General features: G+C 43.8%; 1 protein-coding gene across 7 annotated transcripts; it reads right to left on the bottom strand.

Annotated features, from left to right (window-relative positions):
• Positions 1 to 31,768: 31,768 nt before the first annotated feature.
• On the bottom strand, positions 31,769 to 215,658 carry LOC122799719 (heterogeneous nuclear ribonucleoprotein A/B-like). 7 transcript variants are annotated; one of them, XR_006364497.1, is made up of 10 exons: positions 215,520 to 215,658; positions 215,137 to 215,331; positions 211,429 to 211,597; positions 211,191 to 211,349; positions 209,804 to 209,935; positions 209,537 to 209,642; positions 209,264 to 209,410; positions 209,093 to 209,172; positions 32,293 to 32,381; positions 31,769 to 32,138 (listed from the first exon to the last, which is right to left on the bottom strand). XR_006364497.1 is itself a non-coding variant. In XM_044068969.1 (9 exons), the coding sequence occupies exons 2-8, from the start codon at positions 215,307 to 215,309 to the stop codon at positions 209,102 to 209,104; spliced, it is 969 nt and encodes a 322-aa protein (XP_043924904.1). In that variant the 5' UTR covers positions 215,310 to 215,331; positions 215,520 to 215,658; the 3' UTR covers positions 203,733 to 205,258; positions 209,093 to 209,101. The 7 variants fall into 7 exon arrangements, 5 of the variants coding, with proteins under 5 accessions (XP_043924904.1, XP_043924906.1, XP_043924905.1 ...); XR_006364496.1 differs by having other exon boundaries at positions 209,249 to 209,410; XM_044068969.1 differs by lacking the exons at positions 31,769 to 32,138; positions 32,293 to 32,381 and adding an exon at positions 203,733 to 205,258 and having other exon boundaries at positions 209,249 to 209,407.
• Positions 215,659 to 288,358: the final 72,700 nt, after the last annotated feature.

Consider the following 288,358-nt stretch of genomic DNA (forward strand, 5'->3'; position numbering starts at 1 on the left):
TGGGTGCTGCCAAAAGATAAGTGCTTGGTGTAGGCTTTATTTAGGTCTGTGCTTTACTTCCTAGAGATTTGGAGGTGGATGCGCCCCATTTGACCTGTACTGTCTTGAGCCTGGTACCTGAGGGCATCTGGATTTGCCCCTTTGAGCTCTGTCCGACACAGGAAAGGACCAGTTTTTTGTAGGCCAGCATCTACTGAATCTAGGTGGCTGTACTTGCAAGAAATCTTTCACAGTTTGCATAGACTTAGCTTTGTCTTCCATTTTCTTTAAAACCTCTTCTGCCTCAATACCAAACAGAGAATCATGCTGCAAAGGTGCATCTAGCAATTTAGCTTTAACATGATCAGGCAAATTTTGTTCCTTTGACCAGGCATGCCTCCTAATCACAGATCCAGTAACTGCAGCCCTACAGGAGGCCTCTAAAGAATCAAAACCACATTGCAAAGTATGCTTTCCAACTTGTTCAGCTGCATGCAATAATTCCTGCAATTCCTTATTTTCTGCACGTTCTGAAATCAACATTTTCTGTTTCAGCAATTCCATAACATGCTGTTGGTACTTAAGCATATAAAATTGACAGTTTAAGGCCCTGATTGCCAAGGTTGCAGATGTATAAACCTTTTTTCCCCATCTGTCCAGTGCCCTTGAATCTCTGTCGGAGGGGGTAGGGTTTTTTGCTGTTGAGGCCTTAACCCCCTTTGGACCCTGTGAAATAGTTTCAGGATCAGCAGCAGGGTTTCTAAATAAATATTTATGAGAGTCAGGGACCTTGTAATACCGGTCAGGCTTACTGGGTGCCAGAGGTAAGGAGTCAGGGGTCAGGCTTGACTCTGAAAACACATCATCCACAATATCTAAAATAGGAGGAATGGCTAAAGGCTTGTGCTGAGGAAGAAGAAGGAAATCCCTGAGCCTTTTTTTATTCTGAGAAGTCTTTACTCTCCTAGTGGAAATGCTTCCTCAAAGTATGCAAGGTTTCTCCAAATGAATAATCCTCAGGAGGAGATGCTGATAGAATAGACTCCTCAGCATCAGCATCCTCATAGGGAGGTAAAGATAATTCCTGATCAAAAGATGAATCAGAAGTACTAGAAATCTGATCTGAAGACTCAGTCAGTGTCTTGCCTAAGCCTCTTACCTGGAGGGGGATGGGTACCCCTGATCAAGGTAATAAGGTCTTCAGCCATTTTGACCATCTGTTTTTAGGCACAAGAGGCCTGTGCACGTGGCTCAGGCATCGTTTTTTTTAGTTTTAGGTGTCTTTGCCTTTGGTTTTGCAGCTTTCGTCGGTTTGATGTAAAAAATGTTGAGGTCTGAAAACACCCTCAGAAGCCGGTCCCTGCTCAGCGGCTCTGGACCCACCCGAGGGAGATACATCTGTCCGTCCAATACCTTGAGTATCTTGCGGCATGCCGGCCCCCACATGGGTGTCGGTAGAGGCCTGCGACTCAAAGGTAGCAGGTATCAGGGGCTGCGAAAGCACCTCACTGAACACTGGCGAACCAGTGACTGGCTTAAGAGAAGCATCCTGCCTTTCTCTGTCCTTTTCTTTGCGTTATGTACTCCGGTAGTCGGATTGCTATCAGACAACATTTCTGGGTAGTTAAATCTGTTTCCAAAATACTTAAGATGCAAAAAATATACCGACACTTAATAGTGTGTTGGTTAAATCTAGCACAAAACCGACTGCCAGGCACCTTGTGATCAGGGCCTAGGCAAGGAATACAGTATACATGGAAACCCTTATGAGGTATTTGCTTCCCACAAGTAATACAATTAACTTTTTCTGACATCGGTAAAAAGTAAGAAAGAAGTTTCCCCAATGGGGTACTTAGCTTTAGTGAAGACTTCGGTTCTGAAAATCAAACTCAAATATTTCAGTAGTCGGCCGACCAGCACTTGCGAAATGCTTCGGGCACCATGTGGCAAGAAAGACTAAAGAAAATGCCGTTGGCTGCATGTTTTATACCCCTGATGACATGGAAGAGAAGACTGCAACCGATGCAGGACCCAAGACTTTGGAATTCAGGCCGACTGAGGGCAACCTGCCAAAACATTACCCAAATGTAATGACTGCAACAGTGAACCACAAACAACATCAGGGGAGATGGGTGGGATTGAATACTGCAACATGGAAGAGAACATTTAAGGTTATGGTAAATTCCTACACATTCTCATATTGCACTATTCGTAACAGTTGGGAAAGTACCACAGCTTTAAGTATGAACCTGGGTGGAGGAACGGTTTCTGTGGTCAACTAGGCCCTGGAGGATTGTCCTGGAAAGCCTGCTCTTGTTCGAGAGGCCATGTCCAGCTTGTAGTGCTTGGTGAAGGTGTGTATCGATGTCCAAGTGGCTACTTCGAGAATGGAGTCCATGCCTTTGAAAAAGGCAGTAGTGGAAGCAGCTGCCCTGGTAAAGTGAGGTTTAATATGACCTTGCAAGCATTTCCCATGATGGGAACAGCACAAGGAAATGGATTTGGAGATCCATGAGAAAATGGTCTGTTTTGAGACAGGCTTCCATAGGGCTCTGGGATGGAAGGAAATGCATAACTGGTCAGATTGCCTAACGGACTTAGTTTTGTCTAAGTAATACCCGAGTTGTCTGTGTACATCCAGGGAATGTAGGGTCCTTTCTGAACTGTTTTATGGATGACAGTAGAAAACTGGTAGGTTAATGGTTTGATTTAATGAAAATTCATAAACTACCTTGGCCATGAAGAAAGGGTTGGATAGCCACTCTGTCCTTATGGAAAATAAGCTTAGGAGAGGTGGCCATAAGGGCTTATATCTCTGAGACCCTGCTGGCGGAGGTAATGACTACTAGAACTGTTTTCAGGGTACACAGCTTCAGGGAAACTGAGTGAGCTGGTTCAAACAGAGATAAGGTTAGATTTTCTAAAATGTAATTTAGGTCCCAAGGAAGGTGAATGGGTTTCCGGGGGGGGGGGGGGGTTGATGTTAAGGACCCCTTTCAGAAAAAGCTCAACTTCCAGTCTGGATGCCAGAGGGGGTGAAATGGGCATACAGACAGAAATTGCAGACAAGTGGACATTGAAAAATAGGCTAGTCCTGAGTGATGTACCTCACACAAATAGGAAAGGACTGTTGGTATTGGAATAGTAAGAGGGTCCTGGTGATTCCTTTGACACCACTTCGAGAATCTGTGCCACTTTGCTATATAGTTTCTCCTAATACTAGGTTTTCTGGCTTCCTGCAGAACAATGAAAGTACCTCCTCCGAATACAGGCGTCTGTAAGGGATTAGAATCCTATCACCCATAAGGTCAATTTCAGGTTGTTCACCTGTGGGTGGAGTTGGGATCCCTTGTCCTGTGTGAATAGGTCTAATCGGTGGGGTAACCAGTGGTAATTGCCCTTGGCTAGTAAGTGCAAGAGGGGGAACCAATGCTGTCTTGGCCAAAAGGGGGTCACTAGTAGGATCGTGGGTCTGTCCTCCTGAATTTTCAGGAGGACATTCTGAATTAGTGTGAAAGGAGGGAAGGCATAAAGTTACATTCCCTCCCATGAAAAGGAGAATGCGTCCACTTTCCACGCTTGTGGGTGTGGATCCCTTGTGCAGAAGCTAGGCATCTGCTTGTTCTGTGGGGAGGCAAAGAGGTCCGCTTGTGGAATACCTCACCTGTGTATCAGGTCCAGGAAAACCTCTCTGTTGAGGTGATATACACTGCTATCAGGTGGACCTGGAAAGAAGCGGCTATAGTGAGTAGGACCTGGTCCCCCCTTGCCTGTTGATGTACCACAAGACAGTCATATTGTCTATGATTACTTTCAGGGTTTCTGGCAGGATAGTGGGTTTGAATGTTAAAAGGGCTAATAGCAGTGCCCTCATTTACTTGATGTGGTCCTTCTGCCTTTGAGTGGACCATTTGCCTTGAACTGCTGTTGGTTTGTTAATAGCACTGCACCCCAGCAGACATCTGAAACATCTGTGGAGACCTGTTGTGGGGCTGGAACTTGAAGGTGGGTTCCTAGGTTGAGTTGCAGTGCTGAGAGCCACCACTGGATTTGCTTTTTTTTAAGCAAAGGAACGGTGGAAGAGGTGAGTCCATGGGTTGGGAGTGTTGGCTCCATAGGTTTTTAGAACCCACAGGATTTTGCACATGTGGAGTCTTGCCAGAGGGAACATGGGTATTGGGGATACCATGTGACCTAGCATTCTCAGGTATTTTTGAGCTGTCAAGGAGGATTGGGTAAGGATCTGACTGAAGTGTATGCAGAGGTCCTGGAGCCTTTGGTCTGGGATGAAGGCTTTCATGTAGTCTGTTCTGATTCTGTATCCCAAGAAAACCAAGTCCTGTGAGGGGGTTAGGCGAGATTTTTCTACATTTAGGGTGAACTCCAATTGAATTAGGATGGAAGACACCTGTTGTAAGTGAGCTTACTTGGTAGTCTTGATGAAGGATGAGCAGATTGTCTAGGTATGGGTATACCTGAATATCCTGTGTCCTGCAGTAAACAATGAAGGGGCCAGGCAATTTGTAAACACTCGAGGGGCACTGGACAGACCAAAGGGCAAGACAGAGAAGCGATAATGACAGGAGCCTATTGCAAATCTAAGGAACTTCCTGTAACTCGGACAGACAGGGATGTGGAGATAAGCATTCTTCAGGGCTAGGGCTACCTAATGCCTGTGAGGGAATTAGAGGTAACAGAAGGGGTAAGGTGATCATTTTGAAGCTGGGAACATGGAGGAAGTAGGACCGTCTTTTCTTGGTACAAGAAACATCCTGGAGTAAAAACCTGTTTCTTTGTGGGGTGAGCACCAGTTCTATGGTGCCTTGGGTTAGGAGTTGGCGAATAATGGGTGGAAATAGGTGGATTTGGTTTCTTCGTGGCTGAGCGATACCTTGGAAAGGTGGGAGCGTCCACTAGGTCATGAAATATCCCCTCTGGATGACAGAGAGGACCCATTATTCTGCTGTTAGTCTCCACCAGGAGGGTAGGGATAGGGTGAGGTGAAGGGATAAGGGTGTTTCTGGATGCAAAGGGGGAGAGTCACACTGGAGGTGGTCTGAACTGGTCAGATTGACCCCGAAAGGATGTAGTGGAGGAGCTGGTGGGAAATCTGGGAGAACTTTTCCTGAGCTGTCTACGTCCCTTTGACTGAGGAGCTGAATGAAAAGATTGCCTTCTAACAAAGGAAAGCTTCTGTGGAATAGGGGATAAAGGATGTTTGAGGTTCTGTAATTCTTTTCCCTTTTCCTGAAGGGATTTAAAAAGCTCAGCAGAAGCCTGTCCAAAAAGGGCCTTATTGTCCAAAGGTGCATCCAGTAATTTTGTATGAACATCCATAGGGAGAGGCTGAAGCCTTACCAGGAATGCTTCCACAGCATCGTAACTGCACTTAATGGAGTGTCTGGTTGCATGGGATGTTGTGGAGAGAAGGGAATTCACTTGGGCTTTAATAGGGGAATCCTGTACTTCTGACAGAAGGGTAGAGGCTTTGGAAATGATATCTAAAACATACCTAGCCATGTGTGTTTGGTAGTTTAAGGCCCAAATGGCCACAGTTGTCTGCAGAAACAGCTGGATCTACAAGTGGGTTTCAAAACAGAAATGAGCATAACGGAGGCCCTTATAGAAACGGTCTGGTCATTTAGCTGCTGGGGGTTGTGAATAGGAGACTTGAGAAGCACCCAGAAAGGCATCCTGGAAGGCAGGTAGCAAGGGTGGGGATGGTTGCTCCACTTGCAAAAGGTCAAAATACCTTTACTTGGAGTCAGAGACTTGTGAAGCCTGCCACTTAAAATGTTCCCTCATGAGGGAAATAGTGCCCCAAAGGTAAATTCTTCTCCTGGGGATTCAGGAGAAATAAAGAGTCCTCCTCCTTTGGCATAATGAAATTCTTAGGGGATTCTACTTGTGTTTCATAAGAAAAGGAATCCTCAGAGGAGATGAGGAGTATCTTCCTTAGATACATGTAAGGGTGGTCGAGGTGAGAAAGTAGGGGGGAAGCTGTTGCATCTGTAGGGCCTGAAAAGCTTTAAGACTTTGAGAGAACACTTCCCCAAATAGGCACCAGCTGAGGTTCGGATTGCTTAGTTTTTTTTCTTTCCAAAGGGGTTGACGGTGGAGAACGCATAGCAGTGGATGTCTGTTTAGTAGGAATTGGAGGAGCAAGGGCTTCCGTCTGTGCGAGTCGTGGTTCCCCTCCACCATCAGACTCTTGATGGCTGAACTGCCTCAGTGGACGTACATGCGGTTTCCAGCATCAGCTTCCATTAAGGCTCCCGGGCCTACTTTGGTAACAGCTGTCTAAGTGGATTCCCGGCTTTCAAGCACCTCCAGAACAGTAGTTTTGTACCTACCATAAATGTAGATGTTCGAAGATCCACATTACTGCAGTCCTTACTTATGGGTAGTCCGCTGTCCTCGGTCGGCCCGAATACCAAAGTATTAGGCTGACGGTCATGGGCGCACAGACCTGACATCAGAGCGTCAGGGTATAAAAGCGCATGGCCGACGTCATATCCTCAGTCTTTTCTTGCCCCAGATGTCAGAAGGCCCTAAAAGAAAGGCCCCAGCCAAAAAACAGAGTACCTTCCCAAAAGATATGCCCAACTACAGCCATCACCCCAACCATATAACCATGCAAGCTACAGAGGGGAAGGAGGGAGGGAAAATTGGACTGCAGCAATGTGGCTCTTCGAACATCTACATTTATGGTAGGTACAAAACTGTACTATGTTCTTCATCTCACATTGCTGCAGTCCTTGCTTATGGGTAGAATCCCAAAGCAACGGGAAAGGGAGGTTGGAAAAATCATAAAGCATTAGGGGCTGCTAAAATGCCCTGTAATATTGCAGTGGCAAATCCAGCCCTAGACTTAGAATAAAGAGGAAGGTGGTAATGTTTAGAGAAAGTATGTACTGAACTCCAAGTGGCTGCTTCCAAAATATCCTTTGTAGCTACCCCCCTTAGAAAGGCAGTAGAAGTTGCAGTAGCTCTAGTGGAATGAGGTCTGATTCCAGGCGGAATCTCTTTACCATGATGGGAATAACAAAAAGAAATACAAAACCCAATCCATTTAGAAATAGTTTGTTTTGAAACAGGTCTACCCTGTGAACCCAAAGCAAAAGAAACAAACTGCTGAGACTGTCTGAACTCCTTGGTTCTGCTCAAATAATAACGCAACTGCCTGTGAATATCCAAAGTATGCAAAATCTTCTCCCCTTTATTTTGAGGATTTGCATAAAAAGTAGGCAAATGAATAGTTTGGTTTAAGGCCACACTAGAAACCACTTTAGGCATAAAGGAAGGATTAGTACGCAAAGATACCCTATCCTTATGAAAAATCAAGAAAGGCTCCACTGCCATAAGGGCCTGTAATTCAGAAACCCTTCTTGCAGAAGTAATGGCCAACAAAAAAGCAGTTTTCCATGACAAATACTTTAACTCAGCAGTAGCTGCAGGCTCAAAAGGTTGTAGAGTAAGCTTTTCCAACACAAAATTGAGATCCCAAGCAGGAGTAGGAGCTCTACGTGGGGGTCTTATGTTCTTTGCCCCCTCTGAGAAACTGCTTAAACAAAGGATGAGAGAATAAAGGAGGGTCACAGTCATAATTAGCCGAAACGGCTGCAGCATGAACCTTTATGGAGGAGAAGGACAAACCATTGTCTAATAACTCAGTAAGATATTGTAAGGAAGCACTCAAATTAGGCTTGGAAACATCAAAGTCCTTCCCTTTGCTCCAAATAAAAAATCTCCATTTATCTGCATAAACTTTCCTTGTGCTAGGCCTCCTGGCCTCCAAAATAACATTCAAAACTTGTTGTGGAAGCTGAGAACCTCCAGAATCTAAAACAGAATATGCCATGCTGTTAGATGCAGAGACTGAATTTTGACATTGAGAAAGTGATTGCCCTCCTGAGACAAAAGGTGTGGAATCAAAGGCAGAGGCCATGGAGGCTCCCGGACCAAACTCCTCAGTAGTGGGTACCAGTGTTGTCGAGGCCAATCTGGTGCTATCAGGATCATGGATGGCTTGTCTTGTCTGGCCTTCAAGAGAACCTTGGGCGGTAGAGGTGGAAAGGCATATACATGAAGATTGTTCCAACTGAATGACAGAGCGTCCACCTTCCAAGCTGTGGGATGAAACCTTTTTGTGCAAAACTTTGGCAACTGGTAATTTAGTGGAGAAGCGAACAGATCTATGTCTGGAGTTCCCCATGACACTGTCAGCTTTTGAAATACCTGAGGATCCAATTTCCACTCGTGAGGATCCACTATTTGTCTGCTCAATACATCTGCTAAGGAGTTCTGTGCTCCTGGTAGAAATCTTGCCTGAAGATTGAGGTTGTAACTGAGAGCTGTCTCCCACAAAATCGCTTGTCTGCAAAGAGGGTACGGATGAGTTCCCCCTTGCTTGTTGATGTACCACATGACAGTTGTGTGGTCTGTTAGAATCAACACCTGCCCTGGGTGAAGGAAATCCTTGAAAGCCATCAATGCAAATTGTACTGCTAACATCTCCTTCAAGTTGATATGCAAATGTTGAAGTCTGGCAGGCCACGTGTCTTGCACCCATTTTCCATTGAGGTGTGCTCCCCAAGCCTTGTCAGAGGCATCCGTCGTTAGAATCTGACTCGCCTCTGGTCGGGTCACAGAGAGTCCCTTGTTTAGGTGACATTCCTGAGCCCACCACAAAAAATCCTTCTGAATGCAAGGTATTATCTGAATGACAGTGTCTAGATCCTGGCAGTGTTGTGTCCATAGATTTTTGAGATACCATTGAAGCTTCCTCATATGCAATTTGGCATTGGGAAGCACCAGAATACAAGATGCCATGAACCCCAAGGCTTGAAGGACTGTCCTTGCAGTCAGCCTGGACTGTAGAGACATTTGACGGAAATAAAGTGAAAGACTTTTCTGTTTGTCCGGGGTCAAAAAGGCCATCTGGGAAGCTGTATTCAGTCTCACACCCAGAAAGCACATGTCCTGAGAGGGTACTACACTGGACTTTGTTTCGTTCACAGAATACCCTAGGCATCTTAACACTACCATCACATACTGTAGATGCTGAAGAAGCTCGTCCTTGTCTTGTGCAATAATCAGGCAATCGTCCAAATAAGGATAAATTTGTATTCCTTCCATCCTGAAAAAGGCTATCACTGGAGCCAGAACCTTTGTGAACACTCTGGGCGCAGTAGATAAGCCAAAGGGCAATGCAGAGAACTAATAATGTAAATTTCCAGCTCGAAAACGCAGGTACTTCCTGCAACTGGGCCTGATAGGAACATGAAGATAAGCCTCTTTTAAATCCAGAGTTACCATCCAGTGATCTTTTCCCAGCAGAGGCAAAAGCTGTTGTAATGTCAACATTTTGAACTTTGGAATGTCCAAATAAGTGTTGAGGAGAGATAAATCCAAAATCGGTCTCCACGTGTTCCCTTTCTTTGGTACTAGAAACAGGCGGGAATAAAACCCTAGACCCACTTCTGAAGGAGGTACTGGCTGTATGGCTCCCATCTGAAGAAGTAATGAAATCTGTTTGTGAGCCTCCATCCTTTGCCGGGTAGGAATGTCTGGCATACCCTTGAAAGGAGGCAATGTATGGAAATAAAACTTGTAACCTTTGTTTATAATGTCCAACACCCATTTGTCTTGGGTGATTAAAAACAATTTTGCTTGAAGAGAGCTAGCTTTCCTCCCAAAGGAGCTGCCAGGCAAGAAGAATCTGGCAGCTGAAAATGCAGGTCATTGGGCCTGTTTACGAAAGGACTGGCCCCTACCCTCACCAGCAGATTGAGCAGGCGAACTCCATGTTCTAGGCCTAAAGGTACTCTGAGCTCTGCCCCTACCACGCCTAGATCTACCCCTAGACTGGGAATCAGAAGAAGGTTACGTCCACCCCTTAGCAGGCCAATTTCTACTAAACTTAGGAGGCTGAACCTGCAAAAAATCTTTAACAGTCTGCATAGACTTAGCCTTGTCCTCCATTTTCTTCAAAACAGACTCCACAGGAGGACCAAACAAAACTTCGGACTGTAAAGGGGCATCCAGAATTCTAGACTTAACATGCTCAGATAAATTCTGATCCTTAAGCCAGGCATGCCTACGAAGAACTGAACCAGTGGCAGCCACTCTGGAAGAAGCCTGCAAAGCATCAAAGCCACACTGCAAAGAATGTTTCCCCACCTGTTCAGAAACATGCACCAAATCTTGCAATTCTTTACACTCTATGCCCTCTGCCAAAGCATCCACCTTAGATTTTAGCTGAGAAAGGAGGAAATTCTGATATATCAACATATGAAACTGGCAATTTAAAGCCCTCATTGCTAAAGTAGAAGAGGTGTACACCTTCTTACCCCATCTGTCCAAAGCTCTAGCTTCCTTATCTAGAGGAACCGGATTCTTTACAACAGAAGCCCCAACACCCTTAGGCCCCTGACTAATAGTTTCTGGGTCCGCCCTAGGACTCTTATATAGGTATTTATGAGCCTCAGGTACCCTATAATACCTGTCCGGTTTAACTGGTGCAGGAGGCATAGAATCTGGATTAAATGAAGCCTCTGAAAAAACATCCTGAACAACATCCAAAACAGGAGGAATAGCCAAGGGTCTGTGCTGTGGTAAAAACAAGAACTCTCTAAGCCTCTTTCTGGAATCTGAGTAATCCTGTCCTTCCCACTTAAAATGTTCCCTCATAGAGTGTAAGGTTTCTGAAAATGAAAAATCCTCTGGAGGGAAGCAGAAGGAGTAGAATCCTCTGCATCGGAATCCGAATAAGGAGGAAAATCTTGAATATCTTCAGCAGAAGACTCAGAATCATCTGAGGCCTGCTCCAAAATTTCCAACTCTGGCTCTAACCTGGGCCTCTTATCAGGAGGGGGCATGGAACCTCTAATTAAAGTAATCAAATCTTCTGCCATTTTAAGCATATGCTTCTTAGGTACAGACCCTGAAGAACCAGAACTAACTCCAGAAGAAGGCAAAACAGTCCTGCCCTTAGAAGGAGCCCTAGAAACAGTAGCAGAAGGCCTAACCCCCTTAGGCAAAGGGAGAATAGTAACCTGAGAGGCCCCTTCAGCCTGACCTGACTCCTGTGAGGCCACATCCTGTAAAATCAAGGTTTCCCCCTGAGACTCAACAGAAACTTCAGCCGGATCCACCTGTTCCACTGCAGTCTCTAAAGGACCGGCGTCCGAAATGGACGAATCATCCTGTCTAGGCTTTACAGATTTGTCTTTACGCTTCGTGGAAGCGGGCGTCGGAGGATCCGACGGCATATTATAATTACACCGCTTGCCAAAGACTAACCTAGCGCAATCTAGCCTTCTCTTAATAGTGCGCTTATTAAACCTAGCACAAAACCGACACCCAACTACGTCGTGCTCCGGTCCCAAGCAAGGGATACAAAGCGAGTGGTAATCCCTATGTGGTATCTGCTTCCCACAAGAAATACAATTATTCACTTTTTCTGACATCCGGTAAATAACTGAGGCAAGAAAAAACAAAAATGCTCCCCAACGGGGTACTTAGCCCAACTTGGTATGTCTGAAACTCCGAAAACGAAAAATTTCAGAAAGCCGAACGGCACTTGCAACGCTGCTTCTGCATCGGACCATGCGGCAAAAAAGACTGAGGATATGACGTCGGCCATGCGCTTTTATACCCTGACGCTCTGATGTCAGGTCTGTGCGCCCATGACTGACGTCAGCCTAATACTTTGGTATTCGGGCCGACCGAGGACAGCGGACGGGTAGTAAGTAAGGACTGCAGCAATGTGAGATGAAGAACATCTGCTCAGACGCCTGAGGCACAGCTTGGGATCCTGGCCTGAACTGGCCAGTTCATCAGATGGGCCTATTCCTCCTTCCATATCAAGCGAAGTAGCCTTTGATTATCTAACTAAACTTCAGTGCCACTAAGTGGCTTTGGAGAGTTTTGGGGACGAATGAGTTACAAATAGGGCAGGACGTATGGTTGTTGGCCTCGCCTAATCTCGTGCACGTCCTTGCAAGGAATTTGTCTCCCACAAGCACACTTCCCCTTTCTAGCTGACATGCAAGTTTGGACTGTAATCAAAGTAAGGAAAAACCCAATAGGGCATTTATCTGCATCGGAAAAAAACTTCGTCTGAAGAACACAATCTGCTAGTAGAACTGGGGAACGGAAGTCCAATGCTCACTGCAGCAGAAAAATTCTGATGAGGGTACATGCAGATGCCACTTTTATACTTAACGTCAATTTATGGCCCTGGTAAGGGCCGTCACACGTACCTTCCTGCTACAAAGAATTTAGTATACTGGCCAGACGGTGGCATTGCAGTAAGCAACTCCCTACTGTTATGAATACTGCAACACGAAAATAGGACATCTCACCGTTACAGTATTAACTCGAACAGCTTACACAGAGGCAGTGGGTGGAATGTGGAAAGCACAGTGATCAAAATGTTTTGCAGAAGGATCACAGTGAAGCCTAATCTTTAAGGAACTGAATACTGTAGTATTTAGAAAAAGAAATGCATCACAAAACCAACTAGACAGAATGTGCAGCAATCCTTCTCTGGAAGGCTGTGTTAGGCTACACTGACTCGGAAAGAATGGTATTTCATTTGAACCAGGACTATCTCGCCAATGGGAACAAAAAAAAAAACACATACACATTTGGACAATTTGCTTACTGACCATCTTACCCTCCCTGTCCTTGGCAAATTAAATAAACAGCTGGTCAAACCTCCTGCTGTCCTTTGTTCTATGTATGTATAACCATAACTGGCTGGTGGCAAAGAGGGATAAAGTCCTGACTATAAACCAGGCCACAAGAGTTTGACTAGTAGTTTGGGTGCTCAACATTACTGGCAGAGAAGATGGATGGATATAGCCACTTACAGGGGCATTACAGTGGGGTGGCAGAGGAGGTGCAGGCATTAGGCTCACCAAGCTATTCACAGGTGGTAACCTTCAAAGTAAAGTTACAGAAACATGCAACCACAAGGAGTGTACTATGGGCAACTGTTGTGACATGGCTCACTTTGTCAGCAACTTTTGTGACATGGCTCACTTTGTCTCCAAATTTAAATAGGTAGGTATACACCTTTCAAAAAAGTGCACTCTACCTGAATCCCCCCCCCCCCCAACAGCTCTTGCTCCAACTTCAGGTGAAGTCCCAGGAGTAGAGAAAAGTACAGTTGTGTACGCTTACCATAAATGTAGATGTTTGAGTGTATTCACTATTGCAGTCATTACATTTCGGTAATCTTTTGGCAGGTTGCCCTCAGTCTGCCTGATTAACAAAGTCTTGGGTCCTGCATCGGTTGCTGTCCCTTCTTCCATGACGTCAAGCGTATAAAACATGCAGCCAACGCCATTACATCAGGGGAGCAAAATATATAAATAATGTAAAACAAAAATATATAGACCTCCAAACAAAAGCAAATACACCAAAAAGGCTTTTAAGTGTAGTAAAAGAAAAGAGAGGCATAGTAAGAGAAAAAAAGTACAGTTGTGTACCTACCATAAATGTAGATGTTAGAGTGTATTCACTGTTGCAGTCATCATTCTTGGGTTATCCTGCTGGCAAGCTACCAGCAGTCGAACTGAATTCCAAAGTCTTGGTCCAGTGTCGGTTGCTGTCACCTCTTCCCTGACATCAGTGCACCAGGGGTATAAAAGAGGCAGCCGATGCCATTTTCTTCAGTTTTTCTTGCCCCAGATGTCAGATGCCCCCAAAAGGGTAGGCTAAATAAATTATGCCAATAAACATGCATGCACTAAAGTAAACATTTCCTTCATTTACAAGCAAATACACCACATAGGTTGTATAGAATAGAGAAGTACAGGTAAGACCCAGCAAATGAAAGAGGGATGGTGGGAGGGTAACCTGGACTGCAACAGTGAATACACTTGAACATCTACATTTATGGTAGGTACACAACTCATTACTCTTGGGTTGAATCCCAAAGCTGAGGATGGGTGGCTGAGGCTAAATAGGATTAGGAGAGGCTATGAGGCCCTTCAGAACTGCAGCGGCAAAGCCTGCTCTGGATTTAGAGTACAGAGATAAGTGGTAGTGCTTTGTAAAAGTGTGCATTGAACTCCAAGTTGCAGCCTCTAAGATGTCATTGGTCGGCACTCCTCTGAGGAAGGCTGCTGCTCTGGTTGAATGTGGTCTAATGCCCTTAGGCACTGATTTGCCATGCTGTGAGTAGCAGAAACAAATGCAGTGGCCTATCCATTTTGAAATAGTCTGTTTTGAGATAGCCTTTTGATCTTGCAGCATATGCCACTAAAAGTTGCTCAGTCTTTCTGAACGCTTTAGTTCTGTCCACGTAGAAGCGTACCTGTCTGTGTATGTCCAAAGAATGCTGAAGTCTCTCACCCTTGTTCTGTGGGTTTGGATAAAAGGTAGGCAAGTGAATGGTTTGGGTAAGGGCCACACTGGACACCACCTTAAGCATAAATGTATGGGTTCCTCCTCAGAGAAACCCTGTCTGGATGGAAAATGATAAAAGGTTCTACAGCCATGAGTGACTGTAACCCCGAGACTCGTCTTACAGAGGCTATTGCTAGGAGTAGAGCTGTTTCCCAGGATAAGAATTTTACATCAGCTGTTGAGGCTGGCTCAAAAGGACGCAGTGTGCGTTTTTCCAAGACATAATTGAGGTCCCATGCAGGTACTGGTGCTCTTCTTGGGGGTCTTATGTTTTTAGCCCCTCTGAGGTACTGCCTTAATAAAGGATGAGAAAAGATAGGTGGTTCCATATTGTAATGGGTTAAAATGGCAGAGGCATGAATCTTAACTGATGAAAAGGATAGGCCTTTGTCCAGCATCTCAGTTAGGTATTGTAAAATCTGATGGGTATTGTAAAATCTGATGAATATTTGGTACAGACGTGTCAATTCCTTGTTTCTGGTTTGAAGCAGAGAATCTCTTCCATTTTTCTGCATAAGATTTTCTGATACTGGGCCTCCTGGCCTCCAAAATAACATCCATTACAGCTCTGGAGAGAGGAGTGTTCTGAATGGCTACATTATCCGCCATGCTGCCAGATTTAGGGTCCTGAGTTGGCTGTGCAGGATCTGTTTTGTTGAGTCAGTGAGAAGTTTGAGGCAATGTCCAGGCCGGACCTTGAGACAAGTTCTTTAGGATTGGGTACCAATGCTGGCGTGGCCAGTCTGGGGCAATCAGTATCATTTTTGGCTTCTCTTGTCTGACCTTTAGGAATACCTTGGGGAGGAGAGGCAGTGGAGGAAAGGCATATTACTGTTAGGTTTTTCCAGCTGAAGGATGGGGTATTCACTTTCCATGCTTGCTGGGAAGCAAATAGATCTATGTCTGGGCATCCCCACTTCCTTGTTATCATGCTGAAGACTTGTGGATCCAGTTTCCACTCGTGGGGATCCATGAGGTTTCTGCTTAGTTCGTCTGCCAGAGTATTTATTTTTCCTGGCAGGAACTGTGCTTTCAGGTGAACTTGACAAGTCAATGCTGTGTCCCACAAAGTCATGGCTTGTCTGCAGAGGGGGTAGGAATGTGTGCCTCCCTGCTTTATGTACCACATGACTGTAGTACTGTCCGTCTTTATCGGTAGTTGTCCTGGATGAAGTAGATCCTTCAAAGCTGTCAGGGCATTCTGAACAGCTAGCATCTCTTTTTGATTGAAATGGAGATGCATCATTGATTGTGTGGCAGGTCTGGCATACCTTTTGCCCATGGCAGGGCGTGAAAGTGGAACCTGTAGCCCTGAGACACTATGTTCAAGACCCATTTGTCCTGAGTGATCATGTGCCAATTTTGTGAAATAAGTGCTAGTTTCCCCCCCAAGGGGGCTGACAAAGATAAGTGCTTGGTTCTGGCAGAGGAAAGTCATTGAGACGGTTTCCTGTATGTGATTTATCTTCTCCGCTTTTGGAGATAGAAGCACCCCATTGTTAAGGCCTGTATGAGCCTTGGGGCTGGGATCTGCCCCTGGGGCACCTGTATCTGCCTCTTTGTGGCCTGTCTGGGAAAGGACCAATTCTTAGTAGGCCAGTTCCTGCTAAATCTGGGTGGCTGCACCTGTAAGAAATCCTTAATGCATTTGTTTTTCTTTGCCCTCCATTTTCTTCAACACCTCTTCTGCTTTAACACCAAAGTATCATGCTGTAATGGAGCATCTAATAATTTTGCTTTAACATGATCATGCAGATTCTGTTCCTTTAACCAAGCATGTCGCCTAATGACAGAACCCATAACAGCGGCCCTGTAAGAGGCCTCCAGAGAATCAAAACCACATTGCAAAGTATGCTTTCCCACTTGTTCAGTTGCATGCAATAAATCCTGCATTTCTTTGTTTTCTGCACATTCAGAATGTTAACATTTTCTGTTTAAGCAGTGACAATAAGTATTGCTGATAATTTAATATGAAATTGACAATTTAAAGCCCTCACAGCCAAGGTAGCAGAAGTGTAAACCTTTTTCCCCCATCTATCCAGTGCCCTTGAATCCCTATCAGAGGGGATAGGGTTTTTTGCAGTGGAAGCCTTGACCCCTTTGGGACCCTGATAAATAGTTTGTGGGTCAGCAGCAGGGTTTTTATAAAGAAATTTATGTGAATCTGGAACCATATAGTATCTGGCTTAACAAGTGCAGGAGGTAGAGTCAGGGGACAGGCTGGACTCTGAAATACATCTACAATGTCTAAAACAGGAAGGATAGCAAGAGGCTTCTGATGAGGTAGTAAAAGAAAATTAGATTCTGAGTAGTCTTGGCTCACCCAGTGGAAGTGCTCCCTCATGGTATGCAGTGTTTCCCCAAAAGAAAAATCCTCAGGAGGGGAGGCTGAAGGGATAGATTCTTCAGCATCAGAATCCTCATAGGGAGGGAGAGAATATTCTTGGTCAGAAGAGGAACCAGAGGAAATGGAAACCTGATCTGAAGATTCATATTCTGTCTCTTGCCTAGGCCTCTTCTCAGTAGGGGGATGGGAACCCCTGATCAAAGTAATTAGGTCTTCAGCCATTTTGGGCATCTGATTTTTAGGCATGGAGGCCTGTCCATGGGCTTGCTGCACTTGTTTCTTTGTCTTTAGTGGTGCTTTAGTCGGTTTTATATGTAACTGTGTAGGCCTGAAAACACCCTCAGAAGCCAATGCCTGCTCAGCAGCTCCGGACCCATCTGAGGGAATTATTTTCCAAGTGTCCAACACCTTGAGTTTCCAGAAGCCTAGTCTGCTCCACGTGGGAGTTGGAAGCGGCTCTGAGGTAGCGGGTGTCAGGGGCTGCGAAAGCGCCTCAGTGAGAACTGGCAACTGGCTTAGAAGAAGCCTCGTCAGTTTTGGACCTCGGATGCCTGTCCTTTCCCTTGCATTTCTTTGCGGTAGTCGGATGGCTATCCAACGACATTGTGTAATTAAATCTACTGCCAAAGTAATGAAATGCAAAATCGTACCGACGCTTTACAGTGCGTTGGTTAAATCTAGCACAAAATCTGCAATTAGCTACGTCGTGATCAGGGCCTAGGCAAGGAATACAATAAGAATGGAAGTCCTTATGAGGTATTTGATTCCCACAAAAAATACAATTAACTTTTTCTGACATCGGTCTGAAGCAAGAAAAAAGTTTCCCCAACGGGGTACTTAGCTTTAAATGAAGACTACGGATCTGAAATTCAAACACTAAAATCTCAGGAGTTGGCCGACCGGCAGCAAACTGCTTCTGCTTCGGGCACTGTGCGGCAAGAAAGACTTAAGAAAATGGCGGCTGCATTTTTTTATACCCCTCGCGCACTGACGTCAGGGAAGAGGCGACAGCAACCAACGCCAGACCAAGACTTTGGAATTCAGGCCAACTGTGGGTAGCCTGCCAGCAGGATAACCCAAGAGTAATAAATGCAACAGTGAAACATGAACATCGGGGCTGGAGGGAGGGTAAAATAGTTTTGTACCTACCATAAATGTAGATGTTCGAGTGTTCACCCTGCTGCAGTCATCACACTAGGGTTATCCTGTTGTCAGGTGGTCCTGCAGTCGGCCGGATTTCCAAAGTCTTGGTCCGACGTCAGTTGCTGTCGCCTCATCCCTGACGTCAGTGCGCCAGGGGTACATATATTGCAACCAACACCATTTTCTTCAGTTTTTCTTGCCCCAGATGTCAGGTGCCCCCAAATAGGTGATCCAAATTAGTACCAAAGGGTGTGAACACTGTACAAACACAAAATCCCTTCAGCTATAAGCAAATACATCAGAAAGGCATAGCAAAGATTTAGCCAGTAGATCAGAGGGGTTGGAGGGAGGGTAACCTGGACTTCAGCAGGGTGAACACTAACATCTACATTTATGGTAGGTACAAAACTATGTTCATCGTGTTACCCTGCTGCAGTCATCACACTAGGGTTGAGTCCCAAAGCTAAGGTAGGGTGGAGGCATCATAGAGGGTTAGTGGAGGCAATGAGGCCCTGCAGAACTGCAGTGGCGAAGCCTGCCCTGGATTTAGAATAAAGAGGTAAGTGATAGTGTTTGGTGAAGGTGTGTACAGAACTCCAAGTTGCAGCTTCTAAAATTTCCTTGGTAGGAACCCCCCTGAGAAAGGCAGTAGAGGTAGCTGTTGCCCTGGTAGAGTGGGATCTAATGGTAGGAGGAACTGGTTTCCCATGAAGGGTATTAGCGGAAACGTATGCAATGGCCTATCCATTTAGAAATGGTTTGCTTGGATATGGCCCTCCATTGAGAAGCTGTAGCATAGGAAACGGAGCTGGTCAGTTTTTCTGAAAGCCTTAGTTTTATCCAAGTAGTAACAAAGTTGCCTGTGAATGTCAAAGGAATGCAGGAGTCTCTCACCTTTGTTCTGTGGATTGGGGAAGAAAGTGGGTAGGTGGATGGTTTGATTTAAAGCTACACTGGAAACCACCTTAGGCATGAAGGAAGGATTAGTTCGTAGAGAAACTGTCTTGATGGAAAATTAGGAAAGGTTGCACTGCCATAAGTGCCTGTAATTCTGAGACTCTCCTAGCAGAAGTTATTGCCAGGAGTAGGGCAGTCTTCCAGGATAAGAACTGAAGGTCTGCAGAAAAAGCTGGTTCAAAGGGAGGTAGCGTTAGTTTTTCCAGAACAAAGTTGAGGTCCCATGTTGGTGTAGGGGCTCTTCTCGGTGGTCTAATGTTTTTTGTCCAATAAAGGTGGATTAGTGTCGTAGTCAGCTGAAATAGCTGAAGCATGGATTTTAATACAGAAGGAAAGTCCTTTATGCAACATCTCAGCTAAATACTGCAGAATGTGAGGCATATGAGGCTGAGTTGTGTCTTGGCCTTTAGCTTGGTTCCAAGCACAAAACCTTTTCCATTTGTCCGAGTAAGCCTTCCTGGTGCTTGGCCTCCTGGCCTCTAGAATAACATCCAGTACTACTTGTGAAAGGGGCTGGTGGGATGCTTAACTGATTTGCCATGCAGCCAGGTTTAAGGTTTTGATCTGGCTGTGTAGAATCTGCTTGTCTTGCTGCGTGAGTAAATGAGGAATTTGAGGCAATATCCATGGTGGGCTGTGAGCCATATTCTTCAATAGCGGGTACCAATGCTGGCGTGGCCAGTCTGGGGCTATGATAATCAGTCGAGGTTTCTCCTTTTTGACCTTCAAAAGAACCTTTGTGAAAAGAGGTAATGGAGGAAAGGCATATGCTGTCAGGTTTTTCCAACTGAAGGAGAGAGCGTCCACTTTCCAAGCTTGATGGTGGAATGTCCTTGTACAAAATTTTGGTAGTTTTGAGGACTGGCAAACCGGTCTATATTTGGTAGACCCCATCTTTGAGTTATCATTGTAAATATTTGTGGGTCTAGCAGATCTTTGATGTTTCTGCTTAGGTCGTCTGCCAATGATTTCTGTCCTGGCAGGAATTGAGCCTGTAACTGGACTTGGTAGGCCAGAGCTGTGTTCCATAAGATTATTGCTTGCCTGCAAAAAGGGTAGGAATGTGTGCCCCCTTGTTTATGTACCACATTACTGTGGTGTTGTCCATCTTTATTGCAAGTTGTCCTGGCTGTAGTAGATTCTTGAAGACTGTCAGAGCTTTCTGTACGGCTAGCATCTCTTTTTGGTTTATGTGCAGTTTTCTTTGTTCTGCAGTCCATAAGCCTTGAATGCATTGCCCTGTCATGTGTGCCCCCCAGGCATAGTCTGAAGCATCTGTTGTGATAGTTTGCCTGGATGGGGGCAAGATAAAAGGCTGACCCTTGTTGAGGTGACATGCCTGTGCCCACCATAGAAATTCCTGTTGAAGGCAGGGAATGAGAGACATCACTGTGTCCAAGCTGTGGCTGTGTTGAGACCATACGCTTTTTAGGTACCACTGTAATTTCCTCATATGCAGTTTTGCAAATTGCATTATCAGAATGCAAGATGACAAGTGGCCCAAAGCCTGCAGAAGTTTTCTTGCAGTTAATTGGGTCTTTGTTGCCATTGTCTTGGAAATATTGAGTCAGTTGTAATTGCTTGTCTGGTGTAAGATAAGCCTTCTGGGCCGTTGTGTCCAAGCTGGCACCAAGGAATGTAATTTTTTGTGAGGGTACTAGTTTTGACTTCTTTTCGTTTACTGTGTACCCCAGACAATTTAGATGTTTCACAAAAGTCAGATGTTGTAAGAGAATATCTTTTCTTTCTGCTTGGATGAGGCGTATGGATATATTTTAATTCCTCTGTCTGCAGTATGCAATTACTAGTGCCAGGCATTTTGTGAATACTCTGGGCACTGTAGAGGCAAAGGGCAGTGCAGAGAATTGATAATGGGTTAAATCTGCAATGAAATGGAGGTATCTTCTGCAACTTTGTCTGATAGAAATATGCAGGTATGCCTCCTTGAGGTCCAACATTACCAGCCATGCTTCCTTGCCCAACATGGGAAGTAGCTGCTGTAGTGTTAGCATCTTGAATTTGGGAACTTGTGTTTAGAATTGAAAGGTCCAGAATTGATCTCCAAGCATTTTCTTTCCTAGGAACTAGGAAGAGTCTTGAGTAAAATCCTTGGCATTGCTCTTGAGTTGGTACCCTTTGAATGGCTCTCATGGCCACGAGAGCTGTAATTTGTTTTTGAGCCTCTGCCCTTTGACTTTGTGGCAGGCTTGGCATTCCTCTTTTTATTGGCAAGGTGTGAAAGTGGAACCTGTAGTCCCCCCCCCCCCAGGGGGGCTGACAAAAAAGCTTTGTTTGGCCAGCTGAGGTGCAAGTCATTGAGTTTGCCTTCTGGTGGATTGAGACCTGTCTTCTCCTCCCTTCTGGGTTGGAGTGCCCCATTGGCGAGGTTTATACTGAGCTTGTGGTTTTCCTCTGCCCCTTGGGTGCCTGTATTTACCCCTCTGAGGTCTGTCAGTGGCTGGAAAGGACCAATTTTTTGCTGGCCAGTTTCTGCTGAAGCGAGGGGGTTGTACCTGTAGGAAATCTTTGACTGCCTACATTGATTTTGCCTTATCTTCCATTTTCTTTAAAACTTCTGCTTTAACACCAAAAAGAACATCCTGCTGTAAGGGAGCATCTAGTAATTTTGCTTTAACATGATCAGGCAGACTTTGTTCCTTTAACCAGGCATGCCTACGTATAACTGATCCAGTGACAGCTGCTCTGCAGAAGGCCTCTAAAGAATCAAACCCATATTGTAAGGTATGTTTGTCCAACTGCTCGGTGGCATGCAACAAATCCTGTACTTCTTTCATTTCAGATTGTGGAGGTAAGGTGGTTATCTTTTGTTTTAACTGAGAGATCAGCAATTGCTGATACTTAAGCATATGAAATTGACAGTTTAGTGCTCTCATAGCTAAAGTGGCTGAGGTGTAAACCTTTTTCCCCATCTGTCTAGTGCTCTTGAATCCCTTCCAGAAGGTACTGGATTTTTAGCCATGGAAGCCTTCGCCCCCTTGGGACCCTGGGAGATAGTTTCTGGGTCAGCTACTGGGCTTTTGTAAAGGAATTTGTGGGAATCAGGTACTCTGTAATATCTGTCAGGCGTGGCTGGGGCAGGAGGTAGAAAGTCAGGGTTGAAACTGGATTCTAAGTAAACATCACCCACAATGTCCAAAACAGGAGGGATGGCTAGGTCTGTGTTGGGGGAGTAAAAGAAACTCTCTCAGCCTTTTCTTGGAATCAGAGTAATCCTGACCTTCCCAGTGAAAATGTTCCCTCATAGTGTGTAAAATTTCCCCAAAAGAGTAATCTTCTGGAGGGGAAGCTGACTCAGCATCAGAATCTTCATAAGGAGAGAAGGAATAGTCTTGGTCCCCAGAGGAATCCGAAGAAATAGACAGTTGTTCAGAGGAAGCAGAATCTTCCTCTTGTCTAGTCCTTTTGTCAGGAGGAGGCTGTGAACCCCTGATAAGAGAAATCAAATCTTCTGCCATTTTGAGCATCTGTTCCTTAGACATAGGGCCTTGAACAGGAGACTGAAGTGAAGCCTTTTTCGATTTAGGAGTCTTCGACTTGGAAAACGTTTTGACTGCAAGAGCCGGTCTGAAAACGCCTTCAGAAACCGATGAGTACCGACGTCCTTGGAAGGTAAATCGTCGGTAGGGCCTGAAGTAAAAGGCTGCGTCGGCCTAGTCTGACAAAATATCTGTAGCGGTCTCGGGTTCCAGAACTGCGGTAGTCAGAGGCTGCGTCGGAGCTCACTGATAACCGGAGACCGGATCAACCGAGGCCTCAGAATCGGGCTTAGGCCTGGGCTGTTGGTCCTTGTCCCTGCGCTTTTTGTGCACGCCGGTAGTCAGTAACTCCGACGGCATGTTATAGTTAAATTTTCTACCAAAAAAAGTGTTGTGCGAAATCAAATCGTCTTTTAATAGTACGTTTATTAAATCTAGCACAAAAACAACAAGAAGTGATGTCGTGATCAAGGCCTAGGCAAGGTATGCAATAAGAATGAAAATCCTTACGAGGTATTTGCTTCCCACAAGAAATACAATTGTTAACTTTTTCTGACATCGGTCTGAGGCAAGAAAAGTTTCCCCAATGGGGTACTTAGCTTTATAGAAGACTTCGGTCTGAAATTCGAAAATCTCAGGAGTCGGCCGACCGGCACTTGCGAACTGCTTCTGCTTCGGGCACCGCGCGGCAAGAAAGACTGAAGAAAATGGCGTCTGTTGCAATATATGTACCCCTGGCGCACTGACGTCAGGGATGAGGAGACAGCAACCGACGTCGGACCAAGACTTTGGAAATCCGGCCGACTACGGGATCGCCTGACGACATGGGTTGGTCCTGCGTGACACCCTGTCCGCGTGAAAGATGATAAAAGGCTCCACTGCCATAAGGGCCTGTAATTCAGAAATGCTTCTAGCCGAAGTGATTGCTAAAAGGAAGGCTGTTTTCCAGGAAAGAAATTTTAAGTCTGCAGTAGCAGCTGGCTCGAAAGCAGCTGAAATGGCAGGCATGGATGTTTATGGAAGAAAAAGACAGAGGCCCTTGTGAAGCATCTCAGTTAAGTACTGCAAAATCTGAGGTAAATTGGGCACTGCTGTTCTCATCCCTTGAGAGTGATTCCAGGCAGAGTCTTTCCCATTTGTCAGCATAAGATTTTCTAGTACTAGGTCTTCTCGCTTCCAACATGACATCCATTACAGGTTTACTGAGGAATGCTAAGGGGGAATTTAAGTGATTAGCCAAGCTGCAAGATTCACTGTTTGAAACTGAGGGTGCAGAATTTGGTTGTTCTGCTGAGCCAGTAAGGAAGGTGTCTGAAGCAGGTGCCATGGAAACATTTGTGACAGACTGTGTAGCAGTGGGTACCAGTGTTGGCAAGGCCAGTCTTCAGCAATCAGAATAATTTTTGGTTTGTCCTGTTTGACTTTTAATAGAACTTTGGAGAGCAGAGGCAGAGAGGGAAAGGCATAGACTGATGAGATTTCTGCTTAGGTCGTCTGCCAAAATATTCATCTTTCCTGGCAGGAATTGAACCTGTAGTTGTACTTGATAACTCAAGGCCGTGTTCCACAATGCCATGGCTAGTCTGCAGAGGGGGGTAGGAATGTGTACCCCCCTGCTTGTTTATGTACCACATAACTGCGGTGTTGTCGGTCTTTACCATAAGTTGTCCTGGATGAAGATAGTCCTTGAAGGCTGTCAGTGCATTCTGTACAGCTAGCATTTCTTTTTGGTTGATATGAAGGTGCATTTGATATGGGCTCCATTTGCCATGAATGCACTTCCCTGCCAGTTGAACCCCCAGCATAGTCTGACATGTCTGTAGTTAGGGTTTGGGTGGCAGGGGGTGGTGTGAATGGCAGTCCCTTGATAGGAACTCTAGTTGCAGGCAAGGTATGAAAGGAATCATTGTTTCCAGGCTGTGACAATGTTGACTCCATAAACTTTTAAGTATCACTGAAGTTTCCTCATATGTAGTCTTGCATATGGAATTAGAAGATTGCAGGAGGCCATGAACCCCCAAGGCTTGCAGATAGCAGGGTTTTTGTGGCCACCTGTTTGAAGTAACTCACCAAATGAATTTGCTTGTCTGGCATAAGGAAAGCCATCTGGGCAGTTGTATTCAAGCTTGCACCCAGGAATGTAATTTTTTGAGAGGGTACCAGTTGTGATTTCTTTTTGTTTATAGTGTACCCTAGACAAGTTAGAACCCTTTTTACAAACACCAGATGTTTTAGAAGAATGGCCTTGTTTTCTGCCTGAATTAGACAATCGTCCAGGTATGGATATATTTGAATATTTCTTTGCCTGCAAAATGCAATTACTGGAGCCAGGCACTGTAAATACCCTGGGTGCAGTAGATAAGCCAAAGGGCAGTGCAGTGAACTGATAATGCAAGTAACCTGCTTTGAAGTGGAGGTATCTTATGCAAGATTCCCTGATCGGGATATGCAGGTAAGCCTCTTTCAAATCTAGAGTTGCCAACCAGGCATCTTTGCCTAGCACAGGAAGTAACTGGTGAAGAGTCAGCATCTTGAATTTTGGAATGTCCAGAAAGGTGTTTAGACAGGTCCAGAATTGGGACGCCATGACTTGTCTTTTCTGGGTACCAGGAAAAGTCTGGAATAGAAACCTTGCCCCTTTTCCTCTTCTGGTACTAGTTGAATTGCTCCCATGTTTAGGAGGAAAAGAACTTGTTTCTGAGCCTCTGCCCACTGATTTGGGGCAGGTCTGGCCATCCGTTTGGAGTTGGCAAATGAAATCTCTATCCCTGGGACACTATTTAAAACCCATTTGTCCTGGGTTATAAGTTGCCAGTTTTTTGCATGAAGAGCCAGTTTTCCTCCCAAAGGGGCGGCTAAGAGGCAAGTGCTTGGTAATTTTAAAAGAAAGTCATTCAGACTGTTTAACATAGGGAGGTGTCTTTGTTTCCTGATTTGGAAGCGGGAGGCACCCCATTACTTAGTTCTGAAAGTCCCTTGGGACTGAAACCTGGTGCTTTTGGAATGTCTGGGTTTGGCTTGAGTGGCTCTGGAAAAAACCTGAAAGGACCAATTCTTAGTAGGCCAGTGCCTACTAAATCTTGGAGGTTGTACTTATCAAAACCACACTGCAAAGTATGTTTTCCAACTTGTTCAGCTGAATGCAATAAATCCTGTAAATCCTTATTTTCCACACAGTCAGAAATCATCATTTTCTGTTTAAGCAGTCCCATAACATGCTGTTGATATTTTAGCATATGGAATTGACAGTTTAAAGCCCTGATTGCCAATGTTGCAAAAGTATAAACCTTTTTACCCAATCTATCCAGCGCCCTAGAGTCTCTATCAGAAAGGGTTGGATTTTTAGCAACAGAAGCCTTAATGCCCTTGGGCCCCTGAAAAATTGTTTCAGGGTCCGAAACAGGATTTTTGAAAAGGAATTTGTGGGAGTCAGGAACCCTGTAGTATCTGTCTGGCTTACAAGGGGCCAGAGGCAGGGAATCAGAGGCCATACTGGATTCTGAAAACACATCAACCATGTCTAAAGGAGGTATAGCCAAAGACCTCTGCTGAGGAAGAAGGAAATCCCTAAGCCTCTTTTTGGATTAAAAAAAATCCTGACTTTCCCAGTGGAAATGCTCCCTTAAGGTAATGTAAAGTTTCCCCAAAAGAAAAATCCTCAAAGGGAGAAGGAATGGAATCCTCTGCATCAGAGTCCTCACAAGTAGGTATGGACAAATCCTGTTCATTAGAAGAGTCAGTAGAAACAAGAGTCCTGTTCAGAAGATTCATAGTCAAGTTCAGCCCTAGGCCTCTTAGAAGGGAGGTGGAGTTTACTACCCTTGATTAGAGTAATTAAATCTTCAGCCATTGTGATAATTTGTTTTTTAGGCATAGGGGCCTGAACATGTGGCCCGGGCGTCATTTTATTTAGACATAGATCGAGATTTTGGCCTTAAAATTGAAGGGGGTGTTAGTTTAATATACAAATCTGTAGGCCTCAATACACCCTCAGAAGCCGGTGCCTGCACAGAGGCTCCAGACTCATCCAAGGTAGAGCCATCAGCGGGTTCCATAGGTGAAGCATCTCATGGCATGCTGGACTCCGAATGGGTCTCAGTAGAGGCCTGCGAATCAGAAGTAGCGGGTATCAGGGGCTGCGAAAGCACCTCACTGAGTATCGGCGAACTGGCTTAGTTAGGAGAAGCGTCGTCGGCAGTTTTGGACCTCAATGGCCTGTCTCTGTTGTCTTCTTTGCGGTTTTTTGGTATTCCGGTAGTCGGACGGCTAACCAACGTCATTTCTGGATAATTACATCAAGAACCGAAATATTTAGAAGCAAATATGTACCAACGACAGATAACGCGCAGATTAAATAAAGCACAAAACCGACAGCAAGGTACATCATGGTCAGGGCCTAGGCAAGGAATACAGTACAAATGGAAATCCTTATGAGGTATTCGCTTCCCACAAGTAATACAATTATTAACTTTTACTGACATTGGTAAGGAGCAAGAAAAAGTTTCCCCAACGGCGTACTTAGCTTTTTAGTTGAAGACTTTGGTTCTGAAACTCAAAAATGAAAATTTCAGAAGTCGGCCGACCAGCACTTGCGAACTGCTTCTGCTTCAGGCACCGCGCAGCAATACAGACTGATGTAATGGCATCAGCTGCATGTTTTATACCCCTGACGTCATGGAAGAAGGGACAGCAACCAATGCAGGACCCAAGACTTTGTTAATCAGGCCGACTGAGGGCAACCTGCCAGCAGATTACCCAAACGTAATGACTGCAACAGTGAAACACGAAGAACATCAAATAGACTGCTGTCTCACGGGGGGGGGGGGGGGGTAAAAAAAAAACTCTGGGGGGGGGGGGTTCAACAACCTGTGAACACATCCAGTATATGAAGGCTTGCGGTTCTGAAGTGAGTCTACAGCAGAAGTCAAAGTCAAGCAACAATGCAGTCTTCCAAGACAAAAAATGAATAGAGGAGTAAGGATTTCCAGTACAAAAATGATGTCCATCGTGAAGGAATCTTATTTTTTGGTAGTCTTAAATTTAGGGACTCCCTCTCCTTACAGAATAGTTTAACTAGCAACTGGGAAACAAAAGGTATACAGAGACAGATATGCAGAAATACCCAAGATATATTACAGAGCATACGATAGGCCTGTTTTATACATAGACCTAACAGGAAAGTTTGAAGTGTATTGGTCATACTAACTACCTTACCTTCTGACCACTGTCATAGTAGTGAAAGTACTACATTTATTTGGGCCACGGTTTTATAAAAAGTTTACAAAGCATTTTATATATATATATTAAAAAAAAAAGTCTCAAACAAACAAGGTGAGAGAACTATAAAAGTGCACTGTGGCATTTAACCCATTAGTTAACACGATGCACACATATATATGACCAATACATTTTAGAGACAGACCATTGCTGCATTTAGGTCCTGTTCCCTGTTAGAGAAAAGAAAGAACATTTTCCCATTTGCTAAATATAATTTCTTTGTATTGAACTTTATGTCCCTCATCAAATTCTTAAGCACACCCACTGAATACATGGGTAACAGGGATGACTGCTAAATCATCAATACTCTCGGGGTCAATGTCTTCAAGTTGGGGTGATTTACACATCCCTTGCTATGTGTCAAAAGGTCCACATGCTAAGACAATAGGACTACTACTTCCCTTGCCAAGCTCAGCAGGACAGACAACTAATATGGCCAGGCAAAAATGGTGCTAGTTTTTGCATTTTTGGCCTGCCTACCCTTATCTTCAAAACAACAACAAAAAAAGCATCAAGGGTGTTGGAGGGAACTGTATAGAAATTGACAGCTGCCGCCCAGGTCTCAGTTATTGGTACCCTATTACAGTATTTACATAACTATATTTTCAAGAACAAAAAAAGGAGTCTACTTTCTGGTACACAGGGCTGCTGCGTGGGTCTCTCAGAGAAGGGTTCTCTGGACCCAAAGTTGCCAGGAGCCCCCCTGCCTCTGGCACGACGACCTCCCCGTCCTCCTCTGCCACGGAAGGACTGGTTATCCGGAGCAGGTTGGGACTGCTGCGACTTCCGGAACCACATCTTCTTCTGTCCCTTTTGGTTCTTAGAGAAGGACCTCTGGGGAGCTGAGAAGCGGACTCCGACGGCAGACAGCGTCTTCCCGTCCTTTTCGCTCTGGACAAATGACTCGGGAACAGTCTTGACAAACAAGGCAGAACCATGGAAAGGGGCATTCGAAGGTCGCCTTGAAGGGCTCTGCAAAATCACAATGGCGGAGCCAGGCCTGTCGCCTCATGACTAGGCCTGCTCGCTGGCTCTAGCGGCTCCCTCAGTAGCATGAGACAGTAGCCGCATAGATGTATTGGAAACTGATCTGAGAGTGGCCATTCGGGTGGAGTAAACCTGTTTATCCTCACTCGAGATGGACTCGGGGAGATGCAGCGTATTCTTTAATCAGATCCCGCTGCATCCTAATGACATGTGCCATGTAGTTCAGCTCTCAAGGAGAAGGTCGCTGAACTAAAACTCGCTTCCCAATGCGATCCATCGAACGGGACTCCTTGCCTGGAGGATGCACGGAGGGACTCTCCTGGGCCAATTCCCTCTTCGTGGCTGCAGCCATCATCATGGCATCTACTGGGGACCCTTACTCCAGTGGGTGCGGTCTGATGGAGGAGAAAAATGCGGTCCGGGCGCTTAGGGATAGGCTCAATGGTGTCCGGATCCTTCCACGCCCTGATGGAGATAAGATCCACCAGGGGTCAGCAGGAGGGACACCCAAGAGGTAGAAGGCCTCGAATGCCTCCAAGAACACAGACTTGTCCGAAGAAGCCTTGGGGGCAGACCACCCCCCCTGATCCTTAACATCTCCATGATGTCTCCAAATGAGACGTCCTCAGGGGTGACCTAGGGAGCCTTCCCTTCATCCAAGTCCGTGTCTTCAGTGACGGACTCAGGGGAGTCCATGTGCCTCCTCTTGCACTTACGCTGAGGTACTTCATCGGGGCTGTCCGAGGAGTACTCTTCAGCAGTTGGATGTTCCAAGGGAACCACTTGGGACATCGAGGCGGGCTGTCCCTGGGACCGCTGGTGGGGGCCTGGCCCAACTGCAATGGAGTGCGGGATGGAGCGGTGGCAGGGACCGGGGTCCGGATGTCCTCGACAGTGCCCTTTCCATAACGTTGAAAGCCGAGGGGAGCCAGCTTCTCTAAGCCCGAGCCGACCCCACTGGATCCGACGACGGATCGAGTCGGAGCGAAACCGTTGGATCCGAGAGACCAGTGTGCTCCGACCTGGACGGAGCAAGACACACCAGCTCTCGGATCCGAGGCTCGCCCTCGGCTCCGAGGTCGGGTCCGGCACCAAGCACTCAAGGGATGGGACGGATCCGAGGTGCGCCACCCATCGGATCCGACCCACCCCGGATCCAAATCTGCACGGCGCATAGCTCGAACCCGTGGTATGGGTCGGAGAAGGAGCTAAGCGAAAAAGGGTCAAGCCCTCCCGGATTGGGGGCTAGGAGCACTCCCATTTGCATTTGGGCCTGGATGAATTTCCTCATCATCCGTCCATATCAGCTTCTCATAGAAAAGGTTGATCTAGAGGAGGCCACCAAGCGGACCTAGAGAGCCTCGGTGACCTCCTGGAAGGGCTAGCCTCCTCCTCCTCGGGTCCAGGAGAGAACCGAGGGGAGTGGAGCCGAGGAGGAGGAAAGCTAGAAGGCACAGGGAGGCCCGCTTAGACGGAGGAGCCGAACTGGAAGTTTCGCCTCCTCTTGTGGTGCTTCTCCCTGTGCCTCCTTCTGTCTTTCCTTAGAGGAATCCTTCCCCTCCGCAACTTTGAGGGAGGTTGAGTCCCAGCCGGAGGGGAGAACTCACAGCAACAGGTTGCTGAGTGGAAGGGCAGAGGCCGGCGGTATCTGGGGTAAAAGACCCGCCAGCACCAACTTCACCTCCGTTCTCAAAGCCGGGGTTGAACCCTGCACAAATGGTACAACCAGATGACAGGTGTTCAACCCCAAGATGACCAAGACCGAGTGTGGCCATCTGCTGGGGATAGCTTATGGCCACACTCGGTACAATTTGAAAACACAGCCTTATGGGCTTCAGACATAGTAACCCTAAGGCCTAACACACAACACACACAAACACTACGCAAAACCCGATAAAATTAAACAAAAAGAGAGAGGAAAGCCTAAACACACTCAACACTAACTGAAACAAGAAAGAAATTAAAGATTTTGAAAACTTTTTTAGTCAAAAACTATCTCTTATCTTTCACCAATGCCAGGAGCTCTGGAATTCCGTAGCTACTTGAAAAGCGGCAAACGAAATCTGAGGTCAGTCAGGGTTTGGCAAGGGATTATGGGTAAGAGGGAGGAGCTAGGAGCTCGGAGCCTAAGCTTTTGAATTGCCGGATCAGATCCGATACCCACAGGTTGCAGACGAATGAAGTCTGCCTACTTCAGATCTATATTTTCAAGAACAAAAAAAGGAGTCTACTTTCTGGTACACCTTACCTGTGAACTATGTCCAGAAACACACCTGTTTGACAGCCATTCATCGAGACCAACTTAATTTCTGCTCAGCTGGTCTGCAAGAACACTCTTCCAGGGAGGGAATATACAGTAGCTACCCCCCCCCCCCCCGGGGTCAGGCCGGTCTCTTGAAACACCTCTATGCTTGCATTTCTACTCTATATAAAACATACGCCAGTGCACCGTGTGTGTCAATACACATTACAGTAGTACTATCAGACATTTTGCAGATACAAAAATCAAGAAACCTACAGTGATGCCCCCCAGCTTCTAGCACAATGTTTTTTAAGCCATTTTCAGACTGTGGCTTTATGCCTCAACTTTAACCATTCAACTCATAAAACAACAAACCTGCTTATATCCAGGTAATTTTTTTCTATTCTGTTTAGCCAGCCTTTCATGACATAAGGCTGGCTGACACATTGCATTGTAGTCAGAAAATGTATCAATTTTTGCTTTGTTGGAAACCTTGCTCCTATGTAAAAAGACTTCAGGGTTCATAGACAATGGCATGTCTTCCAAAAATCCTGCATGGCAAGTTATGCAAAGTTTACTACGCCAGACAGACATTCAACCCAACATAATGAACTCATTCCAAGAGCATTTTCCTCCACTAAAATACAAAATCTTACGGAACAGAACGGGAACAAATCATTATGAAAGGTCCTGGGGAGAGAATGGGGAAGGGGAAGCAAATCTTATTAGTTGTGCAGAAAACAAAACCACGCCATAGCATGACAACGACATACATACAACAGCAAAATCGTCAGTATGAAAGAACCCGTTTGCATAGTACAAAAACAAAATTACCACCATACAATGTCATCTTAGACAATGAAATGTGTTTCTTAACTTCTAGATGGCCCTGTCCATTGAGCCATCTTGAGAAATATCTACATGGTTTAACTAGCTTTATTAGTTTTTTTAAGCCATAACCATCAAGAATGCTTATCTGTTTTACAGTGTCATCGCCAGAAAGTTTGTTATCCAGATCATTTTCTCTAAGCTGCTCACTCTTTCAAGACAGAAGGCTGGTGAACAAGTACAGCAAACATCAGTCTCAGCCTACTTGAGTTTGCACTGATTCAAACCCTAGCCTTTTGAACGAAGATTTGACTTTCTATGCACAAATATCTTCAAAATTCTGCATGGCAAGTTACTGCTACTACACAGTGCAGACACCTAATTCTTCAGCGAATTCAATGGTGTTTTTCTCCATTCGGATGAAAGACCTACCCACAGGAATGATTCTTTCAAGAGTACCCTGGAGAAGGAAAAAAAAACAAGCAAACACTAGTTATGTTTGTGGAAACCAACACTCCTCTACCTTATAAGAAATACAGATAGCACAAGCATGGCATGGACAGTCATAGTAATACAGGTAGAAAACAGCAGCACTAAGAAGCAGCCGATGTTACCTGTTGTCCCAATACCCAAGAATTCTCCCTTCACAGAAACGGGCTCTGAAGTGGAGGACTTCTTCTGCAGTTTCCAGGATTACTGCTACCTGAAGAGAAAAGACCAAAACATCAACTGCTATTGAAAATGTATACACCATACACAATCTTCACAACTAAGAGTGAAGAAATGTAAATGTCAGGTAAGATTGCCCGTGGTATAACTCCACCTGTTAACTGCACAGGGAAGACACCAATCTTCAAATGCTTTTACACTAAGAGCAGGCAGAAACCTTGTAAATCCACAAAGTAAACTACCTGCCACTCATCACGATCATGGACAGTGTAACTGTGCAAGAACTTACCATAATAACAGACGCAGTAGTTCTGACTAATTGGACTTCAACTGCAGAAGGCTCAGATGCCAGGCTCGACTTCAGGCCTCAGCACAGTTTCTCCTCCAGGTGTTGCACTGCCCACCATTTTAGGACACCAGAATGTATCCTGTATAAAACAGACTCCAACTGATGCCATATTAGAGCATTCTTCCTTGGGAAGCAAGGCCCAAGAAAGGGTATGAGGGGGACAAAACTGAACAGATCCTCATGTGCTATACCAAGGAGGAAAATGGAGGAATAAAGCTTTGCTTTAATCCTACTCAGTCCTCAGCAGATCCAAGGTCCTGTGAGTAGTATGAAAATGGCTACAGTACCTATTCCCAGCCCAGGATGCCGCCACAATGAGGTATGGGATGGTGAGAGGAAAGTACATTTGTTTAACTTACCACAGTTGTTGATGTTCGAGTAGATCAATGTTGCAGAACTGTCTTGGAAGTTTCTGCTATGCAGAAGCCCCCAAGCCGTTAGCTGCCCTTGCAGTCTGATGACAGGATGTCAGTGGCATAAAGTAAAGTTGGCTGGCACCATCCTCAGGTCTTTCTTATTTAAGTAAAATTCTAATGTCTCTCAAGCAAAGTATGACCAGCCCCAACAGACCCTACTGATATAGCAAGTGACAATTTGTTAGAACAGGGATGTGTGAAGCAGAAGGGGTATGGTAATAGGCTGGGTACAGATTCTTACACCAGGTGCAGCAGAGAAGAGGATCAGGAGGGAGGTAAAGTGTGCTACAATGATCTCCGTTTACAATTATGGCAGGTTATCTACATGACTATTAACCCAGCCACTGGGGATGCACAAGCCAGTGCATTTCTTTGTGCCGGTCCCAAGCCCGGATAAATGGGGAGGGTTGCGACAGGAAGGGCATCCGGCGTAAACCCTCTGCCAAAAATTACTGATGCGGAGAACTTTTCATAATTACATACCAGATCGGTCGAGGCCCGGGTTAACAACGACCTCCACCAGTACTGTTAGCCAACAGGGTACTGGCGGAAATTGGGCTACTGTTGGCCAAAGAAGAAGAAGAGGGGGAAGGCATGCCCAAAGGCAGGAAGAGAGGAGGAAGGTTAGGAATGTAGTACTGAGGGTAGGAACTTTGAATGTTGGCAGTATGACTGGTATAGGGAGAGAGCTAGTTAGGTTGATATATTGTGATTGTGCAAGAGACCAGATGGAAGGGAAATAAGGCCAAGTGTATAGGAGGCGGGTTCAAATTGTTCCATCATGGTGTGGATGGCAGAAGAAATGGGGTAGGTGTTTTCCTAATGGAACAGTATGCCAAGAGTGTTTTGAGGGAGGAGCATAGGGTGACGTACAAGAGTGGAGGAAGATGCACACAGATGGACTATATCCCATGTAGGGGCCAGTCTGAAGGAGATTGGAGACTGTAAAGTGGTGAATGGGGAAAGTGTAGTTAAGCAGCATAGAATGGTGGTCTGCAGAATGATGTTGGTGATCAAGAAGCAGAGGAGGAGTGTGAAAGCAGTGCCAAGGATTAAATGGTGGAAGTTAAAAAAGGGTGATTGTGAGGTGAGGCTCAGGGAAGAGTTAAGACAGGCACTGGGAGGCAATGAAGAGTTACCGAATAGCTGGGTAACTACAGCAGAGCTAGTAAGGGAGACTGCTAGGAAGGTGCTTGGTGTGACATCTGGACAGAGGGAGGACAAGGAGACATGGTGGTGGAATGAGGAAGTACAGGAGAGTATACAGAGGAAAAGGCTGGCAAAGAAGTGGGATTGTCAAAGAGATGAAGAAAGTAGACACGAGTATAAGGAGATGAGGCGCATGGCAGAGAGAGAGGTGGCGAAGGCTAAGGATAAGGCATATACAGAGAGTTGTATGAGAGATTGGACACTAGAGGGAGAAAAGGACATGTACCGATTGGCTAGACAGAGGGACAGAGCTGGGAAAGGCGTGCAGCAGGTAAGGGTGATAAAGGACAGTGAGGGAAACATACTCACAAGTGAGGAGAGTGTGTTGAGTAGATGGAAAGTGTACTTTGAAGGGCTGATGAAGAGAATGAGACAGAGAGAAGGTTGGATGATGTGGGGATAGTGAATCAGGAAGTGAAGCAGATTAGCAAGGAGGAAGTAATGACAGCTATGAAGAGGATGAAGAATGGAAAGGCTGTTGGCCCAGATGACATACCAGTGGAAGCATGGAGGTGCTTAGGAGAAATGGCAGTGGAATTTTTAACCAGATTGTTTAATGAAATTTTGGAAAGTCAGAGGATGCCTGAGGAGTGGAGAAAAAGTGTTTTGGTACCGATCTTTAAGAATAAGGGTGATGTGCAGAGCTGCAGAAAAGTACAGTTTTGTACCTACCATAAATGTAGATGTCCGATAGGCATGCATCTGCAGTCCTTACAAATGGGTTGTCCTGTCGTCAGGCAGCCCTTCGGTCGGCCGGATTCCAAAGTCTGGGTCTGGCCTCGGCTGATGTCGCACTTCACCCGACGTCATAGCTGCAGTTATTCGGGTATAAAGGTATCAGCCGACGCCATCTTCCTCAGTGTTTCTTACTCCAGATGCCAGGTGCCCTCTAGGAAGGCAAATTTGGATAATTGCAAAAGTTTCCAAGTAAGAGAGAGCAAAATAAAAATAAACATGTATATACATATATACAAACAAATACACCATAATAGATTACCCCAGCTAGCTAAAAGAGGGGTAAATACCCTAGGAGTACCTTAGAGGGGAAGGAGGGAGGGTAATCCTGACTGCAGATGCATGCCTATCGGACATCTACATTTATGGTAGGTACAAAACTGTACTATGTCCTTCAAGGATGCATCTGCAGTCCTTACAAATGGGTAGAATACCATAGCCAAACTGGGGGAGGAAGAGTAAGAAGATTATGGTGTAGTTAAGATCCCTTGCAAAACAGCAGTGACAAAACCTGCTCGGGATCTGGAGTATAAGGGTAAATTATAATGCTTGGCAAATGTATGCACGGAGCTCCAAGTAGCAGCCTCTAAAATGTCTTTGGTAGCCACTCCTCGTAAAAAGGCTGTGGTAGTGGCTGTAGCCCTTGTAGAGTGAGGTCTGATGTCTTCTGGAGTTTTCTTTCCATGGTAAGAGTAACAAAATCTAATGCAATTTCCTATCCACTTAGAGATTGTCTGTTTCGAAATTACTTTTCCTTCCATTCCTGTTGCATATGCTACCAGTAGCTGGTCAGTTTTTCTATTATTCTTGGTCCTGTCCAGGTAGTAGCGTAATTGTCTATGTACATCCAAGGTATGCAACAGTCTTTCTCCCCTGTTCTGTGGGTTGGGGAAGAATGTAGGCAGGTGGATAGCTTGGTTCAAAGATACCCTGGAGACCACCTTTGGCATAAAAGTAGGATTAGTTCTCATGGACACTCTATCTTGATGGAAAATCAGGAAGGGCTGTACTGCCATTAATGCCTGTAGTTCAGAAACCCTTCGTGCTGAAGTGATTGCAAGCAGGAAAGCAGTTTTCCATGATAAGTACTGTAATTTTGCTGTTGCTGCTGGCTCGAAAGGAGGTAGTGCCAACTTTTCTAGCACAAAGTTCAAGTCCCATGCTGGCAATGGTGGCTTTCTTGGTGGTTTTACATTTTTAATTCCTCTCAGAAACTGCCTGAGCAGAGGATGAGAGAAGACTGGAGGATCCAAGTTGTATTCTGCTGAAATAGCTGATGCATGAATCTTAATGGAAGAATAGGACAGGCCATTGTGGAAGAGCTCTGCCAAGTATTCCAGGATGTTAGCTATGTTTACCAGTGACACATTTTCTCCTTTTGCAGTACTCCAAATGAGATATCTTTTCCATTTTGCTGAATAATTTTTTCTTGTTGAGGGTCTGAGAGCCTCCAAGATAATGTCTTTAACCCTTTGAGATAATTCTGGGTTATTTGATCTTAAGCAATGTTCCAGGCAGCCAGCTGCAGTGTTTTCAGGTTTGGATGCAGGTATTTGAAGTTGTTCTGTGTCAGCAGCAAGGGAACTAGGGGCAGAGGCCATATTTGTTCCCGAGACATACTCCTCAGTAATGGGTACCAATGTTGCCTTGGCCAGTCTGGAGCTATCAGGATGATCCTTGGACGGTCTTCTTTGATCTTCAGTAGCACCTTGTGCATCAAAGGAAGAGGTGGGAATGCATATGCTGTTAGGTTTTTCCAAATGAAAGATAGGGAGTCCACTTTCCAAGCAAGTGGGTGGTACGTCCTCGTGCAGAATTTTTTCAGTTGGTGATTGTGTGGGGATGCAAATAAGTCTATTTCTGGTAGTCCCCATTTTCCTGTAATGGTTTTGAAGATGTCCGGATGCAGCATCCATTCGTGGGCATCCGTGGTAGTTCTGCTTAGGATGTCTGCTAGAATATTTTCTTTTCCTGGCACAAAAATTGCTTGTAACTGAATGTTGAAGCTCAGGGCCACGTTCCATAGGTCCATTGCCATCCGGCATAGAGGGTATGAATGTGTGCCTCCCTGTTTGTTGATGTACCACATGACTGTGGTGTTGTCCGTCCTTATCAACAGTTGACCCTGTTGAAGGAATGGTCTGAATGTCTGGATTGCCATTTTTACTGCCAGCATTTCATTTGATTTATGTGTAGGTGCAGCTGGTCTTGAGTCCATAAGCATTGTATGCACTTGTCCAGCATGTGCGCCCCCCAACCGAGGTCTGAGGCATCCGTTGTGATGGTCTGGCTTGGTTGAGTGCTGTGGAAGGGCAGCCCTTTGTTTGATTGACAGGCCTGAGCCCACCATTGGAATTCTTGCTTCAGGCATGGAAGTATTGGAATTTGGGTTTCTAGGCTGTGCTTGTGTTGAGACCATAAATTCCTCAGGTACCACTGTAGTTTTCTCATGTGTAGTCTGGCATGTGGAATCAATATTATGCAGGATGCCATGTAACCCAGGGCTTGCAGGACTTTTCTTGCTGTTAGCTGGTTCTGCTTTGTTAATGCCATGAAGTAGAGAGGGAGTTGCTCCTGTTTTTCTACGGTTAGGAATGCCATCTGCTTTGATGTGTCCAGCTCTGCACCCAAAAAGGTTATCCTTTGGGATGGTATCAGCCTTGACTTTTTTATACTGACTGTGTATCCCAGGGCTTGCAGTAGATGAATGACCTTTTCCATGTCTTTTGTTAATTTGTTTTTGTTGTCCGCTTGTAACAGGCAGTCGTCCAGGTAAGGGTAAATTTGAATTCCCTGAAACCTGCAATGAGCAATTACTGATGCCAGGCATTTCGTGAATACTCTGGGCGCAGTAGATAAGCCAAAGGGCAATGCTGAGAATTGATAATGCTCTGATCCTGCAAGAAATCTGAGGTATCTTCTGCAATTTGGTCGTATGGGGACGTGCAGGTATGCCTCCTTGAGATCTAGAGTTACCAGCCAAGACTCCTTGCCCAGCATGGGAAGAAGTTGCTGTAGGGTCAGCATTTTGAATTGTGGTACAATGATGTATGTGTTTAAAGCGGACAGGTCGAGAATAGGTCTCCATTGGTTTTCTTTTCTTGGTACCAGGAAGAGTCTGGAGTAAAATCCTTGTCCTTGTTCCATAGATGGTACCCTTTCTACAGCTCTCATCCTTAGTAAGTGAGTCATTTGTTCTAGAGCTTCTGTCTTTTGATTTGGAGGTAGGTTTGGCATTCCTCTCTTCCTTGGTAGAGTATGGAAGTGAAACCTGTAACCTTGGTCTATTGTCTGTAAAATCCATTTGTCTCCTGTGATGTAATGCCAGTTTACTGAAAATAAGGCTAGCTTCCCGCCTAAGGGTGCTTCTAGTTGTTCCCTGGTAGGCGGTGCCAGAGCCAAGTCACTGTGATTGTCCTGTGGAAGTGGTGGTGGCTGGATCTGTGGCTGTACCTCGCTGGTTGTTAGCCTGCCACTGACGTCCCCTGTAGGCACCTCTGGATTGACCCCTACCTCTTGAGCGCCTATTCCTGCCTCTCTGAGCTCTGTAGGTGTCTGGAAAGGACCCATTCTTGGAAGGCCAGTTCCTGCTAAACCTTGGAGGCTGGACCTGCAAGAAATCCTTGACTGTCTGGACAGATTTCGCTTTCTTCCACCTTCTTGAGCACCTGTTGTGCAGGGGAGCCAAACAAATTGAGCTTATCCATGGGAGCATCTAGGAGCTTTGATTTGACATGGTCTGGTAAGGACTGCTCTTTTAACTATGCATGTCTTCTGATCACTGTACCAGTCATGGCTGATCTAAAGGAAGCCTCCAGTGCATCATAGCCGCATTTTAAAGAATGATTACTGACCTGCTGAATGTTATGCACCATTTCCTGAACAGATTTTTTGTCTAATGGTTCATCCGAGGACAGATTTTTAGTTAACTGGTCTAACATAAATTCCTGATACTGAATCATGTGGAATTGACAGTTCAAGGCTCTAGCTGAAAGAGTAGCAGAAGTGTAAACTTTTACCCCATCTCTAAGGCCCTAGATTCCCTTTCAGAGGGGGTTTTTGGCAGAGGTAGCTGCTACAGCCTTGGGTCCCTGGGAGATAGTTTCGGGATCTGCAAGAGGAGCCTTATACAAATGATAATGTGTGTCCGGAACCCTGTAGTACCTATCGGGCTTAGCAGGGGCCGGAGGAAGAGAATCAGGAGCAGTACAAGCATCATTAAATGCATCATCCACAACAGTAAGTACTGGAGGAATGGCTAAAGGCCTATGCTGTGGTAAATGCAGAAAGGTTCTAAGCCTTTTCCTAGAGTCTGTAAAATCCTGGCCCTGCCATTGAAATTGTTCCCTCATAGCATGCAAGGTTTCCCCAAAGGAAAATTCCTCAGGCGGAGAGGCAGAAGGAATGGACTCTTCTGCATCAGAGTCCTCATAAGGAGAAAAAGGGCCGTCTGGAGGGTTGGAATTATCTGATTCATCAGAGGAGTCATCTGAAGAAACTGGCTCAGGGGGCTCTGCTCTAGGCCTCTTCTCTGGAGGTGGGTGAGAGGCCCTGTCTGGGTGAGGTTGGGATCCCCGGATCAAAGAAATGAGATCCTCTGCAAGACTAAGCATTTGTGAACTAGAGCTAGGCCTGTGAGAGGGGGTCCTAGCAGGCATAGTTTTGGTAGATTTTGCTGCTTTAGCCCTGGCAAAGGCCTTAATCGACATGGATGCAGGTGGCCTAGCAGCTCCACGTGCAGGGGTACAAATATCCAAAGGGATAGTATCAGATAAATCCTGTGAACCTGCAAGAGCGGGTGGGATCTCAGAAGCAGATTCCACCATGCTGGATGAGGCCTCGGTAGGAGGTACGCTTTCGGCCGAAGGAAGAACCGTGGACTCTGTTTCAGCCAAAACCGAGACACTCGCGGTTGGCTTAACCGCGGTTTCGGCCGAAACCGCGGACCGCGAGTGTCGGTCCTTTTCCTTGCGCTTTTTAGATATTTGCGTAGTCGGAGTATCTGACGGCATAATGTAAGCAAAATCGGAGCCGAAAAACTCCTCAGCAAATTCCGACCGACGTCTAAGCGTCCGCCGGTTGAAAGAAGCACAGGCTAGACAAGCTGCTACGTCGTGGTCTGGGCCTAGACAAGGTAAGCAGTAAGAGTGGAAATCTTTATGAGGTATTTGTTTCCCACAAGTTAAACAGTTATTCACTTTTTCTGACATCGGCTGAGGCAAGAAAGGGTCCCCAACGGGGTACTTAGCTTTTTAGAAGTCTTCGGTAGTAGTAATCTCTGGTTCTGACCGACCGGCACTTGCGAACAGCTTCTGCTTCGGGCGCCACGCGGCAAGAAAGACTGAGGAAGATGGCGTCGGCTGATACCTTTATACCCGAATAACTGCAGCTATGACGTCGGGTGAAGTGCGACATCAGCCGAGGCCAGACCCAGACTTTGGAATCTGGCCGACCGAAGGGCTGCCTGACGACAGGACAACCCATTTGTAAGGACTGCAGATGCATCCTTGAAGGACATCTACAGAGGGATAAAACTGATCAGTCACAGCTTGAAGTTATGGGAAAGAGTAGAGGAAGCTAGGTTAAGAAGGGAGGTGATGATTAGTGATCAGCAGTATGGTTTCATGCCAGAAAAGAGCACTACAGATGAAATATTTGCTCTGAGAGTGTTGTTTGAGAAATGCAGAGAAGGTCAGAAGGAGTTGCATTGTGTCTTTGTGGACTTAGGAGAAAGCATATGACAGGGTGCCTAGAGAGGAGTTGTGGTATTGTATGAGGAAGTCGGAAGTGGCAGAGAAGTATGTAAGAGTGGTACATGATATGTACAAGGGTAGTGTGATATTGGTGAGGACTGCGGTGGGAGTGACAGATACGTTTAAGGTGGAGGTGGGTTTACATCAAGGATCAGCTTTGAGCCCTTTCTTATTTGCAGTGGTGATGGACAGGTTGACAGATGAGATTAGACAGGAGGCCCCGTGGACTATGATGTTTGCAGATGACATTGTGATATGGAGTGAGAGTAGGGACCAGGTTGAGGAGACGGTGGAGATATGCTTTAGAGAGGAGAGGAATGAAGTTTAGCGGGGCTAAAACAGAATATGTGTGTGTAAATGAGAGGGAGGGTAGAGGAATGGTGAGGATGCAGAGAGTAGACTTGGTAAAGGTGGATGAGTTTAAGTACTTGGGATCAACAGTTCAGAGTAATGGTGAGTGTGGAAGAGAGGTGAAGAAGAGTGTCAGGAGTGACTTGTGACAGACGGGTACCAATAAGGAAAAGGAAGGTCTACAAGAGGGTAGTGAGACCAGCTATGTTATATGGGTTGGAGACTGTAGCATTGTCGAAAAGGCAGGAGTCAGAGCTGGATGTGGCAGAGTTAAAGATGTTAAGATTTGCACTGGGTGTGACTAGGATGGACAGGATTAGGAATCGGTATATTAAAGGGTCAGCTCAGGTTGGACAGTTTGGAGACAAAGCAAGAGAGGCGAGATTGCGTTGGTTTGGACATGTGCTGAAGAGGTATGCTGTGTATATTGGGAAAAGGATGCTAAGGATGGAGCTGCCAGGTAAGAGGAAAAGAGGAAGGCCTAAGATGAGGTTTATGGATGTGGTGAGAGAGGACATGCAGGAGGCTGGTGTGAAAGAGCATGATGCAAAGGACAGGAAGAAATGGAAACAGATGATCCTCTGTGACGACCCCTAACGGGAACAGCCGAAAGAAGATGATGATGATGATGATCTACATTACTATATTATGTTCATCGTAGTTAAATGTTACAGAACCAAAACTTGGGAGGACTCCCAAAGCTTTCTCATTAGGGAGGTTGGAGAGCATTCACTACTGGGGACACCAGGTTAAGCTGTATGACAAAAGACAAACCCGTCTCTAGATAAGGCTCAGAGGTGGTAATGTCTTAATGTGGGCACAGAAAAATCTAATAGCTGCTTCTAGTACGGTCTGTGTTGGGTTTTCCTTTTAGAAATGCTGTGGTAGTTACCTTTTCCCTTGTAGAACAAGCCCTGACTATGCCAGGAATTTGCTTACCATGAGAAGAGTAACAAAAAGAAATACAGCTGGCTATTTGAAGACAGCCTATTTTTCCCACTGTTTCTTTGTTTACCTTCTGCAAATACCACCAAAAGCTGGTCAGACCTGTTTGGAAATTTTGTTCTGTGAATCATTATCTTTACACATGTGCGTTGGGAAATACAGGAAGATGAACAGCTTGACGAAAGGAGACTTCTGATCCCAACTAGGACAAAAAGGAAGGGTTATGTCCCTGTGAAAAATGAGTGATGATTCTGCACATTAGGCATGCAGCTCAGATATATGTCTGACCAAGGTGAGTGCCAGCAAGCAGGGCAGTTTTCCAAGTAATACTTTAGTTTACATTTGTTTACCGGGAAGGTCCTACTGGGTTTTAGCCCATTTTCAGCAGACACCCATGGAGAAAAACTCCAAGACCATCTTAGCAAGCAAGTTACATTACAGTTTAGTTAGCATAACAGATTTCTCAGTAAATACTGTAATACACAGACTACAAGAACAATTAGGAAATGAACTATTTACATCCAATCGGAGAAATAACATTGTACATAATGAACTAACAGTAACTAGTATATAGATCTAAATGAGTTAGACAGGTAGTGTAGAACAGAGAAATTGGTGATGAAGAGGAGGAAAGGTGGAGCAAGGGAAGAAATGAGAGGAGGAGAGGTATTAGAAAAATTAGGTCAAGGGGAAAGTGGTTCTAGTAAGTATGTGACTACATATGATGTGGGGAAGAGAGGGAGAAGGGGTGGAGGATGGAAAAAGTAATTAATAGTTGGTGTATTTAATTATATTGTACACAGATAAAAAGTAATTGGTTGAAGGATATTGGCACAGAACTGAGAGGGATAGAAATGAGAACACAGAAGACTTAACCAGGCCCTGAGCAAGGGCAGAGCCAGTGATTTGTTAGGTGGTTCTTTAAGAGTTTTTTTTTTTTTTTTTAAGTGTGACTAGATGTACAGATAACAAACTTGTTCTCGGTTTTGGACATGCAACTGGAATATAGGGAGTCACCAGCATTATTGTTAGACCTGGAGATCTGTAGTAGGGATTTGTTTGAGTACTGGAGAACATGAGAATTGTTGTAAGGTTGGACCAGCTGATGGAGAGCGGGAGATTTTTCTGGATGATGTAACAGTCTGTGGACAATGATGAGCTGAGAGTAAATTAGACCGGCGGATAATTCTAGCCAGTTTTAAAAAGGAAGATAGGAGTGTGTGTGCCGGCACTGGTCTACTCAGGCATCTGCTGTTGTGGTGAGTGGGACGCAGCTGTGCTGCATTCTTCTGGTCAGCTGTGCGGTGCTGATCCTTGGGAGGATGCCGGGGGCTGCCCTGTGGGTGGAGGTGAGTGCTGTGTATTTAGGAAGTACTATGAAATTAATAAGCCACGGTGGTGCAGCAGTAGCGCTGTTGCCTCACAGCAAGAGGTTCTCCAGTTCGATTCTCGGCAGGAGCGCCTTCTGTGTGGAGTCTGCATGTCCTCCCCTTGGTCGAGTGGCATTCGAAAGACATGCGTAGAATGGGCATGCCTTCGTTGAAGGTTGGGCGTCGAGCTGGCACCTCGGCACCCGTAAAAAATCTACTGCCAATCATTAGCGGACCGGAGTTCCGCTGTGTCGACCCCTAACCGGGAAAAGCCGAAAGAAGTGGTGGATCCTATGGGGGAGGTGGATGCGAATTTTGCTATTTTACTGTAGAATGTTTCAAGTTTTGCTAGCTCACTTTTAAGCTGGTGAAAACTGGGGAAGCACACAGAAGGGTAGAGAGTGTGTAATTTGATATGGGTTCTTGCATTACTTCTAAGCTGATGGTATTTGACTAGGTTGTCTTGGGTTTTGTTATAATGCCATTGTGTCCATGCTTTATCTGTTGATGTATTTCTCCAATAGAGCTCAAGAAATTTGCACTTTAATGTCCAATGGGCGGAGCCTAAGCCTTTTCACAGAATCAAATTATGTCCTCAAATTTTAAACAAATGTTTAAATCTATGGAACTATAGAGGTTCTAAATAGCAAACTCTTCAGAATAAGCTATTTTTACAGTGGCAATATTCTTCAGGTTCCAAGTCTGAAACATAATTTTATAAGTCACAGCTACTATTACATTTGCAATATTTTGTAAACAACTTATAATAGCTCAGCAACCACTCAAATTACACACATTGTCAGCAGCAGTTTATTCAGCTAGCCGAGACCTTTTGTATGAGACTAGAGTTCTGTCTGTTGAGATATTTAGAAAAATGTGAAAATTGTATCTATACAAATTAACAATATCTATTTACCTGCACTAGACAGAGGTCAAATATTAATGCAGTTGAGTTTGCCACTGATTTATTTTTTTGAAACCTTGTACATAGCATGGTTTTGGAATTATTAATGCAAATATGAACAAGCAATATTGGATGCCTAGAGGTGTCAGTAGGAGTTAACTTTAGATGCACTTGGAGGTGTCACTCACAGGTAATGAGCTAAGTAGGTGTCTTGTGTTTTTAGTCAGCCACGGAGCATAGTTGGATTTCACTCTTAAGGGGGCTAGTTTATTGACAATGTCTAGGAAAGTAGAATTAAAGTAGTCCATGACTCTTGCCTAAGGGTAATGTTTTGAGTGGGATCCAGTTGCAGTTACATACCATGGTGAGAAAGGACAGAGTGTTAAAAAAGTTTTTTTGTTGACAATTTGCCAGTAGATTGTGTGTGGGGGGTGAAGGTGTTGTCTAAGAAGATATGCGGAGAGGTGGTCACTAAGGCTATCAGGGAGACAACCTGACTGGATGGTGGGGTTATCTTTTATTAAGATCCAATCAAGAATTGACTGCTTTTTGGTGGGTTTATCAATTCTGGTAACTGATTGTATGACCTGGGTAAAGCCATTCAGGTTAATGAAACTAGTGGGATTATCAGAGTTGCATGTAAACTAGTCAGTACTGAGGTTGCTCGTTACTATAGTTTCCTGTGGAAAATTTAGGGACAAGCAGTGGAGAATATCTTTAATTAAAGTCAAGTTATTTCTGTGAGGAATGTATATATTTGTTAAGGAGTTTTTTAAGGGTTTAGTTCATGGTTTTATGGATATCTTAGATATTTGGCTCTATATATTCTAGTTTTTAATTTTTTGAAGATTATAGCTACTCCACCTCCAAGTCTATTTTTTCTACCAAGCCTGTGGCTATTATATCCAGGTGGTTCATAGGTAGGTACTAGGCTATCGGCCCAAGGGTCTAAGTAAGCCTATCCAACAAGGTTCCCTGGCTTACGCCACCCAAGAAAGTTAATTTCCTGTGCCTCTGTCGAGCAGAGCCACAGAAGTGATCCCCAGGATGTATTTCCTATTTCCCATCCACTTATCAAGATTTTTCTTGAGTGCTAATGAGAAAATTTGCTCGACACAGATGGGTAGCTTGTTCCAGAGAATAGGAAATCTCTGGGACAGGAATCTATCCCTCCAGCATGTCCTGTTTATTGTGGTGACAAGGTTTAGGTCCCTAGAGCATGTAGCTCGGAGGGATTGGGATTTCATTAGGTGTAGCCTGTCCAACAGCTCTGGGTTTAACATAGCTTTATATGTTAGGCAGGGATCTCCTCAGAGTAGGCGATACGCTACAGAGTAAAGCTAGTTTTTTTTTTGAGATGGTCAGTATAGGGCATCTGTTTGAGGCTAGTAATGCTCTTTGTGAGGTACTTCTGTGGCCTTTCCAGCTGCTGCAGATGTCTTGCGAGTTACATTCCAAAAAGGGCATTGTACTCTGTAATGGGTCTAAAGAGTGCCGAGCAGAGGGGAACAATTACCTCTTTTTTCCTGGATGAGAACCCTTTTGTGATGAGGTATGCCAAACAGAAGGATTTTCTGACTACTGTGGCAATGTGATTATCAAAGGAGACTACTGTCCACCTGGGTCCCAAGGTCTCTTATCACACATTCCATTCAGCGTTAAGTAGACTGCAGTTTATGTGGTAGTTCATGGGTACAGACTTCCACAGGAGATGACAATGCACTTTTTGGGACTTGAGCTTGAGGCCATGCCTCTAACACCAGGCATCTGAGAGAAGGGGATGGCTATTTACTATGCTTACCTGATGGCAGGCATAGTCAAAATGCAAGAGATGTGCTCACAAGAAGTTGGAGAGGTGGGTCCGCCTCCTTAAATGGGAGAGGGCAGGACTAGTAAGGGAGACCATAGGTAATGTGAGGGAACATGGCTCTCTGTCAGTATTCCCACAGAGCTGGGAACTCTAAGGGGAGCTACTGTGACTTGGGAATCAGACCCACCTTACCAGACTCGAAGGTACTCTAAACAATGTATTTAGAAATGGTGACAAGGGTTCTAATTTTGGCAAAACAGTTAGTTACTCCCAGTGCTGCAGCTCCATAATAATATTCAGAAAATGATTCCGCAAGTGCTCCCAGAGTAGCCCACCGTGCACACATCTCCTTGATAGAATTTACAACAAACACATTCCTGTAGCCATATAAACCTAGTATGGTGCTGGCATCTTTAGTATACATTGTGGTTTACTCAGGAAATGTGAGTGATCCGATTTGGTGTTCTCAACAGGCATATTTAATAAAGTTAGTTTCAAGGGCATCGTGCTCCAAAGCTGAGCAATTAACAACAGTTAGGTCAGCGCAGTGCTACTCCCAATCTCAAACAAACCCTTCCGATAACGCAACTGCACTGTATGAAGGGCAGTGCCACACTTTTACTAAAGATTAAACAAGCTGTATGGGAAAGAAAGAATGTGAAGTACTGATGCTAAGTGGATGGCAGTCAACAACATCTTCATGGGGCTGGGGTGTGGTGTTAACTGTTACCATCTCTCTTGATTCAATGCCAGACTCTTGCCTTCAACACTCATGCCCGAGTGCCACAGATCTTCTCTCATACCACGCCATCACATCCATTTTTCAATAATATGACTGTACTCCATATAGTACTTCATTGCTGTTTATTTCTGGCTTGAGCCAGGTTTCTGTCAGACTTACAATGTCAGGGGAGTACTGTAGAAGGCTAGCATGGAATTTGTGTGTCTTATTTACTATACTTCTTGCATTCATGTTAAGGATCACTAAGATGGTTTTTGTAGGGGATGTGTTGTAGTGCTCTGACAGGTTGAGGAATTGGAGAGTTAGTGGTTTGTTGCTGGTTTGTATTCGGGCCAGGCTGGATGTTGGCACTGTTACAGTAGAGAATAGTAGAGAGGTGTGGCTAGCAGTAGCAAGTTAATTGCAAATGGTGAGGAGTGAGGTGAGTTAAGAAAATTGAGAAAGGGTAAGTATAGGTGGGACTGAGGCCACTGGTTCATGGTAGTGTTGTGTTAAATTTTTTTTAGGATATCAAAAATATGCCAGTTTTCTTGCCTGGGTGGCCTAAGATTGTAAGACTCCTTTTACGAACTGAATCATGTCAGGGGGAGCAAGCATATAAAACAGAAACCTGCACTTTATACTATACACTAAAGTAAGACAGCCCTTTGTACAAGAGGGAGCAATATTCTAGTACATATTCTAATCTTGCTTTGTGGGTAGAATACCTTTTTTCTTGCACAAGACAAAACAACTTTACCATTTTGCTACATATGACTTTTTGTTCCTCAGTTTTAGCATTTAGTATTGATAGCGGCATGTTCTCCGAAATGGACTGTCCGGATGGAATTTATAACTAATCAATTAAGCTGTCATTTTGAAGGTTCTCAGGTTGGGACTGATGACAGACCCCTTGTTTTGAAGCAAGAGGTCCATGGTTTGAGGTAATGTTCAGACTCTCCTTTTGCTCAGGGTATGGAGAAGGGAGAACCAATGTTGCCTGGACCAATAAGGGCAGACTAATATCTTCCTTGGTTTGTCCGCTCTCACCTTCTGTAACATGCTAGGGATAAAGGGTATTGGGAGGGAAAGCATAAAGAAAGGTAAGCCCAGTCGATAGACAAATTTGTTCTCCACATCCCTTTCTGGAGATTCCTTGAACTAAATTTAATGACCTGCCTGTTTTTTTGTGCATCAGGACCAGACAGCCTTCCCTTTTTAGCATCCATTCACTGGGGTCTAGGAGGGATCTGCACAGACTATCTGCAGCAGGTTGTCTTGACCTGGGATATAAAGCACCTTTCATCTCAGTTCCATTGCCAATCTGCATAAGTGGCAGGCACGAGTCCACCCATTAGATACTACACCACTGAAGTACTGTTAGTATCTTTATTGCTCCTGGTACTAATACAGCTTGGAATGCTCTTCAAACCCAGTATAACTGCCATCATTTCTTTTAACTGAAGTGCAGAGCTGCCAGATACCTGTCCCATGTCCCTTGAGGAATGTTCATATGTTAAGGGGGAAACTAGGCCCCACAACGGAAAACTGAAAGCATTCGTTGTGTCTGATGCTTCTTATTTGAAGTGGTCTTTCATGCGTCTCTAAAAATGAATGTCCTCAGTAGGAGGAGCAGAGGAAAACAGTGTATTCACCACAGATAATGGGGAAGACCTAAACAAAGATTAATCCAGCTCTTTCCACTTGTGATCAAAATAAGTGCATTCTCTTCCATTTACTGGAGGGAATCCCAAACACAAATGAATCTACACTTGGCTGCAGGCTTTGCAAGGCTTGCTGGAACTCATAAGCCAAGGTAAAGTTAGGAAGGAGAGGGGAAAGGACCCATTTGGTATCTGGGTCTCAACTTTTTAGTTCCTTTCCAGTAGATACCCTGCTTTGTAAATGCTGGCCTTCAGTCAGAATTTCCTTATAGTCAGTGATGTCTTCTTTAAAAACAGTAAGTGACTTGTTCACACTTTCAGAAAAATTAAGCATGCTTTAGCAACAGAAAACTAGGACTAAGGGATACCATTATCCTGGTGTAAAACTAAGACAGGTTCCTTGTACAACAACTTTTACAGCTCATAAAATCTCCTAGCAGAAGTAATAGCTACCAGAAACAGTACCTTCAAGGATAGAAAGTTTAAGGTACTAGAAGTAGCTGATTCAAAGGGCACTGAAGTTGTTTTTTCTAGTATAAAGTTGCTATCCCAAAAAGGGGCTATTTCCTTTCTAGGTGGTCCAATGTGGAGGAACCCGTTTCACGAACTGCTTAACAAAAGGCCTAGAATATAAGGAAAGATAAACACAGACTGAAATAGCAACAGCTCACACTATACAAACATGTACGAGGTTAGCTCACCTTTGAAAAGGACCGACAGGCACTTCAGAACCGTAAGCCACAATTTTAGCTTAGCACCACAGGGAGAATCTTTTCCATTAAGCATGGTACAACTTTCTAGTATCTGGTTTCCTAGTTTCCCTCATAATTTTAAGCATAAACACTGAATATATGTGCGTTCAAGGGATCAACAGCTGTCAACCTTTGAGTAGTCAGTTTGCAGTGTAAGAGGAACACTTAGTTGTGTTGCTACTTTTCCTGCTGCTATACTGCACAGCTGAGGGAAATGTACAGTTGTGTACACTTACCACATATGTAGATGTTCGAGTGTATTCACTGTTGCAGTCATCACATTTGGGTTATCCCTGAGAGGGTAGCCCTTGGCCAGCCCGAATACCACAGACTTAGCATTTTTGCATCGACTGCTGTCATTTGAGGACTGACGTCAGGTTCTCAGTAGTATGAAGTAAGACAGCCGACGCCATTACATCAGTTTTTCTTGCCCTAACCTGTCAGGAGCCCCAAGTAGGAGGCCAGGTTCTGGTGGAAGAACCCCACCAGTGGAAAATAAATACCAATATGTCCCTTGTAAGGAAAGGAGAACAACAAGGAAGAATGGTAATAAAAGGAGAAAGAGAAGAAAGGGGGATGGAAACTAGGACTGTAACAGTGAATACACTCGAACATCTACAGTTATGGTAAGTGTACACAACTGTACTATGTTCTTCGTGTTTCACTGCTGCAGTCATCACATTTGGGTTGATTCCGAAAGCTGAGGAAAAGGGTGGAGGCAGTCAAGGAAAAGTACAGTTTTGTACCTACCATAAATGTAGATGTCCGAGAGGCATGCATCTGCAGTCCTTACAAATGGGTTGTCCTGTCGTCAGGCAGCCCTTCGGTCGGCCGGATTCCAAAGTCTGGGTCTGGCCTCGGCTGATGTCGCACTTCACCCGACGTCATAGCTGCAGTTCTTCGGGTATAAAGGTATCAGCCGACGCCATTTTCCTCAGTGTTTCTTGCCCCAGATGCCAGGTGCCCTCTAGGAAGGCTAAATTTGGATAAATGCAAATGGTTCCAAATAGTAGAGAGCAAACAAAAAATAAGCATGTATGTACATATATACAAACAAATACACCATAATAGATTCCCCCAGCTAGCTACAAGATGGGCAAATACCCTAGGAGTACCACAGAGGGTAAGGAGGGTGGGTAATCCTGACTGCAGATGCATGCCTCTCGGACATCTACATTTATGGTAGGTACAAAACTGTACTATGTCCTTCAAGGATGCATCTGCAGTCCTTACAAATGGGTAGAATACCATAGCCAAACTGGGGGAGGAGGAGTAATAAGATTATGGTGTAGTTAAGATCCCTTGCAAAACAGCAGTGGCAAAACCTGCTCGGGATCTGGAGTATAAGGGTAGATTATAATGCTTGGCAAATGTATGCACGGAGCTCCAAGTAGCAGCCTCTAAAATGGCTTTGGTAGCCACTCCTCGTAAAAAAGCTGTGGTAGTGGCTGCAGCTCTTGTAGAGTGAGGTCTGATGTTTTCTGGAGTTTTCTTCCCATGGTGAGAGTAACAAAATCTAATGCAATTTCCTATCCACTTAGAGATTGTCTGTTTTGAAATTGCTTTTCCTTCCACTCCTGTTGCATATGCTACCAGTAGCTGGTCAGTTTTTCTATTGCTCTTGGTCCTGTCCAGGTAGTAACGCAATTGTCTATGTACATCCAAGGTATGCAACAGTCTTTCTCCCTTGTTCTGTGGGTTGGGAAAGAATGTAGGCAGGTGGATAGCTTGGTTTAAAGATACCCTGGAGACCACCTTTGGCATAAAAGTAGGATTAGTTCTCATGGACACTCTATCTTGATGGAAGATAAGGAAGGGTTGTACTGCCATTAATGCCTGTAGTTCAGAAACCCTTCTTGCTGAAGTGACTGCAAGCAGGAAAGCAGTTTTCCATGATAAGTACTGTAATTCTGCTGTTGCTGCTGGCTCGAAAGGAGGGAGTGTCAACTTTTCTAACATAAAGTTCAAGTCCCATGCGGGCAATGGTGGCTTCCTAGGTGGCTTTACATTTTTAATTCCTCTCAGAAACTGCCTGAGCAGAGGATGTGAGAAGACTGGAGGGTCCATGTTGTATTCTGCTGAAATAGCTGATGCATGAATCTTAATGGAAGAATAGGACAGGCCATTGTGGAAGAGCTCTGCCAAGTATTCCAGGATGTTAGCTATGTTTACCAGTGACACATTTTCTCCTTTTGCTGCACTCCACATGAGGTATCTTTTCCATTTTGCTGAATAATTTTTTCTTGTTGAGGGTCTGCGAGCCTCCAAGATAATGTCTTTAACCCTTTGAGATAAATCTGGGTTATTTTGTCTTATGCAATGTTCCAGGCAGCCAGCTGCAGTGTTTTTAGGTTTGGATGCAGGGTTTTGAAGTTGTTCTGTGTTAACAGTAAGGGAACTAGGGCTAGAGGCCATATTTGTTCCCGAGACATACTCCTCAGTAATGGGTACCAATGCTGCCTCGCCGAGTCTGGAGCTATCAGGATGATCCTTGGACGGTCTTCTTTGATCTTCAATAGCACCTTGTGCATCAAAGGAAGAGGTGGGAATGCATATGCTGTCAGGTTTTGCCAACTGAAGGATAGGGAGTCCACCTTCCAAGCAAGTGGGTGGTATGCCCTCGTGCAGATTTTTTTCAATTGGTGGTTGTGTGGGGATGCAAATAAGTCTATTTCTGGTAGTCCCCATTTCCCTGTAATGGTTTTGAAGATGTCTGGATGCAGCATCCATTCATGGGCATCCGTGGTAGTTCTGCTTAGGATGTCTGCCAGTATATTTTCTTTTCCTGGTACAAATATTGCTTGTAACTGAATGTTGAAGCTCAGGGCCACATTCCAGAGGTCCATTGCCATCCGGCATAGCGGGTATGAATGCGTGCCTCCTTGTTTGTTGATGTACCACATAACTGTGGTGTTGTCCGTCCTTATCAGCAATTGACCCTGTCGAAGAAATGGTCTGAATGTCTGAATTGCCAGTTTTACTGCCAGCATCTCCTTTTGATTTATGTGCAGGTGCAGCTGGTCTTGAGTCCATAAACCTTGTATGCAGTTGTCCAACATGTGTGCCCCCCAACCGAGGTCTGAGGCGTCCGTTGTGATGGTTTGGCTTGGTTGAGGTCTGTGGAAGGGCAGTCCTTTGTTCGATTGACAGGCCTGAGCCCACCATTGGAATTCTTGCTTCAGGCATGGGATTATTGGAATTCAGGTTTCTAGGCTGTGCTTGTGCTGAGACCATAAATTCCTTCGGTACCACTGTAACTTTCTCAAATGTAGTCTGGCATGTGGAATCAATATTATGCAGGATGCCATGTAACCCAGGGCTTGCAGGACTTTTCTTGCTGTTAGCTGGTTCTGCTTTGTTAATGCCATGAAGTAGAGAGGGAGGTGCTTCTGTTTTTCTGCTGTTAGGAATGCCATTTGGTTTGATGTGTCCAGCTCTGCACCCAAGAAGGTTATCCTTTGGGATGGTATCAGCCTTGACTTTTTTATATTGACTGTGTATCCCAGGGCTTGCAGCAGATAAATGACCTTTTTCAAATCTTTTGTTAATTTGTTTTTGTTGTCCGCTTGTAACAGGCAGTCGTCCAGGTAAGGGTAAATTTGAATTCCCTGAAGCCTGCAATGAGCCATTACTGATGCCAGGCATTTCGTGAATACTCTGGGCAGTAGATAAGCCAAAGGGCAATGCTGAGAATTGATAATGCTCTGATCCTGCAAGAAATCTGAGGTATCTTCTGCAATTTGGTCGTATGGGGACGTGCAGGTATGCCTCCTTGAGATCTAGAGTTACCAGCCAAGACTCCTTGCCCAGCATGGGAAGAAGCTGCTGTAGGGTCAGCATTTTGAATTTTGGAACAATGAGGTATGTGTTTAGAGCGGACAGGTCTAGAATAGGTCTCCATTGGTTTTCTTTTCTTGGTACCAGGAAGAGTCTGGAGTAAAATTCTTGCCCCTGTTCCATAGACGGTACCCTTTCTATAGCTCTCATGCTTAGTAAGTGATTTATTTACTGTAGAGCTTCCGTTTTCTGATTTGGAGGTAGGTTTGGCATTCCTCTCTTCCTTGGTAGAGTATGGAAGTGAAACCTGTAACCTTGGTCTATTGTCTGTAAAATCCATTTGTCTCCTGTGATGTAGTGCCAGTTTACTGAAAATAAGGCTAGCTTTCCGCCTAAGGATGCTTCTAGTTGTTCCCTGGTAGACTGTGCCAGAGCCAAGTCACTGTGATTGTCCTGTGGAAGTGGTGGTGGCTGGATCTGTGGCAGTGCCTCGCTGGTTGTCAGTCTGCCATTGACGTCCCCTGTAGGCACCTCTGGATTGACCCCTGCCTCTTGAGCGCCTATTCCTGCCTCTCTGGGCTCTGGAGATGTCTGGAAAGGACCAATTCTTGGACGGCCAGTTCCTACTAAACCTTGGAGGCTGGACCTGCAAGAAATCCTTGACTGTCTGGACAGATTTTGCTTTCTCTTCCACCTTCTTCAACACCTGCTGTGCCGGGGAGCCAAACAAATTGAGCTTATCCATAGGAGCATCTAGGAGCTTTGATTTAACATGGTCTGGTAAGGACTGCTCTTTTAACCATGCATGTCTTCTGATCACTGTACCAGTCATAGCTGATCTAAAAGAAGCCTCCAGTGCACCATAGCCGCATTTTAAGGAATGATTACTGACCTGCTGAATGTTATGCACCATTTCCTGAACAGATTTTTTGTCTAATGGTTCATCCGAGGACAGTTTTTTAGTTAACTGATCTAACATAAATTCCTGATACTGAATCATGTGGAATTGACAGTTTAAGGCCCTAGCTGAAAGAGTAGCAGAAGTGTAAACTTTTTTACCCCATCTCTCTAAGGCCCTAGATTCCCTTTCAGAGGGGAGGGGGTTTTTGGCAGAGGTAGCTGCCACAGCCTTGGGTCCCTGGGAGATAGTTTCAGGATCTGCAAAAGGAACCTTATACAAATGATAATGTGTGTCCGGAACCCTGTAGTACCTATCGGGCTTAGCAGGGGCCGGAGGAAGAGAATCAGGAGCAGTACAAGCATCATTAAATGCATCATCCACAACAGTAAGTACTGGAGGAATGGCTAAAGGCCTATGCTGTGGCAAATGCAAAAAGGTTCTAAGCCTTTTCCTAGAGTCTGAAAAATCCTGGCCCTGCCTTTGAAATTGTTCCCTCGAACAGTCACAGCCCTTAAGGCTAAACAACACACCTGATACACTTGTAATAGGTGACTATTGTCAGGCACACTGACGTCCCGCTCACCAGGTTGAACAAGGAGGTCACGGTGAGCTACCTGTCGGGCACTAGGATCCGCCACATAACACAAGCACTCAGGTCACTCCAAGGCAAGTACAAATATGACTCAGTCATCGTCCATGCTGGTGTGAATGACCCGAGACGTACCTCCCTGAACTACATGAAGAGAGACGTACAGGAGCTCTCTGAGCATGTAGCCCAGGCCGGTATGACCCTGACCTTGAGTAGCATCTTACCCTCACCAAGAATGATGCCACAATATGAAGACAAGATGATCAATTTCAATAATTGGCTTAAGTATGTGTGTCATTCAAAGGGGATCCAATGCCTGTCTGCCTGGGATGACATGCTCGACAAGCCACGATGCTTCGCTAGGGACAGCTTGCACCTGTCACCCTTGAGCTTTTGGATATTGGCAAAGGCTCTTGCCACCCCCCATAGTGCCTTTTTTAGGCAAGGCTCAAAAGACAAACCCACCTCCATAGGTATCACAAGGGGTAAGAAACTAAGAGTAATGCTACTCAACGCCAGAAGTCTAAACCTCAAGATGCACGCACTCGAAACTCTCCTTAGCATGGAGAACATCGATATCTGTGCAGTAACAGAAACCTGGTTCAAGGCTCCCAAGAGCACCCCAGCACTACCAGGTTATACCTCATACCATGTTTTTCGGCCCCAAAACTTGGACCGAACCACAAAAGGAGGGGGAGTATCAATATTAGTATACCCACACCTCCAGGTTGGTGGCACAGCACGAAGCATCAGAGGCTATCCATGTGCAACTAACAGTGGGTAAAACTGCCTTCCAGTTTATAGCCTGCTACAGACCACCCTCCAAAACCCGGGAACCCCACTCGGCCTTCCTGAGAACACTGGAAAATATGAAGGTCTCTCCAAACACCATTATATTGGGCGACTTCAACTACCCTAACATAGACTGGGAGCAATACTCTAGCTCCAACACCCTAGCCCGAAGGTTCCTAGAATTTATAAACTTAAATGCTATGGAACAACTTGTTGCCACTCCCACAAGAGGGGAAAACATACGGGACCTGATCATCACCAACATGGGGACTCTATGCTCCAGACCAGAAGTGTCTCCCTCACTTGTAAGATCAGACCATAAACTAATCTCACTAGATATTTACATCCTGACCCAGCCCCTGCCCAGAAAAACCACAGTGAAAAACTTCTCTAAATCAAATTTCACACTCCTCAAAACAGAGGTGGAATCCTTCAAAGCCCCCGGGGCCTGTAGAAAATATGGCCCGGACAGCAAAATCCTTTATAAATGCAGGAATGCATGGATCATGCAATCCCAAATAAAACCAAGACCCAATCCTCCAAAGTTAGGCGTCCTATCTGGTGGACCCCAGCTATAAACAAACTATACAACAGAAGGAGGAAGCTACTACATGATAGAGCAAAATCCCAAAAAGGGAAGGCATCTCTCATCCGTATTAGCAAAAAACTACAGGCACTCATAAAATCGTCTAAGGCCAGCTTCGAGAGAAAAATTGCACAGGACACTAAGGATGATCACAAGGCTTTCTTTAGTTATGTTAGGAACCTGGGTGGGAATTCCCAGATATTCTCCGAATTAGTCCAAAATGACAAAAAAATACACAGAACCCACAGACATTGCCAACATCCTAGCTGACAGGTTCAGCGCAACCTTCTCCCCCCCCTTCCCCACCAAAAGGGCAAATATCTATCCCAGCAGAGTGCTGCCCCCCTGACATCTCAGATGCTCAGGTAAGAGCCGCCCTCTCCAAAGCAAAAAACACAGCATCAATGGGACCAGACGGTGTCCAGGGCTGCGTCCTACATGAATTCCAAGAAGAACTAAACCCAAACATAAAACTACTGCTCAATCTCAGCCTTACTACAGGATATGTACCCAAAGAGTGGCGTGCAGCAACAGTGGTCCCTCTCAACAAAGGTGGTGCCTCAACGGATCCTGGAAACTATCGCCCCATAAGCCTGACTAGCTTGGTCTGCAAAGCTATGGAAAGGATCATCATAGACCTCATAAATAAAGATATTGGGGACCTACAGACACTGGATCCTACCCAGTTCGGCTTTGTTAAGGGCAGATCCTGCCTCTTAAACCTGGTTGATTTCTTTGAAACAGTCACCAAGGCCATTGACGAGGGGAAGGTGGTCCACACAGCCTACCTGAACCTTGCAAAAGCCTTCGATACAATACCCCACTGGCATTATAGATAAGCTCACCAGCTTAAATATAAACCCCTATGTCACTAGATGGGTTGCAAACTGGCTCAAGGACAGAACCCACATGGTTAGAATTGCTGGAGCCATGTCAGACTCCAAACCAGTTACAAGTGGCGTCCCACAAGGCTCAGTCCTGGGACCTCTCTTGTTCGGTATATATTTCTCGGAGGTACAGGCTAACACGGAAGGACTGTGGCTGACCAAGTTCGCAGATGACTGCAAACTGGGCGCCATAATCGACTCTCCAGCTGACACAAGCATCCTACAAAAGGGCCTCATAGAAACAGACAACTGGTGCCAGAGCCATGGCTTCAAGCTAAACGCCAAAAAGTGCATAGTCATCCCCTTCGGCAAAAACAAAGTGCCCACAAATTACCACATAGGTGGTAATCCATTAACTCCGGAAGAAGTAATTAGGGACCTGGGGACCCAAGTTGATAGCAATTTCTCATTTGACAACCACGTGGCCAAAGTGGTTAGAAAAACATTTTATATAGCCCACCTAATCATGAAGGGATTCACATCTAGATCAGGGGAGGTCATCGTGCCTCTTTACTCATCCCTCATCAGGCCCTTAATTGAGTACAATGCCCCTTTTGGGATGCACCTTACCAGACACCTGCAGCAACTAAGACCCCAAAAGTACCTCACCAAGAGGATCAAGGGGCTCAAACAGATGCCATATACTGCCCGGTTAAAGAAACTCCAGCTCTACTGAGTGGCATACCGCCTGCTCAGAGGCGATCTGTGCCTGACGTATAAAGCCATGTCCGACCCGGAATTAGTGGACATGCTGCACCTCAGAAAATACAAATCCCATCGAGCTACGCGCGCGAGAGACTTGAACCTCAGCACTGAAATAAATAGGACATGCTGGAGGGACAGATTCATAACCCAGAGGCTCCCTTCACTCTGGAATAAAATCCCAGTCCAGGTTAGGCAGAGTCCCTCATTGACTCTCTTCAAGAGGAATCTTGATGAGTGGATGGGAGATGATAGGTTTACCCCGGGTATCACTTCTGTGTCACTGTTAGACAGAGGCACAGTATACTAACCTCAAAAAAGGGCATAGCAAAATTCATTTAAAATGGGTGGCAAAAGCCAAACACACTCTGGCTAGGCTTATAAATGCCCTAGGGAAGATAATCTAGTATGAACCTATAAGTGTCACGGCCAGCCTGCATAGGGGGTCAGAGTGAGTCCCTCCCTGCTTGTTGATGTATCACATCACAGTGGTGTTGTCTGTTTTGATCAGGAGAGCCCCTGGAGAGAGAAGGGGTTTGAAAGCTATCAAGGCGTGCTGCACAGCCATCATTGCTTTTTGACTGATGTGCAGAGGGATTTGCTGAGGGCTCCACTAGCCCTGTATGCACCTGCTGCCTAGGTGTACACATTAAGCACGGTCTGCAGTGAGGGTCTGGGTGGCAGGGTGGGGTGAGAAAAGCATTCCCTTGTTGTGGGAGCATGCTGTAGCCCACCAAAGAAAATCTTTTCTGAGGCAAGGAATTATAGGTAGAACAGTTTCCAGGTCTTGGAGAGTGTTGACAAAGGCTCTTTAGGTACCACTGAAGTTTCCTCATATGCAGTCTGGCATATGGAATGATTAGTATGCAAGATGCCATGAACCCCAGAGCTTGCGGATAGCTGGGGTCTGATGGCTAGTTGAGAGAAGTAGGCTGTCAGGAAAATTTGCTTCCCTGGAGTAAGGTATGCCATCTGGGATGCTGTGTCCAAACTCGCTCCCAGGAAGGTTATCCTTTGGGTGGGCACCTGCTTGGATTTCCTTTCATTGATAGTGTACCCTAGAATGGTCTTTACAAAGGCCAGGTGATTGAAGAGCTTTTCCTGGCTGTCTGCCTGAATAAGGCAATCATCTTAAGTATGGGTAAATCTGAATATTTCTTTGTCTGCAAAAGGCAATGGCTGGAGCCAGACATTTTGTGAAAACTCTGAGAGCAGTAGATAAGCCAAAGGGAAGCGCAGAGAACTCAAAAGTGTTGAGACCCTGCCCTGAAGTGGAGATATTTCCTGCATGATTCCCAGTAGGAATGTGGAGGTAAGCCTCCAAAATCCAGGGTGGCTAGCCAAACGTCCTTGGAGAGCATGGGTAGCAGCTGTTGGGAGGGTGACCATTTTGAATTTTGGGATCACCAGGAAGGTGTTTAGAATGGATAGATTAAGGATGGGGCACCAGGTGCCCTCTTGTCTGGGCACCAGGGAAAGTCTGGAGTAAAAACCGTGGTCTGTTCTGCAGGAATGTGCTCTACTGCCCTCAGAGAGCAGGGAAATGATTTGCTTTTAAGTCTCTGCTTGCTGATTTGGTGGTAGATCTGGGAACCCTTTTGTGGTTGGAAGGGTGTGGAAGGAAAATTTGTATCCCTGAGACACAATGTTCAGAACCCAGTGGGGTTCTTGGTAATGGTAGCCCAGGTGCTTGAGTGAAAGGACAGTTTTCTTCCTAAGGGTAAGTGACGGTGGGCAGAGGGAGGGGATGGAGGAGGTGAGTCATTGTGAGTTCTTACCATAAGGGGGTGGCTTAGAACTCCCTGGTTTTGAAGTAGAGGTAGTCCACTACTTAGATCTCTGCATTCCCTAAGGCTGCTGTCTGGGGGGGTCTGGTTCTATGGGGTCTAGGCTGGGCCAGTTTACTGGGAGTAGGAAAGGATCAGTGTTTGGAGGGACAATGCCTGCTGAACCTAGGGAGCTGGACCTGCAAGAAATCCTTAACTGTTTGCATAGATTTTGCTTTTTCTTCCATCTTTTTTAATACCTCTTCTGCCTTGGTGCCAAAAGTTATCTTTGTGCAAGGGGGCATCCAACAAATTAGATTTGACATGGTCTGGAAGGGGCTGTTCCTTAAGCCATGCATGCCTTCTAATGAGAGATCCAGTGACTGCTGCCCTGTAAGAAGATTCTAGGGAGTCAAAACCACAGTGCAAGGTGTGTTTAGTTACTTGACTTGCAGAATGCATTAACTCTTGTAAATCCTTAGATTCTGCGCAAGCAGGAAAAGAAGACATTTTTTGTTTAAGGAGTTCCAGGGGGTGGGATTCTTAGAGGTTGCATTAATCCCTTTTGGCCCTTGAGAAATGACCTTAGGGTCAGCTGTAGGATTTTTGAAAAGATATTTGTGAGAGTCAGGCATTCTATAGTATCTGTCTGGTTTTCTGGGAGCAAGAGGAAGGACGTCAGGAGTTAAGCTGGATTCGAGAAAAACATCCTCCACAACATCCATGGCCAAGGGTCTTGTGTTGGGGCAGATCTAGGAATTCCCAGAGTCTCTTTTTAGACTGAAGGTAGTCCTGACTTTCCCATTGGAAATGCTCCCTTAAAGTATGCAGGGTTTCCCCAAAGGAAAAATCCTCTGGAGGAGAGGCTGAAGGAATAGAATCCTCTGCATCAGAATCCTCATAAGTGGACAGGGGTTGCAGGTCTTCGTATTCAGATGCATCAGATTCATCTGACTCTTGTTCAGACAAAACTGCAGGGGACAGATCTCTTTCTTTTGGAGGGGGTAGCTTGGCTTCCCCTGATAAGCATGATAAGGTATTCCTCCAAATTAAGCATTTGAGACTGTGGCAAGGTAGCAGGTGCCTGAGAGTGGGTCGTCAGTTTCTTGGGTGTGGTTCGTACCCTGCGCCAAGAAACTCAGTAGTTTTAGAAAGAACGGTAGTCGCGAAAGAAGACTGCTTGTGTCGAGATTCGGTAATGTGAGGGACTTCCTCGGAAGCTGGTGCCTGCTAGGCGGCTCCGGACCCATCCAAGGTAGTGACGACCGCAGGATCCTTAGTCGAAGAAGAGTTTTGTGGCAGGGTCTCGGTAGCGGCCTGCGACTTAACAGAAGTGGGCATCAGGGGCTGCGAAAGCGCCCGAGTACCGGAGAAAGTACAGTTGTGTACACTTGCCATAAATGTAGATGTTGAAGTGTATTCACTATTGCAGTCATTACATTTGGGTAATCTGCTGGCAGGTTGCCCAGAGTCGGCCTGAATTCCAAAGTCTTGGGTCCTGTGTTGGTTGCTGACTCCTCCTCCATGATGTCAGGTCATCAGGGGTATAAAACATGCAGCCGACGCCATTTTCTTTAGTTTTTCTTGCCCCAGATGTCAACTGCCCCCAAAAAGGCAAAAAAAAAAAAAAAAAAAAAAAAAAAATACCTGGACTGCAACAGTGAATACACTCGAACATCTACATTTATGGTAAGTGTACACAACTGTACTATGTTCTTCGTGTTTCACTGTTGCAGTCATTACATTTGGGTAGAATCCCAAAGCTATGGTTCGGAGGCTGCAGCTAAACAGCATAAGGTGCGGCTATAAGGCCCTGCAGAACTGCAGTGGCAAAGCCTGCACTGGACTTAAGAGTAGAGAGGCAAATGATAATGCTTTGTAAAGGTGTGAACAGAACTCCAATAGCAGCCTCTATAATGTCTTTGGTTGGTACTCCTCTGAGAAAGGCTGCCGAAGTAGCTGCAGCTCTGGTGGAATGAGACCTAATGCCCTTGGGCACAGGTTTACCATGGTGTAGATAGCAGAAACGGATGCAGTGGCTTATCCACTTTGAAACGGTCTGCTTTGAAATAGCCTTCCCTTCTGATCCTGCAGCATATGTCACTAGTAATTGCTCAGTTTTTCTTAGAGCTTTAGTCCTGATCAGGTAGAATCTTAGCTGTCTGTGTATGTCCAACGAATGCAGAATTCTCTCCCCCTTGTTCTGCAGATTTGGATAAATGGTTGGCAGATGAATTGTTTGGTTAAGAGACGCACGGGAAACCACCTTAGGCATAAATGTAGGATTTGTCCTCAGTGACGCCCTGTCTGGGTAAAATATGATAAAAGGCTCTACAGCCATGAGGGCCTGTAACTCTTCTTGCTGAAGTAATTGCTAGTAGCAGAGCTGTTTTCCATGATAAGAACTTTATATCAGCGGTAGCAGCTGGTTCAAATGGAGGCAGGGTGAGCTTTTCCAATACATAACTGAGGTCCCATGCAGGAAATGGTGATCTTCTAGGAGGCCTTACATTTTTGGCTCCTCTAAGATACTGCTTTAGTAAAGGATGAGAAAAGATTGGTGGTTCTGTATTGTAATGAGCCGAAATGGCAGAGGCATGGATTTTAACTGATGAGAAAGCTAGGCCTTTGTCAAGCATCTCCGTTAAGTATTGTAATATCCGAGGAATATTTGGTTATGCTGTTGTCAGTTCCATGTGCTCGATTCCACTTATCAGCATAAGACTTTCTAGTACTAGACCTTCTCTCTTCCAAAATGACATCCATCACAGCTTTACTGAGAGGAGTTGTTTGTATAACTACATAAGCCATGCCGCCAGGTTCAGTATCTGGAGCTGATTGTGCAGGATCTGATTGTTTTGCTGGGACAGTAGTTGAGGTCTTTGAGGTAAGGTTAAAGCTGGGTATTGAGACAAGCTCCTTAGGACTGGGTACCAGTATTGGCTGGGCCAGTCCGGAGCAATTAGTATCATCTTTGGTTTCTCTTTGACTTTTAGGAGGACCTTGGGAAGAAGAGGCAGAGGAGGAAAGGCATACACCGATAGTTTTTTCCAACTGAAGGATAGGGCGTCCACTTTCCATGCTTGTTTGTGATAAGTCCTTGTGCAGAATTTTTTCAATTGATAATTTTGAGGAGAGGCAAATAGAGCCATGTCTGGGCTCCCCCATTTCTCTGTTATCAAGCTGAAGAATTGTGGATTTAGTTTCCACTCGTGATGGTCCATAAGGTTTCTGCTTAAATCGTCTGCCAGAGTATTTTGCTTTCCTGGCAGGAATTGAGCTTGAAGATGTATTTGGTTGGTCAAAGCTGTGTCCCACAGTGCCATGGTCAAACTGCAAAAGGGGTATGAGTGTGTGCCCCCTTGCTTGTTTATGTACCACATGACCGTGGTGCTGTGCGTCTTTATCAGTAGTTGTCCTGGATGAAATAAGTGCTTGAAGGCTGTTAGGACATTCTGAACAGCTAGCATCTCTTTCTGGTTGATATGTAGATGCTTTTGTTTTGGGGTCCATATGCCCTGAATGCATATTCCTGCCATGTGGGTCTCCCAGGCATAATCTGATGCGTCTGCTGTTAAAGTTTGGCTGGCAGGGGGTAGAGTGAAGGCCCGTCTCAGGTTTTGGTGACATGCCTTTGCCCACCAGAGAAACTCCTGTTGCAGGCAGGGTATGAGAGGAATCATTGTTTCCAGACTGTAAGAATGTTGACTCCATAAACTTTTTAGGTACCATTGAAGTTTCGGAATCAGTAGGATGCAGGATGCCATGAAGCCCAAAAGCCTGCAGTCTTTAGGTTTTTGTTGCCATCAGTTTGAAGTAAGTAGTCAATTGCCTTTGCTGGTCTGGCTTGAGGTAAGCCTTCTGGGCAGTTGTATTCAAGCTTGCACCCAGGAATGTTATCTTTTGAGAGGGTACCAGTTGTGATTTCTTTTCGTTTAGTGTATACCCTAGGCAAGTTAGAAGCCTTTTCACAAACGCCAGGTACTGAAGAAGAATGTCTTTGCTCTCTGCTTGAATGAGACAGTTGTCCAAGTAAGGGTATATTTGTATACTTTTTTGCCTGCAAAATGCAATTACTGGTGCCAGGCACTTTGTGAAGACCTTGGGCACAGTAGATAAGCCAAAGGGCAGTGCAGAGAATTGGTAATGCATCAAGCCAGCCTTGAATCTGAGGTATCTTCTGCATGATTGTCTTATTGGGACATGCAGGTACGCCTCTTTTAGGTCTAGTGTCACCTGCCAAGCATTCTTGCCCAGCATGGGCAGAAGCTGCTGCAAAGTCAGCATTTTGAATTTTGGAATGTCCAGGTATGTGTTCAAAATTGATAAATCCAGTACTGGCTGCCAGGCCTTGTCCTTTCTTGGTACCAAGAACAGTCCCGAGTAAAAACCTTGTCCTTTTTCCTGTTCTGGTACTGGTTGAATGGCCCCCATATCCATGAGGGACATAACCTGTTTTTGTGCCTCTGCCCATTGATTTTTGGGCAGGTATGGCAAACCGTTTGCCACTGGCAGAGTGTGGAAATGGAATCTGTATCCCTGTGATACTATGTTTAGTACCCACTTGTCCTGGGTTATTAACTGCCAATTTTGAGCAAAAAGTGCTAGTTTTCCCCCTAAGGGTGCTGCCAAAAGAGAAGTGCTTGGTGTAGGCAGAGGGAAGTCATTGGGACTGTTTTCTGTAGGTTTGCGCTTTATCTCCTCCAGATTTGGAGGTGGAAGCACCCCACTGCTCTGACCTGTATGAATCTTGTGCCTGGTATCTGGAACCCTTAGGGAGTCTGGATTTGCCCCTTTGAGCTCTGTCTGACACAGGAAAGGACCAATTCTTTGTAGGCCAGTGTCTACTGAATCTTGGTGGCTGCACTTGTAAGAAATCCTTGACCGTTTGCATAGATTTAGCTTTGTCCTCCATTTTCTTTAACACCTCTTCTGCCTTAATACCAAATAAGGTATCATGTTGTAAAGGAGCATCTAATAATTTTGCTTTAACATGGTCAGGCAGATTTTGTTCCTTTAACCAAGCATTCCTCCTAATGACAGAACCTGTAACAGCAGCCCTGCAGGAGGCCTCCAGAGAATCAAACCCACACTGCAAAGTATGCTTTCCAACTTGTTCAGCTGCATGCAATAAATCCTGAATCTCTGTTTTCTGCACATTCAAAATTTGCCATCATTTTCTGTTTAAGCAGTGTCATGATCTATTGCTGACATTTGAGCATATGAAACTGGCAAATTTAAGGCCCTTATAGCCAAAGTAGTAGATGTGTAAACCTTTTTCCCCATCTATCCAGAGCCCTGGAATCCCTGTCAGAGGGGGTAGGATTTTTTGCAGTAGAAGCCTTGACCCCCTTTGGACCCTGAGAAATAGTTTCTGGGTCTGCAGAAGGGTTTTTGAAAAGGAATTTATGAGAGTCAGGGACCCTGCAGTATCTGTCCGGCTTAACAGGAGCTGGAGGTAAAGAGTCAGGGGTCAGACTAGACTCCGGGAACACATCATCTACAATGTCCAACACAGGTGGGATAGCTCGAGGTCTGTGTTGAGGTAGTAAAAAGAAGTCTCTGAGACTTTTCTTAGATTCTGAAAAATCTTGGCTCTCCCACTGAAAGTGCTCCCTCATGGTATGTAAAGTTTCCCCAAAAGAGTAGCCCTCAGGAGGAGAAGCTGAAATAATTGATTCTTCAGAATCAGAATCCTCATAGGGGGGAAGAGAACATTCCTGATCAGAAGAGGAATCAGAAGAAAAGGAAACCTGATCTGAAGATTCATAGTTTATCTCTCGTCTAGGCCTCTTATCAGGAGGGAGATGGGAACCCCTGATCAAGGTAATTAAGCCTTCAGCCATTTTGAGCATCTGTTTTTTGGGCATGGAGGCCTGTCCTTGTGACTGGTAAACTTGTTTCTTTGCCTTTAAAGGTGTCTTAGTCTTTGAAGTCGGTTTAATATATAATTGTTTAGGTCTGAATACACCCTCAGAAGCCGATGCCTGCTCAGCGGCTCCTGACCCATCTGAGGGAATAGTCTCAGAGGCTCCAATACCTTGAGTTTCCTGTGGCCTGGCCGACTCCACATGGGAGTCGGTAGCGGCTTGCGACTCTAAAGTAGTGGGCGTCAGGAGCTGCGAAAGCACCTCATTGAGAACCGGCGAATCTGTGACTTGCTTAAGAGAAGCTTCATCATTGGTTCTGGACCTCGGCTGCCTGTCCCTTTCTTCTTTGCATTTTTTGTGAACTCCGGTAGTCGGATGGCTATCCAATGACATTGTATAATTAAATCTTCACCCAAAATAGCTTAATGCAAAATCGTACCGACGCTTAATAATGCGTTGGTTAAATCTAGCACAAAACCGACAACTAGCAACATTGTGGTCAGGGCCTAGGGCAAGGAATACAGTAAGAATGAAAGTCCTTATGAAGTATTTGCTTCCCACAAGATATACAATTATTAACTTTTTCTGACATCGGTCTGGAGCAAGAAAAAAGTTTCCCCAACGGGGTACTTAGCTTTTAATGAAGACTTTGGATCTGAAACTCGAACACGAAAATCACTGCTTCTGCTTCGGGCACCGCGCGTCAAGAAAGACTAAATAAAATGGCGTCGGCTGCATCATTTATACCCATGACGACCTGATGTCAGGGAAGAGGTGACAGCAACCGATGCAGAACCCAAGACTTTGGAATTCAGGCCGACTGAGGGCAACCTGCCAGCAGAATAACCCAAATGTAATGACTGCAACAGTGAAACACGAAGAACATCTGGGTAAATGGAAAGACTTGACTTAATGGACAGTTCATTGACCACTTTAGGCATGAAGGAGGGGGTGGTGCGAAGAGAGACCCTATCCTTATGAAATACTAAGTAAGGTGGGCTGGCCACAAGTGCTTGTAACTATGAGACCCTTCTGGCCGAAGTCAAGGCTACAAGAAGCCCGGTTTTCCAAGTGCACATCTTTAAGGTAGCTGAGGCTGCTGGTTTAAAGGGAGCAGTCGTGAGTTTTTCTAGTATAAAAGTAAGATCCCAAGGAGGAGGGATGGGTTTCCTTGGTGGTCTGATGTGTAGGCCCCCTTAAGAAAAAGCTTTACCTCTAATCCTGACAATAATGGTGGGTTGAGAGGTAAACAAGCAGAGATAGCTGATAAATGGACTTTCAGTGAGGAATATGAACGTTCAGACTCGAGTAGTTCACACAGATAAAACAAAACTAGAGTTACATCTGCCCGAAAGGGACCTAGTTGTCTGTGTAGACATCAAATGGAGAACCTTTTCCATTTGGGTAAGCAGGACCTCCTAGTAGTGGATTTCTTGGCTTCCTGCAGGACAGAAAGCATGTCCTTTGAATAAAGGTGTCTAAAAAGGGATTAAAAGTTCATCACCCACAGGTTAGTCTGAGAGTTTGCAAGTGTGGGTGGATGAGGGATCCCTTTTGTGTGATGAGATCCACCTTGAGAGGTAACATGTGGTGACTGCCCTTGGCTAGTGAAAAAAGTAGGGGGAACCAGTGCTGCCTGGCCTGAAGGGGGTCACCAACAAGATTTTCGGTTTGTCCTGTTGAATCTTCAGCAGGACTTTTTGCATGAGGGAAAGGGGGGGGGGGGGGTACATACAGGAACATCCACTTCCAGGAGATTGTGAAGGCATCCACCCTCCGCGCTTGTGGGGAGTGGTCTCCTGTGCAAAATACCTGTAGTTGTCTGTTCAAAAGGGAGGCAAACAGATCTATTTGTGGTGTACCCCACCAGTGAACAATGTTCAGGAAGACATCTTTGTGCAACATCCATTCGTGTATTCTGAGATACTGATCTGATGAAGGCATTCACCTGAACACTGGTCTGTGAGGGGATGTAAACTGCCTGCAGGGTAACTTTGGAGAGGGTAGCTATTTTTCAAGCTTGCCTGCAGAGCAAGTAGGATTTTGTCCTCCCTTGCTTGTTGATGTACCACAAGACTGTGTTGTTGTCTGTAAACATTTTTACAGGTCCTGGATGGATAAGGGGAAGTAATGTTTTCAGGGCTAGGATAAGAGTGCTCATCTCCCTGATACTGACGTGTTTTTTTCTGAAGGCAAATGCCCCATTGCCCTTGAAGCTTCAGGCCACTGATAGTTGCCCCCCACCAGAGATCTAATGCATCTGTGTACATCTGTTGAACTGTGGGGATAGGTTGTAATGGCAGTCCTGCATTCAGATAAATCTGCCGGATCCAGCACAGGATTTCCTTCGAGACCGGGATGGAATGGGACCTGAAATTCTAGTGGATGAGCATGTTGGGGACCAAGCAGTCTTCAGGTACCACTGAAACATATGTAGCCTGGCAAGGGGGAGATGGCTGCCACGAGACCCAGGAGGTGAAGAAACTCCCTGGCTGAGATGGAGCTGGAGTAGTTCTTGGAAGCAACTGGACAACGAGATCACCTTGTCTGGTGGAAGAAAAGCCTTCATCAAATCTGTCCTTACTCTGCAGCCCAGGAAAATCTGATCTTGAATAGGAGTAAGGGAGGATTTGAGTTGGTTGACTGTGAAACCTAGCCCTTCGAGGAAGGAAATGGTGAACTGTAGGTGTTTTAATAGGATATTTGGTTATCTGCCTGAGTAAGGAGGTCGTCCAAGTGTGAGAACATTAGAATGCCCCATGTCCTGCAAAAGGCCACTACAGGGGCTATGCATTTTGTAAATACCCTTGATGCTGTAGACAAGCCAAAGAGCAAGGCAGTAAACTGACAATGCAAGGCAGTAAACTGACAATGCAAGGACTGCCCAGCAAAACGCAGGAATTTTTGATAGGACAGACGTTTAGGAATGTGAAGATATGCAACCTTCAGGTCTAGAGTGGCCAAGAAAGATCTGGGAGTCAAGAATGGAAGTAGGGTTTGCAATGACAGCATGCAGGAGGTGGGTACATGCAAAAAAAAAGGGTTTAAAAGGGACAGGTCTAGGATGGGTCTCTCCATGTGCAATCCTTTCTTGGGACTAGGAAGATTCTGGAGTAGAAGCTTTGGCCTTCCTGTCCTGGAGGAACGCTTTGGATTGTGCCCTGATGAGACCGACCTCGTACGACTTGTGGGAGGAGATGTGTTTGGCCCTTTGGAGGTTGTGGGATACCTTTTTGGAGCTGGATTTCCCACCAAGTCATGGAGTAACCTTTTTCCACAACTGACAAGACCCAGTTGTCTGAGGTGATGTTGCCACACTGGAAGACAGTGAGAAAGAGGGGCAGAAAGGGGTAGGTGATTTAGAGGGGTCTGATAGTCACGCAGAGGTTGACCTGTCAAGAAAGGGGTGGGAAGAGGCTGGTCTGGATAAGGATGATTTCCTGGCACCTTTCCTAGATTTGGGAGTAGATGGTGCGGAAACCTTCCTGACTAATCTTAGTTTGGCAGGACAGTTTCTGTGAAACATAGGCACTGGTGAGACAAAGAGGTGCTTAAGATCCTGCAGCTCCTTGCTCTTTTCATGCAGGTTTTTAAACAATTCTGCTGTTTTCCAAAGAGAAACTTATTTGTCAAGGGGAGCATGCATAATCGTGTTTTTAAAATCATCTGGCAATGGCTGTGGTCTGAGCCAGGAGTATCAACAGAACATTGAGACTGAAGCAGCAGACCTGGCGGATGCTTCTACAGTATCAAAGCTGCATTTAATTGAATATCTAGTGACCTGAGTAGCTAAGTAGAAAGCAGAGGCAACTTGTGCCTTAATGGAAGAAACTGGTATGGAGGGTAGCTAATCCATGGCCTGTGAGAAAAGATCCAAAGCATACTTTACCATATGAGTTTGGTAATGGATGGCTCTGAAAGCCAGGTTAGATGAAGTGTAAATTTCCTTTCCCAATCTGTCCATCATTTTATTGTCTTTGTCTGATGGGAGTAAGGAGGAAGATAGAATCTGTCTGGATCGTTTGTCTGCCAAGGCAGCAATCACAGCTGGTCTGCCATAGGAGGCTTGATGAGGTATTTAAAGTCATCAGGAACATGTACAGTCTCTGTGGAGCTGAAAGTTGAGATTCTAATGTTTTTGAAGCTGAGGTAAAGGCTTCCAAGTAGGCTGGTATCACTGGGGGAATGGCTGAAGGGGATTCCATCTGCATAAGTTCATAATATCTTTTTTGTACTTCTGTCATTTGTGTGGAATCCCATTTTGAAATATTCCCTCATTTCTGAAATTGTTTTCACAAAGGTCATGTCTTCAGGTGGGGAATCACCCTAAGGAGTCCTCCTCTAGAGAACAGTATCCCAAGGGAGAGGCCAGTTGAGGGGCACATGAGACAGACTCATCAGAAGAAGAGGAGGAAGAGTCCTCCTCTATAGTCTCAGGTTGGGGTAAGGGGCCCAATGAAACAAGCCTGGGGCTCAAAGTTGGTAGAGTAGCAGGAGTTTGGGAGGAAGCAGGCCTAAGGGTCATAAAGGCATTAAACAGAGACTGAGAAAATGCCTGCCAATCTGGCAAGCCTTTAGATGTAGCAGACAGACGTCTGGTCTTCTGCTTTCTTTTCAGACAGGATGTCTTTTGCTATAGGGTGAGCAGTCGAAGGTCTAGGACCTGAGGCCAGCAAAGGGCTTGGAGTGGAGTCCTCTGGAATAGAAGGTAACAGTACCCGATCAGGCGAACCTGGCTGCCACCCCCCCAACATAGGAAGGTGACATCGCAGGTACCTCCGGGGATGTACAGGCTGGAGAAACTAGGGTGGCGTCTGAAGTGGCATCAGCCAAAGACGCCAATGCCATTGCCATCGTAAATACTTCAGCCCCTAAATCGGCAGCTGGTGGGACGTCTGAACTCGGGAGGTGCAGTCAGTTTTTCTGGTCTAGTAACTCTGGCCTTCTTTCACGGCGGTTCGCCTGAGATAGCTGCATCACTTCCATGCCTACGGTGAGTCATTTAAGGCATTGGTTTTCAACTAATAAGTTCAGGGCTGAAAAACGGCTGCGCGGTATTTTTGGAACAAACAACTGGCAGATGGGACAAGCTTTGTAGTCGTGGGTAGGCCCTAAACAGAACAGGCAGAGGCCGTGTCTATCTTTGTGCGGAATTTGAAGTCCGCACTTACATTTTCTCTTCCTAGATGACATGGACGGAATCAACTAATATGAAAAACAAATCAACAACCAAAGCTAGAAAAGAGAATCACCAACGAGGTACTTATCTTTCAGGAGTCACTGGGAACAGAGCAGAATGAGCAAGCTGACGTTCAACTGGCGGCAGAGACGTTTTGAGGTCAGTACGTGTAGATGTCAAATTTAAGACCCATGGCTTATGGTACCTATGTGTGACGTCCCATGCAGCATACAGCAGACAAGCTAAGCTTCTGTAGATGGGCTGGACATTTGGGTCTCCCCAGGAGGATCCCTCATGTCAGAATACTGCATCATGAGAAGAGAAGGACATCTTATGTGAATTAAGGACCCTATAAAACCTGATCAGCTTTTCAGGGGTTGAAGGCTGAGAATCTAGGGCCACAGAAGCAGCCAGGATGGCACCCTCCAAATCTCCTAAGACTGGAAGTATAGCTACAAGCTTGGGGTGTCCATACTCAGTAATTCATACAGTACCCACTTCAGGGATTCAGAAACCTCTTCACGCTCTCATTTGAGGGGGGGGGGGGGGCTTTCATGTTTTGTGCCAAAGGAGATTTCTTCATTAGGGGAAATCAGAAAATAAAAAAGTGTCCTGTGCCTTGGATTGATATCCAGTGGGAAAAGGAATATGGGAAGCATAAGAAAATCCCTGAATGTCAGTTTCTGGAAAATCCTCTTCAAAAATGAAACCCTCTAAACAGAAATAGAAGCAGAGGGCAAAGAAGATTAGATGAATTAAACAAGAAGGAAAGAAAAGTTGTGTAAGATGTCCTTCTCTTCCATGTTGCAGTATTCTACTAGTGGGTTTACCCTTCTTCCATTCAGCTTGTCCGGCCAGGTTTCCAAATCTTTTTCAGTCCCTCTTGGCGCATCGGATGTCTGATGTAAAGGCAGGTAGGTGGGCCATAAAGGTGAACCAATGAAAGCCCCAGACGGAGCCAGCACTGAAGGACATAGCCTGTCCTTGAGCCAGGTAGAGTAAGTGCATGGCTATAATGGGGGATAGTGGGAGGGAAGGAATACTGCAACATGGAAGAGAAGGACATATATGGTTATGGTAAGTTCTTACACAACGTTTCTATGCCCTTCTATTCCAATGTTGCAGTATTCTACTAGTGGGCAAGTACCAAAGCTCACTGAAGGCTGTGGGGTGGCTGGTAGAGGACTCCAGGAACCCATGCAGGACAGCTCTGGCAAATCTTGCCCTGGATCTGGAGATGTTGTCCAGTTTGTAATGCCTGGTGAAAGTGTGCACCGAGGACCAGGTGGCTTGCCTACGGAATGGAATCAGTGGCTAGGCCTTTAAAAAAAGGCCCCAGAAGAGGCCACCGCTATTGTGGAGTGGGCCCTGACATTGCCTGAAAACAGTCTTCCCATGGTGGATGTAGCAAAAGGAGATAGCCTTGGCTATCCAGGAAGAAATGGTCTGCTTTCCCCAGAGCCCTGAGGTGAAAGGAGATAAACAGTTGGTCTGATTTGTGGAAAGGTTTAGTTTTCTGCAGATAGAATCTGAGTTGTCTGTGGACATCCAGGGAATGCAGGACTCTCACTATGTCCCTGCGGGTTAGTGGAAAAAAGTTCGGTAGGTAGATAGCCTGATTTAAGAAAAGGTCGTTCACCACCTTGGGGGTGAAGGAGGAGTTTATTCTTAGAGTGACTATGTCCAAATGGAAAACCAGGAAAAGCAGAGTTAGCCATGAGGGCTTGAAGCTCTGAGACCCTCCTGGCTGAGGTCAAAGCTACTAGCTGGACTGTTTTCCACAGTTCAAAAGGTGGCAATGTGAGTTTTTCTAGCACATAATTAAGATATGGGGGGGGGGGGGTTACTGGGGGAGTTTGGCTGGTAATCTGGATGCCAGTGGAGGTTCCAAAGATAGGCAGGCAGAGATGGCAGACAGGTGTGCTTTTAAAGAAGAGTAAGACAACCCTGTCTTCAGGAGTACACACAGGTACGACAGAATCAGAGGCACATCGCTGTCCAGCAGCTCCATCTGTCTTTTGTGACACCAGAAGGAAAATCCTTTCCACTTGGAAAGATAAGATTTTCTTGTGCTTGGTTTCCTGGTCTCCTGCAGGACTCGAAGCACGTCCTTATTGTACAGGTGTCTGAACGGAATCAGAATCCTATCCGCCACAGAGAGAGGTGCAAAGACCACCACTGTTGGTGTATCTGTGTCCCCTTGTGCTGAGTTAGTAGGTCCACTTAGGGAGGTAACTTGTGGTGATTGCCCTTGGAAAGATGAAGTAGGGGGAAGCAGTGCTGCCTTGGCCAATAGGGAGTCACTAGCAAGATTTTTGGTTGAGTACTGCTGAATTTTCAGTAGGACCCTCTGTATCAGAGGGAAGGGGGGAAAGGCATAGAGGAATTTCCCCTTTCAGGACATTGAGAAGGCATCTGTTTGCACTGCCTTCAGGTCGTGCATTCTGGAGCAGTAGCTCTGGAGTTGCCTGTTTTTGGAGGAGGCGAACAGGTCTATCTGAGGGATACCCCACTTGTGGACCAGATCTAGAAACACCTCTTTTGACAGCATCCATTGAGGGAGATAGATTCTATGGTGCTCTGGAGAAACAGGCTGTTTAAGACCTGAAGCAGTTGGGACCGTTGGGATTTGGGAGGGGACGGGATAGGTAGCCTTGGAAGGGGACAAATCCAAGTCATAAAGTATCCTCCCTTCAGGATGGACAAGACCCATTTGTCTGTTGTAATAAGGGACCATGCTGGGAGACAGTGACAGACACGGATGGACAAGGGAATGTTGGTAGGAGGAGGTGGAGGAAGGGTGGCAGACAGACGCTGCCTGCCCTGTCTGGAAAGGGAGGCCTCTGGCCAGAGGTCTGAGAAGTCCTTGGCTGGAGACATTGTTTCCTGGGAGGCCTTCTGGACCTGGAGGGGGCTGAAGGCCATGATGCTTTCCTTATAAATTGTGTCTTCGCAGACAGAGAAGTTTCTCTGGAACTTAGGGACTGGAGACACAAGGAAGTGTTTGAGGTCTTGAAGTTCTTTCCCTTTTTGCTGGAGAGACTTGAAAAGATCAGACACCTTCGCACCAAAGAGGGACAAATGGTCCAAGGGGGGCATCCGGGAGCTTGGCTCTGAAGTCATCAGAGAGAGGCTGCAGCCGCAGCCAGGAATACCTTCTGAGCACGGATGCTGATGCAGCTGACCTGGCTGAGGCCTCAGCAGCATCGTATGCACACCTAAGGGAGTGCTTGTTCACTTGAGAGACAAGCACGAGGAAGGAAGACGAGGATAATTTTAGCAGCACATTCAGGCATGTCATTAAGCTCTTTGGAGGCTTTGTCCAGAAGGGCCAGAGAGTACCTGGCCATGTGGGACTGGTAATTTGTAGCCCTAAAGGCTAGGGTAGAAGTTGTATAAATCTTTTTTCCCCATCTCTCCACTGCCTTGATGTCCTTATCTGCAGGTAGGACAGTGGTAGTAGGGAGAAGTTTATATACCCTGTCCGAAGAGATGGAAATAGCGTCAGGGTCTGCTGGGGGGCACTTGATCAGAAATTTATCTGAGTCAGGGACCCTGTATAAATCGGTCTGCCCTTTGAAGGGCGGGAGGTTGGGAATGCATCCAGGAAGGCAGGCTTTACAGGTGGAATAGGAGAAGAATTAGGTTACTTCCATTTGAAATTAAGTCAGAATCTTTTCTGTGCTTCAGAAATGTCTGAACATTCCCACTCGAAGTGTTGTCTCATAAGATTAGCTGTGTCCCTGAAGGTAAGGACTTCCACAGGGGAGTCAGGCTCAGCAGAGGCCTCTTCAGGCAATCCATACCATAGAGGGGATGAGATTTGGGAAGAGGAGGATAGTGAGCCCTCAGAGGAAGACAGTTCTTCCTCTGCAGGCTGGGTGATCGTCCTTTCAGGTATAGAAGGCCTAGGACTGGGAAGAGGGGGAACCACAGGAGCAAACTCAGAGGAAGGGCTAAGGGCCAGGAAGGCATTGTAAAGACTCTGGCTGAAGGCCTGCCAGTCAGTTAAGGCCTCTGGAGGTGGAGAAATATGCCTAGTGTTCTGCTTTTCTTGGGACGGCCTTGCCAGCGACTTGCTGGCGGTAGGCCTGGGAGAGATCATTGGAGCGGCGGAGGTCGGGTCCGAAGCGCCCAACGAAAGTACTGGTCCCCCCCCCCCCTCGACATCTGTAAAGTACAGTTGTGTACACTTACCATAAATGTAGATGTTCGAGTGTATTCACTGTTGCAGTCATTACATTTGGGCAATCTGCTGGCTGGTTGCCCTCAGTCGGCCTGATTTTTTATTTTATTTTACATTTGTTGACCGGGCTAGTCTAACTGGATATATCTCCATTTTCAGTAGAGGCCCGGGGAGAAAAGCTCCAAACTAACCACAGTTATAACAAGGTTAAAGATTACCATAAATTAGCTTACAAATAGTACTTAACTAGATAGTAAATGATACTAAAATAGTAAATAGCAATTAAATCAAATATGTTATGTTGTACATAAAATGACAAAAACAGAAAATTGGACGCGACTTTTCAGATGAGAAAAATACTTAAGATGTTACAGTAGTTTTACTGTTAACTTTTCGTTTCAGCTAAACAATCATATCTTGATTAGTATATAAACAAGGAAGTGTTGGTATTGAGATTTTTATAGGGGATTATAGGGTTGGAGAGAATTGGAGTTTTGTTTGGATCATAGAGGATCTTATGGGCTATGGTAAGTTGGTTAAATTGAAGCTGATTCTGTAGTTCAAGCCATCCAAGTTGTTTTAGATTGTGACAGTGATGGGTTCTGAAGGGGTAGAGACAAATCGGGCGATGTTATTGTAAGGAGCTTGCTAGTTTGGGCAAACTGCTTTTAGTTAGGTTAGTGTAGATTGGTGAGGCATAGAACAGTATGGAGATTAGAAGAGACTGGGCAATAGTAGTTCTAGTTGTAGAGGTGAGGAAGGGTCTAATCCTATATAGGGAGCCCAGTCTTCTGTTAACTTTTTTTATAGTGTTGTTAATGTGAACGTCAAAGTTAAGGTTGTTATCTATTGTAATTCCAAGGAGTTTAGTGTAGGATTCTGGTGAAATGAGGATACCATTATTAAAGATGACTGAGAAGTCAAGTGGTGTAGACTTGCGGGTAGGAGAGAAGAGCAAGAGTTTGTTTTTTTTGGGATTCAAGAGGAGACAACGTTTTAAAAACCATGACTCTACTATGTTAAACACCTTCTGAGTTATGGATTGTAGTTCAGAAGAAGATTTAGCTGTACAGATGAGTGTAGAATCATCTGCATATTGTATGCAAGTAGCTTGTGGAATAGCTAAATACAGATAATTTATAAAAATGGAGAAAAGTAGCGGGCCTAGAATTGATCCCTGGGTGATACCCAAGGTGACAGGCAGGAGGGATGACAGATTATTTTCCCAGAGCACTGCTTGCTGCCTAATGCTGAGGTAGGAGGAGAACCATTGCATAGCTAGCGAGTCAAAAGAAAGTGACTTTAGTATATTTAAAAGCAAAGGGTGGTTCACCATGTCAAAAGCTTTTGAAAGATCTAAGAAGAGAGATGAGGAGAGTATTATTGTTGCGGTTTCTGTTGACAAGAGTCAGTGAAGGAATGAAGGGCAGTAGTGGTGCTGTGGAAAGAAGGGCAGCAGTGGTGCTGTGGAAAGAAGGGCAGTAGTGGTGCTGTGCAATGAAGGGCAGTAGTGGTGCTGTGGAACGAAGGGCAGTAGTGGTGCTGTGGAAAGAAGGGCAGTAGTGGTGCTGTGCAATGAAGGGCAGTAGTGGTGCTGTGCAATGAAGGGCAGTAGTGGTGCTGTGGAACGAAGGGCAGTAGTGGTGCTGTGGAAAGAAGGGCAGTAGTGGTGCTGTGGAATGGCCTAAAACCATGCTGGGTATTGGCTAGTAAGTTATGCTGAATTAAATGGTTCAGTAGCTGGTGATTTACAAAGTCTTGGGTCCTGCGTCGGTTGCTGTCCCTTCTTCCATGACGTCAGGTGTATAAAACATGCAGCCAACGCCATTACATCAGTTTTTCTTGCCCCAGATGTCAGGAGCCCCCCAAATGGAGAGCAAATAAAATTAAACACCAAAAATATACCTCCAACCAAAAGCAAATACACCAAAAGGGCTTTTAAGCTAAAAAAGAAAGTAGAAGTATAGTCAGAGAAAAATAGGGGACTGGAGGGAGGGTAACCAGGACTCCAACAGTGAATACACTCGAACATCTACATTTACGGTAAGTGTACACAACTGCACTATGTTCTTCGTGTTTCACTGTTGCAGTCATTACATTTGGGTAGATTCCCGAAGCTATGGTTGGGTGGCGGGAATTATACAGCATTAGGACCAGCTATAAGGCCCTGCAGGACAGCAGTAGCAAAGCCAGCTCTGGATTAAAAAAAAAAGTGGTAAATGGTAATGTTTGGTGAAAGTATGAACTGAGCTCCAGGTAGCAGCTTCTAGAAATGTCCCTGGTAGGAACACCTCTGAGAAAGGCTGTTGAAGTAGATGCAGCCCTGTTGGAATGGTCTGGTGGATTGGTCTGGGAGATAGTTTTTCCATGGTGCTTATAGCAGAAACGAATACAATGGCTTATCCATTTGGAAATAGCCTTTCCCTCTGCCACTGCAGCAAATGCTACCAGCAGTTGTTCAGATTTTCTTTGATATTTAGTCCTGTTTAAGTAAAATCTAAGTTGCCTGTGTACATCCAATGAATGCAGAATCAGCTCCCCCGTGTTCTGTGGATTGGGAAAGATAGTTGGCAAATGAATGGTCTGATCAAGAGCCACACTGGATACCAGCTTAGGCATGAAGGATGGGTTGGTCCTGAGAGATACCCTGTCCACATGAAAAATAATGAAAGGCTCCACTGTCATAAGAGCCTGTAATTCGGAAATCCTTCTAGGTGAAATGACTGCTAAAAGGAAAGCTGTTTTCCAGGAGAGAAATATTAAGTCTGTAGTAGCAGCTGGCTCGAAAGAAGGGAGAGTGAGTTTCTCCCAATACAAAATTAAGGTCCCAGGCAGGGGTTGGAGCTCTCCTGGGTGGTCTTAAGTGTTTGGCCCCTCTGAGATACTGCTTTAGCAGAGGATGAGAGAAGAGGGGAGGTTCCGTGTTGTAATGAACTGAAATGGCTGAGCCATGGATTTTTATGGAAGAAAAGGACAGGCCCTTGTGAAGCATCTCAGTTAAGTATTGCAAAATCTGAGGAATGTTGGGCACTGCTGTGCCTATCCCTTGAGATCCAGGCACAGAATCTTTTCCATTTGTCAGCATAACATTTTCTAGTACTAGGTCTTCTCGCCTACAAAATGACATCCATCACAGGTTTGCTGAGGGATACTAAGGGTGAATTTAGGTGATTAGCCACGCTGCAAGATTCAAAGTTTGGAGCTGAATGTGCACAGTTTGGTTGTTCTGCTGATACAGTAAGTAAGGTGTCTGAGGCAGGTGCCACAGTGGAAGGTGTGACACACTACACAGGAGTGGGTACCAGTGTTGGCGAGGCCAGTCTGGAGCAATCAAAATAATTTTTGCTTTGTCCTGTTTGACTTTTAGTAGAATTTTGGAGAGCAGAGGCAGAGGGGGAAAGGCATAGACTGATAGGTTTTTCCAGCTGAAGGACAGAGAATCCACTTTCCAGGCTTTTTTGTGATGAGTTCTTGTGCAAAATTTGTCCAACTGATAGTTCTGGGGTGAGGCAAAAAGATCTATGTCTGGGATCCCCCATTTGCGTGTCAACATGTTGAAAAAACTGGTTCCAGTTTCCATTCGTGTGGGTCCCATGAGATTTCTGCTTAGTTCGTCTGCCAGAGTATTCAGCTTTCCTGGCAGGAATTGAGCTTGTAGTTGTACTTGGTGGCTCAAGGCCGTGTTCCACAATGCCATGGTTAGTCTGCAGAGGGGATAGGAGTGTGTACCCCCCTACTTGTTTATGTACCACATAACCGTGGTGTTGTCCCGTCTTTATCAGTAATTGTCCTGGATGAAGGTAGTCCCTGAAGGCGGTCAGCGCATTCTGTATAGCTAGCATTTCTTTTTGATTGATATGAAGGTGCACTTGATTTGGGCTCCATTTTCCCTGAATGCACTTCCCTGCCAGATGAGCACCCCGTGCATAGTCTGATGCGTCTGTAGTTAGGGTTTGGGCGGCAGAGGGTAGTGTGAATGGCAGTACCTTGTTCAGGAGCCAGGCCTCTGCCCACCATAGGAACTCTAGGCGCAGGCAAGGTATGATAGGAATCATTGTTTCCAGGCTGTGACAATGCTGACTCCATAGATTTTTTAAATACCACTGAAGTTTCCTCATATGCAGTCTTGCATATGGAATTAGAAGAATGCAGGAGGCCACGAACCCGAAGGCTTGCAGTATTTGCCTTGCAGAAAGCAGGGTTTTTGTGGCCACCTGTTTTGAAGTAAGTCACCAAATGAATTTGCTTCTCTGGCGTAAGGAAAGCCATCTGGGCAGTTGTATTCAAGCTTTTACCCAGGAATGTAATTTTTTGAGAGGGTAACAGTTGTGATTTATTTTCGTTTATAGTGTACCCTAGACAAGTTAGAACCCTTTTTACAAACGCCAGATGTTTTAGAAGAATGGCCTTGTTTTCTGCCTGAATTAGACAATCGTCCAGGTATGGATAAAAATGAATATTTATTTGCCTACAAAATGCAATTACTGGAGCCAGGCACTTTGTAAAGACCATGGGTGCAGTAGATAAGCCAAAGGGCAGTGCAGAGAACTGGTAATGCAAGTAGCCTGCTTTGAAGCGGAGGTATCTTCTGTAAGATTCCCTGATCGGGATATGCAGGTAAGCCTCTTTTAAATCTAGAGTTGCCAACCAGGCATCTTTGCCTAGCATAAGAAGTAACTGGTGAAGAGTCAGCATCTTGAATTCTGGCAAGTCCAGAAAGGTGTTTAGAGTAGATAAGTCCAGAACTGGACGCCATGATTTGTCTTTTCTTGGTACCAGGCAAAGTCTTGAATAGAAACCTTGTCCCTTTTCCTCTTCTGGTACTAGATGAATAGCCCCCATGCTCATGAGGGAAAGTACTTGTTTCTGGGCCTCTGCCCACTGATTTGGGGGCAGGTTTGGCCATTCGTTTGGAGTTGGCAAAGTGTGGAAATGAAATATATATCCCTGGGATACTACATTTAAAACCCATTTGTCCTGGGTTATAAGTTGCCAGGTTTTTGCATGAAGAGACCGTCCCCCCCCCCCCCAAAGGAGGGACTAAAAGGTAAGTGCTTGGTAAGTGTAGAGGGAAGTCATTGAGACTGCGTACCATAGGGAGGTGTCTTCTTGTTTCCAGATTTGGAAGAGGAGGTACCCCATTGCTTTGTTCTGAAAGTCCCTTGGGACTGAAACCTGGTGTCTTTGGAATGTCTGGGTTTGACTTGAGTGGCTCTCAAAGGAACTGGAAAGTACCAGTTCTTAGTAGGCCAGTGCCTACTAAATCTTGGAGATTGCACTTGTAAGCAATATTTCACAGTTTGCATAGATTTAGCTTTATCTTCCATCTTTTTTAGAACTTCTTCAGCCTTATTACCAAAGAGATGGCCCTATTGTAAAGGAGCATCCCAACAATTTTGCTTTAACATGATCAGGCAGAGTTTTCTCGTTGAGCCAAGCATGGCTTCTTAGCATAGACCCAGTTACAGCAGCCCTGCAAGAGGCCTCCAAAGAATCAAAACCACATTGCAAAGTATGTTTTCCAACTTGTTCAGCTGAATGCAATAGATCCTGTAAATCTTTATTTTCCACACAGTCAGAAATCAACATCATTTTCTGTTTAAGCAGTCCCATTATATGCTGCTGATATTTTAGCATACAAAAATGACAGTTTAAAGTCCTGATTGCCAAGGTTGCAGAAGTGTAAACCTTCTTACCCCCATCTATCCAGCGCCCTGGAATATCTATCAGAAGGGGTAGGAATTTTTGCAGTAGAAGCCTTAATGTCCTTGGGGCCCTGAGAAATGGTTTCAGGATCCGCAACAGGATTTTTGAAAAGGAATTTGTGGGAGTCAGGAACCCTGTAGTATCTGGCTTACAAGGATCCGGAGGCAGAGAATCAGGAGCCATACTAGATTCTGAAAAAACACCATCAACAATGTCTGGAACAGGAGGTACAGCCAAAGGCCCAAGTCTCTTTTTAGATTCAGAAAAATCCTGACTTTTCCAGTGGAAATGTTCCTTTAAGGTATGTAAAGTTTCCCCCAAAAGAAAAATCCTCAGGGGGAGAAGCAAAAGGAATGGAATCTTCTGCATCAGAGTCCTCATAAGTAGGTATAGACAATTCCTGTTCATTAGAAGAGTCAGAAGAAATAGAATCCTGTTCAGAAGATTCACAATCAATATCTTGCCTAGGCCTCTTAGAAGGGGTGGGGTGGGGGGCTACCCCTGATTAGAGTAATTAAATCTTCAGCCATTTTGATCATTTGTTTTTTAGGCACAGGGGCCTGCACGTGTGGCCTAGGTGTCGGTTTTTTAGACATAGGTTGAGATTTTGGCCTTAGTTTTGAAGATGGCGGTCTAATATACAAATCTGTAAGCCTGAAAACACCCTCAGAAGCCGGTGCCTGCACAGCAGCTCTGGACCCATCCAAGGTAGAGACATCCGCAGGTTCCACAATTGAAGCATCTCGCGGCATACCGGACTCCGAATGGGTTTCAGTAGAAGCCTGCGAATCAGAAGTAGCGGGTATCAGGGGATGCAAAAGCGCCTCACTGAGTACCGGCGAACTGGCGACTGGCTTAGGAGAAGCGTCGTCTGCAGTTTTTGGATCTCAACGGCCTGTCTCTGTCTTTTTCTTTGCATTTTTTTTTTTCTGGTAGTCGGAATGCTAACCGATGACATTTCTGGATAATTAAAGCGAGAGCCAAAATATTTAGAATCAAAAATGTACCGACATTTGATAGTGTGTCGATTAAATAAAGCACAGAACTGACAGCAAGGTACGTCATGGTCAGGGCCTAGGCAAGGAATACAGTACAAATGGAAATCCTTATGAGGTATTTGCTTCCCACAAGTAATGCAATTATTAACTTTTACTGACATTGGTAAGGAGCAAGAAAAACTTTCCCCAACGGCTACTTAGCTTTTTAGTTGAAGACTTCGGATCTGAAACTCGAAAACTAAAATTTCAGGAGTCGGACGACCGGCACTTGCGAACTGCTTCTGCTTCGGGCACTACGCGGCAAGAAAGACTGATGTAATGGCGTCGGCTGCATGTTTTATACCCCTGACGACCTGATATCATGGAAGAAGGGACAGCAACCGACGCATGACCCAAGACATTGTTAATCAAGCCGACTAAGGCAACCTGCCAGCAGATTACCCAAATGTAATGACTGCAACAGTGAAACACGGAGAACATCAGGCACCAGTACGTCTTCCCCGGACATCTGCTCCAGATTGTGCGGCCTCCTGGCAGGTAACCGCTTTATCTACAGGGGCAGAAGCAGAGTCCTTATCCAAGCTGATGGCGGCTACAGGATGAGGAGCGGCAGAGGGAGGCGCAGTGGATGACGTATGCCGCTTGGATTTGGCCCTCTTCCTAGGCAGTTTGGTTGGGACTTCGGAGGCAGCTTCCACATCGAGAGCTCTCTATCTTAGACATTGATTTTCCAGATATAAGTTGAGAGCCTGTAAGCGACGGCGAAGGGTCTTGGGGACGAACGATTAACAGATGGTTCAGTTTTTGTAATTGTGCTCCCTACCCAAATAAGAGACACTGGTCGAGGGTGTCTGTGGGAGATTTGACGACCACAGTTGCACTAACTCTTACCGGTCATGAACAGACTATCAAAAACAAAGACTGAAGAAAAAACGCATTAACGGGGTACTTGTATTTTAAATGTGAAACAGATCCAACATCCGCGAGTAGCAGAACACCTGGCGTATGGCTGGCGGCTGAAAAGTTCTGAGGACTGGTGCGTGCAGACTTCACCTTTACGGGCCAAGAACCTGCCTCTACGTCAGACGTACCAAGAGGGACTGAAAGCCTTGGAAACCTGGCCGGACAAGCTGAACGGAAGAAGGGTAAACCCACTAGTAGAATACTGGAATACAAGGACATCAACATTAGACATCTCTTCTGTGAAATTGTACTAATCTTCCTTCATGAGGATGTCCGTTTTTTCTGTGTATGCTTATGAATGCCCAACTCCGGACTTAATGTCATAAGGTCTGATGTCCATGAGTGATCCTCCAACGTTTTTCCTCACAAAAATACTAGGTGGGTAACTCCCTTGCCCTCAGATAAAAAAAAAAAAAATTTGAGGTCATCCCTTCCCAGCTCACTCGGCGGGATACACTGTCTCATTAGATACAAAAGGGTCCTGGGTTACAGTGGCTCACAATAGAGGGCCCAGAAGAAGTAAATCAACAGTCTGGTGGCTGCAAATGCATCTCAGCACAGTCAGCCACATACTGTACAAGAAACGATGACGTATGGTTACCATCACAGAGTAAGCCAGCACCATAGTCCTGAAGGCATCTACTCTTAATGGAAATATGATGGGGAGTTTGATTTACTCCTAATGCTCTTAAACCATGGAAAGCATTATCATGGACCTTATAAACAAGGACACTGGCAACCTCAACTGCTTGACCCCACACAGTTTGGTTTTGTCAAAGGGAGCTCACGCCTGTCAAACACGGTCGACTTCTTTGAAAGCCATGGACAAGGAGAAGACGGTACACACCACCACCTTGACCTAGCCAAAGCCTTTAACACTATTAACCCACTCAGGCATAACAGATAAACTCTCCAGGCTAGGCATCAACCCCTAAGTTACCAGAAGGGTAGTAACTGGCTCACTCATAGAACCCACTCAAAGTAGGAGAAAAGTACAGTTTTGTACACTTACCATAAATGTAGCTGTTAGAGTGTATCCACTGTTGCAGTCATTACATTTGGGTAATCCTCCTGGCAGGCTGCCCTCAGCTGGCCTGAGTTCCAAAGTCTTGGAGCCTGCGTCGGCTGCTGTCGCCTCTTCCCTGATGTCAGGGGTATAAAGGAAGCAGCAGACGCCATTTTCTTCAGTTTTTCTTGCCCCAGATGTCAGGTGCCCCCTAAAAGGGTAGCCAAAATTTATATTTATATATATACACACATATATATATATATACACACACACACATATATATATTTATAAATATAAATAATAAGGTAATGTTTATATTGGTGTATGTATATATATTGGTATATGTGTGTGTGTATATATATATATATACATACATATATATATATATATATATATATATATATATATATACATACACACACATACACATACACACACACACACACCAATATAAAAGTTACCTTCGTCTGCAAGCAAATACACCACATAGGCTGTATAAATCAGAAAAGAAAAGTTCCAGCAGAAAAAGGGGGATGGCGGGTGGGTAACCTGGACTGCAACAGTGAATACACTCGAACATCTACATTTATGGTAAGTGTACACAACTGTACTATGTTCTTCGTGTTTCACTGTTGCAGTCATTACATTTGGGTAGAGTCCCAAAGCTATGGTTGGGAGTCTGGAGCTAAACAGCATTAGGAGCAGCTATAAGGCCCTGCAGAACTGCAGTGGTAAAGCCTGCCTGGATTTAGAGTAGAGTGGCAGATGATAGTGCTTTGTAAAGGTGTGCACTGAACTCCAAGTAGCAGCCTCTAAAATGTCTTTGGTTGGTACTCTCCAGAGAAAGGCTGCTTAAGTGTCTGCAACTCTGGTTGAATGTGGTCTAATGCCCTTAGGCACTGGCTTGCCATGGTGTAAGTAGCAGAAACAAATGCAGTGGTCTATCCACTTTGAAATAGTCTGCTTTGAGATAGCCTTTCCCTGTGATCCTGCAGCATATGCCACTAGTAATTGCTCCGTCTTCCTGAAAACTTTGGTTCTGTCCAAGTAGAATCTAAGCTGTCTGTGTACGTCCAAAGAATGCAGAATTCTCTCCCCCTTGTTCTGTGGATTTGGATAAAAAAGTTGGCAGATGAATAGTTTGGTTAAGAGCCACACTGGACACCACCTTAGGCATAAATGTTGGGTTTGTCCTCAGACAGACCCTGTCTGGATAAAAAAAGATAAAAAGGTTCCACAGCCATGAGTGTCTGTAGCTCTGAAACTCGTCTTGCAGAAGTTATTGCTAGGAGCATAGCTGTTTTCCAAGATAAAAACTTTATATCAGCAGTAGCAGCTGGCTCGAAAGGAGTAGGGTGAGTTTTTCCAAGACATAGTTGAGGTCCCGTGCAGGTATTGGGGATCTCCTTGGGAGGCCATAAATTGTTGGCTCCTCTGAGGTACTGTTTTAATAAAGGATGAGAAAAAATTGGTGGCTCTGTATTGTAATGAGCCGAAATGGCAGAGGCATGAATTTTAATTGATGAAAAAGATAGGCCTTTGTCCAGCATCTCAGTTAAGTATTGCAAAACCTGAGGAATATTTGGTACAGCTGTATCAGTTCCTTGTGCCTGATTCCAAGCACAGAATCTCTTCCATTTTCCAGCATAAGATTTTCTAGTACTAGGCCTTCTGGCTTCCAAAATGACACCCATCACAGTTTTACTGAGAGGTGTGCTTTGTATGACTACATTATCCGCCATGCTGCCAGATTTAAAGTACTGAGTTGGCTGTGCAGGATCTGATTGTTTTGCTGGTACAGTAGATGAGGTATTTGAGTTAAGGTCCAAGCTGGGCACTGAGACAAGTTTCTTAGGATTGGATACCAGTATTGGCGGGGCCAGTCTGAGGCAATCAGTATCATCTTTGGCTTCTCCTGTCTGACCTTTAGGAGTACCTTGGGGAGGAGAGGCAGTGGAGGAAAGGCATATATCGATAGGTTTGTCCAGTTGAAAGATAAGGTGTCCACTTTCCAAGCTTGTCTGTGATAAGTCCTTGTGCAGAATCTTTTTAGTCGATTGTTTTGAGGAGAGGCAAATAGATCTATGTCCGGGCGTCCCCATTTCATTATTATCATGCTGAAGATTTGTGGATCCAGCTGCCACTCGTGGGGATCCATGAGGTTTCCGCTTAGTTCGTCTGCCAGAGTGTTTTCCTTTACTGGCAGGAATTGTGCCTGCAGATGTACTTGGTAAGTCAATGCTGTGTCCCACAAAGTCATGGTTAAGTCTGCAAAGGGGGTAAGAATGTGTGCCCCCTTGCTTGTTTATATACCACATGACCATGGTGTTGTCTTTCTTTATCAGTAGTTGTCCCGGATGAAGTAGGTCCTTGAAGGCTGTCAGGGCATTCTGAACAGCTAGCATCTCTTTTTGACTGATATGTAGATGCATTTGGTTTGAGGACCATGTGCCCTGAATGCATCTTCCTGCCATGTGGGCCCCCCAGGCATAATCTGATGCATCCGTTGTTAGTGTCTGCCTGGCTGAGGGTAATGTGAATGGCTGTCCCTTGTTCTGGTGACAAGCCTTCGCCCACCATCGAAACTCCTGTTGCAGGTAGGGAATGAGAGTAATCATTGTTTCCAGGCTGTGGCAATGTTGAGCCCAAACGCTTTTTAGGTACCATTGAAGTTTCCTCATATGCAGTCTTGCATATGGAATTAGTAGGATGCAGGATGCCATGAAGCCCAAAGCCTGCAGAATTTTTCTTGCAGATAACTGGGCTTTTGTTGCTAACACTTTGAAATAGGTAGTCAGTTGTCTTAGTTTGTCTGCCGTGAGATAAGCCATCTGGGCAGTTATATTTAAGCTTGCACCCAGGAATATTATCTCTTGAGAGGGTACTAGTTTTGATTTATTTTCGTTGACTGCATACCCTAGGCATGTTAGAAGTCTTTTCACAAACGCCAGATGCTGTAGAAGAATGTCCTTGTTCTCTGCTTGAATTAGACAGTCGTCCAAGTAAGGATATATTTGTATTCCTTTTTGTCTGCAGAATGCAATTACTGGAGCCAGGCACTTTGTAAAGACCCTGGGTGCAGTAGATAAGCCAAAGGGCAGTGCAGAGAATTGGTAATGCATTGAACCAGCCTTGAATCTGAGGTATCTTTATTTTATTATTTATTTAACATTTGTTGACCGGGAATGTCCGACTAGGTTCCACAGAGCCTGTTTTCAGCGGAGGCCCGGGGAGAAATGCTCCAGATGCATGTCTTTGGAATGTGGGAGGAAACCGGAGTACCCGGAGGAAACCCACGCGAACACAGGGAGAACATGCATCTTCTGCATGACTGTCTGATGGAGACATGCAGGTATGCCTCTTTTAGGTCTAAAGTCACAAGCCAAGCATTCTTGCCCAGCATGGGCAGAATCTGCTGCAAAGTCAACATTTTGAATTTTGGTATATCCATGAATGTGTTCAGAATAGACAGGTCCAGTATTGGTCTCCAGGCCTTGTTCTTTCTGGGTACCAAGAACAGTGTTGAGTAAAATCCTTGACCCTGCTCTTGCTCTGGTACTTGTTGAATGACTCCCATGTCCATGAGGGATGTGACTTGTTTTTGTGCCTCTGCCCATTGATTTTTTGGCAGATTTGGCCAGCCGTTTGCCTTTGGCAGGGTATGGAAATGGAAATTGTAGCCTTGTGACACTATACTTAGAACCCACTTGGGTTATAATGTGCCAATTTTGAGAAGAAAGTGCTAATTTCCCCCCTAAGGGTGCTGCCAGGAGATAAGTGCTTGGCACAGGCAGGGGGAAGTCATTGGGACTGTTTCTTGTATGGTTGCGATTTGTCTTCTCCAACTTTGGAGGTAGAAGCCCCCCACTGTTTTGACCTGTATGAACCTTGCGCCTGGGATCTGCCTCTAGGGCGTCTATATCTGCCCCTTTGAGGTCTGTCTGACCAATTCTTTGTAGGCCAGTGTCTACTAAACCTAGGTGGCTGTACTTGTAAAAAATCTTTGACAGTTTGCATAGATTTAGCTTTGTCCTCCATTTTCTTTAACACCTCTTCTGCCTTAACACCAAGCAAAGTATCATGCTGTAAAGGTACATCTAATAATTTAACTTTGACATGATCAAGCAGATTTTGTTCTTTTAACCAAGCATGCCTCCTAATTACAGAATCCGTAACTGCGGCCCTGCAGGAGGCCTCCAAAAAATCAAAACCACACTGCAAAGTATGCTTTCCAACTTGTTCAGCTGCGTGCAATAAATCCTGCATTTCCTTGTTTTCTGCACAATCAGAGTTAACATTTTCTGTTTAAGCAATACCATGACATGTTGCTGACATTTGAGCATATGAAACTGACAGTTTAAGGCCCTTACAGCCAAGGTAGCAAATGTGTAAACCTTTTTCCCCCATCTATCCAGAGCCCTAGAATCCATGTCAGAGGGTGTAGGTTTTTTTTGCAGCGGAAGCCTCAACTCCTTTGGGACCCTGTGAAATAGTTTCTGGGTCTGCGGCGGGGTTTTTAAAAAGGAATTTATGAGAGTCAGGAACCCTGTAATATCTGTCAAGCTTAACAGGAGCTGGAGGTAAGGAGTCAAGGGTCAGACTAGACTCCGAAAACACATAGTCTACAATGTCTAACACAGGTGGAATGGCTAGAGGCCTGTGTTGAGGTAGTAAAAGGAAATCCCCGAGCCTCTTTTTAGATTCTGAAAAATCTTGGCTCTCCTAGTGGAAATGCTCCTTCATGGTATGTAAGGTTTCCCCAAAAGAATAGTCCTCTGGAGGAGAAGCTGAAGGTATAGATTCTTTAGCATCAGAATCCTCAAAGGGGGGAGAGAATATTCCTGATCAGAGTAGGAATCAGAAGAAATAGAAACCTGACCTGAAGATTCATAGTCAGTCTCTTGCCTAGGCCTTTTATTAGGAGGGGGATGGGAACCCCTGATCAAGGTAATCAAGTCTTCGGCCATTTTGAGCATCTGTTTTTTGGGCATAGAGGCCTGTCCACGTGGCTCTTGGGATTGTTTCTTTGCTTTAGAAGGTGCTTTAGTCTTTGCCTTTGAAGCTGTAGTCGGTTTAATGTAAAGATGTTTAGGACTGAATACACCCTCAGAAGCCGGTGCCTGCTCAGCGGCTCTGGACCCATCTGAGGGAATAGTGTCCGAGGCTCCAATACCTTGAGTTTCCAGTGGCATAGCCGACTCCACGTGGGAGTCAGTAGCGGGCGTCAGGGGCTGCGAAAGCGCCTCACTGAGAACCGGCGACTGGCTTAGGATAAGCTTCGTCATTGGTTTTGGACCTCGGTTGTTTATCTCTCGCCTTTTCTTTGCGTTTTTTGTGAACTCCGGTAGTCAGATAGCAATCCAACGACATTTCTGGATAATTAAACAGGCGTCCAAAATAGTTTAAAGCAAAATCATTCCGATGCTTAATAGTGCGTTGGTTAGATCTAGCACAAAACAGACAACCAGAAACATTGTGATCAGGGCATAGGCAAGGAATACAGTAAGAATGAAAGTCCTTATGAGGTATTTGCTTTCCACAAGAGATACAATTAACTTTTTCTGACATCGGTCTGGAGCAAGAAAAAAGTTTCTCCAACGGGGTACTTAGCTTTATTGAAGACTTCGGGTCTGAAACTCGAACACGAAAATCTCAGGAGTCGGCCGACTGGCGCTTGCAAACTGCTTCTGCTAGGGGCACCTTGCGGCAAGAAAGACTGAAGAAAATGGCATCGACTGCTTCTTTTATACTCCTGACGACCTAACGTCAGGGAAGAGGCGACAGCAGCCGACGCAGGACCCAAGACTTTGGATCTCAGGCCGGCTGAGGGCAACCTGCCAGCAGGATTACCCAAATGTAATGACTGCAACAGTGAAACACCAAGAACATCCACCTCTAGTAGTAGACCCGTAATGAGAGGTGTACCCCAAGGATTGGTCTTGGGACCTCTACTGTTTGGGATATACTTTTCTGAGTGAAAGCCAAAAAGTACAGTTGTGTACACTTACCAGAAATGTAGATATTAGAGTGTATTCACTGTTGCACTCATCACACTTGGGTTATCTGCCTGCAGGTAGTCCTCAGTCGGCCCGAATACCAGAGACTTTGTATTTCTGCTTTGGTTGCTGTTGCTCCAGGACTGACGTCATGTCGTTAGGGGTATATAAACAAGCAGCTGACTCCATTACATCAGTTTTTCTTGCCCCAAATGTCAGGAGCCCCGCCCCCCATTACAGAGCGAAGATATGGTGGGGAAAACACCACCAGTAAAAAGTAAATATCAATACCCCTGAAGGAGGTGAGTAATAGACAAGAGAGGGGAGAGAGAGAGACAAGGGGGCTGGATGGAGGGAAACCAGCACTGCAACAGTAAATACACTTGAACATCTACATTTTGTTAAGTGTGCACAACTGTACTATGTTCTTTGTGCTTCACTGTTGCAGTCATCACACTTGGGTTGACTCCCAAAGCTGAAGAAAGGGTGGAGGCAGTCAAGAATAGTTGGGGCTGGCTAGTATGCCCTGCAGGACTGCTGCTGCAAAACCCGCCCTGGATTTGGAGAAGATAGGCAGGTGGTAATGCTTGGTGAAAGTGAATATAGTACTCCAGGTTGCAGCTTCCAGGATGTCCCTGGTAGGGACTCCCCTGAGAAATGCTGCAGAAGTAGAAGTTGCTCTAATGGAATGTTTTCTGACCCTGAGGGGTTGGTTTCCCATGGTGCTTGTAGCAGAAATGGATGCAGTGTGCTATCCATTTGGAAATGGTTTGCTTTGAAATTACCTTGCCCTCCTCTGCCCCTGGTGCAAAGCTGACTAGTAACTGGTCAGATTTTCTGAAGGACTTAAGTCCTTATCAAGGTAGAATCTGAGCTGTCTGTGCACATCCAAGGAGTGCAGGATCCTTTCCCCTTAATGTTGAGGATCAGGAAAGAAGGTTGGCAAATTAATAGATTGGTAGAGAGCCACACTGGACACCACTTTAGGCATAAAGGAAGAGTTAGTCCTGAGGGAAACCCTGTCAGCATGAAAAATAATGAAGGGTTCCACAGCCATAAGTGTTTGTAGCTCAGGCACTCTTCTAGCTGAAGTGATGGCTAGAAGCAAGGCTGTTTTCCAAGAGAGGAATTTTAACTCTGCTGACACTGTAGGCTCAAAGGGGGGGGGGGGGGGGGGGGGTGTAGCGTGAGCTTTTCCAGTACAAAGTTAAGGTCCCAAGCAGGTATGGGCCTTCTCCTTGGTGGCCTTAAGTTGTTTGCTCCTCTGAGGAAGGGTTTGAAAGAAAATAGGTGGCTCATGTGTTGTAATGAGCCGAAATGGCAGAGGCATGGATCTTTAATGGAGAAGGCTAGGCCTCTGTGGAGTAGGTCTGCTAGGTAATCCTGGATTAGAGGTAAGGAGGGCAGTGCTGTGTCCTCTCCTTTAGAATGAATCCAGGAACAATACCTTTTCCACTTATCAGCATAGGATTTCTTTGTACTGGGTCTTCTAGCTTCAAGAATGACGTCCAGTAGCGGCTTGGTCACTGGGGGAAAATTTAAGGAATAAGCCAGACTGCAAGATTCATGGTTTGCAGTTAAGGATGCAAGATCTGCCCCCCTGTTGAGGGAGGAGGGTTGGGATCTGGGGTAGGTGCCAGGGTGGCACCTGTGACAGGCTGCGCAGTAGTGGGTACCAGTGCTGGCTTGGCCAGTCTGGGGCAATCAGGATTGTTCTTGGTTTGTCGAGTAATATTCTTGAGAAAAGAGGCAGAGGGGTGAATGCATAGATTTTGAGGTTTTCCCACTGGAAGGATAAGGCATCCACTTTCCAGGCCCTTCTGTGAGTTGTCCTGGAGCAGAATTTGCTGAGCTGGTGATTGTAATGGGAGGCAAAGAGGTCCACCTCTGGGGCCTAATTGCCACTAGTGTGTGTCTAGGACATTTCTGCTTAAGTTGTCAACCAGATAGTTTTGTTTGTCTGGCAGGAATTGAGCTTGCAGATGAATCTGCATGTCCACGGCCATGGCTAGCCTGCAGAGTGGGTAAGTGTGTGTTCTGTCCTGCTTGCTGATGTACTACATAACTGTGGTGTTGTCTGTTTTTATCAGCAGGGGTTCTGGTGAGAGTAGGGACCTGAAAGCTGTCAGAGCATGCTGAACAGCTATAGCATCTCTTTTTGGCTGATGTGCAGACGAGACTGACTTGGGCACTCGCCGTCCAGGTGTGCCCTCCAGGCATAGTCTAATACGTCTGTGGTTAGGGTCTGGGCGGCGAGGGGTTGAGTAAAGGGAAGTCCCTTGTTGTGGTTGCATGATGCTGCCCACCAAAGAAACTCCGTCTATAGACACGGTACGATAGGTATGATGGTTTCCAGGTCCTGAGAATGTTGGCACCAAAGACTTTTTAAGTACCATTGAAGTTTCCTCATATGCAGTCTGGCATATGGAATTAATAGGATGCAAGGGAAAATGAACCCTAGGGCCTGCAGGATTTTCCTTGAGGATAGCTGGATTCTGGTGGCCATTTGAGCAAAGTAGCCTGTCGGATGGGCTTGCTTTTCTGGAGTAAGGAATGCAATCTGGGATGCTGTGTCCAAGCTTGCTCCCAGGAATACAACCTTTTGACTGGGGGATAGTTTTCATTTCTTTTCGTTGATAGTGTACCCCAGGGAGGTTAGAAGGTTCTTTACAACAGGTGCTGCAACAGCTGTTCCTGTCTGCCTGCCTGAATCAGGCAATCATGCAAGTATGGGTAAATTTTAATTTTTCTCTGTCTGCAATAAGCAATGGCTGGAGCAAAGCCCTTTTGTGAATACTCTGGGAGCAGTGGATAAGCCAAAGGGAAGTGCAGAGAACTGATGATGCCCTGAAACATAGGCTTCTTTTAGGTCTAGGGTGGCTAACCAGGCATCTTTGGACAGCGTAGTAAGCTGCTGCTGAAGGGTTAGCATGTTGAATTTTGGTACCACCAGGAAGGTGTTTAGAGTGGAAAGATCTAGGATTGGGCACCAAGTGCTTGCTTTTCTGGGTACCACGAACGTCTGGTATAGAACCCATGACCTATTTGTGCCACCAGAACAGGCTGAATTGCCCTTATGGCAGGGATAGAATTTGATTTTGGGCCTCTGCCCACTGGAAGGTCTGGGAACCCTTTTGGAGTTGGCAGTGAGTGAAAGTAAAATTTGTACCCCTGGAACACAATGTTGAGGACCCATCGGTTTTTGGTGATGGAGGTCCAGTTTTTTGCATGATGGGCGAGTTTTCCTCCTAGGTGCACAAGCAGTTGGCAGAGGTGAGGAGAGGAATAAAAAAGTCATTGTGAATTCCTTCTGTAAGGGGGTGGGCTTAGCACTCCCTGTTTTTGAAGTGGAGGCTCTCCATTGCTTAGATCTCTGCATATCCTGAGTCTGGAAGGTCTGTTTCCCCGGGGTCTAGTTTGAGACGGCTGGAAAGGACCAATGTTTCGAGAGGCAATGCCTACTGAATCTAGGAGGCTGCACTTGCAAAAAATCTTTGACTCTGTAGGGATTTAGCCTTTTCTTCCATCTTTTTTTAGAACCTCTTCTGCTTTGGTGCCAAACAGATTGTCCTTGTTCAACGGAGCGTCTAATAATTTTCATTTGATATGGTCTGGCAAGGTCTGCTCCTTAAGCCAAGCATGCCTTCTCAGTACAGCACCAGTGACTGCTGCCCTGCAAGCTGCTTCTAGGGCGTCAAAACCACATTGCAAAGTATGCTTGCTGACTTGGCTTGCAGAATGCATAAGCTCTTGTAATTCTTTATTTTCTGCACAGTCTGTAAAGGTAGCTAATTTTTGCTTAACAAGTTCCATAATATGTTCCTGGCATTTCAGCACGAGAAACTGGTAATTCAATGCCCTAATGGCAAGAGTTGTAGAGGTGTATACTTTTTTACCCAATCTGTCTAAAGCTCTGGAATCCCTGTCCGAAGAAATGTGATTCTTACCTGTAGTTGCTTTTAAACCTTTAGGCCCCTGGGAAATTACCTCTGGGTCAGCAGTAGGATTTTTGAAAAGAAATTTGTGAAAGTCAGGGACTCTGTAGTACCCGTCTGGTTTTCTTGGAGCAGGGGGTAAAGTATCAGGAGTTAGGCTGGATTCCATAAAAACATCATCCACAACATCCAGAACTGGAGGTATTGCTAAAGGTCTATGTTGTGGCAAATCTAGAAATTCTCTGAGTCTCTTTTTGGACTGAGAATAGTCTTGGCATTCCCAGTGGAAATGCTCTCTTAAAGTATGTAGGGTTTCACCAAAAGAAAAATACTCTGGCGGGGAAGCAGAGGGAATGGATTCCTCTGCATCTGAATCCTCATAAGCAGATAAAGGCGTATCTTCATATTCAGAAACCTCAGAGTCGGATTCTTGGTCTGTTAAAGCTGCTGGGGACAGGTCTCTTTCTCTTAGCAGGAGAAGGGCTGGCTTCCCCTAATCACCATAATCAGGTCTTCTGCCATTTTAAGCATTTGATGTTGTTGCAAGGAAGCAGGTGCTTGAGTTTGGGTCATCAGTTTTTAGGCGCAAGTCGTACTCTTGACCTTAGAAACTCGGTAGTTTTAGACAGAACTGAAGACGCGAAAGAAGTCTGCTTGTGTCGAGAATCGGTAGTGCGAAGAACTTCCTCAGAAGTCGGTGCCTGCACAGCAACTCTGGACCCATCCAAGGTAGAGACATCCGCAGGTCCCATAGTCAAAAGAGTCTCGCGGCATACCGTACTCTGAACGAGTCTCGGTAGCGGCCTGTGAATCTATCGAAGTGATCATCAGGGGCTGCAAAAGTGCCTGGAGTACCAGCGAACTGGCGACTAGCTTAATGGAAGCATCGTTGGCAGTTTTGGAACTCTGTGGTCTTGTCTCTATCCTTACGTTTTTTTCGTAAGATCCATAGTCGGATGGCTTACCGAAGCCATTTCGGAATAAGGAGATAGAGAGCGAAAGTATTTAGTGACAATAAGGGCCCGACGACTAATAGTTCGGGCGGTGAATAAAGCACAAAACTGACAGCGGGGAACTTTGTGGTCTGGGCCTAAACAGTTGACGGAGTAGGAATGGAAATGTCATTGTGGTACTTGCTTTCCACACGCGAGACAATTGTTAACTTTTTCTGACATTGGTTAGAGCAAGAAAAAAGGATCCCCAACGGGTACTTAGCTTTAGAAGACTTCAGGATGATTCAATTCGGAAACGAAAACTCAGGTAGCAGCCGACCGGCACTTGTGCGAACTGCTTCTGCTTCGGGCTCCTCAGCAAGAAAGACTGATGTAATGGCATCGGCTGCCTGTTTATATACCCCTGACGACATGACATCAGTCCTACAGCGATAGCAACTGACGCAGAAATACTCAGTCTCTGGTATTCGGGCTGACTAAGGGCTACCTGCAGGCAGACTACCCTAGTGTGATGACTGCAACAGTTAAACATGAAGATCATCCAGTGGTTTGTGGCTGACCAAGTTTGCAGATGACTGCAAGGTGGGCGCTGTCTTACTAGTGATGTGAACATCATTCAAGAGGGTCTTACCCAAACTAATGACAGGTGCCAAAAGCATAGCCTCAAAAGTACAGTTTTGTACCTATCATAAATGTAGATGTTAGAGTGTTCACACTGCTGCAGTCATCACACTTGGGTTATCCTGCCGTCAGGCGGTCCCGCAGTCGGCCAGAGTTCCCAAGTCTTGGTCCGGCATCAGTTGCTGTCGCTTCTTCCCTGACGTCAGTGCACCAGGGGTATATAAGAGAGGCATCAGACACCATTTTCTTCAGTTTTTCTTGTCCCAGATGTCAGGTGCCCCCAAGTAGGTAGGCAATACATATTGCTAATAAAAGGAATACCTTCAGTTACAAGCAAATACACCACACAGGTTGTACAGGATAGAAAGGTATAGAAAAGTTCAGCTAGGTCAGAGGGGATGGAGGGAGGGTAAACAGGACTGCAGCAGTGTGAACACTCTTATGGTAGGTACAAAACTGTACTATGTTCTTCGTGTTACACTGCTGCAGTCATCACACTTGGGTTGAATCCCAAAGCTAAGGATGGGCGGTGGAACTAAACAGGGTTTGGAGAAGCTAGTAGGCCCTGCAGAACTGCAGTGGCCAAGCCAGCTCTGGTTTTTAGAGTACAGAGGAAAGTGATAGTGCTTGGTGAAGGTGTGCACTGAACTCCCAAGTTGCAGCCTCCAAAATATCCTTGGTTGGTATCCCTCTGAGGAAGGCTGTTGATGTTGCTGTAGCCCTGGTGGAATGGGGCCTAATGTTACCACGTACAGGTTTCCCATGGTGTGTTTAGCAGAAACGGATACAATGTCCTATCCATTTTGAAATGGTTTGTTTTCAGATAGCCTTTCCTTGTGATCCTGCAGCATAGGATACAAAGAGCTGGTCAGATTTTCTGAAAGCCTTAGTTTTATCCAAGTAGTAACGTAACTGCCTGTGAATGTCCAAAGAGTGTAGGAGCCTTTCCCCTTTGTTCTGGGGGTTTGGATAAAAGGTGGGCAAATGAATGGTTTGGTTTAGGGCCACATTGGATACCACCTTTGGCATAAAGGAAGGGTTAGTTTGTAAAGCGACTCTGTCTTGATGAAAAATGATGAAAGGCTCCATTGCCATGAGGGCCTGTAGCTCGAGACTCTTCGTGCTGAAGTTATTGCTAGCAGCAGGGCAGTTTTCCATGATAGAAACTGTAAATCAGCTGTAAAACCTGGTTCAAAGGGTGGCAGTGTAAGTTTTACCAAAACAAAGTTGAGATCCCAAGTTGGTGTTGGTGCTCTCCGGGGTGGTCTTATGTTCTTAGCCCCTCTAAGATACTGTCTTAGTAATGGATGTGAAAATATAGGAGGATTCATGTTGTACTGAGCTGAAATAGCTGAGGCGTGGATCAACAGATGAAAAGGAAAGTCCTTTGTGCAACATCTCAGTTAAATATTGTAGAATCTGAGGAATATTTGGGACAAGGGGATTTTGGCCTTTAGCCTGGTTCCAGGCACATAATCTTTTCCATTTGTCTGAATAGGCTTTTCCTGGTGCTGGGCCTCCTGGCCTCCAGAATGACATCCATAACAACTTTAGAGAGAAGTGTTGACTGGTTGTTTAGGTAATTTGCCATGCAGGGAGATTTAAAGTCTTCAGCTGGCTGTGTAGAATCTGATTGTTTTGCTGAGTGAGCAGGTGAGGAATATGAGGTAAAATCCATGGTGGGCCTTGAGCCATGTTCCTTAGTATTGGATACCAGTGTTGGTGTGGCCACTCTGGAGCAATGAGTATAATTTGTGGCCTCTCTAATCTGGCTTTCAGCAGCACCTTTGCCAGAAGAGGCAATGGAGGAAAGGCATACACTGTTAAAGGAAAACAATGGGATATCAAATCAAATATCTCTACCTGATGTCTCCCTAAAATCCTGTTATGTGATACAGCCTCAAAAAAACATAACCGCAGCTTTAAAAAAAAATTCACTATTCTCTTTTACTGCTTAGGCTTCATACTTTTCCATACTGTTTGACTTTCAGTTTTAAAACCAAGATGAAAACTGTATAGTCGTCTCTTAAATAATGATGTCACATCTGCCATAGCTCTTGCTGAAGATCCTGGGAGGTTTCCTCCCCCAAAGTGATGTAAACACTGCCTTATTTGCATGCTGTACAGAATCCCTGTGATCCTCCCACATTGTGATGTCAACACCGCCTTTCCCAGCACACTGTTAACCTAATAAATGGACTAGGTGCTGTGTGGAACTCCTTTTCTGTGTTAGCAAATCTGGTCGACTCTATTCATGTGAAGCACTTCTTCTTCACCAGCGTTTTGCTACTTCATAAGTAAGGTAAGTCTTATTACTTCTTAATAGTGTATCCTAAATGTAATTTGTCCCTGTTTCTATGCCTCCCTAGCCCTGATATTGTGTCCTCCCAAGTTTTTAATTGCACATTAGTGGAGTTGATCTTTTTCTGTTTGTAAGGGTGCCACATGCTTCCCTTTCACAGCTGCATTTTTAGCTTAGCCTACTTATTTTCATTTTGATCCAGGGTTTATATTTCCCCAGTTATGTTTAATGCTTGATGAGTTATGGCGGATACTATTTGCTAACAGAAGGGAATAAGAGAAAGTGGAATGTGTGTGTGTGTGTGTGTGTGTGTGTGTGTGTGGTGGGGGGGGGCTGCTTACAATCCAAAGCAGAGTGCTCTCCAGGGGAAAATGAATATTGGCTCAAACAGGTAGACACATACTCAAAGTTAACTGTAGCTGTTTGCAGACAGTTCAGACCCAGACTGCGCTTTTCCATTTGTGCCTTTGTCCCACTTCTATGTATGGCTTTGTCCTAATTTCTTGCGCTGAGGTTCATAGGTATTTCAGGATCAATTTATCCTTGCTTTTGAACCAGATTTCTCTGCTTGGTTAGTACACTGCTATAAAATGTAAAAATCTAAATCATTGTAGAAGTAAAGCAGTGTGTGTGTGTGCGTGTGTGTGTCTGCGTGTTATGTATGCACTACCATAATTTTTTTTAAATATTGACTCAAAAAAGCATGTGGGTGCTGTCATGCAAGTCTAAAATATTTCAAGTTTATAGTGCATCATTTGTTAGCTATTTAAACAGGAAGGGAAAATAAGTGGCAGATTGCTTTGCAAAGCAGGGATTATTGCCAGTGCTATGTAGCTTGGTTTTAAATTTGACAGGAGTAGTGCAACAAAAATAGTCTCCCAGTGTAAGGAGAAAAGGCTGACAAGCAAAAGTACAGTTTTGTACCTACCATAAATGTAGATGTTCGAAGATCCACATTGCTGCAGTCCTTACACTTGGGTATAGCGCTGTCCTCGGTCGGCCCGAATACCAAAGTATATGGCTGACGCCGGTCATGGCGCATTAAACTGACGCCAGGACGTCAGGGTATAAATGCGCATGACCGACGTCATATCCTCAGTCTTTTCTTGCCCCAGATGTCAGAAGACCCTAAACAGGGTGAAATCAAAAAATTACCAAACACTAAACACCCCACACCCAAACTATGTACAACTTCTAACAATTGTCTAATAAAGTACTAACCTAACCACACAACCACCCCTAAACACAGAGGGGACGGAGGGCGGGTAAATTGGACTGCAGCAATGTGGATCTTCGAACATCTACATTTATGGTAGGTACAAAACTGTACTATGTTCTTCATCTCACATTGCTGCAGTCCTTACACTTGGGTAGATTCCCAAAGCAGAGGTAAGGGAGGATGGCAAATCAAATAGAAGCAGGAGCTGTCAAAATGCCCTGTAGAATAGCAGTGGCAAACCCAGCCCTAGATTTAGAGTAGAGAGGAAGGTGGTAGTGCTTAGAGAAAGTATGTACTGAACTCCAAGTAGCTGCCTCCAAAATGTCCTTCGTTGACACTCCCTTAGAAAGGCTGTAGAGGTGGCAGTAGCCCTAGTGGAATGAGGTCTGATCCCTGTTGGGATCTGCTTGCCATGCTGAGAATAACAAAAGAAATGCAAAATCCAATCCATTTAGAAAGAGTTTGCTTTGACACAGGCTTGCCCTGAGTACCTAAAGCAAAAGAAACAAACAACTGTTGCGACTGCCTGAAACCCTTAGTCCTATCTAAGTAGTAGCGTAACTGTCTGTGCACGTCCAAAGTATGCAAGATCTTTTCCCCTTGTTTTGGGGGTCTGCATAAAAGGTAGGTAAATGAATAGACTGGTTTAAAGACACACTTGAGACCACCTTAGGCATAAAGGAAGGGTTAGTGCGTAAAGATACCCTATCCTTATGGAAGATCAAGAAAGGCTCAACAGCCATAAGGGCCTGCAATTCAGAAACCCTTCTTGCAGAGGTAATGGCCAACAAAAAAGCAGTCTTCCATGACAAATATTTTAACTCAGCCGTAGCTGCAGGCTCAAAAGGTGGCAGAGTGAGCTTTTCCAACACATAATTGAGGTCCCAAGCTGGAGTAGGAGCTCTTGTGGAGGTCTTATGTTCTTTGCCCTCTGAGGAATTGCTTGAACAAGGAATGAGAAAACAAAGGTGGATCACAGTCATAGTGAGCTGAAATTGCTGCAGCATGAATTTTAATGGAAGAGAAGGACAAACCCTTGTCCAATAGTTCAGTAAGATATAGAAGAGCCACACTTAAATCAGGCTCAGAAACATCCATACCCCTTGCTGCACTCCAAAGCAAAAATCTCTTCCACTTGTCCGCATACACTTTCCTTGTACTAGGTCTCCTAGCTTCCATAATCACATTCAAAACTTGTTGAGGAAGTTGAGCCCTGCTATGAGCTAAAACAGAATATGCCATGCTGTGAGATGAAGAGAGTGAAGCTTGACATTGAGTAAATGACCGTCCTTTTGAGACAACAGTTGAGGAGCACCTGCTACAGCTGAACCTGGCCTACTCTTGGAAGAAGCCTTTGTAACAGTAGGGGAAGGCCTAACCACCTTAGGCAGAGAGGGGAGAACAGCTACCTGAGAAGCCCCTTCAGCCTGGCCTACCTCCTGTGAAGACACATCCTGTAACAACAAAGTCTCCCCCTGGGACTCTAGGGAAACTTCTGTTTGGGCCTCTGGCACAACCGTGCCCTCTAAAGAACCGACGTCCAGGTCGGGTGGTGCCTCTAACCTAGGCCTAGGTGTTTTGTCCTTGCGCTTCTTCGAGGTGGCGGCGGAGCATCCGACGGCATTTTGTAATTGCACCGCTTCAAGACTAACCTAGCGCAGTCAAATCTCCTCTTTATGGTACGTTTGTTAAATCTAGCAAGAGGAACACCCAACAACGTCGTGCTCAGGCCCTAAACACGGTATACACAAGCTGTGGTAGTCCCTATGTGGTATCTGTTCGCGCAAGAAATACAGTTATTTACTTTTTCTGACATCCGGTAAAATACTGAGGCAAGAAAAACCAAAATATTCCAACGGGTACTTAGCCAACTTGGATTCGGTCTGAAACTCCGGTTTGAAAATCTCAGGCGCCAACCTGCACTCGCAAATTTGCTTCTGCATCGGACCACGCGGCAAAAAAGACTGGGGATATGACGTCGGTCATGCGCATTTATACCCTGGCGTCCTGGCGTCAGTTTAATGCGCCATGACCGGCGTCAGCCATATACTTTGGTATTCGGGCCGACCGAGGACAGCGCTATACCCAAGTGTAAGGACTGCAGCAATGTGAGATGAAGAACATCAGTACATTACTCTAGTCACCTGCTGTGACGAGCTGTCGATCACATGCAGATAATGGGTCAAATTACCCTTGGCTCTTTGACAGCTAGGGAAGGTAGGTGTGAAGTGGGAGGGGAGATTCCTTGAAGAACTAGATTTCAGCCTTCACAAAAGAAAGCAATTTAGCATTTCTAAGATGAAAGGGCTAGAAAATGCACCTTTCAGTTCTGTTCTGTAGCATTTGCACTGCTTGTGTTTTTAGTGGTCATTGAAAAAGGATAACATTTTAACCAAAAGTAGGGGATTTTAAGACTGCAGTGAATGCCTGTTAAGTCAATGAAGTGACAGCAGCTTAAGGCAAAATGTGGCAGATCTGATGCAATTTTTTGGAGACTAAGTATCCCAGAATGCATTATTTGAGGCAGTGTAAACAGTCTGAATTTTTTCAATATGCCAGACCCCATGTGGTCAGAGTCAGAAATTGCATCTAAAAATATCTAAAAAGCTCAAAATAGTCTCAGAGTGCTATTAAAATGTAGGAAACATCAAACCATGATGAAATTAATATGTTTTTTGAGTCTGAGGGCGCGGTTGTCCTTTAATGTTTTCCAACTGAATGAGACGGCGTCCACTTTCCAAGCTAGTGTGTGGTATGTCCTTCTGCAAAATTTCCGTAGTTGGCAGTTTTGGGGGGAGGCAAACAGATCTATGTCTGGGCTCCCCCATTTTTGAGTTATCATTGCGAATACTTGTGGATCTAGTTTCCACTCGTGAGGATCTATGATGTTTCTGCTTAGATCGTCTGCCAATGTGTTTTTCTTTACTGGCAGGAATTGTGCTTGTAGTTGAACTTGGTAGGTCAGTGCTGTGTTCCACAAGGTCATTGCTTGCCTGCTTTGGGGGTAGGAATGTGTGCCCCCTTGCTTGTTTATGTACCACATCACTGTGGTGTTGTCCGTCTTTATTAGTTGTTGTCCTGGATGTAGGAGGTCCTTGAAAGCTGTTGGGGCATTTTGTACAGCTAGCATCTCTTTTTGATGGATATGTAGATGCCTTTGATCTGCAGACCATTTGCCCTGAATACACCGTCCTGCCATGTGTACTCCTCAGGCATAATCCGATGCATCTGTGGGTTATAGTTTGCCTGGCTGTGGGTAAGATAAAAGGCTGACCTTTGTTGAGGTGACATGCCTGAGCCCACCATAGAAACTCCTGTTGAAGGCAGGGAATGAGTGGTATTATTGTTTCCAAGCTGTGGCTGTATTGAGTCCATATGCTTTTCAGGTACCGTTGTAATTTCCTCAGATGCAGTTTTGCATATGGTATTAGTGGTATGCAAGATGCCATGAATCCCAAGGCCTGCAGAATTTTTCTTGCAGAGAGTTGGGTCTTTGTTGCCATCATTTTGAAGTATTGAGTCAGTTGTCCTTGCTTGTCTGGCATGAAATAAGCCATCTGGGCCGTTGCATTTAAGCTGGCACCCAGAAATATGATGTCTTCTGAGGGCACTAGTTTTGACTTCTTTTCGTTTACTGTGTACCCTAGGCAACGTAATAGGTTTTTGACAAACGCCAGATGCTTTAAAAGAATGCCCTTGCTTTCTGCTTGAATACGGCAGTCGTCCAGGTATGGATATATTTGAATTCCTCTTTGTCTTCAGTATGCAATTACTGGTGCCAAGCATTTTGTGAAGACCCTGGGCGCAGTAGATAAGCCAAAGGGCAGTGCAGAGAATTGGTAATGGGTTGAACCTGCTATAAATCGGAGGAATCTTCTGCAATTTTGTCTGATAGCGACATGCAGGTATGCCTCCTTGAGGTCCAACATTACTAGCCAAGCCTTCTTGCCCAGCATGGGAAGAAGTTGCTGTAGTGTTAGCATCTTGAATTTGGGTACTTCCAGATATGTGTTTAGAATTGAGAGGTCCAGAATGGGTCTCCAGGCTTTGTCCTTTCGGGGAACTAGAAAGAGTCTTGAGTAAAATCCTTGTCCTTGCTCCTGTGTAGGAACCTGTTGAATGGCTCTCATGTCCATGAGAGCTTTAATTTGTTTTTGAGCCTCTGCCCATTGATTTGGTGGCAGGTTTGGCATTCCTTTTATCCTTGGTAAAGTGTGAAAGTGGAATCTGTATACTTGAGATACAATATTTTGCACCCATTTGTCTTTTGTGATGATGTGCCAGTTGTCTGCAAAAAGTGCTAGTTTTCCTCCCAAGGGAGCTGCCAAGAGGGATTTGCTTGGCAGCCTGAGGGGTAAGTCATTGTGTTTGTCTTCTGATAGTTTGAGACCTGTCTTCTCCTCCTTTCTAGGTTGTGGCACCCCATTGTCGAGGCTTGTAAGAGCCTTGTGACTGACCTCTGCCCCTTGGGCATCTGTATTTGCCCCACTGTGGTCTGTCAGAAGCTGGAAAGGACCAGTTGTTGGTTGGCCAATTTCTGCTGAAACGAAGGGGTTGAACCTGTAAAAAATCCTTGACCGTCTGCATAGATTTTGCCTTATCCTCCATTTTCTTTAAAACCTCTTCCGCTTTTACACCAAATAAAACATCCTGCTGTAAAGGCGCATTCAATAACTTTGCTTTAACATGATCAGGTAAAGTTTGCTCTTTTAACCAAGCATGGCTACGAATGACAGACCCTGTTACTGCTGCTCTACAAGAAGCTTCCAATGAATCAAATCCACATTGCAAAGTATGTTTTCCCACTTGTTCAGCTGCATGCAACAAATCTTGCATTTCCTTGTAATCAGGCTGTTCTGTATGTGTGATCATTTTTTGTTTTAATTGAGACATCAAATATTGTTGATATTTCAGCATGTGAAACTGGCAATTTAAGGCCCTCATAGCTAGAGTAGCTGAGGTATATACTTTCTTTCCCCATCTGTCTAGTGCTCTAGAATAATCCCTTTCAGAGGGTACAGGATTTTTAGCAATAGGCCTTAACCCCTTTGGGACCCTGGGAAATGGTTTCTGGGTAAGCAACAGGACTTTTAGAGGAATTTGTGTGAGTCAGGGACTCTGTAGTATCTGTCTGGTTTGGCTGGTGCAGGAGGTAGTGAATCTGGGTTAAGGCTAGATTCTGAATAAACATCATCCACAATGTCCAACACGGGTGGAATAGCAAGTGGTCTGTGCTGGGGTAGTAAAAGGAGCCTTTTCTTAGAATCAGAGTAATCCTGGCCTTCCCAGTGGAAATGTTCCCTCATGGTATGTAAAGTTTCCCCAAAAGAGAGTATTCCTGTTCCTCAGAAGAATCTGAGGAAATTGAAACCTGGTCAGAGGAAGCGTAGTCCTCCTCCTGTCTAGGCCTTTTATCAGGAGGGGGATGGGAACCCCTGATTAGGGTAATTAAGTCTTCAGCCATCTTAAGCATCTGTTTCTTACGCATGGGGCCTTGTACTGGAGACTGCTGTACAGTCTTCTTTGCTTTTAAAGGAGTTTTCAGCTTTGCATAGGATTTAATAGTGAGTGTAGTCGGTCTGAAGACACCTTCTGCAACTGAAGGCGTTTCAACTTCACCAGGATCTCCTTCAGCCATGGAGTCGAAGGGCCTAAAGATAAAGGTTGTGGAGGCCTAGCAATCTCCGCTTGGGAATTGGATGCCACCTGGGGTTCTAAATCAGCGGTCGTCAGGGGCTGTGTAGGCGCCTCACTGAAAACCGGAGAACCGGCGACTGGCCTAGCAGAGGCCTCAGAGTCTGGTTTGGGTCTCGGCTGCCTGTCCTTATCTCTGCGTTTTTTATGCATTCCGGTCGTCGGTTGCTCCGACGGCATGGTATAATTTGCATTTCATGTGGGAAGCAAATACCGCATAAGGATTTCCACTCTTTCTGTATACCTTGCTTAGGCCCAGACCACGATGTCTCGGCCTGACATTTTTGTGCTAGATTCAATAAGCGCACTATTAAGCGTCGGGCGGAGTTCGCCCTGCACTTTTTTGGCAAAAAAATTAATTATATTATGTCGTCGGATACTCCAACTCCAGTTTTGAGCAAAAAACGCAAAGATAAGGACCGACATACGAGGTCCGCACCACTTCTGACATTGGACTGAGACAAGAAAAGGTTCCCCAACGGGGTACTTAGTTTTATTGAAGACTTCAGTCTGAAATTCGATTTGAAAATCTCAGGAGTCGGCTGACCGGCACTTGCGAACTGCTTCTGCTTCGGGCACCGCGCGGCAAGAAAGACTGAAGAAAATGGCATCGGATGCCTCTTATATACCCCTGGTGCACTGACGTCAGGGAAGAAGCGAAGCAACCGACGCCGGACCAAGACTTTGGAACTCTGGCCGACTGCGGGACCGCCTGACGGCAGGATAACCCAAGTGTGATGACTGCAGCAGTGTAACACGATGAACATCTGAATGCCAAGAAATGCATTATCATTATCCCCTTTAGGGAAAATGCCATCCCCACTAATTATCACACTAATAATGTACTAAGCATGTAAACAGTCGTGAGGGACTTGGGTACCCAGGTTGATAAATATATGCAATCCGAGGGTCATGCTGCTCAACACTAGAAGTCTAAATCTCAAGATGCACTTGGTCGAAGCACTCCTCAAAATGGAGAAGATCGACATTTGTGCTGTAATGGAGACCTGGTTTAAAACAGCAGAAAGCATCCCTGCGCTACCAGGCTATAACTCATTCCACACCTTCCGGCCCCAGAACATGGACCGCAGCTCCAAAGGTGGTGGTGTCTTCATATTCATAAAGGATATGCACACACCTCCAGGCTAGAAGCCCAGCATAACGCATCTGAGATAATTCAGGTACAACTAACACTGAGTAAGACAGTGATTCAGGTCATAGCCTGCTATAGGTCACCAACCACATCCCAAGACTCTCACTCCACGTTCCTAAGCACCCTGGAAACTATTAGGGTCCAACCCAACATTGTCATACTAGGTGACTTCAACTACTCCTCCCATCAACTTGGAAAACTACTCATGCACCAATACACTGGCCCAACGCTTCCTGGAATTAATCAATTCCAATGCCCTGGACCAGCTCATTCTTACCCCCCACTGGAGGAGGCAACATTCTTGACCTGGTTATTACAAATACGGGCAACCGCTGCTCTACACCAACAGTCAATTCCTCCCTGGTTAGATCTAACCACAAACTAATCATCATGGAAATCCACTTCTCACCCACACACCCCCGCAAAGGTAACCACCACGAAAAACTTCTCCAAAGTTGACTTTCCGCTCCTAAAAACAGAGGTGGCTAACTTCATGGTACCCATGTCAATGGAAAATAGATGCACGACTGCCGAATCATACACCAATGCACTGTACGACATGCACATAAATGCATGGAACTAGCCACACCCAACAGAACCAAGACACTCTCCTCCAAAAAAGGAAGCCAATCTGGTGGTTCCCTGCCATTAATAAACTCTACAACAAAAGGAAGAAATGTCTGCAGAAAAACGCAAAGTCCCAAGACTGGAAAAACTCCGTTATTAGCCTCATCAAAAAGTTGAGATTCCTCATCAAAACCTCTAAAACCAGCTATGAAGGCAGAATTGCGGCAGACACTAAAAACAACCACAGAGAGCACCCCGGCACTATTAGGTTTTACCTCATATCATGCGTTCCGGCCCCAAAACCCGGACCACTCCACAAAAGGAGGGGGTGTATCCATATTCATAAAGGATACTCACACCTCCAGGTTGGTGGCAACGCATGAAGCTTCGGAAACCATCCAGGTGCAACTAACAATAGGCAAAACTGCTCTACAAATTGTAGCATGCTACAGGCCACCCTCTCAAACTCAGGAACCCCACACAGCCTTCCTGAAGACACTGGAGGGTATAAATGTATCTCCAAACACCATCATATTGGGTGACTTCAACTACCCGAATATAGACTGGGAACATTACTCAAGCCCTAACTTTCTAGCCCAACGGTTCCTGGAGTTCATAAATTCAAATGCCATGGAACAGCTAGTCACTGTTCCCACGAGAGGAGAAAATATACTAGATCTCATTGTCACAAACATGGGGACAAAATGCTCCACACCGAAGTATATCCCTCATTGGTGAGATCTGATCATAAACTAATCTCACTGGAAATCCACATCCCGCCCCACCCCAAACAAAAAGACCATAGTGAAGAACTTCTCTAAAGCAAACTTCACACTACTCAAGACTGGTGTGGTATCCTTCAAGGCCCCTGAGTCAGAGGAAACCACAACCCAAGCTGCGGAGACCCTTACAAATGCCTTCTATGAACACCTCCAGGACTGCATGGATCAGGCAATCCCAAATAAAACCAAGACTCTTTCCACAAAGGGCAAACGTCCAGTCTGGTGGACCCCAGCCATTAACAAACTTTACAATAAGAGGAGAAAGCTATTACATGATAGAACAAAATCCATAAAAGGGAAGTCACCCTGATCATTATTAGTAAAAATTACGAGCACTCATAAAATCAACTAAGGCCAATTTTGAGAGAAAAATTGCCATGGATTCAAAGGACAATCATAAGGCCTTTTTCAGCTATGTTAGGAACCTGGGTGGAAACTCACAGATATGCTCAGAATTAGTCCAAAATGATACAAAAATCACTGAACCCACAGACATTGCCAACATACTGGCAGACAGGTTCAGTGCAAACTTCACCCCTCTCCCCTAAAGGAGATATAACTATCCCACCAGAGTGTAGCCTCCCGGACATCTCAAATCCACAGGTGAAAGCTGCTCTCGCTAAAGCTAAAACACAGCATCAATGGGACCGGATGGTGTCCCCGGCTGTGTGCTACACGAGCTAAATGAGGAATTAAACCCGCACATAAGGCAGCTGTTTAATCTCAGCCTTACCACAGGATACGTGCCCAAGGAGTGGCGTCGGCAACTGTGGTCCCACTCCACAAAGGTGGCGCCTCACGGACCCTGGTAATTACCGCCCCATAAGCTTAACAAGTCTAGTCTGCAAAGCTATGGAGAGGATCATAATGGAGCTCATAAACAAAGATATAGGGGACTTGCAGACATTGGACCCGACCCAGTTTGGCTTTGTCAAGGGAAGATCATGCCTTTTGAACTTGGTGACTTCTTGAAATAGTCACCAAGGCCATTGATGAGGAAAGGCAGTCCATACAGCCTACCTTGACCTTGCAAAGGCTTTGACACAATACCCCACTCGGGTATTGTAGAAAAACTTACCAGCTTAAATGTAAACCCATATGTCACAAGATGGGTTGCAAACTGGCTTAAGGACAGAACCCACAGGGTTAGAGCTGCTGGCGCTGTGTCAGACCCCAAGCCGGTCACAAGTGGTGTCCCACAGGCTCGGTCCTTGGCCCCTATTGTTTGGCATCTACTTCTCAGAAGTACAGGCCAACATGGGAGGACTTTGGCTGACAAAGTTTGCAGATGACTGCAAACTGGGCCATAGTGGAAAGTGCATCGACACTGATATCCTTCAGAAGGGACTCACGGAAACAGATAGCTGGTGCCAGAGCCATGGCCTGAAGTTAAACGCCAAAAATGTATAGTCATACCCTTCGGGAAAAACAAGGTAACCCCAAGCTACCATATAGGTGGCAATCCACTAAGCACAGAAGAGGTTATCAGGGACCTGGGGACCCAGGTTGACAGTGGCCTTTCTTTTGACACTCACATTGCTAAAGTGGTTAGAAAGACCTTCTACATTGCCCACCTGATCATGAAGGATTCACATCCAGATCTAGTGAGGTCATTGTTCCCCTGTACTCTTCACTTATCAGACCAATGATCGAGTACAATGCCCCATTCGGGATGTATCTCACCCGACATCTGCAGCAATTGGAGAGACCCCAAAGTTCCTCACCAAAAGGATAAAGGGACTCCAAAATCTGTCATATGCTGCCAGATTGAAGAAACTCCAGCTCTATTCAGTCGCATACCGTCTGCTCAGAGGTGACATGTGCCTGACATACAAGGCCATGTCCAACCCGGAATTAATGGACATGCTCCACCTCAAAAATCCAAATCCACCAAAACCACTAGAGCAAGCGACTTAAACCTTAGCACGGATATAAATAGGACGTGCTGGAGGGATAGATTTATCACTCAGAGACTCCTATGCTGTGGAATAAAATCCCGGTCCATGTGAGGCAGACCACCTCGCTGACTCTGTTCAAGAGAAATCTAGACCTGTGGATGGGAGATCGTAGGTTTACCCCGGGAATCATCTCTGGGTCACTGCTGGACAGAGGCACAACAAACTAATGGGCACAGTATTTTTTCATATAAGGGGTGGCGTAAGCCACAATAATTTGGGCTAGGCTTATAAATGCCTTAGGGCAGATAGCCTAGTATAAACCTATGAACCTATGAACCTATAAAACCTTCTATAGTTATATCAAGAATCTCCACAGCAATACCCAGGTTTGCTCGATTTACTGCACAATGGTACCTCCTATATTGAGCCAACAGATATTGCCAATACACTGGCCAACAGATTCAGTGTCAACTTTAACCCCCCCCTAAAGGACCACTTACAATACTGGAGAAATGGCAGGCACACAGCATTACTGCAGCACAGGTTAAATGCTGCACTGTCCAAGGCCAAGAATACAGCTTCCATGGGACCCGACAGTATCCCTGGATGTGTTCTACATGAACTACAAAGTGAACTGGTACCAAATCTCTGTGCCCTGTTCAATCACAGCCTCACCTCAGGCTTAGTCCCTACCGAATGGCGCACTGCTAGTCATCCCTCTCCATAAAGGGGGAGCGACTACAGACCCCGGGAATTATTTCCCCATTAGCCTGACGAGTCTGAAATGTAAGGCTATGGAGCGCATCATCATGGACCTAATTAACAAGGACATAGGGAATCTCCAAACTCCAGATCCCACGCAATTTGGTTTTGTGAAATCTAGATCATGCCTGCTCAACCTGGTTGACTTCTTTGAGTCAGTCACCAGAGCTGTGGATGAGGGCAAAGTAGTCCATACAGCTTGATCTGGCCAAGGCCTTTGATACCATTCCCCACTCAGGAATTAATGATAAACTCACCAAACTAGGCATCAACCCCTATATCACTAGGTGGGTTGCAAACTGGCTCACAGGTAGAACCCACAGTGCGAAAGCGGCGGACTCCCATGTCAGACTGCCGACCAGTCACAAGTGGAGTCCCACAGGGATCGGTCCTGGGTCCTCTTCTGTTTAGCACACAGAGGGACTCTGGCTGACCATGTTCACAGATGACTGCAAGCTGGAAGCCATTACTAACTCCCCAAGTGATATAGACATCCTACAGAAAGGCCTCACTGAAACCAATGACTGGTGTCGAAACCATGGTCTAAAGCTTAATGCCAAAAAATGCGTCATCCCCTTTGGGAAAACTCAGTTCCCACTAATTACCACATTGATGGGAACCCAGTGAACACTGAAGGCGTTATAAAAGATCTGGGGACACAGGTTGACAGCAACCTCTCCTTCGACAACCACATTGCCACTGTGGTCAGAAAGTCCTTCTGTGGCACATCTCATTACCAAGGGTTTTGCATCCAGGAAGAAAGAGGTCATCCTCTCTCTCTACTCTTCCCTCATTAGGCCAATCATAGAGTATAATGCCCCATTTGGCATGTACCTCACTAGACCCATGCAACAGCTGGAAAGGCCACAAAAGTACTGCATGAAAAGGATCCTAAGCCTTAAATACATGTCCTACATGGACAGACTCAAAAAACGTCAGCTATTCTCTGTCTCATATCGTCTACTACGAGGCAATCTCTGTTTGACTTACAAAGCCATGTCTGACCCAGCTCTGTTGCTCCAGAGACCTCAATCTTATTACCACAATCAACAAAACAAGCTGGAGGGACAGGTTCATAACCCAAAGACTGCCCATGCTCTGGAATAGACTTCCCGTATATGTCAAGCAGAGCACCTTACTGGCCCTCTTCAAGAGAAATCTTGATGAGTGGATGGGAAATAGAAAGTTCACCCCGGGCATCACTCCAGTGGCTCTACTTGATAGAGGCACTGGGAACTAACGTCGGGTGGCACAATGCCAGGGCACTTCTATGGGCTATGTTTGTAAAGGCTCCAGGGCCATTAGCCTAGTACACACCTATGATAGCAACCTGACTTTTGACCATGTTGCCTCCACCGTATGGAAGGCTTTCTACATAGCCCATCTCATATATAAGGGTACTTCAACCAGGAACAAGGAGGTCATGACATCCTTGTACTCCTCCCTTATTAGACCCATTATCTAGTACAATGCCCCCTTCGATATTTATACTGCCAAGCACATGCAGCGGTTGGAGACACCACAGAGGTTCCTGACCTGGAAAATCCAGGGTCTCAAACACTTATCCTATACAGATAGGCTAAAAGCCCTGTCCCTCTACTCAGTCTCATACAGACTGCCCAGAGGTGACCTGTGCCTGGCATACAAGGCCATTTCAGACCCAGCTTTGATGGCATTGCTCATATCCGTTAGACAAACAAACTCCCTCTCCATGTTAAGCAGAGTACCTCTTTAGCCCTCTTTAAGAGGAACCTGGACGAATGGATGGGAAAAAGAAAATATACCTCTGTGGTGCCACTTATGTCCCTGCTGGACAGGGGAAACAGGTGCTGACTTTGAGGGAACATGGGCGAAATTCTTGGCTAGACTTATAAGGGCCTCTGGGCCAATAGCCTAGTGTCATCCTATGAATTTATGGGTGAGTGACTGGCAAATTGAATACTACCTACAATCATATTCATCCCCTAAACAAAATAGCTACCGTGGCAGTCTTTACGCAGAACTTGGTACCCAAAAATTATGCTTTCCTCTTCTGACAAAAAAAGCATTCATAAGAAAAATTTCTAAAAAAAAACAGGAGGGGTCCATAGTGGGGGTATTTATCCACCCGAAGACAATCTCATGAAGTGGACAACACAGTAACACTAAATGCAACACTGGCGAGAGTCTGGAAACGTGGGGCTATGTTCCGACACTTCTGTACATCTCTCTTACACTAGCATGCCCTCTCATGCTAAATGAAGACATACAGGGTATAAGGAAGAGGCCTGATGCTTTGTAGATTGGCTGAATCTATGGTATCTACGGCAGGATGCATTTAATAAGTAATAGTTAATATAACAGTGATCTAATAAAAAACATCCAGAGCTACACTGATTTTTGTTCTGGAATTAAATTATTCAATGAATTAAAAGTTTATGTATTAAAATATTACTGATTTGCTATAAATTTGGTTTTAAACAAACAACCACGACATCCAGTGCAGTGCATGGGAAAAAAACCCTCACGAAGACGTCCACACTGTATTTTGTCTGCCTGGGCACAAAGCATAATGTGTTCACTTTAATTCTACAATGTACCGTAAATATAGATGTTAGTGTTTTTAGTGGTACAATAATTTAGGATTTCCTGCAGTGGAAGCCCTTGGCTGGCCTAAATACCAGAGATTTTTTCCTATCCACTTGGCCCCCGGAGACATCCTCCTTTCTGATTTCAGGCCTGTGCAAGTTTCTCAGGTATTCATCACCCTCAAAGGATCGAAGCTCCACTCTACATAGCACAGCTACCCATACTGACCCCAGCAGAATAAAGATAGAGATACCTGAAAGGGTGACCTACATAGGGACTGAACTTTAGAGGGCTAAAAAGGGGGTACACTCCAACCCAGAATCGGGAAGGAAGATGGAAGGGAATGGATATTGAAACAATAACACACATGAGCATCTACATTTATTGTTAAGTAAACAACTGTACGATCAGTTGCACTTCACTTTTGCAGTTGTAATTTCTTGGTAAAACTCTCAAAGCTATAGGAAGGGTGGTTGGACTCCACCCAGAAGGCAAGAACTTCTACAGGACTGCACAATGAACTATTTTCTTTACCGGAGACAATGAGTCTCTGCGGACTAGCCAAAACCAATAAAATGTTGTTGAGCATCCTAACAATCTTTGAACACTTATTTTTTTGAGGAAAGTCCAACTCAGCATAACTGGCAGATGCCATAACATTTGGGCCACAACACTCTATTCCGTCGTACATTTTACGGTACTAGACTTAAAGCAAGCAAATTGTGGCTTGTGCCCAGGCGGGGACACACACACACACACACACACACACACACACACACACACACACACACACAATGTGGACGTCTTTGCAATGGATCTGTATCTCACACTATAAAACAAGCATTAGTCTTCTCCACTGATATGTAACAATAATATAAACAATGCAGTCAGAAAACATTTTTTTCCAACAGGGTACTTGGCTTAAGTCACGGTCTGGCTTTGGGCCGAATGACATACTATAAGGTTATACTGGGCTCATACAAATGGGAAAATGGTGTTGGTTGATGACTATTATAATGAAAGACTCTGCAAGTACGGCAGGTGCACGGCCCCAAAAATGCAAATGTCCACAGAAAACACAAAGGTCAGCACTCAGACATAAGGTACCTGAAAATAAGAATATTTTAATAAAACATATATAGCCAAAACAGACGGGTTTCGGCCCAAAACTTAAGCCTTCTTCAGCATAAAAGTATAAGCAACAAAGACGAGCCTTATTTGGCTATAAATACTCATTAAGACCCGGGGGAAATAACCCCCCAGCTTGATAATCCACTTTTTTTTTCTTTCTTGTTCAATATGTCATGCCAACCAATTTTATTAGCCTGTTCCCCACTTATCCTGTCAATAATGGTAAACTTAAAAGATGCTGGGTCAAAGAATGTTTGTAGAGCGCATTACTAGGTTTTTTTTCAATCTGATATCACTAAGGTTGTTCAGATATTCTTATCCTTGCTCGCCGGGCAGTCTGTCCTATGTAAAAAGCGGAACACGTACAAGTAGCTAGGTAAATAACCCAATAGGTTCCAAAACCGACCCAGTATTCTTGCTGGTGAACTGTTTGGACTTAACTACCCTGGCACAATGAACACAATGACCACATTTGCACTTTGGGAATTTGGGGAGATTGATGGCGAATCAGAGATTTGCAGAAGGGACACAGTGAAATGTAGATGCTTCAATAGAGCATCCCTGAACTCTGCCAGTATCAGGATGATGTCCAGATAAGGGTAAATCTGTATATCCTGAGTTCTGCAGAAGGCAATGGCTGGAGCCAGGCACTTTGTAAAGACTCTTGAGTCCGTAGATAAACCAGAGGGCAAAGCAGTAAATTGGAAATGAGAGGCAGGTCCAGAGAAACGCAGAAATTGTCTGTGGGAATTCCAGATGGGTATGTGCAGGTAAGGCCCCCTTTAGGTCCAGGGTGGCCATGAGGGCCTTGGCTGGAAAGAGGGGCAGCAGAGTAGGAAGACAGAGCATTTTGAAAGATGGTAAATGAAGACGGAGGTTTAGGAAGGACAGGTCTAAGATGGGTCTCCAGGGGCTGTCTTTTTTGAGGACCAAGAAGAGGCGGGAGTAAAACTCCTTCCTGTCCTGGAGGGACAGGTTTTATGGTGCCTAGTTTTAAAAGGTCTGCCAGAAAGTACAGTTTTGTACCTACCATAAATGTAGATGTTCGAGTGCTAATACAGCTGCAGTAATCACAGATGGGTTCTCTGCCGTCAGGCGGGTCCTCGGTCGGCCGAATTCCAAAGTCTAGGTCCGGCGTCGGTTGTTGTCGCTTTCTCTCCTGACGTCAGCGAGGCCGGAGTATATAAGACACAGCCGACGCCATATTCTTCAGTCTTTCTTGCCCCAGATGTCAGGTGCCCCCAGAAGGAAGGCAATACATAAATTATGTTTATATGTATATACATGCAATGCAATATAATCCAAAATCAGTAGTTGCAAGCAAATAAACCATAGAAGGATAACCCAGTCAGGTTGTATGAAGAGGGGGTTAGGCCCCATGCCTTTACCAAGTGGGGAAGGAGGGAGGGAAACCTGTACTGCAGCTGTATTAGCACTCGAACATCTACATTTATGGTAGGTACAAAACTGTACTATGTTCATCGTGCATACAGCTGCAGTAATCACAGATGGGTAGAGTCCCAAAGCTACGCACAGGGTGGTAGGTACTAGGAGGAACTGGGTTGAGCCAGAATGCCCTGCAACACAGCAGTGGCAAAGCCTGCTCTAGTTTTGGAATATAAAGGCAGGTGGTAGTGTTTTGTGAAAGTATGTACAGAACTCCAAGTGGCTGCCTCCAAAATATCTTTGGTAGGAACTCCTCTGAGGAAGGCTGTAGAGGTAGCTGTGGCCCTGGTGGAGTGTGATCTGATGCCTGTAGGAACAGATTTCCCATGATAGGAATAACAAAACCGTATGCAGTGGCCTAACCACTTTGAAATAGTCTGCTTGGTAACTGGCTTCCCTTGAGCCCCTACAGCATAGGACACAAGGAGTTGTTCTGATTTCCTGAAGGACTTTGTTCTGTCCAAATAATAACGTAGCTGCCTATGGATGTCAGCAGCCTTTCCCCTTTGTTTTGAGGATTGGGGTAAAAGGTAGGTAGGTGTATGGCTTGATTTAAAGCTACCCTGGATACCACTTTAGGCATAAATGATGGGTTGGTACGAAGGGAAACCCTGTCCTGATGGAAAATGAGAAAGGGCTGCACCGCCATGAGGGCCTGTAGTTCCGAAACCCTACGAGCTGAAGTGATAGCCAGAAGGAAGGCTGTTTTCCAGGACAAATATTGCAAATCTGTTGAGGCAGCTGGTTCAAAAGGAGGCAATGTTAATTTTTCTAGTATGTAATTAAGATCCCAGGCTGGTATTTGTTGTTTCCTTGGTGGTCTTATATTCTTAGCTCCTCTGAGGAACTGTCGTAAGAGTGGGTGAGAAAATAAAGGAGGATCCGTGTTGAATTCTGCAGAAATGGCTGAGGCATGAATTTTTATGGAAGAAAATGAAAGTCCACTGTTCAGCAGCTCAGCTAGATACTGTAATACCTGAGGCAAGTTCAGTTTTCTAGGGTCCTGGCCTTTTTTCTCATTCCAAGAGCAAAACCGCTTCCATTTTGCGGAGTAAGCTTTTCTAGTAGATGGCCTTCTGGCCTCAAAAATGACATCCTGCACCTCCTTGGAGAGTAGGGTCTGTTGTGGTGTTAAGGAATTTTCCATGCAGCGAGATTGAGTGTTTTCAGCTGACTGTGAAGAGTTTTGTAGCTGTGCTGAGTCAGCAGAAGAGGCATTAGAGGCAGGGACCAGGGAGGAGTATGTGTTAGGCTCCTCAGGAGCGGGTACCAGTGTTGCCTTGGCCAATCTGGAGCAATCAGTATCATCTTTGGTCTGTCTGCTCTTGCTTTCAGAAGCACCTTGGGCAGAAGAGGCAGAGGTGGGAATGCGTAAACTGTACATGCTGTCCAACTGAATGAAAGGGCGTCCACTCTCCAGGCCTTTGGATGAAAGGTCCTTGAACAAAACTTTTCCAATTGATGATTCATGTGGGAGGCAAAAGGATCTATGTCTGGCCTCCCCCACGCTTGAATTATCTCTGTAAACACCTGAGGATGCAACTTCCATTCGTGTGGATCTGTCATATTTCTGCTTAGATTGTCTGCCAGCGTGTTTTCCAATCCTGGCAAGTACTGTGCTTGAAGTTCGATTTGCCAATCCAGAGCCAAGTTCCAAAGAGTCATGGCTAGTCTGCACAAGGGGTATGAATGTGTTCCTCCTTGTTTATGTACCACATTACTGTGGTGTTGTCTGTTCTTATCAGTAATTGTCCTGGATGCAGGAGGTCCTTGAAAGCTGTAATTTCATTTATTACTGCTAGCATTTCTTTTTGATTGATGTGAAGGTGCTTTTCCTTTTGAGACCATTTGCCCTGAATGCACCTGTCCGTCATGTGCGCCCCCCAGGCGTAATCTGAGGCGTCTGTTGTGATGACTTGATTTGCTTGAGGCTTGCAGAATGGAAGACCTGTATTTGCTTGACATGCTTGGGCCCACCATAGAAATTCCTTTTGCAAACATGGGATTATTGGTATTATTGTTTCCAAACTGTGGCTGTGTTGAGACCATAAGTTTTTTAGGTACCATTGAAGTTTCCTCATATGCAGCTTTGCACATGGGATTAAAAGAATGCAAGATGCCATGAAGCCCAGAGCCTGCAGGATTTTCCTTGCAGTAAGCCTGGTACATTTTGCTAGTATTTTGAAGTACTGAGTTAGTTGCCCCTGTTTTTCTGGCGTAAGATAGGCCATCTGGGTGTTTGTGTCCAAGCTGGCACCCAGAAAAATTATTTTCTGAAATGGTGTTAGCCTGGATTTCTCTTTGTTGATTGTGTATCCCAGAGAATTCAGTAACCGTGTTACATAAGCCAGATGTTCCAGAAGTATGTGCTTGCTGTCCGCTTGGATCAGGCAGTCGTCCAAATAAGGGTAAATTTGTATCCCTTGAAGTCTGCAGTAGGCAATCACTGATGCCAGGCACTTTGTGAATACTCTGGGCGCAGTAGATAAGCCAAAGGGCAATGCAGAGAATTGATAGTGGATTGAACCTGCAAGAAATCTGAGGTATCTTCTGCAGCTTTGTCTGATTGGGACATGCAGGTATGCCTCCTTGAGGTCCAATGTTACCAGCCAAAACTCCTTACCCAGCATGGGAAGAAGCTGCTGTAATGTGAGCATCTTGAATTTTGGTACGAGTAAAAATGTGTTTAGGATGGATAAGTCCAAAATGGGTCTCCAGTCGGTTCCTTTCCTTGGTACCAGAAAAAGTCTTGAATAAAAACCTTGACCTTGTTCGTGAGTAGGTACCTCTTGTATAGCTCTCATGCTTATGAGCTTTGAAATTTGTAGTTGTGCCTCTACCCTTTGATTGTGTGGCAGGTTTGGCATGCCTCATTTTTGGAAGAGTGTGAAATTGAAATTTGTAGCCTCTGTTTATAACGTCCAGGATCCATTTGTCTGTTGTGACAATATGCCAATTTCTTGCAAATAGTGCTAGTTTTCCTCCCAAAGGTGCTGCCAGCTGAAACCTGCTTGGCATGGAAATGAGGGAGTCATTGGGTTTGTTTCCTGTATTGTTGTGCACTGTCTTCGCCACCTCTTGGTGCTGGAGTTTGCCATTGTCGGCCTCTATATGATCCTTGTGATTGCCCTCTGCCCCTTGTGCGTCTGTATCCACCTCTTTGGGGCTTGTCAGTGGCTGGAAAGGACCAATTTTTTGAAGGCCAATTTCTGCTAAAACGTGGTGGTTGGACCTGTAAAAAAGCTTTGACAGTTTGCATAGATTTGGCTTTTTCTTCCATTTTCCGTAATATCTCCTCAGCATTAGTACCAAACAGCACATCCTTTTGTAAAGGAGCATCTAGAAGTTTAGCTTTCACATGATCAGGCAAGTTTTGTTCCCTAAGCCAAACATGTCTATGAATGACTGATCCTGTAGCAGCCGCTCTACTTGAGGCCTCTAGGGCATCATAGCCATATTGTAAGGTGTGTTTACCCACTTGCTCTGCACTATGCATCATATCCTGCAACTCCTTCAAATCTGGTTGTTCAGGTTGAGACATTTTATTCCTTAATTGTGATAACAGGAACTGTTGATATTTAAGCATATGAAACTGACAATTTAAGGCCCTCATGGCTAGGGTGGCCGAGGTATATACCTTTTTTCCCCACCTTTCTAAGGATCTTGACTCTCTTTCGGCAGGAAGTGGATTCTTGGCAGTAGAGGCCTTCAATCCCTTGGGGCCTTGAGAAATGGTTTCAGGGTCAGCATTATGGCTTTTGTAGAGAAATTGGTGAGAGTTAGGAACTCTGTAGTACCTATCAGGTTTGACTGGTGCAGGAGGCAGGGAATCCGGGTTAAGGCAAGCCTCCGAATAGACATCATCAAGTATGTCCAAAACAGGAGGTATCACCAGAGGCCTGTGTTGAGGTAACAAAAGAAATTCCCTAAGTCTTTTCTTGGAATCAGAAAAGTCTTGGCCTTCCCAATGGAAGTGTTCCCTTAAAGTGTGCAAGGTTTCCCCAAAGGAAAAATCCTCAGGAGGAGATACAGAAGGAATGGACTGCTCTGCATCCGAATCCTCAAAAGGGGAATAAGAGTGTTCCTCTACATCAGAATGTTCTGATAAAATGGAGCCCTGATCAGAAGAGGGAGAATCTTCCTCCACTCTGGGTCTCTTGTCTGGAGGGGGTTGAGAACCCCTGATAAGAGTAATTAAATCCTCAGCCATTTTAAGCATCTGTTTTTTAGGCATGGGGCCTGGAGATGGGCCCTGTGCAACAGGCCTCTTGGGATGCCTGGCTGCTTTGGATTTAGTAAAGGCCTTAATAAAAAAAGAAGATGAGGGTCTAAAGACACCATGGGTGGAAGTGGACCTGTCCACATTAGGAGGCTCAACATTAGCAATGGCTTCGGTGGTTGTAGACTGGGAAAGGGCCGAGGTACCTGCGGTCTCGGGTACAGAGGACACCGCCAAAGGAGTGTCGTCGGTAGTCAGGGACTGCAAAGGTGTCTCGCTGAGAACCGGACCACGTGTAGCCTGTTTTGGCGTGGTGTCGGTGGGGACCGCGGGCCTCGCGTGTCGGTCCTTGTCCTTGCGTGTTTTGGAGTCTCCGACGACATTTTATAATCAAAGGCTTTACCAGAATAGTGTTGGGCGAACTCCGCCCGACGCTCAATAGTGCGTTTATTGAAAGTAGCGCAAAAGCGACAGCCTGAGACGTCGTGGTCTGGGCCTAAACAAGGTATGCAGTGGGAATGGAAATCCTTATGCGGTATTTGCTTCCCACAAGAAATACAATTATTAACTTTTTCTGACATCGGTCTGAGGCAAGAAAAGTTTCCCCAACGGGGTACTTGGCTTTAATGAAGACTTCGGTTTCCAATTTTTTCGTAATTCAGGAGCTGGCCGACCGGCACTTGCGAACTGCTTCTGCTTCAGGCACTGCGCGGCAAAAAAGACTGAAGAATATGGCGTCGGCTGTGTCTTATATACTCCGGCCTCGCTGACGTCAGGAGAGAAAGCGACAACAACCGACGCCGGACCTAGACTTTGGAATTCGGCCGACCGAGGACCCGCCTGACGGCAGAGAACCCATCTGTGATTACTGCAGCTGTATGCACAATGAACATCTTGTGGCATGAGATGGGCCTGGTTTTTGGGCTAGCATGGAGGAGGGTTGAGAGACCAAGTCTAATGCATACTTTGTCATATGGGTCTGATAAATTTATGGCTCTGAAAGCCAAAGTTGAAGAAGTGTATACCTTCTTCCCCATCCTATCCATGTACTTGCTGTCTTTGTCAGTGGGCAGTAGGGAGGCAGAGAGGCAGCAGTTGATTGCTTAATCTGCAGTGGTGGCAATAACAGCTGGGTCCACCAGGGGTGGGTTGACCAGGAATTTTTGGTCCTCTGGTACTTTGTAGAAGCAGTCGGGACATTTAGGGGCCAGAGGCTGGGAGTCAGGGGCTTTGGAAGCAGCGATGAAGGCATCCAAGTAAGCAGGCAGAACAGGAGGAACTGCTGAAGGGGGGGGGGGGGGGGGGGGGCAGCTCAAAGTACCTTTTTTGGGAGTCTGTCATTTGGGACGTATCCCATTTAAAGTAATCCTTCATCTTGGTGATGGTCTCAGCAAAAGTAATGTCCTCGGGGGGAGAATCCCCTTCCGCAGATTCCTCATCAGGAGTGTAATATTACTGGGGGGAGGCAATCTGGGAAACATAAGAAATGGACTCTTCTGAGGATGAGAAGGAAGGATCATGTTCTTCTTCTGACTTGACGGGAGGGAAGAACCAGAGGCAGGCTTACGGCTCAGAAGAGGTAGGGCGGAGGTGGCTGAGGCTGAAGGCCATAAAGGCCTGCATGAGAGAAGAGGTGAAGGCCTGCCACTCCAGTGTGACTTCTGAAGAGGTGGAGGTACGTTTAGTTTTCTGCTTCTTTTTGGTCAGGGAGGAAGTAGAGAGAGGCCTGGGATCGGGTTTGGACAGTAACATACCCAAAGTCTGGAACCCTGCCAGAGGTACCACCGAAACTGCCCCCCCCCCCCCGACATTGCTGGTAGTCAATATCTGGATAAGCTCCGTGGACGTGCCGGCCGTCAGCTATGAAATGTTTTTTACGAGGGATGCCGCTGAAGTCGATGTACCCTCCAAGCGTGCCTCAACCCCTAGAATGGCAGTTGGCGGTGCGTTGGGAAGCTGTGCGACAGGCGAAGAAGGCCTAGGAACCTTGGCCTTCTTGTGCGAGGGTTCTCCAGGTAGAGGTTTAACGTGGCTAGACAGCTTCGCAAGGTCTTGGGCACAAACGATTGACAAATAGCGCAGGAGGAGTGATCATGTTCCCGGCCTAGGCAAAAAACACACCTGTCATGGGGGGGTCTTTACGAGGTATCTGGCGCCCGCATTAGCATTTCCCCTTTTTCCCTGACATCAGCTAAATACTGCAACAACCAAGCGTTAGCAAGAACAATCGTCAAAATTAATAAAATTAGAAACCCAACAGGTTACTTCTCTTAGGATGCGACGTCTGTGGAGAAGCGATCGTACGATGCGAATGTCTGCGGCTGAAAAGTTCCGAGGATTGTGCGTGCAGACGTCACATTTAAGGCCCCTGGTTTATGGCACTAAGTGTGACGTCCTACGCACACTGCAACAGCCAAACTGAAGCTTTTGTACAGGAGCCGAAGTACGAGTCGCCTGAGGGCATGAAATCCCACACCTAGAATACTGCAACATAGGAATAGGATATCATACTTTTCTTGGAATTCTTGTCAAGTATCAACACATTTACCAAAATATGGGGAGGGGACAATTTATTTTGGACTACAAAAAGACACTTTGAACAAAAGCCTGCAACTTAGCTACTTTTTTGGTTGCAGCTGTATAAATCCTTACTATACTGTAAAACAAGCTCTAAGACACACACTATTTACAGAAGGTATACAAGATGACAGTGACTGACACTAATCCCGTTACATGTCAATGGCACGGGAATGCACGGCTACTTCCTTATGTTTTGCACAACCCGCATAACACTGCCATGAAATGGATTATAGGAAAGAGAAAGGCTTGAAGAAAAACAAGATCACATTGACATGTCAAGCCCCACTGGCAGTCAATTTGCCAATAACATAACTCTGTATGAAATAGACAAGATGATTTTGAGGTGCTAAAATAGCTCAAAGAACAAAGAGTGAAAATGAAATAGATTTTTTTAAGTTCTGAGGTGGAGTTTTCATTTAAGAGTGCCCCATATGAAAAAGGACCTAAACACACTCCATAAAGAGTCGATAAATACAATTTCCATTATCAACTGTCTGGTAGTCAGGCTAACACAAGTTTGCTTGACATGATAGCCTGTCTTTCAGCAGGAGGGAAGGGCATGCTAAAAAGGAAGTAAAGGCGTAGGGATCAAAAACACTGGGCATCTAAGACGACTTACTTTTTCAATCCCTACCACCCCTTAGGCACAACACCATACCCAGCTTTACTAAATTTATCAACCATGGTTTTCCATGAAAAGGGCCAATGCTTTGTTCCATAATTTGTTACACCTTGGCAGATATAACAGCAGGGTTTTTTTCTCTTCACATCCTGAACTTTTCTTAAGAAGGGCAGACAAAAAGCAAATCCTTATGTAGACTAGCCCAGTAACTGTCCCTTTACTCCTGAATAAGTCATCCAAGCGAGCCTTCTACTCAAACACTACTAGCTGCTGTTGCTCCACTAGCTGAATACATCATTAGTCTCATTAAATGGCATACCAATCGCTCTAATGCAGGTCATGTCAATCTGCGAGCACCCCTTCTTTCAGAATCTTGTGATTGCAGAAGCTGTGCAAGTGCATCACTCCAATGCTCCAACGTGAAATACAGCAACTTACACATCCTCAGTAACCAAGACGAAATCAAGCAAACTTCCTTACCAAACCTAAAAGAGCTTGCTTTCTTTACTACTGGGTAAACATATTAATGTCACTGACAGGGCAACTACTAGATACTTCTAAGCCTCTGGAACATTGTACCACTTGACTGTTTCTTCAGGTAGCTGGGAGAACTCAAAAACTCTTCCTTGTAGGCCTGCAAAACAACACTGAGATTTTTTAGAGATTTTAGTACCACTACACAAGAAAGCTAAAGTATCATTTTTTTGGACTCTGAAACCTCCTTGGATAACCACTTAAAATGCTGTCTCATGAGGTCTTTCTGAAAGAAATATCTTTTGGAAGACAGCTCAAAGAAATGTTTGCTTGTCACAAACCAAAGGTAGTGTCTTCCTCCTCTAACTCAAAATCAGGGGGAATGCGAGGGGAAGGGTATTCTCTTCTCTTTTTGGTGGTGCCCAAAGCACAAAGTTTATCCTCTGCCAGGCTGCTACACATTTCCTCACTGCAACAGTTTGGAACTTAGTATGTTTTGAGTCTGTTCATTGCTGCAGTACTATCTACATCTGAGACTTCTGCAGCAAATGGCCCAATGCCCAACCAAAGTTTAAAAAATGTTGCACCTAATCCCTCTATGTCAAGCAGATATCCTCCCACCAGGACATCAATATGCCTGAGGTAAAAGCACCCATACCACCTTTAGCTCTTTCTTGCCACACCTAGTGAGCACATCACTGTTTTATCTCAGTGAGTCTTCAGTCTGGCTTCCACTGCACCTCAGTATTTAAAGGAAACTCTACAGGTCAGAAGTTGCTAAAGTCAATGAATTCTGGCAGGAAACAAATTCCACATAAGAATTGCCATAGTCAATGCTTATTTTGTCTGTGAAAGGGGAATTCATGTCTTGCCCTCATTGCATCACATTTTAGATCATAAAGCTCAGAAAAATCTCTGCCAAGATAAGCTTTAAAAAGACACCTTGTTCACCACCACACTGGCACTACACGTTTCTGTTGATGGCTTGCTAAAAACTGAAAGTCTCAAAGACGTTCCCCCAGTAGAAAGAAATACTGGAGAGCTTGATAACATCTTGATTACAAAGGACTAGGGCAGTATTCCCTCAGCATGCCTGTGAAGGCATCAGTAAAACCAAAAGATCAAAGGTCAACTATATTAGAGACCTGCTTGAGTGTCAACACTCTATGAGAAGTAAGAGGAAGCTGTCCAAATCCCAGATACCCAAAAGTACTAATTTATAAAGGTCTGAAAAGTATCAGACGATCAAGGACATCGACATTTGATTAAGGTCTAAAGTCCTCTCTCCCCTAGTACCAAAAGGAGTTGCATTTCCTTTTTCCTAAGTTAAAAAACTTCCTTGTATTTAGTTTCCGACCTTGCCTCCATGACCAGAAAAGCACAAGATATGAGTTTATTCCCCTTGCTTGCTGATGTACCACACCACTGTGGCATTGTCCTGAGAGATATGTAGGGTGACAGGCTCAGACTGAGGGTTTTATGGCTAAAATTACAGCCATCTCTTTAATAGAGATGACCCCCCCCCCTTCCCCCATGTGCCTTGGATCCTTAAGCTTACCAAAGCAGGAACCACGTGCACAGTCTAATTAGTCTGTGAGGACTAATGCCTGGACATTTGAAGCTAGCCTGAATGAAACTATCCACTCACCCACCCACCCATAAAAGTTCTTTCTTGATATAAAGCAGCAGAGAATTACAACACTGCAGGGAATGTACATGATTGCACCATCCATTCCTTAGTTAACAATCCAATTTCCTCATTTGGAACCTTGCTAGCGAGGGCCATCAAAAAGTACAGTTGTATACACTTACCATAAATGTAGATGTTCGAGTGTTTTCACTGTTGTAGTCATTACATTTGGGTAATCTGCTGGCAGGTTGCCCTCAGTCGGCCTGAATAACAAAGTCTTGGGACCTGCGTAGGTTGCTGTCTCCTCTTCCATGACATCAGGTCTTCAGGGGTATAAAACATGCAGCAGACGTCATTTTACTCAGTTTTTCTTGCCTCAGATGTCAGGTGCCCCCCCAAATGGGGAGCAAAAATATATATATATAAATAAACAATAAATATATAAATGCATTTTTAGAAACATAAACTTTACCTTCAACTAAAAGCAAATACACCACAAAGGCTTTTGAGTATAGTGAAGGAAAGAAAAGGTATAGAATGGGGGATGGCGGGTGGGTAACCCGAACTGCAACAGTGAATACACTCGAACATCTACATTTATGGCAAGTGTACACAACTGTACTATGCTCTTGGTGTTTCACTGTTGCAGTCATTACATTTGGGTACAATCCCAAAGCTATGGATGGGAGGATGGAAGAGACAGCATTAGGAGCGGCTCTAAGGCCTTGCAGTGGCAAAGCCTGCCCTGGATTTGGAGAAGAGAGGTAAATGATAATGCTTTGTGAAGGTATGAACAGAGCTCCAAGTAGCAGCGTCTAGAATATCTTTGGTTGGGACCCCTCTGAGAAAAGCTGCTGAAGTAGAGGCAGCCCTGGTGGAATTTGATCTGATCCCCTTGGGCACCGGTTTACCATGGTGCAAATAGCAGAAACGAATGCAGTGACTTAGTCTGCTTTGATATAGCCTTCCCCTCTGATCCTGCAGCAAATGCTACCAGTAGTTGCTCAGACTTTCTTAGAGATTTGGTCCTGTGTAAGTCGAATCTTCGTTGTCTGTGTACATCCAATGAATGCAGAATCCGCTCCTCCTTGTTCTGCGGATTTGGGTAAAATGTTGGCAGCTGAATGGTCTGGTTAAGAGCCACACTGGATACCACCTTAGGCATAAAAGAAGGATTGGTCCTGAGGGACACCCTGTCTGGGTAAAATATAATGAAAGGCTCCACTGCCATGCAAGCCTGTAGTTCTGAAACCCTTCTTGCTGAAGTGACTGCCAAAAGAAAAGCTGTTTTCCAAGATAGAAATGGTATATCCGCAGTAGCTGCTGGTTCAAAAGGAGGCAGGGTGAGTTTTTCCAGCACAAAATTGAGGTCCCATGCAGGAGTTGGTGCACTTCTGGGACGCCTTAAATTTTTGGCCCCTCTAAGATACTGTTTAAGCAGTGGATGAGAAAAGAGGGAAGTCTCTGTGTTGTAATGAGCCGAGATGGCAGAGGCATGGATTTTTATTGAAAAAAAAAGATAGGCCCTTGTCAAGCATCTCAGTTAAATATTGTACAATCTGAGGAATATTGGGCTTTGCTGTGTCTATTCCTTGTGCTTGGGTCCAAGCACTCTTCCATTTATCAGCATAAAATGTTCTAGTACTAGGCTTCCAAAATGACATCCATCACAGATTTACTGAGAGGTGTGGTTTGAATAATTAGTTGATTAGCCATGCTGCAAGATTCAGAGTTTGGAGCAGAGTGTACAGAATTTGACAGTTCTGCTGAGACAGTAGATGAGGTATTTGAGGCAAGTACCAGGGAGGAACATGCGACATGTTCCTTAGAAGCGGGTACCAGTGCTAGCAAGGCCAGTCCAGAGCAATAAGGATCATTTTTGGTTTTTCCTGTCTGACTTTTAGTAAGACCTCGGAGAGAAGAGGCAGAGGGGAAAGGCATAGACTGACAGTTTTTTCCAGCTGAAGGATAAAGCATCTACTTTCCATGCTTTTTTGTGATGAACTCGTGTGGAGAATTTGTCCAACTGATAATTTTGGGGAGAGGCAAATAGATCTATGTCTGGGCTCCCCCATTTCTGTGTTAAGATGCTGAAGATTTGTGGATCCAGTTTCCACTCGTGCGGGTCCATAAGATTTCTGCTTAGGTCGTCTGCCAGAGTACTTTGCTTTCATGGCAGGAATTGAGCTTGGAGATGTATTTGATAAGTCAAAGCTGTGTTCTAGAAGGCCATGGCTAGTCTGCAAAGGGGGTAGGAATGTGTACCCCCCTGCTTGTTTGTGTACCACATAACTGTGGTGTTGTCCATCTTTATCAGTAGTTGTCCTGGATGAAGTAAGTCCTTGAAGGCTGTCAGAGCATTCTGAACAACTAGCATTTCTTTCTGGTTGATATGCAGATGCATTTGGTTTGGGCTCCATTTGCCCTGAATGTATTTCCCTGCCAGGTGGGCTACCCAAGCATAGTCTGATGCGTCTGTAGTTAGGGTTTGTGTGGCAGGGGGTAGAGTGAAGGACAGTCCCTTGTTTTGGTGACATGTCGCTGCCCACCAAAGAAACTCCTGTTGTAGGCAGGGAATGAAAGGAATCATTGTTGTGACAATGTTGACTCCATAAACTTTTTAGGTCCATTGAAGTTTCCTCATATGCAGTCTCGCATATGGAATTAGTAGAATGCAGGATGCCATGAACCCCACAGCCTGCAGAAATTTGTCTTGCAGATAAAGTACAGTTTTGTACCTACCATAAATGTAGATGTTCGAAGATCCACATTGCTGCAGTCCTTACACTTGGGTAGTCCGCTGTCCTCGGTCGGCCCGAATATCAAAGTATAAGGCTGACGTCGGTCAAGGCGCATTTGACTGACATCAGGACGTCAGGGTACAAATGCGCATGACCGACGTCATATCCTCAGTCTTTTCTTGCCCCAGATGTCAGAAGACCCTAAAAAGAAAGGTCAAAACCAAAAGACAGCAAACAACCAACCAATCACCCTTGCACTAAAAATATGTACAATATATACAATATACACCATATTGACAACCCAACCCACACAACCGCCTCTAACTACAGAGGGAAGGAGGGAGGGTAATTGGACTGCAGCAATGTGGATCTTGAACATCTACATTTATGGTAGGTACAAAACTGTACTATGTTCTTCATCTCACATTGCTGCAGTCCTTACACTTGGGTAGAATCCCAAAGCAGAGGTAAGGGAGGATGGCAAAACTATAAGGAAGCAGGAGCTGCCAAAATGCCCTGCAAAATAGCAGTGGCAAAACCAGCCCTAGATTTAGAATAAAGTGGAAGGTGATAATGCCTAGAGAAAGTATGCACTGAACTCCAAGTAGCTGCCTCCAAAATATCTTTAGTTGCCACCCCCCTTAAAAAAGCTGTCAAGTGGCAGTAGCCCTAGTGGAATGAGGCCTAATCCCAGCTGGAATCTCCTTGCCATGATGGGAATAACAGAAAGCAATGCAAAACCCAATCCACTTAGAAATAGTTTGTTTTGACACAGGCTTGCCCTGAGAAATCAAAGCAAAAGAAACAAATAACTGCTGAGACTGCCTGAACCCTTTAGTTCTGTCCAAATAATATCGCAACTGCCTGTGTACATCTAAAGTGTGCAAAATCTTTTCCCTTTTATTTTGGGGATTTGCATAAAAAGTAGGCAAATGAATAGTTTGGTTTAAAGCCACACTAGAAACCACTTTAGGCATAAAGGAAGGATTAGTACGTAAAGATACCCTATCCTTATGGAAAATTAAGAAAGGCTCAACCGCCATAAGGGCCTGCAATTCAGAAACCCTTCTTGCAGAGGTAATGGCCAACAAAAAGCAGTCTTCCATGATAAATATTTCAACTCGGTAGTAGCTGCAGGCTCAAAAGGTTGTAGAGTGAGTTTCTCCAACACAAAATTGAGATCCCAAGCAGGAGTAGGAGCTCTATGTGGGGATCTTATATTCTTTGCCCCTCTAAGAAATTGCTTGAACAAAGGATGAGAAAACAATGGTGGGTCACAATCATAGTGAGCCGAAATTGCTGCAGCATGAACCTTAATAGAAGAGAAGGACAAACCTTTGTCCAGTAACTCAGTAAGATATTGAAGAGCCACACTTAAATTAGGCTCAGAAACATCAAAATCCTTTGCTGCACTCCAAAATAAAAATCTCTTCCATTTATCTGCACACTTTCCTTGTACTAGGCCTTCTAGCTTCCAAAATAACATTCAAAACTTGCTGTGGAAGTTGAGACCCACTATGGTTCAAAACAGAATATGCCAGGCTGTTAGGTGAAGAGAGTGAAGCTTGACATTGAGCAAATGACTGTCCTCCTGAGACAACAGGTGTGGAATCAAGGCAAAGGCCATGGAGGCTCCGTACCAGGCTTCTCAGTAATGGGTACCAATGCTGTCGAGGCCAATCTGGAGCTATCAAAATCATCCTTGGCTTGTCCTGTCTGGCCTTTAGTAGTACCTTTGGGAGGAGAGGCAGAGGTGGAAAGGCATACACATGAAGATTGCTCCAATTGAAAGAAAGAGCATCCACTTTCCAAGCTGTGGGATGAAACCTTTTCGTGCAAAACTTTGGCAGCTGGTGGTTTAGTGGAGAAGCGAACAGATCTATGTCTGGAGTTCCCCATGACACTGTCAATTTCTGAAATACATGAGGATCCAATTTCCACTCGTGGGGATCCATAATTCGTCTGCTCAACACATCTGCTAAGGAGTTCTGTGCTCCCGGCAGAAACCTTGCCTGAAGATTTAGCTGTAAACTGAGAGCAGTCTCCCACAAAATCATTGCTTGCCTGCATAGAGGATAAGAATGTGTTCCCCCTAAACTGGACTGCTAACATCTCCTTCAAGTTGATATGTAGATGTTGTAGTCTGGCAGGCCACTTGTCTTGTATCCACTTTCCATTCAGATGAGCTCCCCAAGCTTTGTCTGAGGCATCTGTCGTTAGAATCTGACTCGCCTCTGGCCGGGTCACAGAGAGTCCCTTGTTTAGGTGACATTCCTGAGCCCACCACAACAATTCCTTTTGAATGCAAGGTATTATTTGAATGACAGTGTCCAGATCCTGGCAGTGCTGTGTCCATACATTTTTGAGATACCATTGTAGCTTCCTCATATGCAGTTTGGCATTGGGAAGCACCAGAATACAAGATGCCATGAACCCCAAGGCTTGAAGGACTGTCCTTGCAGTCAGCCTGGACTGATGAGACAATTGATGAAAGTAAAGGGAAAGATTCTTTTGTTTGTCCGGTGTCAATAAGGCCATCTGGGATGCTGTATTCAGTCTTACACCCAGAAAGCACATGTCCTGAGAGGGTACTAGACTGGACTTTATTTCGTTCACAGAATACCCCAGGCATCTTAGCACTGCTATCACATATTCCAAATGATGAAGAAGCTCGTCCCTTCCTTGAGCGAGAATCAGGCAATCGTCCAAATAAGGATAGATCTGTATTCCTTTTAGCCTGAGGAAAGCTATCACTGGAGCCAGAACTTTCGTGAACACTCTGGGCAGTAGATAAGCCAAAGGGCAATGCAGAGAACTGATAATGAGAAGTCCCAGCCCGAAAACGCAGATACTTCCTGCAACTCAGTCTGATAGGAACATGAAGGTAAGCCTCCTTGAGATCCAAAGTTACCATCCAATGATCTTTGCCCAGCAGAGGTAAAAGCTGTTGTAACGTCAACATTTTGAACTTGGGAATGTCCAGATAAGTGTTGAGGATAGATAAATCCAAAATTGGTCTCCACGTGTTCCCTTTCTTTGGTACTAGGAACAGGCGAGAATAAAATCCTAGGCCCACTTCTGGCATAGGGACCGGCTGTATGGCCCCTATTTGAAGTAACAGAGAAATTTGTTTGTGAGCCTCTATTCTTTGCTGAGGAGGAACGTCTGGCATGCCTTTGAAAGGAGGCAAGGTATGGAAATAAAACCTGTAACCGTGGTGTATGATATCCAATACCCATCTGTCTTGGGTAATTAAACTCCAATTTTCCTTGAAAAGTGCCAACCTTCCTCCCAAAGGTGCTGCCAGACGAGAAGGCTCTGGCAGCTGAAAAGGTAGGTCATTGGGTCTGTTTACGAAAAGACTGACCCCTGCCCTCATCCGAAGACTGTGCAGGTGAACTCCCTGTTCTAGGCCTGAAAGAGCCCTGAGCTCTGCCCCTACCACGTCTAGATCTACCCCTAGACTGGGAATCATAAGAAGGATACGTCCACCCCTTGGTAGGCCAATTTCTACTAAACTTCGGAGGCTGAACCTGCAAAAAATCTTTAACAGTCTGCATAGACTTAGCCTTGTCTTCCATTTTCTTTAAGACTGCCTCAACAGGAGAACCAAACACCACATCAGATTTTAAAGGAGCATCTAAAATCCTTGTCTTAACATGGTCAGATAAATTCTGATCCCTCAGCCAGGCGTGCCTGCGAAGAACTGACCCAGTGGCAGCCACCCTAGACGAGGCCTGTACAGCATCAAAACCACATTGCAAAGAATGCTTACCCACCTGTTCAGAAACATGTACTAAATCTTGTAACTCTTTACACTCAATACCTTCCGCCAGAGCATCTACCTTAGACTTCAATTGTAAAAGGAGATAGTTTTGGTATTTCAACATGTGAAACTGGCAATTCAAAGCCCTCATAGCTAGGGTGGATGAAGTATAAACTTTCTTTCCCCATCTATCCAAAGCCCTGGCCTCTTTATCTGGAGGAACCGGATTTTTGACAACAGAAGCCTTAACACCCTTAGGCCCCTGACTAACAGTTTCTGGGTCTGCCCTAGGACTCTTAAAAAGATACTTATGAGCTTCAGGCACCCTGTAATACCTATCCGGTTTAACAGGAGCAGGAGGCAAAGAATCAGGATTAAGAGAAGCCTCTGCAAACACATCTTCCACAACATCCAGAACAGGAGGTATAGCCAAAGGCCTATGCTGGGGTAAAAACAAAAATTCCCTAAGCCTTTTCCTGGAATCAGAGAAGTCCTGACCTTCCCACTTAAAATGCTCCCTCATGGAATGAAGAGTCTCTGAAAAAGAAAAATCCTCAGGAGGAGAAGCAGAAGGAGTAGAATCATCCACATCAGAATCAGAATAAGGAGAATACTCCTGCAAGTCTTCAGCCGAAGACTCTGAAACATCCGAAGCCTGCTCAAAACTCCCATAGCTCAGGTTCCACCCTAGGTCTCTTATCCGGAGGGGGCAAAGAACCTCTAATCAAAGTAATCAAATCTTCTGCCATTTTAAGCATATGCTTCTTGGGCACAGATCCTGAAGAACTAGGAGTGACACCAACTGAAGCTAAACCTGGCCTGCCTCTGGGAGAAGCCTTGGAAACAGAAGGAGAGGGCCTAACCACCCTAGGAAGGGAGGGGAGTACAGTAACCTGAGAAGCCCCTTCAGCCTGACCTGCCTCCTGAGAGGCCACATCCTGCAATAACAAAGTCTCTCCCTGGGACTCCAGAGAAACCTCCGGCGGAACCACCGGCTCCACCGACACCTCTAAAGAACCGGCGTCCGGTACGGACGGCTCTTCTAGCCTAGGCTTAGCTGCTTTGTCCTTGCGCTTCTTCGAAGAAGCGGGCGTCGGAGCATCCGACGGCATTTTATAATTGCACCGCTTCCCGAAGACTAACCTGGCACAATCTAACCTTCTCTTTATAGTGCGCTTATTGAATCTAGCACAAGAGCGACACCCAACAACGTCGTGCTCAGGCCCTAAACAAGGAATACACAAAGTATGATATAATCTCTATGCGGTATCTGTTTCCCACAAGAAATACAGTTATTCACTTTTTCTGACATCCGGTAAACCACTGAGGCAAGAAAAAACTTAAATATTCTAACGGGTACTTAGCCAACTTTGACTCGGTCTGAAACTCCGAATTCGAAAAATTTCAGAACGCCGAACGGCACTTGCAACGCTGCTTCTGCATCGGACCATGCGGCAAAAAAGACTGAGGATATGACGTCGGTCATGCGCATTTGTACCCTGACGTCCTGATGTCAGTCAAATGCGCCTTGACCGACGTCAGCCTTATACTTTGATATTCGGGCCGACCGAGGACAGCGGACTACCCAAGTGTAAGGACTGCAGCAATGTGAGATGAAGAACATCTGGGTTTTTGTTGCCATTTGAAGTATGTTGTCAGTTGCCTTTGTTTGTCTGGGGCGAGGTAAGCCATCTGAGCAGTTGTATTCAAGCTTGCATCCAGGAATGTAATTATTTGAGAGGGTACCAGTTGTGATTTTTTTTCCCCGTTTATGGTGTACCCTAGGCATACTTTTAAGTCTAGAGTTACTAACTAAGCATTCTCAGCATTTTGAATTCTGGAATGTCCAGGAACGTGTTCAGAATCGATAAGTCCAGAATTGGACGCCATGAATTGTCCTTTCTGGGTACCAGGAAAAGTTTTGAATAAAAACCTTGTCCTTTTTCCTTTTCTGGTACCATGAGGGACATGACTTGTTTCTGGGCCTCTGCCCACTGATTTTGTGGCAGATCCGGCCATCTGTTTGGAATTGGCAAAGCATGGAAATGAAATCTGTACCCCTGGGATACTATGTTTAACACCCACTTGTCCCGGGTAATTAACTGCCAATTTTGAGCATGAAGTGCTAGTTTTCCCAAGGGGGCTGCCAAAAGATAAGTGCTTGGTGATGGTAGAGGAAAGTCACAGAGACTGCTTACTGTAGGGTTGTGCTTTGTTTCCTCCAGATTTGGAGGTGGAGGCACCCCCATTGCTTTGACCTGTAAGAACTCTATGATTGATATCTGGAGCCTTTTGAGCGCCTGGATTTGCCCCAAGTGGCTCTGTTGGACACAGGAAAGGACCAATCTTTAGTAGGCCAGTGTCTACTGAACCTGGGTGGCTGCACTTGCAAGAAATCTTTTACAGTTTGCATAGATTAAGCTTTGTCTTCCATTTTATTTAAAACCTCTTCTGCCTTATTACCAAACAGAGTATCATGCTGCAAAGGGGCATCCAACAATTTAGCTTTAACATGATCAGGCAAACCACATTGCAAAGTATACTTTCCAACCTGTTCTGCTGAATGCAACAACTCCTGTAACTCTATTTTCCACACAATCAGAAATCAACATTTTCTGTTTCAGTAAGCCCATAACATGCTGTTGATATTTAAGCATATGAAACTGGCAGTTTAAAGCCCTGATTGCCAAGGTCGCAGACGTATAAACCTTCTTACCCCATCTATCCAGCTCAGATCAGAAGGGGTATGATTTTTGGCTGTAGAAGCCTTTACACATTTGGGACCCTGAGAAATAGTCTCAGGATCAGCAGCAGGATTTTTGAAAAGAAATTTGTGGGAGTCAGGAACCCTGTAATATCTGTCAGGCTTACTAGGAGCCAGAGGCAGGGAATCAGGAGCCATGCTCGATTCCGAGAACACAACAACAATGTCTAATACAGGAGGTATTGCCAAAGGTGTATGCTGAGGAAGGAGGAGGAAATCCCTAAGCCTCTTTTTTGATTCAGAGAAGTCCTGACTCTCCCAGTGAAGATCTTCCTTTAAAGTATGCAAAGTCTCTCCAAAAGAGTAATCCTTCGGAGGAGATGCAGATGGGATGGATTCCTCTGCATCAGAATCCTCATAGGGTGGAATAGAAAATTCCTGATCAGAAGAAATGGAAACCTGATCTGAAGATTCATAATCAGTGCCTTGCCTAGGCCTCTTAGCTGGAGGGGGGGGGGGGGGGGCCCTGATCAAGGTAATTAAATCCTCAACCATTTTGATCATCTGTTTTTTAGGCATAGGGGCCTGAGCATGTGGCTCATGCGTCAGTTTTTTAGACATAGAAGTTGTTTTTTTACCTTGTTTTGTTGCTGGCATCGGTTTAATATAAAAATGTTGAGGCCTGAAAACACCCTCAGAAGCCGGTGCCTGCTCAGCGGCTCCAGACCCATCCAAGGGAGAGACATCCGCGGGTTCAATACTCTTCAGAATCTCGTGGCATACCGGATTCCGAATGGGTCTCGGTAGAGGCCTGCGACTCAAAAGTAGCGGGTATCAGGGGCTGCGAAAGCACCTCACTGAGTACCAGCGAACCGGCGACTGGCTTAGGAAAAGCTTCATCGTCGGTTTTGGACCTCGACGGCCTGTCTCTGTCTTTCTTTGCGTTTTTTTGTGAACTCTGGTAGTCGGACTGCTAACTGACGACATTTCAGGACAGTTAAATCTTGAACCAAAATATTTAGAAGCAAAAATATACCGACGCTTAGCAGTGTGTTGGTTAAATTTAGCACAAAACCGACAGCAAGGCACGTTGTGATCAGGGCTTAGGCAATGAATACAGTACAAATGAAAATCCTTATGAGGTATTTGCTTCCCACAGGTAATGCAATTATTAACTTTTACTGACATCGGTAAGGAGCAAGAAAAAGTTTCCCCAACGTGGTACTTAGCTTTAGTTTGAAGACTTCGGTTCTGAAACTCGAATACGAAAATTTCAGGAGTCGGTCGACCGGCACTTGCGAACTGCTTCTTCTTCGGGCACTGCGCGGCAAGAAAGACTGAATAAAATGGCGTCGGCTTGCATGTTTTATAAACCTGACGTCATGGAAGAGGAGACAGCAACTGACACAGGACCCAAGGCTTTGTTATTCAGGCCGACTGAGGACAACCTGCCAGCAGATTACCCAAAAGTAATGACTGCAACAGTGAAACACGAAGAACATCTGAGGAAGCTGTTTACCAAAGTCTTCTGAGGAACTTACCAGGATTAATCTAATTTTACTGCGCAAGAGAGATAAAACAAGAGTGAAAGCATGCCTCTGACTTGTACAGTCCAGAAGAACTTCCACAAACAGAGCTTCTCTGGTGGGCTAACTAGGACTTTGACAGTCTCACAATGTGTACTGATAAACTTGAAGCATGTTTTGGAAGCAGGCCAGGGTTGTCTGCATCTTCTCTAGTAATGTTACTGCCTGACTAAGGCGGTTGTCCAGGTATGTGAATGCCCTTGCTTACTGCAGTGAAAAACCTCTGGTGCCAGGCCCTACACCAAAGGGCAAAGAAGTAAAATGGTAGTGAGCGCCACCCTAGTTTTGAATCTCAGGTACTGCATGGTTGTCCTGGCTAATTATGTGGAGGCAGGCACCTTTCAGGTCCTGGATAACCTTCAAGACGTCAGGAAGAGTAAAAAGGAGAGATACAATGGTCTGTGCAGTTACTACTATGAATTTTGGTAATGTCAGAAGAATTTGGACTTGAGAAGTCCAAAACTAGCCAGAGAGAGACATCTGTTCTTGAGAATAAAAACAGTCACAAGTAAAATCTTTTGCCTTGGGACTCTCTACAGCCCCCACTCTCAGAAGGTCAAGACTATTTGATCAGAGGTCTGTGTTCTCTATTACAAGGGGCCAAGTACCTGGATGACTCCCATCCTCTTTGTCACCCACAGAAAAAGTAGTGGAGGTGGGTTTGAGAAGGAGAAAGAGCTCTGCCAAGTCAGTCATTTCCTTGTGGAACCTACGCTTGAGAGACCCAAAGCTTTCCCTTTTCTCTTGAAATGTCCCTCTCTAACTGCCTGCCTTTAACGGAAGGGCTAACTCTTTTTACTGCATTTTCCAATATATCTGACAAAATGAGTCCATCCACTGTTTCACAGACTATAAATCACCAATCAAAGCAGGGGGCATAAATATAACAGCTATTTTCCACTGGGACATTAATGAGCACAGCTTTCACATGCTCTGGTAGGAGTTCTGTCCTCCACCAGGTGTTTTTTTTTTTTTTCCTTCCTAAAAACGACCCTGCTGATGCTTTGGTGAAAAAGAGAAGATAAAGCCCCAATTACAGCCTAGGCTACCACAGTTCAATTAGTGGCTCAGGTACCCAATAGACTGACAGGGAAGGAGGGACTGCGCTGTACATCTAACGAGATATGGTTGCTTCCCACAAGTAATGCAATTAACTTTTACTAACATCGGTAAGGAGCAAGAAAAAGTTTCCCCAACGGGGTACTTAGCTTTAGTTTGAAGACTTTGGTTCTGAAACTCGAATACGAAAATTTCAGCAGTCGGCCGACTGACACTTGTGAACTGCTTCTGCTACCGCGCAAGAAAGACTGAATAAAATGGCATCAGCTGCATGTTTTATACCCCTGACGACTTGACGTCATGGAAGAGGAGACAGCAACCGACGCAGGACCCAAGACTTTGATATTCAGGCAGACTGAGGGCAACCTGCCAGCAGATTAACCAAATGTAATGAGTGCAACAGTGAAACACGAAGAACATCTGGGCTGCTGACAGTAAGCAACCAACAGGATTGTGTAGGTGGGGGTGGGGGGGGTGGACTGCTACCTTGTATAAAAATTCTTAAGCTGGGAGCAGAGGCTGTCTGGGTCAAGTAGTAACCCCTTTGGGCTTTGTCCCCTGTATATTCATTCTTGACCTTCAGCTGGGACAATACACTTCCACAGAAATTTAACACATGGGTTTGAGGCTTCAGAGTCGAAGATCATGGTGATACACCTGTAGACTTGCTTCCCAAAGCAGTCAATTACTTCCCCTGTCAATGAGAAGGGGTTTACAGTAAGATCGGCAGTTGTTAAAAGAATCGACAAGCCTGTAAAAATGCAGTCTTCCCAGAGCAGGAATTTGGGAAGCTCATCCCCAAGGATTTAACTACTAGAAAAATAGACCTGTACTTTGGCTTCCCTGTAATTCTACATCTTCTGAAAGCAAGAGTTTTAGTATCTGGCTCCTAAGAAGCACAAGTAAATGCATGTAAAGGCTTTAACTACTACAGAAAAAGATAAAAGGTTTTAGCTCTGGGAAATGCAGACCTGTACTACTTAGAGGCATCAGAGTAGACCTTGGGCTTCACTTTAAAGAAACTATTCAGAATAGTGAGGGGGTGTCTCTAAATGAAGAGTGATCGGGTAGGGAGTGAGGACACAGTGTCTTGACTCATAGGGAACAGAGAGGACATCTTGTCCACATCAGCCAGTTCATCTGCCTCAGCAAGTGTCCGATTAATTTGGGGGGGGGGGGGGGTCTTCATTTTCAAATTTAAAGACACCTTGACACTGACAGTTCAAGTTCATGAGAAGTAAGAAATCCTGAGCCAGCTTCACAGGTCATGTGGGGTGGGTTGCTGGGGCAAGATGGCAGGCAACCAGGACTTGGGACTCCATGGCCCTGCTTTTGGGAGTGATTGCAGCTCCTAAAGAATCTAGCTGCAGACAGGACGCTGATCAATTGCACTTTGAGTCACAGATATCTTGTGTACTACAAGAAAGGAATACCAAACTTAGTGAAAGGTTACTTGCGTAAGAACTTACCAAAACGATAGATGTTCCTCTCTCTGCTGCTACAGTACTCCTGACATAAGGGAGTTGCCTACCAAGGCGACGACCCTACGTCAGCCAGTATACCAAAGTCTTTTACTACCTAAGGTGCGTGGTACATCTGACGTGGGCCAACAGCAGACATCAGCCATAAAAGAGATTTACAAGTGCAGTAACGTCAGAAAGTACAGTTGTGTACACTTAGCATAAATGTAGATGTTAGAGTGTATTCACTGTTGCAGTCATTACAGTAGGGTAATCTGCTGGCAGGTTGCCCTCAATCGGCCTGATTAACAAAGTATTGGGTCCTGCGTCAGTTGCTGTCCCATCTTCCATGACGTCAGGGGTATAAAACATGCAGCCAATGCCATTACATCAGTTTTTCTTGCCCCAAAAATGGGGAGCAAATAAAATTAAAAACACAAAAAATATATCTCCAATCCCAAAAGCAAATGCACCAAAAGGGCTATTAAGCACACTGAAAGAAAGTAGAGGTATAGCCAGAGAAAAATAGGGGGTTAGAGGGAGGGTAACCAGGACTGCAACAGTGAATACACTCGAACATCTACATTTATGTTAAGTGTACACAACTGTACTGTGTTCTTCGTTTTCCACTGTTGCAGTCATTACATTTGGGAAGATTCCCAAAGCTATGGTTGGGTGGAGGAAATTATACAGCATTAGGAGCAGCTATAAGGCCCTGCAGGACAGCAGTGGCAAAGCCAGCTCTGGATTTAAAAAAAAGTGGTAAATGGTAATGTTTGGTGAACGTATGAACCGAGCTCCAGGTAGCAGCTTCTAGAATGTCCCTGGTAGGAACACCTCTGAGAAAAGCTGTGGAAGTAGATGCAGCCCTGGTGGAATGGGATCTGATTCCCTGGGGGATAGTTTTTCCATGGTGCATATAGCAGAAACAAATACAAAGAGGGGAGGTTCTTTGTTGTATTGAGCTGAAATGGCAGAGGCATGCATTTTTACGGAAGAAAAGGACAGGCCCTTGTGAAGCATCTCAGTTAAGTATGGTAAAATCTGAGGAATGTTGGGCACTGCTGTGCCTATCCCTTGAGATTGATTCCAGGCACAGAATCTTTTCCATTTGTCAGCATAAGATTTTCTAGTACTAGGCCTTCTCGCCTCCAAAATGACATCCATCACAGGTTTGCTGAGGGATGCTAAGGGTGAATTTAGGTGATTAGCCACGCTGCAAGATTCAAAGTTTGGAGCAGAGTGTGCAGAATTTGGTTGTTCTGCTGAAACAGTAAGTAAGGTGTCTGAGGCAGGTGCCACGGTGGAAGATGTGACACACTGCGCAGGAGTGGGTACCAGTGTTGGCGAGGCCAGTCTGGAGTAATCAAAATCATTTTTGGTTTGTCCTGTTTGACTTTTAGTAGAATGTTGGAGAGCAGAGACAGAGGGGGAAAGCATAGACGGATAGGTTTTTCCAGCTGAAGGACAGATCATCCACTTTCCAGGCTTTTTTGTGATGAGTTCTTGCGCAAAATTTGTCCAACTGATCTTTTGATCCAGAACTATTTCTGGGCTCCCCAATTTGCGTGTCAACATGTTGAAAATCCAGTTTCCATTCGTGTGGGTCCACGAGTTTTCTGCTTAGTTCGTCTGCCAGAGTATTCAGCTTTCCTTGCAGGAATTGAGCTTGTAGTTGTACTTGATACGTCAAGGCCATGTCCCACAATGCCATGGCTAGTCTGCAAAGGGGGTAGGAGTGTGTACCCCCCTGCTTGTTTATATACCACATAACCGTGGTGTTGTCTGTCTATCATTAATTGTCCTGGATGAAGGTAGTCCTTGAAGGCTGTCAGTGCATTCTGTACAGCTAGCATTTCTTTTTGACTGATATGAAGGTGCATTTGATTTGGGCTCACTGAGTACTGGCAACTGGCTTAGGAGAAGCGCCGTTGGCAGTTTTGGACCTCAACGGCCTGTTTTTTTCTTTGTTTTTTTAGGTATTCCAGTAGTCAGATTGCTAACAGAAGACATTTCTGAATAATTAAAGCATGAGCCAAAATATTTAGAAGCAAAAATGTACTGTCGGTTGATAGTGCGTTGATTAAATAAAGCACAAAACCGACAGCAAGGTACGTTGTGATCAGGGCCTAGGCAAGGAAAACAGTACAAATGAAAATCCTTATGAGGTATTTGCTTCCCACAAGTAATGCAATTATTAACTTTTACTGACATCGGTAAGGGGTACTTAGCTTTTTAGCTGAACACTTCGGATCTGAAACTCAAAAACAAAAATTTCACGAGTCGGCCGACTGGCACTTGTGAGCTGCTTCTGCTTCGGGCACCGCGCGGCAAGAAAGACTGATGTAATGGCGTCGGCTGCATGTTTTATACCCCTGACGACCTGACGTCATGGAAGATGGGACAGCAACTGACGCAGGACCCAAGACTTATCAGGCCAACTGAGGGCAACCTGCCAGCAGATTACCCTAATGTAATGACTGCAACAGTGAAACACAAAGAACATCTGAAGCTCCAGTCAGAGAGAGTCTAAAGGAATGAGGCTCAATGCATCCAAGAAAACCAAGAAGTGGGGAACAGAGGGAGGGTTGGAATAGTACATCTACCGTTATGGTAAGTCCTTACACATCTTATCTATGTCCTTCTATTCTTCCGTTGCAGTATTCCTGACATGAGAGTCAAAAGCTGATGAGGAACGGGAGGAGGAAATGTCAGATTAATTTTTTAGGAAGCCATGAAGAACCCTGTCCTGGATTTGGAGTCCAGCTTATACTGTTTAGGGAAGGTGTGGGTAAATGTCCAAGTGGCAGTCTCTAGTATAGCGTTGGTACCCAAGGCCCTGAGGAAGGCCCCTGAAGATGATACTGCTCTGGTAAAGTTAGCTTTGACTGAGCCAGGAAGAAACTTACCATGGTGAGTGTGGCAAAAGGCAACAAATTTGGATATCCAATTGGAGATGGTTTGTTTGAACAACGGGAATCCCAGAGCCTTGGGATGGAAAGACAAATAATTGGTCTGTTTTCCTTAAGGGTTTAGTCTTACTTAAGTAGAACCTGAGCTGTCTGTGTACATCCATGTGTGCAGGATCCTCTCACTACTGTTCTGAGGGAGGGGAAGAAAGTAGGCAGGTGAACTGCCTGGTTTAGGGACAAATCATTGACAACCTTTGGCATGAAGGGGGTATTGGTCCACAAGGACATCTTACCTTTGTAGAAAGACAAGAAAGGTGGGGGGGTAAGGACTTGTAACTCGAGACCCGGCTGGCAGAGGTGCAGAGGTAATGGCCACCAAAAGAACCTTTTTCCAAGCACAGCGTTTGAGTTAACTAGAAGAAGCAGGTTCAAAGGGTGCTTAAGTCAGTTTCTCTAGCACAAAGTTTAGGTCCCAGGGTGGAGCCACAGGTCTCCTGGAGGGGGGGGGGGCTGTTGTGGAATTGTTTAGCTTTGAATCTGGAAGCTAAAGGAGGTGCTAGAGGCCGACAGGCTGAGACAGCTAACAAATGGGCTTTAATGGAAGATATGCTAATCCTGCATCAAACAATTAGCACAGATTGGACAGGACAACAGGCGGATTAGCCTTCAATGAGTCCTGGCTCCTAGCAGACACCAGATGGAGAATCTCTTCCATCTGGAGAGGCAAAATTTTCTAGTAGTAGGTTACCTGGCCTCCTCCAGGACCTGAAGCGCATCTTCAGAGTAAAGGTGTATGGGATCAAGGCTTTATTACCCAGTGGGTCAGTTGAGGGGTTTCCAAATGTGGGTGCAGGAGTGAGCCCTTGTTCAATGTTGGTAGGTCCACTCTATGAGATAACTTGTGGTGACTGCCCTTGGCTAGGTGGAAGAGGAGGGAGAACCAATGCTGTCTTAGACAACAGGGAGTCACCAGCAAGATTTTTGGCTTGTCCTGCTGTATTTTCAACATGACGTTTGGAATGAGTGTAGTAGTGAGGGTAGGAACTTTGAATGTTGGCAGTATGACTGGTATAGGGAGAGAACGTTAGCTGATATGATGGAGAGAAGGAAGGTTGATGTATTGTGTGTGCAAGAGACCAGATGGAAGGGGGATAAGGCCAGGTGTACAGGAGGCGGGTTCAAATTGTTCTATCATGGTGTGAATGGGAGGAGAAATGGGGTAGGGGTTATCCTGAAGGAACAGTATGCCAAGTGTGTTTTGGAGGTAAAAAGTGTCGGATAGAGTGATGTTTATGATGCTGGAAATTGATGGTGTAATGATGACTGTTGTTAGTGCACATGCTCCGCAAGTTGAGTGTGCGATGGATGAGAAAGAACAATTTTGGAGTGAGTTGGATGAAGTGGTGGTGAGTAGATCCAAAGGGTGAGAGACTGGTGATTGGAACGGATTTCAATGGGCATGTTGGTGAAGGCGACAGATGGGATGAGGAAGTGATGGGCAGGTATGGTGTTAGAGGAATGCAGAAGGTCAGATGGTAGTGGATTTTGCAAAAAGGATGGATATGGCTGTGGTAAATACGTATTTTAAGAAGAGGGAGGAGCATATGGTGACGTACAAGAGTGGAGGAAGATGCACACAGGTGGATTATATCCTATGCAGGATGGCCAGTATGAAGGAGATTGGAGACTGTAAAGTGGTGACAGGGGAAAGTGTAGTTAGGCAACATAGAACGGTGGACTGTAGGATGATGCTGGTGATCAAGAAGAGGACAAGTGTGACAGCATTGCCAAGGATCAAATGGTGGAAGTTGAAAAAGGGTGATTGTGAGGTGGAGTTCAGGGAAGAGTTAAAACAGGCACTGGGGAGCAGTGAAGAGTTACCTAATAGCTGGGTAACTACAGCAGAGATGCTACGGGAGACAGCTAGAAAGGTGCTTGGTGTGACATCTAGACAGAGGAAGGAGGACAATGAGACCTGGTGGTGGAATGAGGAAGTACAGGAGAGTATACAGAGGAAGAGGCTGGAGAAGTGGGATTACCAGAGAGATGAAGAAAGTAGACAGGAGTATAAGGAGATGAGGAGCGTGGCAAAGAGAGAGTTGGTGAAGGCTAAGGTTAAGGCATATGGAAAGTTGTATGAAAGGTTGGACACTAAAGAGGGAGAAAAGGACCTGTACCAACGGGCTAGACAGAGGGACCAATCTGGGAAAGATGTGCAGCAGGTAAAGGTGATAAAGGATAGTGAGGGAAACGTACTCAAGAGAGGAAAGTGTGTTGAGCAGATGGAAAGAGAACTTTGAGGGGCTGATGAATGAACAGAATGACAGATGAATGACAGACAGGTTGGATGATGTGGGGATAGTGAATCAGGAAGTAAAACAGATTAGCAAGGAGGAAGTACTGACAGCTATGAAGAGGATGAAGAATGGAAAGGCTGTTGGTCCAGATGACATACCAGTGGAGGCATGGAGGTGCTTAGGAGAAATGGCAGTGGAGTTTTAACCAGATTGTTTAATGAAATCTTGGAAAGTCAGAGGATGCCTGAGGAGTGGAGAAAAAGTGTTTTGGTACCTATTTTTATAAGAATAAGGGTGATGTGCAGAGTTGTAGTAACTACAGAGGGATAAAACTGATCAGTCACAGCTTGAAGTTATGGGAAAGAGTAATGGAAGCTAGGTTAAGAAGAGAGGTGATGGATTAGTGATCAGCAGTATGGTTTCATGCTGGGAAAGAGCACTACAGATGCAATGTTTGCTCTGAGTGTGCTGATGGAGAAATTTAGAGAAGGTCAGAAAGAGTTGCAATGTGTCTTTGTGGACTTGGAGAAAGCATAAGATAGGGTGCCTAGAGAGGTGTTCTGGTATTTTTATGAGGAAGTCAGGAGTGGTAGAGAAGTGTGTACGAGTGGTACAGGATATGTACGAGGGTAGTGTGACAGTGGTGAAGTCTGCAGTGGGAGTGACAGATCCGTTTAAGGTGGAGGTGGGATTACATCAAGGATCAGCTCTGAGCCCTTTCTTATTTGCAATGCTGATGGGTAGGTTGACAGACGAGATCAGACAGGAGGCCCCATGGGCTATGATGTTTGCAGATAACATTGTGATCTGTAGTGAGAGTAGGGACCAGATTGAGGAGACCATGGAGAGGTGGAGATATGCTCCAGAGAGGAGAGGAATGAAGGTCAGCAGGACTAAGACGGAATGTGTGTGTGTGAATGAGAGGGAGGATAGAGGAATGGTGAGAATGCAAGGAGTAGAGCTGGCGATGGTGGATGAGTTTAAGTACTTGGGATCAGCAGTTCAGAGTAATGGAAAGTGCGGAAGAGAGGTGAAGAAGAGACAACAGGCATGGTGGAATGGGTGGAGGAGAGTGTCAGGGAGTGATATGTGACAGATGGGTAACAGTAAGAGTGAAAGGGAAGGCCTACAAGAGGGTAGTGAGACCAGCTATGTTGTATGGGTTAGAGACGTTGACACTGACAAAAAGGCAGAAGTCAGAGCTGGAAGTGGCAGAGTTAAAGATGTTAAGATTTGCACTGGGTGTGACAAGGATGGACAGGATTAGGAATCAGTATATTAGAGGGTCAGCTCAGGTTGGACGCTTTGGAGACAGTCAGAGAGGCGAGATTGTGCTGGTTTGGACATCTGCTGAGGACAGACGATGGGTATATTGGGAAAAGGATGCTAAGGATGGAGCTGCCGGGTAAGAGGAAAGCCTAAGATAAGGTTTATGGACGTGGTGAGAGAGGACAGGCAGGTGGATGGCGTGAGAGCAATATGCAGAGGACAGGAAGAAAGGGAAACAGATGATCCGCTGTGGTGACCCCTAACGGGAACAGCCGAAAGAGAAGACGACGACTTTTGGAATGAGTGGAAAGGGAGGGAATGCATATAGGAATTTCCCCTTCCAAGAGATTGAAAGGGGCATGCCTGAAGATGGTATTCACTGGCACAAAACTGAGGGAGCTGTTTTGTGCATGGGCGAGGCAAACATGTCTATCTCTGGAATACCCCACTGGTGGACAATGTCCAGAAACACATCCATGTGAAGCATTCATTTGTGGGCTTGTGTTCTGGATCTGTTTAAGGTGTCTGCCACAATATTCTGACTGGAGGAGATGTACACCACCTGGAGGGATAAATCGAGAAGGCAAACTAGATCCCAGACCTGCATGGCTAGTCTGTTTGTTTAAGTACCACAAGACTGAGTGCACATGTAATCTCCCTGGTTAGATAAGTGACTTGAAAGTTTGGAGGCTGAAAATTAATGCCCTCAATTTCTCTCACATTTATATGGTCCTTGTTTTGGAAAGGAGACCACTCTCCTTGAGTTGTGTGGAGGTCTAAGGCAGCCCCCCCAACCTGTGTTCAATGCATCTGTGAATAGGATCAGAGTTGGTGGCAGAGGGTGAATGGGGAGACCTGGATTTACAGACAGTTGTGAAATCCACCACTGGAGTTCCTTCTCGAGACATGGGGGTAGGGGAATTTGGTGCTCTAGAAGGCGAGCATGTTGAGAACAAACTGATTTGAGAAACCACTGGTGTTTCCTAATGTGAAGCCTTGCTACAGGAAGCACTGGAATGGTGGATGCCATCAGCCCCAAGATTCTGAGGAATTGTCTGGCAAAAATCTGAATTAGGTGGAGTAGCTCTGGAAAGATTAGTGAGACCGCCTGTGCCTTGGAAGGTGGGAGAGACACTATCATGCTCATAGTTTGGAATCTGCAGCCCAGAAATATGAGATCTTGGGCTGGGTCCAGGGATGATTTATTGAAGATGATGGTAAACCCCAGGCTCTGAAGAATGGCAATTGCCATTTGGAGGGATTTGTTCAATTCCGCTTGAGAAGTGGCTTGGATTAAGAAATCATCCAGGTATGGGTAAATTAAGATCCCTTGAACCCTGCAAAAGGTTACTAATGGGGCTACACAATTTGTAAAGACTCTTGGAGCTGTGGAGAGTCCAAAAGGCAAAGGTGAGAACTGATACTTGCAAGATCCCACAGAAAATCGTAGGCATCTCCTGTATCTGGGGTGGATGAGAATATGGAGATAAGCATCCTTGGTTATCTATGCAGACAAGAAATGCCTGAGGCAGGAGAAAGAGAAATAGCATTTGTAAAGTTAACATTTTGAAAGTAGGGGCTATGAGGAAGTCGTTGAGGTAAGAGGTCTACAACTGGTCTCAGTGGTCCTTCCCTTCTGGGGAACTCAGAAAAGGGGGGAATAAAAAGCCTCTTTCCCTTGGGGAACAGGTTCTATAGTGCCCTGTTGTAAGAGTTCTTGTAGGACTGGAGGGAAAAGGGGGGCCTAATCTTTTGCTGGTAGGGGATTTACCCTGGTGGTTGGCACCTTGTACCAAACCAGAAACGGATAACTGGTGCCAGAGCCACGGCCTAAAGTTAAATGCCAAAAAATGCATAGTCATACCCTTCGGGAAAAACAAGGTTACCCCTAGCTACCAAATAGGTGGCAATCCACTGAGCACAGAAGAAGTTATCAGGGACCTGGGGACCCAGGTTGATAGTAGTCTGTCATTCGACACCCATGTAGCTAAAGTAGTTAGGAAGACCTTCTACATTGCCCACCTTATCATGAAGGGATTCTCATCTAGATCAAGGGAGGTCATAGTCTCCCTTTACTCATCACTCATCAGACCAATGATTGAGTACAATGCCCCATTCGGAATGTATCTGACCCGACACTTGCAGCAGCTGGAGAGGCCACAAAAGTTCCTCACCAAAAGGATAAAGGGTCTCAAAAATCTGTCCTATGCTGCCCGACTGAAAGAACTCCAGCTCTATTCAGTCGCATACCACATGCTCAGAGGTGACCTTTGCCTAACATACAAGGCCATGTCAAACCCAGATTTGATGAATATGCTTCACCTCAAAAAATCTAGATCCATCAGAGCCACAAGGGCGGGAGACTTAAACCTTGACACGGCTATTAATAGGACGTGCTGGAGGGATAGATTCATCACCCAAAGACTCCCTATGCTGTGGAACAAAATCCCGGTACATGTGAGGCAGAGCACCTCGCTGGCCTTGTTCAAGAGAAATCTTGACCAATGGATGGGAGATCGCAGATATACCCCAGGGATTACCTCAGTGTCACTGCTCGACAGAGGCACAGAAAAATAATGGGTATAGTTCCCCATACTAAAGGGGTGGCCTAAGCCACAAAACGATGGGCTAGGCTTGTAAATGCCCTCGGGCAGATAGCCTAGTATGAACCTATGAACCTATGAAGAATCCCCTTTTGATGTTGCTTAGCATCCAAGAGTCCTGAGCAATGTGTTCCAGGAAGGGAGGGAAAGGAAAAGGCGCAGGGAAAGGAGGATTTGGTTGCTGCAAGAGTAATGAAGAGGAGCCAGTCTGATCAGGAAAGAGCTGTTTGGTTATATGGGAAGCAGAGGCTAAGGAAGAACAATGTTGTTGGGTCTTCATAGGCCTTTTTTGAGGTTTAGACTGTGGGGCTCTGGACTGCCTGCGTACGAAAATTTGTTTTGCAGGGTAACTTCTATGAAATTTAGGAAAAGGGGATACCAGAATGGGCTTAAGGTGCTGAAGTTCTTTGTTTTTTTCCTGCAGAGATTTAAAGAACTTTGCTGAAGGTTTCCCCAAACAGGGCGGTATTGTGCAAGGGGGCATCCATTAGTTTTTGCCTTGATGTCCTCACGTAGAGGCTGAAGTCTAAGCCAGGCAAATCTCCTGAGGGCAGAAGAGGAGGCAGCAGCTCTAGAGGAGGCATCTAATGCATCCTTACGTACACTCGACAGAACAGAACGTCTGGTGACCCAAGAAGAGGCAAGGAGCGAAGATGCCGGGGCCTCTTTTTCAGAATCAGGCACGTCTGACACCAGTCTGGAAATTTGGGAAAGGAATACCAAGTTGTACTTGGTCATGTGTAATACTCTGAAGTCCAGGGTAGCTGAAGTACAGATTTGTCCCCCCAGACTTCTCCAACTGTCTACTATCCCTAAGGGCAGCAGAGAGGAAGGAGGTGGTGACCTGGAGGCCTTAACAGAGGCAACAGAAATCACAGAAGGGTCTGCAGCAAGGGCCTTGAGACATTGGCAGTCCTTGGGTAATTTGTAGTACCTGTCTGGCTTTTTGGGAGCTGGAGGCTGAGTGGAAGTGGATGCAAAAGCATCCAAAACGGGGAGAATTACAAGAGAGATGGCTGAAGGACTAGGGGGTCTTGTACCTGAAGGAGGTTGTAACGCTTCTGGACCTCAGATCTCTCTGTAGCAACCCATTTGAAGTGGTCACGTATTTTTGAAATAGTCTCCCCCCCAAAAATTTCCTCCATGGGGGTATCTGTCAAATTGGAATCCTCTTCAGGAGAGGCATAATCCAACGGGGAAGGGATTTGAGAGGAATAGTCCAAATTCTCATCCTCTTCTTCAGAAGAGGAATCTTTATCAGAGGTAAAACTGGGTCTAGGTCTCTTCCAAGGGAAAGCAGCACGACCTGACAGAGGCCTAAGCGCCATAAAGGCCTTAAAGAGGCCTTGCGAGAAGTTCAGCCATTCCTTCTGTGGATCGGATGAATAGACATGCTTGTTTGTTTTTTCTTTGAAAGTGTATCTATGTGGTGCAAAGGAGGAGTGCCAGATGTAGCCCTACATTCCACAATATCGAGTTGACATCCTCCCTAATGACTATTTGGGTTACTCCCCTATGGCCCTCTGACACAATAAGCCTTGGGTTCCCCCAGGACGTTAAAGACCAACTTCTGAAAAGCCACTTTGGACATGCAAATGTCTGGAGCTAAGATGGCCTATGAAGTGGACTCGGCCTGTGGTTTGGGATCCCGGTCGGTGCGTGTCTCCGTGCTCTCATGTGCTCCAGGAGATAAGTCCAACTCGAGAGGGGCAGTTTCAGTTTCTGGCCTTATGTTTTGAAGGCTCGGTCATCGGGTATGGCTGGAACTCCATCCAACTGTTTGCTAAAAGCTTGAAGGGTTTGTTTTCTAAGTAGGTCGCGAAGGAGGATAATCAACTTTGGAGGGTCTTCAGTACAAAGGATTGGCAAGTTTTGTGGTTGTGCTAAGGGCAGAGGCAAAAAAGGCACTGCATATGACTAGCTTTATGTGGAAAGTACAGTTGTGTGCACTTACCATAAATGTAGACGTTAAGAGTGTATTCACTGTTGCAGTCATCACCTGTGGGTTATCCCTGCTGTGGTAGCCCTTGGCTGGCCCGAATACCAGAGTCAACATTTTTCTGCACCAGCTGCTGTCGCTTGCTGTCTGACATCAGGTTATCAGCGGTATAAAGGAAGGCAGCAGACACCATTACATCAGGTTTTTCTTGCACTAACTAGTTTGAGGCTCAGGTAATATGGAAAAGTGGTCCTGGTGGCTAAAAGCCCCCGTTAGAAACTTATGTCTCCCTAAGGGGAAAGGAGGGTGGGAAACCAGGACTGCAACAGTGAATACACTCAAATAATCTACACTTATGGCAAGTGTACACAACTGTACTATGTTCTTCGTGTTCCACTGTTGCAGTCATTACCTGTGGGAGGATTCCCAAAGCTGAGGAGAGGGGTGGTAGGATTAATAAGAAACTTAGGAATGGGCAGCATGCCCTGCCGGACTGCGGAGGCAAACCCTGCCCTTAGAGAATAGATAGGTGGTGAATCTTGGTAACGGTATGGACAAAAGTCCAGGTGGCAGCTTCCAGGATGTCCTTGGTGGGAATTCCTCTGAGGAATGCTGAGGAAGTACAGGCTGCCCTAGTGGAATGTTTCCCATGCAAAGTGTAGCAGAAAAGGGTACAGTGTGAGATCCATTGGGAAAAGGATAGTTTGGAAATGGGATTCCCCTCTGCTCCTGGAACAAAGCTGACAAGGAGTAGGTCTGTTTTCCTGAAGGATTTAGTAATGCCCAGATAGTATCTGACCTGTCTGTGCACATCTAGTGAGTGCATAATTCTTTCTCCCTTGTTTTGAGGGAGATGAAAAAAAAGGGGAGTAGAGGTATGGCCTAGCAGACAGTTACATTAAATACCACCCTGGGTATAAAGGAGGGATTAGTCCTGAGAGAGACCCTGTCTGTATGGAAGAAGATGAAGGGCTCAATGGCCATCAGTTCCTGAAAATGTGAAACCCTTCTGACTGAGGCGATAGCTAGGAGAAAAGCAGTCTTTCAGGAGAAGTATCTAAGTTCTGCTGATGCAGCAGGTTCAAAGGGTGGTAGAGAGCGTTTTTTCCCAAAACATAATTCAGGTCAAAGGGTGGAGTGGGAGTTGCAATATTAGAAGGCCCTCTGAGGCATTGTTTAATCAAAAGGTGGGATAACAGGGGCTGTGTTCTGTATCAAAATGAGCTGAAATGGCTGAGGTGTGGGTTTAAATAGAAAAGAAGGAGAGGCCACTACTAAGTAGCTCCAACTAGGTAGTCCAGGATAAGAGGGACGGAAGGTGGTGAGGTATTGCCCCCTCTGGACTGGCTCCAGGAACAGAATCTTTTCCATTTTCCTGCGTAAGACTTTCTGGTGCTGGGCCATCTGGCCTCTGTGACGATGTCTAAGACCTGTCTGCTTAACAGGGGCCCCTAGTTTGCCTTTTGAGTTTTTGCCATGCTGATAGTTTGAGTGTCTGCAAGTCTGGGGGCAGCACCCCACCCCCACTTAAGAGGTCTAAGGAAGAAGCTGGCTGGGAGGCTGTAAGGTCAGGCTGCTCAGTGAGGGGTACCAACGTTGTCTGGACCAATCTGGAGCAATAAGGATGGCCTTTTGTCTCTCCTCCCTTAATATGATCAGTACCTTGGGGATAAAAAGGAACGAGTACGCAAACAGTGTTTGTTCCAGGGGGAGGTCAAGGTATCCACCTTCCACGCTAGGTGGTGATACTCCTGGTACACAATCTTTTCCACTGCTGGTTGGGATGTGAAGCAAAAAGATCCAGCTCTTAAGACCCCCACTCCCGGATGATTTGTGAAAGGATTTATCTGTACAACTGCCACTCGTGGGGGTCCAGGAAATTTCTGCTTAAGTGGTCTGGCAGAGTTTGGTTGATCCCAGGTGGGTATTGGCCATTAGGTATAGTTCCATGGAAGAAGCTGAAAGCCCGAGGTTCATGGCTAGCCTGCATAGAAGGTAAGATTGGGTCCCTCCCCATTAGTGGGTGTACCACATTACTGTGGTGTTGTCTGTTTTGATTAAGACAACCCCTGGCATGAGATGGGGTTTGAAGGATGTCAGATCCTTTTGTACTGCAACCATTTCCTTCTGGTACAAGTGTAAGGGAAAGTGCTGGGCATCTCAAAGACCTTACGTGCACCTGCCTTCTAGGTGAGTGCCCCAAGCTATGTTCTGAGGCGCTGATGGTAATGGTCTGCCTGGTTGGGCAGAGGTTGAAGGAACGGCCCTAGTTCTGGGCAGGGGCCCCTGCCAATCAGAGAAACTCAGTCCCTATACAGGGGATCAGCGGTTCAGAGGTCCCTGGAGGTAGAGAGTGTGGACTGCAAAGGTTCTTTAGGTACCACTGAAGTTCTCATGTGAGACCTAGCCAGAGAAATTAGAAGGATGCAAGATGCCATGTACCTCAAGGCTTACAGGGACTTCCTTGCCGTGCGGCGATACCTGGAAGCCAAGCTGGTGAAAAAGAGCTGCAGAAATCTCTCTGCTTTTTTGGGGATAGGAAGGCCATTTTGGCTGCTGTTGTGCAGCAGGGTTCCCAAGAAAATTATCTTCCTGACTTCTAATAGATGGTGTACTCTGAGGAGGTTAGGAGGGGTTTGACAAAAAGGGGGTCCTTGAGGAGGTATTCTTTGCAGTCTGCCTGAATGACGCAGTTGTCCAGATAAGGGTAAATTTATAAGTTTTTCTGTCCACCAAAGGCTATGGTCGGGGTTAAGGCGGGTAACTAACCATACATTTTTGGTCAGCCTAGGCAGCAACTGCTGCAAAGTTAGCATTTTGAATTTGGTGACCACCAGGAAGGTGTTTTAATGGGTAGATCCAGGGAGGGGCACCAAGCGCCCTCTATACTAGGAGCACAGACTAGTGTGGAATAGAGCCTTTGCTTGATTGATCTGAGGGTACTGGTTCCACTGCCCCTAGGGATAAGTGAGCTTGAACATGTTTCAGTACCTCTGCTCAGTGATATTGAGGTAAGGGTACCTTCCTGGAATTGGGAGTTAGTAGAATGAAAATTCATATCCCTGAAAAAAGTCTTTAAGACTCCATGGTTCTTGGTAGTTGGTGAGTGAACTGAGTGAGGAAGGGGAGAGGGAGTCCTTGAGGGATTTTTACCCTAGAGGAATGCATTAGAACTCCCTGCATTTGTAGTGGAAGTGGTCCACTGTTTGGTTCTCTGCTGACCCTGGGATAGGAGTCTGGGTGGACTATCCCTGCTGGGCTTACCTTGCCCCTTGTCTGCTAGGAGCAGGAAACGACCAATGTTTAGAGGGAAAATTCCTGCTGAACCTCGGAGGTTGTATCTGAAGGAAATCTTTTACTGTCTGCATAGATTTTCCTTTGTCTTCCGTCTTTTTAAGCATCTCTTCTACTTTTACTCCAAACAATCGGTCCTTATCCAAAGGTGCATAAAGTAATTTAGATTTGACATGATCAGGGAGAGGTTGTTCCTTCAACCATGCATGTCTCCTAATGACAGATCCTGATACTGCTGCCCTGCATGCAGCTTCTAAGGAGTCATATCCACAGTGTAATGTTTAGGCACTTGACAAGTAGAGTGCAGCAAATCTGCTAGCTCTTTTGAATTGGCACAGTCAGGAAAGGTAAAAATCTTTTGTTTTAATAGTTCCAAAGTGTGCTGTTGAAATATTAACATATGAAACTGACAGTTGAGTGCTCTCGACAGCTAAAATTGCAGAGGTGTACACTTTTTTCCCCCTTATGTCCAGAGCTCTGGAATCTTTGTCAGGATGAATAGCCTTAGCTCTTTCAGGCCCCTGCACACAATGACCTCCACGTCTGCAGCAGGATTTCTGTACAGGTACTTGTGAGAATTCGGCAGTCTGTAATACCTGTCACGTTTTCTGGGAGCAGGTGGTCGGGCATCATGAGTTAAGCTGGATTCATGAAAGACATCATCAACCACCTCTAAAACAGGAGGGATGGCCAAGGGTCTGTGCTGGGGCAGCTCTAGAAACTTGGTCTTTTCTTAGACCGAGGGAAGTCATGGGATTCCTAGTGGAAATGTTCCCTGAGGGTGTGAAGGACTTCCCCAAAAGAAGGGTCTTCTGGTGGGGAGGCAGAAGGAATGGATTCCTCAATATTTGAATCCTCATAAGCAGTCAGAGGTGGTAGTTCCTCTAACACTGAATAATCAGACTCCTCAGAATCCTGTTCTGTTAGTATTTCAGGAGAAAAAAGAACTTATGTCTTACCATAACGTTCCACCTGTGTTGTAGATCTTCATTCATTCATTACTGAATAGGACTTCAGTTCCGTCCTCGGAACCAACACGGCTGGTACCAAGCTCGCACCAGCCAAAAGCTCCCAGCTAACTCCTACCCACAATGCCCCTCTCAGTCTCTTCAGATCGAGTTTGCCTGCCCTTATAGCATAAAAGGATTAAAAGTGACAGTAGGAGTCTCTATCTGAGCAGATACCCTAACTAATAAGGAGATCCAAAAGTCCACCAGGAGTCCAAGCAGGAGGGTGGGAAGTACTGAATGAATGAAGATCTACAACACAGATGGAACATTATGGTAAGACATTACTTCTTTAGCTGATGTTGTAAATCTTTATCCATTCCTTACTGTTAGGACAGAGTCCCCAGCTACTGGAGTCCTGGGTGGTCCTAAGGAAGGACATTCCTGAACACCATTTGTAATGAGTGATAAAGGTATGAGGTCTTGCCCAAGTGGCTGCTGCGCAGATATCATCCATAGAGGCTCTGGAATGAAAAGCCACTGAGGCAGCCATCGATCTAGTAGAGTGAGCAAGAAGTTATGTACTCACCATAACGTTCGATGTAGTCCATCTCGCCTCACATTCTTACCTGTGGGTTCGGAGCCGAACCTCGGCTCCAACTCTGCCATACTCTAGCTCAAAGTCTTCAATTGGCTCATGGCTAAGAGGTATCCCCGTGCTGCAACGCGTCTACCCCCAGATCTTGTTTGCTGCGAGCTCACATACACACACAAACATGCTGAGGAAGAACCAACTCAACACATCAAGGAGTGCTGAAAACAGAGACTCGACCACTAGGTCCTCCAGGAGGGGGTAGGTGGGTGGGTTAGTAAGAATGTGAGGCGAGATGGACTACATACATCGAACGTTATGGTGAGTACATAACTTCTTGATGTTATATAGTCCAATCTTGCCTACATTCTTACCCGTGGGACAGCGTCCCTAGCACTTAGACCTTGGGCGGCTCACTAGAAAATACTCCTGAGCACTGTGGAACCAAATGAGGATCTGCCCCTTGAAATCAGATCCAATTTGTAGTGACTAATAAAGGTGTGAGAAGATGCCCAAGTAGCTGCAGCACAAATATTATCCATAGACATCCTAGCCTGAAAGGCAGTAGAAGCAGACACAGAACGTGTAGAATGAGCCTTTACTTTACAGGGTAATTCCTTGCAATTTGAAGTACAGACGAAGGAAATGCAACTAGAAATCCATCTGGACAGAGTTACTTTAGAAACTGAAGTCCCGAGTCTACTGTCTGAAAACGAGACAAAGAGTTGATCAGATTTCCTAATATCTTTTGTTCTATGTAAATAGAAACGCAATTGTCTGTGGTCATCTAGCTGATGAAACTTAAATTCTGCCTTGTTAGAATTCAGGAAAAAACACAGGCAGCTCGATGGACTGGTTGAGGTTGACCACCGAAGCAACCTTAGGCATAAAGTAAGGATTAGGTCTTAGCGAAACCCTATCCTTGTGAAATACCAAGTAAGGGGGCCGAACCAATAAAGCTTGGAGTTCAGAGACCCATCTAGCCGAAGTGATGGCTATCAAAAAGACGGTCTTCCAAGACAAAAATTTAATGTCACAGATTGCCGCGGGCTCAAAAGGAGGCAAGGTAAGCTGCTGTAAACACAAAATGAAGGTCCCATGGCATTACAGGATCAAAGATTGGAGGTCGAAGTAGCATAGTTCCTTTCAGAAAAGCCCTACAAAGTCTGTGCGCCATTAGACTGGGTTGAAAAGTAGAAATGGCTGCCAACTGCACTTTGATAGTTGCCGCAGCTGATCCCTGGCTAAACAGTTGAGAAAGAAACTCTGAAACTGATGAGATGGGAGCTGTATAGGGATCAATCTGCCTTTCATGAGCTAAAATGGAGAATCTCTTCCACTTACTGGAATAAATCTTCCTAGTAAAAGGCTTGTGAGAGGAAGACAGAATATGAACCACCTCCGGTGAAAAATCATGAAGCCTGTGTCAACTTGAGGGTCTGAATGGAGGGGTGGAACTGCCCTGACATATGAGTCAACAGATCTGGCTCTGGTTCCAGAATCCACGAATCGTCCATTAGATAAGGGTGAAGAAAAGGAAACCAGATCTGATGAGGCCAGTGTGGTGCAATCAGTATCATTTTGCTTCCCAAGGACTGTGCTTTCTGAATAACCTTCGTTATCAGGGGAATTGGAGGGAAGGCATAGAGAAGACCGGAGGGCCAATTGTGAACTAGAGCGTCCCTGGGTGCCTCCCCCTTCAGGGGAATAAGGTTGAAGTAGCTGCTGTATTTGGCATTGAGGGGGCTTGCAAATAGATCGCAGCAAGGCTGACCCCCATCTGTGGAAAATCCATTCCGCCACTTGTTCGCTCAGGGACCACTCGTGAGGCATCAGAATAGCTCTGCTCAGCCTGTCGGCAATCACGTTGGACTTCCCCGGTATGTGCATTGCCACTAGAAAGCGCCAGGAAGATACTGCCCACTGCCACACTCGAAGTGTCTCTCTGCAAAGGGGATACGACCTGGTTCGCCCCTGTTTGTTCAGATAAAAGACCACTGACATGTTGTCTGAGTGGAATGCTATTGTCCCATGAGGAAAAAAGCTTTGAAGTGCTTGCAACGCTAATAGTACTGCTCTCATTTCTAAGAAATTGATATGCAAATGGATCTAGTGTTCCTGCCACGTGCCTTGGACTGTCCTGCCAAGATAATGCCCCCCCTCACCTGATCTGGGAGGCATCCGTGGTCACAGTGGCAATCGGAGAAGGAAGAATGAAAGGCATACTCGCGTTGAGATTGCTGGTCTCAAGCCACCAGCGCAGATCCCGCTTGCACCTGTCAGTTATTACAATAAGATGGGAGAGCGGGAGATGCTGAAGAGACCAATGGGCAAAAAGTAGCCACTGAAGAAGCCTCATGTGTAGTCTTGCAAGAGGAACTAGCATAATCGTGGCAGCCATGGTCCCTAACAACTTGAGGACCACTTTTGCCTTGACCTTCTTCAGTGGTAGTAAAGCGTAGACCTGCTGCTGTAAAACCTGAATTCTCTCTTCTGGCAGGAAAACCCTCTTGAGCACAGTGTCTAATTCAATGCCGATAAAGGTAACACGCTGCAACGGCAACAATGCAGACTTTTCCCAATTCAAAGTAAATCCCAGACTTCGGCACAGTGCAACAGTTGCATCCCTGGTCTGTAGCAGTAGATGCCTGGTGGTGGCAGACAGGAGCCAGTTGTCCAGGTACGGAAACACTTGGAATCCCTGACGTCTCAAGTGAGCCGTTACCACTGCCATGCATTTGAACACCCTGGGGGCTGTGGTGAGACCAAAGGGCAGGGCGCAAAATTGAAAATGACCGACTCCCAGCCGGAAGCGTAGGTGACTTCTGGATGCCCTGTCCATTTTTATATGGTAGTAAGCATCCTTGAGGTCAATGGAGCACATCCACACATCTTTCCCTAATAGGAGAATGGACTGTAACGTGACCATGCGGAACTTGGACTTCTCTACATGAAGGTTCAAACGGCCAAGATCCAAAATGGGTCTCAGGTCCCCTGTTCTTTTCGGCACCAAAAATTATTTATTTTATTTTATTTATTTATTTAAATTTGTTGACTGGGAGTGTCCGACTGGACGTAGGTCCATTTTCAGCGGAGGCCCGGGGAGAAAAGCTCCACAGTAAAATAAACAGACAGTAGTTACATTGGATTACATAACGATTAACAATTTAACATAGAATAAAAAAAAAGAATCTGGAGTAAGTCCCTAAATCCTACTTGGTCTGAGGGGACGGGGCTGGATGGCTCCTTTTAACAGCAACTTTTGAACTTCTAAAGTTGCGGAATCCCTTTGACTGGGTGGAACGCCTGGGATTCTTTTGTTTGGAGGGGGATATAAAAGAAGGAGAATATGATAATCTCTGGAGATTATCTCGAATACCCACTCGTCTTGGGTGATGTCTCTCCAGGCTTCTGGGTATAGAGAAATGCGACCCCCGACTGGCTCCAGAGACACACAGTCGGATCTCCTTTCAGGAGCACTGGTAGGGAGAAACACTAAAGGAATTGCGGTCCCCATGGTTACGCTGGCCTCCTCTGCCTCTAGGGTGGCGTCTACCTGAATTTCCACCCCCTCCTCTGCCTCTGGAGGGGGAATCACTCTGTGCGTCGTGAAAAAACCTCTGCAATTTTCTGAACCACATTTTCCCACCTTTCTGGCCCCCTTGGGATATGGTCTAGAAATGGAAAAACTGACTCCCACGGCAGACAGGATTTTTCCTTCCTGCTCGCACCTAGTGAGTGTCCTTCACCTTTGTTCCAAATAAGGCTGAACCGTCAAAGGATGCATTGGTAAAGGTAGACTTGAAAGCCTCCACGAAGTTGCACAGGTGCATCCAGGAATGTCTCCTAAGAGACTCTGGAACCCCCCAGCCCGGCTGCGTGACAGATCAGCCTCATGGAGGAGTTGGTAATAGAATTTACGGTAGACATCTGAGCACTGACTTTGAGCCACAGCATCAGAAACGTTACCCTGTAAAGAATCTCCCAACTCCTTTACGAGATCTCTCTGGAGCCGTGTAAAATGCGACAAACAGTTCAGCGACCACAGTGTAAAGGCCGCTGAAGAGAACACACGCTTCCTATACCTGTCCATAGCCCTGGACTCCTTGTTAGGGGGACGGACGGTAGATGAAGTTTCTGCAAGTTCCTTCTTGGTGGCTGCTGCCACCACCATGGCATCTACTGGAATGCCATTTGTAAGAAATTCTTTATCAGGGGGAGCGGACAAAAACTTGTTGGGTCTTCTAGGGACCGGTTCCACAGTGTCAGTTTCCCACACCTTTCGACAAATGAGGTCCAAGAGCTCGTTGAACGGGGGAGAAACCCAAGAGGTGGAGGGTTGGGACCCAAAGGCCTTCAGGAACACAGACTCCTCCTCAGAAGGGGCTTTAGATGGCCAGTCGCTTCTCTGTCTCAGTATTTCCAAGATATTTGAAAAGGAGATATCGTCAGAAGAGGTCGGTGTCAGGCGTGAGAGACTCATCTTGGGAGTCAACGTGCTTCCTCTTGCACACTCTCTTTCTGGGTGGCTCCTCAGGTAAAAAATCCGGGGAGGCCTCAGAAAGCTGGGGACCACTCATGGAGGTACCCTGAGGCCTTAGGTCTTTGCTGTCCCTAAACAGAGGGTGATCTGATACTGATATTGGTGCTGGAGGGGGAAGAGAGTCAGTGTCGTAAGATGCAGCTGACGACCTGGCCAGCACACTCCTCATAAGCTCGAAAGCTGATCCCCCCCTGACTCCGAAGGTTGACTAACCACAGAAGACACCCTCGGAGCCGAAGAAATAAGGTCCGAAGCCGATGTCGGGTCCACGCTCACTCGAGCCGAAGCGCCGAGAGGAAGGCTCGAAGGTGAAGATCGACCCGATACATCCCTCTCGGCTCCGACTGGCGAACTGTGAATCCTGGACCCTGTGGACGGCGCCAACGGGGTCAGAGTGGAGATTGGAGGCGAGATGCCAGAAGGGGCTACTGGAACCAACCTCAAGGCGTCCGATGGAACAGACAGCTTTGGCTCCGAAGAAAGGTCCGGAGGAGGAACAGCCAAAGATGAAGGGAGGAAGGGCTCTGGAGCCGACTGGGCTGGAGCCGAAAGCAATTTAACCAGCACAGATGACTGGAGCAGTTTTCTCACCACTCTATCGACATCGCCATAGGAAAGGGTCCTAGAGGACATGGACTGGGATCTGGATCTCCCCATAGAGGGAGACCTAGGAGTTGGAGAAACTGGTCAAAAAACTGGAGGCCGGCTCCGAACTGACAAATCTGTCACCGTCTCCAATAAACTGGGAGCCGATGTCGACATCATCAATGCACAGTCTTCTGTTGGCCCCAAAGCCAGTGGAGCTGAACAAGCAACTGCAATTCTAATGATTTTCTCCGGCGGCTCCGAGGAGACTGACGGAGCCGGAGAGCGTTTCTTAGAGGATTTTTTTTGTCCGGTTTGGAAGGAGAGGACCTGGAACTGGAAGACCTCTCCAAATCCTCTTCAAAGGAAGGTTTCAGCAATCCCCTTAATATTATTAGCTTGTTCTTCCTCTCTTGCAGCACGCGGGGTGTGAAAGTGTGACAGAACAAGCAGGATTCCTGTAGATGAATAGCCCCCAAGCAATACACACACACACACAGAGTGCACATCCGTCAAAGACATCTTATTATTACACTTGACACACTTTTTAAAGCTCGAAGGCTTGTGCTCTTTAGAATCCTTAGACATGTTAAAGGCAAGAACAAACACATACACACACAGGGGAAAACAGTAGGGACACATTCACCACAGTAACCAAACAGAGCGTGGGAAACTAGAGCCTCTAACTTAAACGGCCTAGAGACCAAGGGATAACCACAGGGAGGACTAGGTTCTCTTAAGCTAAACGGGCCTAGCCCAGGAAATATGGGAACAAACAACAGTCACACAACAAAGAACCCGCTAACAGGTCTGCTACACAAAAAGAAAAAAACCAGGGGAGGACTAGGTACTCTAACTGAAACGGGCCTAGCCCGTAAACACCAAAGGAAACGGGATACCAAGGTTCAACTGAACCGGTCAGAAGCAAAACACACACACTAGCTATGAAAATAGCTTTTGGAGCTACTAAGTTGAAATATAAGTAGAAAAATTGTACTTAGCAACGGCCAAGAGCAAGACCACGTATGAGCTATACGAGCGGCAAATGAGATCTGGGGATAGGTGCATTGCAGCATAGGATACCTCTTAGCCACGAGCCAACTGAAGGCTTTGAGCTAGAGTATGTCAGAGTCTGAGCCAAGGGTTGGCTCCGAACCCACGGGTAAGAATGTAGGTGAGATTGGGCTACATAACATCCTTTATTCTAGAAGGTTAGGACACTTTGTTTAGATGGTAGATGAAAATAATGGCGTTTCTGAGCCAAGAAGATAAGGTAATTTTGGAAACAGGCTGGGTCCTGCAAAAGCTACAAACAATTGATCCATTTTCCTGAAAGATTTAGTTCTGTCCCAAGTAGAAATGAATTTGCCTATGAACAGAGAGGGTATGCAGAAGGTATCCCCCTCTATTTGAATGGTGGGAAAAGAAAAACCCGTAGGTCAATATACTGGTTGACGGAAAAAACAGAAATGACCTTGGGCAAAAAGAAGGGGTTAGTACGTATAGAAACTCTTTCCCTGTGGAAAATCAAGTATGGTCTCTTGACACTCAAGGCCTGCAACTCGGATACTCTTCTCGCTCAGGTAAGGGGTACTAGAAGTAGAGTTTTCCCAGACAAAAATTTCATATCACGAGTTAGAAGGCTCGAAAGGACTTGTTAACGAATGAAGCACCAATGTCAAGTCCCAAGGCTCTATAGGAGGCCTGACAGGAGGTTTAATATGGAATACTCCTTTCATGAAGGTTTTGCACAGTTGGTGTGACATAATGAATTGTCGATTACATTGGGAAAATTTGCAATAGCTGCTAAATGTACTGTAATCGTCAATGCTGAAGTGCCAGGGTAGTGAGATATTGTAGGATCTTCTGAATAGGCACAGAAAAGGGGTCCATGTTTTGTTCTTTAGCCCATCTAGAGAACCTAGTCCACTTACTGAAATAAAATTTTTCTGGTGGATGGTTTGTGCAAAGCCAGAAAGATCTCGCGAACATGGGATGAAATATCATGTAGCCTGGCGATCATCGGAAGGGGGGGGGGACCAAGCTGTGTGAGCTTGAGGCTTTGGAGACTGGGGTGAATCAGTCCCTGAGGATGAGACAGCAGTCCTTGAGATTGATCCAGGATCTTTAGGCTGTGAATCAGGTGAGGCCACAGGAATGGGAACCAGACTTGACGGGGCCAATAAGGGGCAATGAGGTTGACGGGGGGCAATGAGGATCACTTTGCTGCTCAATCTTTGAGCTTTCTTTCTGGATGAGGGGAAACGGGGAAAGGCATACAGTAGACCAGGGGGCCAATTGTGCATCAGAGCATCCCTCGGTGACTCCCCCTGAGGGGGGATCAGGGCAAAGTAGCTTCCATATTTGTTGTTCAGGGGTGAAGCAAATAGGTCGCAGCAAGACTTGCCCCAGTGGCGGAAGATTTAAGCCGCTATTATCGGATGGAGGGACTACTAGTGAGGCATCAAAATGTTCCTGCTCAGATTGCTTGCAATAAGATTGGAGCTCCTGGGAATGGGCGTTGCTATGAGAAAGCGGTTGGAAGCCACTGCCCAATGCCAATTTCTCATAGTTTCCTGAAACAGAGGATAAGATCTGGATGTACCAGACGACAGACGTTGTCAGATTGTATTGCAATAGTCCCAGAAGGAAGGGATGGTTGTAACACTTGCAATGCTAAGAGAACTGACTTCAATTCCAGGACATTTATGTGCAAATTGGCCTCTATGGGGGACCAAGTGTCTTGGGCTGTCCTTCCCTGGAAATGCCCCCCCCCCCAACCTTCACAGGGAAGCGTCCGTGGTCGCTATGGCCTTGGGCTGGGGAAGACAGAACGGTCGACACCATGGATTTGTTTCCGACTTCATCCACCATAGCGTTTCTTGCTTGTAAGGGGTATCATGTGGTCGAATGGGTGGGTTAAAAGCGACCACTGTGATGAGAGAAGCCACTGTAGTAGTCTCATGTGCAATCTCGGCAGGGGCACTAAGGTAATGGTTGCTGCCACAGAGCCTAATAGTTGCAGTACCATGCGTGCTGGTACAAAGGTCTGTGGGAGAACTTGAATCTGATTTACTATTTTTGAAAGCCTGTGAGGAGGAAGGGAAGCTTGACAGGACATTGTGTTGAAGATTGCTCCAATGAATTCCAGTGTTCTCGTTGGAAACATATTTGACTTTCCCATATTGATCGTGATACCCAGACGAAGAGCAAGGCCTTGAGTGCAAGAGAGACTGAGAAGATTCTTGGTCGTGGCGGTGAGGAACCAATCGTCCAGATATGGAAAGACCTGGAATCCTTGTAGTTGGAGATGAGCTGCCACACATTTGGTAAACAGTCTGGGGGGGGGGGGGGGGGGGCTGTCGAGAAACCAAAGGGCAGTACCCTGAACTGGTAGTGATTGGCTCCCAGCCGGAAGCGAAGGAATCTCCTGCAGTGTTTGTCCATCTTTATGTGGTAATATGCATCTAGGAGGTCTATACAGTACATCCAGTTGTCCTTCCCCAAAAAGGGGTGAATGGACTGCACTGTGATCATCCGGAATTTCTGAGGTTTGATGAATTTGTTTAGTAGGCTGAAATCCAGGATTGGTCTCCAGTCCCGTCTTTTTTGGCACTAAAAAGAACCTAGAATAAAACCCAGATCCTATTTGGTCTGGTGGGACTGGTTGGATGACTCTTTCTTAGCAGCTTTTCGATTTCTAAGGCTGCAGCCTCCCTCTGACCGTGTGGAACCTTGGGGATTTGTTTTACGGGTCTGAGAGTGAAATTGAATGGGATAAGATAGTCTCTGGATATTATTCTCTGCATCCACGCATCCGTTATGAGTTGCCAGGCTTGTAGGTGCAGAGAGAATCCTCCCCCGACTGCTTCCAGAAGAAAGCAATCGGGCTGCTGTTCAGGAGTGCTGGAAGGGTCAGCCAGAGAAAGAATCTCTAGCACCCTGGTTGTGCGGACCTCCTCTTCCCTGAAAGGGACATCTTCCAGATGAGTTGCCCCATCTGCCCGGGGGGATTGCTCGTCAAGAGTGTCACAAAGATCCTTGGGACTTCTTGAACCACAACTTTCCTCCACTCAGATTCCTGAAGTAGGACCTCGGGGGGGACGGGGACATATGCCCACAGCAGACAAGGTCTTTCCATCTTTCTCACTACGTGATAGTGTGTCTCTTACTTTGGGACCAAAGAAGGAAGATTCGTCAACAGGCGTGTTGACAAAAGAAAATCTGAAAGGGTCCGCGAAGTCACAATGCCTGATGCGGCTGCTCGAGCTACCCCCCTTGGTAGTGTGAGAAATCAAGCGCATCTAGGAGTTAGCGATGGATTCTAGGGTAGCTAGCTGGGAGGCAGCAGTACCACACACCTCCTCAGGCAGTACCCCGCCAAAGAGGCAGACATTTCTGAGATTAGGTTTCTTTGGAGGAGTGTGTGTGCTAGGTAATTCAGTGACTGAATGGCAAAGGTCGCTGAAGAGTAGGTCCACTTCCCCAGTCTGTCCAAAGCTCAAAACTCCCTGTTTTGGGGATACCAGCTGTTTGGACCAGTTGGGTTGGTGTTCAGGTGTGGACAAAATTTTATCTGGCCTCTGGAGGACAGGTTCTATGTTGTCCGGGGCCTTCCAGGCACTCTGCACAATAAGCCTAATGAGCTCATCTGCAGGTGGGGTCACCCAGGAAGTAGATGGTCGAGCACGGAAAGCCTGCAAGAACACAGATTCCTCCGAAGGGCTGGAGGGTTTGCAGTCTCCCCTCTGCTTGAGGTTCTCGAGAATGTCTCCGAATGAGACATCTTCCGGGAGAGACAGTGGGGACCCTTCTCCATTGTAATCTGTGTCTTGGGTGATGGATTCCTCAGGGGAATTCTCTTGCAAAATTTCTTCCGGGGTGGCTCCCCTGTGGGATCTTCTGAGGAGGAGACTGGAGAAAGGGTTCCCTTGAAGGGAAGGTCTTGCAGCTCCCATGCTTCAGATCCCAGAGTAGGAGTTTGGGACAGCTACATGCTAGAAGGGGGTTCTGGTTCCAATGACAACTGCGAGCCTGTTGAAGCGAGGACCCTTCTCCCATCACCTGGAAATCAGGCGCGCCCGATAAAGGATGGGAGCCCGGAACTGAGAAGGAAGACCTTGGAAACGGAGTCACAGCCCACCCCGAGGAGCTCCAAGAAAACCGGCAGCTTCCAGGAGAGCCATGACCATAGACGGCGCACAGAGGGAGAGAAAAAAAAAAAAAAAATTCGGCGCTGAACTAGGTGTCACGGTGTAAACAGCCCAATCACTACTCCGAGGGTGCACCAGTTCTAAAGGAGCTGCGGCACCAAAAGTTATTGGTGCCGACAGGGAAGCCTCCACTGTCGGAGCAGACACAGAGGGCACTGGGATGGATATCGAAGTCTCCGAGACCTGGGAGGAGGATAGGTGAATACGCCATGAGAGCTTCCATTCCAAGAGGGAGGGGAGACCTAGTCGGGGTTGATAATCCTCTAGCTGCCAAAAGCTGGTCCACAACCCTCACCACATCTTGTTCAGAAAGACTTCTGGTGGATCTGAAGGAAGCTGCCGATGAAGATTCTGGTCTCTCAATAAATGGATTGAATTGTTGTCCCCGAAAAGGGGTCATAAGACAGAGAGTACCTGGTTCTGGCAAGGTGTTCAATCTTTAGAACCGCAGGTTCATAGGTAGGTGCTAGGTTATTGGGCCCTAGGGCCTATATAAGCCTAGCCAAAAAGGTACCCTGGCTTTCGCCACCCAAGAAAATTATTTTCCTGTGCCCCTGTTGAGCCTCAGAAGTGATCCCCGGGGTGAATTTCCTATCTCCCATCCAATCATCAAGATTTTTCTTGAGTGCTAATGGGGAGCTCTGTTTAACATAGATAGGTAGTCTGTTCCAGAGTATGTGGGACAGGAATCTATCACTCCAGCATGTTCTGTTTATTGTGGTGACAAGGTTTAGGTCCCTACAGCGTGCAGCTGGGAGGGATTCGGATTTCTTTAAGTGGAGCATGTCCAACTGCTCTGGGTTTGACATAGCTTTGTATATTAGGCAGAGATCGCCTCTGAATAGGCGATATGCGACGAAGTAAAGCTGGAGTTTTTTTGAGACGGTCTACGTAGGGAATCTGAGGCCAGTAATCCTCTTTGTGAGGTACTTCTGTGGCATTTCCAAGTTGTTGTAGATGTCTTGTGAGATACACACCAAAAGGGGCGTTGTACTATATAATGGGTCTAATGAGTGATGAGTACAGGGGAACAATGACCTCTTTATTTCTGGATGAGAAACCTTTTGTGATGAGGTGTGCCACGTAGGATTTCCTGACCACTGTGGCGATGTGATTATCAAAGGAGAGACTATTGTCCACCTGTGTCCCAAGGTCTCTTATCACACTTTCGGTGTTAAGTAGACTACCACCTATGTGGTAGTTCATGGGTACAGCGTTTTTACCAAAGGGGATGACAATGCACCTTTTGGCGCTGAAGCTTCAGGCCATGGCTTTCACACCAGGCATCTGTCTCAGTGAGGCCCTTTTGTATGATGTCCACATCATTAGTTTTGATTATGGCTCCTAGTTTGCAGTCATCTGCAAACTTCGTTAGCCAAAGACCTTCTGTGTTAGCCTGTACTTAAGAAAAGTAGATACCAAACAGGAGAGAACCCAAGTCTGAACCCTGTGGTACTCCACTTCTCTGAAGTCAGATTTGGAGTCTGCTACTTTCACAGTGTGGGTTCTGTCCGTGAGCCAGTTGGCAACCCATCTTGTGATACAGGGATTTATACCTAGTTTAGTGAGTTTATCTAAAATTCCAGAGTGGGGGATGGTGTTGAAAGCCTTGGTGAGATCTAGATAGGCTGTGTGTACCACCTTACCCTCATCTATGGTTTTGGTGACATGATCTGCCTTTTACAAACCCGAACTGGGTGGAGTCCAGAGTTTGGATATTACCAATGTCTTTGTTTATGAATTCCATGATGATACGTTCCATGGCCTTGCAGACCAGGCTCGTCAGGCTAATGGGGCGGTAGTCCCTGGGGTCCGTCGTGGCTCCCCCTTTGTGGAGTGGGATAACCGTCGTGGTGCGTCATTCAGTGGGCACAAACCCTGAGGTGAGGCTATGACTGAACATGGTACTTAGGTGGGGTGCCAGTTCGTTCTGTAGTTCGTGCAGAACACAGCCTGGGATATTGTCAGGTCCCATGGATGCTGTGTTCTTGGCTTTGGAGAGTGTTTTTTACCCGTGCAGCCATGATTACAGGAACTTTGCATTCTTCTGGTATAGAGATGGGCCCCCTAGGGGGTGAGAGGGGGGTAAAGTTAGTACTGAACCTATCTGCCAGGATAGGATGTTGGCAATATCAGTTGGTTCTGTATATTTAGTGTTAGCAGATCCGAGTGTTGCCATTGAGATTCTTGACATAGCTATAGAATGCTTTACGGTTGTCTTTCATAACTAGCTTTGGAGCATTTTATGAGGGATCTCAGCTTCTTACTGAGGCTGACCAGGGAGTTCCTCCAGTCATGGGATTTTACTCTTTTTTGCAAGAGTTTCTTTCTTCTGTTGTAGAGTTTGTTTATGGCAGAGGACAACCAGATTGGCTTCCTTTTTTTGGAGGATAGTATCTTGGTTCTGTTAGGGATAGCACGATCCATGCACTCGTGTAAGTGCTTATAAAGTACATTTGTGTAGAATTCAGTTGTACATCTATTGTCCATCTACATGGGTGTCATGAAGTTTGCCACTTCTGTCTTAAGTGTGAAGTTGGCGTTGGAGAAGTTTTTTTACAGTGGTTTCTCTAATGGGGGTGGGGCGGGATGTGGATGTCATGGGTGACTATCTTGTGGTCGGATCTGACCAATGAGGAATTGACCTCTGGTGTGGAACACCGGTCGCCCATGTTGGTAATGACCAGTTCCAGGATATTGCTGCCCCTGGTGGGAGTGTGAATAAGTTGATCCAAGGCGTTGGAATTTATGAATTCCAGAAAACATCATTAGAGATGGAGTTGTTGAAGACAGCGGCCAGGGATGGTGCCGATGCTGGTACAGTGGTAGAAGCCTCTCTCATAATTAAGGTCGGCACCGAGAGAGAAGACACGGACCCTGGTGCCAAAGCTGTCTGTGCCGATTGCGTGGGAGAAGTCTGGTGTTGTCTCGGTTCAGAGAAGGACAGAGATGTCGGAACCAAGTGACTCAGTTTCTCTGTTTTTTCACATCCTTATGCTTACGAGGTGGTGAGACCTCAGTCCCAGAAAGAGCCTCCGAGAAGGGCGTTTTCAGCATACCCTTCAGAATAAGCTTGTTCTTACGTTCAGACAACGTATGGTTGCTGAAGCTGGAACAATATCGCAAGATACATTAATGTGGTCAACGCCCAAACAAGAAGCACACCGGGTCTGACTGTCTGAGTTGGGCATCTTACACCCACACTTATCACACTACTTGAGCCCAAGCTCAGCCTTATCCAACATTACGACAAAACACACTAGTACTATAATCCAACAATAAAAACCTGCAGCTACCAAAAAATTAATAAGGAGAGACAGCGTATTTATTTTTAATAGACAGCTAGGAAGGAGTAACAGCAATGATACTAAGAAATACCAAAAGGTAAAGGAAGGGCCTACAAGGTAGGGAAGGAGGAGTAGTACCAACGATGGTACGAAAGAACGACTAAGGTGATGGACAGGGTTTAGTCAGGAAATATAGGATTCAGGAACAAGAGATAAACTTAGAAGAAAAAAACAGGGGAAGGTAATTAGTCAATAAAACTACAAAGAACCACAAAAAAGGCTACACTTAGCTTGAGAGAAAGGCTTGGCACGTCTGACGAGGAATGCGGCAAGCGAGATCTGAAGAGACTAAGAGGGGCATTGTGGGTAGGACTTAGCTGAGAGTTTTTGGCTGGCGCGAACTTGGTACCGGCTGTGTCGGTTCTGAGGATGGAACCAACGTCCTATCAGTAAGGGATGAATTAACATTTATAACATCAGATAGTCTATTTTCTTTTTAGAAGTTGTGGCCTGACTAACCCTGATAAGATCCTCCGCCATTGTAAGCATTTAAACTTGGGGTGGTGGAGCAGAAGTAAAACGGTGGCTAGAGGTAGTTTTCCTAGGAGTGGCCTTGCACTTCTGCCGACGGCCCACTCGTTGCCTTGGCAGGCAACTCCCTTATGTCAGGAATACTGCAACAGAACATCTATACATGTCAATGCAATTGGATGTCTGAGGAAAGATGTCCAGACCAAACTACTACAAGGTCCTGACACAGAACTATCCAATTGTCTGATAACCAACCGAGGCGCATTACCACAGGCATCATGAGTTGGAGGCTGCAAAAGGTACCTCACTGGAATAGGCACCTTCAAAAGCATATGGCAAATTTCAGACTCTCTTGGTTGCTTGCTTTCTTTAAGGAAAACTCCAACATGGAACTCAAAAAACATAGTATGTTTGTTTTTAAGCTATTTTAATGCCTCATAAATCGCTCCTAAGTGCTTCTTTTATAATTTTAACGTGTTTCTCTCAAAATGGTGGATGATGGGGGTTTCCTTGGTAACATGATCTTATTTTCTTGCTTTCCTTCCTTCTTCCCAGAATACATTTCAAGTCCTCTTTATATGACTCATGCCAAACACAAGGAAGTGGTGCTGTTTTGTCGTGCCATTAAAATACAATGGCAGGACTGTGAAGCACTGTCATGTAAACACACCTTCTCTAAAAGTGCTGCTTCTCTGTTTACCTGACTGAGACTCTTTTCTGTCTGTCAGAGCTTGTTCTATGCTATAGACAGCAGCTAATTACAGCAAAAGAAAGCAGATAAAACATTTTTTGTAAAAGGAGTCCTAACAAACTTGATAAACCCTCCCCCATACCTTCATGCTGAGGTGTGAAAACTTTCACTGCAGTAAATAATCCTTGCTGCACATTTACAAGTGACAAATAGTAGGACTCTAAATTTAGTCTGTTTGCTACTTCCCAATGCCTTCAGTGGGAGGATTTTTCTCTCTCATGAATGATGCAGACTCAAAATGTGCATTACTAGTTCCTCAATTACTCCTGTCATATCCCCCTCTTTTTTCTATTTCATATTTATTTATACTTTGGTAACCAGGAAAGTGAACTGGTCCCAGGACCCTTTTCAGCCACAACATAAGCTACACTGGAAAAGATAACAATTATTAAATGCACTTCTCAATACAAATAAAAAAAATACTAACAGAAAGACATTGACCAAGATTGCATGTGGAACACATAGCCAATGTGTGAGTGACCAAGTAAATCATTGAGCAGCATTTACTAGAATGTATACATTAATAATGCTTGAAGAACTATACGTTGTTTATTATAAATTGTATCAAAGGCTTTTGCGAGGTCCAGGTAGGCTGTGTGAACCACCTTCCCCTCGTCAATTGCCTTGGTGACTGTTTCAAAGAAATCAACCAGGTTTAAGAGGCAGGATCTGCCCTTAAAGCCGAACTGGGTAGGATCCAGTGTCTGTAGGTCCCCAATATCTTTATTTATGAGGTCCATGATGATCCTTTCCATAGCTTTGCAGACCAAGCTAGTCAGGCTTATGGGGCAATAGTTTCCAGGATCCATTGAGGGACCACTGTTGCTGTACGCCACTCCTGTAGTAAGGCTGAGATTGAACAGTAGTTTTATGTTTGGGTTTAGTTCTTCTTGGAGTTCATGTAGGACGCAGCCCGGGTCCCATTGATGCTGTGTTTTTTGCTTTGGAGAGGGCGGCTCTTACCTGAGCATCTGAGATGTCAGGGGGGCAGCACTCTGCTGGGATAGATATTTGCCCTTTTGGTGGGGGGTGGGGGTTTGCACTGAACCTGTCAGCTAGGATGTTGGCAATGTCTGTGGGTTCAGTGCATTTTTTGTCATGTTGGACTAATTCTGAGCATATCTGGGAATTCCCACCCAGGTTCCTAACATAACTAAATAAAGCCTTGTGATTATCCTTAGTTATCCCAAAACCAAATAAATTTATACGCATTAATGAAATTCACTTAGAAAGTTGTTATAGAGGACCATAGATGGTGTGACGGTGTGCATGTTCTGAGTGTATATATATATATATATATATATATATAAGTAGTCATGCGAGAATTCACTTCGTGTGTTGGCTGTGGTAGTTTACATGGTGTTATTATGCAGTGTCATCACACAAGCTATATGGTTTAGCTTGTTGTGTAGTAAATTGCTACTCAGTAACAGCATGTTAAGATAGATTGTCAGCATTCTTGAATCCTTTTGCATTATTCAGCAGATATTACTTCAAGATATTCAGGAAGATGGGTCAGGGCTATATACACTGATGACCTTTCCTCACCTTTTTATTAGCAACCAGATGAATAAATATTGGCACGAAACAAAATGGTTAAAACAAGTAAATGACATTTCAGGTGTATGGTAGCAGATATATAGTCAAGCAAACCCAAATGCCACACCTGATATCTAAATACAAGGAGCAATTATATAAAAGTACATGTGTACACACATATGTGTGTATTTGCATAGGTGTATAGATACATGTGTACTTGTGCATAGATATATATGCATGTATGTGTGTATAACCACAGAGAGATTTATATGGCTGTATGTATGTATTATATTTGTAATATATATTGATATAGATATGAATATGGTGTGTGTATAGTATATGTGTGCCTGTGTGTAAATATATGTATGGATATTTCTGTATATGTATGCATATATTATATAGTTTTGTGTTTATAAGTTTGTACGTGTGTATGTACATATATAAGTGTATATATGTATACTTAATTTCGGTAAGTTAACTCACCTAGCCATTACTGGAATCAGTGAGTGCATGGCATCCAGAAGACAAACTGCACAGCCAAGGCATGTTTCATTTCTCAGCCCCCCCCCCGCCCCCAGAATAAACTTTTGCATCCCACATCCCCTTTAAGGGGTACACAGGACCAAGAATTAGTAGAGCTGACGAACTTTGCATACGAAGTAACCCCTGTGGGGCATTCATTTTGAGGCATTTGGTTGCTAAAGGGTCTGGGTGCACAAGGCCACACCACCAGATTAGGGCCTCACAGGGCATGGAGGATTTCGTTGTGGCTGCATTTCTTATTAGATTACAATGGAACAGCAATTTGGCAGGAGAGACAACCAACTACCACTTCAGTGTTTATAGGTGCAGCAAGGGGAATTGGCATTGGGGGTTATTTTCAAGCTCAGTGTGGCATGGCAGACAAGTGAAAAGTAGGTTTAAACATTTCAATTGCAGAGATGGAATATTTCCCAGTAGTGGTTGCACTGGCAATATGGGGTGTGCAAATGAAAAGTGGGTTGGCTTCATTCAGACAACAACAAACAATAGCATAGTACACAGAGTCAATAATCAGCTGGGGGGGGGGGGGTAAAGGGGGTGGTAGGATGAAGAGACATTTTAGTTTTAAATGCTTAATATTAAATATCACAGTGAAGGCAAAACACATTCCAGACATTGATAACTCATTAGCAGACTCCCTTTCTTGTTTGCAGTGGACCCGGTTCCAGTCACTTGCTCCAAATGCAAAACTTTCTCCGGTTCAAGTGCCAGACCATTTATGGACTTTAAGGGCAGACAAGTGGCTAATGTGTAATGCTCTCAGTGGAAGGACAAGGGTAAGGTACAGTAAATGCATACAGCAATTTTTGCAAACCAGCTTAGCCAAAGGCTGGAAACAAGTACGGCCAATTCCACCTTACTAAATCAGGGCTTACATGTTGGTAATGAAAGAAAGAGGATGGACTTTTGGAAGGGCAAGAAGCACATTGTCAGTTCTGAATTGGTTTCAGCAGGCTTTGGGTCTGAAGGATTTAGCGAACACATTTCAGGTACAGACAATGTTTAAGGGCTGGGGGGGGGGGGGGAACAAATACTCAAGAGGCCTGATAAGAGGTACCCCATAGGTCTAGCAGTGTTGCGTAAACTGTGGCTTGCAGTTTCAAATGTTTTTCTTCTTATGAGGTAGCATTATTTAGGGCTGGCTTTTTGTGGTGCATTTAGATGGTCTGAAATTATTTAACCAAACAAGAATAAAGGTCAACAGACAGTTTTACCACTGGCACATATACATTTGCTGGGTAGGACACATGGGTTTATGTGGCTAAATCCACAACAGATCAAGAAGGCAAAAGTCAGTGGGTAAGAGTGGTGACCCAAAAGGGTTTGGAATGAGACTTGACTAAGTTGCTACCAGAGTACTGCAACTACAGGGGTAGGTCAGATGGTCCATTCTTTTATCAGCAAGGTGAACCTAGCAGTTTTAAAGGAGGCAATCAAGTTGAGTGGCCTAGACTCAGATAAATATACATTACATTCCTTTCGTATAGGTGCAGCCTCATTTGCACATGCAATGGGAGCTTCACAGACTGACACTATGAAGATGGGCAGGTGGAAGTCCAATGCTTATAAAGGCTATGTAAGGTGTAAATGGCTTTAACTCTTCTCCTTTACATTTCAGCTCTCACTTTGGATCAGAAATACATCTGGATAGTAGGTCATTCTTTCATTCACAGACCCCCACTTTGTCCAGGGCAGGCGGGGCTTCTCCTTCCAAGAAGGAAAACTAGCTTCTTGCAAAGCAATTTGGTTTAGGGTATCAGGAATGCACTGGCACCATCTCAGGGCAGTACTACAGCAAGCTGCAAGAAACGATAAATCTCCTACTGCCATTTTATTGCATCTAGGGGGTAATGATATTTGTCAACATCCAAATAAAAGATCTAATTGGTTTGATGGTACAAGAGGTATCTTGCATGAATGCTGGCCACAAGCTATTATCTGCTGGTCAGAAGTGATACAGAGAAAGAAATGGAAGGGGGCTAAGTCCATTAAAGCTGTGGAGAGGAGGAGAATTAATAATTCTATGGATAAGGTATTGGACATTAACAGGTTGTACATTCCTCACCCTGGCATTCAGGTTATTTGAAGGAGGTTTGGGGAATTTTTTTATAAGGAATTGCAAGCTGGTTTAGCTTTGAAGGGCATTCACTTAGGAGAGGTTGAGATGTGCTGGTGGAAGGGAGGAATATTCTTCCCTTCTGTGGTGGAAAACAGGAAAGGTAAGGGAGGCCAAGGTAAGAATGTGTGTGTGCGCATCTATTTGGGGGTACCTTCCACAGGCCAGACAGCCACAAGGGATTGTTGCTAGGGGACTTACAAGCCCAGCAATGGCTCCTTGGCAGATTGTAAGGTGGCCCAGAAGAATTGTGAAATGAAAAAGCTGTTATGATGTGGGTATGTTGAATCAGGACGACCAGTCTGTTGTCCTGCAGGTTTAGGGGAATGCTATGAAAGAAATAAAATGGCCTCCCTGATACTCCTGCCTTGCACACATCTCATAATTGAGTTCTATTGAGAAAGGACATTGGCACAAAATGGCAACAAACACATGGCTGCAGCCATTTAATCCACCTGAGGTCTCTGCTTTTTTTTTTTTTTTATTGAATATGCAGCTTGTGGCACCCTTGATTTGTAAAGCATGCAAACTACATTTATTGTCAACAATGCCAGTGAATGATAATGTTCTGAGCTTTTTTTTTTTTTATAGGAATCATTAAATGAATTATGAACACTATGTTAAATGTTTTATGTAAAAGATCATTCTGTTGGCATCAATGGCAAGGTAAGATATTGGCTCACTAAACTTTATTAAAAGCAGGTAGAGCTGTACCAATCTCAAACAACTGTAGATTATTCAATGATTATCCTCCTCCATTTCTTTCCAGATGGCAAACATTTTTCATGGGTACCAGACAGCCAGCATCCTCAACAGGATCTCTGTTACTCCCTCAGAGACCTAGACGGTCACCTACATTCCACTGTCTGCCTCTACAGGCATTAGGATGGATAGTTCAATGCCAGAACAACATGGAATGATTGGCACAAAGGTGGAATTTTAATGGGATCTACATTCATGTACCCCTACAGGCCTGACAAGAGAAGCAAAGGCCTCACAATCCCACCCTCCTGCTTCTTTGATGGGAAATCTTTATTTTCCTGTCATCTATGGGCTGAAAGTCTTCACAGACATAAGCACTAAGAGACCAATTTTGACATGAAGGGGGTTGGCTCAAAGGCCCACCCCTAAGCAGTCTAGAGAAAGTCCTGTAATTCAAACTTCCTCATGGATACTAGGTAAACTCTTCCAGCATCAGAATTACAACAGTGTTGAGTTTACTGGTATAAATGGTGCAAGGGTTGCCTTTTTCTTTGACAAAAGTTCAACTCCATGGTGAGTCACTGGCTTCCTTGGAGGCCACATATGTAGTATTCCCTTCTGGAGAATGCTTAGCAAAAGGGGTTGTTGTCAAAGGAGGCTCTAGGAATTTGCAATCCGCCACAATGGAAAGGTGCAACACACTAAAGCATAACAAAGCCTTCTGCCACAACAGGACTGCAAAATAATATATATTAAACTTCAGGACTTACACCCCAAAAAAGAAAACCTTGTCTACTTCAAGGGGTTGAAGTCTTGCAATGTTTGGATTCCCTACATCCTGAATAACTTGAATGATGGGCAGTGGCTGTTATAATATTAGGGCCCTATGCCACCCCCCCCCAAGCTACAGGTGCCGTTTTAAGATGTGGTGCAGATTAATTCCTTACTGGTGAGGTGGAAGGAATGGTCTTACTCTTCACTGAATTCCCTTAGCTGAGGGTGGGGTGCTAACAAACATGGACTGGCACCTCCTGCAATACTACAGCTGGGTTTTAGTGTGTTAGACTGGGTTTGAAGTTTATCTTACTGATCTCAAAATACAGTAAATTTAAATGAAAACTAATTTGATCAGGAAGATTTTTGTTTTTAGTATTTTGATAATTAAAACCATTTTATCATTATCTGACCAATATTTTAGACTCTTAATTCTGTTAATACATACTTGTGGTTCCTTACTGTAATTCACAGCAATAAATGCAAGCCCTCTGCTGCTAACTTGCTCGAGAAAAGGTAACACTCCGAAGTAGAGATATTGGGACTTTTTGTAGCCACTTTTGGAGTACCACTCTTCTAGAATTTGGAGCTTAGAGAGTCTCAAATTTTAAAACTTGCCTCCAGCTGATCTGATGACAAGGGCAAGATCCTAACTAATGAATAGTTTCTCCATTTCACAAAACCTGCTTCAACAGTTATTTTACCGCAATGTCAGAATTCCAACTGTATTTATAATTTAAAGAAATAAAACAAAAGTGAATTTCAAACTTAAACCATGAAAAGCAAATGACAGACAAAAGTTGTGTAAAATCCTACCATAAATATTTTTCTCATTTATGTTACAGTATTCTTTACATATAGACTGTATTCTGAACCAAAAAAAAACTTTGTCCAGCCTGTATACAAGAGCTTACAGCCACTGCCTGCACATGAGAAGTCACATGTAAGCACAGATGTCAGGCATCTGCACGTACCAGCTTCAATAAGCCCCATGAGGAAAACCCCCAGGGACCCAGGTGGATCATCCTAGGAAAAAGCAAGCTGTAGGAAGAATAAAATACTGCAACATAGAAGAGAAAGACTTGTAGAACTATTCTATGTCCTATTCAATGTTGCAGTACTCTTTACATATGGAAGAGTGCCAGAGCTAAAAAGGGAACCCATGGAGGAGGACAGAGAAGGGGAGGAAGCATTTTCCAAAAATCCATGCAGAAGTGCCCTAGCAAATCCTGCTCTGGAAAGTGTCCAAATAATAATGTGTTATGAACAGATGACCAGAATGCCGCTTCCAAGATGGAATGGGCATCTAGGCCCTGAAGATGCAACTGACCTAGTGAAATGTACCTTGACAGATGCTAAGGACTCTCCATGGAATTCATATTAAAACACAAATGCCTTAGCAATCCATGTGGATACAGTTCGTTAAAGTGTTTAACTGCCAGACACAGTGTGCCAGGCTTGATTCTCACATAGGGCAATTGGTTAGACTTAAAGACACCCACAAAGGCAGTTAGCTTAGTACTAATCAATCAGATTATGGACACAGGCAAGCCCAGAGCCCTGGGATGAAATGACACAAAATTAAGACTGTTCTGGCAAGGTAAAATCCAAGTTTGTCTATAGCTAAGGAGTGTAAAATGATCTCACTAGAGGACAGAGGTGAAGGGAAGAAGGTAGGCAACTAGATGGATTGATTTAAGTGAAAATTCGTTCACGTAATGGAAGGGTTAGATATCAAGGATACCCTGTCCTTGTGGAAGACCAGAAAAGGAAGCAAAGCCATTAATTGCCTGAAATGCAGTCTTCTGTTTAAGGCTATGAGAAGCATGGTTTTCCATGTGCAAAACTTTAGGGAAGCAGATGCTGCTGGTTCAAAAGGGGCCTAGGTAAGTTTTTACAGTACACAATTGAGATTTCAGGGAGGAGGAAATTTCCTGGGGGGTCTTAAGTGTAGGACACTCTTTAGATGAAATAGGAATCCCTTGTCCTATGCGAGGTAACTTGATTGCCCCTGGCTAAATACAGGAGGAGGGAGAACAAATGCTGTCTTTGCCAAAAGGGAGTCACCAACAAGATTTTTGGTTTGCCCCACTGGATTTTCAATAGGACATTTTGAAGGTGTGTGTGTGTGTGTGTGTGTGTGTGTGTGTGTGTTGTGGGGGGTGCATAAAGAAACATCCCCTTCCAAGAGATTGAAAAGGGATCCATTGTCCTCGCTAGGGAGCTGTGTAGCCTGGTACAAAATCGTGGTACTTCCCTGTTCAGAAGGGAGGCAAACAGATATGTGGTGTCTCTCACGTGTGGACAATGTCCAGGATCACATCCCTGTGAAGCATCCGTTTGTGACATGGACCTGCTCAGGGTTGTCTTGCCTGAGTGCTCTGTGCTGAATGGAAATTAACTGCCTGCAGGGAGACTCCCTGCTGGGCCACCAGTTCCCAGGCTTGGGAGTGCAAGTCTGCATAGCAAGTAGGATTTTTGGGGACAGAGGAGACGTACAAGTGTTTAAGGTCCTTCCCCCTTTTTGAAGGGTCTTTAATAGCTTAGCTGCTTTAGCCCTAAAAAGGGCAGCGTTCTTTATCCAGGGGAGAGTCCAGGAGTTTGGCCCTAATATCATCAGGTAAGGGCTACAGTCTTAACTATGAGCATCATCTAAGGACTGAGGCAGAGGCTTCTGCAGCGTCATACCTGCATCTAACTGAATGTTTTGTGACTTGAAAGGACAATGAGATGAGGCTAGATTATTTCAGCCTTGGCAGGTGAGTCAGGGAGGTCTACCAAAAAGGTCAAGAGTATATTCAGACACGTGTCTGGTAATTTACACATCTGCTACCTTTGCCTTTAGGGCAGTAAACTTCTTTACTATGTGCACCACTGTTTTACTGTCCTTGTCTGTGGAAAGGACAGAGTTTTTGGGAAGCTGGATGGCTCATCTGCAGAGTGAGAAGACAGTGCCAGGGTCTGCTGCAGAGCATTTAATCAGGAATCTAGCACCTTCAGGAAATGTATATAATCTGTCAGGTGTTCGAGGGGAGGTGGTTAGTTTCACAGAGGCTGCACTGAAAGCATCCAAGAATGCTGATTAAAACTGGAGAGATGGCAGAAGGTGCAGGAGTGTCCATCTGCAAGAGCTCGTAGTACCTTTTTTGGAAGTATGACATTTCAGAGGAATCCCACTTAAAACATTGTCATTTTTGAGATGGTCTCAAAGATGATGTCCTCTCCTGGGGAGTATGTCTCAGCAGTCCTCCTCTAAGGAAGCATACCCAAGAGGAGAGGGCATGTGGGACACAGGAAAGAATCCTCAGCTTCAGGCTGGAGTGTGTCATCAACATGAGGCCTGGGACAAGGGAGAATTGGGGGAGCCAGTGAAGTAGCAGGCATAGCAAGTCTTAAAGGCCTTAAAAGCATTAAACACACTCTGGGCAAAGGCCTGACAGTATGCCTTTCTGCAGGAACTGAAGTATGTTTTAGTCTTTTACTTCTCTTTCAGAAGGCCTAGGAGTTAAGGCAGGCCTATTTTCTGTTTGCTCAGACGTTGTGGAAGAGCCTGTCTGCTTTCTGCCCTAGAATTTGCAGCCTCCCGAATGGTACCTGCTACACCTATTTTGGCAGATTCGAAATGTTCCTCCAGGCAAACGGTCACAGGGTGGACATCATGTGGAGGAGGTGCAGCAGCAGGCTTAGACCTGGAAATTTTGGCCTTCTTATGTAGCTGTACAGTCTGACCAGACAGCCCCTCCATAACACCAAACATTCAAGACGATGGTTTTCTAGGTAAATATTAAGGGCATGTCTTAGGTACAAAGGTCTGACAAATCACAAGTTTGAGAATAGCGTGTAGCCCTAAGCAGAAAAGGCAGAGCTCATTGGTGTCCTTATGGGGGATCAGACATCCATACCCACACTTTCCTTTCCTGGATGACATGAACCTAAACAGGCATGCAGTGACCCAAGTAAAACAGAAAAAAAAAAAACCCAGCCCCAATGGGGCTGACGGCAGGAAAAGCTGATGTTTGACTGACGGCAGGAAAAGCTGATGTTTGACTGACGGCAGAAATGCTCAGAGGAAAGGTACGTGCAAACATCACTTTTAAGGCCCACAGTCCCTCGGCCACCAGACATCCCATGAACCTAGCAGTGACTAGAAGCTTTAATATACTGGACAGATATTCGGGTAGTTAGCAGAGGATAACCTACAGGTTTGGAATACCACAACATGAGACGAGAAGGACATCTACACCTGATAGTGTCTATCTACCTGAGAGGAGGATGATAGAAGCAAGGACCCGAGATTTACCTCAGGATCTGAAAATGAGTAAAGAGTCTGGGTGGCATAAGTAAGGCAAGATCATACCTGGACATGTGTATCTCATAATCAAGTGCCCTGACAGCCAAGGTAAGAGAGGCATATACCTTCTTGTCCAACCAATCTTATAAGGGAGTAACTTTGTAGACTGTGATAATCGTGAGGACTACTCTGTGTAATGGAAACCACAGCAAGATTAGCTGCAGGGTATGAAATCTGCAATACTCGACCTTATAGAAATGATCAGGTCTCTTTGGGACAGGGGCATGGGAGTCACAGGTCTTAGATTCAATCTTGAAAACATCTCTGGCAGAGCTGGAGGTACAGGGGTCTATACCTGTAGAAGTTCATTTCTTTCCATCAAAGATTTGAGAAGGATCCCACGTGAAAAACTCCATTTTATTAATAGTTTCGCCAAAGGAAAGCTCTTCCATGGCAGAATCCCCCCCATTAGACACCTCTGGTGAAGCATATTCCACAGGGGAGAGAACTTTGAGTGGTATATGGTAAAGTCTTCATCAGATGAAGACTCCTCAGAATCTGGGCCATGAATTTGAAGTTCCGCGGGCTATCCCGAAATAAGGCTTTGGATGCTGGATGGCTGAGGTGGAGAAGAGGCAAAGGGCAGGCCCGCTATGGGTGAAATCAAAGCCGCAGGCCTACCTCCAATTGTACCACCAGGTTTTCAACCTCAAGGGGTATGTCAGAGGAAGCAGGCAGAGCTAGAAAGGATTCGGGCCTAGCCTTGCTGACCTTCCTCTTTACAGACTGCTCAGAAGTACTTGTGGAATCTTTAGTAGCGTCCCTAGCCAGATATTTAAGTCTGGTTTTCCAAATATAAATTCAAAGCTGACTGTGCAAAATTCTGGAGATGAAGACCTGACAAACTGAACAGGACCAGTGGTAGTGAGTAGGCCCCAAGCAAAACAAGCACAGTTCATGACCATCTTTATGTGGAATTTGCCCTTCCTGGATGACATTAACAAAGGCAGTAGCAATATATTAAATCCGCTATGGGGTACTTATCTGAAGCTGTAAGATGAACCTACGGGATCCAACAGCAGACTGAACGTACGGAATCAACTTTTCCAAATGGTGGTGAAAACGTTCTGATGATACGTGCGGATGTCCCTTTCATGGCTAATACTGCCTGTGCGCGACGTCCCACGTCCAGGCAGTGGCTAAGTGCTTGTATACTCCAGCTCCAGACAAGGAGTACCTCAGGGTTCAGTCCTGGGACCACTCGTTTGGCATCTACTTCTCTCAAGTACAGGTCAACACTAAGGGACTCTGGCTAAAAGTTTGCAGATGACTGCAAACTGGCAGCCATTATTGAATCCCTAAATGATGTGGATATCCTATAAAAGGGCCTTACAGAAACAGATGCCTGGTGCCAGAGCCATGGGCTCAAGCTTAATGCCAAGAAATGTATAGTCATCCCCTTTGGAAAAAAACATGTACCCATGAACTACCACATAGGTGGCAGGACACTAAACAAACATCGAAAGTGTGATGAGACTTAGGGACACAAGTGGACAGTGGTCTCACTTTCAATCACAACAGTCAGGAAATTCTTCTACGTGGCACACCTCATCACCAAGTGCTTTTCATCCAGAAAAAAGGAGGTCATTGTCCCACTGTACTCATCCCTCATTAGACCCATTATAGAGTATAATGCCCCATTTGGTATGTACCTCACAAGACATCTTCAACAGCTGGAAAGGCCACAGAAATACCTCACTAAAAGAATCACAGGCCTAAAGCAGATGCCATATGCTGACAGTCTAAAAAAAAAAACTCCAGCTATACTCTGTGGCATATCGTATACTCAGAGGCGATCTCTGCTCAACATACAAGAGCATGTCAAACCCTGAGCTGTTGGACATGCTCCACTTAAAGAAATCCCAATCCCTAAGAGCCACAAGCTCCAGGGATCTAAACCTCATCATCACAATGAACAAAACATACTGGAGGGATAGATTCCTGACCCAGAGAAACTCCCCCATACTCTGGAATAGACTGCCCATACATGTCAAGCAGAGCACCTCATTGGCCCTCTTCAAAAGGAACCTTGATAATTGAACGGGAGATAGGAAATTCACCCCAGGGATCATGTCAGTCACCCTTGCTAGACAGGGGCCCAGAGAAGTAAATATTGTAGGAAAAAATGTCCAGGGAATTATGGCTAGACTTGCATAGGCCTTAGAGCCGATAGCCTAGTACCAACCTATGAACCTATACAGGTCAATCTTCGGGTCGTTTGGACAGAATACAACACATACATATAATGCTACACTACATGCTTCCGAGTATCGCACTGTGCACTACTTTCACTTTAATGGCCACAACTGGTTCTAAAGATCAGCTCTGTTTGCGCAACACAAAACTGTAATGCTTTTAAGGCTTTATCCCCTTTTACTTGCAATGCTGTGCACCCTGCTTTCCTTCTCTAGATCTAAAGTCAGACATTAACAGGAATACAAAGTACGACTGTGTTAAGCATTAATGTAAACTGGAGTACATTCACTGCTGCAATCTTGACTCTCCGGATATCCTGTGCACAAGTAACCCAACTGGCTGGACCAAGTCACATTGCTTTACACCCCCACCCCCACCCCCCCGCAATACAAGGACAATGGCTGTGTGAGGGGGAATCAGCTGATGTTCTCTTCAGATACAAAAGCCAGGTTAGAAGATCGTGGACCAAATAGGGACAGTGTGCCACTGGTCCACCTCGGCCATCAGCGCTCTCTCACTGGGGGGGCAGGGGCTGGTAGGGAGATGGGATAGAAGGCATGACACTATCAGGGGAGGGAAAAAAAAAAAAAAAAAAAAAGGCAAATCTAGAACAGAGAGTAGAAAAAAAAAAAGTGGAAGGTGATAAGGATACAATAGTGAATGAATTAATACTAGTTTCCTGACAAATGCACTTTGTTCATTGTACTATCAAACTCCTAACTTCTTGTGAAGATTTCAACAAGAAATCTGGAGGTGGATGGCTTAAGAAAGCAAAACTTGTAGTACAGCAGAAAAAAACCCCAGAGCTGGCCCCTAAATCATATACACACAAAGAACTGGGACAGCTGATACACTGACATTTGCAGACTGTTGAGGTGGCTACAGTGGTTCCAATATAACTGGGCATGACGGCTATATTTACCAAGAGCTAAGTTAACAATAAGGAATGTGCAAACCACATAATAGTCAATGTGTTGATCAGCTTCACTTCCCTTCCCAAGGAAGGCAAATGGCTCTCTTTCTGAACTCCACCTATGCAAATAAAACCTCAGCTGTCTACGTACATCCAGGAATGATTACGGTCTCCTTGAGGTTTAGAAAACACTGGCAGATGAATGGCCAGACAACAGTTAATTGACCTTCATAACAAAAGTCAAATTGCTACAAAAGGGATATCCTGTCCTGATGAAAAATTAAGGGTTTTCTAAACATGTCTATTTCTATGATCTTTCTGGCAGGCAGGATGAATGGTGTCAGATAACAGGTGCGCAAAGAAAACTGGTTTTGGGGTGGAGTGGCTACTGTTCTAGGACATTAGATTCCACACAGAATTAATCTTTTTTTTCTTGGAGGTCCTGGCTGCAAAATTCCTTTTAGGGGCTACTTTACTGAAGGCCTGGGAGTACAATGGAGTGTCCAGGAATTAACATGAGAAAAGGGTGCTATTCTGCAGCATAAAAGATCAAAGCATTTTCCTTGATCTGGGCAAATTTACTTTATACTTCCACTCTTATAACCTTGACAACAAGGGCTCTATTAAACACTGAATAGACCAAAAATCAGAGATTTACGCCTGGCCAAGGCAACACTGGTTGCTGCCTTAACTTGGGTACCTTTTCATACAAAACAAAGGGTCCTTTCTGTACCCTAACCTGAATACTAAGGCTAACAGCTTACATAACTTCTCATTAACTGTAGCGAGGCACATTTACTTGAAGGCAATTACAAAGGAGATTAAAAAAACCTACCTATGTGGGAAAAATTCTCCCTTCTATTGCTTGTCTGGAGAATATATCCCAAATATGTCAAAAGTCCCGGTGAAGTCTGTCTGGTACACTCCAACCTTCTGGTCAATTTTTAGGAACATATCCCTTTTTAATATCCACATTTGCTCAGCCTGTCTACCAACATCACTATGAACTGATCTAGGCAGTTGTCAGTCCTGCCTGCATCTTGAACTACTTCCTAGGCTTAGCCAGGAGGTATAAGCAAGATAGAATAGCTGTGTAAAATCATACCATAACAGATGTCCTTCTCATCCATGTTGCAGTATTCTAAACCCTCATCCATGTTGCAGTATTCTAAACCCTTGGGGTTATCTCCTCTGTTTAGCTACCTGAACGTCTGGCTAGTATACAAAAGCTTTTAGTCACTGCTAGGTACATGAAACATCTGACATTGGCAGTAGGGAACATGGAGCAGAAGTGATTTCTGCACATACCCTTAATCAGAACTGAATGCTCCAGGCCCAGGACAGCTGTACAGATCCTTTGCCATCCAAGAAAGAATTATTTGGAGATATAGGGTAAGAGGGAGGGAGGGAGGGAATACTGCAACATGGAAAAGGACACCTATGGTTGTGGTAAGATTTTATACAACTATTCTATGTTCTTCTATTCTTATATGTTCATACTAGGCTATCTGCCCTAGCCAGAGTGTGTTTGGCCTTCGCCACCCATTTTAAATTAATTTTGCTATGCCCTTTTTCGAGGTTAGTATACCCGGGATAAACCTACGATCTCCCAACCGAGAGGAAATGAGGGACTCTGCCTAACCTGGCCTGGAATTTTATTCCAGAGTGAAGGGAGCCTCTGGGTTATGAATCTGTCCCTCCAGCATGTCCTATTTATTTCAGTGCTGAGGTTCTAGTCTCTTCGAGCGTGTAGCTCGATGGGATTTGGATTTTCTGAGATGCAGCATGTCCATTAATTCCAGATTGAACATGGCTTTATACGTCAGGCACAGATCGCCTCTGAGCAGGCAGTATGCCACTGAGTAGAGCTAGAGTTTCTTTAACCGGGCAGCATATGGCATCTGTTTGAGCCCTTCGATCCTCTTGGTGAGGTACTTTTGGGGGTCTATACACTTTTTGGCGTTTAGCTTGAGGCCATGGCTCTGGCACCAGTTGTCTGTTTCTATGAGGCCCTTTTGGAGGATGCTTGGGTCGGCTGGAGAGTCGATTATGGCACCCAGTTTGCAGTCATCTGCAAACTTGGTCAGCCACAGTCTTTCCGTGTTGGCCTGTACCTCCGAGAAATATATACCAAACAAGAGAGGTCCCAGGACTGAGCCTTGTGGGACGCCACTTGTAACTGGTTTGGAGTATGACATTGCTCCAGCAATTCTAACCATGTGGGTTCTGTCCTTGAGCCAGTTTGCAACCCATCTAGTGACATAGGGGCTTATATTTAAGCTGGTGAGATTATCTATAATGCTCGAGTGGGATATTGTATCGAAGACTTTTGCGAGGTCCAGGTAGGCTGTGTGGACCACCTTCCCCTCGTCAATGGCCTTGGTGACTGTTTCAAAGAAAATCAACCAGGTTTAAGAGGCAGGATCTGCCCTTAAAGCCAAACTGGGTAGGATCCAGTGTCTGTAGGTCCCCAATATCTTTATTTTTGAGGTCCATGATGATCCTTTCCATAGCTTTGCAGACCAAGCTAGTCAGGCTTATGGGGTGATAGTTTCCAAGATCTGTTGAGGCACCACCTTTGTGGAGAGGGACCATTGCTGTACGCCACTCTTTGGGTACATATCCTGTAGTAAGGCTGAGATTGAACAGTAGAGTTCAAGGTAGAATGCAAGTTGTCTGTAAACATCAAGGGAACTCAAGACTCTCACCATTATTCTGAGAATGCTGAAAAAAAGGCGGGAAGGTGAATACATTAGGACAACTCATTGACCATCTTCGGCATGAAGCATGAGTTGGTCCTCAGTCACTACCATTGTGGAAGAACAGACAAGGAGGGATTGCCATGAGAGTCTGGAGCTCTGATTCTGGCTGATGTCAGGAGCACAATTTTCCAAGTGCAATGTTTCAGAGACGCTGGTTCAAAAAGGAGCAACAGAGCTTTTAAGACAGTTCAGATCCCATGGAGGTGGAACTGGCCTCCTGGGGGTGGGGGGCTGAGGTGCAATACTCCCTTAAGGAATAATTTTACTGGGAGTCAGGAGGCAATGGGAGAGTGAAGAGGCAGACAATCCAAAATAGCAGCTAGGTGGGCCTTAACAGAAGAATATGCCAGCTAAGTGGGCCTTAACAGACGAATATGCCAACACTGCTTGCAACAATTCACATATAAGGTCCTGCTACTACCTTGAAATGGGTCAAGCTGTCTTTGTAGACACCAAATAGAGAATCTTTTCCATTTAGACATCCAAGATCTCCTAGTATTCGGGTTTCCTGGCCTCCTGCAGGACTTTAAGCACATCCTGTCTGAAAGGAATCAACATTTTATTATTATTTTTTTTTTAATCACCCACAGAGTTAGATTCAGAAATTACAGGTGGGGATGGATTAGGCATCCCTTGCCCTGTGTGAGAAGGTCCACTCAGTTAACTTATGACTGCCCTTGGCTAAATGCAGAAGGGGGAACCAATACTGTCTTGATCAAAAGGGAGTCAACCAACAAGATTTTTGGCTCGTCTTGCTGGATTTTCAGTAGGACTTTTTGGAGGAGTGGGAAGGGGAGGAATGCAGAGAAACATCCTCTTCTGTTAGACAGAAAAGGCATGCTGTTGCCCTCACTAGGGAGCTGGGAACCCTGAGTGGAAGTTGTCTGTTCAGAGGGGAAGCAGACATCTATTTGTGGGTCTATCCCACTTGTGGACTACAGGAACACATCCTTGTGTAGCATCCATTTGTCGGATTGTGACATGGACCCGCCGGCCCAAGTGCTTGCCTGAGTGTTCTGAGCTGAAGGAATGTAGACTATCTGCAGGGTGACTCAAAGCTTGCAGTGCAAGTCTGTATAGCAAGTAGGATTTTGTCCCCGTTTATACGGCTGCTCATTTCTCTGATACTGATGTGCTCCCACTTGAAGATATCTGTCCAGGTGCCTTGCACCTTCAAACTGCCCAAAGCAGCTCCCCAGCCCAGGTCCAAGACATCTGTGTACATCTCCTAGACTGGTGGGAGGGATTGTCAAGTCCTGGGTCAAGAGAGACTTGGTCCAACGACTAAAGGATCTCCTTCCTTTCCAGATCATGAAAGGACCCTTTTCTATACTAGACAAGACCCACTTGTCAAGTAATGCCGCTTTGCCTGACTGGAAGACAGCGAGTCTTAGAGATAGGGGGAAGGTGAAGGCAGGTGGTCACAGACTACCTGTCCTAAAACTGAGGTTTCTGAGCTGGAGTCTTAGCAGGCCTGGAAGGGTGATGCTGTTCCCCGGTACATTCTTCATTCCTAGAATAAGGGATGGGAAAAGAAAGTTTCCTAATGAACCGAGTATTGGTGGGATAATTCATAGGTTCATACTAGGCTCTGCCCTAGGGCATTTATAAGCCTAGCCAGAATGTGTTTGGCTTTCGCCACCCATTTTAAATTTATTTTGCTATGCCCTTTTTCAAGGTTAGTATACAGTGCCTCTAACAGTGACACAGAAGTGATACCCGGGGTAAACCTACGATCTCCCATCCACTCAAGAGTCCTCTTGAAGAGAGTCAATGAGGGACTCTGCCTAATCTGGATTGGGATTTTGAGTGAAGGGAGCCTCTGGGTTATGAATCTGTCCCTCAGCATGTCCTATTTATTTCAGTGCTGAGGTTAAAGTCTCTCGAGCGCGTAGCTAGATGGGATTTGGATTTTGAGGTGCAGCATGTCCATTAATTCCAGGTTGGACATGGCTTTATACGTCAGGCACAGATCGCCTCTGAACAGGCGGTATGCCAGAGTAGAGCTGGAGTTTCTTTAACCGGGCAGCATATGGCATCTGTTTGAACCCTTTGATCCTCTTGGTGAGGTACCTTTGGGAGTCTTTCCAGTTGCTGCAGGTGTCTGGTAAGGTACATCCCAAAAGGGGCATTGTACTCAATTATAGGCCTGATGAGGGATGAGTAGAGGCACGATGACCTCCCCTGATCTAGATGCGAATCCCTTCATGATTAGGTGGGCTATCTAAAATGTTTTTCTAACTACTTTGGCCACGTGGTTGTCAAATGAGAGATTGCTATCAACTTGGGTCCCCAATTACTTCTTCTGTACTTAATGGATTACCACAAATGTGGTAATTTGTGGGTACTTTGTTTTTGCCAAAGGGGATGACTATACACTTTTTGGCATTTAGCTTGAGGCCATGGCTCTGGCACCAGCTGTCTGTTTCTATGAGGCCCTTTTGGAGGATGCTTGTGTCGGCTGGAGAGTCTATTATGGCACCCAGTTTGCAATCATCTGCAAACTTGGTCAGCCACAGTCCTTCCGTGCTGGCCTGTACCTCTGAGAAATATATACTGAACAAGAGAGGTCCCAGGACTGAGCCTTGTGGGACACCACTTGTAACTGGTTTGGAGTCTGACATGGCTCCAGCAATTCTAACCATGTGGGTTCTCTGTCCTTGAGCCAGTTTGCAATCCATCTAGTGACATAGGAGTTTATATTTAAGCTGGTGAGCTAATCTATAATGCCTGAGTGGGGTATTGTATCTAAGGCTTTTGCGAGGTCCAGGTAGGCTGTGTGGACCACCTTCCCCTCGTCAATGGCCTTGGTGACTGTTTCAAAAAAAATCAACCAGGTTTAAGAGGCAGGATCTGCCCTTAAAGCCGAACTGGGTAGGATCCAGTGTCTGTAGGTCCCCAATATCTTTATGAGGTCCATGATGATCCTTTCCATAGCTTTGCAGACCAAGCTAGTCAGGCTTATGGGGCGATGGTTTCCAAGATCCGTTGAGGCACCACCTTTGTGGAGAGGGACCGTTGCTGTACGCCTCTCTTTGGGTACACATCCTGTAGTAAGGCTGAGATTGAACAGTAGTTTTATGTTTGGGTTTAGCTCTTCTTGGAGTTCATGTAGGACACAGCCTGGGACACCGTCTGGTCCCATTGATGCTGTTTTTTTGCTTTGGAGAGGGCAGCTCTTACCTGAGCATCTGAGATGTCAGGGGGGCAGCACTCTGCTGGGATAGATATTCGCCCTTTTAGTGTGTGTGTGTGTGTGTGGGGGTTTGCACTGAACCTGTCAGCTAGGATGTTGGCAATATCTGTGGGTTCAGTGTATTTTGTCATTTTGGACTAATTCTGAGCATATCCGGGAATTACCACCCAGGTTCCTAACATAACTAAAGAAAGCCTCGTGATTATCCTTAGTGTCCTGTGCAATTTCTCACGAAGATGGCTTTAAACAATGTTATGAGTGCCCGTAGTTTTTTTTTTTTTTGCCAATACTGATCAGTGATGCCTTCCCTTTTTGGGATTTTGCTCTATCATTTAGTTGCTTCCTCCTATTGTACAATTTGTTTATGGCTGGGGTCCACCAGACCATGCTGCCTTTGGAGGACTGGGTCTTGGTTTTATTTGGGATCGCATGATCCATGCATTCCTGAAGGTGTTCACAGAATGCATTTATAAAGGATTCTGAGGTCTTGGTTTTATTTGGGATCGCATGATCCATGCATTCCTGAAGGTGTTCATAGAATGCGTTTATAAAGGATTCTGAGGTCTGGGCCATATTTTCCACAGGCCCAGGGGCTTTGAGTTTGAGGAGTGTGAAACTTGCTTTAGAGAAGTTTTTCACTGTGGTTTTCTGGGCAGGGGGCGGGGTCAGGATGTGAATATCCAGTGAGATTAGTTTATGGTCTGATCTTACCAGTGAGGGATACACTGGTCTGGAGCATAGAGTCCCCATGTTGGTGATGATCAGGTCCAGTATGTTTTCCCCTCTTGCGGGAGTGGTAACAAGTTGTTCCATAGCATTTGAGTTTATAAATTCTAGGAACCTTTGGGCTAGGGTGTTGGAGCTAGAGTAATGCTCCCACAGTCTGTTTGGGTAGTTGAAGTCGCCCAATATAATGGTGTTTGGAGAGACCATCATATTTTCCAGTGTTCGCAGAAGGCCGAGTGGGGTTCCTGGGTTTGGGAGGGTGGTCTGTAGCAGGCTATAAACTGGAAGGCAGTTTTACCCACTGTTAGTTGCACATGGATAGTCTCCGATGCTTCGTGCTTTGCCACCAACCTGGAGGTGTGGGTATCTTTGATGAATATCAATACTCCCCCTCCTTGTGGTTCGGTCCAAGTTTTGGGGCCGAAAAGCATGGTATGAGGTAGTGCTGGGGTGCTCTCGGAAGCCCTGAACCAGGTTTCTGTTACTGCACAGATATCAATGTTCTCCATGCTAAGGAGAGTTGAGTGTGTGCATCTTGAGGTTTAGACTTCTGGCATCACTCTTGGTTTCTTATCCCTTGTGATACCTATGGAGGTGGGTTTGTCGTTTGAGCCTTGCCTAAAAAAGGCACTATGGGGGTAGCAAGAGCCTTTGCCAATATCCGAAAGCCCAGGGGTGACAGGTGCAAGCCATCCCTAGCAAAGCATCGTGGCTTGTCGAGCATATCATCCCAAGATGACAGGCATTGGATCCCCTTTGCATGACACCAGTACTTAAGCCAGTTGTTGAAATTGATCATCTTGTCTTCATATTGTGGCATCATTCTTGGTGAGTAAGATACTATTCAAGGTCAGGGTCATACTGGCCTGGGCTACATGCTCAGAGAGCTCCTCTATGTCTCTTTTCATGTAGTCCAGGGGGGTACGTCTCCGGTCATTCACACCAGTATGGACAATGATTTGTACTTGCCTTGGAGTGACCTGAGTGCTTGTGTTATGTGGCAGATCCTAGCGCCCGACAGGCTGCTCACAGTGACCCTCTCCTTGTTCAGCCTGGTGAGCGGGACATCAGTGTGCCTGACGAGAGTCACCTGTTACAAGTGCATCAGGTGTGTTGTTTAGTCTTAAGGGCTGCGAGTGTTCGGCACACTGGCTTTGTGAGATATGTTTTGCATGTGTTTTGTTTTGGGGTAGCGGTTGCTTGGGTGTCTGCTTTGGAGGTCTCTGCTGCTTAGGCAGGTATTTTAGAGCCTCCAAGTATGTTTGTGTGTGATTATGTGTTTGGTTTGCTGTCGTGTTAGGTCTATGTGAGACGAATTGTAGAGAGTGTAGTTTCCTTCTCCTCCTGACTGGTTATGCCAGTACCGAGTTGAGAGAGCTTAGCCTCCAGTTTGGCTATATGGTTGCATCTCTCACGTGTTGGAATTTGTTGGGAGGAGGAGAGGGTTGTCTGTACATGAGGCAGTTGTAACATTGCCTCAAAATTCCCAGATTCACCAGCTGGACCGGAGAGGAGATTGACAAACTGACCTTTGGGCATGCTACAATAATATTGGGAACTCCTTTATAATTGAAAGGAAGGACCAGTGGGGAGTGAGGGTGTAGTGCTTTTAATTTTTAGTGCTGACATATAATTGCTTTAGTGAGCAAGTGCCAGGTAACTTAAGTGCAATGTGTTACAGGTAACTTAAATGCAGAAATGACAAACAGTAACTTTCTTTCAAGTGAAACAAGGAAATAAGTACAGTAAGCAATGCAGATATCACTAGTGATCCACAGAAGCGCTGAGAAGCCGCATATTAGGTGGAATTAGCATTCCAGGGAAATGAGCAAACAAGCATATAAACTAAGCTAGAGTCAGCAGGCCTGGATCTAGTCTATGCTACAGCAAACAAGGTGTACCAATTTCAGTAAGATACAGTTCAAATATTCATGCACTATAAACCTTTAACCAGAAATTCCCAGCTCAGAAGGGCAGAGTACAGCCTCTTCTCCCACAAGAGTGCAGACCACGAACCTTCTTAATGTAAAATAACTGGCCTGAAGCCCAAGTGCTTAAACCAGAACTAATACAATAAGAATAAGACACTGGGCTCTCAATCAGCAGTTCCCAACTTAGAAGGATGAAAGCTACCTGTCCTGCCACCACAGTGCATACCACAAACCTTCCCAATGTAAAACTGGTCTGAAGCCCAAGTGCTTAATCCAAAAGCCTTAGAATGATAGCTACACTTTAATCAAGTTACTACCAAGCAGTAATAAATACAACTGAATACTTTAGAGCAGGCATGGGCAAACTACAGCCCGGAGGCCACATGCGGCCCGCCAAACTTGAAAAAATTTAATAAATTAACCTTGTTAATGTTTTATTTCCCCTGCAATTCTGATGTTTCCTCACTAGATGGCACTCCAGATATATTGGCTTTGAGGTGAAGCGTAGGCCTATTACTCCACGTTTGCACTTTACCCTTTGACCCACCGCCCCTCTATGAAGATGAGCAGACCCAAGAAAAGGAAAGTGGACAGAGAATGTCGAGTGTTCAATAAGGAGTGGACAACTAAATATTTTTTTCACTGAACACCGATCATCTGCTTGTTTGCCTGATATGCCAAGAAACTGTGGCGCTTTTTAAAGAGTATAATATTAGCCGTCACTTTGCCACAAAGCACACTAATTATGCTAGCAAGCTCTCAACAAAAGAACAGGAAGCTGCTGAGAAGGTGGCAGCTAATTTGAAGACTCAGCAAAGGGGAAACGAATTGAATAAAAGGAACAGGACAAGTACATCTGCATCTCCTACCGTTTTTGAAAAAAGGATAACGGTACTTTCAGTGCTTTAAAATAAAATGGTCATTTATTTGATTTTCAGTGTTTAAAGACTCATTTCGAATTCAGAGATTTTATTGTAATGCTTTCCTTCATTTTCATTGGAAATTAAAGCACATGTTTTCTCCATATCCCAAGATGTGCATTTTTCCCCCAATGAGGTGATGTTTTCAAAGCATGCCATCTATCTACTCCTGTTCCGCTCCTTTGTCAAATGTTAGAACTCAATGTGGCCCACGAATCAAAAAGTTTGCCCACCCCTGCTTTAGAGAATGCCTGGATTAGTGCTCAAGTTACACAAACAAAGCGAGATCCAGGAGGCCCGAATCCAGTCTATGCCACAAACAAGGCGCACCAACTTCAGTAAGAAGCAATTCAGATATGTATGCACTATAAGCCTTTAACCAGAAATTCCCAGGGCAGAGTCCAGCCTCTCCTCCCACAAGAGTGCAGACCACGAACCCTCTTAATGTAAAATAACTGGCCTGAAAGCCCAAGTGCTTAAACCAGAATACACTTTTAGAATAACAGACAGAGCCCTCAAATCAGCAGTTCCCAACCTAAAAGGATGTAAGCTACCTGCTCTGCCACTACAGTGCAGACCACAAACCCTCTCAGTGCAAAACAACTGGTCTGAAGCCCAAGTGTTAAACCAAAAGGCTTAGAATGAGTTACACCAAGCAGTAATAAATACAAATCAGGAACTGGGGACCCAAAAATACTTTAGGTCTTGTAATTCCTTCCCTTTTTGCTGGAGTTTTAAAGAGCTCTGTCACTTTAGGCCCAAAAGGGCAGAATTATCCATCTAGACATTTATCCCATATATCATCAGGCAAGGTTTATAGTCTTAGCCATGAACACCTTCTAAGGGCAGAGGCAGATTTTATTTTTCCTTCACATAAGACCAGGGTGGTCTGAACAAATCAGGGAAGATATTACACTAAGGGGTGTGTAGCACTCTTCTATATTAGTGAGGGCCAGATCCAGTACGGCTGCAACACTGGTTGATGCACCAACTGGCCCAGGGAGTTAGGTTTACAAAATCCAGGAATCTGTGTCTTAATGGGGTAATGAATACGGTTATTGGGTTGGATGGCGAGTTTCCAATATGTTTAAATACATATGGGTCTTCCAGTCATAGAAGGGGACCTATAACTTGCAAGAAATTGGTATTAAATTTTGCCTATGGCAATTTCAGCATGGAGTAACAAGTGCATTACTCTATTTGACCAACCTTCAGGGTATATTTTAATGTAAATTGACACCTTTAGTCCCAGTCTGTACTGTTGCTGGTCTAAAATGTGTAGAAGCCATTATAAGCTTGCACTGTGTGCTAGTGGCTTTAGTTACCACAAACAGAAACCAGCATTCTCTAGGATGGAAAGCTTCCACGATGGAGTTTTTTGCCAAAACCTAGCACTGAGCAGTAATACTAGAGGGGAGAGGTGCAGACAGGTCTTAATCTGTTGACCATCTCCTTCCATGCTGAAACACTGCAGCGCCTCAGAATGGCACCAGAAACCATAACAATGATTAGTCATTCACTGTTCATATTGTGGCATCATCCTTTAAAGTAAAAATACCAGCCTGGGCCACACCTTCCGATAGCTCCATAATACATCTCTTCATATCATCTAGGGAGCTGCAGCTCAGGTTTACACCCACATGGGCTAGGAGTCACACTGGTGCTTGTGGCTCAGTGACCAGAGTGCATATAGTGGCAGATCCTAACTCCTGGTAAGTAAATGGCTGTGACTTCCTCCCTACTCAGCCTGGTGAGAAGGACATCAATGTGCGAGTCTCCCAACAACCCAAATGTTGGAAATATTGAATTATGCATAGGGTATGCAGATCACAGAAATATGTTAAATGACAAAGGGCACAATACTCGAGGGATACACCAAAGTTATCAGGGATGAAGGAAAAATAAGCAGTTCGTCACAATACACTGTTACTTAGGTAGCTGTAGAACATTTGGTAGCGATTAAGAAATTTTCATCTATTGTTATATTTTTGACCGAACTCTTGTAGTCAATATTGTTGGTTGTTTTTGTGGGGCTTCTCTCCCCGGGCCTCCACTAAAAACGGACCACAAAGCCCAGTGGACCTCCCTCGTAATCAAACGGAAATAAATGAGTGACTGTCGAACGCCTTTGACAGATGAAGAAATGTGAAAGATTCTCATTACTGACAGTTATGCTGTGGTTAGGGTGAAGCCTCAGGTTTCACAGGAGAGGCCCTTGGGACTTCTTGAACCACATTTTTTCACCACTCCTCTGGTTTCTAGAAAAAGGACCTTTGAGGGGTGAGGAACACACACCCACAGCAGAAAAGTCTTGCCATCCTTCTGACACCTGGATAAATGTCTCTTACTTTAGGGCAAAACAATGTTCCATGAAAAGGAGGAGCATTAATGAAAGACTTGAATGGTTTCGCAAAGTCACATAGCGATGCCTGCATCCCCTGCTCTAGACATCCCTTTCTTTGGCTGTACGAGAAATCAGCTTCATGGACAAACTCCAGGATGGCCACTTTACCTTGGACTCCCTCAGCTACAGCTCCAAGGAATCGGATAACTAACCAGATCCTGTTGGGAGTTTGGTGAAATGTGCCAAGAAATTCCAAAACCTTATGGCAAAGGTCAGAGAGACCAGCTTCCCAAACCTGTCCATGGCCTGAAGACACTATTGGACAGATGGACAGGAACTCTTCAGCAAGTTCCTTTTTAGTGGTTACTAAAACAGCCACAGCATCTACAACCAATCCCTTAGTCCAAAAATACTAGTCGTCTGGAGCAGAAAGAAGTTTTTTTGGGGGATGGGTTAGGAGTCTGGAACCTTCAACACACAATGAAAGTTCATTATTAGGCAGTCACCCAAGAGGTACACAGGTGGGTGCCGAAAGCCAGCAGATTCCACAGGTTTCAGGACTTCCAGCCACCACTGTTTGAAGATATCTTGGACTTTTTTTAAAACAAAAAAAATCTTCAGGGGGTGACCATGGGGACCCCCCCTCTCAAAAAAACCTTGGTGATGGATTCTTGTGTGTGGGGGGATCCAAGTGTTTCCTCTTGCACTTCTGAGGGACCTCCTCAGGGGGATAATCCAGGGAGGTATCAGAAAATGACCATGCCTGTGACACCCAAGGCTTCAGCACCCACTGTACCAGTGGGGAGGCAGTAGGAGTAACAGGGAGGATCCTGTCTCGAGGGGGAAGGCATTGACCATCTCTACAAGAGAGGGCAGTCTGCACAGCCTAAAAAGGCCAGTCCCCCTTAAGGGGAAATGGACCCTGGAACAGTTGAGTCCTCAGAACTAGGGTCACTCCCTGCTCAGGACCACAAAGACGGGAGCTGAAGCTGAGGGACAGGGGCAGCTGCAAAACTGCAGTCGAAAATTGGTCCCTCAGAACCAGCAGGATAACCCCAGCCCTAGGTAGTAGTAGTAGTCTGGTTCAGAAAACCACAGAGCTCAGGGTAATTACTGGCTCCGAAAAGTAAGCAGCTCTGGAACAGATACAGTCAGTGTCAGGAGTACTGGGAAAGACTCATGATCTGAGGAGGAATAGTTAAATGGTGTAAAAGTATTGGCACCAATACCCAGAGGCATCAGTACAAAGAGGGACCCGAAAGCCCTCTAGCCCATAAAAATCTTATTCACTAGCCTCTCCACATAAAGTTCTGAAAGGCTTTTGGTAGAACAGATGGACTATGCGGAAGGGGGCTTAGGGCTCTGCAAGCATACCTCTGGTGGTAAAGAGAGGGACAGTAGATAGTTCTAGGTAATTTAGACTTGTCCAGCAAAGCAGAAGTCACTTTCTATACCAAGACCTTTGATGTTTAAGGGCTCGACCTTGCACACTGGCAATAGAACATCCACAGCAGATGCCTTAAGTTCTGTGGAACTGTGGTCTTCAATTTTTGGGGTTTTGGAACAGATGGGAAGTCAGAACCAAAACCTCATTTTTTTTTTAATTTTCCAGCAGAGGCTTAAGAAAGAATCTGTCTTGGCTTTAACTCCAGTGTATAAAGCTTCAAAGGCTTGAAGGGAGAAAGTTTATTCCACCTTTCCACTAAAGCTCTATGGCTGAACGCGTGGCATATGCTGCAATTGTCCTGTAAATGGTGAGAACCAACGACAATATACACACACAGTAAAAGAAAATCTGGAGAGGTAATTTTATGGTCACACTTCTGGCATTTTTTGAAGGCAGGGGGGCTTTTAACCTTGTCAGTCACAGGGAAAAAGCCAAGTACAGCCACTAAAAACTCACCCCACACAAAAAAAGGAAAGCGAGATAAAGGAGATGGAAAATAAAAGTAAATTATATCAATGACAATTTAGATGTACACAAGCATGTACAGGACGCAATAGCAACTACAATGCGGGGGTAGGACTACAAGCAATGGGAGCTGGTAATACAAAGTGTAGAGGGAAAAATGCATCAGTGATGATACTGATTGAAACAGTGCAAGAAGAAAGGGAAACAAGACAGAAAAAATTACCTAAACCCACTTGAAAGAAGCTTGACCAGTTTCAGAAAGTTAAAAACAAGATCTGAACAGAGAAGGATTTTGACCACAGGTAAAGCTCCAAGTTTGTCTGGCACAAGCTGTAGTAACAGCAGAACAGAATCAATCTGCCAAAGACAAAAAAACAAGATTGACAGCATCAGATCTTTTAATACCTTTGATAACTTTAGAGACACAATGCAACTTTGTTCCAGATTTTTGTGAACTTGATTCAGTTGTAGACCTACTGAAAAGGTATGGCGACTGGGATGGCTAGGACATGTTTAATTCAGCCACTAAAGCAGTTAAAGGTTAAGGAGTTCCTCCCACAACTCCACTTTAACACAGAAAAAAAAAAAAAAAATCAGCAATCTGGGTAGAAAAATCTTCAGGGCTTTCTTGCCTTAGTTTAGTTAACCCTATACACGACTACAGGGGACACAGGCTGGATACAGCTACAGCAGCAGTCAGGAATTTCAACATCTATCCTTATGGGGAAGATGCAACACCTCTAATTCTCACACGAGCTGGCTACAAGCTCAAAAAAAAAAAAAACATGCAAATATGTATAATGTTTAGTCAGACTGATTTTTCTGAACTGAAAACTTTGGAAGGCTGGTTCTGCCAACTGACATTTCTGATCAGACTTTCTACCAACTAGTATGCTGAACACAAGTTGTCCTTTTAGTTCCAACACAAACTAAACCAAATGACTTCCCTAAAGAAAGTAATTCTGTCAAGACCTTATGCGTAATCCAGGGTGAGTAATCCTCTCCACAGCTGACAGTCAAGAGCAGCAAATTGGAAGATTAACAATCTTGGACATGAAAACAGAGGTCTGTTCTTAATGACATCAAAAACAGACCAGGTAGCGTTCTAACCCACAAAGACAGCAACTCATCTCTGAGGTGCAGATTCAGATAGAGATGTTAAATTTTCCAGGAGAAAGTTAAGATCCCTGAAAGGGTCAACCTGTTTAAAGACTCTCAGGTGAAAGATGTAATCTGTTGTACCAAGAAATAATATTGTGGGGGGGGGGGGGGGGGAATTCACAGGCAGACATACTGAAGTGGCTGTAAGATGCAAGACCTAGTAGTATGCAGGCCAGAGGTTAGAAACTCAATTTCAGTATTGATGGTAGAACCCCAGGCAGGGCTTCAGTTATTGGTAGGCACAAACTTCCGAGTGTGCAGATTACTACAAGCCTAGTCAATAACCAGAGGTCAGAATCAAACTTTGCACTATTTGTGAGGTAAAGACCTTACTCATTTATGCTTAACCTTACCCCCTTTAAAACACTGGCCATGGAGACTTCTTACCAAATGTTAAGACAACTTTCTAGCAACAGGACTTCTTGCTTCCTTTAGGAACTTCTGCAAGTCTTTATAAAAAGTACCAGAATCTAGGCAGGTAACTGAAACAGTTAGAACAGGGTTCTATCAAACGTTCGTCTTCTAGGAGATAATGTTGCCATTTGTGGTAAATGTCCTTAACCCATAAAAAAGGGAGAAACCTGTATTACCCAGGCCAAAACAGAGTCACCCCAAATTTCTGAAGGCACCTTCTGAATCCCGAGTTACCCTGGATGGCAGAGAATTAAATGCACAGTTGTGTTTTGAAAGGAGGCAGACAGATTTGAGGTGTTCCCCAGAAATGGGAGCAAGAGCCGAACTGTATTTGTATGACCCGGTACTGCCCTGCTTGTTTGCCATAAAGTTTTGCTCAGACCAAATTAAATCTGATCGGTGGGGTTAAATAATGTTAAACAGCCAGTTCCCAAGTAATCAGAGCCAGGCTGTTCACAGGATACAGCTTTGTACTCCCTGGCTTGCTATGTACCTCACTGGAACACTGCCTGAAGTAGGACAAATCTAAATAAGCAATGAGATACATTTTCCAAAATAAATCATAGGCCTTGCACCCTTAACTCACCCAAGCTAATGGCAGACACTGCAAAACAGTCTGGAAGTACAGATAACCAAAATGTTTAAACTGATCTCCAAGACCACCATTTGGCACTAGAAGCCCCTTTACAGTCACAGTTATATTATTCCCAGGATGAACAAAGCTGCAGAATTTCAGGGAAAAAATTGTTTTTTTTTGGGTGGGATTGCAAAGTGAAGCCAACCAAAACCTTAAAATTTTTAATGCCCTGGTCATAGTTACTAGGCTAACTGGACTGCTGGTGGACCACAGTAGTAGATTGAACAAAAAGCCTTTTTCTCTAAAGCCATATGTAAGAATGGACAAACATAAAACATCTGAATTTGTGCCCAGACACACTTCAAGCAATAACAGGAACAGTGGCCCCAGACACAGAATATGTACAATCATACATGCCTTTTTCAAGCACATTTACATACTACATAGTGAATGAATCAAGAATTAGTTTCAACAAAATTAAATTTTAATTTCAAATCTGCACCAAAATATTCCTCCCCTTTATGTACAGAGTGGAACGAACATAGCACCTACTTCTAAGGATTAGAGACTAAATCAGGATAATTATACAATATAATGTGCATCCAAAGCCAGATAAGTGTGCAGAATGAGGCAGAACCACTTAAACAAACCATTAGTTCCCCTAAACACACCTAATTTCTGCCAAACGGGAAAAATTACCTCTACTGTGACTTACTGAGAAGAGTCATACACCTCAAGACTCTTCCCCCAGGCATCTCTAAGCAACCCCCCCCCCAGTGAAAATCCATGGTTCTCCCATGCCTGGTCTGCCTATCAAATAAACCCAATTACCCTGACAAAAAATAAAACTACCTGTTATAGTACAAACATGCCTGTAAAATGCACAAGCCACACTAACACTTAAAGATTAGTCTGACGGAAACAGCAGGCTAATTTAATCATCCATATGAACACAAGCACTACATGATGCTGTGCTATGCTCAATAAAACACTACCCCATACTACAAGCAATACATTTCTACAATCAAATTAGCCCCATTAGGCAAAGGTAAAAAAAATGCAGTCTTATCTAGTAACAGCAGTTACAGGCATTCTTAAAGGGACCTTAACATTAAAACTAATACATTTACACATTACTTTGGATATGCACAAACATCCAGCACACAGTACAAATAGTGTGTGTAAATGGGATCCCCCAAAGGGGATTTACCTGCAAGAACAGAGCTGAAAGGCTGGCTGCTGCTCTTTGAAAATTCTGAGCAGAGCCAAGCCATCAGGGGGAAAGAAAGTACAGACTTCCCTCTCTGCCTGCAGATGTACCACCTCAGGCCTGGTTAGTGTAATGGTATCAGGTTTGATTTCAGAAAAATCAAATGGATTTACAAATATGTCTTTTTATGACCGCAATCAAAGAGCTGTTAATTTTGAACCTTAACAGCTTTACCTGTGAGAAACAAAAGCAGAAGAGATACAGGGCAATACTGCAACAGTTCATAGGAAGATACAAACTAGGACACTAAAGTGCCATCTTCAGTGGTGGTGCGAAAGTGACGTCTAATGTACCCATTAGACAAGCTCTGGTATGAACAGTAGGCAGGCCTGCTAGGCAAGAATGTGGTCTAGAAACACAGGAAATGCAAAAGGGGGAAAGAGAAGGTGGTTAGTCCAAGTAGCTATGATACAGAAACTTCTTGATGAGGCAGTTATTTTGAGAAAGAAAATGCTTCAGTTCTGGAAACTGATCTGAACCTCCAGCTTAAAAACTCAAAATGCATCTTTAAAGACCAATGTGCTAAATATATCAATGGTTTGATAATGGTTTAAGCACGACCCAACCTTGAAGGGAGCAGTCACACTCTTAGAAATTCAGCACTCACCATACAAGAGCTACTCCAAACTGTGGGCATAAAGAATTCCATCTTTCAGTAGCCAATCTTGAAAAACATGCAAACTCTTGGCACTACATTCAAAGTCCTAACCCGGTCAGTTACAGCTTCTAGTCATACCTGCCAAACTGAATCCAAAGAATCAACACTGTCTGCATTGGGTGCAATGAGGATCACATCTTCTGAACATCAGGCTTAGCAAAATCTTTGCTTCAGACCTGTGGAGGCAGGGGGGGGGGGTTGCAACTACAACCTTTTACGGTTTACCTGCATCCTTTTTAGGGACGGGTATCCCAGTCAAGTCATCTGGGGTACTTTGGGTCTGAACTCAATACAAAACACCACACTCTAAAGATATCATCTTACATGGAACAGGTTAAGATCAGTGTAGTTGACAACCAAATACTTAATGCACAGTGAGAGCCTGGATAACAAAAAGACATCCATGTTGTTTGACCCGTTACATTACTCTGAGATGGTTTTGTGTGGTTGTTTCATCAACCAATGAAATGATCTGGCAGCTTGGTAAATGGTACTTACTGTTTTTTCGTAAATCGTACTAAGTTTTTTTCCCAGTGTGACCATTGTCCTATCTCCTCTCAGAACAATTAGAATGTGCATATTCAGGCACACAAAAGGGCAAAGTTTCCAAGTAGTGTCCCACATACATGTACATATTTAGCCTCTTACAGCACAGAAGATTTATACATTTGTGTATGAAGTCAAGCTTTCTAGGGCATCAGCAATTTAATGCTGCAGGTCTACATATTTCTTTTACATCAAAAAGATGAACGTGTAAATACAAGTAATATTTTTTTTTTAAGTTTGACCATTCAGGCAAATGAAACACTGCAATGTCATTCAAGAGTCATCTTAGATTTTTTTTGCCATTTACCAACAATGCTATAGTCACTTAACTGGCAGGCTTACTATAGGGCGAATCAGAAAAAGATAGGATGAAGACATTAACATGCAGTCATTTCCTTACCTCTAATAGTATTCACTTGTGCAACATGGACTTCTCACAAAGGGTACATAAAATATACAACTTCAATGAGTCTAACACTACATCAGATTAACCAAAGAGAAAGCTAGTAGTACAAAAGGAAGTTTTTGTTAACTGTGCCAAGTGATGCAAGCAGACAGGCACATCAGCCACCCCACCCCCCGTCTCATTATGCCTGGAACCAGAGTATCCTCAAAGGTTCTTTCAACAGGAAATCTTGAAAAGCCAGAGGAAATCAGTTCAAAAGGGATTAAAATCCCACACCTGTACTTTGCAGGAACACTGTACCTGAACCCCCCCCCCAGCTACTTTTACAGCACCATAAGCATTAGTTCTCCTCAGCAGTATAATTTTGAAGACTCATTTGAAACTTCCAATATTTAGTTGTTAATGGACAGTCCTAAAGTCCAAAATTAACCATTACCACATCTGAAGCAGGGAATGTAAACTTTACAGATAATAGAACACAAGCTTCAATTCTATTCAATTCCAACAGACCACTAGCCAAGGGTCACAGCATACCCGCTACCTGTGCGATCTCCTGCATTGCTCTTGCTAGGCAGAAAGCTACTTTCCATGTCTGGGCTACAACCCCACACTGCATTACTAAATGGTTAGTAAAACAGACCTAACCATACACTGAAAGGGGTGAAATGTGAAAACTTGGAAGGCCATGCATATCCACACTAGAACCTAGTATACAGACCACAAATATCACAACCCTTAAAATTCCTCAGAAACGAAGTATTCACTTTACAGGAGCCACCAACAAAATCCATTTCATTTAGTAATGCCTTGTCATTTGTGGGCCTCTACATCTGCCTAGTTGTGCAACAAAAAACTAGACATCTGAACACAGACCATGGCTAGAGTAATTCTGAAGACCAAGGCTTCTGGTGTATGGTTTTATTCCCTTGCTAGTAGGTGGAGGGAATCACTTACCTTGGAGCAAAGTTTGGCAGAAGTGGGAAATTTGGGCTATACATCTAGGATCCCAAAAAAGTTTCCGCACCCCTTGCTGATGACCAGCACATGTGAACTAAGCTACTAAAGACAAAAGTGGACACCAGCAATTCTTGTCCAAGAACTGAAGGAAATCCCCAGCTATAAGAAATTTTTTACACATCCGTGACTAGGTATGGACAAAACTTGTAAGGGAGTAGTTTTAATTACTAAGCAGTTCTTAGAAAGATGCAGTACACTCATGACAAAGAAATTTAAGTTGCCAATACGTACCTTCAAATTTCCCACTTTTTACAAAACACAGGCCCAGGGTGAATTTCCCCAGGACAAATCCACCTAAGGTTCATCCAAGAATGCAGGGCATCTATTCCATCCAACATACAAAAGGGCAGTGCTCTAATAGAAGAGGAAAATACTGGTCAGTATTTGTCCACCAGAATCTGTTATGACACTACCAGCAACAGACTACCGTGGCTCCAAGAGTTGCTGACCACAGCACCAAGAGCCAACTACACTTCCCCACTTAACCTTAGTTGGCAATGCCTTCATTGAAAGAACTTTTGGTAGAGTTTCACCTATCTACACAGCTAGTAGATTCAGTTCCCAGCTCGGTTATGATGCAGCTGGATACAGCCACTTCAGTTCTTTACAGAATTTAGGGCTAGTTTGTTGTGCAGCTTGCCCCTTTTCCAGCAGAGACCAGAGAAGAAAAGCTCCCATTACAAAAAAATGGTGTAAACAATTTGAGGAAAAGCATTTGTCCAACACAGCCAGCATCAAAAATCATTGTGAAATACAATAGTTATTGTAAAGGAACACAAAAAGATATGGACATGGGAAAAAATAATTTGTTCTTTTGGAATATGGTAGAAGCTGAAATGAAATGCCCAGAGGACAGTATGCGAAATAGGAATAACCTGGGCAGATACTCAATAGATAAAATGAGGGACCCCCCCAAAGGTGCATTAGCGGCAGAGGTAGTATTCAAGTTGGGGGGGGGGGGGGTCATTACATCACAAATTCCTTTAATGCTATATTAAAACTAAATGTGTTGTTGAGAGGTTTGTTCCAGGCAGGACCAAGTATTTTGCTAAATATACCAGATACGAACAAGCTAGGGGTTAGTGAAGGATGGAGTGGGTTAGGTGGATCTATGGGAGAGTAGCTGATGTTGAAACTCAAGCCAGTGGTGAGCTCTTGCTACAAGCGAGTTAAAGTTTGGCAGACAGGCTGGTAAATATAGTGGAAGCTTACAGTAGGGTGGGGAATAAGAAGGCTTGTGCCGAGGACAATTGATTCAAAGTTAGGATTTTTTTGTTCCTATACAGTAGTCAAGATGGAGTCTTTAATTTGACATCCACAATCAAAAACAGGGGAGTTCAGTGAGGTTCTACTCTGATACTAGTATTAGAGGTGACAGGATTTTTTTTTTTTTAGGAAGAACCGATTTCACTTAGTTAGGATTGAGCAGTAGTTGATTGAAAGTCAGACCTTGTTTAAAGTGCTGAGTCTTCAGCGAGGGGCGAGGAGGTGAGGAAAATTGTCAGAGGGAGGACAGTGGAGTCATCAGCAGATTCTAAGAGTGAGGTTTGGGCAGGAGTAAAGAGATGGGTTAGTAAAGATATTTAACAGGAGCCCCAGGATGGAGCCTTGGGAGTCAGATAAGAGAGCTTAAAGCCAGCTTATACAATTGCAGCAGACAGTACTAGCTAAAAACCCCACCCAATTTTAAACAATGAATGCACCCCGAGTTTGGGGCAGAGGCCACAATGTCTACCAGTGCAGATTAAGTGCTCTCCTCCGGTCATGAGAGCCCACGCAAGCATATTCCTTAAACCCATTGTCATGCTTTGCAAAGATGGGCTTGAGACAGACATGCACAGAATTTTAGCCACAAAGTTTTGAAATAAACTGCCATGTACTACAGGGACATTCTTTACAAGCATTACAAAAGCATGTCAGATGGATATTCCTCCCTCAGTGCTGATGAAGTTCTACTGAACCGAAACTCGAACCCAATCATTTAAGCAACTCAAACCCTACAAATGCATAGGAGTCTGTCGCAGGACATTTTCAAAACCAGGATATCTTTGTACTTGCACTGTTAAACTTAACAGCAGACACTAGATATTACCAGAACATAGAGTTACTCACCTTAAACCTGAAGGGAACCGTTGCTAGCATTCACACCAGCCAAAGTGCTGAACAATCCACTTCAAATACAGCAGGAAAGAACTGGTGGAAAAAGCCTGTTTATATTTGAAGGGATAGTCCTAAGTGTTCAGGTCTTAGATGCAACTGGAGTTTAGTACAAGTTATGAAAGAATAAATGCACAGAATTTTAAAGGAATAAACTGAGCAGTCACACATGCCACACTAAAGTAAAGCCAAATCTTTAGAAACCCTCCCCCAGACTATGCTGGAAAGAACTGAAAAAATGCATATGCACAAAAGTTAGAAAGTCTAGTACCTTAAATTACCAATGTAATCCAAGCCCACAACTGTCAAGTCAGCCATGCTTACAGTTTAAAGCACCTTTACTTCATGGTACCAATATAGCCAGACCAGACAAGGAGCCACACAGAAACCTACACACTACATTTCAGGTACTGACACTGGCCATAGGTTGGCAGAAGGCTTCATAACAGACAGTAGCATTTGAGTAAAGTTACTGTTAAATGAAAACGCTTACATTGTGCAAAGTACTTCCTGTGACTAGGAGCATCTGCATGTAGCAAAGCAGAGCACTGAACCATGAAGGGAGGGAAATTATTAGAGACCCTACATAGTGGTGTTGGGGGAAAGAATTCTAATGGAAACTGCTGTAATATGAACCACCATATTAACCTGAACTGGAACCAGCCTTTGTACACTTAGGGGCAAGGGGCAGAAGTACAGCAAAAAAGACCATTTAACATGTTAATTACTAAAATTAGTTTTAAAATCTTTATTTTTTTTCAGTTGCACAGTATGAGAGGAGAGGCTAACACTTATCAGCATACTTTTTTTAATGAGAGTTTATACAATGGGTACATATATAAAACTTAACCTAAAACAACGGTTTTACAAAGTCAATTGTTTTAGAGCTGCAACAATAAATCTGTTTTGCAGATCACAGGAACTGAAGACTGCTAATCTTAACACTCTTCCCTTAACAGCACACTACCCAACTATATATAGTGAATGTGCAACTGGGTCACTAACTGTTTACATGCAGTTACAAAAAAATTTATTCTACAGAAAATCAATAGAGACATTTTAGCAGAGTACACAGGGTAAGTACACAGGGTAATGTTTTTCTTCAAAAGGGGCTTAATGCACAAAGTTTACACACATCTAGGTCGGTGACATGCTGAAAGCAATTCTCACTGGGAAAGGCCACAAAGTACAAACTGGGTTTGGACAATACCTGCTCAATGCCCATCAATGCCCATTAAATTGGAACTTGTTACCAATGCGTTACAAAAGTTGACCAAAAATCTTATTTTATAGACCTGCTCTGTGTGGGAACTGCAGAGAAAACATTTTCAGCTATCCATGTGCAACCCAAAATATTAGCATTAAAGATTTATACATGACAAAGTATTTACAATACAAACTCTTATCAGAAATTAGTTCATACTACGTGGCCAGCTTGACTTTAGCACATAATACAAAATATTCCCACTAGAATTCCTGGAATTGCAAAACAGACATACTTTTGGAGCATTTTACCAGTGAAGCATTACCAATAATCTTACAACTAAAAATTCGAAGGGGCAAAATTACACTTTATTCGTACACATTTACAAAACATCTTTCCTTGCCCTTTTTCAGTTTCAAATTCAAAAGTAAATTTATAAAAAACTCAAACTATTTTTTTTTTCAACACGAACAAAATTAAAATGAAGGTTTAGGGTACTGACTTGGTGTTTTGGACAGGATAGATTAGCAGGGAAAGGCCGAACTGCTACATGATTACATCAAAACAAAACCACACCAGGTTACCCAAAATCATTTATTTCAAAAAGCCAGGACAGCTTCAGTAATGTTATTGTGGCAAATCCAGAACACATGTAAAATACCTTATACAATACATTAGAATCCAAAAAAAGGTACCAAAAAGTACAGTAAAATAACACTTCCCCTAAAGGAAATGTATATGGACAATACAAAATAAAAAGTGGAAAGTGACACTGGTTCCCTATGATGCGTCTCATGTCATCTGTTTAACTGGAAGAATCCAGAGTCCATAGTTTTTTTTGTTTATAAATCCAAGAAGAGAATCCCTAGATTCAGTGCTGCAGCTTTACGAGGACCCCCGAATCAGCATTCTGTCTGTTTTAACCTATTAACAGAATCACGTAATATTGAAAGTTTAAACTCACTAGTATGCAACTGTAAACTGGTCAATTTCAGTAATTACTCCATCCACTAATGACTGCAGAGCGGCTTTACAGTATATGACATGCTTGAAAACTATAAAAACAAAAGCAAAAGGGGCAACAAAGTTAATATAGCACTACAATTACCATCACTATAATGCAACTAAAACTACAAAGGCAATTTGCCTTAAAATTACAGCATTTTGTCTGTTTTATCCCACAAAAGTTCAGCAAGTTTTACAAGTACATTCTACTTGAACAGTAACATGTTAACACACCATTAGTTTTAGTTTTACAGTTAAACAAAGCTTTACTCTTTTTATATTCTAAGACTAAAGTTAGGACTGCTATGAGACCATCCTTCACAGCACACAGACCCAAAAGCTTGGCACCCCATGGCAAAATGGATCCTTACCAAGGGATGAGTTAACCGTTAACTGATACATAACTTCCACATCTGGCTCACTCACTGCCACCTTTAGATTTCTATCCCATGTTTGAGGTTAGGTTTGAGCACCAGGGTCAGATTAGTACAAGTAGTAAAGTTACACAACGTAACTAGTTTGTCGAAAGTCATTTCTGTCAATGCCATTAGCCATTTCTACATACTGCACTCAATTCTACCCATTATGTCTTGACAAAACACCTTTAACGTTAAGGCTCCAAGAAGCTTACTGGGTCTACCACCATGTACCACCCGGTATGAAACGAGCCTACATTGTACAGACTGCACATCACTATGAAAGGATATTACCAGTTTCCTGCTAAACTGAAGTGGCAGGAGCCATTGTTTGTACTTACCGTAACAGACTCCCAAGCACAAGGTTAGAGACCATTTGGCATCACACACCAGGTTTGGCACCAGTAAGGCAGATGCCAAAGCCAGTGAAGAGACTGAAAATAAGCAGTTTAAGTTCCACTGCAGCAAAAACCTTAAGATCCAGACAAAAAAATTTCCTTGGCCAAAAAATTGCCCACAGTTTGCACCCTGAAACATGATCTCCAGTTTAGTGCAAGTTAGCTTGCAGATACAACCCAAGACTGCTGCACATATGGAATAAGAAAGGGAAGACTGCACTCAATACTTGAAGACCCTGAACCCAAGCAGGAGCACTAAAGCATTAGAAGCTGGGAAAGGGATTAGAATACACTAACCAAACTACACATCACCACTGCAGGTGAAATTTGGAAACCCTGGGATTTAATGGAAGCAGCAACGTCCACTGGAAATGTGGCACTTGGCTTGGTGTACCCACAGGTACAGATATGGTTGCAGCACCAACTCCTGAATAAGCAAGAACTATTTGGGGGGGGGGTGCTGGATAGTCAAGCGCTAATCGATGGCATTAAAATTACATGATTGTAAAATTATGGCACCAATTACTAGCCTTTTGTCATGACTGAAACGGGGTGGGGGGGTATATTTAGACCAGTAAGCCCTACAGTGGGCACACTAATGCAGCATAGTGATCAAGTGGTGAAACTACTCAATCCACACACAAAGGAAAGGTACCAACACACAACAGAAGTAGGTACAAGCAAGAGTTAGCTTCTGAAATAGCATCGGCCTCAAGTACTGCAAAACACCAAGCTGCACATGCACAAAATGCTTTGACTGCTAGAAAACCATAGCATAATTCTACCCAAACTGCTAGCACTTAAGTGCCCAATTTCTACCAGCATGTTTTTTGGAGAATTCCTGAATGCACTAGACAAATCTACATATCCCAATTCCACAACTAAATGAAATGGATCACATCCTGCTGCACAAAAAGCAAAAACTGCTCCTAGAACATCAAAAAGGCAGCACATTCAAGGACCTAGCCAAGCATTATAGATTAAATGCTGTGACCGAGAAAATCCACCAGTGGCAAGACAGAAAATTGAATAGCCACTCTTCCAGAAAGCACATTGGCAAAACTAGCATGAATGCAGTGGACACAAACAGGAAGCAAGCCAGACATGTCCCAAACTCCATTCCTGCAGCCTCTTAGGTAGTCCAGATGCACACACCAAGCAGCTGCTTGAATCACAGGATGCCTTGTTCTGCAGGTACAGCAGGGGCATAAGATAGTGTTTAGTTTTCAACCCCCAGTTTGTGTGATAGCTAGTGAAGTCTACAAGGATATCCATGAATGCATTTGTACCAGGCATAAAATTTCTAGACCACACATCTACCTGAAGTGGCAATATACATGCGAACACTGGGCCCAGATGAAGTGCTTGTGCCACTTGTAGCTACATGCCTAGTCGACAAGGGTATGATTTAATGAAACTGCACTACAAATTCCATGGGGGGGGGGCAGCAAACTGTACAAAGATGCAGCCCATGGGATTAGCAAGTACATAACAAATGGACAGCAAAAAGAAATGCAATCATTTCTTTAGCAAAGAATTTGTGGTTTTGATGGGACCATTTTGTCTTGTGAAAACTACTCACGGGTATAGTTCAGACATTCTAATCAACATTCAACGTAGGAAGGTGCTAAGCTTTTGCTTTGACAGCTCCCCACCAGAAGCCAATTATGTCCACAACTTGGTATGCCATCTTGTCCTGGTCCAAAAAGAGCATCACAGGAGCTAGTTCTAGTTCTGAAACTTCAGTTGGACCATTACATAACTTATGTAAAGTTGCATAAGTACAGAATTTCTAATGCCTTGAAAAACTGGAAATGACAGCATATCCCTCAATTCATTCCCCAGTCACAGCATACCTAGAAAGAATATGACAGCTTAGAAAGATGTTAGCCTGTTTGTTAACTCTTTACTACCAATAACTTAGTGTGCCAATGCTAGACTAAGCTGCACCAAAAGCAATTCAAAGCCAACTTTGGTTAAGTACTAGTTGCCACAGCCACCAGATTACTCAAAGCAACTAGTTGAAACCTGGACAATTCTTGTGGTGTGCTATACATCCTCAATGTTGGCAACTTCTGGGGGTTAACTGAAAATATAGACTGGCCCAAATAGTAGCTGCCATGAGTTCGACAGTGATCAAACCTAGATAGCCCTGCATGGCCACCACAAAAAGCAATTCCTTTACAAATTTCTACTTTCCAGAGTCTGTTCTTTTCAAGCCTCAAAGCTTGTAATCCTCTAGTCTAGGCCTGTTTGTGTCCCAGAACAGTGCATCTACCGTTCTCAGCTTCTACCTTACCCAGTCAAGTATAGCAAATTACCGTGTGGAAGTACGCAGGTAATTTGACAATAGTGTGTCAGTGGAAAACACACATTTCAAAAGACATGACCTACAAGACTTGCATGGTTCTTAGTAGTTCTGAGCTTAACTGACTGAGAATCTATTAACTGACTTTGAGAATGTATTTACAAGTTTATGATAATAGTTGTCTACTTGTCAACATAATTAGTAATGTAAATGCCACTTGGGCACCACAGTTTATGTCAACTGCCAACAGTAATGATTATGGTGTTCTTAGTCCAAGACTTACTAGCATCCTAACTAAATTCCCCCCCCCCCCCCCACAATTGTGCAAATCCCTGTAACAGCACCAAACTGTCATTAGAATGGGATGTGCACCAAGACTTGGTGCCCACAAAGCTGGTAATCCGACAGGTTTAGACAGTATCACTAATCCCAAATAGCCAGGGAACAGTAACCAAAGATCCAAGGTCACTTGACTGAAAGGGCAAAGCTCGACAGTTAGTCAAGTTACACAAGCTCATTCAGGATGGCCAGCAAGTTGCCCATATCTGGCATCTCCACAACTTCTACTCCAAGATGCAGACCACCCCCTTACTCTCCCAAGACCCTAGTCCTGTAAACCTGAAAGACAATACTAGCTGCAACACCACCACATTTCTGCAAAGACAAAGCTGCAGAAATAGACCTGCAGTGATGCACAATTACAAGAGAACAGTAACCTTGTTTAAATACACATCAGAAGTGATAAGGGGACTGGGACCATACCTGAACTCTTCAATATGGCCTGTAGTTATTCTGATGAGCTCCCCGCCTGGGAGTTTTACCATAGCTCGCAGCAGTCTGACCTAAGAGACAAGAGTTCAGATTAAAACAGGAAATATCCCCCTCCCTTCCTACAAAGGCTTCTAGTCAGTAACTTACTGTAATCATAGCCACCTGGTCCATAACCATAATAATTGTAGCCAGTGTAGTCGTAGCCTCCATAGCCGCCATAACCTGCTTGCGTGCCATAACCATAACCTTGGTTGCCGTATCCTTGATTCCAGTAGTTGCTGTAGCCTTGAGTCCAGTTCTGGTTTGCTGCTGAAAGTGCAACAAGGAGAAACATTTACTACATATAAAAAATAATCCCACAGCCAAAAATTGGGAGTTAAACCAATTTTATTACACCAGACAAGATTGATTAAATAACTGAAAACTCATACATACCACCACCTCTTGAAGCTCCTCTCCCTCTGCCCGAGAAGCCACCTCTACTTCCACCGAACTGCTGCTGTTGATATACTTCTTTAGGCTGTGCAACCTTGATTTCACACTGGGAGAATGAAGCACGACTGTCAGTATTTTATACAATAAAGTAGTCATGGCCCACTTAACAGTACAACATGAAATATCCAAGTACTCCTCAATTGTTGATTCCACTACTTTGGGAGCCTGTACCCCAAACATACCCCACTTCATTCTGCATACTCTTACCTTGCTGCCGCTGACATTGTGGAATTTCTTTTCCATTATCTTCTTTACTGGTTCCTCCTCTTTAAATGTGATAAATACAAAACCTCTCCTCTTGTTGTTTTTGGGGTCCATTGGAAGTTCAATGCTTTCAATCTGCACATACAAAAGCTCATGTAAGCTCTAGTCTCACTTAAACAAACAACCTCTACTAGAAAAAGTAGAAAACAATTAACATTTTACTACTACTTCTCTGTATTTACCACAGAGCACTGCTAATCACCACCCAAATACAAGCCCACCAGATTACAAAAGTAAATGCTAAACACAGTCTGGGTTATAAAAACGCAGTTGCAGTCTGGCTGAGTAGTTGGCAAACAATAGCTAAGTCAGTGAAATAAGCCAGGGCAAGGGAGTACATAGTTTAACTATAGGGTGCAAACAGTAGATGCATGCATTTACCCAGGACAACTGTATTCATGCAGTTGTGAATAGTCTGAAAATTCAAAGTCTTGGAAAGACCAGAGAAGCCAGTCAGATTAATACAAGGATGGAGTAGCCTTAAGAACTGAGGTGTCAGCCAAGTAAGAGGCTGGCTCTGGCCCGATGCTGTTCATGGCTTGAGAGAGTGAGAGGGTGTGTGTGGTGATATTTAAAAATACATCTTACACACTTTATAATTGTGCACTGAAAGTAAGGGAAAGGTGTACAACTACAATGTGCAGTAATGTGACAAGTGAACAGGAGCCACCTTCAAAGGCAGCCAGGACATGCAGCTTGCTTGATTTATCCACGTTTTTGCCAACTCAGGACATTAGCCATCGGGGTAGCCTAACTCAGTCTACTTGTCACACCAATGTAAACATCCCTCCCTTATTTTAAAGGCAACACAATTCACTTTCTTGCAAATCTCATTTCTCATTCCTCTCTCCCAACAATTCCTGCTTCTTCCAAGTATACACTTGGCCAGCCACCTTAATATATCAATCATATTTATTCTCTGTATTGTTCGTCCTCTTCTTCCTGCATATTGTACCATTTATTATATAAAAGTATTATTAGTTTTGACTGATGCAAAACTAAAGTTTTACTCTTCTGTACTGGTGACATTTTACTTTGATTCCATATTATGTGAAGCTTTTCTCCCTGTGCCTCTGCTGAAAAAGGACCAGTGTCCAGTCAGATTTTCCCAGTAAACAAAGTAAATAAAAATCATAGCCAGTACTTCCATTTCCAACCCACAAGGACATCTTCCAAAGTGTTCTTTATTCATACATACCCCCATAATACAGCATGCACAGACTAGTTTTAAATTTACTGTGGAACTGACCATCACAACAGCAGTGCAAAGACTGCCCAAAAAAGTGGTAGGCTTACTTTAGATTAGAAAACTCAGAAAAAGCACACTTACCTCTCCAAACTGGCTGAAATACTCCCTTATTTTTTCTTCTGCAGTTTCTGGATTAAGACCACCTACAAATATTTTCTTTATGGGATCTTTTTTCATAGCCATTGCTCTCTTTGGGTCTATCAACCTTCCATCTAATCTATGTTCTTTCTGTTCCAAAACCTAGAAAGAAAAGAACGATTTAAATGTGTTCCTGCATTCCAAAGTGGATTGTTGGAAATACCCATTTTGAAATACTTACTTTGTCCACACTTGAAGCATCTTTGAAGAGAATGAAGCCAAAGCCTCTAGACCTCCCTGTATTGGGGTCCATCTTAATAGTGCAGTCAGTCACTTCACCAAACTTGGAAAAGTAATCCTTCAAGTCTTTTTTACTTGTATCCCAGCTGATGCCTCCAACAAACATTTTTCTGCAATAATTAAACAATGCATCTACATTAGTTCAGTACCCATGACCTCCGACAAACATTTTTCTGCAATAATTAAACAATGCATCTACATTAGTTCAGTACCCATGACCTCCGAGCTATAATACAGCATTCAACACATTGAAGACTGGGCTCAGCAGTGCATGTGGGAAGGTAAATCACTTCAACTTGGATTATATGCAGACACCTTTTATCAAATACACCTATTAATCCTTTACATTAATGTCAAACTTATTTCTACATCAGGATTGGCTTTAAACTGTCAACACTTACACCATTTTCCTCCTGCAGCCAACACTGAAAATAGCCTTTAAGCGGTCCTTAAGGGCAGTCATCAGCTCCCAGCTAACATCCACATCTCCCCATCTAGGTCAGACCTCTCCAAGACACACCCAAATGTTATCTTATCTAGTATTACTAGAACAGTACAGGTGGATACAATAGAACACCAGCTCATTTACCCAAGGCAGGTAGGGCAAACTCACTCCAACTTGTGCAGATCCACTCAACATTAGGCTATCTGCCCTAGGGCATTTACAAGCCTAGTCAGAGTGTGTTTGGCTTTTGCCACCCTTCTTAGATTAGTTGACTGTGCCTCTGTATAGTAGGTCACAGAATATAGCCCATTTAAGGTTAGTTTACCGTGCCTCTGTCTAGCAATGACACAAGAGATCCCAGGAGTAAATTTACGACCCCCCCATCCAAACGTCAAGATTCTTCTGGAAGAGGGTCATTGAGGGGCTCTGTGACATGGATTGGGATTTGTTCCAGAGTGAGGGGAGCCTCTGGGATACATCTGTCCCTCCAGCATGTTCTATTTATTTCTGTGCTGAGGTTTAAGTCACTGGAGCGTGTAGCTCTGATGGATTTGGATTTCTTGGAACATGTCCATTAATTCTGGGTTAGAGATGGCTTTATATGTCCAACACAGATCGCCTCCGAGTAGGTGGTAAGCAACTGCTGCATTTCTCCCCCAAATAATCAAACCCGGAAAAGACAAACTGACAAAAGTTCTGCAGTCACACAGTAGGTACCCATTTCCTGGGCTGGTAACCAGCACAAAAGGACTGCAGCAAGACAAAAGCCATTTCAAAATCTGAAATGCAGGCAAACAGAAAGTGGCCATGTTTAGCCACACAATAACCCAAGGTAACAGAAGACCAGAATCTGAGCAGCTTACAGTCAAGATGACTACCCTGGAATCAGTAGCGCAAGAAGCTGACTTGAGACAAACTAGATGCCCGTACACATTTGGAAAGGATGGTCAGTGGCTAGGCAGCTACAAACATGGGCAATTCACCAAGCAACCCAACTGTCCAAGCAGTCTTCCCTGTACCAGGTGGGCTTGAAATCTGGAAATGTTGGTAATCCTTGGGACGGCACAGCTGTAATAGACATTACAAGTAGGGGGCATGCTTGCAACACTCCAAGCACTGTAGAAAGTCTGCAAGGAAAGTGACCTGCAAGCTTTAGGAGGCAGCTACTCCACTATATACAGAGAGGAAAAAAAGGCTAAAACTACCCCACAAAGAGAGATCAACAAGTCAAATCGAACAGTAAAACTGCTGAAAAATGTATAGAGACGTGCTTCTCTCCCCAGGCCTCCGCTGAAAATTCGATCATTCCAAGTAGGACTTACCCAGCAAATAAGCATCTCCATCTTACTCAAAATATTGTTATAAAATAAACCAGAGTGTTAAAACGAAGAGGTATGAAAACCCTGCAGATAAAGAAAATCCAACTTTAGGCATCAACTCAAACTAGAGAGAAAACAAAGTTATTTATGGCAAAATCTAGTCCCTACCATAGCAGTGCAAAAAAAAAAAAATTAATCAGGCAGGCCTTTCTTCCTACAGCTCCTGTCGCTGCATTTTATATGCGCACACTGCTGTCTTCAGTTTAAGTAGCATGCCGTTCAATGGCTACTTAAAAAACAGACAATGCAATACCACAGCACTCAAAATGCTTTATTGCTGCTTTTCAGAATGGCTAATAAAACTTTGTGAAGCACGAATTTACTATTTTGGCTCCTCTTCCATCCCCCTTAGAGTGCGGAGGGGGATTTCAGTAGTTACCTGCTGCGATTGACACCACAGCAGGAGATACGACTCGTACAGTTTCCTGCCCTAGCCTTTCTGTGGGGATAGGGGGAAAGGACCAGGGAACTGGGACCTCACAGCATTTTTGTTTTAAGATTTCCGTGATATCAGTTAGGGGAGGGAATTGGCCAGCAAGTTTACCTGTAATCATTGGCTTTAACGACAATGAATTGAGACTGCAAGTTGTTTTCCAAGCTGAGATAATGTTTTCTTTAAATTGAAACAACCTCACACATTAAGTGCTGTTGTCGTTTATTCATATAAAGAAAGACACAGAAATTGAGCATTTAATAGCATCCCATTGTTTGGGTTCAACTGGGGATTATAGCGGGGTAATGACACTCCGCCTTTAGATTCCCCAGAACAGAGTCTGGAATGCCTTCCAAGACCACGAGGTGGAGTAGTAAACAGGACTGGGTGTATTTGACTCACTACATGCTGTTAGAACACGTGGTTCGAGAGAAGAGCGTTCCAACAATCCATCAAAATTTGTACATACAACCTTAACGGATACCTCAGAAAATTAGATTCAACAGAAGACGTTACTACCTAGACACCTGTTAAACGCGACTTATGCGTGGAAGCAACCCCCCCCCCCATAAAACGTGATGTGCTATGTTACTTCACACCGGTGGGGGCAGCATACACCCACATGCAACCGGTATGGACGCACTACGCATGCGCTCCACCGCTAAGCGGTTACGTCACATTAACGGGTTTTTGCGCTAAACGCTCATATTACCTAGGGTACCCTCTTTAGCGTGCATCAAGGTGTTCCTTAGCTGTCACCCGGTAAATATGTACGCAAGGACTGGGGCACTACCATAATATATCTTCGTGATTATAGCCAGACACAATATTTTTGTACTCTAATGTACTGAGAGTACTACTGCATGACGGGGTTAGATAAAGCAAATAATTCATAATTAGTAAAGACGCTGGGTTTACATAACACGCTGGGGTCTACAGAACAACCTTCCTTAAGGCCACACAATGGCAAAGCATATCGCGAAGACGCTGAGGGGGGATGGTTATCTTACGGTAGTAAACTAATACCGACCCCCCATCGGAATTAGTCAAACTTGGTAAGGCAACTCGATACACTAATCTACCTAAATGTTCACAGGCCGGACACAAGCAGATTAAAAGCTATTTCCCTCCAGTAAGCAATCTCAGCTTATACAACCTTAAAGTGGGATAATTTAAAAAATAAAACCCACTTGATAGCTAAAGATTCCGATACAGTATTAAATTTCTTAACACTAAAATAGGACATCCACTAATAGCCCCTCCCCCAATGTAGCGGCACATGGCGCCACAAAGAACAAAGATAATACAAGCCATCGCATTAAGCTACTTGCATTGCACAAAATCACACATGAAACGACCAAAGCATAGACCGTAAAAAGGTTAATTACGTACCCAGCATCATCATCGGCCTTGCTAACTATAGTCCCGGCTTCGTCATCGGTCTTGCTAGCATTGCTCTGGTCTCCCTCACCATTCTCTTCGGGGATTGTAGTCTCCTGTTGTTCAGTCTCTGTAGATTCAGCACCGTTCTGGGGAGTCTCGGTAGTCTGCTGTTCTTCAGACATTTTTTATTTAAGTTACCTACACCTATATAGAAATATAATAAATTTATTTGCGCAATAAGTTGTAGGCCTTCGGCCCTACATTGACTTTAAAATAAAGAATCCATAAAAACTATACTGTACATATTTAAATAAACAATTAAATTAAAAAAATTAGTACAAACACTAAAAGGTTTTCTAAATCCAAATTATATCATTAAAACAATTCCCTACCTCTTCCAACACGTCTACTTGCTGTACTAACCGACTTCAAGATGGATTCTCCGGATTTTGCCAACTCGTGGCAGGTTTTAAGGTAAGTAGATTTAATAACTTTAAAACAAAATCCGCATTAATTGGCGCAAACGGATTGTCAATCATATGTATCTTTCGTTGTTATTCGTTTTCAACGGCTGCGTCATTTTATGTACACTTCTACGCCTACTCCTAAAGGCGTTGTACCGCCTTTTCCGCATAGTTTTTTTTTCTGGGAATAGAAAATGGCTTCCTTGTTTTATCTACGCAGTTTAGTGTATTGTGTGTAAAAACTGTAGTTGTGTGTGGTTTAGGTTTGTGTAGTGTGGTTAAATTTAATAAATTATATACATTCGTCTTTGTTTTGTGAGGGTGGACATCCCGTGCTTTAATAGTGGGAGTCTTGTTTGGATTCATCGAGTGCAGACTGTCTTTGTATTTCGAGTTCCTTTCTTAAAGGATTGATTGTGTTCTGATCCTAAAGTTTTGTCTTCTCTTTGTAATTTGTAGGACTTTCCCAAGATCTTTCCGTTCTCTTAGGTTTAGTACTAGCAGTACTCTTAACTCGTTTTAGTGCTAACGAAGAGCTGAGTAAAATACTTTATTATTGCCTCTTGTGGCAATAAGAATGAGGTGTATTGTCCATAGTTAATGTCTGTGAAATTGTTTTTAAATGTGTGAGTCTAGTGCATCCTGCGAGCTACTACACTTAGATTGCTGTGTCTGAAAAGCGTTCGTCTTTGCATCATTTGAAAGTATATACATATAAGCACGTGTCCTCATTTTTAAGACTACATACAATTTTCAAAAAATATTGTGCCTTTTACGATTCACATACGGGATAGTATTTCTAGTTAACTTCGTTCGTGTGCTAAAACTGGTCAATGTCGATTTTTTTTAATGACTAATACGAAGAATATAACTGACTGCTTTACACAGCTTTTGGTAACTGTTCCTGTCAAGCACAAAGGGGTTGACAAAGATGGTGTCAGTTGTGCGAATTGGAAGCCGCAATCTGCACCCCGTCACTGTTTACTCAGGTTGCACGCTTTTTTTTTTGGGGGGGGGGGGGGGGAGTAACATATTCTCAAAGGCACGTCTTCAGATTTGATCAATTTCCTTTGCTTCAAAATCCGGGTTGGATGTTATGTGTGTGTTCACTTGCGGCGTTTGCTACTTTACATTCTGGGTTTGTATTTAAGCAGTCACCCGGTGTTCCGTCGTTGGGAGGCCTGTGCTCACGTCTTAATATTTATCAGTGTTTGATTTATTCTCTGTAGCTATCTGCAAAGTGATTCTGTGTAAATACTGATTGTGACCACCTTCCAAACTGCTAAACTAAGTGCCACCATCTTATCAGTCCCTTTGTAGGTAGTATTTAGTCAACGGACCCCCCACTAAACATGCATAGCTTTGTGCATCTTGCCTCCGTTGACACGTGGTGTACCACTTGCAAATCATCAGTTCTGACAATTGCAAGCGTTTTTTTCGGTGTGTTTTATTTTATGTCATTACCTTGTCAAATATGAGTGTTGTCCCGTAAAATGTTCACACGTTTCATCTTTTTAAGCAGTGGTGGTGCTTTTAGAGGTAGCATTTGAAGTTAAATCTACTTTTTCGGAGTTAATAGCATTTCAGCACTATTAGTGATGCAGGGTTAGTGTTAATGGTGCTGTCTCGGGTATGCAGAGTTCGCTAAATTGTAGACATTGGTACAGCCCGTGGTGCTTCAGATGGGGTGTGGAGTAGCAAACTTTGTTATATTCTTTCCCTACTCTTTCATGTGAACTGCAAGTATAGCATTAAACATCGTTATGCATAGTTTTCTTTATGTACATCTGTATTCGGATAGTTGAACATCTCACCGTTTGCTGTTGTACGCATTCGTGACAAACGCGGGGCAGCAAGTATTTGCGCCGGATTATGTTTGTATAGTGACATTGTAACCAAAATGCAGAGTTAATATTTTTGCCTAGCATCATATAGTATTGTGTTGATATAAGGGAGCAGTTAAGTGGTTTTGTAATACTGCCCTGTGCACAACTGTGCTGTGAGTGTATGTCACTTGAAGATATATGTACTCATTAATGGTGACGGTTGTGGCACTGCAAAGATAAGTGTGTAGTGGGCTTGCAGGGTGTATAGGGCTGCGCTTTGGCCCTGACGTTCTACTTTGCATTTTGCTGTGACTGTACATATTGTAATTTGAGTGAGTAATCAAAACATTCATGCCAAGTCATACAGCTGTGTTAGAAACTTGGGTTGAGAACATACCCATTTGTTGAGATAGTCTGGTGAAAGTGCAGTTTTGCTCAGTTTAGTACATTTTCTTCCAAAGTGATGCATTGCTAGAGGATTGTATGTGCAGTTCCTGTCCCCAAACTCTGGGATTTGCCACTGTTTTAGTTGAACTTCATGAAATAATACTCCCAGGGCAAGTTTGTCTTAATTTAAGACTGCATTCCTTTCTGTTTGTATTTTCATTCTGTTAAAGCCAGCTGTTAAGGAGAAAGCTGATAACCTTGTTTATATGGAGTACAGTCATATTATTGAAAGATGGATGTGATGGTGGGATATGAGAGAAGATCTGTGGCATTCAGGCATGAGTGTCAAAGGCAAGAGTCTGGCATTGAATCGAGAGATGGCAACAGTTAACACCACACCCCAGCCCTATGAAGATGTTGACTACCATCCACTTAGCATCAGTACTTCACATTCTTCTCAAGTTTCCTGTTCCATACAGCTTGTTTAATCTTTAGTAAAAGTGAGACATTGCCCTTCATACAGTGCAGTTGCATTATTGGAAGGGTTTGTTTGAGATTGGGAGTAGCTCCCAACTGTTAATTGCTCAGCAGTCCCCACCACTTTTGTAATCATAACAACTTTTTCCTCCTTGGAGCATAATGCCCTTGCAACTAACTTTATTAATTATGCCTGTTGAGAACACCAAATCAGATCACTGACACTTCCTGAGTAAACCACATTGTATACTAAAATGCCAGTACCATACTAAGTTTATATGGCTACAGCAATGTGTTTGTTGTAAATTGCTATGCAAGGTAAACTTACAAATTGGGACAAGCTAAAAACTCTCCCAGTAGATAAAGCCATAGACTTTTTCAATACAACCTTCCTAGACATCCTAAACACCCAAGCCCCACCAAGAACAGAAGAAATAAAACCCAACTCTGCCCCATGGCTAATGGAAGACACCAAATCTCTTATGCTACAAAGAGTCAAGACCTGGAAACTTTACAACAAAAAATAAACATCCTGCTACCCTTCTTAAGTACACGCAATTCCACAACCTAACCAAAAAGCATGTTATAAAAGATAGAAAATCTTATTACATTAAACGTCAGTCTACCCACTCCAAAAATCCTAGACAATTCTGGAACTCCAACTCTCTTTTACACTCTGGTACCAAGGTCAGTACCTGTCCTGACAACAATAAAACTGACATTGAAATTGCCACTCAACTCCTTTACTAACGCTATAGCTGAAGACTTCCCCAGACACCCCCCACTCAACCCCAATTCCCTTTCCTCTCCTCAACCCTCCACCCCCAATCCTACCCCTACTCCCAATCTTCCCCCCAGTTTTATCTCCACTTCCTACATCAAACAGCTTCTTTCCAAACTTCAGCTATGCTCCAACGCCCCTGACAGTATTCCCTCTCTCTTTCTAACGATTGCTGCAGATTGTATCGCCATCCATGTCCGCATTCTTATCAATAGGTCTATCCGGGAATCTTAAGTCCCCAAACAGTGGCGTGCTGCCTTTGTCCTGCCCCTCCATAAAGAAGGCAAAAATAATAGCATCTCTAACTCCTGCCCAATCTCAAAAATCCTCGAAAAATGTATCCAACTCCTGCCCTTCCTCATCAATAATCATCTACTCCCCCCTACCCAACATGGTTTCCGCCCTGGCCATAGTATAATAACTGCTCTCCTCTCTCTCTTAGATACAGTAAACCATGCTTGTGACTCTGGAGAAATTGTCTCCACTGTCCTAGATCTATCTAAGGCATTTGACACTGTATCGCATACCCACCTTTCTAACCTCAGTCTCTCTCAGAACCCCCTTACCTGGTTCAATAGTTCTCTCTGACAGATCCCAGGCTGTGAAATGACAAGCTGGTACCTCAACCTTCCTAACTACCCCAACTGGTGTTCCCCAGGGGTTCATACTCGGACCAATGCTCTTTAATGTTTTCGTCAATGACTTTCATGCTGCCATTCCTAACACCAAAATAGTGCAATAAGCAGACTATTCCACTTTAGTCTGCCAGAGCTCCAGGCAAAAATGCAATTGGCCTTTACAATTACTGAGAACTGGATGCTTTAAAACCATCTCTCCCAAAAAAAAAAAAAAAACATTTGAGAAGCAATCCTTATATCATCACCCATACAAACTCCACCATAGACGTAGTCCCTTTTGCTAAACGTCTTGGTGTTACTATTGATGAACACCTGAAATATGATACGCATGTCCAACTAAATTAAAAAAAAAAACATCAGAAGCTTGGTACGCTATACAGAAACGTTCACTGTCTCTCTACCTACAAGGCAAACTCTCACCTCCATCTACTTACTACCATCTCTACTTTATGGTGCTCCTCTTCTGACCAACCTTTCTACTACACAACTTTCTATCCCTTCTCTCTCTCCCTATCCTTCTCTCTTTTACCTACATATAAGCCCAGTACTAAGGATTGTACTAACTAGCCTAGAAGTGTTCCCACCTCTGTACCACTAAACAGCAGCCTCCTCCTCCACTGCCCAGCCAATTCTCATTGATTTCTAGAGCCTTTCTCCAAACAAACACCAAAAAATGTATAGTCATACCCTTCGGGAAAAACAAGGTAACCCCAAGCTACCATATAGGTGGCAATCCACTAAGCACAGAAGAGGTTATCAGGGACCTGGGGACCCAGGTTGACAGTGGCCTTTCTTTTGACACTCACATTGCTAAAGTGGTTAGAAAGACATTCTACGTTGCCCACCTGATCATGAAGGGATTCACATCCAGATCTAGTGAGGTCATTGTTCCCCTGTACTCTTCACTTATCAGACCAATGATCGAGTACAATGCCCCATTCGGGATGTATCTCACCCGACATCTGCAGCAATTGGAGAGACCCCAAAAGTTCCTCACCAAAAGGATAAAGGGACTCCAAAATCTGTCATATGCTGCCAGATTGAAGAAACTCCAGCTCTATTCAGTCGCATACCGTCTGCTCAGAGGTGACATGTGCCTGACATACAAGGCCATGTCCAACCCGGAATTAATGGACATGCTCCACCTCAAAAATCCAAATCCACCAAAACCACTAGAGCAAGCGACTTAAACCTTAGCACGGATATAAATAGGACGTGCTGGAGGGATAGATTTATCACTCAGAGACTCCCTATGCTGTGGAATAAAATCCCGGTCCATGTGAGGCAGAGCACCTCGCTGACTCTGTTCAAGAGAAATCTAGACCTGTGGATGGGAGATCGTAGGTTTACCCCAGGAATCATCTCTGTGTCACTGCTGGACAGAGGCACAACAAACTAATGGGCACAGTATTTTTTCATATAAGGGGTGGCGTAAGCCACAATAATTTGGGCTAGGCTTATAAATGCCTTAGGGCAGATAGCCTAGTATAAACCTATGAACAACTTTCCCCTCTTTCTCTATCTCTCAACTTCCCCTCTCTGCTCTCACCTGAATCTTATATGTTCACATGCTAAACTTGGAACTTTTCACTTCTGTTCTACTAAGCCTATGCTTCCTACCAACCTGAAAGTCTGTTCAACTACCTACACAAGTCTTTATAATTCGATAGTACTCTTATCTTTTCCTGATTATCCTGCCTCTTCTGTCTCGTCCACGCACTGTAAATAGCTTTCTAATCATTAATGTACAAATGCCATGAACTACATGCAAATGGCTTTTTATGTATATATAGGTTGGTACTAGGCTATCAGCCCTAGGGCCTATACAAGCCTAGCCATAACAATTCCCTGGCTATTTCTTCCCACATTATTTACTTTCCTGGACCCCTGTCTAGCAGGGCGACTGACGTGATCCCTGGGGTGAATTTCCTTTCTCCCATCCAATCGTCAAGGCTCCTCTTGAAGAGGTCCAAAGAGGCACTCTGCTTGACATGTATGGGCAATCTATTCCAGAGTCTGGGGAGTCTCTGGGTCAGGAACCTATCCCTCCAGCATGTTTTGTTTATTGTGATGACAAGGTTTAGATCCCTGGAGCGTGTAGCTCTGAGGGATTGGGATTTCTTTAAGTGTAGCATATCCAACAGCTCTGGGTTTGACATGGCCTTGTATGTTAAGCAGAGATTGCCTCTGAGTAGACGATATGCGACAGAGTATAGCTGGAGTTTTTTAAGGCGGTCAGCGTAAGGCATCTGCTTTAGGCCTGTTTCCTTTCCTGAATCTCCCTTGGCCACATATTGCTAAACCATTGACCCTTGGCCACAAAGCTCTACCCCCTTTGCTTCCATGTTGCCAAATTTGATACCCCATTAAAACATTGTAGTTACTTTGTAATCAAACCTGCTGCAACCTACAGAATACATGCCAATTCACTCCAAACTGTTTTTCTCCTCTGCAACATCATCAGAAGGCAGAATCGAATGACTTGGAATCTGGGAGTAATTGGACAATTGCTCAGCATACAGTTAATAGCAATACCAGTTTATTAAACTTAAAGATAGATCGACTAAAGCTAAAACTACATATTTTAGGGTGCAAAAGCCCACTTTACAAAATGGAGGTATGATTAAAGCTGTAGTGCATTTTTTTTTTGTTATAAACGGGCAGGTATCTCAGTACAAGTGGACACCTTTTTGCCTGCCTTCAGTGGTCATCAATCTAATTTGTTCCAGAGTAAGTGGGTGTTTTGTACTTCTTGCTACATTTTCTCGACATTGGTTACTATACAGACTTGCCTTTTTCTGCCTGTTCGATTTTTCTCATACAATTTTTGGAAAAAGTCAACCTTTGCAGATGCAACCCCATTTGGGGTGTTTATAGTAACACAATTTAAATTTTATAAGTCACAGTTTCAAATATAAACTAGCTTAACTGCCAATATGGAGTCGCTTCAATTAAAACATTTTCTTATGTTTAATACGAGTACTCATAAATATGTCCAGCAAAATGTAGGCATTATGTCCAAGTGTTTTCTAACATATTCCCATCTGTAGAATCCTAAACTGAGTAAATCAAACACAGCCTTTCTCTGTCAAGCATCATGATGCATTACAAAATATGAGGCAAAAAAATAGAACCTCTAGTTCATGACTTAAGAATTTTTGTTAACATTGGCAAGCATTTTAATTATGCTGGAACCCTCTTATCTTCCAGGTGATCCCTTTTCCTAAAAAATTGTGATATTGATACACTGAACATTTGCTCCAGTTTGCAAACAAGAACAGCTTGCTTTAGTTCAGAGGGAAAAGTAATCTCTAAAATCAGGCAAAATAATCACCTAAATGTAAAAAATGTTAACCTTTTAAAATTCCACTTTCTTTAATTAATTGCTGGTCTTGTGGTAATAAAAGGAATGTTGTGTAGTCCCAGAACTTTAACACAATTCCCATGTTACAGGTGCTAGTTGATTCATTGATAGCAGTTTCATTGAACTCAAAGAAAACTAGAAAAAAATTGTGGAATATAATTTCGATGAACCTCTGACATGGTTTTTTTTGCAGGGGGCAAGCCTCTACACCTGCATGAACACCCTACAAGTTTTGTATATATTAACTCTGAGGTCACCCAACAGTGGAAAAAGAAAAAAAAAATCCGTCAATGAAAGTAGCTTTGGCAATCGAAACTGCGATCAATTTCTCGATAAGAACCCTAGTTTTACTACTGCTATGTCTTGAGTAATCATCATGAAGCAACTCTTAATATATTAATCTCTAGTTTAATTTGGACATGTAAATACATCTCATGCCTCTTTTTAACAGCCCGTATTGCACATCTGCAATGGATAACTTGATCATCCTTGCCATATAGCTAGAATTCACCTCTGAATTCATGGTAAGTTAGAATCTTAAACCGATCCTGTGAGATTTTCTGGAGGCAGAGATATTAATCTCCTCAACTTGCATTTCATTCTTACCTCGTGTTTTGGTTTGATTAAATAAAGTACAGATAAACTCTACGCAAGGAGTATGGGAGGTGGTTTCCCATCATAATCTATATGCACACACTTGATTTTTGAACATTAACCTATTATGCAGACTAGATATAGAGTAACTGCAGTTAGAGGTCACCATGTTTCATTTAACTGGGGAAACCCACTCAGTTAATCAGTATTTCTCGTCTATATGGAGAATTAGTACCAAAATATAAAGATAAATATAACTTATGTAATACTCAGTGTGCTTCCCTGATAGTCTGGTATGGAACCCATACTTTAATCCCCCAAAAAAGTAAAACCTCTCCACCCACATGACGCTAATTATGCAACCAATGTTATCCTGCATTCTTGGACATTTCAGTATTGCAAAGTACATTTGACTCTCATAATGCCCCTGCCACATCATGTAAGACTCTGGCAAATTATCCAACATGCATCTAACTTGGCTTCCATTTACTGCCAAACTGTGAAGTGTAAGCCATTTGCTATGCACAGCCCTGCATATTTATGAAAATGTGACTGTCCCCATTAACTAACGATGCATAATTAACAGTATTCCTGATGATGTGCATCCTTTTTTTACTTTAAATCTTTACCAAAAAGTCATTGACACTATTGACCTTGTTTAGTTGCAACAGTTACACAATTTGTTGGGGGCAGAGCAGTCTAGCATGGATGGAGGCTTGTCCATTGAGATCTATGCAAATTAATTCATATTGCTGTCTTTTTTTAAATAGCTTTTCACCGTCATATTTAAACACAAATTACTTTTATAGGTGGTCACTTTGTACCCCACTTTTCTGGTCCTTCATGGTTTTCTATCATAAAGGCAGAAAAAGAAATAAAACAGTAGTGGATGTAAGCCAGTGGGAAACGTCAGTAAAGCAACAAACCTTGTAATTGTTGAACTCCGCTTCACTTTTTTTTTTTTTTTCCAAGCTTCCCCAAAATACTGCAGAAGGTGGCAGGGCCAGGGAGATGTACTGCTGTGTCTACAACAGCCAGCCCACAGCATTCATAGGGACATAAATGGCAAATAGGTGAACATCCTCTGTTAGCCCAAAGAGAATGTTAGCCCAAAGAGAAATCCAAAGAAACTAAGGAGGAGATTCCACTCGGAGATAAATGTAAACCACTTGAAACCAGTCACTCTCAAAAAGATGGAAGTTTCAAGAGATAAGGCTACACTTGATGAGACAGTGCAGGCATCAGCAAAAGTAACCAAATTGTTAACAGCACCAGTTATTAAAAGGATAGAAAAAAATTGTGAAAGACTGGAAACGATAAAGAAGGTGCCAAAACAGTCTTTGGTAAGGGATCAAATGCAGACATCTTTGAGGGTCACTCAACTTTGAGCTCTTAAATGAAAGAACATTTCTAAAGAGGTTCTAGTTTGATCATTTGCGGAGCCATGGCTTTCTGTAGTTTTGACTGTAAGGTTTCATTTGCTAAATGTTGCTAGATGACGGAGCCTGAAGATTAGCATAAATCCCACCATGTGTTTCCTCATTCTATAAACACCTGAACACACAGTCCAGAATGAATGGTACTGGTCCCTATCTACTCATCAAGGTTGGCTTTAAAGAGAGCTGGACAGCTACTTTAGGGTGGAGTGGAATTCCTTCCATACCTAGGGGATCCCTTGGTAGAAACCTGTCACACAAACTAAATTCTGTTTCGCCAGTTTTTTTGTAAATGTTTTTCCTGTGTAAATTTTCATATTGCTAATTGTATTTTCTTATGGTGCTTTTCTCCTGGGAATTCCACTAAAAATGGGCTCTTAACAGCCCAGTGGACAATCCCAGTAAACAAATGCCAATAAATAAATGGAGCTAGAGGCAATATTGCATTTGACAAAGCCAGATTCGGGCCCAGGGTTAAGAGATTTTTAATGCCCAGATTAGTGAGATCAGAGATGTATTCACTAGCTTTACATATGAGACTAGTGAGGCTAATAGGAATATAGTTACCACAGTTCATGGGTGGACCACCTTTGTGTAATGACATTACAATGGCTGTCTTTAGGCTTTAGCAATGTAGTCCGTTGAGAAGTTTAGATTAAAGAGATTAAGTAGGGGCTCAGATAATCCATATTAGGTATTAATAGTCAGGCTCTATGGTATGTCATCAGGGCTCATGGATGAAGTATTCTTAGCTTTTGAGATGGCTGAGATTGACTGTTGAGGGGATAAATGTATCTCCAAACACCATCATACTAGGTGACTTCAACTACCCTAATATAGACTGGGAACACTACTCAAGCCCGAACACTCTAACCCAAAGATTCCTGGAGTTCATAAACTCAAATGCCATGGAACAACTAGTCACCATCCCCACAAGAGGAGAAAACATACTTGATCTCATCATCACGAACATGGGATCAAAATGTTCAACACCGGAAGTATACCCCTCACTGGTGAGATCAGATCATAAACTAAACTCGCTGGAGGTCCTCATCCCACCCCCACCTGAAACAAAAAAGACCACAGTGAAAAACTTCTCAAAAGCCGATTTCACACTTCTAAAAACTAGTGTGGTCTCCTTTAAGGCCCCTGAGCCAGTGGTAAATTACTCAAACCGCTGAATCACTTACAAATGCCTTCTACCAGCACCTACAGGACTGCATGGATCAGGCAATCCCAAACAAAACTAAGACTCTCTGTACCAAAGGCAAGCGTCCAGTCTGGTGGACCCCAGCCATAAACAAGCTCTACAACAAAAGGAGGAAGCTACTACAAGATAGAGCAAAATCCTTGAAAGGTAAGACACCTTTGATCATTATAAGTAAAAAACTAAGAGCTCTCATAAAATCAGCCAAGGCAAATTTTGAGAGAAAAATCGCCAAGGACTCTAAAGACAATCATAAGGCCTTCTTTAGCTATGTTAGAAACCTAGGAGGAAACTCCCAGATATGCTCAGAATTAGTTCAAAATGATGTGAAAATTACTGAACCTACACACATTGCTAACATACTGGCTGACAGGTTCAGTGCAAACTTCTCCCCCCCCCTCCCCCCCAAAAGGAGAGATATCTATTCCAGAGGATTGTAGCCCCCAAACATCTCCAACGCCCAGGTGAGAACTGCCCTCACTAAGGCAAAACACAGCATCCATGGGACCAGATGGTGTCCCCGGCTGTGTGCTTCATGAACTCAACGAGGAATTAAACCTACAGTTAGGACAGCTGTTTAATCTTAGCCTCACCTCAGGATACGTACCCAAGGAGTGGCGCACGGCGACTGTGGTCCCACTTCATAAGGGCGGTGCCTCCACAGACCCTGGAAATTACCGCCCCATTAGCTTGACAAGCCTTATCTGCAAAGCCATGGAGAGGATCATAATGGAACTCATAAATAAAGACATAGGGAACTTGCAGACTTTGGATCCAACCCAGTTTGGCTTTGTCAAAGGCAGATCCTGCCTCTTAAACTTGGTTGACTTTTTGAGACAGTCACCAAGGCCATTGATGAGGGAAAGGCAGTCCATACAGCCTACCTCGACCTGGCAAAGGCCTTCGACACAATACCCCACTCAGGTATCATCGAAAAACTCATCAGCTTGAATGTAAACCCATACATCACAAGATGGGTTGCAAACTGGCTAAGTGACAGAACCCACAGGGTCAGAGTTGCTGGAGCCATGTCAGACTCAAAGCCTGTCACAAGTGGTGTCCCACAGGGCTCAGTCCTGGGTCCACTCTTGTTCGGCATCTACTTTTCTGAAGTACAAGCAAACACAGGAGGATTATGGCTGACAAAGTTTGCAGATGACTGCAAACTGGGCCATAGTCGAAAACACATCTGACACAGATATCCTCCAGAAGGGCCTCACAGAATCGGATAACTGGTGCCAGAGCCATGGCCTGAAGTTAAACGCCAAAAAATGCATAGTCATACCCTTCGGGAAAAACAAGGTTACCCCTAGCTACCATATAGGTGGCAATCCACTGAGCACAGAAAAAGTCATCAGGGATCTGGGGACCCAAGTTGACAGTAGCCTTCGCTTGACACTCATGTTGCTAAAGTAGTTAGGAAAACCTTCTATATCACCCACCTGATCATGAAGGGATTCACATCTAGATCAAGGGAGGTCATCGTCCCCCTGTACTCATCACTCATTAGACCTATGATCGAGTACAATGCCCCGTTCGGAATGTATCTGACCAGACACCTGCTGCAGCTTGAAAGGCCCCAAAAGTTCCTCACCAAAAGGATAAAGGGTCTCAAAAATATGTCTTATGCTGCCCGACTGAAAGAACTCCAGCTCTATTCAGTCTCATACCGCTTGCTCAGAGGTGACCTGTGCCTGACGTATAAGGCCATGTCAAACCCAGATTTGATGAATATGCTTCACCTCAAAAAATCTAGATCCCTCAGAACCACAAGGGCGGGAGACTTAAACCTTGACATGGTTATAAATAGAACGTGCTGAAGGGACAGATTCATCACCCAGAGACTCCCTATGCTGTGGAACAAAATCCCGGTACATGTGAGGCAGAGCACCTCGCTGGCCTTGTTCAAGAGGAATCTTGACCAATGGATGGGAGATCGCAGATATACCCCAGGGATTACTTCAGTGTCACTGCTTGACAGAGGCACAGAAAAATGATAGGCATAGTTTTTATTCAAACTAAAGGGGTGGCGAAAGCCACATAACTATGGGCTAGGCTTATAAATGCCCTTGGGCAGATAGCCTAGTATGAACCTATGAACCTAATTATAGAGGGTTGTTGGAACTGTGAAATAAATACTGACCATGACTGGAGTTAAATTTGCATTATTAGCTAGGTTATTGGCCGTTTCTTTTGGGTCGGAATTGGCAGTGTAATTGAGTAGTAGTTGGTTCTCCAATTTGATTCTCTGCTGGGGTGCATTCTGTGTGTAGTCTGCATGTCCTCCCTGTGTTTGTGTTGATTTCCCCTGGGTACTCCCATGTTACAAAGACAGGCGTCTGGAGCATTTCTCCCCAGGCCTCCAGTGAAAATTGGCTCGTTCCAAGTCAGACTTTCCTGGTAAACAAATGATAGAGAAATGTTTAGTTTCAGCAGCCATTTTGAACTCCTGTTCTACTTTGAACTTCCTAATATTCTGTTAAACTTTCCACTAGTTTGCTTAAGTTAAGTAGAATGAAATCTCTTTTACAAGCATTAAGTAGATTTCACTTGTTTTACAATTTATTTGTATAGATATTCCATTACAGCAATTTTTTTATAAATGTATTTGATATTCATAGTAGGCTACCTTATCAATACAACCAGTTAAGTGGATGTAGAGGTCAGAGGCATAGGCAATGACGTATGCAAATGAGATCATAAGAGAAAGATGGCAGCAGAATTTATTTAGGCCATGAAATAACTGAAGTAAGTTTGCTGTGGAGAAGCCCTAAACACAGGTATATACATGGGATATTACCAGAGGTTTTAAAGAAAAAGGTCGCTGATGTAATAAGGGAAAAAGATAATAAGGAATTGTGAAAGAAGTGCTCATATTTGTGAGGACGCATTCAAGGGTATTTGGTCTTCTAATGGGATTAACTTTTTGAAAAAGGCATGAACATGCATAATGTCAAGGAAGCACTGGACATGCTGATCATTGGTGGTGTAGGTCATCCTGTTAGCTGAAGTTCCCCAGTAAAGAGTTGGGTTTAATGAGAATTTCTGCTAAGGTGGCAAGATAGTTGTCATGCTCAGAAGGGGCAGAATGTATTCTACAGCTACTTAAGTGGTAATTAATGTGTAGGATAACTCGGTCATTTAAGAATTTAATTTTAGTGTCCAGACAAACCTTTTTGAGGTGAAGAAGTCCTTAACATACTGATACTCCTTCGGTTGCCAGTAGGTACGAGTAGATGACTGGCAGTGAATAGGAATAGAGAGAATGTTTTCATTGCTTCGAAACTCTTTACTGCACATACACGTGTGTTCAAGTTGAAGGAAGGCTTCAAGCTCAGACTTTTTTTTTTTTGGTATTGAGTAGAACCACTTTAATGTGTTGCAGATTAGTCTTTGGTAGGTTGGACAATGCATATTTTACCCCCTCGGGTACTACACAAATTTAACTCTTCGAATTCACCAAACTGTCCATATTGTAGGTCACACGAAGCAGATCTGACTCATAGGTTTTGGACCTGCAAATGCGTATTTAAACTATGGAACTCATTAAAAATCCAACTACAAAAACAAGGTTATGAAAAAGCAGCTCTTACATGGGAATACACACTACTTCATGTTCTCCCCAGGAATATCCCATAATCAAGCTACCATACATATCGCATTATTCCTGTTAATGAAACTATACATAGCATCCAAATTGGGGGACAGAATGAATATCAAATGGGCCGAATTCAAAAATATGGCAGTCAAACACATGCTAGCTCATAAATGGGTAATCGATGCAAAAAATAAGTGTTAAGAAACTAAAAATATGGGAACAGATATTTAACATACTGCTAGCTTAATCCACCCGCATAATCATAAAAACACAGGCATTTATGTGCAAAGATATACCTTCAATATATAGATATATAATGACAGGATTTCTCCATAACAGGGTAAGCTCGATAAATGGATGTAATGTAATTGATGGCACTTTTGTACAGCTGTAAATATTGATGTTTTATGTGTATAAATACTGTTCACCGTTAATTCTGTACCCAGTGTATTAATAGATTGTTGTTGTTCAGTCTTTGTTCTGTAGGATGAAAAAATCAAAATAAAAGAATATTTTGGGAAAAGAAAATAATTTGGTAGGTTAGAATGTCCAGCTGCATTTAGTTGGTTATCTTGTCTTTGAATCTCAGCATCTATCTGAGTGTTGACAAAATACCACTCAAGACCAGTGTATATCCTGGCACAGACGTGCTTCGCAAGCTCAAGCATCTCCTGAATGCTTCTTGGGTAGAGTGCCTAAAGTCGTCTATCCCACACAGAACACTCAAGTCATAAGTTCTATTTCTCTGACCCCCCCGGGCCAACGAGCGAAGAAGAAACATTTTACCTGAAGGCAATGCAAGCAGGGTAACTTTAATGTATTCAAGTAGCATTAACGTAATTTGTGATGTGGTGAAAAAGAACTGGCCAATACCTAGACGGACCCAAGTGTAGATAATGTGGTCGGATGCCATCCATGATTCTCTCTTAATAACAATAAAACCCTGAAGCAACGTCTATGTTATAGCCAGAACTATATAGATAGGGTACACTCTGAAAGGAGAGGTACGTATGCATGTCAATTGTGTAGTGCCTGTAAGTATGTGTGGACGGTTACGTCTGTTACACATCCTAGAACTGAGACAGATTGAGTATAGTATAGTTTTTTATGCTGACTGCACAGATAAGAACATAGTTTATTGGGCACAGTGCATTGTATGTGAAGGGTTCTATACTGAGAAAGCCAATAGAACGTTGAAAGAAAGAGTACTTGAGCATAATAATGGTATACGCAATAGAAAAGAAAGTAATGTGTTAACCAAACGTGATGGAAACTGATACCTATCGATTTAACTTTTTGATTTTGCATAAAGTTGGTACTAATATAAGAGGAGGTGATATAGCTAATGAAACAGAATATATTGAGTTAAGATGGATTCTTGGCCTGAGGGTTACTGTATACTGCTGTGTCTTTAAAACCTGCTCTGAAGAGATGATTGCATCGTTAATTGCACCATGTGACTTGATATCTCTTAATTGTATGGCTAGTTTGATGTATATAAGGTTTTAAGTGTTTTATTTTTTATTGTCTGAAGAACAGGGTAAGCCATGAAAGCACTCACCAGTTTGTTTTGTGTACATTTAAAACTGTTTTTACTCAACTTCAGCCTTCTGGACATCAGTTTTTGGAATATTTTTATTTGGACTTAGTCTGGGTTCCTACTGAGCTTTCCTTATAACCTATCAGGATATAGTTTTAGTTCTGCGGTCTTTCATCAGTGCACCAACCAAAGCTTCTCTATTCTAGCACCCAAACTATGGGACTGCATACTTCCTGACCTTAAAGACTTATCTTCTTACACCCAATTCAGACCACAATTTAAACCTTAACCCCTGTGACAAGCGCAATGTAGTAGGCTGCGTCACCTAATTACTTTTGCACCTTCCACTGAATCTACTGTCCAGCTCGTAATCTCTCCCTACGTACTGACTCCTCCTCCTTTCTACTTATGCCAACTTCATCTCTCCCTCTGTATTCTTTTTTTCATCCTGTTGACCATATGCCTACTCTGTCTCTCCTGCCTTAATCTGTTTTTATCCTGCTACCTGTTAGCCATCCTCTCCCTGTGATCAGTTGGGCCTTTCATTTCTCAAGGCGCAACATTTGTTTCCAGCCTACATACCCTGTGAGTTGGGAGATGACCACAGACCTGTCATTTTGGAAGCTATTTAGAACATTTTTGTAATGTGACCTAACCCCACCCTTTGGTGGTTGGAAGAGCCGAGTATCATACTTAGGAGAGGGGAAGAGGAGAGATAAAGTTAACTGTAAGTAAAACACCTCTGGTGGTGGCAAGAGCCCAGTATCATTATATTTTCCTGACTGTGACTAAAGAATGTACTGTTCCCTAGTTAAGTTACTTACTACAGCAAGGCTAGATGAGTGTTGAACTGCTTAATACAGCAAGACAAAATGATGAGTTGCTTACTGCAGCAAGACAAGGTGAGGTGTGAGGCTATGTGAAATATCTGTGAGAAAGCTTTCATGTCATGTTCAAAACAAAGAAGTGCTGCTGTGAGAGTTCCGAAATGTCTCTTACTAATATCTAAAGAATCATTTCAGTGCTGGTTATAGCATGACAAAAATCTTCCATCCTTCCAGGGTAGCAATTAGTTCACACCTGAGGACAATACAGTAATATTCATAGTCCTGGTTTTCCCAGGCATTTTTGTCTGTGGCTGCAGTCAGACCTGTAAGATGAAATCTTTATGGCTTAAATCAACCCATTTAATTTTCAACCTATTTTTCAGAATTGGCTGGACTGAGATTAACCTGTTCCCTTCCAGAATTCTCTGTTAAAACATGTTATAATACCGTCTGATATACACGTATATCTCTTTTCTGTCCAGCAGGACCCACTGTTGATGCATTTTAACACGAGCAACTTTACAAATACATTTTTAACATAAACATCTGTAGAAATCAATGTGATAGTCAAATGACATAAAATTCTTTTCCCCAGCCAGCTATGCTGGCATATATTACACATGCACTGCTCTCCCTGGCACAGATGGCACTACCTCATGTAGTCACTGTTATCAAAAAAAAAAAAAAAGTTGCTTAACAGCAATCTTTCTAAGCTCATGTCTCCCTTATTTTTTTTTAGCATTTTTCAGTTGCTCCTCTTCTTGTTCTGTGAGATTCCCCTATTTGCAAATTTGTCAGTCCCTCTAAATAATTGTTGTTGCTTCTTAACCATGTTTCCTTTTTCTTTTATTTCCTCCCAATTTTTAAACTCCACTTTAATTTTAGCCCTCTCCCAAGCTATATTTCTGAGGAAATTTCTGTCTTCTCTAATAACTTCTGAATAATTTCCGCTACCCGTTCCTTAAATTTCTCTCTTTTCATCAGATAAGTGGGAAAGAGCCACTATCTCATTTTTATTTCATTACCATGTATTTTTATTTTAGTTATTGTTGCATGAGCTGAAATAGTTATTTGGGTGTATATTAAGATCTCCAATTCCTGTGAAATGTTAATCTTGTCTATCCTAGCCCAAGTTTTGTATCATGGAGAATATGTAAATTCAGTCTGAATTCCTAATACTGAACTCATATCTTCCATGCCAAATATTTTCATACATTTCTTTAAAAATCCACCCTCCTTTGTTATGTTTTCCATTCTGGGCCTCCCAGACACATCTTCATTGTTGCCATTCAAATTCCAGTCCCCGCCTATAAGCATTATTTCTTGCTGAAAGGTGATGATTTCTCCCAGAATTTTCTTATGCTCCATTATAGCAGTTTTCGGTGGACTATAAATACATGCCAGTGTAATTCTCCTCCTAGCCAGTAGTTCCTTAGTACTACAGATCTGCCATTATTGTCTTTTTTATCCTCTTCTATCACTATGATTTGTGTGCTTAACAATATGTTCTGTGCCTGGAATGTTCAGACAGAATTACAGAAAATCTGGACTCGCACGCACTAAGTCAGAGACTGCATTTTCTCTCTAGTCTTCTCTTTTCTACAAGGTATAATAATCTTGGAGTTAGTATATTTAAGTTCAGGGGTGTTAGGGGCTTGCCCCAATAATAAAAAAAGGTTTAAAGGATAAGAGTGATGGTTGATATTTGCTGTTCTCTTTTTTTATTTCAGGGATTGTCATTGGGAGTCGCAACATTTCATCAGGGAGCTGTTTAAAGTAGGCAATGTGAGGAAGAGTGTGGATCATAGATAATGGCTTACATAATATTTAAGTGGTTACCAGTAGTATACAGTAGTAATAGTTAATTCAGTTCTGTAATGAAAGCAGTGCTACTTTTAGGAATTAGGACATTTGAAAGTTGACTGTAAAAAAACAGGACCGTGAATAGACTTTCAAATGAAATAGAGCAAAACAAACATAGTAGGCATACATAGCATAACAGGATAACATGCACAATTAAATGTACAATGTATTAGTAATTATGTAAGTTTACAATGTATGTAGTAAACAAGTGTGTGATAAAGATAAATTCATTAAAAAGACATGATTGCAAGGAGAGGTATAAAAGCCCATAGGGTTTGGAGAAGAACCAAAATATGCAAGATACTAGCTGTATTGCTTTATGTATAAGTAGGTATTTGTTCAGGTAGATCATTTGTTGCTTAGCCACAGCAGTACCCTGCTGAATGCTACCCCTTTCTGTAAGGGATTGTGGGGGCAGCCCAGGGGTGTATTTGTGGTTACTCTCACAATTGTCCAGATTGTATGTGGGAACTAAGAGGGGAATTCTTTAAGTGAGGTGTCTAGCATATCTGTAGGTTCTGTTTATATTATGGCGAAGTGTTTTTGTGTGTGGGGGGGTTGACCATGGTGTTCAAAGTTTTGTGAGCATGAAGGAGGTCACAGAAGACAAGATCATCTGAGGCTTTATATGGTGCAGCAAGAACACCCTAAGGAGTCTGTATGAGACAGAGTAGAAAGCTAGGGTTTGAAGACATTCTGCATACATAAAGGAGCTCAGACTTGTATCTTCTTAGTAAGGAAAGGTTGGGGCCTTGTGATTCAAATCGGGTATCTGGAAAGGTACATGCCAAAGGGAGTACTGTATTCAATAATAAATAAGATGAGTAGAAAGGAATGGTTAAATTCTTGGACTTGGATATACCACAGGTAACCAGTTGATCTAAATAGAAGGGGTTTCTAATGACTATGACTACATGGTGATCAAAGGAAAGCTCATGGCCCTGCAAATGTCTCCAAGTCTTTGATAAGTGTCAGTAGTTTTGAGGAGAAGATCATGTGTTTGTGGTAGCAACATGAATGCCCCATTTTCCAGAAGTTACTATACCACATTTTGTGCATTTAGCTTGAAGCTCTGGTCTTGGCACTGTATAGTCTTGTATGTTAGTCCTACATGTAGAACATTAACATAATCCTGGGAGTTTGATGGTACCTGATTTGCAATCATCAGCAAACATCGTCTGCCAGTGGCCCTTGACACCAACTTTGATGTCCAAAAAGTATATACCAAATAAGGGCAGCTTGAGAACCAAACCCTTGAGGCCACCACTGGTAATAAACACCCATCTTAACTTGCTGGGGTCTGCCTATGAGCCAATTTGCTAGCCACCAGATAAGCAAGTTCGGGAAAAACAAGGTTACCCCTAGCTACCATATAGGTGGCAATCCACTGAGCGCAGAAGAGGTTATCAGGGATCTGGGGACCCAGGTTGACAGTAACCTTTCGTTTGACACTCACGTTGCCAAAGTAGTTAGGAAGACCTTCTACATTGCCCACCTGATCATGAAGGGATTCACATCTAGATCAAGGGAGGTCACCGTTCCCCTGTACTCATCACTCATCAGACCAATGATTGAGTACAATGCCCCATTCGGAATGTATCTGACCCGACACCTGCAGAAACTGGAAAGGCCCCAAAAGTTCCTCACCAAAAGGATAAAGGGTCTCAAAAATATGTCTAATGCTGCCCGACTGAAGGAACTCCAGCTCTATTCAGTCGCCACTGCCTGCTCAGAGGTGACCTGTGCCTGACATACAAGGCCATGTCCAACCCAGAATTGATGAACATGCTTCACCTCAAAAAATCTAGATCCCTCAGAACTACAAGGCGGAGACTTAAACCTTGACACGGTTATTAATAGGACGTGCTGGAGGGACAGATTCATCACCCAAAGACTCCCTATGCTGTGGAACAAAATCCCGGTACACGTGAGGCAGAGCACCTCGCTGGCCTTGTTCAAGAGAAATCTTGACCAATGGATGGGAGATCGCAGATATACCCCAGGGATTACCTCAGTGTCACTGCTTGACAGAGGCACAGCAAAATAATGGGCATAGTATCCTTCAAACTAAAGGAGTGGCGAAAGCCACAAAACTCTGGGCTAGGCTTATAAATGCCCTTGGGCAGATAGCCTAGTATGAACCTATAATCAGCCCCTCACTCAGTACTCTTTCCATCTGCTCGACACACTCTCCTCACTTGTGAGTACGTTTCCCCCGCTATCCATTATCACCCTTAATTGCTGCACATCTTTCCCAGCTCAGTTCCTCTGTCTAGCCAATAGGTACAGGTCCTTTTCTCCCTCCTTAGTGTCCAACCTTTCATACAACTCTCCATATGCCTTATCCTTAGCCTTTGCCATCTCTCTCTCTCTCTGCCATGCTCCTCTTCTCCTTATACTCCTGTCTACTTTCATCTCTGACAATCCCACTTCTTTGCCAGCCCCTTCCTCTGTATTCTCTCCTGTACTTCCTCCTTCCACCACCAGGTCTCCTTGTCCTCCTTCCTCTGTCCAGATGTCACACTAAGCACCTTTCTAGCTGTCTCCCTTACCATCTCTGCTGTAGTTACCCAGCTATTTGGTAACTCTTCACTGCCCCCCAGTGCCTGTTTTAACTCTTCCCTGGATTCCACAGCGCAATCACCCTTTTTCAACTTCCACCATTTGATCCTTGGCACTGCTCTCACTTGTCCTCCTCTTCTTGATCACCAACATCATCCTACAGACCACCATTCTATGCTGCCTAACTACATTTGGCACTGCTCTCACTTGTCCTCCTCTTCTTGATCACCAACATCATCCTACAGACCACCATTCTATGCTGCCTAACTACATTTTCCCCTGTTACCACTTTACAGTCTCTATTCTCCTTCAGACTGGCCCTCCTGCTTAGGATTTAATCCACCTGTGTGCATCTACCTCCACTCTTGTATGTCACCCTATGCTCCTTCCTCTTCTTAAAATACGTATTCGCCACAGCCATGTCCATCCTTTTTGCAAAATCCACTACCATCTGACCTTCTGCATTCCTCCCCTTAACACCATACCCGCCTGTCACTTCTTCATCCCCTCTGTTCCCCTCACCAACATGCCCAATGAAATCTGCTCCAGTCACCAGTCTGTTACCCTTGGGTGCACTCACCACCACTTCATCCAACTCGCTCCAAAATTTCTCTCTCATCCACCGCACACCCAACGTGTGGAGTGTATGCACCAACAACATTCATCATTACACCATCAATTTCCAGCTTCATAAATATCACTCTATCCGACACTCTCTTTTCACCTCCAAAACACTTGTCATACTGTTCCTTCAGGATAACCCCTACCCAATTTCTTCTCCCATTCACACCATGATAGAACAATTTGAACCCATCTGCTATACACCTGCCCTTACTCCCCTTCCATCTGGTCTCTTGCACGCACAATATATCAACCTTCCTTCTCTCGATCATATCAGCCAGCTCTCTCCCTATATCAGTCATACTGCCAGCATTCAAAGTTCCTACTCTCACTACTACACTCCTAACCTTCCTCCTCTTTCTGCTTTCGGGCATGTCTTCCTTCCCTTCTCCTTCGGCCAACAATAGCCCAATTTCTGCTAGCACCCTGTTGGCTAACAGTACTGGTGGCAGTCATCGTTCACCTGGGCCTCGACCGATCCTGTATGGAAATCTGTATTGTTGTCCACATATGATACTTGGCAGAGGTTTTACACCGGATGCCCTTCCTGACGTAACCCTCCCCATTTATCCGGGCTTGGAACCGGCACAAAGAAATGCACTGGCTTGTGCATCCCTAGTGGCCAGTTTCCACTTTCTTAGTAACCAAGAGTCATTTTTTCCCTTTTGTTATACAACTTATTTATGCTGGAGCTGTATTCATTATCAGTCAAGACTGAGCCCTCAGTGCAGGTGTTATGGTGAGAGTAGAACTTTCAGGAAATGTATATAGTTCATAAGACAATGAGGTTTCTTAAAGCTCCACAGGTCATTGTATGTTTGGAGAAATCTGTGAAAGTAGTAGGGTTTATGGGGGCTTTGGTTTCATCATAACTCAGATCAATGTGTGATGGCCAGACATAACTAGAGAAGGTACATTTGTAAGTATAGAGCACAGGGGACTGTATTTGCGATGACCAAGTCCAAGACATAGGAGCAGATAGTAATGGAAAATACAATCTCATCTAGGGAGTTTATGTTGATGAATTCTAGGAATTGAGTCTGTTTGTAGTAGTGCCAGTACTCCAATTTATACATGGGTAATTAAAATCCCAATGAAAACTAGGGTTTGCCCTGATTTTGAGGGACTCAAGCTTCTTTAGCTATGCCTCATGGGTGCCATAGAGGGTGCACTGTACGTGGCCCAGATATAGTAGTGGTTTTGTTTATAGTTTTTAGGACATAAAAGGATTCAAGGTCATTGTCTAATCATACAAACTGTAAGCAATGGAGTCGTGGAGGAAAATGCATGCACCTCCACCAGTGATTGGAGAGACCCTCTCAGTAGAATGTTTGTTTGAATACTTGATGAGCATTGAACCCTGCTAAGGAAAGTGTGCCATCATAGCACTGAAACCTTGTTTTGGTAATGATGCAGATGTCAATGTCCTCTAGTGTCATGAGTGCTTCAGGGGACGGCATTTGTTGTATTAAAGCTTCTAGCATTGAGCAGTGCTACCTTTGTAATGCCACCATTTGTTTTTACTAGGTTGATAGATGAAGCAACCTTGCTTAAAAAAGGTGCTATTGAGATGGTAAATGTCTTGGCCAGTATGCAAAACCCATAAGGCAAAATGTGCAGGCCATGCCATCAATCATTTCCTTCCAGGCTGAGTCGCACTGGCCCTCTGAAATGGCAACAGTTGTTGAGTCAGTTGTTAAAGACAGTCATTGTTTGTCTGTAGTGAAAGAACATTCGTGGTGAAGGTAGGATGTTGCTCAAGACTTGCTGCAACCAGCTTTGGATGTATAGTCTGGGCTCAGTCATGTCTGTATCTGCAAACCATCCTTGGATGCATAGTCTGAGATCAGTCATGTCTGCATCCCAAGCCATTTTCACACAGATGTACAGCAATCCTGTTGTAAGTGTATCTGGAGTGAAATAATTTGAGTGCCCTAGCTATCTGCCTTATCCTGGCTCCTAAGAGACACAAAATTGCCCCTTTATCTTTGCCACAGTGGCTGTAGTATCTGCTTGTCTTACTATGGAGTCAGCTATTATTAGGTATTTCATCAAGTTTTGGCTGGACTATAATGCTCTAAAGACAAAGTTGGGCTAGTATGTTAACTTCTCAAGGTAGTACCAGTGTGTGTGTGTGTGTGTGTCTTTCGGTTTTTCCCGGTTAGGGATCGCCACAGCGGAACTCCGGTCTGCTAATGATATAGGTAGTACCAGTAATTAGTGTTAAGTGTGCAGTGTGCATGTAGTACCAGTAATTAGTGTAACTAAGCATGCAATGTGCAAGGTAGTACTAGAAAGTAGGGTAAATAAGTGTGCAAGGCAGTACCAGTCTTAAGTCTTTCGGCTTTTCCCAGTTAGGGGTCGCCACAGCGGATTGATTGGCAGTGGATTTTTACAGTGCTGAGTTGCCAGCCTGACGCCCAACCTTCAACGAAGGCACGCCCATTCACGTTCGCACCTGCCAGCATATCTTTAGTCACCAACAAACTTTTTAAAAACAAAAACGACCAAGTTCACAAAACGCTCCACCTTACTCAGACAGCAAAGCCAAAACCAAGTAGCAATAGCAGTACTCCATATAAAACTGCTCAGTACGATGCTGCAAAGTTTACGAACACGATTTATTTAACATATAAGTTTTAAGTGTGCAAAGTAATCATACACTTTTCGTCAGGGCTCCTGCCCCAACTTCTTCAGAAACAGCAACTAACAATTACAATACACTTTTATATGTGTAACCCCACCCCCCATCAACCATCAACAGTACATTTAATCAATTAATTAATTACATTTTATTATATTAAAATACATTTTATTATATTAAAACCAATGTTAAAACAATATTAAAACAATGTTCCTTGAATGGTTTGAATGAGCATATACACAACACAAATCAACATCAATGTGAACCTTGCATATTTTAAAACCTTTTGTATATGTTTACTTCTATTCCATACTCTATACTTTTTATATTGTTTATTTGATCTATTTTATTTAATTTTCTTATATTATAAACTATAAACTCTAACTCTGAGGCACAATGTTGCCCAAGCCTATCCTACTAACCTTTGGCACTCTTTGATACAATTAACCTGATGTTTAAAATTTTAAAATACTAAAAATATTTAAAATATACATATTTAAACATAAATTTATCAGAAGGATAACCCTCTGCATTTATATTTACAGTTTCTCATTCAATAGATTCAATAAATTCATCTCAAATCTAAACAAATGTTTATAACATGTATATAGAAATATATAAATATGTATAAAAATATATAAATAAATATATATATATATGAATAATAATATACACAAAAACGGATAACTGGTGCCAGAGCCATGGCCTAAAGTTAAATGCCAAAAAATGCATAGTCATACCCTTCGGGAAAAACAAGGTTACCCCTAGCTACCAAATAGGTGGCAATCCACTGAGCACAGAAGAAGTTATCAGGGACCTGGGGACCCAGGTTGATAGTAGTCTGTCATTCGACACCCATGTAGCTAAAGTAGTTAGGAAGACCTTCTACATTGCCCACCTTATCATGAAGGGATTCTCATTTAGATCAAGGGAGGTCATAGTCTCCCTATACTCATCACTCATCAGACCAATGATTGAGTACAATGCCCCATTCGGAATGTATCTGACCCGACACTTGCAGCAGCTGGAGAGGCCACAAAAGTTCCTCACCAAAAGGATAAAGGGTCTCAAACATCTGTCCTATGCTGCCCGACTGAAAGAACTCCAGCTCTATTCAGTCGCCACGCTTGCTCAGAGGTGACCTTTGCCTAACATACAAGGCCATGTCAAACCCAGATTTGATGGATATGCTTCACCTCAAAAAATCTAGATCCATCAGAGCCACAAGGGCGAGAGACTTAAACCTCGACACAGCTATTAATAGGACGTGCTGGAGGGATAGATTCATCACCCAAAGACTCCCTATGCTGTGGAATAAAATCCCGGTATATGTGAGGCAGAGCACCTCGCTGGCCTTGTTCAAGAGAAATCTTGACCAATGGATGGGAGATCGCAGATATACCCCAGGGATTACCTCAGTGTCACTGCTCGACAGAGGCACAGCAAAATAATGGGTATAGTTCCCAATACTAAAGGGGTGGCGTAAGCCACAAAACTATGGGCTAGGCTTGTAAATGCCCTCGGGCAGATAGCCTAGTATGAAATTATGAACCTATATATAATTATAAATATATGTATATATATAAAAAAAATATATATATATATATAAAAATGTTAGACTCAAGAAACAGGTCTTATTAACTTAATAATACTTTTTCTAATGGGTGAAACTAAAATATACTGTACAAATATAATTTGGATCTACTCCTTTTAACTTCTAAACTGTTCTCAGTGTTTACATCCATATTTACAGAGTTATTACATTCGGTTTTCATATTTATATTTATGTACATAATTATTTACAAAATTGTTTGAATATAATAACTTCATCTGTCTAAATTTTTCAGTCTAAGTATACATTTAATAGAACACATTTCATTTAAGCCTGGGGTTCTCATCGCGTTAGTTCTCAATTGCCAAAGGAGTTCCAGCTTTTCCAAAAACAAACTTTCATTACCTCCCCTCCCATCTGAGTTAACTTGATCTAAAACTCTAAATTTAAAGTTGTGGTTCGAATAGGTGTCAATGTGTCTAGCTAACGCATTATCCATTTTCTTAGCATTAATATTATATATATGTTCTTTGATCCTGCCTACTAGTTTCCTGTCAGTCTTTCCTATGTAAAACACTTGGCATGCCTGACAATTCGCTAAGTAGACTACCTGTTTACTGTTGCAGCTGTATTTAACCAGCGTTCTATATTCTCTCCCATTAATCACAAATCTAGTTCCTTCTTCTATATACTTGCAACAGTTACACATTAAACACTTTGACATTCCTCTCTTAGTCGTTAAAGACACACATTTCTTTTGTAAGATTTCTTTCAAATTCGCTCCACGTTTGTATACTATCTTAGGTTTACTTGGTAGTAAATCACAAAAGTATTTTTTTATATATATATATTTTTTTATATATATACATATATTTATAATTATATATATTATTATTCATATATATATATATATATTTATTTATATATTTTTATACATATTTATATACTTCTATATGCATGTTATAAACATTTGTTTAGATTTGAGATGAATTTATTGAATCTATTGAATGAGAAACTGTAAATATAAATGCAGAGGGTTATCCTTCTGATAAATTTATGTTTAAATATGTATATTTTAAATATTTTTAGTATTTTAAACTTTTAAACATCAGGTTAATTGTATCAGAGTGCCAAAGGTTAGTAGGATAGGCTTGGGCAACATTGTGCCTCAGAGTTAGAGTTTATAGTTTATAATATAAGAAAATTAAATAAAATAGATCAAATAAACAATATAAAAAGTATAGAGTATGGAATAGAAGTAAACATATACAAAAGGTTTTAAAATATGCAAGGTTCACATTGATGTTGATTTGTGTTGTGTATATGCTCATTCAAACCATTCAAGGAACATTGTTTTAATATTGTTTTAACATTGGTTTTAATATAATAAAATGTATTTTAATATAATAAAATGTAATTAATTAATTGATTAAATGTACTGTTGATGGTTGATGGGGGGTGGGGTTACACATATAAAAGTGTATTGTAATTGTTAGTTGCTGTTTCTGAAGAAGTTGGGGCAGGAGCCCTGACGAAAAGTGTATGATTACTTTGCACACTTAAAACTTATATGTTAAATAAATCGTGTTCGTAAACTTTGCAGCATCGTACTGAGCAGTTTTATATGGAGTACTGCTATTGCTACTTGGTTTTGGCTTTGCTGTCTGAGTAAGGTGGAGCATATCTTTAGTGTCATTCAACCGCAGGGAGGACATGCAGATTCCACACAGAAGGCGCTCCAGCTGAGAATCAAACGGGAGAACCTCTTGCTGTGAGGCGACAGCGCTAACCGCTGCACCACTGTGGCTGCGTGTGCAAGGTAGTACCCGTAATTAGGGTAAATAAGCGTGCAATGTGTAAGGTAGGACCAGTAATTAGTGTAAATTAAGACCATTAATTAGTGTAAATAAGTGTGCAAGATAGGACAAGTAATTAGTGTAAATAAGTGTGCAAGGTAGGACGAGTAATTAGTGTAAATAAGCGGGCAGTGTGTGAGGTACCATTATGCTGCTATTGCGGTACTGAATCAGGCTTTCGCCTCAGAGGTTTGGTAAGAGACCTTTTTAAGTAACTCAAAACAAAAATGGTTAAAACATAATAGAATTTGCTGTTTAACATCAGCACTTAATGATGGTTGTTATCTCATGGTTTCTGTCATATATGGCTAAAGAGCTAAGTACATTGATTCATTTATCATGTGGAATATCTCTGTATTTAGATAGATCACCTGAACTACAGAGGGAGGCTATATCCCATCCACTGTGTCTGTATGTCATTTATTAAGCCTGCTCACATGACAACCAGCAAACTTTTTTTTAACAGCTGTGTACACTGGTAACTATGATGTGCAACTACTGAATTAGGATGCAGTGTAAATCAAGCTCCTCTTGTGAGCTTAGGCTGAGTTGAGCGTTATGGATGACGGTGCACTGGGTTTAGTGTTATGGCTGGCTGTGTGCTGGGTTGAGGGTTATGGCCGTTGCATATTTCATGCTGACCTGCCTCACAAAGTCTATATCTTTATAGTGAGTGAACTCTGTATGACACTTAATGGATTTTAGTTGTCTGGCTGAATGTGAAGATGCCACTTCGAGTACTATAAACATGAGATGATAGGGAGTACCTGTTTAAACATAACTTGTTGAAACCACACTTATAATGTATAAAAGCTTGTCAAAAGTGCCCCCTGCCAAAAAAGGAGGAAGAAGTCAAGCATTTTCATTGGAGGGTATTCCCTGTGTCTCCTCATATGGGGGCTTTGCCCTTTTATTTAAATATAACAATGCCAATGATGTACCAACCTGTGGGAAAGGGGCAGTTTTGATGGATTTGCTTTTGATTGTGAATGCATTGAAGTGTCCTGCTCCCTTATAATATGTGATCTTTTTGTATAAGAGAAGTACAGAAAAAGTCCAGAGTGTAGAAAGTCAACAAGACATTTCGTAGTGTAGTTTATCCATTCTCATAATCCATACAATGTAGACAGTAACATTTAAGATACTCATTACACACAAATGCAAATACAATGCAGTAAATATTTGCCCGCAAGTTTCTTAATTGTTAGTCTCATCTAATGACTTTAAGTAATGCTTTAAGGTTGTAGTGCTTTTGCGGTCACACCACCAACTTCTTTTGGCTGCTCCAGTTAGGGGGTCGCCACAGCGGATCATCTGTTTCCATTTCTTCCTGTCTTCTGCTTCCTGCTCTGTCACACCAACCACCTGCATGTCCTCTTTCAGCACATCCATAAACCTTATCTTAGACCTTCCTCATTTCCTGTTACCTGGCAGCTTCATCTTTAGCATATTTTTCCCCAATATACTCTACATCCCTCCTCAGCACATGTCCAAACCAACGTAATCTTGCCTTTCTGGCTTTGTCTCCAAACCTTCCAACCTGGGCTGACCCTCTAATATACTTATTCCTAATTCTGTCCACCCTCGTCACACGCAGTGCAAATCTTAACATCTTTAACTCTGCCACGTCCAGCTCTGACTCCTGCCTTTTTGTCAATGCCACTGTTTCCTCCAACCCATATAACATAGCTGGTCTCACTACCCTCTTGTTAGACCTTCCCTTTCACTCTTACTGGTACTCGTCTATCACAAATCACTCCTGGCACTTCTCCACCCACTCCATCCTGCCTCTACTCTCTTCTTAACCTCTCTTCCGCACTCATCATTACTCTGAACTATTGATCCCAAGTATTTAAACTCATCCACCTTCGCCACCTCTACTCCTTGCATCCTCACCATTCCTCTATCCTCCCTCTCATTCACACACATATATTCTATCTTAGTCCTGCTGACCTTCATTCCTCTTCTCTTTAGAGCATATCTCCACCTCTCCAGGGTCTCCTCCACCTGTTCCCTACTCTCACTACAGATCACGTCATCTGCAAACATCATAGTCCACAGGGACTCCTGTCTGATCTCATCTGTCAACCTGTCCGTCCGTCACCATTGCAAATAAGAAACGGCTCAGAGCTGATCCTTGATGTAATCCCACCTCCACCTTAAATGCATCAATCACTTCCACCACAGGCATCACCGCTGTCACACTACCCTCTTACATATCCTGTACCACTCTTACATACTTCTCTGACACTCCCGACTTCCTCATACAATACCACAACTCCTCTCTAGGCACCCTGTCATATGCTTTCTCTAAGTCCACAAAGACACACTGCAACTCCTTCTGACCTTCTCTGTACTTCTCCAACAGTCTCAGAGCAAGCATTGCATCTGTAGTGCTCTTTCCTGGCATGAAACCATACTGCTGATCACCAACCATCACCTCCCTTCTTAACCTAGCTTCCACTACTCTTTCCCATAACTTCATGCTGTGACTGATCAATTTAATCCCTCTATAGTTACTATAGCTCTGCACATCATCCTTATTCTTAAAAATCGGTACCAAAACACTTTTTCTCCATTCCTCCAGCATCCTCTCACTTTCCAAGATTTCATTAAACAATGTAGTTAAAAACTCCACTGCCATTTCACCTAAACACCTCCATGCTTCCACAGGTATGTCATCTGGACCAACAGCCTTTCCATTCTTCATCCTCTTCATAGCTATCCTTACTTCCTCCTTGCTAATCCATTGTACTTCATGATTCACTATCCCTACATCATCCAACCTTCTCTCCCTCTTATTCATCAGCCCCTCAAAGTACTCTTTCCATCTCCTCAACACACTCTCCTCACTTGTGAGTATGTTTTCCTCATTATCCTTTATCATCCTTACCTGCTGCAGATCTTTACACCACCAACAAAATCATAAATAACAAGGACAAAAGCAGCCACTCAAACAAATATTTTACAAGTTCCCAAGGAGAAGTGCAAGGAACTGTATATCTGGCTAACAAAGAACTAACCTTCTACAGGGGAACCACAGACATAGAAGAAAAGCAAGGACAGGCTACTTACAACAACTGAGCTTTCTGGAGACATCCAGTACCCACACATAATTGTTTTAGTGAGACTGTCAATGTGTAAAGTTTGTATGCTTCATTAATATAACAAGAATAGTGTATGCCCGGCAAGTGGCACACAGGGTTAAGGCTGTTCTTGTATACAGAGTTTGATTCCCTTAGCCCTCATTTTCCTGTTGTTTGACCATAAACAAATCACTTAACCAGATGTTGCTCCCGGGTTGCCCCTGAAAAGTGTCCAGTGGGCTGACCTGGTTAACAAATGGGTATTAGTTGCATGTGCTTTACAGTTCAAACTCCTGATCTAAAAGCCTTTTATATGTAAAAACTTACTGAGGTGATTAGCCAGCACAATCTGAGTCAAGCTGGGCAATCTGAAATAATGAAAACTGTACAAATTTAGTTGTACTTAAAAGCCTACGCAGTGCATAGTATTCGCAACTTCTGTAGTCCAAAGTAGAGAGACCAGTTTCACCCAGGGCAGCTATATTCCAGCTGTACTGATTTGATTTTTCCAATAAGATAAGCTCTGAAAATGAGTGGACCTGACATGAAACAGCAAACGTTATTGCTGATGATTTTTTTTCTAGTGTCCAGTTGTTGTTTCTGAGTTATTATGTATATAATTTCTCTGGCCTCTAGAGCATGCTATGATTGCCCATTCATTCCCATCACTATGGAGGGAGCTGGTTGCACCTCAGCTATCATCCAGGCATCCATGAAGGAATTTTATATCCTAACCTCAGCCCCATCAGCTGATTTGCCTTTGCGTGGGTCAGTAATCAATCTTCCGTCATCTGAGTGACAGTCACTGCTTGTAACCCTCTGTGTTGCAGAACTGACAATTTCTTCTGTGTTTTCAAATAAATGCTGTCATCTGCAACCAGTGAAGCTCAAATAGGTGAAAACTCAAACTAAAAAAAATGCAAAGGTGTCATCTGTTTGTCTGTCTCTGTCTATCTATCTACCTATTAATTAATTATTGCGGCTAAAATAATCTGGGACCCCATATGACTGCAGGTTTTCGCTTCATTGTTTTTCTCCCAGGGCTTTTTCATTTCAGACCAGAGCATATGTCAACCTGTTAATATGCTACTGTGGAACAGTGATACCAGCAAATGTATGACATACTGAAAATGTGCAACACTGTGGAATATACATCACACACAAAGTGTGCCAGTTTCATGGTGAAAGGGTAAAATAGATTCTTAACTGTAGTTTCCTTTGTTTTTAATGATGTATATTATTTTATAGTACATGCTGTATTAGCTTTAGTTTACTCTGGATTCAAACAGTGCTGTGAAACATCTAGGTAAACACTGCATAAATTATTCACCTAGAGTTTAATAATATCAAGTAGAAACATTAATTTGTAACCACCATTTCATTTTGTTTCTAACCTTAACTAGACAAGTCACACTAGACACCTTTTTGTTTGCATCATTAACCTACTGATCTATGAATGTAAGTCTAGTCAAGTGAATTGCTCATAGTTAGTTTACAGATGGGGACCATGGGAATCAAACTCAGTCTAACTCACTGTAATTCCTCTTAGCTTAATGAGATATATATGTATATAAACTTATTTTTGGTATCTCATCTTGGAGGTTATGCTGGTATGTAATGTTTGCCTGTACAATATGGCAACAGCCTGTTGCCAAACCACAGAGTGCTGATACACTTTCGGTTCTTTACCTAAAATTTGGCCAGAGTGTTTTCTCTGAATGCAAGAGAAGTGTTTTTCTCATGTCACTTTAGTCACATAATCTGATGAGAGGATTCTAACAGTGTGGGTTTCTTTGTTAAAATATGCTGTTATATTTGCTGTCTTCATTTATCCTAATATGTAAAGTCATTTATTGTTATGTTTGCTTATACTGAATGGATTATAGTTGCCTGGCTGAAAGCAATGATTTCAGCATTGTAGATTTATCATGGTAAGTCTGCTGTATCTGTTTTCATTGGTCCCTTCTGCTTATAGGAAACACATTTGTTGGTTGTTTGTAGACACAGAATGGGCATTGTGGTGACCGATATTAACAAGACATTTTTACGTGCACATTTTGCTGTTTGAAGTTTGAGATTGGAATCCTGTGAGCTTTGCCCATATGCACTGGTTTGGGGTCTTATTTTTAATTGTTTATTGCTGGCATTTCATGGTGGGATGATCTTTCAAAATCATATTTTGACCTGGTTTGTGTGTGATTTGGTAAACTGTGCCATTGTTTTGATATTTTGTTTTTGTCTCACTCAGACATTGTTTACCAACAAACTTGGTTTATGACTAGGACATTAAACTTCTTTAACTATTTTATTACAGTGTAACAGTAGCTGTGTAGCACTATTTGTTACTTTATGGCATTTATTTTGTTACATTGTTGTGCTGATCTTTAGGAACTGTCTGGTTTATTATTTTCTTAACTGAGAATATGTAATTCATTTTATTGCTTAGATTTATTCATATTATGTTCAGTGACTATGCAATTAGTGGTATAATAAATGTGAACTTGACATTCCAACATAAAACACTGCTCATTTATGTAGGCAACTGAAATGTAGGACTGCTGTGATTTGTGTCACATTCACTTATCCCATTTCTTTTGAAACACCACTCCACATTGGGTACTGTTACGGGAGCTTCAAGATTTCAGGAACCTTATGTATCTGCTCACTATAGGCAGGAAAACCTTTTACATGCAACCAGATTAACTGCTAGTCCGGCTACAGGTGAGGTGTTCTCCAGACATTTTAAAGTGTCAGGTTTCCCAGTAAGATGTGTATATGGCTTACCTTTGTCCCTAATTAGGACTCCAGAAAAGAAGTTCACCTTTATTACTGAGGTGGTTCTATTAGAACAGACCATGCAGGACAGGTCATTGTTTCTTTCTTTCCCATTCGTACTTAAAACTGGTTTATCTCAGTCATTAAGAAGACCTCTATTAAATCTACAAAAAATTAAAACAACCCAGTCACTGGTTTTCTCTGGCCACTGACATAGCTCCCAAAGCAATCAGTGGTCCATCTTGACATTACAGAAGCCCCCTTCTTTACCAGTGCTAGAAATGTTATTACTGAAGTAAAGTAATACAGTGAAGTAAAAAAAAAAAATGACTGCAGCAATGTAGCCTCTGGTAGTGAGCTGTTTTCTGCAGCAGCTTAATTAGCCCACCAACGCCCTGCAGTACTAAATAAGAAACTGTTCCCAAAACTTGCAGTTCCTAAAGTTCTCACCATCACCTATCATAATTTTAAATGGCCCCCTCCTGCTTCTTATATCAAACAGAACTGTAATAGACATGAGAGAGACTGGAAAAGAAAAAACATTTCTTTCTTTGTACTTTGCAGTGACATGTTAATGGGATGTGGTATGGTTCCGTTTTTGTGGAAATCCAATAGTGCTACTGCTGAGGGAGAATAATGAATTAAAACTTGGAACTTCAACTAAAAGTTCAGTTGCTGTTTATACATACGTACACCCGCACTATATATATATATATATATATATATATATATATATATATATATATATATATATATATATACACACACACACACACATGTACAGATATTTCAAGGATGAACATTGCCCTTCTAGCCTGACAATATACCAAAACAGTTGTTCCCATAATGTGTCCAGGCTGTTCTTAACGTAATTTGGTAGTCTATTCCCTGTATCAGCTGTTCTCTCAGAAAGCCAATTATTGCACTTCTCATGTAGAATATTCTGCATAGGTTTTCTGATGATTCTCTACTACTTTTTGATGACCCCAAACATTCCCAGAGATAATCTGTAAATGCTCTATATACCTGAATGTAATTACATCTATAATCTGTTGTTTGAGAATAAATTTTAGAATCTGCGCACAATTTATCAATTTGTATGTCTTTACTCCATGCACATCTTGTGTAGCTAAAAATAGCGTACTGTTATGCTCAATATGTTTAAATTTCCTTCAAATCTTTATTGATCTTGTATCACACTGTTTAATTTGTCCATGAAGTTTGTTTATTTCAGTTTTCAAAGTTGTAGTTTGACTTGTTTTCCATTTTTTATATTTTTGTCTCTCACCTTAATCAAGTATCGTGTTCGTATAGGATCATGTCCTCCTGATGTGTGCATAGATCATCATCATCATCACTCCCTTTTCCCCATTTTTTATATGGGGTCAAGGTGTTGTGTTAACTGTCGACATCTCTCTCAATTCAGTGCCACACTCATGCCTGATTGTCATAGATCTTCTTTCACACAATCCATCCACCTCTTTTCTGGATGTCCTTGTTTCCTCTTACCCTCTTCCTGTCTGTCCCAAATCTTCTTCACCAAATTGCCTTCTTTTCTGCACATGTCCAAACCACTGTAATCTGTTCTCTTTGATCTTTTCTGCAATTGGAGTTACTTTGACTTCTTATCTTCTGTCCTGATTTCTTTGTCTGTCCCACAGTGTGCAACCGACTACCTTCTCAGGCACTTCATTTCCATCACCTGTAGCTTTATCTATTCTACCTTTACTGCCCAGGTTTCTGTACCATACAGTAGTACTGGTCACACCAGTGTCTTGTACACCTTTCTTTTCAGCTTCTTTGGCATTCTTCTGTCATGGACTACACCTGAGACTGTATGCCAGTTGGCTGCAGTCCTTCTAATTCTAGCTTTCACCTCTTCATTCAGGCTTCCCTTCTCCTCAACCACCCCTCCCACATACTTGAAGCTGTTTACCTGTTCCACTGTTTTCTCTTCTATCTCATTTCTCAGCTTCTTTTGATTACCCCCAATTTACTTCCATTACCACCGGCTTATCTCTGCTTAGTTTTGTCCCATGTGCCTTCAGTATTGCATTCCATTTGCCTATCTTTTACTGATGTTCTTGTTCATAATCTGCCTGTAATGCCACATCAACTGTATACCACAACTTTATTGATCTGTCCCCTCAACCTATTTGCTAATGTAATTCATCGCCAGTATGAATTGCAGTGGGCTCAGAGATGAACCCTGGTGCATATCCACTCCCACTTGGTACCCCTCTGTGAGGCTGAACACTGTTCATACCTAAGTCATTGGGTCCATGTACATAGCCTCCACTACTTCTACCAGTGTTTCTGGGACTTTGAACCACTGCAGTACTGCCCAAATCAGCTTTCTTGGGACCTTGTCATACACTTTCTCCAAGTCTAGGACTGCCCAGTGGGACTCTTTCCTCATATCTAGCTTCTTCTCAACTGTCTGTCTCGCTGCAAATATTGGGTCAGTTGTGCTGCATCCTGATCTGAACTGCTCATTTGGCATCTTACTTTCTACTACTCTGCGTGTCCACTTATCAGTCACCCTCTCCAGAACTTTCATGCAATGTGACAAGTGTTTGATGCCTGTGTACTGCCCACAGTTGTGAATGTCTTATTTGTTCTTGTACACTGGCATGAGTATGCTTGTTCTCCAGTCATGTGGGATATGCCTTTCTCTCTACACCGCTATTAGTACCCTCAGGAGCCATTTCTCAGCTAAACCAGCATCTTTATCGTATCTGCTGTGATCTCATCTGAGCCTGCTGCTTCCCCTAACTTTGGTTTCCTTAGTACTATTATTACTTCTAGGGAGGGTTTTTCCCCATCTGAGCCTGCTGATTCCCCTGACTTTGGGTTTCCTTAGTACTATTATTACTTCTAGGGAGGGTTCTTCCTCTTTTCTCATTGTAGGCTGTTTCGGGGGCAGTACAGCTTGTGTGTGTTTTTTTTTTCTTCATTCAGAAGCTGATGGAAATACTCTTTCCATCTGCTTTTGACTGGTGAGCACCCCTTATGAAGGGTGTCTGACTGTCTACTTTATCTGTCTTTGCCTTGCAACTTGATATGGTGTGGCTAGATCCTGACAATTTCTTTCAAAATATTCCACATTCGTTCTGCAGTTTTTCTATGAACATACCACTGCATTTTTACATAATGGCTGTTTTGCTTCCATATAATCTGGTATTGATCTTCTGTGTTTTGATTTAGATTTCAATTTGGTAGACTTATCTATTAACAAATTAGCCTTTATAACCCAATGATCACTGCACATTAATGGTGACAAAACTTGTCATGAAGTAATAGTAATTTCTTTAGAAACACAAGCAGTCTAGTATGTTTTGTTCCCCACTAGGTTTTTTAGTATCTGAAGCAATTGTTCCTGAACATTTGTTGAGTAATTTCCTTACTAATGTTGTTGAATCAATAGTATTCTAGTAGGTTTCTGGTAAATTTAAGTCCCCAGCTACTATTATTCTTACCTCCTGTGCTTCATACAAGAAATGTATGAATTCCTCTAGGTCATCAGCACTTGACTTAGGTGGTCTGTACACACCAACAATTGTTATAGGTTCCATGATTGTCTTTACTGATAACACCAGTACTACAGACTGTATAACTTTATCATTGAACATGTAATAGTCACAAATCTCATAACTGTCTTTAATCCCTACCATAACACTGACTTCTGATTTTTTTGTTAGAATGTCTGTTATAGTAAAACATTTATTCCCTAACAGAAGTGATATCCAGTTGTCTTATTTTAACCATGTTTCACAAACAATAACAAGATCAATCCTGTGGGAACATAGAACATTTTCCAATAAAGAACTTTATTATTAATGCTCCTAGCATTAACGACCATCAGAGATCATCAAATGTTGCCATATGTGAAGTGTTAAAAATCCTGCCTTATGTTTGTCAAATATTGCAAAATATCTGCTGCAAAATTCTCTTCCCTGATTATGACAATTCCATGCCATCCTGTCTGAGCTCATGTGTATCCAAAATTAGGCTCAGATGCTCTACACAATTTCATTTTTTAAATGGGAATTTTTTTTCATGTAGGTGTTTACCCCCAAAATTTTTCTTTCTCAGTGACCTGACTCCTTTCTATATGCGATTTGTGGAAAAATTGTCCCAACACCTGTACAAGCTGTGCTGTTTAAGAGAGCTGTACGTTCCCTATTAACAGCCAGAGTCAATGCAGATGAGATCATTTGTGATGACTTGAATAAAAACAGATCTGGGTTTCCTTACATTAAGGCACTCTAAGGCTTGTTTCACATCTTTTAGTTTTGCTCCTGGCAACCATAACACTATTTGATGGTAATTATCTTCTCTGCAAGTTTAAGTATCAGTTCTCTAATAATTGCCTCTCCAATTACAAGAATATCTTTAGTGATCAGATTTGAAGAATCTCCAGCTTCTAATACAGTAATATCTGCTCTATCAGTCGTTACAAAGGAATGACCTTCATTAACATCAGTCGTATTAATCCCACTGATGTTATGTGATCCTATCTCGCCTACATTCTGAATGATGGGTTCGGAGCCGATCCCTCGGCTCCGACTCGGCACGCTTATGCCAAAGAGCGAAGTCTCTTATTGGCTGAGCTTACTATATCCCAGGATGCACCACCATCAGTCCCCCAGATCTCGTTTGCCGCTTAACTGCAAAGACGTGGTCTCGAGCTGGCTGGGCTGAGTAGCTTTTATTAACTACTTTTTCTGTCAGTTTTTTGTGCTTGTATATCACAAAAGCCGTTTTAACGGCTATTGCTGCCTTTGTGTACGTTTGAGTAGTGGAATTTCTTGTGTGTGATTGGGTAGAGTTTGTTTCGGCCCCCCTTTCAATCCAGGGCCTTTTCGGTCAAACTGTATAACTGAACTTTTTAGTGTTTTAAAGTTCCCGGTTATTACACCTAAGGTTGTGTTTTACACTGTTTCTGTAAGCCTTCGGTTTTTTGTCATAAGCGAATCTACAGTTGTTAAATTTCCTGTCAGAAATTGTTTAACATCATGTCTCAAACCCCTAGGCCTTCGGGCTTTAAAAAATGTACTAAATGTGCTTTTAAGATGTCTGTTACTGATGACCATCTACTTTGTGTTTATTGTTTAGGGGCAAAGCACTTGCAGGAGTCATGCAGCGTATGTCACGCTTTTTCCTCTAGGGTCCTCCAGGAGAGGAAAAATAAATTAATTCTTAAAGGGTTGATAAAACCCTCTTTTGAAGAAGCCTTGTCTTCCGCTCCGACTCCTGCCAAAAAGAAAAGGGCTTCGGCTCCGACCAGTCCGTCGGATCCGACTGCCAAGAGACCTAGGCAGGCCTCTCCTTCGGCTCCAAAGACTTCGGAGCCGAGGTCGGAACGGTCTGCCTCGATGCCTCCAGTATCGACTCCTCGGGCTTCGGAGCCGATGGCTGGGGCATCGAGAGGCGGGTCACCTTCGTCGGCTCCACTGCTCTCGGAGCCGACAAGGGTCGCCCGCTCAGACACTTCCTCCTCGGCGCCGAAGTCTACCTCGGCACCGATGGAATCTGGTGTGTGTTTCCTCGGCGCCGATTCTCATCGAGTCGCCTGAGCCGGGTCCCCTAGTCCCTTGGGGCCGAGGAGAGGTCTTCGAACCCGTTCTGTTTCCTCTCGGTCTTCGAGAATGTCGGATTCTGATATAGACAGGGTGCTCCAAAGACTTTTCCAGTCCCCAGTCTTTCAAAAATTTGTTTCGGCTCCGACCCAGTTGGCTTCGGAGCCGATGACCATGACCCACCCCATTGCTATTCCTCCTCCGACTGCTTCGACTCCGTCGGAGCAGGTGCTCTTGGAGCCGGTGGAGATCTCAGGGTCGGCTCCGACCCTTACTCCAACCCGGGCCCTCGGGTCCGAGTTTGGTACGCGGACTTCTTCGGCTGGACCCGAGGGTGATGTTTCGGGACCGATGCTTTCGGTTCCGAGCCTCCCTCTCGGTGCTTCGGCTGCGGGACTTCCGTCTACTATCATGGCCCCGGAGACTGGACGCTCCCAGGATTCTGGAGGTCCGGCTTTCAGAGCCATGAGGAGTGCCTTGGCCAAATCCTCTTCGGCCATCTCTCCGGTTTTACCAGCACCTTCCCTGGGCGTGGAGACTGGGTCTTTGGCAGTTCCCCTGTCCGTAGCCAGCGGAGCCCCGAGGCCTGAGGTTACCCCCAGTGGGGGTTTCCCTCCTCCTGAGGGTTCTTCGGAGTTGTCTTCAGAGGAACCCCCAAGGAAGAGATCGTGCAAGAGGAAGCACGTGGACTCCCCCGAGTCTATTACATCGGACACGGATATGGATGATGCAGAGGGGTCCCTAAGTCGTCCTCGGATGATGTCTCCTTTGCAGACATCTTAGAGATCCTCAAACAACGAGGCGGCTGGATGTCCAAACCCCTCTGCGGACGAATCAGTGCTCCTCAAGGCCTTTGGGGCTCAGCCCTCCGCCTCCTGGGTATCTCCGCCTTCGACGAGCTTCTGGATTTGGTTTGTCGAGGGCGTGGGAACATCCGGATACCGTGGAACCAGTCCCTTCTCGTCCAAACAAATTCTTATCTGCTCCCCCCGAGAAGGAGTTCCTTACTAAAGGCGTGGCTGTAGATGCCATGGTGGTGGCATCTGCTACACAGCAGGACGTGGCAGAGGCTTCAACGTCCATCCATCCTCCTAATAAGGAGTCTAGGAGTATGGATAGGTACGGGAAGCGCACCCTGACTTCAGCGGCCTTTACCTTAAGGTCTCTGAATTATTTGGCACATTTTACCAGGCTTCAGAGGGATCTGGTCAAGGAGTTGTCAGACTCCCTCTCGGGTAACCTACCTGAGCAGCTAGCCCAGTCCGTTAGCTCTCAGTTGGCTATCCTTACGTCAATTGCTAACTCGTCCATGAGGCTCATTTCCTATGCGGCCGAAGGGGCGGGTAGAGCGGCAGGCACAGGCGTGGCTCTACGTAGACAAGCCTGGCTCCGCTTGTGTCAGTTTGCGGAGGCCTTCAAGTCTTCCTTCGCCGACGCTCCCTTTGATGGGTCCTCATTGTTTGGACCCAAGGTGAAAGACACCCTTACCCGCTGTGAGCAAGAGGGAAAACGTTATCTGCCGTAGGGGCCCGTTATTCCACTCCCTTTCGGCCTTACCCCAAGACCAAAGGAGGGGGGAAAATGTGGTTCCGAAAATCTCGCAAGTTTTTCTCCCAACAGCAGGAAGATTCCCCGTCCAGAGGCAGAGGGCGGGGAAATTTTTCAGGGAGACGCCGTCCCAGAGGCGGCAGAGGGCCCCGCAATTCTGGAGACCGCGAGTCCTTTCGTGGCTCTTCAGCCTCCCACACGACATGAGGGATTGCCCGGCTGTGCTGCTCGAGCCAGTCGGGTGTCGTTGCCAAGCACCTAAAAGCCTGGGAGTCAATCACTCAGGACAGATGGGTGCTTCAGATAATTGCCGGAGGTTACACCATCCCATTCAAATACTCACCCCCTCCGTCCAAGAGAATCCCGGACCCACCACCCAGTCAAAGGGAAATAGCAGCCGCAGAAGCTTCAAAGCTGCTACAAAAGGAGTCATCCAACCGGTCCCCACAGACCAAATCGGATCAGGAAATTACTCCAGGTTCTTTTAGTGCCAAAAGACAGGGGACCTGAGACCAATATTGGATCTCAGCAGACTGAACCTATCCGTCCACGAAATCCAAATTCGAATGGTCACGTTGCAATCCATTCTCCCGTTGTTGGAGAAGGATGTTTGGATGTGCTCCATAGACCTCAAGGACGCCTATTATCACATACCGATACATCAGGCGTCCAGAAGGTATCTGCGCTTCAGCCTGGGAGCCAGTCATTACCAATTTTGTGCTCTGCCCTTTGGTCTCACCACAGCCCCAGGGTGTTCACCAAGTGTTTGGCAGTAGTGACGGCTCACCTGAGGAGCCTTGGATTCCAAGTGTTTCCCTATCTCGACGACTGGCTCCTGACTGCCACCACCAGGCATCTACTTATGGACAACCTCAAAGCCACCATCTCCTGGGTGTTTCCCTGGGGATTACATTCAATTGGTCAAAGTCTGTCTTGCTGCCCTCTCAGCGCATAAAGTTTATAGGAGCAGAGATAGACTCAAGATTGATGCGTGTCTTTCTTCCTGCCGAAAGGATCCGAACCTTACAGGGCCAAGTTCAAGCTCTGATCTCGAGATCCAAAGCCCCAGCCAGGATGGTCCTACAGGTTCTAGGCTCAATGTCTGCCACGGTACTTTTAGTTCCTCTAGCAAGGTTACACATGAGGATTCTTCAGTGGCTCTTATCAACTCAATGGTCCTTTCAAGATCTTCCCTCAATCATCACATCATGATTACGGAAATATGCAAAAGGGACCTGCTGGTGGCTACAGACATCCAACTTGGATCAAGGAAAACCCTTTGTTCTCCCCCCTCCAGTGGTTACCCTGACGACAGATGCCTCCCAGATAGGGTGGGGGGGCATTGTCTGGGCAGGCTAGTTCAGGGCTCCTGGCTTCCGGACGAAGCTCTTCTCCACATCAACGTGTTGGAGATGAGGGCTGTACTTCTATCCCTACAGGCCTTACACAAGTTCCTTCCTCAGGGCATCATCGCCATCCACACAGACAACATGTCGGTGGTTTGGTATCTGAACAAACAAGGAGGGACCAGATCGTATCCCCTTTGCAGAGAGGCCATGAGAGTGTGGGAATGGGCTGTAGCTACCAACCGCTTCTTGGTAGCGACCCACATCCCGGGAAAGTCAAATGTATTGGCGGACAAATTAAGCAGGACAATTCTCTCTCCTCACGAATGGTCTCTAAACCGCAGTAGCAGCCCAGGTTTTCAAGAGATGGGGACGTGCTGCGACCTATTTGCGACTCCACAAAACACCAAGTGCCAAAGGTTCTTCTCCTTGATTCCACATCAGGAAGTACCAGCCATGGATGCTCTAGCACAACCTTGGCCAACAGGGTTGCTTTATGCTTTTCCTCCAATTCCACTCCTTCCCAAAGTCATTCAAAAAGCTTCTCAGCTAGGGTCTTCAATGATTCTGATTGCCCCATACTGGCCTCGTCAGATATGGTTTCCTTACCTGAAAAAACATGCAGTGGACGATCCGTGGACCTTAGACCTGATCCCGGATTTGCTAATCCATCAGTCGGGACATTGGCATCAGTCCCTTCAATCTCTGAAATTGACAGCTTGGCTCCTCCACTTCCGACCTTAGTTAGAAGTCACACACTAGACCCGGAAGTTGTTCACATTTTATCTTCGGCCCACAAACCCACCACTAACAAATTGTACCTCAGTAAGTGGAAGAGGTTTGCTATCTGGGCTCAACTTAAGGGCTTAGACCCTATCACTGCTCCTGTCCCAGAGGTTTTGAAATTCTTAACATCCCTATTTAATCAGGGATCTTCTGTCTCAACTATTAAAGTTCAACTAGCTGCTATCTCTAAATTCCATGAATCCACGGATCCTCCTTTGATGAGCAGCAGACTATGCAAAACATTCATTAAAGGTGCGAGTCTGTTAAGACCACCAGTTTTTCATCCTGCACCTCCGTGGGATCTTGATTTAGTGCTTCGCGCATTAACATCTCCCCTTTGAACCGGCTGCTACATGCAATTAAAATATCTGTCATGGAAAACGGCATTCTTAGTGGCTATTACTTGGCAAGAAGAGTCTCAGAGCTTCAAGCCCTGTCTATTAAACCACCATATTTGATTTTCCACAAAGATAGAGTATCTCTTAGGCCTAATCCATCCTTTGTCCCAAAGGTCTGCTCTAGTTTCTGTCTTCAACAATCTCTAGAACTACCAGTTTTCTTTCCAAAATTCTCTAATGAAGCAGAATACACTCTCCATAAATTGGATGTTCACAGGCAATTACGCTTCTATTTAGACAGGACTCAGCAACTTCGTAAGTCAGACCAGTTGTTTGTGTCCTTCTCAGATAATAAATTAGGCCAAACCATCACAAAAGCTACAATCTCAAAATGGATCAGAGATTGCATAACTCAGGCCTATTCTTCTTCAAATAAGCAACTTGCATCATCTATCAAAGCTCATTCTACCAGAGCTATGGCTACTTCTATAGCTTTTCATTCCAAGCTCGCTATTTCGAAATTTGTGCTGCGGCTACTTGGTCCAACCCGCACACTTTCATTTCCCACTACAAATTGGATGTGGCATCTAAAGGACGAGCTTCATTTGGTTCCACGGTACTCAGGAGTGTTTTCCAGTGAGCCACCCAGGATTCAGGTGCTAGGGACGCTGTCCCATCATTCAGAATGTAGGCGAGATAGGATCACATAACATCTTTTAGTTATGTACTCACCATAACTTCAGATGTTTGGGATCCATCTCGCCTACATTCCTGATACCCACCCTCCTTCCCCTGCCTTGCAGATCAGAAGAGATAGAACGGTTTTGAGCTCCACTGTTTTATCTTGTTTCATCTGACGATGTTATATAAGCAGGGTATGCATGTGTGCATGTATGCGGACAAACTAGATCTGGGGGACTGATGGTGGTGCATCCTGGGATATAGTAAGCTCAGCCAATAAGAGACTTCGCTCTTTGGCATAAGCGTGCCGAGTCGGAGCCGAGGGATCGGCTCCGAACCCATCATTCAGAATGTAGGCGAGATGGATCCCAAACATCTGAAGTTATGGTGAGTACATAACTAAAAGTTTTCCATGCTTATTACATTTGCAAGCACACAGCTCTTGCCTAGCTGGCTTTGTACATCATCATCTGTCTTTTTCTGTTTTTCCTTACATTAATGTGCTTCAATCCTTCCATGTTCATTTTTGATTTCTTACTTTTCACCTGTTCTTTGCCCTTTTTTTTTTTTTTTTTTTTTTTTACCTTCTCTTTTGGAAAAATGATGCATTTTTCTGTAGACTGAAGGTTTTCTGATAGAAAAAAATGTTATTCCCTAAAATCTGTGTTACATAACAAAGTAGTGTCTTTTAACACCTTTATTGAATTATCACTTGTGACAAAGGCAAATTTACATTTATACAAAAGTAATCAAATTGTATTAAATTAATATTGACAAACATTATTTCACATATATTGCTATATATCATATAACCTAAGCAACATTACAATATTCAATTCCTGACCATTTTTTAACCAAGAAACATCTTTATTAAACCATCACTTATGACATAAGCAATCATACATTTATACGAATGAAAACAAACCACACCGACAATTCTAGTTGCAACCATTTTACATCACAAACCATACTGACACACACCCAGTTGCAAACATTATACATCACTTATGATCTACCCAATCTTTCTCACTCAGATATGACCTAGCTCATTTAAGTCCCGCCTTCTTTTAAACCTCATTACTGCCCTATATGTATTGTTCCCACAATTCCCATTTTTCTATGTAGTTTGCTCTACCCTTTCCTAAAGATCTCGCTTCCAGTTGTTTTGTCTCTGTTACTGTATTCGCTACTACTAATATGGTTGGTTTAGATTTTGGTTTCCATTTTTCTAGTAATTGCTTTCTTTGGCAGCCACCATAATTAGACACAGCAAGGCCTTGGCATGTCTAGGCAATTCCAATTCTGTATCATAGCTCAGAAGAATCATCTCCCTTGTCACACCAATCCACCCACCTGGCATCTCTGCCACTGCATCCCACAGGGAATCATTAAAGTCTGCCAGCCCACTGCCCTCCCAGAAAATATGTTCCCAAGTACCTCTTTCTTCCCCATCACACCTCCAAAATGTGTCTACCTCAGGAAAAAATTGTGGAATCTACTTGGGGTGTAAAATATCTATGAAAACATTTCCAAGCAAAAATCCTAACTCGTCTAGATTTGTTGTATATTTGGAAGACATACATATATCCTCCCATTGTTTGTTTATGAATTGCTTATTCAGTCTCTCTTCCCAATCCTTAATAACCTCCTCTGATTCTTATAGTTATCATGCAGTATTTTATATGCTCTACTAATTATTCCTTTTTCATGGCTGCTTTTGTTCTAGATTCTACTAAAAACTCTACCAGCGCTGGTCTTCCATTTAGAACCCCCACCCCACCCACATTTCTTTCACTTTGCCTGTACTCTATCAATCCTTGATATGGAAGGCACTCTAACCTGCAGTCCAAATAAATTTTTGTCCTCTTCCCATTCTATTACCGTTCTCTCTCAAGTTATTTACTCCCAATACCTTGGTTCCTTTGCCAGTTTACTCCAGTAAATTCCAGCCCCCTCTTGCCTATTGTGTATATCCCTAATTGCAGTCATCTCTATCAGTAGAATCCCCTTTCTCCATTCTCGTGTTGTCTTGGGTCTTAGAATACTTTCTGCTACTTTATGGGTATAATACTCTGTATGATTATTGTTATTCTCCTTAAAGGCCTGCATCCAAAATCCCACTCTCTCCTTGCTTTTTGAGCTTCCCCCCCCCCATTTCAACATCATCCCTTTCCACTTTGAATTATAGTTTTCTGCTTGTGCTATGTATAGGAGTCCTTAATGGTGTAGCTCTGAAATACCTGTTCAGACTGGGTAATCCCAGTCTACCCTGTTCTGCTGGGAAAAAATCAGCTTATCCCACTTGAGTCTCATTGTCTTCCCCTCCCAGATAAAGTCCTTCAGCTGTTTATTGCTATCCACAACTTCTCCTCTAGTTGATAAAAATATGCCTGATCTGTGTATAAGACTAAAGGGACTAAAAATTTGACTGCTTGTATCTTACTATCCTTATCCATATAATGAAGTTTCCATTTTCTTAGTTTTTGCATTATCTTTTGTTTATTCTCTTCCCACATATCCTTAGCTGCCATGCCAGAATCATTTTAATCCATACTCCTAAATACTTAATTTTATCATGTCCCCATAAATACGGACGTTGCTGAAGCAATTCATGTGTGGGTACATACTTTACTGTTATTTCCTTTGTTTTAACTTCATTAATTTTGTATCCAAAAAAAAAAAAATTGAAAACTGTCTCAAAACATTCCACAACACTAATGTGTTTTTCTGGTTTTGTTAGGTTTAAAATATCATCTTCAAATAGAACCAACTTTTCTTGATTACCATACCAGTTCTATCCTTGAAATTCTGAATCCCTTATTTTCTTTGCCAGTGGTTCTAAATATAATGCAAATAACAAAGGGGAAGAAGGACACCCTTGCCTGGTTCTTCTACTCGAGCAGAAATTATCAGAGAAGATCCATCCATGTTAATTTTTGCCTCCGATCACTCCTATATCCTCCTACTCAACCTTATAAATTTTCTCTGTAAATGCAAATACTTCCTTTGTCCTGTTCATAAAGTCTCAGTTTACTCTGTCTAATGGTTTCTTTCCATCAAGACCCACCAACAACAATGGTATTTTCTTACATTCTGCTTTCTTCTGGATCATCAATGTTCTGTTGTTGTGTCTTTCGGCTTTTCCCGGTTAGGGGTCGCCACAGCGAAACTCCAGTCTGCTAATGATTGGCAATAGATTTTTATGTGCCGGGTAGCCAGCTCAGATGCACAACCTTTAACGAAGGTACGCCCATTCACGCATGTCTCCACACAGAAGATGCAATAGCTGAGAATCGAACAGGACAACGTCTTACTGTGAGGTGACAACGCTACCGCAGCACCACCACTGCAGTTTGATCATCAATGTTCTGTTAATATTGTCAAATGTTTGTCTCCCCTCCACAAAACCACATTGATCCATATCTATCAATTTTGGCATTACGTTTGTCATTCTTTAACCATTATAGATATGAACACTTTATAATCATGGTTTAGTATTGAAATGGGCCTTTATGAAGCTGAGTCTGATGAATCTTTACCCTCCTAGGTATTACAAGTGCTACTGCTTTCTGCCAGGATGTTGGCACTTCCCTGCCTCTTAAAATACTGTTAAATAAGTAGTGTCTTTTTTTAGTGTGTACTCTTTTTGCTTTAGATACATTTATGAATTTCTTTTTCTTCATGTTATTTATTGTGAACTTCTTCCCTTCTTTTTTTTTTTATTTCCCTCTGTAAGCTGTGAATCATGGGATTGCTGAATACTTTTATCTAGAATTCTATGATTCTCAGTGGTATTATCTTGTTCAGTAGGGGATGAGTGATCTTTAAAGATAATAGACACTTCTCTTCTTAAATGTGTTCTGTTTGCTCTTTGCCTAATGTTATTTATCTTATCTGTCCAATCATTAATATATGTAACAGTTCTCCAAGCCATGCCAATTGCACACGTGCAGTCATCGTTAAGTCTAGATTTACTACTATTAATGGTAAGCAAATCATCCAAATTTTGACATGAGGAACAGAGATCACCAGTGTTGCCTTTAAAAATACATAACATTTAGTACACTGTACAAAATATTTGTGCTTTAGCAAATCATTTATGGCCTACTCATTTTAAGGAATCCATATTCAGCTGCAAATGAATTAAAAAATTCAGGCAGCTGCACAGCCAATCTCAAACCAGTTCAGGATTTTTTAGATAAGCTTTATAGGCCACTAAGTTACTTCATTAGTCTACTGGTAGGCAAAGATTGGATTCTCAAACTTCAGTTGTCTGAGGTTCAACTGACTGACAATCAGAGTCTCCCCCCCCCTCCCCCCAGGAAATATCAAATAGAGAAAACTATAAAGCAGTTAAGACAAGAAGTGTCAATGTTAGACTATAGAAGAGGGAACAGATCAACAAAAATACTAAAACAGATGTGATAAAAGCAATGTGCAGTATTAGAACAGACCAGGATCTATCATGCACCATCGCGAATGAACTAAAAATCTCAGCACAGGCAGAAAGACTTAGAAGATACACAAATAAATATAAAGAAAAATTACAAAATAAGCAATTTATTGATGACCCAAAATAGTTTTATAGAGAATTGGGAAACAAGGTAAAGGGAAAAGACCTTCAAACAAAAGATACATTTTAGAGAAGTATTTATGAAGATCCTGTGGAACTTAACAAAGATGCTAAATTGACAGAAGAAGTTAAAGAAAGAATAAGAAGTTTAAAGGTACAAGATATGAAATGGGATGAAGTAACAGCCAAAGAGATTGAAAAGTTAAGAAAAGCCTCTGATTGGAAAACCCCAGGCCCAGATGCAGTATATAACTTTTGGCTAAAAGTATTAACATCTTTGCACAAAGATTTAGCCATGAGTAAGAACTATTTATATGTGCACCGTGAACAGACACCAACTTTGCTAACAACAGAAAAAATAATGCTCCTACTTAAGAGTGGACCTGCAAGCTACTGTATTATAGACCAATAACTTCCTTCCGATGACTTATAAACTATACACAGGAATTGATGCTGACAGAGTTTATAGTCATTTAGAAGAAAACTCAATTATGGCAGTAGAACAAAAGGGCAATAAAAGAAAGTTATATGGAACAAAGGTTCGTTTGTTGTTAAATAATGTCATAGTGGAGGACTGTAAAAATGGGAAGAATCTAAGTATGGCGTGGATTGACTACAAAAAAAAAGCATTTGATGGTATCCAACATTCATGGATAAGAGTACTTAAAAATGTATAAGATACATCCTACACTGATCGACTACATTACATGACCATGAAACAGTGGCAGACCACTTTGCAATTAAGCCATGATAAAGGACAAACTATTATCCCAGGGATAAAATTTCATAGGGGGATATTTTTGTGTGACTCGACAGCTTAGGCCATAGCTATAATTTGGCTCCCAGAAAACAACAAAAGTGTAAAGACTTCTCATCTTCTCTTTGTCGAGGATTTAGAACTGGTATTGAAGTCGCTGAAAAACACTGGAAACATGAGCCACAAAGCATCATAGAAAATGATGACCGCTACATCACATGAGATCATCCATTACCAACAGTTCAAAAGACAGATGCAAGAAAACTGGATGTAGTGGTCCAAGAAAAGAAGACAAAAGTAGCATTGATCATTGAAATTGCCACACCCAGTGACTACAGTGTCCTGTGCATAGAAAGACACAAAGTCATAAAATATCAGGATTTGCAAGCAGAAATGAGAGCAATGTAAAAGAAAGATACCCAGATAGTTGCAATATTAGTAGGAGCAATGAATCTTATAAAAGAGTCTATAATCATATTTAGATATGTTACCCCAATTCCTTACGAACTGCAGAAGGAGTCCTTATTGGGCACATTGCGGGTGCTACGAAGAACACTTTTGGTTGACATCCAACAGTAAAACAGTACTAATTTCATGAACTTTAATTGTACTTTGACTTAGGCATGGGATCCATTCCAGTCATTGTATTAGAAACTCAAAAGATTTTGAAAAATTAAAAAGAGAGAAATCACTGTCAGAGAATTCTCCTGGAAGTGATGCCTGAGGAATCTTCCCCCTTCTTTGAGTTGATGTGACCATGGAGTTAGTATATATAAGGTCGCGGGATGTGGAGGCTTGCCTTCCATGTGGTGGTGCAGGGGGGTGCTTGCCTCCATGCAGAAAAAAAAAGACTGCAGTTTGATGCTGATCCTCAGTACATTCAGTTTTGTCCACTTGTTATAGAAGCATTACTGCAGTGTGCTCTGTAAATTATCTACTGTAAATGTATGCAAACTGTGTATTTTTCATTTGTAGCTAACTACAACTAATGCACCTCACATGAACTACATCATGGAAATCTCCAATGATTGAGAGCTGTATATCAGCAGAACATAAAGACAGCCGAGAGGCAAAATGTGGAGGGAGTAGGAACATGCAGCCATGCTTTAGGAGTAAATTTCCCAATGTGTTTGATTGGTGGTCAGGCAAGTGTTAGTGTCACATCTGGAATATGCAAAACCTGCAGATAAAATTGTCTTTTGTTGCATGTCTTCCACCAGCTTCTTGATAAATGTACATAGGTTATTGTTCAGAACTATGGTATTCACATAATGAGTTTGAAGAAACAGTAAATAATGTGCTTAAACATACAGGATTCTTTTTGTTTCAGCAATCTGTATTATTGCTGAAAAGTTTAAAAATAGAAGAGTAAGAATTAAAAAAAAAAAAAAAAAAAAAAGTATACTAAGATCATGACCAGAAGAATAAATATGTGTACTGCTTGGTAACTCCCTCAAGCAGCATTTTTCAAGTGTCACTTGAAAAATTAGCTTGAGTTCTCTGGGGGGGGGGGGGGTATATGAAGATAGGTGAAGGCTGCCAGCCTAGCCAGATAGAATTTTGGAGATAATTCTGTCATCTGTAAATATTAATGTAAACCACAGGCTTGTCTTAAATGGTAAAAATAGTGTTACATGTGGAACTGGAAAAAAATGTAACCGTGCACTCTACTGACTAAGTAAAGCATGTTGGTGACCCTTTGATTTTGAAACTTGGAGCCAGTAAGTCTAGAGAGGCATCCTGCCTATTGTTTTAAGGCCAGAGTTAATGGCCAGAATTTGCATGTATAAATGTCCTTTATTGCTCTGGTTTCTGCCCAGAGGTGAATAATGTAAATGTAGTTTCTGTTAGCCTGGGAACTCAGAGAAGTGTGAAGAATGATGTAATGTGAACCAGGAATGTGATTTTAAAAACAGAGAATCGGAAACCATTAAGCATTTTTGTCTTCACCATCCAACTCACTAGCACAGTCTTGTTCTGTATGTAAGTTTATCTTACACTTGTTTTCTCTTAGAAACTAGAAAGATTAGACTGTTTTTCTGTGATGTGATAACTGTACTACTGAATTATTTTAAGCATTTCTCTGTGATCTCTTGACTAGCACTGTGTAGTAAAAAGTATTATCTTGTCTTTTGACTTTATTAAATATTTGAAACCCTTTCAGCTGTGTCTGTTTTTGTAGAGATAATTTAAGCTGTTTAGAGTACTTGCATGCCTTTGGTAAAATTGTACAAAGACACTCCAATAGCTTTAGCCCTGGGCTATACTACCAATTGGATAATAATATTGCACAGTAATAATTGGGCACCCTTTTAAGGGCCTTTGAGTATCTGATAAATATTAGTGGGTGGTGGCAGCTGGTACTACTGTATTATATGGGAAAAAGGGGCACAGCTGGCGAACCTGTGCCAGCCTTACCCATGAGTGTCTGTGTGGTTGTATAAACTCTTCTCAAAGTGTGTGTGTCAGCTACTTTGTCAGGGACACAAATCACTGGTTGGACAGAGAGGGTGCTGGAGGTTTTAGCTTGCCCACTAGGCTGAGATCTGGACTCTATAGCTGTAGTGGGGAGTCATATTGGGGACCTGGAGAGCAAGGGACTGACCAGCCCTGGGACTGACTGGGATCTGTGTGTGCTCTTAAGGGAAATTGCACTTTACTGTGTATATTGGTTATCCTTTCCTCCTGTGAGACTGGTGTTAGTGGTGAGGGTTGAGGCTCCTTGATTGCTGGGCCAGGGCACGGGCATCACAATGGGTACGATATAGTTTTTTTAAATACTGTATTTGCTTATTATCCATAATATTAATTATACTGGAGACAAAAGGCTCATATACGTTGTTACTACAGAAAGCAACAAGGACAGCTCAATAAGGGCACCCCCATTATTATTAACACCCAAAAATAACCTTCACACAACACAGTTCAGCAGAGAATAATATGTGTTGCAAAGAACACACATACATGGGCGACTAGCAAATCAAGGTCCTGTCTCCTCAAGCTGTGTGTAACATGAATATTGTATACCATTTCTGATTAAATGCAACATTATTGTAACAATCATAATTAAAATTGTACACTACAGCATTATTTTTGCTAAGATCTTCAAACTATCTATCTATGCCTTTCCATATTAGGCACAAGTTCCGAATTCCAAAAATTATAGTTGCCATGTTGGCAGTTTTCTGTTGGTGGGAAATAAATCATCAGAAGCAGACTAAAGTAATTGAGAAATCATCTTGAAAGAAAAATGTATTTAAAATGCAAACACTAACATGTTTCTTTTATTTTAACTTGTTTCTTCACATTTACCCCTCTGATGTTGATGAAGCATTACTCAAGTCCTATATTTTTTATGACTTGACAATGGCTACAAGTTTTCAGCTGGATCAACACTTTTTTTTCACTTTCTATCAGATATTCTTCACATGCAGTTCTTTCTGTTCTTGGCATGTACAATGCTTACACATTCATTTTAAAGATATGGTCTTAGCAATAAAAACATGTCTATCTCTTGATGGAATAAAAAGGCAACTTGAATAACTTTGTTACACATTTCCCTTCAAAAATTATTGTGCAATTTACTAAAATGTTGTGACACTTGATCTGCATTGTTTTCTTCACTATAGCGAATGTGGTTAGTTGCAATGATATATGTTCATTAACTTTAAACTTTGTAATTTGATGCTTTTTCTAGATTCAGTAAGTTTTAAAACAAGAGCTTTCATTAGAAATAAAAGAAACCCTAATAATAACATGAAAAATTGTAAAATACCTCCTCCCAAACCAGAAAAGAAATTCGGTAACCATGTCCACCGATAACGGTCATCTTCGTCAGCATGAGATGGTTCGGTGCCCTTTTGAATACTTTCAAGGTGAGTAAGAATGGCACCAGTGCTATGAGAATAAGAGCAGCACTCTGTTTTGATGTGCATGCAAGTGCCTCCTTTTAGAAGCAAGGGCGAGGTCAAGTGCCACTCTGTTCTATAGGTCCACACTGTGCACAGCAGTCAGTTCTTGAGTAATCAGAATAATAGTCTCAGAAGTTGCATTGCTCAATATTTTTAAAAGATTATAATTTATGAAGTTCCGAGATGTACTTGACTACCCCATAAGCAGGAAAAATTCCTGCTTCCAAAATAATACTATCACTAAAATCCATGTGAGCTAGTTCTTTAAAAGCAGTCTTTTGAACACCATGATGATAAACCCAAGAAGCATCTATTTTTTCCGACAGGTTTTAGAATGTCTTCTCCTCTCCTCCAATGAGCACTATGAATCTTTCCATCAAGTAAAATGTCTGTATGTTGCATAGCTGAAATAATGCAGCCTATATAGCAACAACCTGACCAGTCTGCTAGTAATCGGGGATATAATATTCATGTGATGCTGGCATGCCCATCATAAATTTTTTAAGTGAAGTTACAAATCCTTTCTCCAACAAAGTGTACCATTTTTATGATAGTAGATATGTCCTTTAGCAGTCATTGCCAGTTGAAATTAAACTATTGAAAAGCTGTAGGGGTATGTTCAATTTTTAGTAAGAAATAGTGCAAAATGATGTACGAAGATCTGTATCACATAATGGTATTAGAATGAGTGGAATACCCCCATACTGTGCAGTAGGTAAGTGTGTACAGACATAACAGTCACTAATGTGAATAGTCTTGGTATATCTGTATAAGGATGCAGAAAAGTACTGAATTTAGGATGCCAGTCAGATGTTCTAGATATAATAGATATAAATGTCCTATGCAGACCGCCTTAAGGCCCTATCCCTGTATTCTGTCTCCAACAAGCTTTTGAGGGGATATCTATGCCTGGCATACAGGGCATTGTCAGACCCCACTCTGATGGACCTCCTGCATATCCACAAAACAAGCAGCACCAGAATTATCCATTCTAAAGACTTAAACATTGCCTGTGATATAATTAGGACCTGCTGGAGAGATAGATATGTGTCGCAAAGACTACCCCGTCTATGGAATAAGCTTTCCATCCATGTGAAGCAGAGTTCCTCCCTAACCCAATTCAAGTGCAACTTGGACAATTGGATGGGAAACCGGAAATTCATCCCTGGTTTGGCACCTATGTCTCTGATGGACACAGGTAACCTGTAAATGGTTCATCTCCTAGGCCCATACTTGCACTTATCGAAGGTATCAGAACTTGTCAGAGATTTGGAATGCATGGCTAGGCTTAAGAAGGTCCATGTGATCATTGCCTGGTAAGCACCTATGAACCTGTAATAATGACCAAGTATTGCTCCCTAGTTTAGTGATGATCTTATTTCTAATAATAAAAAAAAAAATGATTCTGTACTTAGTTTTGATTGTTGCTAATGCCAATAAAATCACAGTTCTAGATGAAAAAAAGTAGATAAAATAATGATGAAAATCAAAGTAGTTGTTGTGATAACAGGTCCATACATAAATTGAGATGCTGGGGCTGGAGAGCGTTTTGAAGAAATTGTAAACGTGGGTGCTAAAGTGCTCTATCATAGTTCATATGAAGTGGATATCCAAATTAACTCCAACTGGAATTGCTGGTTGTGTACAATTCCACAAATGATTTTTGATCGCTAGATATATTACATAGCCCAGTGTCCAAAAACATGAATCATCAATGTTTGTTTTGGAAGCAATATAATGTAGATGAAGAAGAGGAAGAGTTATTAAGCTTTATCTCCAGTCAAGATGAAGTTCTAGAATCATTTGATTGCACCTCTGGATTCAGTTTGATTAGCAAATCATTCAGTTTTACTTCCGGATTTGGTTTTGATGGCAAAATGAAGTAGTCTTTGGTTGTCATTTGCAGATGAAATACTGTCCCTGGTTTTCTGTCTGGCATGACTTGCAAAACGGTCAGCTGAGTCGCAAGGGATGACATCTTTGTTGCACTCATCAAAAGGGAGGGCTTTCCTCACATGTGACACATGGATCCATTTGGCAATAGCAGTTTTAACCAAAACCATGCAGGGTCTTTTCCATCAGTGTTTTTGATTGAATGTTTTTTTGTGGACAAAGTCTCCAGGTTGTAATTCATGGTTATCATTTACTGCAGGCTGCTGCATACCTGCAGACACAGGGTGGTGGTAGTGCTGTGAAACAGAACACAAGGACTTGCAATATGGAACTCCAAATGGACAGGAAGCGATGTAGTAGGCATTAATTTAGGGTTGCCCATGAGAATTTCATGAGGAAACAACTTTCTAGAAACATTAACTCCGCTTTCCTTACTGAATAAGACTTGAAGCTTCTGGCCATTTAAGACAAGTTTCCTCACACAATGTAGCAAAGTGGGTCTTTATGTACAATTCTTGAAGCTTATTGCATGTATGGGCAAAGGTACTGTATTTTCATAATCAATATTTTGCTAATCTGTATTACTTCACTAAGGTGGATGCGGTGGTGCAGCAGTTAGCTTTGCTGGCTCACAGCAAGAGGTTCTCCAGTTCGATCCTCGACTGGGTTGCCTTCTGTGTGGAGTCTGCATGTCCTCCCTGTGATTGCGTGGGTTTCCTCTGGGTGCTTCGGCTTCCTCACACATCCCAAAGACATGCTGTTAGTGAACTGGACACTCTAAATTGGCCCTAGGTGTGCGTGGAAGGTTGGGCGCTGGACTAGCAACTCGACACCGTAAAACTCCACTGCCAGTCATGAATGGACAGGTGATTTGCTGTGGTGACCCCTAACTGGGAAAAGCCTAAAGAAGAAGAAGAATTACTTCACTAGTGAAATAAGTTCCTTGATCTGACTGAATACAACAAGGAACACTGAATCTTGGAATAAAATCCTGAATAATTGTTTTGGCTACTAATGTAGCATAATTTTTTTATACATGGATACAACTCTATCCATCCAGAGGAAAAGAAAAAAAAAAAAAATCTATTACAAGAAGTATACTTCAGCTTTTGCATTTGTGAGAGTTCAGTGAAGTTCCACTAGATCGGGCAGAATGGCCCCAACAGCTTTTTCAAAGTTTTCATGGGTGTTGACACAATCCTTGGAACACACTTTTAGACCAGTAGCTTCACATGCAAGGGCTAAAGGTGGAGGTGTCTCGATATAAATCAATAACAAGCATACCTCTAGATTGGAAAATTATTCAATTTCGCTTCTGTGCTGGACATGCAGATCACCATAGAGACAATCCCATACTATATTGTAGCCAGCTATAGGTCACTCCCCATGTCTCAAAAATCTCACAAATGATACTTGGACATACTGGAGACACTTGCCATCCAACCTAACACCCTACTCATGGGAGACTAATTACCTGTCTGTAGACTGGGAATCCAACACAGCCTCAAATCTAGAGGCACAGAGATTCCTGGACTTTGTAAATACAAACACCATTGATCAAATACTGAAAATGCCACTAGAGGCTCCAACATACTAGACCCCGTACTCACAAATATAGGAGAATGCTGCACCCCCCCCCCCCGCATGCATTGTCTTGTATTCCGTGGCATAATCTGACCATAAAGCTGTCTCCTTAAAAAATAAAAAAAATCTGTAACACCAGTGATAGGAACTATTCCAAGGCAAACTACTTTTTATTAAGTGATGGTTTGTCAAAATCCAATGCCCCCCAAACCTGAAGAACACAGCAGCCTAGAATGAATTGCTCTCAAACTCTGTACAGCTATGTCAATGGCTGCATAGAAGCTGTTGTACCTACCAGAAGCAAGCCCAGCACTAGCCCCTGAAACAAACCACTGTGGGGGCATCCCAAAATAAATAGAATATACAGCAAAAGGAAAAAAATATTGCAAAAATCAGGAAGAGTAATTCCCATAAAGATAACCTGTCTCATCAAACTAAATAAGAGACTAAGAAGGCTAATTAGTTCAAACAAAACCAACTTGAGGTTAAGCTAACCTACCATGCCAAAGATAACCATGAGGCCTTCTTCAGTTATGTCAGAAACATCAAGGGCAACACACAGCAATGTGCTGAACTTGTGGTTAGCGGTGCCACATTTACCAAGCCTAGTAATATAGTAAACCTGTTAAAGAGCAAATTCACTTCCAACTTTACCCCCAGCTCACTCCTAACCATCCCCCAAGAAATACCCGCAGACATCACTCCAACTATAATTAAGGAGCATATACTGGTTGCATCACTAAAGCCAGGAGCACAGTCCCAGTGATCCCCAAAAACACCCTGGGATGCCTCCTGAACAGTCAAAAATATGACTTATCAGGACCCCTGGAGTCATTATTTAACTATAGACTTAAAATAGGCTCTGTACCATGAGAATGGAGGACTGTGATAGTCATCCCCCTTCATAAGGGAGGAAGCTCAACAGATCCTGGAAACTACAGACCCATTAGTCTGACTAGTCTTATTTGCAAAGAATTAGTGGGGCATAGAAAGCCGACACATTCGGGTTAGGCTTATAAATGCCCTCGGGCAGATAGCCTAGTATATACATATGAATTTATGAAAAGGATTATCAAGGAAATTGTCATCAAGGACACAGGAGACCTGCAGACACTGGGTCCATCGCAGTTTGGCTTTGTCAGAGGAAAGTCATCCTTACTGAACCTGGTGGATTTCTTTGAAAAGGTCACTAAGGCAATGGATGAGGGTAAAGCCATGCATGGTCTATGTTCGGTAATCAAATAAAACTAACATTGAATGGCTAATACTTGAAAATTAAACCTTGAATGTGAATATTATGGAAGATGCTTATCTTCAAAAATAGTCATCAAATGGCCATAGTTGGGCAACAACCAGGAAGTATCGCAATGCATAAGGTAAGCTAAACAAATCCTTTTATAAGTCTGCCCTATTCCCCATTGTAGTGAGATCTTGGAGTTGGTATATATGGTTAGGGGGGTGTGGGGGCACATCCTCCCACCTTGGTTGACAAAGTGTACAGCATCATTGGACATTCGTGATCTTGGCCAGCTATGACCATTAAATGATTTTATTTTTGAAAATAAACATCTTCGGTAATATTGAAGTTTGAGGTTTAATGTTTGAGTATTAGCTGTTCAATGTTAGTTTTATTTGATGAACGAGCATAGATCCAGCCATGCATATACTACCTGTCTACATCAGGCTGAAGTATTTGATACAATGCCCCACTTGAGCATTGTCAATAAACTGACAGAACTAGGCATAAACCCCTTTATAGCATGCTGGCACGCTAGCTGGCTCACGGATAGGACCCAAGAGATTAGGATCCCTCAAGAGGCCATTCACCAGTGGAGTCCCTCAGTGTGTGCTGGGCCCATTACTCTTTGGCATCTACTTCTCGGAGGTCAAAGCCAATGTCAAAGGCCTCTGGATGACCACTTTTGCAGATGATTAAAGGGAACAGTCATGGAATCCTCCTGAGATGAGAATTCCCTTCAAGAAGGTCTAACACAGACAAACGGTGCCAAAGCCACGGCTTAAAACCCAACACCAAGAAATGCATTATAGTACCTTTTGGGAAGTCAGCACCTCCAGGTAACTATAATCAATAAAACACCCCTAAAAGCTGATTAACTGGTCAGGCATCTGGGAACATATGTAGATAATAACCTAGCCTTTGACCAGCAATTGTCCAATATAGTAAGAAAATCCTTCTGTGTTACTCAACTTATAAGTAAGGTCATGACATATAGGCCCAGAGAAGTCATCATACCACTGGACACAGCCCTCATCAGACCCATCATACAGTATAATGCCCCCTTCAGTATGTACCTGGCTAGACACATGCAGCAACTGGAACATCCATAAAGGTTCCTCACAACAAGAATACAGGGAGTAAACACAATGACCTGCACTGATCAACACAGCACCCTACCTATTTACTTGGTATCATATCAGACTTCTGAGAGGTGATCTTTGCCTGACACACAAGTCATCCCTAGACTCTGTTTTGATGAATCTTTCGCACATCCACAAAAGAAATAGCATCAGAACTACTAAATCAAAAGACCTGTGTTTTGCTTGCATCATAAATAGGACATGTTGGAGATACAGATGTGTTTCTCAGAGGATTCCCATTCTCTGGACTAGGCTCCACATTAATGTGAAGTAGAGTTCCTTCCTAAACCTATTTAAGTGCAACTTGGACCTGAAATTCACCCCTGGTCTGGTGCCTATGTCTCTGATGGATGCAGGCAGTTAGTAATTGCCCCCTATATAAATCAAATTTGTGGGTCACATTTGGATTATATGGCTAGGCTTATAAGAGTCCTTCTGGTTGTTTACCTAGTGTACACCTATGAACCTATGCTCTAAACAAATCACACATTTATTGACAAAATGTTAAGTGATTTCTGAAAGGTAAAGGGGATACCAGTCAATGGAAATCTTCATAGGTTTATAGATTAGTATTAGGCTAACTGCCCTTGTGGGCCATTTTAAGCCTAGCTAATTACCCCATGTGGGTATCAAACCCTGTACCTTATGTCTGTATGGTAAACACCTTAACCATTATGCCAACCTCTTATCATAGTCAATAAATCTGTTTTATTAAGACATTTTTACCCAAGTGAAAAGGTAAGTGCTAAGCCTTAACCAACTGAATTAGAAAATGTTATGGGATTACCAGCTATCCATCTGAGTGGTGCCACAAAAGGTCCAGAGAATGGCTGACACTATCATAAATCCACCTCACCCATTCATAATTCTCAGTCTGATTCTGAAAAGATAATTTTTGTAAAGAAATATTAAGTCTCTTGTAGTTGCTGCAAAAATGAAGCCTCAACAGTGTCTGACGTTGCTTGTCTTGCCACTGTATCTGCAATACTATTACCTCTAGAGATATAAGAACTGTAAAACGTGCTGCAAATAAAAATGACAACAGTGACTTCTTTTGATAGCAACAATGTGTTAAGTAGTTCGTAAACAAAAACTGCATTTCTAATAAAGTCTCTGCTGCAGCCAAATATCCCAGTTCTCTCCAAAGTGTCCCAAAATCATGACCTACACCATAAACATGTGAGTCTGTAAAAATAGTAACTGATATGTCATTGGCAGTTTTACAAAGCTTCAGTAATATTTATTTATTTGCTTTTGTTAACCAGGAAGTTCACTGGGCTGGTGTGAGCCCATTTTCAGTGGAGGCCTAGGGAGAAAAGCTCCAAAACGATATACATGATAATAGAATTTGTTTAGAAAGTAAATAGCCATGAGTTTAGCTGTTTGAGCAGACACATTTCCGGTTAATAAAATTTTGTCCTGGGTACCAATAGAAAAGGTTGCCGCTAGCAGTCTGCCTTCTTTTCGAACACAGGAGCCATTGACAAAATAAGTAAGTGATTCTGGGTTTTGTTATGGCATCTTTTACACCTAATCTAGGAGGAAGCACAGAGTTAACAATTACATAGTTGTGAGGTTTTCCTTCATTCGCTGTAGGAAATAGAGGTGGGGTTAAGTAGTGGGCGTCAAAAAATCTGTAAAGAAAGATTATTAAGTAAAGACTTTTCATATTTAGATAATTGTGCTGCAGATAAGTATTGTCTTAGTTTTTGCTAACAATGCTTACACATGTGGAACTGCCACATAGATGTGTTGCATGAGGGTCAGAGCAGCCACCATTTCTACTAAGTGTGGGTCATTACCACTGCCTAAGACAGTGGGGGAGGGCTGCTGCTACAGGATCAAGATTCATACTGAAGCAAACAACAAATGTAAAACTTATCATTTGCGTGTTGTGCTAACAGACCTAATGATGCTTTATTTCTTTTGCAATAAAACAAGAAACATCTTTTAGAATAATCTGGTAATCCATGTACAGGAGGATTTGAATGTAGAGATTTTACTTGAACAAAAGCTTATTTGTGGCGGTCTTGCAAGGGTAAAGGTTCAGGAGTGTTTTAGTGCTTATGCAAAATTAGAAATCCATTGTCAGCAATAGCCCATCAGTCCCAGAAAAGCCCATAGCTGTTTGGTGAAGTTTGTATTGCAGCAGTACATGAAGGCAAAGTCTGTCTAGTACTGTTTCCACAACTATCATTTTTCCTTAAGTCCTATTTCTTTCTAGCTTCATTAAAAGAAAAATAGTACTGCTTACAGTTGTGAAAAGATCTGAAATCTAAAAGTATCATCTACATACTGACCTAAAGTAGAATTACACAGAAATTCATTTTTTCCTAGTTGTTTTTTAATTTCCTTAGAGAGAAGAGAAGATGATTCAACATAACCTTGTGGTAACTGAGTCCAAGTGTATTGTTGTACTCTGTACATAAATGCAAATGGATACTGGCTATCTGGGTGTATAGGAATAGAAAAGGTTTAAGAAATATCTGTCACCAAGAAGGTGGTGGCAGTTAGCAGGATGGTGCTAAGTACTGTAGCAGGGTTTGGGACTACAGGGAAAGTAGATATTACTACCACATTAACTGCTGGTAAATCTTGCGTGTTTTTATAATGGATACAGGCAGCCTGTAAATGGTTCATCTCCCAGGACCCTACTTAAACTTATCTAGGGTACCAGACCTTGTCAGAGATTTGGGATGCATAGCTAGGCATAAAAAGGTCTTTGCGGTCATTAGCCTAGTACGGAACTATGAACCTAAGCTATTCTTAAGGTATTGTGGTTGGTTGCTGTTGTCTAAGTCTTGTATTACATGCTGACCGAGGGGATGAGCAGAAGTAACTTGTGCCATTTCTGGGGAAGTAGAGGGTATTTCGGTAAGATACATCTCCACCTGCCTTCTCAGAAAGGGAGCACTATTGGCTTCATATGAAGCAGATTGATCATAAGATGGAGAAGGGGCAGAAGAAGTGGAGGTCAGTCTTCATTTGAAGATTCTGGTTGTGTTACTGCTAATTTTTATAACTCCCTTAAGGGATGCATACCCTAGGAATTAAGTTTTTCATCTACACATTTTTGTAGTGAATTTACTGTTTTATGTGCTGCCTGCAGCTATGACTTTAATTTAGCTGAATTTTATTTTAAACACCTAAATACAGATTCATTTTCATTGGTCCATAGGTTAGTACTTGGCTGGCTATTTTGTCTAGCCAATTTCCCTTCAAAGGTGAGAATCAAACCCTGTACTTTGTGTCTGTGAGGTAAACGCCTTAATCAGTAGGTCAAACATTCTTGCTCCTTATTTTTAGCAGTTAAATGCTGATCAGCAAGAGGCTTATACTTTGTTACCTTTTTGTTTCATCTTATTTAAGATTTTTCTAAAATTTCTAATCAAAACCAAGATACCCACACTGTTTATTTGGACGTACTTGAGTCAATCAAATTGCAACCAAACACTAGTCATGGGTGATATTTTAACTATCCCTCCATTGACTCGGAAACTTGTACAAGTACCAACATGCTTGGACAAAGGTTTCTGGACTTAACACTAATGCCCTGGAACAAATAGTATGCAACCCCTCAAAGTGCTCAAACATTCTCAACCTGGTCCTCACCAATATGGGTGACCATTGCACCACCACAAGTGTAGGACCCTCACTGGTTAAATTTGATCACAAATCAGTCACATTTGAAGTAGCTATAACACCGGAACCCCTCTTAGGTGAAATCAAGCTAAACAATTTCACCGAAGCTAATTATATCCTCCTAAGGGATGGCATAAATAATTTCCAAGCTCCTGTTCCCACAGATGGCATTGAGAACTATACTAAGATATACAGAAATGCCCTGTACAACACTTTACAAATGTATTGACAGAGCTGTAACTTATAGGATCAAAACAGGATTCTCTCAAGCAAAAAAACAAGCCTTCCTGGTGGACATCTAGCATTAATAAGTTATACAACAAGAGGAAGAAGTTGCTGTCTAAGAATAAAAAACAGAGGTCCCGGCACTGGAAGAACATCTTCCTCTGCTTGAACAAACTAATAAGACAACTTGTAAAATCCTGTAAGGGCAACTTTGAAAATAAATTAGCAACATAGCTAAGGATAACCATAAAGCATTCTTCAGCTATATCTGTAACCTAAAAGGTAGGACCCAGACGTGTGCTAAACTAGCTATGGATGGTATCACACACACTGATCCTGTGAAAATAGCTAACCTATTAGCTGACAGGTTTAGTGAAAATTTAACCTCTCTGGCCCCTCCAAACATTCCACAAAGCATTCCCTCTACATCTCCCCAATCTTGGACCTCCAAAGAGCAAGTAATTAATGCTCTCTTCAAGGCCAAAAAATACAGCCTCTATGGGACCAGATGACATCCCTGGTTGTGTTTCAAATGGTCTAAAACATGAGCTAGCAACTCCGTTAATTACTCTCTTCAATCACAGCCTGAGTACTGGTTTTGTCTCTGCTGAATGGAAAACGGCAACCGTCATCCCCCCTTCATAAAGGGGGTACAGCAGCAGACCCTGGAAATTACAGACCCATAAGCTTAACCAGCCTTATCTGTAAGGCCATGGAATGAATCATCATGGACCTTATAAATAAGGATATAGGCGATCTCCAAACCCTTGATCTGACACAGTTTGGTTTTGTCAAAGGTAGGTCATGCCTATTAAACCTGGTGGACTTTTTCACAAATGTCACCAGAGCCATAGACGAAGGCAAATCTGTACATACAGCCTACCTTGACTTAGCCAAGGCCTTCGACACAATTCTACATTTGGGCATCATTGATAAACTGTCCCAGTTGAATATCAACCCTTATGTTATCAAGTGGGTTGCTAACTGACTTACTGACCGATCACATTCAGTCAGAGTTTGGGACTTTACCTCAACCAGCAGACCTGTCACCAGTGGGGGTTCCACAGTGGTCAGTGTTGGGCCCCCTTTTGCTTGGAATATACTTCTCAGATGTTCAGGCCAAAACAGAGGGGCTGTGGCTGACGTTTGTCGAAGACTGAAAATTAGGTATAATCACTGAATCCCCAAACGATGTCAATATACTTCAAGAGGGACTTACACAAACCAAAAATTGGGGCCAAAGCCATGGACTCAAACTCAATCAAAAAATGTATTATTATCCCCTTCAGTAAAAACATCCCTGCAGACTATCATATAAATAATAATACCCTAAGTAACAACTCAGTAGTGAGAGAATTGGGAATGAAAGTTGACTGTAGCCTAATCTTTGACCACCATGTGTCTACCGTATTAAGGAAAGTGTTCTACGTCACATACCTCATTAGCAAAGGCATTGCTTCAAAAATGAAAGAAGTCATAACACCCCTGTACTCGACCCTCATCAGGCCAACAATTGAGTACAATGCTCCCTTTAGTGCATAACTTACCAGGCTCATGCATTAACTTGAAAGACCTCAGAGATTTCCAACCAAGAAAATTCAGAGTCTCTAGCACATCATACATTGACATACTGAAGTCACTGTCCCTGTACTCAGTAGCATACAGACTACTTAGAGGAGACTTGTGCCTGGTATACAGAGCAATCTGCGATACAAACCTAATGGAAATCCTGCACTTCTGCAAATCAGATGGGACAAGGGTCACCCGCTCCAGGGACCTTAACCTGGTCTGTGATATAAATAGAACCTGCTGGAGAGAGAGATGTGTGGCTCAGAGGTTGCCACTCTGGAATAGGCTACCCGTTCACATCAACGCCCCTCTGTGACCCTGTTTAAGGGTAGACTGGATGGGAAACAGTACATTCTTGCTGGGGATTTCACCTATGACCACCCTAGATATGGGCAGTTGTTACTAAGATCTTGAGTTTAGGCAAGATGCTTTATATTGTGTTTCTCTAGTATTATACTGAGCACACACTGCTAGGCTTATTAAGACCTTTGAGTCAATAGCCCAGTAACCACCTATGAACCTAAAAGACCCTTTTTTTCTGGAAATTGTAAAGTGCCATGATTTTTTTCAAATAATTACAGCTCTCATATGACTGGTGGGAGTCCCATATTCTGGTTATTCTAAAATACCTGCACTGGCACCCATTATAAACAAGCACATTCATACCAAAGGGATAGATAGTGACTATAATTAGAAATTCATTCTCATAATAATGAGGAATTCTCTGTTAGTTTTTCTTTTAATTAGAACCCAGACTCATACACTGTCTTTCTCACAGGGGTATTCTGTCCTTGTTATTTATTGATTAGTGCCTTGATGCACACAATTAAAGAACTTGTGTTATTAGTTTAACTGATGACTCTTGCATACAGTTTACAAGGTACATACAATTTACCCACTCACACACAATTATATGTAGTGCAGAGATTATTAGTAAAGTTTACCTGTAGAGACTACAAACTCTGCTGAAGGTGAGAAAAAATGTTCACTGACACAACAGAAACTTGCCTGACAGAAAGCCTGTCACAGTGGGCCCAATGACAATTTCTGATATATCAGCACATTAACGGTTCAAGAGATCTGAAATCTCATGGCACCAAACTGTTAAGGTACAAAATAACATTCACATAACACAGTTCAGCAGAGAATAATAATCCCATTAATTACAATGAACACACATAGGTAGGAGTCTAGGAAATCAAAGTCCTGCCTCCTTGAGCTATGTAAAACATGAATATTATATATGATTTCTGATTAAATGCAACATTATTGTAACAATCATAATCGTGCCACTGACCAATTAAAATTGAACACTACGGCATTATTTGCATGCTGGCAGGAAAGAAATCATCAGAAGCAGATAAAAGTAATCAAGAAACCAACGTGAAATGAAAGCATATTTAAAATACAAACACATGGGATTATAAGAGGTTACTAGGCTATCGACCTGGCGGCCATTTCATTCTAATGTAATGGTGTCTAATGTTCTAGTGTAATAGTGACTGCCCATGTCCAGGAGGGTTGTGGGGACTTTCCTCAATAAGAATTTATGGTGCCTCATCCACTCGCTCAGTTTCTTTTTGAAAAGTGTCATAGAGGTGCTCTGCTTTACATGAATTGGCAGCCAATTCCAAAGATGGAACAGTTGCTGGGAGACAAATCTGTCCCTGCAGCACATCCTATTCAAGTTGCAGGCCGTACTTAAGTCTCTTGAACAGGTATCTCTAGTCCCACTGGATTATGGATGTGCAGCAAATTCATTAGGATTGGGTTGGAGATTGCTCTGTAAGCCAGACATAAGTCTCCCCCTAAGAAGTCTATATGATACTGAGTATAGTGACAGGGACTTTAGTAGGTCTGTGTAACACATGTGCTGGAGTCCCTTGATCTTCCTAATAAGAAACCTCTGAGGTCTCTCCAGTTTACTGCAGGTGCTTTGTACGGTACATGCCTGATTAGTGACAAGTATAGAGGGGCTATAACTTCCTTTGCTCTAGAGGCATTGCTTTTGCTAATCAAGTGTGCTATGCAGAAAGCCTTCCTTACTACAGCAGACACATGGTGGTCAAAGTTAAGGTCAAAGTATACCTGTGATCCCAGATCTCTTACTACTTCATATGTACATAGAGTACTGTTAATTGGATAGTGTTAAGGGACATTATATTTACCAAAGGGAATGATGATGCATATGTTCATCGTGTTTCACTGTTGCAGTCATTACTCTTGGGTTATCTGCTGGCAGGCTACCCGCAGTCGGCCTGAATTCCAAAGTCTGGTCCGGCGTCTGTTGCTGTCGCCCCTTCCCTGACGTCAGTGCGCCAGGGGTATAAAAGATGCAGCCGACGCCATTTTCTTCAGTCTTTCTTGCCGCGCGGTACCTGAAGCAGAAGCAGTTCGCAAGTGCCGGTTGGCTGACTCCTGAGATTTTCGTGTTCGAATTTCAGATCCAAAGTCTTCATTTAAAGCTAAGTACCCCATTGGGGAAACTTTTTTTCTTCCTCCAGACCGATGTCAGAAAAAGTTAATAATTGTATTTCTTGTGGGAAGCAAATACCTCAAAAGGACTTCCATTCTTGTTGTATTCCTTGCCTAGGCCCTGATCACGACGTTGCTAATTGCAGATTTTGTGCTAGATTTAACCAACGCACTATTAAGCGTCAGTACGATCTTGCATTTCATTACTTTGGCCGGAGATTTAATTATACTGTCGTCAGATAGCCATTCGACTACTGTAATTCACAAGAAATGCAAGTAAAAGGAAAAGGACAGGCATCCAAGGTCCAAAACTGATGATGAGGCTTCTTCTAAGCCTTTTGCCGGTTCTCAGTGAGGCGCTTTTGCAGCCCCTGACACCCACTACCTCAGAATCGCAGGCCGCTTCCAACTCCCACGTGGAGCGGACTAGGTCTCTGGAAACTCAAGGTATTGGACACTTGGAAAATATTCCCTCCGATGGGTCCGGAGCCACTGAGCAGGCATTGGCTTCTGAGGGTGTTTTCAGGCCTACACAGTTGCATATAAAATCGACTAAAGCACCACTGAAGACAAAGAAACAAGTGCAGCAAGCCCATGGACAGGCCTCTATGCCTAAAAAACAGATGCTCAAAATGCCCGAAGACCTAATTACTTTGATCAGGGGTTCCCATCCCCCTTCTGATAAGAGGCCTAGGCAAGAGACAGAATATGAATCTTCAGATCAGGTTTCCATTTCGTCTGTCTCCTCTTCTGAACAGGAATACTCTCTCCCTCCCTATGAGGATTCCGATGCTGAAGAATCTATCCCTTCAGCCTCCCCTCCTGAGGATTATTCCTTTGGGGAAACCCTGCATACCATGAGGGAGCACTTCCATTGGGAGAGCCAAGACTACTCAGAATCTAAGAAAAGGCTCAGAGACTTTCTTTTACTACCTCGGCACAGGCCGCTTGCTATCCCTCCTGTTTTAGGCATTGTAGATGATGTATTTTTCAGAGTCCGGCCTGTCCCCTGACTCTTTACCCTGTCCCCTGACTCTTTACCCCCTGCACCGGTTAAGCCAGATAGATACTACAGGGTTCCAGATTCACATAAATTTCTTTATAAAAACCCTGCTGCTGACCCAAGGGCACTGAACATTTGGGGGAAAAAGGTTTACACTTCTGCTACTTTGGCTGTGAGGGCTTTAAATTGTCAATTCCGTATGCTTAAATATCAGCAATACTTAATGTCACTGCTTAAACAGAAAATGTTAAATTCTGAATGTGCAGAAAACAAGGAAATGCAGGATTTATTGCATGCAACTGAACAAGTGGGTAAACATACTTTGCAATGTGGTTTTGATTCTCTGGAGGCCTCTTGCAGGGCCGCTGTTACGGGTTCTATCATTAGGCGGCATGCTTGGTTAAAGGAACAGAATCTACCTGATCATGTTAAAGCAAAATTATTAGATGCTCCATTACAGCATGATACTTTGTTTGGTGTTAAAGCAGAAGAGTTGTTGAAGAAAATGGAGGACAAAGCAAAATCTATGCAGACAGTTAAGGATTTCTTACAGGTGCAGCCACCCAAATTTAGCAGGAACTGACCTACAAAGAATTGGTCCTTTCCATTGTCAAGACAGGCCACAAAGAGGTAGATACAGATGCCCCAGAGGCAGATCCCAACCCCAGGGCTCATACAGGCCTAAACAATGGGGTGCTTCTACCTCCAAAAGCAGTGAAGACAAATCACAGCCATACAGGAAACAGTCCCAATGACTTTCCTCTGCCAGCACCAAGCACTTATCTTTTGACAGCCCCCTTAGGGGGGAAACTAGCACTTTTTTCAAAAAATTGGCACATGATCACCCAGGATAAATGGATCTTGAACATAGTGTCTCAGGGCTACAGGTTCCATTTTCACACCCTGCCAAGGGCAAAAGGTATGCCAGATCTGCCACACAATCAATGGGCAGAGGCACAAAAACAAGTTACATCCCTCATGGACATGAGGGCCATTCAGCAAGTACCACAGCAAGAGCAGGGACAAGGATTTTACTCGAGACTTTTCTTGGTACCCAGAAAGGACAAAGCCTAGAGACCAATACTGGACCTGTCTATTCTAAACACATTTCTGGACGTTCCAAAATTCAAAATGTTGACTCTGCAGCAGCTTCTGCCCATGCTGGGCAAGAAGGCTTGGCTTGTAACTTTGGACCTAAAAGAGGCATACCTGCATGTCCCAATCAGACAATCTTGCAGAAGATACCTCAGATTCATAGCTGGCTCAATGCACTACCAATTCTGTGCACTGCCCTTTGGCTTATCTACTGCGCCCAGGGTCTTCACAAAATGCCTGGCACCAGTAATTGCATTTTGCAGACAAAGAGGAATTCAAATATATCCTTACTTGGACGACTGCCTTATACAAGCAGAGAACAAGGACATTCTACTAAAGCATCTGGTGTTTGTAAAAAGATTACTAATTTGCCTAGGGTACACAGTAAACGAAAAGAAATCAAAACAAGTACCCTCTCAAGAGATCATATTCCTGGGTGCAAGCTTAAATACAACTGTCCAGATGGCTTATCTCACGCCAGACAAACAAAGGCAACTGACTTCTTACTTCAAAATGTTGGCAACAAAGACCCAGTTATCTGCAAGAAAAATTCTGCAGGCTTTGGGCTTCATGGGATCCTGCATTCTGTTAATTCCATATGCCAGACTGCATATGAGGAAACTGCAATGGTATCTAAAAAGTGTTTAGACTCAACATTGCCACAGCCTGGAAACATTAATTACCCTAATTCCCTGCCTGCAACAGGAGTTTCGATGGTGGGCACAGGCCTGTCAGCACAACAAGGGACAGCCATTTACTTTACCCACAGCCAGGCAGACACTAACAACAGATGCATCAGATTATGCCTGGGGGGCCCACATGGCAGGGAAATGTATTCAGGGCACATGGCCCGCAAGCCAGATGCATCTTCATATCAATCAAAAAGAGATGCTAGCTGTTCAGAATGCCCTGACAGCTTTCAAGTATCTACTTCATCCAGGACAACTACTGATAAAGATGGACAATACTACAGTCATGTGGTACATAAACAAGCAGGGAGGCACACATTCCTACCTCCTCTGCAGACCAGCCATGACTTTGTGGGACACAACATTGACTTATCAAGTTCACCTGCAAGCACAATTCCTGCCAGGAAAGATAAATACTCTGGCAGACGAACTAAGCAGAAACCTCATGGATCCCCATGAGTGGAAACTGGATCCACAAGTCTTCAGCATGATAACAAGGAAATGGGGATGCCCAGACATAGATCTATTTGCCTCCCCTCACAACTGCCAACTACAAAAATTCTGCACTCGGACTTATCACAAGCAAGCATGGAAAGTGGATGCCTTATCCTTCAGCTGGAAAAACCTAACAGTATATGCCTTTCCTCCACTGCCTGTCCTCCCCAAGGTACTCCTAAAGGTCAGACAAGAGAAGCCAAAAATGATACTGATTGCCCCAGACTGGCCACACCAGCACTGGTACCCAATCCTAAAGAACTTGTCTCAAGGTCCAACCTGGACATTGCCTCAAATTTCTCACTTACTGACCCAACAAAACAATCAGATCCTGCACAGCCAACTCAGGACCTTAAATCTGGCAGCATGGCAGATAATGTACCCATTCAGAACACTCCTCTCTCCAAAGCTGTGATGGATGTTATTTTGGAGGCCAGGAGGCCCATTACCAGAAAAGCTTATGCAGAAAAATGGAAGAGATTCTGTGCTTGGAACCAGACACAAGGAATTGACACGTTTGTACCAAATATTCCTCAGATTTTACAATACTTAACTGAGATGCTGGACAAAGGCCTATCCTTTTCATCAATTAAGATCCATGCCTCTGCCATTTCAGCCCATTACAATACGGAACCACCTATCTTTTCTCATCCTTTAATAAGGCAGTACCTCAGAGGGGGCCAAAAACATAAGACCTCCAAGGAGAGCACCAATACCTGCATGGGACCTCAATTATGTCTTGGAAAAACTCACACTGCCTCCTTTTGAGTCAGCCTCAACAGCTGATATAAAATTCTTATCCTGGAAAACAGCTCTGCTCCTAGCAATAACCTCTGTAAGATGAGTCTCGGAGTTACAGGCACTCATGGCTGTGGAACCTTTTATCATTTTCCATCCTGATAGGGTTTCCCTGAGGACAAACCCGACATTTATGCCGAAGGTGGTGTCCAGTGTGGCCCTTAATCAAACCATTCACTTGCCTACCTTTTATCCAAATCCATAGAACAAGAGTGAGAGACTTCTGCATTCTTTGGACATACACAGACAGCTACGCTTCTACTTTGACAGAACTAAAGCTTTCAGAAAGACTGAGCAACTTTTAGTGGCATATGCTGCAGGATCACAAGGAAAGGCTATCTCAAAACAGACTATTTCAAAATGGATAGGCCGTTGCATTTATTTCTGCTACTCACAACATGGCAAATCAGTGCCTAAGGGCATTAGGCCACATTCAACCAGAGCAGCAGCCACTTCAGCAGCCTTCCTCAGAAGAGTACCAACCAAAGACATCTTAGAGGCTGCAACTTGGAGTTCAGTGCACACTTTTACAAAGCACTACCACTTACCTCTGTAATCTAAATCCAGAGTAGGCTTTGCCACTGCAGTTCTGCAGGGCCCCAGCCACCCATCCTCACCTTTGGGATTCAACCCAAGAGTAATGACTGCAACAGTGAGACACGATGAACATAGTACAGTTGTGTACCTACCATAAATGTAGATGTTCGAGTGTGTTCACTGTTGCAGTCCAGGTTACCCACCCGCCATCCCCCTTTCTGTTGCTGGGTCTTATCTGTACTTCTCTATTCTATACAACCTATGTGGTGTATTTGCTTGTAGATGAAGGAAATGTTTACTTCAGTGCATGCATGTTTATTGGCATAATTTTTTTAGCCTACCCTTTTGGGGGCACCTGACGTCTGGGGCAAGAAAAACTGAAGACAATGGTGTCGGCTGCATCTTTTATACCCCTGGCACACTGACATCAGGGAAGAGGTGACAGCAACCAACGCTGGACCAGGACTTTATAATTCAGGCTGACTCCGGGTAGCCTGCCAGCAGGATAACCCAAGAGTAATGACTGCAACAGTGAATACACTCGAACATCTACATTTATGGTAGGTACACAACTGTACTTTCTTTGTATTCAGTTTGAGACTGTGACTAAGACCCCAGTCATTGGTTCAAGACTATGCTGACATCATTTGGTGATTCAATAATTGCACCCAGTTTGCATTCATCCTCAAACTTGGTCAGCCACAATCCCTTAGATTTGGCCTGAACTTCTGAGACGTATATACCAAAGCAGTAGAGGGCCCAGCATGGACCCATGTGGCACCCCGCTAGTGACATGTCTGCTGGTTAATGCAGTCACCCACTTTGATAGTGTGTGACTGTTATGTGAGCCAGTTGGCAACCCTTCTTACAACAAAGGAGTTTACATTCATAGGTTCATAGGTGTGTTCATAGGGGTGTACTAGACTAATGGCCCTGGAGTCTTTACAAGCCTAGCCCATAGGATTACCCTGGCATCGTGCCACTTGACCTTAGTTCCCAGTGCCTCTGTCGAGTAGAGCCACTGGAGTGTTCCCTGTGGTGAATTTTCTATTTCCCATCCACTCATCAAAATTCCTTTTGAAGAGGGCCAGTGAGGTGGTCTGTTTGATATGTATGGGAAGTCTATTCCATAGCATGGGCAGTCTCTGGGTTATACATCTGTCCCTCCAGCATGTTCTGTTGATTGTGGTAATGAGGTTGATGTCTCTGGAATGTGTTGTGTGGAGG

Source organism: Protopterus annectens, chromosome 4.part0, assembly GCF_019279795.1.
Source record: "Protopterus annectens isolate FY-2018-M chromosome 4.part0, PAN1.0, whole genome shotgun sequence".
NCBI classification, from domain to species: Eukaryota; Metazoa; Chordata; order Ceratodontiformes; family Protopteridae; genus Protopterus; species Protopterus annectens.

Bases quoted from the DNA above. Each gene is read 5' to 3' on its own strand.
- LOC122799719 (XM_044068967.1), bottom strand. From the start codon at position 215,309: ATGTCTGAAGAACAGCAGACTACCGAGACTCCCCAGAACGGTGCTGAA. The intron at 209,643-209,803 runs GTAAGAGTATGC...TCATTCTCCCAG, and splicing joins ACAATGTCAGCGGCAGCAAG to TGTGAAATCAAGGTTGCACA. The intron at 209,411-209,536 runs GTATGTATGAGT...TTGCACTTTCAG, and splicing joins AGGAGCTTCAAGAGGTGGTG to CAGCAAACCAGAACTGGACT.